General features: G+C 54.4%; 11 protein-coding genes and 1 long non-coding RNA gene across 34 annotated transcripts; 6 read left to right on the top strand and 6 right to left on the bottom strand.

Annotated features, from left to right (window-relative positions):
• Nucleotides 1–350: 350 nt before the first annotated feature.
• Nucleotides 351–22522, bottom strand: LOC113243560 (latent-transforming growth factor beta-binding protein 4). Of its 4 annotated transcripts, XM_026482271.4 has the most exons (30): nt 22255–22522; nt 18739–18930; nt 18308–18555; nt 18129–18231; nt 17658–17732; nt 17423–17545; nt 16736–16900; nt 15970–16116; nt 15739–15846; nt 14994–15125; nt 14780–14905; nt 13925–14050; nt 13140–13382; nt 12521–12646; nt 12313–12432; nt 11311–11439; nt 11007–11132; nt 10496–10618; nt 10172–10303; nt 9064–9195; nt 8859–8984; nt 7085–7231; nt 5517–5783; nt 5153–5224; nt 4710–4838; nt 4373–4519; nt 3485–3637; nt 2408–2788; nt 1864–2016; nt 351–783 (listed from the first exon to the last, which is right to left on the bottom strand). In XM_026482271.4, exons 1-30 carry the CDS (start codon nt 22493–22495, stop codon nt 629–631), a joined length of 4647 nt encoding a protein of 1548 aa, XP_026338056.1. In that variant the 5' UTR covers nt 22496–22522; the 3' UTR covers nt 351–628. The 4 variants fall into 4 exon arrangements, with proteins under 4 accessions (XP_026338056.1, XP_026338055.1, XP_026338059.1 ...); XM_026482270.4 differs by having other exon boundaries at nt 15739–16116; XM_026482274.4 differs by lacking the exon at nt 8859–8984.
• Nucleotides 22523–22901: 379 nt separating this feature from the next.
• Nucleotides 22902–26741, bottom strand: LOC123000208 (latent-transforming growth factor beta-binding protein 4-like). Its single transcript, XM_044378090.2, has 7 exons — nt 26585–26741; nt 24704–24762; nt 24399–24537; nt 23710–23819; nt 23537–23615; nt 23079–23172; nt 22902–22952 (listed from the first exon to the last, which is right to left on the bottom strand). The coding sequence occupies exons 1-7, from the start codon at nt 26728–26730 to the stop codon at nt 22902–22904; spliced, it is 678 nt and encodes a 225-aa protein (XP_044234025.1). The 5' UTR covers nt 26731–26741.
• Nucleotides 26742–30661: 3920 nt separating this feature from the next.
• On the bottom strand, nt 30662–41646 carry SHKBP1 (SH3KBP1 binding protein 1). Its single transcript, XM_026482275.4, has 18 exons — nt 41518–41646; nt 41258–41311; nt 41063–41108; nt 40882–40955; nt 40539–40597; nt 40238–40318; nt 38567–38728; nt 38391–38481; nt 38111–38301; nt 37476–37591; nt 36601–36688; nt 36370–36486; nt 34338–34508; nt 33231–33386; nt 32755–32851; nt 31597–31775; nt 31190–31301; nt 30662–31090 (listed from the first exon to the last, which is right to left on the bottom strand). Exons 1-18 carry the CDS (start codon nt 41601–41603, stop codon nt 30859–30861), a joined length of 2112 nt encoding a protein of 703 aa, XP_026338060.1. The 5' UTR covers nt 41604–41646; the 3' UTR covers nt 30662–30858.
• A 392-nt stretch (nt 41647–42038) lies between these two features.
• SPTBN4 (spectrin beta, non-erythrocytic 4) lies at nt 42039–110019 on the bottom strand. The gene is made up of 35 exons (XM_026482276.4): nt 109811–110019; nt 97754–97905; nt 96499–96672; nt 94667–94758; nt 93683–93763; nt 92414–92529; nt 90513–90625; nt 90229–90416; nt 90037–90154; nt 89602–89760; nt 88705–89007; nt 88307–88457; nt 84327–85272; nt 82911–83048; nt 79636–80386; nt 78012–78214; nt 74253–74343; nt 70592–70738; nt 68851–69114; nt 59323–59547; nt 58238–58327; nt 55611–55889; nt 55389–55519; nt 54304–54508; nt 53519–53899; nt 52321–52565; nt 49722–49860; nt 49543–49627; nt 48982–49178; nt 47794–48413; nt 46724–46793; nt 45851–46143; nt 44499–44672; nt 44310–44352; nt 42039–43093 (listed from the first exon to the last, which is right to left on the bottom strand). The coding sequence occupies exons 1-35, from the start codon at nt 109980–109982 to the stop codon at nt 42935–42937; spliced, it is 7695 nt and encodes a 2564-aa protein (XP_026338061.1). The 5' UTR covers nt 109983–110019; the 3' UTR covers nt 42039–42934.
• A 3589-nt stretch (nt 110020–113608) lies between these two features.
• BLVRB (biliverdin reductase B) lies at nt 113609–126699 on the top strand. The gene is made up of 5 exons (XM_026482279.4): nt 113609–113782; nt 121237–121401; nt 121538–121627; nt 122935–123063; nt 126444–126699. The coding sequence occupies exons 1-5, from the start codon at nt 113704–113706 to the stop codon at nt 126599–126601; spliced, it is 621 nt and encodes a 206-aa protein (XP_026338064.1). The 5' UTR covers nt 113609–113703; the 3' UTR covers nt 126602–126699.
• Nucleotides 126700–129003: 2304 nt separating this feature from the next.
• SERTAD3 (SERTA domain containing 3) lies at nt 129004–132474 on the top strand. Its single transcript, XM_026482280.4, has 2 exons — nt 129004–129205; nt 131181–132474. Exon 2 carries the CDS (start codon nt 131187–131189, stop codon nt 131781–131783), a length of 597 nt encoding a protein of 198 aa, XP_026338065.1. The 5' UTR covers nt 129004–129205; nt 131181–131186; the 3' UTR covers nt 131784–132474.
• Nucleotides 132475–138779: 6305 nt separating this feature from the next.
• On the top strand, nt 138780–141692 carry SERTAD1 (SERTA domain containing 1). Its single transcript, XM_026482281.4, has 2 exons — nt 138780–138958; nt 140637–141692. Exon 2 carries the CDS (start codon nt 140637–140639, stop codon nt 141348–141350), a length of 714 nt encoding a protein of 237 aa, XP_026338066.1. The 5' UTR covers nt 138780–138958; the 3' UTR covers nt 141351–141692.
• A 5021-nt stretch (nt 141693–146713) lies between these two features.
• On the bottom strand, nt 146714–153633 carry LOC130544141 (uncharacterized). Its single transcript, XR_008960157.1, has 2 exons — nt 153552–153633; nt 146714–152764 (listed from the first exon to the last, which is right to left on the bottom strand). It is a non-coding gene; the product is annotated as an uncharacterized LOC130544141 (long non-coding RNA).
• Nucleotides 148303–162778, top strand: PRX (periaxin). The gene is made up of 7 exons (XM_048224049.2): nt 148303–148329; nt 151575–151618; nt 151702–151800; nt 151921–152046; nt 154039–154195; nt 157553–157749; nt 158392–162778. Exons 4-7 carry the CDS (start codon nt 152020–152022, stop codon nt 162562–162564), a joined length of 4554 nt encoding a protein of 1517 aa, XP_048080006.2. The 5' UTR covers nt 148303–148329; nt 151575–151618; nt 151702–151800; nt 151921–152019; the 3' UTR covers nt 162565–162778.
• Nucleotides 162779–165161: 2383 nt separating this feature from the next.
• Nucleotides 165162–172111, top strand: HIPK4 (homeodomain interacting protein kinase 4). Its single transcript, XM_026482286.3, has 4 exons — nt 165162–165626; nt 168940–169296; nt 170040–170888; nt 171627–172111. The coding sequence occupies exons 1-4, from the start codon at nt 165162–165164 to the stop codon at nt 171804–171806; spliced, it is 1851 nt and encodes a 616-aa protein (XP_026338071.2). The 3' UTR covers nt 171807–172111.
• A 699-nt stretch (nt 172112–172810) lies between these two features.
• PLD3 (phospholipase D family member 3) lies at nt 172811–190521 on the bottom strand. 6 transcript variants are annotated; one of them, XM_044378240.3, is made up of 13 exons: nt 190249–190469; nt 182273–182407; nt 180183–180274; nt 180008–180082; nt 179774–179916; nt 179103–179286; nt 177730–177850; nt 177526–177653; nt 176070–176270; nt 174688–174827; nt 174022–174187; nt 173395–173494; nt 172811–173311 (listed from the first exon to the last, which is right to left on the bottom strand). In XM_044378240.3, exons 3-13 carry the CDS (start codon nt 180207–180209, stop codon nt 173124–173126), a joined length of 1473 nt encoding a protein of 490 aa, XP_044234175.1. In that variant the 5' UTR covers nt 180210–180274; nt 182273–182407; nt 190249–190469; the 3' UTR covers nt 172811–173123. The 6 variants fall into 6 exon arrangements, with proteins under 6 accessions (XP_044234175.1, XP_048079530.1, XP_057170378.1 ...); XM_048223573.2 differs by having other exon boundaries at nt 190293–190467; XM_057314395.1 differs by having other exon boundaries at nt 182273–182426; nt 190249–190455.
• A 19-nt stretch (nt 190522–190540) lies between these two features.
• On the top strand, nt 190541–209479 carry CUNH19orf47 (chromosome unknown C19orf47 homolog). Of its 15 annotated transcripts, XM_048223580.2 has the most exons (12): nt 190568–190645; nt 192021–192141; nt 193117–193151; nt 194889–194940; nt 197848–197935; nt 198060–198174; nt 199343–199424; nt 203189–203326; nt 204875–205024; nt 206558–206628; nt 208150–208498; nt 209160–209479. In XM_048223580.2, exons 4-12 carry the CDS (start codon nt 194922–194924, stop codon nt 209255–209257), a joined length of 1110 nt encoding a protein of 369 aa, XP_048079537.1. In that variant the 5' UTR covers nt 190568–190645; nt 192021–192141; nt 193117–193151; nt 194889–194921; the 3' UTR covers nt 209258–209479. The 15 variants fall into 15 exon arrangements, with proteins under 15 accessions (XP_048079534.1, XP_026338080.1, XP_048079536.1 ...); XM_048223577.2 differs by lacking the exon at nt 193117–193151 and having other exon boundaries at nt 190541–190645; nt 192035–192141; nt 204872–205024; XM_048223579.2 differs by lacking the exon at nt 193117–193151 and having other exon boundaries at nt 190550–190645; nt 192035–192141.
• Nucleotides 209480–222751: the final 13272 nt, after the last annotated feature.

The following is a 222751-nucleotide window of genomic DNA, read 5'->3' as shown; positions in this document are numbered from 1 at the left end:
AGGGAGCACCCTGAGCAGGGCCCCACAAGGGGGGGGGGGCTTGGGAAGGGGACAGATCTCTCCCGAGATTAGAGAGAAAGGAAAAAATAATGCCATAGACACAACTACGTCCCTGTGTCATAGAGCTTTGGGCAGAGAAAATGAAGCAGAAAGACAAGAGAGAGAAAACAAAGACAGAAACAGACATAGGAGGAGAAAGGCAGAAACCAAGAGCCAGACTAAGCGACAGAGGCAACGGAAAGGAAGAGAAAGACATGGAATCAAGGTTGGGAGGAGGATGTAATCTAGTGGCTCTAAGAACAAACTCCGGAGCCAGACTTTGAGATACATGGGCAGACAGAGGCAGAAGCTACAAAATAGGTGTTTTTTAATTGAAAATTTTTATAAAAAGGAGAGGGAACGTGAAGGGGCCCGTGGGCTAGTCCCGGGGTCCCGCAGCGTCGGTAGGAGGGGCTGAGAGTGGCAGGAGCAGTGAATGGCATCCCTCCTTCCATCGGTTCGCGCTTCGTGCGTCCCTCCTCTGTCACCCGTCAGGCACCCACTGCTCATGCGCATAAGCGGGCGGGAGGGTGCACGGCAGAGACGCGCGTGCGCAGGCGCAGAGCAAAGAGCCTGGGGCCTCCGAGGCTCAGGCCCGCGGCCTGGCGGGCGTGCAGTGGTGCGGCTGGTGCGAGGGTGCGAATCCTGGGCGGCAGATACAGCGGAAGGAGCCATCGGTGTTGACGCAGCGTGCATTGACGCAGAGCGGGGAGGCCGCCTCGGCCTCATCACACTCGTTGATGTCTGCAGAGAGAGGTACAGGGAGCGCTGCTCAGGCCTGGGGACCCCGGAGCCCGCTTGTCTGGCCCCTGGGGCTCCTGGGGCAAAGGGGTGCGAATGCTGAGCCTCCTACTTGGAGTCGAATCCAGCCACTACCACCTGCTGGCTGTGTGAGCCTGGGCAGGCGGTTAACCTCTCTGTGCCTCAGCTTTGTGTTCTGTGAGATGGGGATGGTAGCCCCTAGGTCACTAGGTTTTTGTTAGGAAAATATACTGATAATGATACCACAACGACCAATGCTTACTCTATATCAGACACTGTTTAAAGCACATTACGTGTATTTATCCTCCTAATAACCCTATGAGGTAGGTACCGTGATCCCGTTTACACATGAGCAAGCCGAGGCCCTGCCTGGGGAAGCTCCTTGCCCAATATCACACAACAAGCCCCCATTCTGCCCAGCGAGTTCTCAGACCAGCTCTCAGGGTCTCTGAGGGCCCAGGCCCCTGCTATTTCTTGGGTGAGTCCTTCGGAAACTCAGCTCTCGTTCCTGAGCCTTGATTTACACATAGGGCTCAGGGTCATTGTAAATCAGTTGATGGTCACAACTCAATGAAATAGGTTCTACAACTATGCTCCTTTTTGGGATGGGAAAAACTAAAGGGCCAATGACCTGTCCAGGGTCGCACGGCACGTTGCTAGACTGAGCCTGAGGTCTGTCCGATATCCCCCCCCAGTCCTGGACTGTAACCACTTTGCTTTACTGCTGCCTATACTAGGCAGCCATGATTCATATTGCCATTCTACAGACGAGAAGACCGAAGCTCTCCAAAGCGGTGGAGCAAATTGCCCCAGGCAGCACTGGGAGTCCTTAGACATCACACCTGCAGGATTCTACAGGGTTCCTCGATCCTGCTTCAAGCCCAGGCCAGGTCCCTGAGGTCCTCGCAGCCTGACCTCACCTTCTGCTGGCAAGCCCCATCCCTGTGCAGGAGTTCCTTCCTGCTCCCTCTGGTCTGGCTGGACCCCCTGATGTTCCTGACATCCCCCCCCCCCCCAGCTTCCACCCTCTCCCGGCACAGGCTGGTCCTGGCCGCCCCTCACCGACGCAGGCCATGCGGGTCATGTCCAGGCGGTAGCCACTGAAGCAGTCGCAGGTGAAGCCCTCGGGGACGCGCACGCAGCGGCCGTGGGCGCAGCCATCCAAGATCCCGCACTCCTCTGCCTCCAATCCCTCGTAGGGCCCAGACAAGGTGCCTGCGGAGAACGCGGGGTCTCAGCCTTCCATCCCTTGAACCTCCAACGTGGAGCCGCGCCCCTGGCCGGGTATCCTCTTCTAAACTGTGAGTCTGGCTCCGGGGTTGCGGGGGGCGCTGTGGGGCCCGGTTTCCCTCGCTTTGCTCTCCCCCTGTCCTCCTCACTTTCTTGGTCTGCAGGTGTGTTTCTGTCCCTCTTCATCACTGCTCTCCGTCGCTCTCTCCGACTGCATCTGTGTTTCCCCATCTCTCTGAGCCAATAAACACCCCCCCCCCCGCCCCGGGTTCTCTTTGTTTCTGGATCTCACCCTCTCTTGCTCCCTCTTCCCTGTCTCCATCTCTCTGCACCCCTGACTCCTCATCTGTCTCCATCCCTCACCCGCGGTGCTCACCAGGATAGCCTCCACCTTCAGGTGACTCCTCAGGCTCTGGGAAGGAGCCACGGGTGTCGCGGGACCGATAGCGCCAGCGGCTGCCTGGGCCAGGTGGCGCGGCAGCCTCAGATTCACTGTAGGGGCCGCCGTCGTCCTCAAAGTCTGGCATGTCGAAGGGTGGTGCTCCGTACGGGGCCTCCCGGCGGGCGAAGGGCCCAGGAGGAGGTGGGTAGGGGTCGTAGGGGAGCACGGGTGGCGAGTACAATTCGGGCCCATAGGGAAGGCCCTGGTAGGGTGGACCTAGGTCAGGGCCATATTCGTAAGGGAGTCCAAAGCCACCTGGCCGCGGGGGACCGTATGCAGGCGGACGCAGCACATTGCACAGGGCCTCAAAGTCATCTGTGAACAGGAGCCGAGCCTCATGGTTAGTCCTTGCTGGCCTCATGTCCCCGGCATGGAAAGAGGAGCCCAGAGGAGTGAGGAGGGCCTTGGGCCGAGGCAGCGGAGGGGCTTCCAAGGAGGGGGCTGGGATCACAGGGTCAGGATTGGGGTTTCTGGAGCCAGGATTAGGGGGCTGAGGGCTGAGACTGGGATTCCAAAGTGCTGAGATCAAGAGTTCTAAGTACTGCTGCTAGGAATCAGGGTCCAAGTGCTGGAATTTGGGGGACCCATGGGATCTTGGACTAGGGGCCTAGAGAAATAAGATGGGAGTATTTTAGGGACCAGAGCTGGGGAGTCCCACGGACTGCTACTGGGGGGCCTGCGGGCCCAGGATGCATTGGAGGGGATCTGAGCCAGGGCACCTGGAGGCCTGAGGACCAAGGACCAGGGTTTTGGGCCTGGGGTTGAGTTCCCAAGGGCTAAGGATTGGGGGATGCGGGGCTTTTAAGAGCCAAGCTTTGGGGATCTCTGGGGTTGTGTGCTGGGGTCTTAGGCACCTAGAAGTGAGTGTCCAATACACTGGGACTTGGAGGTCTGTGGGCCAGGACAGGGGGTTCTGAGCACGTGCTTTTGAGGTCTAAGGGTACAGGATTTGGGAGGAGGGGTCTCATGGGCTGTCTTGGCCTCTGAGTGTGGCCCAGGCAGTGGCGGTACCTGAGTCCTGGGCGGGGCAGAGGGCACAGTCCATGCCCCAGGCTTCGCCGTAGAGGCAGCAGCACTCTGTGTAGGTGGCCTGGCGGTCCAGCCGAGGGCGACTACACACGAGGTCAGCTCCCACTTCCTGCCAGCACACTCCCAAGTTGTCATCTGAGGGCAGAGACAGCATGCATCAGGATGGGACAGGTGGGATCAGGTCCTCCCCAATGCTTGGAGCAGCCCAGCCACCCAGTGCCTAACACCATATGCGTCTCCTCAGCTGTGATCTGCTTCCCAGAGGCCCCCTGAGGTAGCTCCAGGTGAGTGTAGGCTTAGTCTGGCATGAGGCAGTGGAAGAAGAGAGTTTGGGTCAGTGGGCAAAAAGAAAGGACCCCAAGAGATAGAGACAAACACATCCCAAGGGTCAGAGCCTCCAAGAAAAACAAGAAAGCAAAGATGCAGAGAGAGAGAGACGAAAAGAAACAGACTTAGACCCAGAGAGTGGCAGAAATTCCAGAAAGCCCAGAGAGGTGGAAAGAGACAGAGACACACAGGGAAACCATAATAGGAATTATGGCTTTAGCACTTAGTAAGACCAGGTCCCATAACGGTCCTGAAATAAAATTCCGCACAGCCACCCCGTAAGGCAGAGGCAATCGCCAGCGCACCCAGGGTGCCGAAAGGAAGCCGAGGCCCAGAGGCGATAAGCAACGTGCAGGTACACCCGACCAGCAAGTGGCAGGCGCCTCTGGAACATTCGCTTTCCGGAGAACGTTGGACACCAGGCCAGCCCGCCTGTGAGTATCCGGCACCGCGACGAAATGGGGGGTGAGGGGGCGTGATCGGGCCCGGGGGCGGGGCCCGGCGCGGGCGTGAGGCGGGGCCGGGGGAAGGGGGCGGGGCTACCGAGGCTCTGGCTCTCGTTGGAGACGCAGCGGCGCCGGGAGCCGTCCAGCACCAGCGGGGGCTCGCACGTGCAGTGATAAGAACCCACGGTGTTGACGCAGCTGCCGCCCTCACACGCCGGCTCCTCGTCCGCGCACTCGTCATTATCTAGGGAGGCGTGGAGGGAGTCGTTAGGAAGCAGCCGTGTATCCTTTCCCACTTCCCAGCGCGTTGAAGTGATGGATGGAGTCTAGACTCCAGGAAGGACTTCCTGCTGGCGATGGCCACGTTCCAGAGAGGGGCTGGCGGGGTCAAGGGTTGGGGAGGGTGGGGAGCAGGAAGGAGGAGGGCCTCATACCAACGCACTCCAGTCGCTGGGCATGGTAGTAGTAGCCGTTGCTGCAATAACACGAGTAGCCTGGGGCCGTGTTCACGCACACGCCGCTCTTGCACACCTGGTCTCGGAAAAGCTGGCACTCGTCCACGTCTGCGGGAAGGATGGTCAGAGGCGCGCCCCACACCAAGCAAGAGAGGGGCGGGCCAGGGTGTGGGGCGGCTGGATGGGCTGGATGGGGGAATGTGTGGCTCCGAGGCTTGACCAGGGAAGACAGGGGCCGAAAGGTGGCGACAGAGACCCAGAGGTAGAGAGGGAAGGGTGGAGGTAGAGAGACAGAGCGGGGGTGGGGGGCGGAGTAGGGGGGACCGAGAAACAGGGTGAGAGATATAGGTAAACAGACCGAGAGGGTGAGAGGAGCGGGGCCTGGGGGCTGAGGGGAAGTGGGGCTTGAAGTCTGGCCTTACCCCTCCGGAGGCTCAGGTCTCCGCTCGGTGCCAGGTAGCCCCGGCCATGGGGGCACAGTGACTGGTACTCGGCTGCACACAGACACAAAGCTGAGCCCAGACACCCTCGACCCGGCCCCTGCCCTGGGCCCTGGACTTACTCTTGCCCCCCCCTCCCGGGCCACCCTTCATCACCCAGGTTTTCAGGCCCCCTGCCTTTGTGCCCACCTCTCAGCCTCATGCCCACCTGGCTGGCAGCTCACCCTTGCCCTTATACTTCCCAGTACCCCAGCCCATGTCCAGATGTGTCTGCTGTCCCAGTCCTATCCCCCCTCTCTACCCAAACCCTCGGCCCTCGCCCACCCCATAGGCCCTGCCCGCCCACCTGTCTCGGTGTTGGGGCACTGCTGGATGCGGCAGCCGCTGCCCCAGCCCTCGCCCACTGTGCAGCAGCACTCTTGCCACGTCACATTCCGCGCCAGGATGTTGTCACAGGCATCCGGAGCCGCCGTGTCAAAGTAGCACTCCCGGCGCCCGCTGCCCACAGGGCCCTGCCTGGGTGGGCTGGGCCGGCGGGGTGGGGATGGCAGAGGTGGCCGGGCAGGCACACCCGGGCTGGCAGGTGCCTGGGGCTGTGAGCCTGGGAATGTGCCTAGGGAAGCAAAGGGCTAATTTAGCCCGGTGTGGGCTGAGCCTCCCACCCCTATGTTATAGATGAGGAAACTGAGGCAGACCCAGACTCCACACCTCTCCCCATCTGTCCTCATCTCTCTCATTCTGACCCCCTGTCATTTTTCCATCTCCTGTCTCCCCAGTTCACACCCTCCCAGGTGTCTGGTCCATGTCCCAGATGCAGTTTGGGGGGGGGGGGCGTTCTCTGGCCTCCTGGATACCTCCTGGGTCCTCACATCCAGTGCGTCCTAAACTGGCCTCGGAGTCGTCCCAAACCTCGGCTTGGGCCTAGACACATCTCCCCCCTCCACCAGGCAGCCCACAGCCTGTCCACTGGCCTTTCGCCTTCTGCCACCCTCCCTCCCCTCCTCTCCCACGACCGCTGCCTTGGTCCAGTCCTGTCCTCTCCTGCCCAGGTCCCTGACCCAGCCTGCTCCCTAGGCTCCCAGCCCCTAGTGTCACCCGCTCCAGTCCTCCATATGGCAGCTGGAGGGAGGCTTTAAAATCCGGTGATACCCCTCTCCCACTCAAAACCCTTCCACGGTGCCCAGTACCCTCAGAGAAGGCCAGCCTCCCGCAGACAGTAAACTGGTGCAACCTGGCACTGCACCCTCCTTCGGCCTCATTCCTCCCCACCCCGTCCCTGGCCTGTACAGACTGCCACCCTGAACTTATTTTTGTTCCTCAAACATGTCAGGTCCTCTGTCGCCTTGCCAGGACTTTGCCCTTGCTGTACCCTCTGCCCAGAATGCCCTCCCCCACCCATTTCACCTGGCTTATTTCTACTCATCCTACTGCTCTCAGTTCAGACCTCCCTGCCTATAGGAAGCTCTAACTTTTCTCTCAGGCTGGGGTAGGCACCTCCTCTGGATTCCCACAATCCCCTAGCCTTGCCCCATCACAGCCTTGTTCCCTTTGGCCCAGGCTTCCTCCTTCCAGCTCAGATTTCTCCGGTTGTCACTGGTGATATCTCTGCCTGCCCCCTCTGGACTGTAAGCCCCTTTAAAGACAGAGTGGTCTCTATGTCCTTGGGACCTAGAATAGGGCCTAAACACAGTGGATGCCCTGGGAACATTTGTTGAATGAAGGAATCTAGTAGAGTCAGGGACAGGGCTGATACCAATTCCCCCCACCCATGTTAACCCATGTGTTCTGAATTTTTTATTGTTATTTAAAACAACAACATTTAACTGATGGCAGCCGTCCGTGCCTAGAATGGTTAGTCCACATATTTTTCTGTGAGCCCTGCAGCCATCAGTTAAATAGACACATCAGTCTTACCAGCAGAAGTTCGTGGGGGAACACAACGTCCAGTCATGGGGTCAAACTCCTCAGGGCTGGTGGGACAGACACAGAGGAAGGAGCCTTCGACATTCTCACACAGGGCAGCTCCACACACACCCTGTAGTGTTTCACATTCATTCACGTCTGTGAGCATGAGACAAAAGGGAGGGAGAGTCAATGGTTGTAAACATCTGTGATTCCAAAGGTCTGAAAGTCTGAAATACCCAAATATAACGGGTATTTTTAATCACCCAGACCCCATCATTCAGTTATCTTTTGGGGACAAGCCCTGAATTTCCCTTGGGAGCCTCCTCCATTTCAACTCATGTATTTTTACATAGGATTAAATCTACTCCAAGTAGACACAAGGCCCAGGCACCGCCAACCAGATTACTACATTTCTCTGGTTCAGAGAGATGGGTGGTGACCAAGCTGGGCCAGTCAAAGCCAGTCCTGGAACTTTTGCTAGAAATAGCAAGCAAATTGAACTCTAGGCTTGCCAAGCTGAGGATGTAAGCCTGGAGGTGCTAGGGCCTTTTTTGTCATTGTGAAGAGTCTGCCTGATTATAAATACAACAGAGGAAAGCAGAGCTGAGGGGGGGAGACAGCTAGCCTTGTTAGAATCCCTAGATCCGGTGTGCCTCAAGTTCAAGCATTTTCCAGGACTTCACCGTTTTAATTATTCTCAAAGAAATAAAGCCTGTTGTGTTTGCATTTGTCAAAATTTAAAGAATATATAACTGGGGCGCCTGGGTGGCTCAGTCGGTTATGTGCCCAACTCTTGATTTCAGCTCAGGTCTTGATCTCAGGGTCATGAGTTCAAGCCCCATCTTGGGCTTCACACTGGGCGTGGAGCCTACTTTTAAAAAATTTATATATTTTTTTATTTTATATTTTATACAATTTATATATTATATATTTTTTATATATAATATATATTTATATATATTGTATATATAAAATTTTATATTTTATATAATTTATATATATCTAAGATTCATGCAGCTCACTCTCTCTATATATTTATATATATTATATATTTTTATATATAAAATATATATTATATGTAGTTATATTTTATATATATAATTTTATATTTTATATTATATATATACATATGTGTGTGTGTATATATATATATATATATATATATCACTAAGATTCATGCAGCTCACTCTGTGTAAATTGAACCTCAAATGGAAATATCTGGAAACACCTACTGGACTCTGGTTAATGCTATGCATACTGAAGAATTTAGGGAGAAGTGTACTGATGTTTGCAATTTTAAACTGATCCCAGAGATAAGGTGGATTATGGACAGATAGGTGAGACAGCAAGTATAATAAAAGAATAATGGAATATAGATCATGGGTATGTGGACGTTCATTCTACAGGTCTTTCAATTTTCTGTACGTTTAGACATTTTCCTCACAAAACGTTGGGAAAAAAAATGTTTATGTGCACTTGAGTGTGCATTAAAAAAAAAGATCAGTGTGTGTTTTACACACTTTATGCATGTATTTTTTTTAAGCCCTCCCAAAACAAGATCTGAATGAATAGGGTTTACTGTTGCTTGTAACCGAAGCAGTCCTGACTGATACGGAAACTATGTGGAGTCCAAGGTCTAAGCTAAACAGGCCCAATGTGTGTGTGTTTGTATTTGCTCACAGCGAATGTGAACTCACATCTGTTCAGGTCTGTGGAGAGGAGCAGGGCCTGACCGACCCCCCCCCCCCACCTCTGGCCCCAGCCACCCCCAGGAGCCCCGTACCCACGCAGTGACGCCCGTCCCTGGCCCCCTCGTATCCCTGGTCACAGAGGCACTGGAAGGAGCCGGGCAGGTTCTGGCACACGGCGTGGGCCCCGCAGAAGGACTGATTCCGGCATTCGTCCACATCTGCAACCACCAGACAGTCAGGCCCTTACTGGACCTTCCCTCCCCTCCACATCTCACCCAAAGCTGGGCGGACACCTACCCTGGCATCCGCCCCCTGGCGTGGGCTGATAGCCAGGGTCACAGGCCGGTGTGCAGCGGTAGGAGCCAGGGGTGTTCTCACAGCGCTGAGCTCCACAAATCGCTGAGCCATATTCTTGGCACTCATCCACATCTGCGGAAAAGAGCGGGGTGGGGGAGGGGAGGGGAGTCACAGGACTGGATTCACAAGTTCCCGGTGCTGCTCCCAGTTCCCGTGACTGAGAAGTCTATAAATCTGGTATTCAAGGAGTCTGAGCTTCTAAAGTGTTGAGACTCTTAAGGTCTCACTGCCATTTCTCACACAGCCCGAACATGGTCCCACCTCAGGGGCTTCACACTTGCTGTTCCTTCTGTCGGGAACACTCTTCCCTTGGCTATCTGCATGGCTCCCTCTCTCATTTCACTCAAGTGTCTAGGTCAAGCCCCTTCCCCCACCACCCTTTCATCTCTGTCCAGTTATCCTGCTCTATTTTCCTTCTTAAACTTGATCTTATGTTATCCATGTATCTCTTGGCATGCCAACTGTCACCTCCCTAGACTATAAACTCCACAATACAGGGACCTGTGTCTGTCTTGTTCCCCCCTGCATCCCCAGGGTGTAGAACTGTGCCTGACACACAGTAGGTGCCCCAAACTGTTTGCTGAATGAACCTTGAATCTACTTGCCTATTTACTGTCTATCTCCCCCCCCCCAACTTTTCCCCTTCATCTCCATGAGGGCAGAGACTTTGCTGGATTCATTGCCTATTGCACCTCCAGGGTCTGGCACACAGTAGGTGCTTAATGAATTCTTGTGGAATTAGTGAATGAGGTCCCCTGCAACTAGGCTTCCATGGATCAGAGGTCTGGCAGCCAGAGAGCCCAAGATAACCAGCCCACAGTAATTTCATGTGCTCCCCAAATCCTCACACCTCACCTCCATGAGAAAATTCAAGGGCACACTGGTGGCTTATTTCCACCACAGAGGTGGGGACACGGTTTAGTGCATTGGTTGGGGGCTCCTTCCCTCCCCTCAAGCCTGGAAGGCAGGTTCTCCTCCTCAGTCCCCAAGGGAGCTGACTCCAGCGACTTGTCCTAGGGGCAGGGGTGGGGGAGGAGAGAAGTCTCACCATCACAGGTGCCCTCAGGGCCCGCGTGGTAGCCAGGGTCGCAGTCCCGGACACAGCGGTAGGAGCCCGGGGAATTCTCACAACGCTGGGACCCGCACAGGGCCGGGCCCCGCTCCCGACATTCGTCCACGTCTGAGGAAGAAGACAGAGCAGTGAAATGGGGGAAGCAGGGGAGGCTGGGAGGCAAAGCAGAGCAGGTGAGGGAGTCATAAAAGGGAGTGGAGAGTCAGAAGGGGGAGGAAGGGAAAAAGCAGCGGAGGGGAGACGGATACGACAGAAGGGGAGCCAGAGGGGCAGGGATCGGGCCGGGGAGGCGCCTCTCACCGAGGCAGGAGGCGAGGTCTGGGCCGGCACGATGTCCGGGAGGACAGACACACTCGAAGGAGCCGTCGGTATTGGTACAGATGCCGCTCTGGCAGAGGTCTTCCTCGCTGCACTCGTCCACGTCTGCGGGACAACCGCGGCCCACCTCCGCTGCTTAGCATTCTAGGCCAGGCCCCTCGGCCGCCCTTGCCCCGCCCCTCTGGCTGAGGTCTCCCACTCTTTTCCCCCCCGCCAGCCTTAGGCTCCTCCTTTCCCCGCAAGCGCCACCCCTCCGACGGGTTCAGGCCCCGCCCTTTCCAATCAAGGCGCAACTTATCCAGACTCCGCCCTTTCCCCTCCAAAGCCCGCCCCTCCCTGGCCGCCGCCTGGAAGCTCCACGATAGCTGCTTTGACTTTGATGATTTGAGACCTCAGTCCAAAAATTCAGACTCCGCCTTCCTCCCTCTCTTAGTCCTGATTTTCTTGGTGTAAGCCCCCCCTTTCCCGGTCCAGGCCCAGCTTGGGTACTGACCGAGGCAAGAGGCTCCGCGGGGTCCGGGCCGGTAGCCAGGGGCGCAAGTGCAGGCAAAGGAGCCGTCGGTGTTGAGGCACTCGCCGTGGGGGAAACAGAAGTCGCCCTCGAGGCACTCGTTCACGTCTAGGGTACGGGACAGATGGGGTCGTCGCCCAAGGAGCAACTCCACCGGCAAGCCCCACCCGCAGCCTGTTAGTCCAGTTTCCATCTCCCCAACAGCCTTTGCCCAGGAACCCAGACTAAGGGGTTCCCAGGTTCCCCGGCCCCTCCCCGCCTTCGCCCCCCCTCCGCCCCTGCCCACCTGCGCAGGGCCCAGGCCGACCCGAGGGCGCCCGGTAGCCGGGCGCGCAGCTGCAGCGGAAGGAGCCCTCAGTGTTGGTGCAATGGCCGTGGGGGCCGCAGGAGGCACCCGAACTGCACTCGTCCACATCTGTGGGAACGCGGCTTTCAGAAACGGTCCTGGTCTAGAGACCCTGGAAGGATTCCCTTGGGGCAGAGGGGTCTGGAGAAGTTGGCGGGTAGTGTCTCGGGTTGGATATGTGGCAGAAGTGGGTGGCAGAGACCAAGATTCCCTGATTCTAGGGACCATAATTGGGTGTCCTTGGGGGTCCCCAGATTTCTGGGAACTCCCTGTGCTGGGATCCTGGAGTCAGTGAAGGGACTCTGGATTAGGACTGGGGTCAGAAATTAATTAGGGCAAGAAACCAGGTATTATAAACCAGGATCATTGGATGGCATTCTGCTGAATCAAGGGTCAGAGTCAGTGACTGGCATATGAGACCAATTCGGATCAGGGGTAAGAGTCAGGGTCCAGGGGTCAGGTCAGGGATCATGAACTGAATCGGGCCCCAGGGAAGGTATTCTCAGAATGGGCAGGGACAGTGAGAGACAGGATCAAAGGTCACAGAGAATCAGGGGTTATGGCAGGAGATATGGCTAGGTCAAATATTACAGTCAGGTTCAGGGGTCACAGGTCACATTCAGGGTCAAGGGACAGTCAGGATCAGAAGGGTTACAACTGCCATCAGGGTTGTAGTGAGGGTTTATCAGCAGGGGTAATGGTTAGGGTCAAATGTCACAGCCAAGTTAAGGGTTCATGGGTCACAGAATCAGATGTCACGTTCAGGGTAAAGGTTCATGGTCCAGATCAGGAATTGCAATATGGGTCAGGGGACTATAGTCTAAGTCAAGAGTCACAGTCAGACTCTGGGGGTCCAGGGGACTGAGGTCCAGGTCAGGAGGTTGTGGGCCACATCGAGGGTCATGATGCAGGTCTAAGGTCATAACCAGGGCTTGGTCTCACCAGTACATCGGCCGTGGTGCAGGTGGTGGCCAGCAGGACAGGCCCTGCACTGGAAGGAGCCGGGTGAGTTCACACACTCCTGCCCAGGACAGGCCAGGTGATTCTCACACTCATCCACATCTGGGGAGCAGGGGAGAAGGTGGCCTTGAAGGAGCAGCCCAGAGCCCCCCTCACCCACCCACACTCCTCCCTCCCTCCCCGGCCTCACCCTCGCACTCGGAGCCGGCAGTGTTGGGTTGGAAGCCCGTGGGGCAGATGCACTGGAAGGAGCCTTCCGTGTTCTCACACCGGCCATAGGCGCAGGGTGGGGGGCTGCGGGCACACTCGTCCACATCTGGGGCAGAGGGAACCGGTGGGGCTGAGAGAGGGGCCTGGACCCAACCATCCCCACTGCTATCACCAGCCACCCCAACATTCCAGTCTGGAGGCAGTCTCTTGGACTTTGCCCAGGCTCATTCCACCTCCCAGGAGGACAGACTCCTTCCCTGGTGCCCCACTGATGGTCTCTCCAGCTGCCACGGTGAAGCTAGGGCACCACCTCCTGCAGCTGCCCTCCCCACCTCAGGGTGTGGCCCCCTCCCCAGGGTTCCCAGGAGCCAAGAGTATCATTCCAAAAGGGAGGAGGAATGGAGAGCACCCTCATATTTGGTGAAAGGGGAGAAGACGCTGGGTTCAGACCCTCCCCACCCTCTCAGCACCTTCACTCCTCTCTGTCCCTGCTCTCCCTCACCAAGCCCCATCACCCTGTCTCTCTGCCCCCCAACCATGTCTCTCTCCAGTACCCACAGCCAATGGGGGTGGAATGGGCTTGGACTGCACACCCTCACCTTGGCATGGGGCCCCTGGCCCTCGAGAGCGGAAGCCAGCCGGGCAGGCACAGTGGAAGGAGCCCACCGTGTTGTCACAGCGGCCTGGCCCGCAGGGCGGTGGCTCTTGGGCGCACTCATCCACATCTTCTTCACACGCCGAACCCCGGAAGCCAGCCGGACAAACACAGCGGAAAGAGCCGGACAGGTTCTCACAGACCCCTCTGCCACAAAGGCCCGGGCTCTGCGTGCACTCGTCCACATCTGCGCGGGGCAAGGGGCCCAGAGTCACACCTTTATGCCCCCCACACCCCTGCACTCCGCTTGGCCTCCCTGACCTCCATCACTTTCACTTTCCCCTCTCCATCCTTCTACCTCCTTGTCTGCCTCATTCTAACCCCCTGTTCCCCATTATTCAAATTCTCCATCCTCCATCCCCCTACCTTTTCAATCCCTAAGCTTCCAGTCGGCCTCCAAGAACTCTAGTCCCCATCAATTGGCCTCTTTCTGCACTGTTCTCAATAACTCTACCCCCTTCCCCCATAACTGACACCTCCATCCTCCATCCCTCTGCTTCTCCATCTTCCATGACTCAGCTTTTCTGTTTTCAAACACCTGGCCTCTCCATCCCCATGTCACTGTGTCTCTACAGCCGTCAAGTCTGCCTACCGGCTCTTAGAACCTGCCACCCCCCACCCCAGCAATCATCCTCCCCCTACCTCATTGCTCAGTTTCTCCATCCCTCATCACTGCCGCTGTACCCTTCCCCCCACACCCCTTCCCCTCTGTCCCTCCCAGTTCCTCACCCTGGCAGCCGGCTCCGTGGGGAGCAGCCTGGTACCCAGCGGGGCACACGCATAGGAAGCTGCCTGGCGTGTTCTCGCAGCGCCCGCGGTCACACGGCGGTGGCACACGGTGGCACTCGTCCACGTCTGCAGGCACCAACCCGGAGGTTGAGACTGGGGCAGACACTCCCCCTCACTCCCCCCACGCCCGCCCTCAGAGGGCTCAGGGAGGATGGGAGGTGGAGAGGGCAGGGGCGGAGCCAAACTTGGGCCAGGGCCACACTGGGGCGGGAGCCAGGGGCAGCGGGAGAGCCCGGGGAGGGAGGGAAGAGGGCAGGTGAGAGGAGAGGACCAGACGACGACTGGGGACACGGCCATGGCAGAGGCGGAGAGAGGAACGGAGAGGGGGGCAATCTGGGGAGGGCAGGACGTGGGCAGGGCCAGGGCAGGAAGGGCGGCTATGGGGACCGAACAAAGGGAAGGCAGGAGCGAGGAGAGGGCCGGGACGGGGAGAGGACGGGCGGGGCACGGGTGCGGCAGGGTGGGAATCGGGGGTCGTGGTCAGGTGATAGATTGAGGCCGGCGTAGGGCAGGGTTGGGCCCGGCGGAGGGCGGGAGCCAGTCCGGAATATGGAGGGGGCGGGGCCGGGGAGGAGCGCAGCCGGACCTGGTCCCGGAGAGAAGCCGTGGTACAGCAGGGACCGGCCCCGACGGGAAGAGCCGGCTGCGTGCCGAAGAGGCAGCGTGGGGCGGAAGGGAAAGCGGGAGCCGATCGGGGGGCGGGAGCAGAGGCGTGGGGAAGCGCGGGAGGGCGGGAACTGCTGGAGGGCGACGGGGACAGGGTGGGGCCTGGAGCTGGGCTGGCGGATTTCTCACCCAGGCACTCCGTCCCCCGCGGGCCCGCTCGGTAGCCCTGGCCGCACACGCAATGGAAGCTGCCTGGCGTGTTTTCACAGCGCCCGGGGGCACAGGGCGGGGGCACACGGCGACACTCGTCCACGTCTGAGGGCACGGAGGGGGCTGGTCAGGAGGTGACTGGCAGAGCCCCCCCCCCCGCCCCGCCTCCGTCCACCCCCACTGCCAGGCTCACCGACGCAGTGTGTGCCCTGCGGGCTGAGCCGGAAGCCAGAGTCGCAGGCGCAGGTGTAGCCACTGGGCCGCGGGATGCAGCGTCCCGGGCCGCAGACCTGGGGGTTGCGCTGACACACGCCCACAGAGGGACCTGGGGAGGCCAGACAGCCAGGGTTCCCCCACCTCTGAATCTTTTGTCCCCTTCATCCCAGTACACTCCCCTCAGATCCTTTGCCTGAGACATCCTCATGGATGTACCTCCCCAAGCCCAGTCTTGTGCTTCTGAGCCTCCTCTCCTTTATTATGGACGTTCTCATCAGATTCTCTCCCAAATTCCCTTTATTGCCACCCCGAAGTCTCCACTTCTGATATTTTGCTTTCCAACCCTCTGCCCGAGATACGTTCTTAGTGCCCTCTGCGTGAAAAGTGATTGTCTAACGTTAACTGGGCACTTACTACGTGGCCAACTCTTCAGAGACAGTTCAATGAATCCTCACAATGATCCTCACTTTACAGATAAGGAAACTGAGGCTCAGAGAGGTTAAATGCCTTACCCAGTTGACAGAGATCTTGAACCCAGGCCTGTCCGACACCAGCTCCTAATGTTACCCAACACTTGACTCTCCAAACCTTTCTCTCTTCCCACCCATTCCTTAACTCCTCTGGCTGTAACATCCCTATCCTGAGATCTTCACCTTGGAGCTCCCCCCTAAAATCCCCACCTGTAATACCCCCATCAATGCCCTGGATTCCCTCTACTGCACCTGATTCAGGGATCTCAGGACCAGACCAGGCAGGGATGCTGGGCGGGGGAAGCTCAGGGCCAGGCCTGGGCTCAGGTGGGGGTTCTGGACGGTGGGTGGGCAGAAAGCCTGACAAAGAAGGGGTATCAGTGAATGGAGACCTGAATTTGGATGTCCCCCCTCTCCTTTTTTCCTTATGAGGCTGGGGCAGCCCCTTGGAGATGGCATCTCCTCCCCCAGAAACCAGCTCACCCGTGGGTGGCCTAGGAGTGGAGGGTGGAGCCCGGTGGCTGAGGGACACTCGGGGTGGCTCCTGGCCCAGGGGTCTGGTGTTGTAGCGGAGGTCAGAGGCCGAGTAGTGGTAGCCAGGGCCAGCAGGGCAGATCTCCCGAAAACCCTCTGGAAACAAGAAAGGGAGGGGGAGAGAGAGAATGTGAAAGCAGGAGGGAATGAGAGGAGTCTAGAATCTGGCTTTGACTGGGGGCAGGGCTTGGTTTTGGGTGTTGGTCAGGGGTTTGGGCTGGATGCTGGTTTGGGGTAGTAGCCTGGCCAAAGAATGGGACATCCCAGAGGCTAAGTGTGGGACCAGGGGTGTTTTTCCTTATTTGGGATAGGGACAGGGACAAGGGTTGAGGATGGGATCTGGTTTAGTCTGTTGCAAGGTCTGGTTTTAGGCAGAAGCTAGACTGCTGGGGAAATGTCTCAGGAAAGGGGGTGTCTGGGGTGGGGCCCAAGAAGGAGCCTAGGCTGAAGGCAGGGTCTCAGGAACTCGGACTTGGCCAAATCTTGGGGACAAGGTTGGGCAAACAGCGTATCTAAAAGGCTAGGCATAGTAAAGGCTGGCGACGACTCGGGGTGGGTGAGGTGGGGCCCCGGCCTGGAGTCCAGTCTGAGGATCTCAGGGGCTGGGGGCGTGGCCAAGGCTAGGGCCCAATCCGGATTGAGGGCCCCGGGGGCGGGGCCTAGAGTGGGCACCCTGTAGTCAAGTCTAGAGATTGGCCAGGCGGGAGGCACTCACCTGAACCGAAGGGTGGACAGAGCTGGCAGCCTCGACCCCAGGCTTTGCCCACGCGGCTACAGCAGCAGATCTGCTTGGTGATGTTGCGCAGAATGGGCAGCGAGCAGCCACCGTCGCGGAGCACACGGAAGCAGGGCCCTTTGGCCTCTGAAATCACGTGCTGGGCTGGGGGTTGGGGAGAAAATTATTCAGGGCAGGCTTGGGAGTGTAGAGGAACTAGGGGATCTGGGAGACAGGAGGATGGTCCCCGGGAAGGTTTGGTGGGTGTAAAGGCCATTCAGAAGAGGTCTGAGAGGGTCTGAAGGAGAGGTGAGGGGTCTGGAGGAAGGTTTGGAGCCTGAGGAAGGAATAAGGGAATCTGAGAAGGATCTCGGGGTCTGCAGAAGGTCTGGTAGTGGAGGGAGATGAAAGGCTTCGGGGCCTGAGAAGAGCTAAGAAAATCTGAAGATCTGAAGGGATACAGACCTAAAGATTTGAAGGGTTCTTAGAGGGGCTGAAGGTCTAGGTAGTCTGGGGATGTGTAAGAGTCTGAGACGTCCCGAGGGGAATCTAACAAGAGTGCTTGGCGGGAGTCTGGGAGGATCTAGGTAGTCTAAGGGAATTAAGGCCCAGGGATGCTCTGGAATGGGTCTGGGGGCTGGGAGGACAGACGTGGGATCCAGCCTCAGCCCCCTCCTGGTGGCTCACAGATGCAGCTGCTGCGGGATGAGTCGTGCAGGAAGCCGTCCGGGCACACGCACGTGTACCCGCCGTGCGTGTTCGCACACTCCCCGTGCTGGCAGCGCCCGCGGGTCGCGCACTCATCCACATCTGCGAGGAACGCAGTGAGTGGTCTCAGGGGCGTCAGGGATGAGCTCCCAGCCGGCCCAGCTCATACAGCCAAACCCTTCCCACTACTACCCCCTGCCCCGCCCCCGCTCACCTTGGCAGGACCCATTAACCCTTTCAAAGCCTGTTGGACACGGTCCATCTGGGGTGCCCACTCTGCCAGAAATCCCTGTGGAGAGAGAGAGGGGTGGGCCGGGGCGAGCGGAGCGAAAATAGATGGACGGGGACAAAAGAGATGGGAGGGATTAAAAGATGTTAAGTGTGGCTTGAGTGCAGTGTGAGCCTTAGGTAGGCAATGGGACAGAAGGCAACGTGGGAGGTTCCAGAAATGCGTGAGTGGGGGCCGTGGCATAAAGGTGGGATGAGAACAGAGTAGCCAAAGTCAGAAAGTGGAGCGGGCGGTCCCAGAGCGGTATGGATAGATCTAGACTGGAAATGATCCCCACAACTGGGTAGGTGTGGCTAGATTTTGTGAACACGGTTTGTCTGTGGGCAGGGTACCGGGAGCCACGGGGTTATCACCTCTCCCCAGCTCCGAGCACCTCAGGGACGTCCAGGGGCTTACCCAAGTGCTCCGAGCATGACTGACAGTCGTGAACGCCCCAGGCCAAGCCTGCCCCTCTGCAGCACACCTCCTGAGTCCGGAGCCCGGGCAGCGGGGACGCACACTGTGGAAAAGTGTTGGGTGAGCGCGCCCCCGCGTGGCCGCGCGCTCCGGGCCCCTCGCCACCCGCCTCGTCTCACTTCGCCTCCGCGCAGCTCCCGAAAGCAGTAACCGAAGCCGGAGGCATCGGAATAGCTGTCCTCGCGCGGCGCGCTCTGTGCCAGCACGGTGTAGGGAGCCGCCGCCTCCGCCCGCGCCGCCGCCTCCGCCCGTGCCACCGCCTCGGCGTCCGCCTCCTCCCAAGAGCCGGACACACGCTCCACCTGGTGTACCACCACGGACGCCTCCTGCGGGTGCTCCACGTGGACGCTCACCATGGACGCCACGCCTGGAGGGAGGCACGGCAGGGCAAAGGGGCGTCTCCACGGGTTCTTACGGACTGGGACTAGGAATGGGGGGAAGGGCGCGCTGGAGAAGGATACTCAGGGGAAGGCAGGAAAGATGAGGGTCAGAGAAACGGCGAGATAGTGGGCAGATGCGTTAGACAGGACCCCGGCCTCGCTCTCCTCACCGTGCTCGTCGTCGCGGTGGTTGGCCAGTGGCATGGTGTACACCGAGCGGGTGAGGCCCGGCATGGCCGGGGCCGGTGGCCGGGCGCCCGAGGAATGCAGCTGGCAGAACTTGCCAGCGAAGTCCGGGGGACAGAGGCAGCGGTCAGGCTTCACGCACACACCGCCGTTGTGACAGATCAAGGGACACAGGACTGGGGGGGGGGGGAGAGAGGCTAGCTCAGGCCCTAACGTTAGACTCTAAGTATCACCTCGTTGTAAGTCGCTCTGCCTTCAGCTATCTCGTGTCACCCTCACTAGCCCTGGCCACCTGCATTGGCTGGGTCCAGTCCTACAGCCCTCGGGTGTACCTCCGCCCACTGGGTCAGCTCACTATGCCCTCCGGCTCTTCATTCACTTTCAGGTCACTCCGCCCTTCCTCTCCAGTCCCACTTTGAGGCCGAGTCCAGGCGTTCCAGGCCCACCGAGACAGCGCTGTCCCCGCCCATTGGCTCAAGCCCGACCACTGTTGCTCTTTCCTTAGCAGTTAGCCCCGCCCATCTAATAATCTGGCTGGGTCTTTAGCTGCGCAGACCCGGCACTGGTGTCTTCCATTGACTAAATCGACATTTTGGTCACACACACCCCCCCCCAGCACCATTCCCCTCTCCCAACCCTGTCTCTTTACCATTCTAGGCACACGCACATTCCGTCTGGCCGCAGCCACGACACACAAGCTCCGCCCACTGGTTGTGCGTCCCCTTCTAAACTACTCGCCCACATTACCTTCTATCCGCGGTATTCTAAACCTCACCTGTCAAGGTGTTTAACCTGCTGCCTTTAGCCCCGCCCACCTTCCTTTTCTCACGCCGATTTCCCCAGGCTCTTTGGCTCACGCTCCTCCCGCCCCACCTCCTTGGCTAATGGGGCGTCCTAGCCCCACCCACCGCGCTTTGTCTCCGCCCACGTCCCCTCCGGCTCTGGCTGCAGAGTTCTAGCTCTGCCTTCCCGCCTCCTGTAGCCCCGGGGCGGGGCCGCGACGGGGACGCGCCTCCTCTTCCCTCTGCACGCCCTCGCTGGGCCCCTGGCCACCTCTGGGCGGGGCACTGCCAGCTGTGCGGCGGGGTAAACAAAGAGAGGGGTGCGGCGGGGGTAGGGCGGCGGCTCCGCATTCCGGACCCTTGGGGAGCCCCGAGCCCTCTGAGCCAAAGAAGGCCGGACGTATCCTGCGAGGGCACCCCCTCCCCTTCTCCCCCGGGGCTGCAGAGAACAGCTGGAGACAGCTGTGAGGAGGGAGGAAGGGGGCAGGCGGCTGGGGCCGTCCAGGAAGGCGTGTGTGGGATTCTGAGCCACACACTGGAGAGAGGGAAAGCATAGAGGAAGCCCCTTCTATTTAGAAGGGTAAAGAGACTGGACTCCTGGAAGGAGATCAGATAGAGTGCAGTACTCTGGGATTCAAAGATGGCTCAAGGTTTCTAGAATGGAAAGAGAGCCTAGCTCAGAGGAAACCGAAGCTTCCTTTCATTAGAAGTCTGTTAAATTCTTTTGGGGAGAGTTACCTAGAAAACAGGACTCTAGTGCCTTCTAGGGGACAGCTAAGTTGAGGGTGCTGAGAACAGGGTTTACATGGAGACATGGGATTCCCTGGGAGTCCCCAGCACACAAGAGCCTCAATTGTCTGGGAAGATTCTAAGATACTGTGGCTCCCCCCATCACCCCCCAGCTAAGGGATTAGGTGCCCAAGTCTTTGGATTAATGGCTGTGTAGGGGGAGCACAGTGTCTGGAGAGTCTTCTTGTGACAATCAGCTGATCAAGACCAGCTCTGGGGTTCTGTGAAGATAGATGGATCAGAAGTTCCTGGGGAGGGGGTCAGCTGGAAAAGCAGGGTTTGGAAAGCTAGGAATCAGGAATCTGACAGCACTCAGTTGGAAACTGTAAGAGAATGGTAGTCTTTTGAGGAAAGAGAATTCAGCTAGGGAGTGCAGTTATCACTGTATGGGGTTTGTAATCTGGGGTTTCTCTGGGAAGTAGGGAGGAGTAGCTGAGGGACAATACTACAGAGCTCTCTGGTGAGGGGCACAGTTTGGGGGGATTACATCAGAAGAATGGGAGGGAACTTTACTGGAGGGGCTGGTCTCTGGAGTCTGTTGATAGGGGTGGGGAGGAGGCTTAGGGTCTGAAGGCTGAGATTCTGGGCTCCCCCACTTAAGGGAGTCAGGCCAGGACTCCAGAGTGCCCTAATAAGGGTCCTTAATTGAGTAGCAGGAGAGGCTTAACTAGGAATCATGATTCCAAAATAGGAAGGGTCTCTGCTGGCGGTCACAGGAATCCAGCTAGGTCTCAGGGCATTTCCCAGCCCCCACGGGCATTTCTCCACCTTTTCTCGGTCTGAATGCCGGCTCCCCCACCCAGCTCCCTTGGGGCTCCCACACCCTGTATGGGTCAATACATGGGCACTGCCAACTCCATGCCCCACGCACACCTCTGGAGGAATAAGGATATGAGGACATCGGGGTCCTGCCGGGGTCAGCCCCCCTTCACATGCCCCTCCTGTGCCTCCAGGGGCTTGGCACCCGCCTGGGCATGGCGCCTGGCACGGGCGCGTTGGGGCTGGGCCGGGAGGGAGTGTAGGAAGGAGGGAGAGAGGAGAAGGGAGGGAGTGGCAGCGGGCGGGGGCTCAGGCGGGAGATGAGCTCACGCCGGCCAGGGCTGGATTGGCTGGGGGCCAGGCTGGGCGAGTTCTCAGAGCCAGGGGCCCCCACTCCCCACTCCATAGGGCCTCTGGGGTTGGGGGCAGGTAGGCCCCCACCCGGAGAGCCCACTCATCCCTGCACCCTGGGGCCAACAGGTGGCCCGCCCTCCCCACCTCACCTCCCCACCTCACCTGAGGGGGGGGGTCCCTACTGTAGGAGTGCCTGGTGCACACCCTCCTGTCCCCTCTGCCCCCCAGGGGGCGCCCCTTCCCCTAGTCTTCCTATCTGGATTTCTCTCCCACGTGCGACCTTTGCAATTCAAGGGCCTGCAGAGATCCTCCTTCTAGGGACCCTTTCCCTCTCAGCTCTTGGGATCAACTTTCCTCACCCCAATCCCCCTCCTCAAAGGCACTCTCACCCTGGACTTTCCTAATCCCTCCCACCCAAGACACAGAAACTGGGACACCCCTAGGGGCCCTGAAACTCTCCCTTGGTCTCCAGGGACTCCTTACAATCTCAGAATTGGGGCCCCCTTCCCCCAAGCTCCAGGCCCCTCAGTTCTTGTATCTCCCACTTTGACTCAGAGGTATGAAAGCCGGCCCCAATCCCCTCACGTGGGACACCACAGGTCCCTGAGAACCCTCATTGCCTGCAAAATCGGGACCCTCAGGACTCAACCCCAAACGCCAAGAATTTAAGTCCCCTTCCTTAGATACCCCAGGGATTCCCCGGCACTCCTGCACACCGAATCTGGGCTCCCTCTCCCTGGGGGACTGTCTCTCCCTTCCCCGGGGACCCTCCTCCCCCTGGGAGCCCCTCCCTCGGGACCACCACCCCGCACTCACAGGCGCGGAAGCCGGGTCCCCCCGGGGCCGCCCCGCCGGGCGCGCCGCTGTCCACGCTGGTGGCGTTGCGGGGCGCGCAGGTCGGGGTACAGCGGGAGCCGGTGGGCCCATGGACGCAGCGCAGGCCGCACACGGCCGGGGTGAAGCGCACGCGGAGGCGCTCTCGGGGCCGGCCCAGCACGGGCTGCGGCCCGAGCAGCGCCAGCAGCACCATTAGCGACACCCGCGCGCCGCCCGCCATGGCTGCAGCGCCGCGCTCCGCCGCGCCGCCGCCCCAGCCCGCCCGAGGGGCCCGGCCGCGCCCGCCCGCCTGCGGGGGAGGGCGGCCGCGCCCCCGCTCAGGCCCCCCCCTCCCCACCACTCCCTCCCCGGCGGCCGCGCGGGGGCGCGTGGGGCTGGGCGCGCAGCCAGAGGCGCGCAGGCTGGGCGCTAGACTCGCCGGGGGGAGGGGGGCGCCCTGTCTGCCCCCGCCTCGCACCAACAAGTGAATGGGGCCAGCAGGGGAGCGGCGGGGAAGGCAACAGGTGGGGGCGGGCCGGTTTCCCCCCAGACAGGGCTGAGTCCATAAAGAGGAAAGAGTAGTGGGGGCCACATTTGGGGAGGCCGGTAAAGGCTGATTCTCCGCCCTAGACACAGAGAAAGAGGCTTCATCTGGATAGGGGGCTGTCATGGCACATCTGGGCAGCCAGGTGGCACATCTGGGGGAGAGAAGAAGGGCCGGTGCACCTGGGCACATGAAGGAATTGGGGGTCTGGATTGTGGGCAGGACGCGGGGGGGGGGCACATTTGAGAATACAGTCACATCTGGCCAGGACCCCCCACACCTGGTAGGAGAAGTCAGAATGGATAAGAGCAAACGGTGGATTGAGGCTGTGGGCGGGGGTCCTCACATCTGGCCGCATGCCCACATCTGGAAGACTTTAGGGAGAAGGGGACACATCTGGGCTGAAGGCCACAGCAGGAGGGGGACTTTAGAGGGTGGTTGAGACTAGGGGGTGTGCTAGCCCAGGGACCGAGAGCTGGAGTGGGAGGAGGGCAGGGGGAGGGTCGGGGAAGCAGGGGGAGGCCTTTGGCTCCCAGCCGCCCCGCAATTTTGGGCATTCGGTGACCGGGCAGGCGCCAACCCGCACAATCGCTTTTGTTGTCTGGGCTAGTTCGGCTGCGCTCTCTGCCGGGACAGCGCCCCCCTCTTCGGCCGCAGGGAGCCCGGACGCCTGGCTTCCCGGCCCCACCCCCGCGGGTCAGCGCCTCTGGCCGGCGTCTGGTCCTGTCCCGGGCTCACCTCGCGCGGCCGGACTCCAGGGTCCCTAGAGGGTCCGTGTCCTGGGGGGCTCGGGGGGCTGAGCTACAATGGGGGGCAGCTAGGCGGCGGCTGGACCGTGGGAACCAGACGGCTTTATCTGGCCCGGAACCCACCTCCCTGCCCCCCGGCAGAGGAAGGGCGGATGTTCTTACCCCGGGCCTGGCCGGCAGGGGCGCGCTGCGGGGGCCTCCTTCTTAGCAGTGCCCGGCCCCCCGGCCCGCGGGGCCGCCTTCGTCTCAGCAGAGCTCGGGCCTCCTGCAGCCTGGGTAGGCGAGGGCAGAGGAGACAAACGAGGTTAGACGGATACCTCCTCTCCCCCCCCCCCCCCTCCCGGAGCTGGAAGGGGCCTTTCGTGCCGGGAGATCTCCCAGTAGCAGCTCTCCCCACCCCCACCCCCCAATCCCTTTCCGGGGACCAGACATTGAGCGTTCTTCACAGGCTTGGGGAGAAACAGAGACAAAGATGGGGGGAGAAACAGATGAGAAAGGGAGAGAAAGTGAGGAGAGAAGACAGAGACAGAGGCAGAGGCAGAAAGAGAGAGAGTCAGAGAGACACAGAGCACAAGAGACAGGTAATGATGGGAGAAAAGAGACAAATGGAAAAGAACACATACAGAGAGAGGGCATGGAGACAGGGGCAGAGAAATGGAGACTGAAAGACACAGAGAATGGGGTAAGCACGAAAAGGAGAAATAGAAACAGAGATACAAGTTGAGAGAGAGAGAGAGACAGGGAGAGAAGAAGGGAGAAGAGACGCAGGGAGCAGAGAGAAAGATGTGTGGGGAAGGGTGGCGGAGTTGGGAGCTGCTGAGCATCTGGGAGGGGAGGGATCTCACACTCACGTCAGTGGCTGCCAGTTGAGGGACACCTGTCTCTTCCTCACGCTGGGGCTGGGGCTCGGCAGCACCAGGGACACTGGGGTCAGGCACTGCTGAGGGCCTGCGCACTTTTCGGGCGGGCAGCTCTGGACCCTGCAGGAGGCTTCGGAGACAGCCAGGGACTAAGTGGAGAAGGAAGGGACTGGGTCTTTCTTTTCCCCAAGTGCATCCGGCATTCCAGCTGGGATGAGGCATGGGGAAGGGAGACCCGAACCCTCTGCTCTTACCCCCTTTCACTCCCTACCCATACCCCACGTAGAAGAACCCACCTCTGAGGCAGCGACTTCTCCTGGGCGATCTGCCTGGGCAGCACCGACAAGCAGCAAGACTATAAACAGGGGTGGAAGTTACTCAGGCCCCTACTCCTCCAAAACTCCCAAAGGAGGGCAATAGGGGATAGGGGAGGGCAAGCCAAGAGAAGACTTGAGAGCACTCGAAATAGATGTTTGATCAGTCTGAGGCACTACGCTGGATGCCTCAGTTTCCCCATCTGAACAGTGGGAGGCAAATTAGCATAGACTCTCCAGGGATGAAGGCCACAGCAAGCCTACTTTTATTTATTTTCTGAAGTGTTTAGTGGTAAAGTCGTACTGGTAAGGACATTTTAAAGTCTTTTTTAAAATGGTTTTTAAAAAAGACGCAAAGAGGATTTCTAAGCGCATTTCCCAGCGCGGACTTTCTGGGAATCTACAACCCCGCCCTCCCCGCACATCCCTGTCCTTGACTCAGCCGTCATCCCGAGCATGGCCGGCAGGTGGCGCCACTTCCACAGGCCTCAGCAGCTGGGGAGGGAGGTCCTCTTTTGACTGTGGGTCCAGCAGGGTGCTGAGGTGGAGGGGGATACCGAAGGAGCCACAGCCCAGAACTGGGAATCCAAGGCCTGAATTCTAGCCCGTTCCTGCCCTTCCACGCGCTGTGTCCTGGAGCCAGCATCTCTTGGTCTTTGGGCCTCAGTTTCCCGCCTGACTAGGAGGAAGGAGTCGTTCTTCGAGAAATCTCTGCGCCCAGAGGGTCTCAGATTCTGGATAGCGGAGTCCTCAGCTCCAGCGCAAGTGCGTCGCAACCAGCGGGCCCCCCAGACAAATCCATTATCCCCAGGCTAAGGGGGACGAGGGACGAGGACGCGCGCGCAGGACCCGAGAGAAGGGCGGTGGGGAGATGCTGTGAAGGGGACGTCGGGCGCATGGACTCTTTCCAGACGGGTGGGGCCCAGTGAGGGAGGAGACCGCCCGGATGGGAGCCTCCGGGACCCCCGATCTTGCCGTTATCCCTCCCGCCTTTTCTCCGCGTTAACCCCTTCCCGGCCCCGCCCCCGGCGCGGCTCGGGTTACTAAACGCATTCGCAGAGACCGAGGCGGGAGCGGAGCCCGGGGCCTTTGTAACGGAGCGCTGGGCCGCAGGGCGGGGGGCGGGGGTGCTGGGCAGGCTGCTTTCTTCGATCTCGTCACCCGTAGACAGGAAGGCTGACTATAACCCCCAAATCTATAGGAAATTTTGGATCTCTTGCCGCGAAATCACTGGTCCCTCGTTCAAGCCCGAGATCCTCTAATTCTAGGAAACTAGAGCATCCCCAACCCTCTTGAAATCTGAGGAACCCCCTCCGCACAACCCCCCTGCAAGCCCCTCCGCCATCAAGCCCGAAGTCCACGTCTTGCTAAGTTATTAGGAAAATCCAAAGGTCCTTTTTAATTCATCCAGGCGTTCCCAAACCCTAGAAAACCAGGACATCTCAACCCCACCATAGAATCCCTTCATAACCTCTGATACTCGTCTTCCTTAAGCACCCAAGAAGCTTGGGGAACCCCATCGCAGCTGGAGGGCCCCACCCATCTATCATCGTAGGAAAATTCAAAGCCCCATCCCCATATAAACTGGGACCCTTCTCCGAAAAAAACCCTAGAATCCCCTGGGGCCATATTATCCATCTACCACACCAGCGGCGAATCCCTCGCCTTCAAATTTCAGTACTCTCCGATTCTAACCCCTGCAAAATAGAGGGTCCTAATAAATCCAAGGGCTCTGGCTCTTTCATCCCTATCCTGAAGCACTGGGTTCGTATTCCCCTAAATCCGCAAGTCCTGGTGCTTCCGGGCCACCAGACTTATCGGGTGGAGGGGGCGCAAGGAAGAAGGGGTCGCAGCGGGGCTTACCCGGCCGGGCGGCCCGGGATCCCCGCAACCTCGACGGCCTCGCTGGGGCTGGGGCTGGGGCTGGCGGCGGAGGCGGCGGCTGCGAAGAGCGGCAGCAGCAGCACCAGCAGAAGGGGGCGGCGGCCGCTCGGGCCGGGCCGCCGCATGGTGTCCGGCGTGGAGTCCCGCTCCAGGCGGGCCGTCTGTCCAGCGGGTCCGGCTCGGCGCGGCCCCGCCCCCCGCCCCCGCCCGGGGCCGACTCATTTTCTCCACGGTCCTAGCCGCGGCTGCGAACTTCCCGCCAATCAGAGCCCGATGCCGCCAGGGGGCGCTGCCCGCTTGGCCAATCGGAAGGCGGCAGGGGAGGGGCTAGAGGGACAGGTGCCGGGCGGGGGGCGCTGGGGCCTGGAGTTCTCAGGGCTAGAAAGGAAATCGGGAGTCCGGTACTGACTCGGGAAGGAGAAGCTGAGGAGTGGAGTTGCTGGGACCCCTCCCACGGCTGGGAGGGATGCGCAGGCAGTGGGCAGGGTCCCCTAAACTTGATTCTCACGGGCCTCATCCCTCGCTCACGGTTGTGGGAGAATTTGATCAGAATTTGCTCCCTGACTGGTGTAAACGCTGGAAGCCCCCAGAGGTGTCCATTTCTCATGCGGGAGACTCGGGGTTCTGGGGGGGAAGAGTACTAATCCTACAGTGGGCCCCAGGTCTGGCTCCTCTGAGGCCCCAGGCTCTCTCTGTACCTTCCCAAAGGTTTTCCCCTTCTCAAGGCCCTGTGCTTCAGCGGTTCCTGGTCCAACAAGCAAAAGCTTGTTCCTCAGAGGGCTGTAGCCTCTTTCTCTCAGAGGACCCAGGCTCGCCCCTGACCCACAGACCTTGCTCCCAGAGAGCTGTTCTCCTTACACCCCTCTCCACCGCTGCCCCTAAAGGTTACCAGATCCCCCCTTCCCTAACCTGAATCTTTTAAGATTCCCAAGAGCACCCCTCCCAACTGACAGAGTTGCAGACTCTCTCTTTAGAGAATTCCAGTCCCCTCCCTTCCTGGGGTCCTCTGCCGTCTGTCGGGAGCCCCAAACCACAGGGGGCCTTAGGCCCCACGTGCACTCTCTTTAGGGAGTCCAAGCTCCAAGCCTTGCTTACAACCTCCCGATGTAGGTCTCAAGCTCAGCCCCTTCATTATAAATTCAAGGCCCCACCCTTTTTCCTCGCAATGACACATCCCGCTTCTCCTCTCCTAAGGTCACCACCCCCTGAGCTTCAGATCTGGTTCGCTACTAGCCCCTTTCTCCTCTGAGTTTCAGGTCACTGCCCTGCCCACAGCAAATTCAGGCGCAGCTCCGTACTTAGCATCCCAAGCCCCACCCCTTTCATGTCTGCCCCGCCTCCGGGGTTCCAGGCCCCATCCCTCGAGGCGGTTTGAGTCTTCAGACTTCCAGTTGTGGAAGCTTAGCTCCGCCCCCAGTGGATCACAGGCTCCACCCCCACAGGATACTAGGCCACGGGCCCTGACCACAGAGGGCCTACCCTAGGCTAAGAATATCAACCGATCCAGCTTCGTCCTCACCCCCCATTCCTGCTCCTTCTCCCAGGGGAGGGTGTGCAGGATAGACGGGCGACCCCGTCACCCTCCCCCCCTCCCCGTTACAATGAGGCACCCCGGTAATTCACACAGCCTCACGCACACTGTTACTGCTGCCTATAGCAATCCACGCCTCCATCCCACAGACACCCAGAACCCGGTTCCACCCACCATCCAGGGACACGCAGCCCCTTAGAGCAGTAACGAGGACACTCAGGCCTCACTCGCGGGCATTCGTGGGCAGTCCTAGCATGATGATGGAGTGCCTGACTGCCCACTGAATGTGCTGTTTTTGTGAAGCCCCCGCAATCTGGTTAACGTGGCCCTGCAGGACAGAGTGTCCTGACAACCCCCTCCACCCCCGTTGCCCCCTCCTCACCTCCTACCCTGTGGCTGGAGCATTTGCTGGGGGCGCTGCCGAAATTTCTCCCTTCTGCCTGGGATCCGGGGCATCTTCAATGCTCGTTGCTAAGCAACAGCCTCTGGCTCACCACTACAACTTCCGGGGATGGTATTGGCTTCCCATCCCCCCTGACTTTGGAGTCCCCCGCTCCCAATCCCTCCGCATCAGTGCCAGTATCTCCCAGGCGGTTTCTATGTCATCCCTTGGATCCTGATCTGCTCTCAACCCTTCAGAACCCCTTAGAGTTCTACAGCCATGGCATTCTGGAAGCTTCCTTCCATCATGTGCTCACATGCAGGGCTTTATCCCTGGTATTAACAAACAAACAGAAAAATCTCTTTAGTGTTCCAGATTTTCTGACATTCTCTCTCTGTTCTAGAATCACCAGCATTCCAGAAACACAAGTGCTCTGGATTCTCTGGCAAGGAAAAACTGTCTCAATATTCTAGATCTGGGAGCATTATAAAACATCCCACATTATAGATTCCTGGACATCCCAACCCCCTCCTATGTTCTCAACTTCCTAACATTCAAACATCCCCCAGGGCTCTGAATGTCCTGGCATGTAAAAACATTTCCAGAGTTTGAGATTCACAGGTATTCCAGAGAACTCATGTTTTAGAATCACTCATTTCCCAATCATGTTCCAGATTCTCTGACAACCCAGAAACCCCTGCCATTACAGATTTCTTGGAATGCAAACGAACTCTGTAGTGATCTAGAAGAGCTGACATTCCAGAATGCCCCTATGTTCTAGATTTTGTAGTACTCCAGATTGCTGTGTCCTAGAATTCTCAGCATTCCAGAAACTCTGGCATGTAAAATATTCCTCCTAATGTAGATTCATATGTATTCTAGAACACTCCCTGTTCTAAAATCATTGACTTCCAGGTCCTTTTGTCCAGAAACCTCCACAGTCTGGATTCTCTGAAATGCAGGGGAGAACCCTAATGCTGTTCATCCACCAGCAGTCTAGAATATTCCTGTGTTCTAGATTCCCTTACATTCTGGACCCCTCTCTGCTATGTTACAGAAACTCTGGCATTCTCAAATTAGCATTTTCTAAAATCCCTTGTTCCGAGTCTGTCTGGCCCCCTCTCTCTCCTCTTCATTGGCCCAAGGAAAAAAGGCAGAAAACTTTCCTGAGAAGTTGCCATAGAAATAGGTATTATTTGGGGAAAAACCTCATGGATATTAAGCTGGAGTAAGTGGAACCTGTCCCACATGACCTCTCTGGTAGGAGCAGGAAAGGGATGAGACTGGGCAGCCAGGGATGTGGGCAAGGTGTTTGCCATGGCAGGGCTTAGGGTACAAATGTTAAGGATGTGGCAATCATATAGCTAACATCTGTGTTTCTGTTGACCTGCAGCCATTCATCCCTGCTTGTGGGCACAGTACCCTGATTCACCTTTCAGGAACTCCTCCTCCAATCTGTCAACATGGGGCTGATCTCACTTCCTGGCTTGCGAGGGCACAGGACCCTTGGAACAATGGAAGGCCTCCATCACAAAGGCCATAATGATTGGCTCAGGAATGGCCATCTGACGACATTCGAGCCAGTAAGAATCAGTCATGTGATTTTTTTGCTGCTGCTAGAGAGAAAAAAAAGTGGCTAAGGAGGTACCTGGAGTCATCTTGGCACCCAGAGGGGAAAACCTGACTGAGAATGATGCATCCAGAGGCAAGCAAAGCCAAAAGATGGAAAGACATTCTGGATGAGTTTTTGAATCCCTGGATCCAACCATGCCTGAAGCCAGCAGTAAACCATTACATTCCGCTTCTTTGCTTAAACCAAGAGAGCCAGACGTTCCTGAATCTATAGCCAGACATCTGGTCGGTCCTCACCTCTCTCCCTCCCTTTCCCTGGGGGTCCCCAAACCCTTTAAGAATGTCAGCAAGGGGGCGCCTGGGTGGCGCAGTTGTTAAGCCTCTGCCTTCCACTCAGGGCGTGATCGCAGTGTTCTGGGATCGAGCCCCACAACAGGCTCCTCCGCTGGTAGCCTGCTTCTTCCTCTCCCACTCCCCCCTGCTTGTGTTCCCTCTCTCACTGGCTGTCTCTCTCTCTCTGTCAAATAAATAAATAAAATCTTAAAAAAAAAAAAAAAGAATGTCAGCAAGGTATTGGCAGTGAGAACTTTATTAGGGGAGGGTGACTTTGGCTCCAGAAAAGGGGGGACGGTGGGGGCCTAGTAACAGTGACCACTCCAAGGAGGCCCTGGCCCTGGCCCTGAACCCAGGGCTCTGACAGGAAGCAGGGAGGCCCCAGAGCACCCCTCCCCAGGACCTGGGTATCCAAAGGCACCATGGCAGCTGTGTTCAGAAGGAAGTTTCATTGAGCTTCACCTTGGGGGGCGCAAGGGGAGCTCCCAGACCCGAGGCAGGCCGAGGGGCTGGTGTGGGCGGCCGTCGGGGCTCTGGCCCACCCCGCACCAGTTCTTGGCAGCGTTCCACAAAGCTGCCTCCCCCACGGCGCCGGGCCTCAGCCTGTGGGGGGCTCGGGCTCCCACGCCGGCTGGACAGGGAGGTGGTGCTGGAGGCTAAGTGAAGACTGGGCGGGGGTGATGAGGGTCAGTGTGGGTCACACACCCCCACGCCCATATTCTGCCCCTCCCCCACTGCACAGAAGGGGAAGTGGAGACAGGCCTACCTGGTGAGCGAGGCCCGGGGGGAGGGGCTGGGGAGGGAGCTCCTGGAGGAAGATGGGGCCAGCTCGCACTGCTCCAGCTGCTCCATCAGCTCTTCCTCCGTCAGGCCGCCGGCTGGGGGGGCAAGGAGCTGGGTCAGGGGGGGCAAGACAAGGATCACTAGGCAAGGGACAAGGGTCGTGTGCGAGGACTGAGGTCAGGATAGGAGAAAAAAATGAAGAGGTCCAGGGACAGGGGTCAGAAGCTAGGAGGGGTGGAAAAGCGGGGGGGGGGGGGGCAAGGTAGGGTTCAAAGGCAGAAGAAAGGGGTCAGAGGCCAAGGGCTTGGGGAGGGAGACTGACGAAGGGCGTTGAGGAGAGGGGCTGGGTGGGGGGTGTCTGGGCCCGTGCTGAGGCGGGGCAGGGAGTACCAGGGGCCTGGCCGAGGCCATCCATGGCGGTGGTCAGGTCCCACATGGCCAGGCTGCCGTTGGCCTGGCCGGTGAGCAGGTAGCGCCGGGGACGGGAGCCAAGCCGCCGGGAGCCCTCACACTCGAGCACCGTGAAGGCGGTGGTGGGGGAGCCGTCCACTGAGCGCACGGAGCACACCCTGAGACAGAAGAGGAGGGGGTCACCCTGGCCCTGGCCAGCTTCTCATCCTTACACCCTTCCCAGGCTGCAGACCCCACCGTAAGGGCGTCAGTTCCTGCCTCTGCAAGCACCACCCCAAGCCTCCCTATCCTTCCCCAACGCACCCTCTCTGAGTGCGGCTCCCTCCCGGATGGCTCCCGCCTGGCACCCCCCCCACCATGTCTCCGGTGGGATTCTCCCCCAGATCTGCTGCTCTCCCCTGGTCCCATCACAGGGAAGGCCGGGGTCATCCTGGGCACCTCTCTCACCTCCCACCGTTCTCTACCGCCAGTCTCTCCTGGGGCCCCCTCCTCCCCGGCCCTGGTCAACACTGCCTGCTCTGGCCAGACACCTGTCCCAGCCTCGTCCCTACGCTCTGGGGCTCCTATCCAACCTCCAGTCCAGTCCCCACAGTGGCCATGGCTCCCCAGTGCGCTCAGGGCAGTCTCAGTTCTTCCATCTGATTGACAGGCCCTGCCCCCTCTGCAGCCTGGCTGCTGCTCCAGCCCCCAGACCACGCACACCCCACTGGATGTCCTATTTGGTCATTCCCAGCCTTGGGAACCTTAGGGCTCCCTCCTTAAGAAAACCCTTGCAGGCCCCCTTCCCAGGCTGGAGTGAGCACCTCCTCTGGGCCCTTATAGCCGCCGGCGTCCCACCCCCTGGCCTGGATCCCTGCGCCCATGCCTCCTGCCCCCACCCTGGGGCCCTGACCACGCTGGGTCACCTGCCTGAAGTTTAGCACGGGCACCTGGGGTTTCTCCAGCTTCACCGCCACCCACACGGATCCCACCTTTGATTCCTCCAGCCCCCAAACCTAGGACCGGGCCTCGTGCTCCCTCCTAGCCCTTGCTCCTTCAAGTGTCCCTTGGCTAGGACCCCCTTTTGGCCTCCACAACCAGCTGGTATCTTGCCTTCTCCCTGACCACCCCCCACTCCGTCTGATGGACGGTCCTCACCGCTGACCAGTGGACGAAAGCCGCACGAAGAGCTGGCCGGCGCTCGGCACCACCTTCTGAACGAACACCTGCTGGTCATCCCGCTCGCCGTAGGGGCCTGGGCCAGGGCGGTGAGGGGGGTCAGGGCCCGCTGGGGTCCCCGGGACTCCAGACCTCAAAGCTCTGCCTCCTTCCCCCCAGATGAACCCTCCAAGGACCCTAGATCCACAGGTCCCCCTTCCTCGGTTTCTGGCCTTTGGCCAGCTCAGAGAGGGCTGGGGGTCAGCCACAGTCAGTGGAGGTCAGGGATGCGGGGTGGGGGTCCTGGGTCAGGTGGCACTCAGAGGACTCGATGGCGTAAGAGAATTCAATGTGGGGGTAGCGGGGAGTGGATGGAGGTTAACCAGGCCAGCTGGGGGGGTCAGGTGAGGGGCCAATGGAGTTCAATGGGGGTGAGGCAGGGTGCACGGGGAGGGAGGCCAGGGGTTAGTACGCACCGATGTCATTGCCGGCGCTGCAGCCGCCATGCCCATCGGCTGACTCCAGTGCCAGGATCTTGAAGGAAGCGAGCGGGGTGGAGCCAGGCTGCGTGGAAATCATGCCCCGGAAGCGAGTCACGGACCACGTGCGCACGTGGTTGTTGTCGGCACAGACTGGGGAGCACGAGGGGGGCAGCGAGTCAGGTGAGCCGTGGCATCCCCACCACCCCACCCTCTGGAGCCCCATGATGACCCCAGCAAAGGTGTCAGGATTCGGGGCCCTCTGAATTCTTCCCTTGCAGAGAGTCTGCTCTACCCCAGAACTCCAGATGGTTAAAGATCCTGTTGGCTCCAAGATCGTTCCAGAGCCTGATCTCACCTAATCCCGTCACTGTCCCTAGCCTGGTCCTGTCCATTGTCACCTCCTGCCTGGACTCCCTGCTCCTGTCCTGCCCCCAGAGTCTGTCCCCACACGCAGCCAGAGGGACCCTGCGAACACCTGTGTCAGGTCACGGCCCACCTCTGCCGACAGCGTTCCTTCCCGAGACTCTATCCCAATCAAGGTCAAAGACAGAGTTTTCTGCATGGCTCACGTCTCCCCTGCCCACGCCGCTCCAGGCACGGGGGCTCCCTGCTCCTTCTCAGATCCACCCACCACGCTCCCAGCTCAGAGCCTTTGCAATGCCTGTTCCCTCTGCTGGAACGCCTGTCCCCACCAAGCTGCTCTGCTCATTCCTTCATTTAGGCTCAAAGCTCCTCCCCCGGTGACCCTGCCACTTTCCAGCCAGTCACGCAGCTGTCTTTTTTCACAGTCTTCCTCCTTGCCTGATGGTGATTTCTATTCTGATGTATTTATTTATCATCAGCTCCACAGGGGTGGCAACGTGGCCTGTCTCGTCCGTCACTGTATCCCCTGTGCCTGGCACACAGCAGGTGCTCAAGCAATGTTTGTGGAATTGGTGAATTCCTCACTCTCGCCTGGATGGGTCCCCTAACAGGATTCTCCCGCTTCTGCAATTACCATCCCAGGTTAAAATTCTCTCCCTCAGCCCCTGGTTTCACACTCCAATCTGGGCCACCATCCTGCAGGGAGCTGGGCAGTGGGGGCAGCCGGGCAAGGCCCACCTGAGATGAGGTGCTTCTCCGACAGCATGATCTTGGTGACGGGGCTGCGGTGCACAGTGAAGGTCTGGAAAAGCTGGGGCCCGGAGCCCACGGTCTCGGGGTGCTGGACGATGACCCGCACGCCCCCTGAACTGGTACCATAGGCGATCTCAATCCAGTTCCCACTGTCACCTGGGGAGGGGCCGAGGATGAAGAGGGACAGATCAGAAGAGAGAGAGAAGCAGAGACAGAAAGCAAGAGAGAGACAGAGACAGAGCTCATAAGACAGGGGACAGAGATAGAAAAATAGAGAAACAGGGAGGCAAAGGGAACCAAGAAACTGGATCTCAGAGAGGGATATAATGACAGACAGACACAGAGGGAAATGGGCTTACAGAGCAAAAGCCTGAAAAACATAGAGATATATAAACAGACAGATGGCAAGACAAAAAATGCAACCTGGTGTCTGAGGGACTGCCCACCCTCACCAACTTTCCAGAGGGGAACGATCATTTTGCAACGGTCAGAGACTTAATGGACCATCTTAAGGAATGAGGGTGGGTAAAACGTGGTTTTCATATTTTGTACAGCAGCTCAAAGCCATGGATTGGGGTTGTGCACAGCCACGCAGACAGACATTAAACCCAGGGTGCAGTGGGCAAAAGTAAGGGGACAACTGACATATATACCCAGGACCATTTCTGCGAATTCAAAGCCCGCCGACAACGCCCATTTTGTAAGGACACAAACAAATGAAGGGATAAATGACAGTGTGGTGGCCTGCGGCGGGGAGGGGGGTGGGGAAGAAAGGAAAAAATACGTGAAACCAGCAAGGGGCCTTCTGTGGAGGAAGGGTGGTGACAGCTGTGAAGTTAGGTGTGTCACTCATTTACCGTTGCTGGGAAAAAATGGACCGTGAGCCTTACCTCACGCCATACATAAAAGGTAATGGGAAAAGCAGCAGAGACCTACATACAAAAAGCTAAAACTGCAAAGCCTCTAGGAGAAGGCACAGGGGAAAACCTTCACAACCTGGGAGTAGGCAAGGACATCGTAAGACCCAGAAAGCACTCCCCATGAGAAAAAAGAAGAAAGAAAGAAGAAAATATATTTATAAAAGAGCCATTATGCCAGGTGAAAAAAGCCAGACACAAAACGCCGCATATCGTTATGGTCCCGTTTACGTGAAGTGTCCAGAATGGGCAAATCCACAGAGGCAGAAAGCAGACTGGGGGGGCGCCTGGGTGGTGCAGCGGTTAAGCGTCTGCCTTCGGCTCAGGGCGTGATCCCAGCGTTATGGGATCGAGCCCACACCAGGCTCTTCCACTAGGAACCTGCTTCTTCCTCTCCCACTCCCCCTGCTTGTGTTCCCTCTCTCGCTGTCTCTCTCTCTGTCAAATAAATAAATAAAATCTTAAAAAAAAAAAAGAAAGAAAGAAGGAAAGAAAGAAAGAAAGCAGACCGGGTTTCCAGGGGCTGCCAGGAGGGAGAACAGGGTACGATGGCTGAAGAGCTCAGGGTTCCTTTCTGGCGTGATAAGAAGCCTGTTCTGGAACCACATAGTAGCGATGCGCGCACAACCTTGTGAATCCCCTAAAGATCACTGAATTGTACACTTTACAGCGGTGAGTGCTCTGCTGTGTGAATCACAGCTCAATAAAAACAAGTAAAAAGGAGCCTATTGTTCTGCATTTCAAGTCAAGAAACCAAAACAAAAAACTGTCCCAAGTGAGAGAACTGTGAAACGTGCACTCTCTCTGCTTTATGAGCACGCCTGCGTCATGCCCTCAACGCAGAGCGGGGGAAAGAAACACAAAGACGAACTACTAGTGATCAGTTCTGCCCCTGGCTGGAGGGGCCCGCCACAGTGCAGCCCCCGGAACAGTGCTTACATACAAGTGGTGCCCAGTGGGTGTTTGTTGAATGACTAAACGAGAGTTGAATCTCCCCTTCCCCCACCCCTCCAGGTCTCACTGGGTCAAGCTACACAAGTGGTGGGGAGCCAGCTGTGGGCCGGGGCCGATGGCAGGGTGGAGAGCCGGCCAGAGCTTACTGGTTTTGGGGGTGAGGTAGACGCTGAGAGCCGTGACCCCGTCCTCTGCCGGGTCCCGGTAGAGCTCACTGACGAGAAGGTCGTTGTCCTTCATGCGCAGGGGAAACTTCTGCACATCTGGGGTGGGCGGGGAGGGTAGAGAGGGCTTGTTCAGCTCGCCCGGGCTTTTCCCTCCTCTCCCACTTTCCTGGGAAGGTTCTCCGGCACGACGGTACCCCAGCTGCTGCTCACCCACGTAGTAGATGGAGCCGTTGTTGCAGCCCAGGAGAAGGAAGGAGCCTGCTGCGTCGTAGCTGGTGATGGGTTGCACCTCCTGGACCTGGGGGCAAGTGGGACTGGCTGTGGCCGGGGGAGGGGGTGTCCCTGCCTCCGCAGTACCCCTCAGGGCACCCCCGCATTCCAGAACCCACCCAGGATTTCTAGGCCCGCTTCTCTCCAGCCTCACCTGCTCCAGGCCTATCTCCACCTGTGTCTCTCCATCTCTGGAAATCTCTGGGTCAACGCCTTTGTCTCTTGGCCTCTCTTTGACTCTGTATTTCTGGCTTTTTCTAGTCCCCTCTGTCTCTCTCTCTACATCCCTTCTGTACCCCACCGCCTTTCGGTCCTGGTTTCTCTGTCCACCCTTCCCTCTCCTGTCCCCTCTTGCTGACTTCCTCTACTTCTGTTTGTCTGTTTCCCTCCATCTCTGTCTCTCCCTCCCAAACACACTTGACCAGAGAAAGCAACACTGCAGATGTATTTTTCTTTCCACTTTGGAAAGGGCTTGGGAAGGTGCAGAGGAAACAACAGACATCTGCACGTCTCCCTCTGGGTTTCTGCCTCCTACAGCATCTCCACTCCAACCCCCCATTCAGTGCCTGGCGAACCCTCTCTCCTCCTTTGCAAACCCACCATCTTTCCGACGGCTCAGCAGCCCCTCCTTCAGAAGGCCTCCCTGATCTGATGTTCCTTAGGCCTTTATCACGCCAGCACCCCCACCAGGATCTGGCCCAGCACTGGGTTCTCTGGCTCTCTCCAGATGGGGCAGGGCAGAAAGGAACCCCTCCCTGGGCCTGTACGGTCTGGACACCCAGCAAAGAGGCAGCCAGGCTGGCCAGCATGCTGACCTGCCAGTGCTTGGTGACAGCATTCCACACCCCGATGCGCCCCGTGTGGCTAGTGGCGATGAGCTGGTTCCCAACGAAGAATAAGGCCTCCACGGGCACCCCGAGATGGAAGACTCCTGCGGAGAGCAAGGAGCACTCAGCCGGGACCCCGCATCATGAGGGAGAAGGGAAGGGGCAGGAAGAATTCCGAGGGCCAGAGGATTCAGTTGGGCCATGGAATCTTTACAGGATAGAGAATTCCAGCAGGAATTATAGAGGATTACACAGGCCAGATTCCTGACGGGGTGTGGAATTCTAACATGGTGGAAATGTTCAACAAGGAAAACAGAGATTTCTAATGGGAATACAGATTCTAACAGGCTCTGGGGTTCTACTGGCATGGAGATCTAACAGGGCGGGGGAGAATCGTATGCGGGTGGATTTTTCTACAAGCCAAGGAATTCTAACAGGATACAGAATTCTAAAAGGTTGGAACATCTTAATAATGCAAACAATCTTTATGGGTGTGAGAACTATATAGGATGGATTATTTTAACAGGCCACACGATTCCAGTGAGGTAGGAAATTCTAACAGACCACAGGTTGAAGCGTAATTCTAAAGGGTGGAAGGTTCTGGAAAAGTCCTGGTACCCTACCTATCTCGGAGCCACCGCCTTCTGCCTGCAGAGCCCACAGCAGGATCTCGCTGCCCGTGGCCGCGGCCACCATCTTGTCATGCTCACCCAAAGCCCCACCGAGCACCCGAGCTGTGAGTGCCAGCCGCTCAATGGGCCAGTCCAGGCGCGGGCTGGAAAACACCAGCTGCCAGCCAGAGGCTTCCTTGAGCCTGGGGGAGGGGGGGATGTCATCAACCCTCACCGTGAGCCCTCCCCATCAACAGAGCTCGGGCCTCCGACCACCACCCTCCCCGAGCACCTATAGCAGACGAGGAACTGCGTATAGGCCACAGCGATCCAGTTGTGGTGCCCACACACCAGGCGCACCATTCCCGGCTCCTCCGGTAGCCCTTGGGGGGTGGAAAGAACGGGGATCAGGGCAGGGACACAGGGGCCCCACTGGCTGCCCCAGCCTCCCAGGGGACAGAAGCGTACCCGATGGGGAGGGAGGGGCTCTCTCATCCAGCATTCGGCCCAGCAGCCCTGCATTGCCCAGGTTGGGGGGCATGGTGTTGCTGCGTCGAACGGGGGCTGGGCGTCCCCCTGACTGCTGGGGCCCCACTAGGCTGTGCCGGTTCCGCCGCTTCACTGGGAACACTGTGGCAGGGAGAAGGGAGCAGAGTGACGATAATTATAATAATTGTCACAATTGCTACATTGCAAGCACTTAAAAGATGCCAGATACCAGGGCACAGGCTCCTGGTGAAAAGATTTTAGGTGGCGTGGGGACATGCATTCAATGACATTGACTAACACTCCCTTTTCTGTTCCTTGGAGCCCATCACGAAGGAAGAATCACTTTGGTGCTGCCCTTATACACTACCTTTTTAGTGTTTGCTAATCTTCTGTTTTAAGAAACAGAAGCCTATCTCCTTGGCAGGCAGCAGCACCACAACACTGGTATTTGGGGGTTTTCTTTTCACGTGTACTTATTTATGGTATAAAGGTAGTGATATAAAACTTCTATTTAGGGGCGCCTGGGTAGCGCAGTCGTTGGGCGTCTGCCTTCGGCTCAGGGCGTGATCCGGCGTTCCGGGATCGAGTCCCACATCGGGCTCCTCTGCTGGGAGCCTGCTTCTTCCTCTCTCACTCCCCCTGCTTGTGTTCCCTCTCTTGCTGGCTGTCTCTCTGTCACATAAATAAATAAAATCTTTAAAAAATAAAAATAAATTAAAAAATAAAAAAACTTCTATTTAAAGTGACTTTTGTGCTGGGTGCCTGGTCAGCCCGGTTGGAAGAGCGTTCGACTCTTGATCTCGGGGTTGTGAGTCTGAGCCCCGAGTGGGGTGTAAAGATTACTCATATAAACAAATAAACTTTAAAAAATGACTTCTAAAAGACAACACAGTAAAACCACGTTAAGAAAACAAAAGCATAGCTCTTCATATTTGGCAAATTTCATGAAGGTAGGTATTGACTGAGGTTAGGGAAATTGTCATAAATTGAACTTCCCCTTTTTGTTCCTTCTACGCATCAGCAAAGCCTAGTGGACTACAGTTCCCAATAACCACTGGGGCATATTTTCCATGGCCAGTGGGGTGGCTGATCCAAGGTCCCATGGTGATTAGAGTCAATAACTCTGCTTTAATATTTCTCCCCGCCATGTAAAGGACCCCAGTACTTCCTAAGCTTCCCCAGAGGGAAATCAAACCTGGACTGAAACCCCCTTCAGGCTCTAGAACCCCCTACTTCTTCTTCTTCTCCTCCTTCTCCTTCTTCTTTTTTAATTTATATATTTGACAGAGATAGACAGCTAGCGAGGGAGGGAACACAAGCAGGGGGAGTGGGAGAGGAAGAAGCAGGCTCCCAGCGGAGGAGCCCGATGTGGGACTCGATCCCGATATGGGACTCGATCCCGATGTGGGACTGCGCTACCCAGGCGCCCCTAGAACCCCCTACTTCTGAACCTCAGGTGGGGCTAACTGGCCTGTTGCCTCTTTGGAAATGTTGTTTCCTACTTCCTTTCCATCAGTCCAGCCTCTAATATAAGACTACAACTCCCATAGTGTCTCAGGGCTCACAGCACAGGCCCCCAACGACTGTGACCTTATGGGAAATGTAGTCTTTAGTCCACCTCCCTCCCCTCCATCCCTTAGTTGTGCCCACCTGGTGGAGGCAGGTAACCGTTGAAGAGAACGTTTCCACAAGAAGATCGGTCCAACTCCTCCCGAAGCTGCAGGCGGCGAACTGAGGCAGAGTAACTCAAAAGCTGGGACTTGGGAGGGTACTGAGGCAGATCCTATCCCCCTCCCCCAGCTCATTCTCCAAGACTTCCCCTGAGACCCAGGACCAATTCCAGTGCTCTCAGCTCTAACCCAGGCTTCTTTCAGGGGAGGGGAGAGGGAGCATCAGGAGAGCTGGAGCTCATTTTCTATGCAATGAGGATGCTAATGGGGCCCCCACTTACCCAGAGGAGTGAGCCCATAGAACTGGGCTTCGTGGAGGAGGCTGGAACCATGGACACCCCTGGGTAGCAGAATTGACTAAGGGTCAGAGTCTGGGGAGTGGGAGTGGGTGGAGAATTCTGAGGGGGAAGTTTTCAAAACTGTGCAGAGAATCCCAAGAGGTAGAAATTTTGACCAGATCAAGATTCTAAGCAGCGATGATATATATGGGCAATGAAAATGGGTGTGTATGTGTGTGTTTGGGGTAAACTCTAAGGACACCATTTAAATAGGATCGAGGAGCTTAGGTGAGCATTCTGAGGGTAAGAAGGTGAAGACGGTGGGGTCCCTTTACCCCATGCAAACCTGGGGTCCAACTCTTTGGTGCGCAGGAAGTTGAGGATGGGGGCGAAGACGGTGGGGTCCCTGTCGATGAAGATCTGCGGGAAGGGGGGCAGAGGATGGATGGGGCAAAGAGCAGGGATGAGTGGGTATCCTGTCCCTCCCCCTACCCCGCTGCCCCATTTCAGCTCTAGACCCTACTCACGGCTCCGGTCTCATCTTTCAGTGTTGAGATACGTCCGCTCAGAAGACTGCAGGGAGGGGACACAGAGCAGGTGTCACGGGCCAGGGTGTGTGTGTGAGGGGGGTGGGGTGGGGAGGGTGAGTGGGGGGATTAGGGTTCCCCATACCGTCTCTTCCCGACCCCTACACCCCGCCCCAAACTCGCTCTTCCGATCACCTGGAGAAGAAGGAGTCTGGGATCCAGGTGAGGGTCTGGCGAGAGGTACTGAATCTAAGAGGGGAAAGTGAGCAGACGTGAAGGGTTGGAGGAAGGGTAAGGAATGTGGCTCCCTACCCCACGGCGCCAGTCCAGGCACTCTCGCCTTCAGCAAGAGGCGGAGCAATCCTTGATGGACAAGGATTCCCCCCGGGAGAGGCGGGTACTCCCATTCCACTCCCCGCCCCCGACGTGGGGCTTCAGGAATATCCTACACTCACCTCTTGCCTCCCACGTTCAGATGAATCACCTCCCCGGGAGGCCCCCGACCTGGGATCCCCTCGGTTGCAGGAGCCGCGTCTGCCATGGCCCTCGGGCGAGCCGGCCGGCCAGCACCCGCTTCCGGGTCTGTACTCGGGCCCCGCCCCCACCGCCTGCTCATTGGCCTGGAGACACCAGGAGTCGCCGGCGATTGGGCAAAGAGCTCACCCGTCGCAGTTAAATTCTCCGCCTCCTTAAAGGGACCCGCCTTTCCTGTGCTGGACGGGGCGTACCTCAAGGCCTCTTTGGGGAAGTTTAGGTACAAGGGCTAGCAAAACATTCCTCTATCCTTCAGGTTACCATTTTAAGAATAGAATCTAGGTGTTTCGTTGGGGACATGTGTTTAGTTCCTGAAATTGGTACATACCAAGAGGACATCTAAGTGTTCTCTGCAGCTGCAGTCTTTCCCTGAGCAGCCCCCTCCAACCTGCCCCACACATCCTCCCAGGCGCAGCCCATGAAACGCGAACAAACCGGCATAGACCGTCAAAGCCAAAGGATTTATTATGGGTACATACAGTGTGCGCCTGCCACACCGCCCCACACCCCCGAGCCCCAGCGGCTCCTCCAGGCGGCCATGGGGGCTGCCCACAACCCGGTTCCCCCACTCCCTAGGGAGGTGCTCCTGCCAGAAGCATGCAGGGGGGGAGGGCTTCCCCTCGCCCCTCCCCTCACAAAGTGGCATTTACCTCTGGAGGGGGGAGGAGAGAGGAAGACAGTTTTGAGCTTTGACGCCCCTCCCATTAAAAGCCTTCGCGGATGCGGGGCAGGGGAGGAGGAGGTCGACGTTTTGCAAAAATAAACTAAGTCAGGAATTAACCGCATGGCTCTGAGACGGCAGAGTGCAGGGGCCAAGGCCCCTGCACTCCCCCTTCCCAGACAGAGATCAAGGCAGCATTGGAAGTGAGGTAAAGGCGGGGAGGAGGCGTCCCCTCCCCACCCCCTAGCACCCTGGATGGTCCAGGGGACCTCACCAGCGGCCCCGTGCCCATCCCTAGGGCGGAGAGGGGGGCAGGAATATCGCCCCTACCACCCCAGCTTCTTGGGGCAAGATCTGGAGATCTGGGCAGGGGGCTTGGCTCAACTGGCCCCTTTACCCGCCCCCCCCAACTCAGTTATTGCATAAAAATAATGGAGCCCCAGCACCTGGGGTGGGGTGGCGAGCAGGAAGGGGCCGAGATATGGCTATAGGGGCAGCAATCCCCCCACCACTTCCTGGAGTGCAGGAGAAGTCCACTCCTTTCCAGTGCCCATCTTGGCGCGTCCGCAGTGTTGGTGGAACCAGGGGCTCCCGCCCCCGCAGAAGAGAAAGTGTCTTTGTGCCCACAGTGCTGAGAGAAGGGGCGGGGATGTGTGTCAGGCCCAGGGGGTGGGAAGTCACTTCCGGCGCCCGCTGGCCCTGCGCTCCCCGGCCTCTCGCTTGGGGTTGCCCTCGTCTGTGGAGGACGTGGTGGGTAGTGTCTGTCCCCAGCGGGCTATCTCAGCGTGCTCTCCCACGGAAGCGGCCACAGCCTCCAGCCAGCCGTTCATCTCCTCCTGGAGAGAGAAACAGGGCACAGAGTCCGGATTTGGAGGAAGGGAGACTGGGTAATAGAGGAGCCTAGAATCAGACTGCCCTCTGAACTTCAGTTTTCCAATCTTAAATGGGTTAATAATAATAATGCAAACAGTTACATAGCCCTTACTATGTGCCAGGCTCTGTTCTAAGTGCTTCTGTGGATTAATTCACTTAATCCTATGCAATAGGATTATATCAAATTCCCACTATAAAGATAAACAACAAAAACCAATAACATCAGCAGACATTTATAGAGCACTGACATTCACCAGACCACGGAAGTGGCCCTATATGTATCAACTTACTTCTCACAAGAACCCTAGAATGGAAAACTATTTTTATCTCCATTTTAAAAATAAGAAGGCATGGAGAGAATACAGGCCTACTCCAGAGCCTCTTGTAAGGATGAATGAGATAATAAGCATTATTATTTTCAACATCTCTTTAAACCACCTCCATGCCTGCTCCTCCTCCCCTGACCTCTCCCCTTAGCCCCAGTCCTAAGGTTCACCCTCAGCCATCTCCTTCCCTCCCACAGGCCAGCTGGGGTCCAGCCTTGCGCCTTCCCATGTGGGTCCCTGTCCTGGTTGCCTCCTGGGCTTCACACCTGCCCTCTCCCTCCCCCCAGTCTACGCTGCACACTGTTGCCAAAGGCTCTTATACATCACTGCAACCTCCACCCACCTCATCTTGCTCAAAAGTCTACCATGGCTCCCCAGTGCCCTTAGGACAAACTCCAACCTCCTCCAAATGGCTCACAATGCTCTGTGAGATACAGCCCCTGGGAACCTTTCTGGGCTCCTTCCTCCTTGAACCCTCCACCAGCACAGTTAATACTTTGCATTTCCACACCTCTAGTTCTCTGCACTTGGCAGTTCTCTCTGTCTGTATCATCCCTTTCTAGCTAACTCCCACCTCTTATCTTTCCAGGGTCTTCTCAGAGGCCAAGGCAAGGAGGATGGACTCTGTCCTGGGAGCTCCAGGCAGCCCTCCTGATCTCTGCCCCCCCCCCTGCCCCCTGCCTCCATAGGTTAGGAACTTCCTCTGGGCTCTCACTGCCAGTGGCCTTTCCCATCACAGCCTGGTGACTCTGGCTTGTGTTTCTGGCTCACAGCTCCACTGCTCTGGGCCAGGAACCAGCTAGCCAGGTAGTTCTTGAGGTCCCGATAGGGAAGAGAAAGGACCAGATCTCACCTCATCCTTAGCCTGGAGCAAAAACTCGCTGCCATCCTGGGTCCTGTAGGAAGGGACACAGGACTTGGGGACTCTGGGGCAGGGGCCCGGCCCACCCGTCCACCAACTAGCCTCCAGGGGAGCAGGGTATTGCTGGGAGGGGGAAGTTGGGCCTCGGATCCCTCCCTCTTGCCCATTGGGGGGGCTCACTGGAGCTTGAAGACGTGCTTCTTTTTCTTGTAGTCACTAGCCACCTCGCTGATGGCCTTGTGCAGGCTGAGCAGTGGCTCCCCGCCGTGTGTGCCCCCAGACGCCGGGCCCTTGGCGTCCTTGTAGAAGCCCAGCTCCCCCTTGCTGAGCACGCAGTACAGGCTCACCCACGACCTGGGGCGACGATATGGGGCTCAAGGCAGAGTCACAGAACTCTGCCTGGGAACTCTTCATTAATACCCTTCATGGCTGAAAAGGTCCGACCCTTCCTTCCTCTGGGCCTTTGCCCTAGTTGGGCCCTATGTCCAGGATGCTCTTCCTTATGGCGTTCCTGAGCTGAGGGGAGAATCTAAGACTCTTGGTTCCAAGCCTGCTGGGGTTGCCCTTCCACATCCCCTCCTATGCTGAATTTCCTGAAGGTAAGACTTAAGCGGTCTTCTCCATAAGCCTTTGCTTGGGCATGTTCCTTGCCTCTCCTCCACCCACCATGAAATCCCCTGAAAAGAGATCTATTGGTCCAGTGGCCGGAATGAGGAATTCCTATCTCCCCATTCAGCCAAAGCCTCAACGGAGGAGGAGGTCTCTCAAGAGTGAAATACACCGAAGGTGTCCCTTTATCACCACCTTGGCCTTGCCACAAGAGACAAGGACTGCCTCAAAGCAAAATCTCAACCTGTTCCTTCCATTTCACCTGTATCTTGGGTCTAGACCTCACTCTGCTTGTGGGCCAACACTTCCCTTTTTGGCTCCACCTCTCCCCAGATTCTGCCTCCCAATTGGACAAAAAAGGTTTGGACAACCATGAGCTGGACTCCAAGAATAAGCACGTGACTCTTTGGACCCCTATATGCGCCCCCCACCTCAGACCTCAGAGTTTGGGCTCTGCCCCCTTTCAGACCTCTCCCGCCCACCCCAGCAACAATTTGAAACTTCGAGGGTGGACCCACCCCGTTCATTGGTTGGATCACCTCTCCAGGCTCCCCCTCACAAGCTATTGGAATCCTGTAGACCGGACCCCACATCCAACTTACTCTTAGCTCTAGTTAACTCCCGAATTGATTGCTAGGAATTTGGGTTGCAACTTACTGGCACTCGGAACACTTTCTTCCGATCCCGCTCCCACCTAAGCTCCACCCCTTCGCCCAATGAACACAAGTTTAAGCCCCGCTCCTCCAGTTTATAGATTTGAGTCCTTGACGTTAAACCCCGCCCCTCTTCAGGCCCCGCCTACTCCCACCACCCTTTGGATTCCCTGAAGTTAGTACCACCCCCCTCCTCAGGCCCCAACTATTCGCTTATTGGATACTCTGAGTTTGGGAACCCGCCTTCCAAAACCCCGCCCACACGCTCACCGGTTGGACGACTTGCGGTTAGCGTCGAGCTCGCGCTTGCGCAGCAGGAAGCCCTCGTGCTGCACTGTGTGAGTGGGCGGTGGCGGAGGCGCGGGGGCGGAGCCGCCCTGGGCCGGGGCCGAGCGCGAGCGCCGGCTTCCCCCGCCCTCACCACCCTCTCGGGGCCGCGGCCGCCGTCGCGGCTTGGGCCGGTCCCGCGCCCGCGGCCGGTCCGGCCGAGGTGTCCGCTCGGGCGGCTCAAGCCCGTTGGGCAGGCGGCCTGGGGGAAGCTCGCGAGGCTGAGGCAGCGACGGCTGTGTGAAGGGAGGGGGAAGAGGGGTGCTGTCCATAGGGGGGGTGTTGGGGCCATCTGTCTGGGGGACTCGCGGGTCTGGGGGTCCCACCTGTCTTGGAGGCGAGTATGGGAGGACCTCAGGGCTGGAGATTTAACTTTTAGGGAACCCCTCGGTGTTGCGAATGAGACTCAGGACTTCTAGGTTTGGAATCGCTCTGGGTCTTGGGGAGGAAAGTTCTAGCTCTGTGGAGGCGGGGATGCAGGCAGGTTGGTGTCCCAGCTGTCTGTAGGAGGAATCTGGGACTTCTGTGTGTGTGTCTGTGAGGATATCGGAGACCCCGGGACTGATGTGGGAGGAGTGTGGAGTCTGTGTGTAGAGAGGGGGGTAGGAGTCTTCTTAGGCTGGTGGCCTTATTTTTCTAAAGGAGAAATTTTCGGATTGTAGGAGGCATCTGGGGGAGCTCTCCATCATCCCCTGAGAATCTCTGCAGGGTTCATATCTGGGGAAAGCAGGGCTAGGCATTGGTGTTTCTGGGTCCTGATTCCTGCTCTGAGGAGAGGGTTCCCCATACCCCCACCCATCCTGAGGCTCAACTTACCCCAACAGGGAGCCCTGGGCCTGCTTCTTTCTCCTGCAGCTGCTCCACAATGTCAGCCAGGGTGGCCTTCCTGGGAGGGGGAGGCCGAAAGACCCAATGGAACTGGGGTGCCCTCTCCCAGGGACCAGCCTGGTTGCCGGGAAGAGCCTCCACCTCTTAGCCTGAGATGCCAAGCCCCTGTCCACTTCCGCAGCCGCCCTTCTGAGATGCTTGCCTTACACACCATACTTGGGACATGTCTGCTGAATGGAGGCCAGAACCTCTCCTTTGAGTTTTAACTAGAGAAAAATGCAAACCGGTGTCTTCAAGCCTTTGAACTTTATGTTGTCTTCTTCTACCCACCCCCTGAGCTCCCAAGCCCCCTGAACTTGTTCCATCCATGCCCTGATCATTCTGGGTCGTCACTATCCAGTGACAAGTCTGTTTCCTCCACTGGACTGTGATCTCCATGAAAGCAGGGCTGAGGCTGGTTTGGTCACTGTTCTCCTCAGCACAAACCACACATGAAATGGGGGACTCAGCAACTGTTCATGATATACAAAATTAAGAAGGAGTCAAGAAGTCATTGTCTCCAAAACCTATTTGACCAAAGGCCTCCTTCTGGGGATGCAGCTGATTAGATCAATGCAGCTGATTAGATCACACTCTAGTTTAAACACTGGGGCCTGAAAGGCCTGAGTTCCAGTCCTGATTCATCCATACTGAGTGATTTGCCCTTTTTGAGCCTTAGGGTCCCCATCCACAAAATGGAGATGACAGCAGCCCCATTTATGAAAGAAACTGTGATAAAGGGTCTTATCTCCGATCAGGGAGAAGATGGTTCCTCCACTAGCCCAGTAGAGAAACTGAGGTGCAGAAGGGATAAAATCCCTGCCCAGGTCACCTAAGCTGTGGGACAAGGGCCACCTCTTCCAACCTCTTTCAGCCCCAGCTTACCCCTCTGCAAAAGGAGTACCGGGACAGTATCTTAAGCAGTTCTGAGCCCTGGAAGCCCTCCCCACTGGGCCTGCGTGGCTCCTGGAGCTCTTTGCGTCCCCTTTCCCTCACTCCCCGCGCACATGGGGCCTCACCCCTTGGCCAGCTCTCCTCTGGTCGGCATCTCCTGTTCGCTGGACTCCTGTCTCTCCAACCGCCGCTCACGCCGCTCGCGCCGCCGTTCCATCTGCTCGTAGCGGCCCAGGGTGAGGCTATGTGCCGCCTCGTGCTCCGCAGACTCCTGCCGCTCTGGCCGTCGTCTCCGCGCAGCCTCCTCGGATTGATCAGCCGATTCCTGCCGCTCCGGTCGCCGCCTCCTGGGTAACTCCTCCGGGCGATCAGCTGACTCCTGGCGGTCCGGCCGCGGCCGGACCTGCTCCGCCGCCGCCAGGGCCCCGGGGGTCTCCGCCGCATCCTCTGGTGCGGCCGGCGGGGCCGGGGTCTCCACTCTCCCGGGGATCTCCGGCAGCCGGTCGATGCGCGGCTGGAGGCGCTCGGGCTTGAGCTCCTGGCGCACGTACCCCACCCGGGTCCGCACCTCCGCCGACAGAGTGTCCGAGGCCCGGCGGGCCAGGGGCTCCAAGCCTCTCTCGTAGCCCCCTGGCCGTAGGAGGGGCGCTGCCTTGGCCGCCAGTTCCGTGGGGTCTCCAAAGAACTTGCGCCCCAGCAGGGGGGTGGGGGGCTGCTTGCTCTGTTCCGCCTTGAGTTTCTCTATCTGGGAACGGAGAGGTCAGGGTCAGGTAAAGTGGCCTGTGTGCGTGGGGGGGGGAGGTGGTCTGGGAAAACAACTCTGGGTTGTCTGCCTCCCCACGCCCTTTAGTAGTTTCTATTATTGAAAAAGCAAGGTTGTCCAGGCCTGAACCCATGCTTTTCCCTGCCAGGAACTTAACTCCTGTTTTGCTTGGCAAACATTCAGTATTCTTTTAAGAATCGGCTAAATCATCACTTTCTCTAGGTGCCTTTGTGACCCCCATCGCCTCCTTCCTGAATGTCCCCTCAACCCAGGACCTCTCTCCTCATTCTTCAAGTCTCAGATCAGAGCCCCACCCCAAGCCAGGACAGGCGCTTCTGGGCTCCCATGGTCCCTTGTGTTTCCCCCATCCCAGCCCTGGGCTGTCACTGTCTGGTGACAGGTCTGTTCCCCCTTACCCCACTAGACGGGGAGACCAGTAAGGATCTGTCTCAGCCCTCACGCAACACAGTGCTGGCTGTGTCTGTCTCACAGCGGGGGGGGGGGGGGGGATGGGCGTGGGGGTGGCTGGTGCAGGGTCTGGGGTGCTGACCGTGGTCAGGCGCCGCAGGGAGCTGAACCTTTCTTCCCAGGCAGCAGCCGCTTTGCGGAAGGCCTCGTGGCGCCGGATCAGCTGCTCCACCTCATCCACGCTGCTGCCCAGCTCCCGGCTCTGCAGGAGCGGCTCCTGGGCGGTCAGCCAGGCATCGGCCACCACCGCCTCCTGGGCAAACTGGTGCACTTCCAGCACTGAGGGGAGACATTGCGTTACGAGTGATGGGGGCACCTGTGGGCCCTTCACAGGGCGCTGGCTGTTTTCTCTGGCCCTCCACACCCTCCAGCTTTCCGTATCCCAGCCCTGACCACTCTGGGCTCTGCAGGGCTGAGGGGGGCTGGGCATATCTCCGAGGGCACCAGCTTCTCCCCTCGGTGTCTGCCACCAGGGACTCAATGGCAAGGCGGTCCTCCTGTCCACCCTCCCAGGCCTTTCTGTTTGCTGCTGGGCACCCGTGAGCAGCGTGCAAAGCATGCCGTGTCACCCTCCTGGCCTTTCCAAACACACCGGAGCGTGTCCCTGTGCCCTTGAGCCCTGTGTGTCTGGGTCCCCACTCACTTTGCTGCAGCCATTCCCAATGGCGGTCCCACTTGTCTGACACCTCCTCCTTCCTGGTTCCCAGCTTGTCCAGCTGTGCCTGGATCTGGAAGTGGCGCATGGGTAGGAAAGGCGTCAAGGATGGCTCCCATCGCGATGGGCACGGGTGGCAGAGGGGGACCCCCTGTGCCCCTTCCCACCTCATCAGCCATGGCACTCTTGTTGAGCAGCAGAGAGCGCCCCAGCTCCTGGCAGGCTGTCAGCTCAGGCACCCGGGCCTCCAGCTCCGTCTTCAGGCCCTGGTGGTAGTTCATGAGCACCTCCACTGACGACACGTCCCTGCGGTGGCCGGGGCGGGAGGGAATCTGAGTCTCAGGTGGCCGCCCCCCCGGTCGCCATGACAGATGTAACTCCTGAGGCACCCAAATCCCTGAGTATCTTGGGACATGACGCCCACCTTCTCAGACCAGGTTCTGAGGGGCCAAGGTTCTTCACTGACCCAGTGAGTCTGACTTTTTCCAAGGTGCTAGAATGTCACACTTTGGTGATTCTAACCTCAGATTTCAAGGTCCATCTTTTTTTCTAATTTTTTAAAGCTACGTCTCCAAAGGCTTCACTAGTCAGTGATCTGAACATTCCAAATGGTAGGTAACCTCTAGACATGGGTAGGCAACGCAGCCCTTGAAATGTGGCTAGTCCGAACTGTGTGGAAGTGTAAAGTACACACCATATTTTGAGGACTGTAAAATATCTCAATAGTTTTATTTATTTTTTTAAAAGATTTTTAATTTTTTTTAAAGTAAACTCTACCCCCAACGTGGGGCTTGAACTCATGACCCCAAGATCAAGAGTCGCATGCTCTACCGACTGAGCCAGCCAGGTGCCCCTCAATAATTTGAATTTTGACTACACGTTGAAGTGATGATATCTGGGGCATACGGGGTTAAATAAAATGAATTACTAAAATTAACTTTCACTTGCTTCTTTGTACTTTTCTTGATGTGGTTACAAGAAAATCTTAAATTCTCTATGTGGCTCACATTTGTGCTTGCGTTATATAACCACTGGACTGTTCTCTGCTATCCTATGTCAGAAACAAATCCCAAATTTCTGAAGGTCCCACCACTCAGCAAGTATCGCTTTATAAGACTTAATATGTCCAAACTTTTATCTTTTTTCTTTTTGGTCCAAACTTATTTCTGAAGGTCCCGCATTATAATGATGCCAACCTAAGACTTAGTACGTCTAGAATGATCTCTCTGATTCTCTTCTATTTCCTTAAAGTGCCCTCCCCTGAAGTTCTCCGTCTCAGTAAATTCACCCATTCTTCGTCCGTAACTCTTTTTTTTTTTTTTCCTCTCAGGCCCTGAAGCTAATCCGTCAGTCACACTGGACATTTATACCTTTAAAACATACACCACAAAACGATGTGAAGCCTGAGATTTTGTTTTTAAAGCACTCAGTGAGGGGTGGAGGGGAGTTGGGGAGCATACAGATGAAAGAGGATGGGCCAGATGTTGATGGGTGTTTACTCTCCACGTGGGGGGGTCACGATACTGTTACTGCTATTTCTGGGTATATTTGAAATTTTTCATAATAGAAAAGTATTATTCCTAAAACGAATCACTTCTTCCCATCTGTACAACCATCACACTGGACCAAGCCACCCCCACATCTCACCTGGATTATAGCGGCAGCCTCCTGGCTGGTCCACCTGTTTCTACCCTTTGCTCTCCTTACTCTTTCCCACAAGGCATCTGGAGTGACCTTCCGCTACCTCCCCCACCTCACTCACTCCAGCCAGCCATAAGGATGGTCTGGCTCTTCCTCAAAGACGCATGACCACCACCTACCTCAGGGCCTCCGTACTTGCTGATCCCTTCACCTGGAAAACCCTTCCCCCTAAACTTTACCCAACTCACCATCACTTCTTCTAGGTCTCCACGCCCACATCCCATCTTCGGAGAGGCCTTGCCATCGAGCCCCTCACCCCCTTACTTTGCTTTATTTGTCTTCAGAGCGCTTACTGCTATCTGAAATAATTTTAGGTGCTTTTTAATTTATGTGTTGCCTGTCTCCACCCTGCAGAATGGAAGCTGAACCAGGACAGCAGCTTGGCCTTGCTCACCATCCAGCACATGGTAGGTATTCGATAAATATTCGCTGAGTACGTGAACACAGGCCAGGCCCCGCAGTCACAGAAATAAGGCTCTGTGTCCACAGCTCTTGAAATCCCTGTCTTCCCGGACACACCACTGGCCTACGTTCCCCAGCCCCGTTGGCAGACAGGTTGGGGCTTCTGGGCTGACAGAATGTGGGTACAGGTTTAGTCCTCGAAAGCTCCCATCCCATCCCATCATCCTCTGCAGCTGAATGAAACTCCCAGGGCCAAGTAATGGAAAGAACTTGGGTCCCCATCACTGCAGGACAGCTCACATCAGACCGTCACGTCAGCAATAAATCAGTGCCCAGCACCCACTAGGTTAAGCCACAAATACAGTCCCACATGTCACTGTCCCTATCCTGGCTGCAGCCCATCCCATGCTGTGACACTCCCACGGGGAGGGCAGTGGTGGGCAACTGGGAAGGCCAGAAGGCAGGAGGATGCCCTGCGCTCTGCGTCGCCAGGGCCAGGCCTGACAGGGGTCCTGATACACAGGAAGCATTTAGTACAGTGCCTGACACCCAGGTGCCATCCAGGTGCCACCCAGCTATTGGCTGCTGTCATTTTTCCTGAGAAGGGGATTGCTGACGGGCTGGGGGTGGCAGGTAGGAAGCCCGAGGTGGGGGGAGGGGCACCTGGGCTTGTCGGCTGCCCCGATCTGGCTGGCGATGCCATCCATCCAGGACAGCAGGTCTCGGGCCTGGCTGTGGAATCGCAGGGCATCGGCCGTGGAGCTGACGTGCAGGCGGGCGTCCTCACAGGCGGCCAACAGCTCCTTCCAGCCCTGCAGCACCTCTTGCTCCCTGCTGGCGATGGCCTCTGCGTGCTCTCCCGCGTACACCGTCCGCAGCTGGGCTGCCCCCTCCTGGAGCTGCCGCACCTGAAGGGTACGCCGGCTCCAGCCCCAGCCCCTCCGTGGGGTCTGGGCTCCGCCCTCCTTCCCCCACCAGCTGGCTGGATGCCTGGAGCCCGCACCCTCACGATCCCACAGCTGAGTCTCCCTCTTTTCACTCCCTGCTGCCCAGTTTCCTTCAGAATGTGTCTCCTGCTCAATTTCTATTGGTTCTGCTAAGACAGCTGTAGCAGACCCACTGCTCACTCTGTACTGGTTCAACCGCCCGATTTCTTCTGGAATGACTGCCGTCTTTCTATCAGATCCGCCACCTAATCACTATCAATCTCTGCCCGATTCCTAACACTCATCCAGATGGTTCACATAAAGATGATTGTCCCGTCTTTGCATTCCGCTGGACAGGCAGCCCAGTTGGGCCAGTTGGGCCGTGGGAGTTCTAGGACGCCCAACAGCCTCATTTCCATCTGATTTCTCAGATCCGCCTCCCAATTCCCATCAGATCCACAGCCTGACTTCTATTAGCTCTGTTGCCGTGGCGGTTAAAATCCACCCCCATCAAATTTCTTGCAGGAAGATCATATGATTTCCATCAGAGACATGCTAATTTCTCTCTGCCCCACCGCCAAATTTCTCTGAAGCCTCTGAAACTTCCTTTAGGCTCTCCATCTGGATTTGGGTAAGACTCCCTTCACAGTTTCTAAGGGAAACACTGTCTCCACTGGAAACACTGTTTCATTTCTATCAGACATACTCGGCCACCTTTTCTGGGCACTGTCTGACTTCTAGGCATCGTGCAGTCAGTGGGTTTTCTACCTGCCCCATCATCTCGCTTCTGCCTGTTCTCTGGTCTGTTCTCACCTGCTCCACTGCCTAATTTCCATCTGCTCTATAGCCTGATTTTGGCCTGCTTTGCTGCCCAACACCCCTTGGACACGCCGTCCAGGCCCTCCCACCTCCCCTCTTGGCCGCCGTCGCCCCACCTGGGACACGAGGAGCTGCAGGTCATGCTCAAAGGCACGCAGGGTCCGCTGCATGGAGCTCGCGCTGGGTCTCGGCTCAGGCGGGGCGGTCAGGCGGGGCAGTCGCCTCCGCTTCTCCTCGATCTGTCCCTGAAGCTCTCGGGCGTCGCTGAAGAACTTATGCAGCTCCCGAGAGGCGGCCAGCAGCTGGGCCCGAGTGCCCATAAGCTCCAGCAGCTCGGCCCATGCCTCGTTCAGCCCATCCTTCCACTCGGCCATGGTGGCCGCCGCCGTGTGGCCGCACTCAATCAGCTCATCCACCATCTGGTTCACAGCCGCTAGCCGCTCCCGCCCTGCGGTGCCCGTCTCGTTGGCAAACTCTGAGAATTTCTCCTGCAGCACCTGCCACCGGGAACACAGCATGGGCAGAGGTCCTGGGCAGAGGTCACAAACCCCCTCCAGCCCACCATCTTGTAGCAGGTAAGAATAATACTACTACTAACGCTGACGATGACCGTCATGATAACAAGTAAACCTAACCCTTACGGAGCACTTACTCTGTAACAATAACAGTACCAATAGCAAGAAAAATAACCAGATGATGGTAACTAACGCTTCCTATATTAGGCAGTGTGTGCGCGGAGTATTGTCCTAAGCGCTGTGCACTATGGTGAATCTTTGGGCTCACAAAAGAGCCAGGGGGCTATTACCATCCCCACATTACAGATGGGGAAACTGAGGCCCAGAGAAGCCTAGTAGGATACGCACTAGCCACTGGTATTAATATCATTACTAACGATGCTCACCGTGACGTGCTCGAAGTCCTGGCCGAGCTCAGGCGAGCCGGCCACCACCTCCTTCTCTGCAATCCAGTGCTCGAGCTCGTCCACCTGGCGGCTGAGCTGGTAGAGCCAGTACTGCTGCTCCAAGCCCACCCTGCGCTCCTCACCCAGCTCCTTGAGCGCCACGTACAGACGGTCCACCTGAGACTGCCGACGGCTGATCTGCTCACTGATGGGGGACAGGGAGAGGACAGGGGGACAGGAGGGGACAGGGAAGGAGCCCCCTGAGATTTCCAGGACAGAGCTGTGACCCCGACACCCCCTCTCAGGGCAAGGCTGTGTGTCCCCTGAACCTTCAGCCAGAGTAGTATCCGCTCAGACCCCTTCGCAGGGGCCTCTATTTTCTGCAAAGCTTGGATTCAGTGAACCCAATACTTGGAGTTGAGCACTCCGGGGAAACTTTGCTTCCCTAAGATTGATAAGTTCACTGCTCCCTCTTCCCCCAGCCTCTCTGTGGTCCCACTCCCTGCCCCTCCAGTGCCCTGGGTGGGGCTGCTGACTCCCTACCTGGGTCCCCAGCCAACCTACCTCACCTCCAGGCCATCTCCTGGCTCTGGAGGACAGAGGGCTAGCCCTGTGCCCCTTCTCAGGTCTCACCCCTAGCCCAGGACTCCCAGATATGGCCCCTGTTCCTGGCCTCAGGGAGGCCCCATGCCTGGGTACCCAGGAGGTTTTGGGCTATGCCCAATCACAGCACTCTGAGCTTTTCTGTCCTCCCAGACACTGGGTAGGAAGAGTATCCTTCCCTGTCCTGAGCTCTTCCTTCTCTCCTCAGACATCACCTCCCACCCCTACACTGAAATCCCAATACCCCTGGCCCCACCCTCTTAACTGATCCCTGGGCACTGCCCCTCCATTGGGGCTCCAACGACACGCTGAAATCCAAGGGCTCCAGCTCATGGCAGTGAGGGCCCCTCCCACCCCAAGGTCCAATTTGGGCCCTGTCCCAATTTCCAATAGTGAAGCTTCAGATCCTTCCAGACCATTCCATAAAAACTGGCCCCGCCCCCGCCCAGCCCCAACCCCCCCCCCCGCCCCCGCCCGCCCACCTGTCCGGGTGCCCCATCTCCAACAGCGCCCGGCACTGGCGCGACAGCTGCGCGATGCTCTCCTCGTAGTTCTCCACGCCCTGCTCCAGCTGCAGGTGCTTCTTGAGCAGCTGCAGGGTGCTCTGTTCGTCCTGGGGGCACACGGCGCCCACGATGAGGCGGCAGCGGCCGGCCCCGGGCTCCAGCGCCCCCAGGCCCCCCCCACCCCCAGCCCGGGCGCACCTTGCCCTTGTCCTCACTCATCATGAGCAGCTCCTGCTCGCCCAGCCACGCCTCCACCTCGGCCACGTCGAAGTAGTACTGCTCCACCTGGAAGGCAGCGTCCAGCACCTGCTGCCGCCGCTCGGCAGCCTCCCGCAGTCCGGCCCAGGCGCCCTGCAGCTGCTCCTGGCCCCGGCGCACGGCCTCCGCCTCCGGGCTGCGCAGCGACGCCAGCGCGCCCGCGCGCTCCAGCACCTCCTCCAGCCGTGGCCCGTGCGCCTGGATCTCCCGCCGCAGGCCCTGGGGGCGGGAGGTGGGGATGTGGGTGGAAAGGGCCGTTCGGAGCCCCACGGGGCCGCGTGCGCCTCGAAGACTGGCACAACCCACGGAAGGCATCAGAAACCGCCGCAGATCGCCCCTCTTGCGCCAGGCACCGCTAGGCAGTTTGCTGCTCCTCGCTCACTCACGTTGCAGGTGGGAAAACGGGCACCGAGAGGTGCAGTTCATCGCCCGGTGACAAACAGTTAGAAAGGGGGAGACAGGATTTGAACACAGGACGCAGGCTCCCACCACTGTACTCTCAACCAAGACGCCTGGTGGTGTAAGATACCCCCTGAGGCCAAAACGGTCTGAAAATCAGGCTGCTGGGGGGCAGTGGGTATGTTACTCACGTGCAGTGGGGTGTGCACATCCCCCGGTACAGTTCAACATGTTTACACGTGGGTACACCGTGTACCCAGGTCAGGATATGGAACACTTCCATCAGCACAGAAGGTTCCCTCAACCAGCTCTGTACTTGGTGCACACCTTACTTAGCTTCTCTTGTGCCTCAGTTTCCTCGACTTGCAAATGGAGGGGATAACAGGTGACCCTGAGCGCCTGCCACCTGCCAGGCACTTTGCTAAGCAAGTGCTTTGCACGATGTGGCCACTCATCCAGTCCTCACTGCAGCTCCAGTTCTCTGTCTCACTTTACAGACGGGGAAACTGAGGCACGGAGAGGTTGAGGAACTTGCCAACTTCCCATGGCTGATGGTGGCGTGCTTAATATCCACCCTGTGGGGCTGTTGTACCCTGGAGCACTCGGACCTGAGTCTGGCACACAGTAGGTACTCAGTCGATACCAGCTGCTATCACTCCTCTGCTCGCTAGGGAGCACCCAGCACTCCCGCACCCGCACAGCGGAGCTCCCCCAGCCATAAGCAGGAAGCGCACTTGACGGCTTCCCTCAACCGTGAAAAGGACCGGCCACTTCTACTTGTCCCCAGCACTGTCAACGGTCAGGAGTGTTTTCTGGGGCGCCTGGGTGGCTCAATCTGTCAAGTGTCTGCCTTCTGCTCAGGTCATGACCTCAGGGTCCTGGGATCCGAGCCCATGCTCAGAGGGGAGTCTGCGTGTCCCTCTCCCTCTGCCCCTCCCCACCCCTGCTCCTGCGCATGCGCAGGCACTCTCCAACAAATAAAATCTTAAAAAAAAAAAAAAAGGCAACACAGCCAAAGCGTTTTCATCAAAATAGAAAAACGAAAGCTAAACACCCCCTCCAGCCTCTTAAAGAACTCCTCCTAGGGCAGCTTGGTCACAAACCTTTGAGAATAATTTGTAAGCCCACCTCCCCACCATCCTTCAGTGTCCATTCTCCCAAGTCCTATTTTTTGGTAAAGGGGAGTAATGAGAATACCCATCTGATAGAGTTATTGTGGAAATTAAAATAAAAAAACCCACGTATAACCCCCTATGACTGCACTTGGCACACAGTAAGTCCTTAATCAATGTATAATTATTAGTAGTAGTATTCTTCCTCACTCATGTGTCTTACGCTGGGCTTCGGTGAATGAGTTGCTTCGCCCAGAAAGTTCCTCTGCTAAGTGATTTGAAAACCACTGCTCTAGACCAACTCTCTACTTGTCTGGATGTGGACCTGATAGGCCCAGGGAGGTGAACAGAGATCCAGAGATCTTAGGGCTCAAGAGCTCCCCCATTATGAGTGGAGTGGACACCATTAGGAGTCAGCGCTCTTTTGCTGATCATCTCTGTCCTTTCTCCCTGTGGGTGGTTTGAGTTCTTGTTGTTGCTTTTCCTTTTTCTTGTCCAACAAGCCATTCTCTTTACTGTTACGCATGGGACCCTGACTTTCCTCTGGGGAACCCCCTTGTCTCCATCTCAGCCCGGGTAATTAAGTGAAGGCTGACTCCACCTGCAGGTTCCAAGAGTGGGCCCTGAGCCCAGACCAGGCCAACAGAGTAGTCTAAATCCCTGGCCGCCATGATTAGTTCAGGGATGGAGGCATGACTCAAGCGGAGCCAATAAGAGTGATCCCTGGGGCCATGGCTGAAATTATTGAGAGAGAGAAATCCCCTTCAATTCTGCTGATCGGAGGTACATGTGAATCTGTTGGAGGTCTTTTACCATCAGGAGAGAGGAGAGTTGGCCTGAGAACAAAGCTAACACAGAAACACACACACACACAATGGAGTCGCGAGATTCAGGACATCATGGAAGCACCTAGATGCATCCATACCTGCTGTCCACAGTGTTCTCAATCCCAAGTGCCAACAAATTTCCTTTTTTGGCTTTAACCACTTTGAGCTGTTTTCTCTCACTCGTCTCCAAATGTGTCTTACCCCACACCCTCACCCTGGCTCCGCTCACCTGGTTCTTTTTGATATACTGCTGGACAGCCTGCAAACCACTGCCTCGCTCCGTCTGCATGGCCAGTGGCAGTCGCTCCTGGACCCACGCCTGAAGAGGATGCAGAGAGCAAGTCAAGGGGAGAATGCACCCAAGGACCCCTGCATCCCAATTAAACTGTAAGGCACCTGCACAGCATCTAAGACCCTTTCTCACCAAAGAGCTTGGTCACCTCTTCGGCCCCCTCTCTTGCTGTGCTGTTTTGCTCTCTGCACTCAAGCCAGGTTCAGGCTTACTTACCTCTGTCCTTGGCACGGGCAGGTCCTGTGTCCTGCAATTCCCTTCCCTCTCCCTCAGCAGGCTCACGGGGCCTCTTCTTTCATGTCTCAACGCAGACATCCCCTCCTCTAGGAAATCCTCCCTGACTTTGGACCTTGACCAGTTGCCTCCTCTGAGCTCCCACAGCCTCCTAAACTCCCTCATAACAGCCCGAACCACCCTGGCTTGTCACTGTTTGGAGGTAAGTCCGTTTTCCCCTTTGGAATCTTGAGTCCTCTATGGGCAGGAATGGAGTCTATCTTGGTCCCCCTGTGACCCCAGCATCATCCAAGTACAGAGCTGGGCCCATAAGGATCAAACGAATGAGCAAATTAGTGAGTGAAAGAATGAATGAGCAAATCAGGAAGAGAGGGACTGAATGAGGAAATGAATGAATGAGGGGAGAGTGAATAAATGAATAGCAATAAATCAGCAGAAGAAGGAATAAAGATGAGTCAATGAATAACTAAATGGTTTCATGAATAAATCAATGAATGAATGAAAGTGTGTAAATGCGGAACGGTGAATGAATGAATGAGTGGATAAGTGAACGAGTGAATGAGCAAGGGAAGGACTGGATGACTGAGTGTAGCCGCGGGTCAGTGGGAAGGTCTCCCAGCCAGCTCCGCCCTTGAACTCGCCAAGGTCCCACGGCCCCGCCCCCACTCCCAACCTCCACGCCTCCGCCGCCCGCTGGCTCTCCCGTGGCCTCCCATTCCGCCGCAGCCGCGCGACCATCTCCTCCCCGTTACCCTGGCCCCGCCCCAGTCCCCCGCGCAGGTCCTCACCAGCTCGTCGTCGAGGTCGTGCGCCACCTGGTGCAGCTCCTTAGAGGCGAGCAGCAGGCGGCGGCGCTCCTGCAGCGGCTCGAGCAGGCGCACCAGGCGCTCGCCCACCGCGTTCTGCCGCTCGCCCACCAGCTCCTTGCTGGCCGGCTCCAGCGGCAGGGCCGCGGTCTGCGCCTGCAACTCTCCCACCTCGCGGTACCACTCCTCCACCTGCGACTCCATCGACTGTGGGGACAGGGGCAGAGTCAACAGGCTCCACCTTCCCTCCCAATTCTGCTGTAGCTCCCCAGTACCTTTACGGTGACAGCCAAACCCCTCGCCAAGGTGCACCATTTCAAACTCGGCCCCCGCTCAATCCCCTCCAGGAGAGCGAGGCTCCTCACTGACAGGGCCCCACACTAAACTAGTTTGTGCCTCAGGGCCTTCGTCTTTGTCACGCCCTCTACCTGGCATGCTCTTCCTGGCCAATTAGATCTCCGCTCAAACATTACCTTCTCAAAGAGGCTTACCTGGCCGCCTGGCTGAAGCGGCCCATTCATTCATTCATTCATTCATTCTCAGAACCATCCTTCAAATTAGGTGATATCCCCGTTTTATAGAGGTGGAAACTGAGGCCCAGAGAAGTGAGGTAATTTGTCCAAAGAGCCAACCTTTCCAAATGTCACAAATATGAAGTTATAATGATTTAAACGGTTGGTATGCCATAGGGATAGACACGAAGTGCAAAAGCAGACCCAAATACACTAGAGAATTCATACATTTTATAGATGCCATTTCACATCCCCAAGGAAAAGATGGATTATTCAATGAGTGGTCATGGGCCAACTGGCTAACCAATTTAGCTGGATCCCTTCCTTGCTCTTTACGCTGAAAACAATTCCAGATGGATTAAAGACTTAAATGGAATAAGTAAATCCATAAGGCACAGAAGAAAACCTGGGCAAATACTTTTATAATCTTAGGATGGAGAAAATCTTTCCAAGCAAAAAAAAAAAAAAAAATCATAAAGGGAAAGATTTATAAATGTAGCCACATAAAGTACTTTTGCATCAACCAAGATTTCTAGATGTAGTGAGAAGGCAAATGACAACCTGAAAAAAATATTTAACATAACACATACTATTAGAATAAGGAGGTAGTTCCTTTGACAATTAAAGAATTTCCTTTATCCTGCTTCCTCTGTCTCCACTTACCACCATCAGCCAATTCTGTCTCTACTTGTGGCTTTTTTATTGGTCTTCTACTTCTAGAATGGGAGCTTCATGAGGGCAGGGTTTGTGTCGTTGACCTCTGTATTCCCCAGCACTTAGAACAGTGTCTTGGCATGTAATAGGTCTTCGGTTGTGATTTGATCAATGCACAAATGAACGTCACTGGCAAAGAAAAAGACTGCCCCCATGTGAACAGACAGCTCTCCGAGTGAATAAGCAACGCACAGAAATTTTAAAAAGCGCATGGAAGAGATGCCTCGTCTTACTAATCAGCAGGAAAATACAAATGAAAACAAGGTACCCTTTCTTATTCACCAGACTGGCCACCATGTAAAAGATGGATAATAGCTATTATTGGCAAAGATGCAAGGAGATGGGCACACTCAGCCGCTGTCGGCAGGCGGTGGTGTAAATTAGCGGAGCCTTTTCCGAAGGCCATTTGGCAGATCCTATCAAAATGCAAAAAAGTTCATTCGCTTTGACCTAGCATTTGCACTGCCACTTCTAGGAATAGAACTAAAGAAATACCGGCACATGTGCACAAAGATGTTTGTCCAAGGATCACATTGTAGCAGAGTTTATGATAGGAAACAACTGGAAACAAACATGATGCCCGTCAAGAGTCAAATGGTTAAATAAATACACATCAATATGGAACAACGGCCAAGACTTGCTGTTAGGAGAAAAAAGCAACTTCGAACATACATTTGAATACATTGTATTTGTCATGGGTTGCACATGCATAAAAATTCCCCGGAATAAATAAGAAATTAATCACAGATGGTACCTATGGGGGGGGGATGAGAACTCAGTAAATGGGGACAGAGGTGAAGGGGAGACTTGTCACATAGGATTTTTTTATACAGTGTTTGATGTCTGAGCCTGTAAAATATAATTATTAAAATTTTAAATTAAACATTAAAAATTAAAAATATTCAAAATCCACACAGGTAGTTAGTGCACAGAAAGAGGTCTAGAAGGATGCACATCAAATCATAATGGAGGTTCCTTTTGGGGTGTGGGAACGGGAGTTATGGTTAAGGGAGACGTTATGTTTCACCAAAGATTTCTACGTTAGTAAGATCTTTAACCAAAAGAATATATTTATGTATTACTTGTGTGACTCTAAACAGATGGGGGAAAGCCATAAAAGAAAACAACATTATAATAATGAAATTAAGTGGTAACAGATTAGAACAAATGACTGCAACTCAATAGTAAAAGCCCACGGACCAAGTGAAGACTGTTGTTCCAAGGTTCTGTAGGGCAGAACTGCTGGTTTTGCCAGCCCACGGCCCATCCCTTCTCTGCAGCACCTCCAACGTCCCTCTCAGACCTGAGCTCCCCAGCAACTAAAAAAACCTAGACCTCCAGGGGTGACCACGTGAGCCACGCTAGCCTATCAGAACACTGAAGCCACCCTGGCCACGGGGATTGGGTAAGAGATGATGGCATGTGATGTAAGATCTGCCAATGAAAACTCTTCCCACTTTTTAAACTTCTATTTTTTTAAATCCCCAATCTGGGGTTTGAACTCACCACCTGAGCTCAAGACCTGAGCTGAGGTCAAGACCTGTACATTTAACCCACTGAGCTACCCAGGCGCCCCAGACACTTCCCACTTTTGCAGGAAAAGTGTGTGAGCTCAGGAGGGTGCTCTCTTTCCCACGGAGTTCCTCAGTTGGTAGCACATAGGCCTGGGGTGGGGTGGGGTGGGGGTGGGGGAACTTGCCACCAGGCAGAAACAGGCTCCCGACTATGAGGCCAACACAGAGGAAAGCAAGGCCCAGAAACGGAGACAGACTGCTGAGGACATAATTTGAGTAACGGATCCATCCAGCCATGCCTGAAGCTGCCTACCCCCTGGGTTTTTCAGCAACGTGAGCCAAGAACCTCCCCATTAGCCTAAGTCAATGTGGGCTGAAGTTTTATGAACTGCACCCCAAAGAGTCCCAGCTGATACAGTTCACAATCTGTAGGAGTCATGAAAATGGATAAAAAGCAAATGTTATAACAAGCCAAAAGCATATAAAAGGAAATTTCAAAAGGCACAATTACAAGCTGCAGAAATCAAAGAAAAGTAAAATAGTCACTCCAAAACCTTTTCCACCAGGAAAATCGTTGCGGTAATGCATAGAAAATCAAAATGCATTCAAATTCCGGAAACTCTTAAATATAATCTGAAATGCTAATAAGTTCCAGTTCTTCGCTAGATGAAAACCTCTCCATCATTTCCCCACCAAGTGGCCGTACGACCCGAGATGGAATAATTCCAGGACTAACACTTTTCTACTTCTGCAAGAACGCCACATATTTTGAATGCCTGTTTAATGCAGATCCTTCCCTGCAAACACGAGCAAAGGATACAGAAGTACCGTGGTCATTAAATGTACAAAAAGATGTTCAGCCTCCTTCAACGTTAAGGGAAATGTAAATTTAAAATAACTATAAGACAGGGGCGTCTGGATGGCTCAGTCAGTTAAGTGTCTGCCTTTGGCTCAGGTCATGATCCCAGAGTCCTGGGGTGGAGCCGACAGCAGGCTCCCTGCTCAGCGGGGAGTCTGCGTCTCCCTCTGCCCCTCCCTGCCCACCTACTCGTGATCTCTCTATCTCTCTCTCTCAAATAAATAAAATCTTTTAAAAAACCAAAATAACTGTGAAACAGTATCTTTCACTTCTCAGATTAGCAGAGGTGAGAAAGCTTGATAATGCCTAATGATGGGGACTACTCGGGGAGGAGAGAGCTATCACACGCAGGTGCGCCCACTGCCTTTTCACGGGGACACTTGGCGATATCTCTCAAAAAGTTTAATGTGTACACCTTTTGGCCCAGAAATGTTACTTGGAGGACTCTTTTTTTCTTTTCTTTTTAGATTTTGTTTATCTATTTGAGAAAGAAAACACAAGCAGGGAGGAGGGGCAGAGGGAAGGGGAGTAGACCCCTGCTGAGCAGGGAGCCAGATGGATGCGATGTGGGCTCGATGTGGGCTCGATCCCCATCCCAGGATCCTGGGATCATGACCCTAGTCGAAGGCACACGCTTAACTGACTCAGCCACCCAGGAGCCCCTGGAGGACTCTCTTCTACAAAAATATTTGCACGTAGGCTCAGATGCATATGGACAGGGATGTCTACTGTGGTGCTATTTATACTAGCAGAAGATTAGAAACAGCCCAGAGGTCTCTCAACAGAGGGCTGGTTAAAGATAGATTGTTGAATCACCCCATGGAATACCACGCAAGCAGTATATCCATACAGTCTTGGACAAGAAAGGACACCTGGGGGGTTTTGTCCAGTGAAAAGGGCAAGCTTCAGTCTGGTCTGTCTCTATGTCACGTGTATGTGCGTGTAGGCATGGAAGATTTCCAGGACACAGAAGAAACTGTGGCAAGAATGATACCCCCATGGGATGCCTGCAGGGCTCAGTCAGTTAAGCGTCTGCCTTCAGCTCAGGTCATGATCCCAGGGTCCTGGGATCGAGTCCCGCATCGGGCTCCCTGCTCAATGGGGAGTCTGCTTCTCCCTCTCCCTCTGCCTCTGCCCCTGCTCGTGTTCTCTCTCTCAAAAAATAAATAAATAAAAATCTTAAAAAAAAAAAAGAGTGACACCCCCGGGGAGTGTGACCATGTGTGTGTGGAGAGGGAAGAAAGCCTTTTCACTTTTCACGTTATATTTCTTACCCTAGCAGCAATAATAGGTAACACATCCTGATGCCTGCCCCATGCCGGCCACTGCTCTAAGCACCGGACCAGGATTAATGTATGTAATCCTCGCAGCCCAAGGGGTTGGGGGAAGATGGGGACGTTTGTTTCATTCACAGTTGGATCCCAGCACCTGGCCCTGGGATCCAGGCTAGTATGCTGGGCTGTATTAAAAATTAAGAATTTTAAAAATTAAGCCAGCTTTACACACATCAAAACCAGAGGGGCCATGAAGTACTGATACACTCTACCACAAGGATGACTCTTGAAAATATGAGGACCACAAATTGTATGATTCCATTTATATGAAATGTCCAAAATAGGCAAAGCTATAGAGTCAAAAAGAAGATGGGTAGAGGGGGTAAATTGGTAGATGGAGCTAATGGGAACGGAATTTTGTTTTTGGGGGGTGATTTGCAAAAAAATGAAAACCACTGACTTGTACACATTAAAAGTGTGCATTCTATGGTTTGGAATTAAATCTTAATTTTAAAAAAGACATTAAATGTAAAAAAAAATCAAAAACAGAAAAGCCCACTTTGGAAAAAGCCTCTGGCGCTAGCCACGTGGTAGGTAGCAACACACAAGCTCTGACCCCCAGATCATTCTCATCCCTACTTGATCCATCTTGCTGCCTTCCCATTTTCCAGCTGGGGAAACAGACTCAGAGGAGCAGTCCCTGGTCCAGAGTAAAGACTGCCAGGGCCGGAATCTGAATCCACAAAATGCCAGCAGCTCTCAGTCACTCTGCTTCTGTAGAATGGAGGCTCAGAAAGGTGGGGTCACTTGCCCTGGGTCACGCAGTAGTAGAATGGGGCTTCAAACCCTGGCCATGCCGCTCCTGTACCCTGACTCTCCCCGTAGGCGGTGCTGAGCTCATGAAGACATATGACACAAAGAATGGAGGTGGGGGTGGGGTGGGGGTGTGACTCCTTGGCCAGAGAAAGAGCCTTGCTTGGTGGTGGGGAGGTCCTGGGGGTGGAGTGGGTGGTAAGGAGTCCCCAGGGGCCCAGCCTAGCAGCTGCAAAGCCTCCAGTGCATTTTCCCCTGGCTGGTCCCCCTCAGATGGCAGGAGACCAGCCACCCCCTCCTTCCCCAGGCAGGAGCCCGTGGCTGAGCCAGACCAGCTGGTCAGGACCCTGAGGACTGGCAAGCGGGGGCCTGGAACGCCACCATCTGGTCCCTGGGCCAGGAAGGCCAGTTTGGCAGGAGATTCTGAGAGAGGACTCGGGGTCACGTGGCCTACACCTCAGGTGGGCTCCCAGGAAGCCTGCTGCAGCGGCTGGCCAGGGGACGCTGGGGAGGACGCAGGAGGACAGGGATCAATGGATGGAGGCAGAGATGGAGAATGGAAACAAAAAGAGAAGAGAGTGAGAAAGTAAGAAAAATAAAGGGACACGGACACGGGAGACAGCAACTTCCAGAGTTTCCACACAGAGGATCTCAGGGAGCAGGACGGAGAGACAGGCCCAGAGAGAGGCCAAGGGGGCAGACCGCTCACACATCCACACCCTCTCTGCCTGAACCAGCCTGCTCCAGTGCCGCCTGGCCCCAGGGCCGGAGGGATGAGGCAGCCAGGAAATTTGTCGGCTGGATGGCAGCCGCAGGCCCTCCTGCCTGTGCCCAGGGTCTGAGCTCTCAGGCGGCCCCAGGGGACAGTGGGGGGCCTTGGGCAGCCCCTCCCGTCCCCAGCGGCAGCTCCTGAGGCCCAGCTGGGCTCCATCTGGGGGCGGTGGCCTACTGAGTCACTCCCCGCCGCCTCAGGCTCCCTCTGCTGGGGAAAGTCCTGCCTCCCATCTCTGTGTGACCCCCAGCCAGACCCTTGTCTCTGCTGGGCCTCGGCCTCTCCCTGGAACAATGCTTGAACAGCGCTTCCTTCCATGGGGAGGGAAGAACAGGACACCCCAAATCCTCCCTCCAAAACCTAAACGGCAGGAAGAAAAACAGGGATGTTCAAGCTCACCAGTCACCGGAAAAAATACAAATGCAAACACCCATCCACCAGACCTGGAAAAATCTAGAGTCTGACAATACCAGGTGCTGGCGAGTATGGGCAGAAACAGGAACTCTCATGGGCTGCTGGGGAGAGAGCATTAATTGGCAGCAGGCTTCGGGCAAGCTATGTGGCAAGATCATGTGAACTGAAGACCGTTCTAACTTTTGGCACTATATTAACATTTCAATGTAAAAAATACATTTTTAAGCAGCAAAATGAGTGGGGGGGGGGAGAAATGTTTCGAAAGGAAACAATGTTCGCATAAATAAGAACCACACCAAAGGTCAGGAAATAATGACCAAGTAACTTTGAATACAGCATATGCCCTCCGGCTGAAGACCATTAAAATAAAAATGTTAAAAACCTGTAAACAAACACCAGAATTCAGATTTTTTAGGTCAGCAATTCTGAAACTACTCGATAAATTAGGTCTTTTCATCTCTACGACGTCCACATGAAGTCAGCACTATCATTATAACCATGTTACGGAAAGAGAAACTGAGGCACAAAGCAAGAAGCAATTTCTAGGTCACCCAGTTGGTAAGTCAGAGAGCCAGGGCCTGACCCGAGGCAGCCAGGCTCCCTCCTCCGTGGCCTTGACCATAGTGCCACACTGCCTCCCACAGTCCCGCTGCCAACCAGCGACTTAGCACGATAAGACCACTAACAGTGCTGCAATAGTTGTGTCATATTTGCTGTGGCACTGGATGCCTTCTTTTGCCCCTCATGATCCAGAGTCTCAGCTTCTCCACCCTGCTCTGTGGCCCTGGTGACGCTGACCTGTACAGACCATCCCCAGTCGCCTCCCCTGCCTTCTGGCTTCCAGATGGGTTCGGCTCAGGACTAGCTACATAATTTGTGGGGCCCCGCGTTCAAATATTATTAAGAATTTCATGGGGCGCCTGGGTGGCTCAGTCACTGAAGCATCTGCCTTCAGCTCAGGTCATGATCTCAGGGTCCCGGGATTGAGTCCCACGTCCTGCTCAGTGGGGAGTCTGCTTCTCCCTCTCCCTCTGCCTCTCCTCCCACTGGTTCTCTCTCTCTCTCCCATGCTCACCCTCCCTCTCGCTCTCAAATAAATAAATGAATAAATAAAATCTTTAAAAAAAGAATTTCAAGACAGCGATGGCAGAGCATTGAACCATTTTACCAACTTCCTCAAGCTGTCCTCAGTGGAACATGCCTTCTGCTTCCTGGCTGGTGCCCTCCTGCCAGTCACAGATCCCCATTTCTTGACAGTTCACCACATCCCCAACATCTTTCCAAGGGCTCTGCAGGGTTACAACTATTTTATCAAAATACTAAGGCACGATTTGCCTTTATTCTCATTCTCTCCCAAGGGTACAGTGTGGTTTTGCAGGGACCAGGTGACCCGTGCTTTTGCCACAGAAAACAGAAGGCAGGCAGAAGCAAAAGTGAGAATCTTCTTTTAAGCCAGACAAGAAACAGTTGCTGCACTGGAAACAGTGCCAATCTCCTAAAATTTGCGGGGGGGGGGGGCTTAGAAAATAGAGTTATTCTTCATAAAAGAATGCTCTGGGGTTAATATCAAAAAATTGATTGATTATCGTTGTTTTTATGTGAATCACTTATTTATTTATTTTTTTTCTTAGTGCACTTATTGATGGGTATGATGCACCGAACCAAAGCTCTTGGGGGATCTCCATGAGTTCTAAGAGCAGAAAGGTGTCCCGGAGACCAAGGCATGCGAGGGCCACTGCTGCGGATAAAGCAATGACCTCCCTGGCATCAGATTCAGATCGTCCCCGACCAGAACGGGAGCCCCATGAAGGCTGCGGGCTTTGTTCCCTCTTTTGGCCCCTCTCGGATGCACGGTCCAAGAAAAGCACCTGGCATACAGTCGGTGCTCAGTAAAGACTTGCTGCACAAATGAATGGATTCTAATGAGCATTTTTATGCTCTTATGATTAGCTAACTTTTTTCCTTTTTTTTCTCCCCCCCGCCCCCACCAGACCCTATGCCAAGCCCTTTAGAAGCGTAACTCTGTGGAAGGCGTATGAAAAGGAGCGGTGAGGAGTTGAGGGTCCTGGATTTGAATCCAGGCTCTTCACTTGCTACCCTGGGCTGGTATGTTCACCTCCCGGAGTCTCAGTTTCCCCTCAGCCACGGTCAGGCATGGTTCCTGGCACAGGAAGGCAGGCGCTGTTACATCTTGAGGGGTGAAAAGCGACGCCTGCTTTCGCATCTCCAGCCAGTCGTGTCGAACGGTCAGATACTGACCACGGACTGGCTGCCAGCGAGGAGCCGAGATAATGCAGACGCTGTGTCTGTTCCCCGGGCCCTCCCCGCGTCCTAAGGGAGCCACCAGCTAGCTGTGTGTCCCGGGGCTAGGTGCTTCACCTTCCGTGCCTCGCTTTCCCCCATTGGTAAAATGGGGGATAATCATGGTACCAACCTCTTAGGGTTGCTGGAAGGAGTGCATTCCTATCTAACAGGATTCCCTCGGTCCTCCCTTTCTGCTCTTCCAGCCCTTCTGACACATCTGAAATAAATCCCTGTACGAAATCCCCTCTGCATGGAAAACCTTGAGTGGAGTCCAATCCCAACTCAGGCCCCGTGGGTGCATGCAGAGCCCCTGTCTGGGTCAGCCAGGCCCTACCTGTAGCTTCTTGAGCTGACTGTTGACGGTGGCCAGGTCCCCGCCGGGATCCACGTCTTGCAGCTGGCTTTCCATGTGAAGGAGCTTCTTGTCCAGCTCGGCGAAGCTCTGCACCAGCTGGTCGGCCTTGCTGGCCTCAAAGAGCTGTCGTGCCTTGGCCTGGGTGGTGCTCTCCAGCTCGGCCCAGCACTGGCGGATCTCACCCAGCTTTTTCCGCACGGAGGCCGCCAGCTCTGGCTTCTCCTGTATCAGTTGCTGGCCCTCCTGCCCCAGACAGGTGGGAGACAGAAAGTGAGCAGGAGGGGGCAGGTGGTGGGGAGGGACAGAGAAGTAAGGGGGCAGTGGGACACAGGGAGAGATGTGGAGATGGAGACAGGCCCAGAGATGGAAGGAACCGACGCACAGGAAGAGAGATGAGGCAAGAGACAGACATAGAGTGATGGACACAGGGACATGCCCATGAAGTCAGAAACATGGGAAGAGGACCATAAGAAAGACAGACGAGAGAGAGAGAGAGAGAGAGAAGAGATAGAGGGAGAGCAAAAGAAGCAGAGAGGATGAACTTCCATTAAACCCAAAGAGTGGCTTTGCCTCATGCCGCCATTTATGGGTTATCAACGGGTTTAAGGCTGATCCGGGTATCCCCTTTGAGTCAGAAGAGTGGGGCTACTGAGGGCTATAGGTCTAGGGGTTCAACAAGAGTAGGAATCAGTTTTGGGGGTTGAGGCTGGGTTCCTTCAAGACTGAAGTCAAGCTCCTTGGTGGCCTAGAGCTACCTACGGCACAGTACATATTAAAAATAACAATACGATAGCAATTTCACTCCTAGGTGCCTGGCCTTGTATTAAGGATTTTACATGCGTTAAGAGCCCAGGTAAGTAGCAATGTTCATTGTTTACTTATTTAATTTCCTTTTTTTTTTTAATTTTATTTATTTAAGTAATCTTTATACCCAACATGGGGCTCGAACTCATGACCCTGAGATCAAGAGTCAAATGCTCTTCCGACTGAGCCAGCCAGGTGCCCCTGTTTCCTTCATTTTAAAGCGGAGCAAACTGTAGCTCAAAGTGGTTAGCACAATTCGCCAGGGTCCACAGCTCATAAGAGGCGTAGACACAGTTAGAACCCAGGGGTGGATGGGCGCCTGGGTGGCACAGCGGTTAAGCGTCTGCCTTCGGCTCAGGGCGTGATCCTGGCGTTATGGGATCGAGCCCCACATCAGGCTCCTCCGCTATGAGCCTGCTTCTTCCTCTCCCACTCCCCTGCTTGTGTTCCCTCTCTCGCTTGCTGTCTCTATCTCTGTCAAATAAACAAATAAAATCTTTAAAAAAAAAAAAAAAAAGAACCCAGGAGTGGAGGAATCCAAAGTTCATGTTAACCCTGGGTCTCCCAGGACTGCTCTGGCCTGTCTACTTGACCTTCCAGCCTACATGCTCCAAGTGGAGTGGAAGAAAACCTGGTGGGGGAGGTGCCAGGAAGGGGTAAAATATTTCACAACCAGGAGGGTATGGGCATCCTGTGGAAGAGATGCTAGCGATTTTAAAGAAGGCAAAACCAAAGCTCAAAAAGGTTACAAGACTCGCTCATGGCCGCATTGCTAGATGCATATGTGGAAATGATCGGAAAGGGTTCAGAGGGGTGGCAATGGCAGGGCGGCAGTGGAGGGCTCAGGAACTGAGATGGGGGTCCCCTGGAGGCCTCCAGCGCCTGGCACAGGCAGAGGGACCTTCTACATCCTCACCCTCTCGATCTTCTCCAGCCACTCCTTATTCTGAGCCAGCTCGGCCATGAATGCCTGGTGCCGGAGCCATCTCTTATGGAGCTTGTGGCCGTCTTCCCGTGTGCCATCCCGCGCCATTAGCATTTTCTCATGGATCCAGCCATCCAGCTGTGCAGGACAGGGAGAGGAGCTCAGCCAATTCCCCCAACCTGACACAGTACCCCATCCCCTCCAGAAGGTCCCAGATTCAAAGTCTAGGCTGCTAGATTTAGGGGGAGGGAGAGAGGAAGGGATGGGAGAACCTTTGCAAGTAAGGTCTTTGTTGGAGGAGGGGGAGCACAGCTCAAGTTCCTTCCTAGGGGGCTGAGGATGGGTGGGCATCCCCCACAATGCCCAATCTCTTAGCTGCCCCATCCTTATGGCAGCCCTTCTCAATTCCTCACAAGCCCCCAAAGGCACAGCTCCTGGGCCAGTGAGCCTCTTCCCACCCAGGGACAAATCAACCCTCCAAAACTAGACCTCCGCCTAATTTAGCTAACTTCTAATTTAGCCCCAGGTTCCCGCACCGTCTTCCCAATAGCAACACTTTGACCCTTTGATTCAGTCTTAACCTCCTCCAATAAAGACCAATTCAAGAGTCTCAACCCATTCCCAAGCATATCAAATGAAGCCCATATCTAGCTCTAGCCTCCCAGTATGGCCAGATGAACTCCTAAACAACTTCCCAACCAGAGCCAAGTCTAGTTCCCTCCAAATTAGCCCTCCAATCTGGGGTAAACCCATCCCCCACAACCCCGATCCAGCTTCCCTAATGAGCCCTTAGGACTTCCCCATATTCAGTTCTGGGACTCAAAACAGCAGTTCCCCCAAACCATGACTAGTTGCAGCCCCCAGCCAAAGCCAACTTCCCTAATGTAAGCAACAGGGCCGCCTTTGGCTCCCCACATGAGCCAACCCCAAAATCTAGTCCCAGACTCCTCAACAGAATCAGACAGAACCTTCCTAAGCCAGCCCCCCTCCCAAACTAAAGCCAGTTCTATTTCTCCCACTCACCAGCAAGACCAGTCATCCAAAATGCAAGCACAGAATAGCCCCCCCCTTCATTATCCTGAGCAGGACCAATCACAAGGCTGCTTTCTGAGACCCCCCAAATAAGACTTGTCCCCCAAACCGGAATCTCCCCACCCACTCATAACCAAACCTGGCACCTGGGACATTTTGCTCCTCCCTCTTTTCCTCCCCACCCCCCCCCCCCAGTCACAAGATCCTCCTCTTTCCTCCTGCAAAAAAAAAAAAAAAAAGAACCCAGACTCTAGCTCGATCTGGGAGGCAAATGCAGTCATAGCCAAGGACAAATCCCGAGCCGGCCAAACCCCACCCTGTGTCCCCGGAGCATGTGCTCCCTAGGGGTCCAGGTCAGCTTCAGTCTCCGTCACACACACACACACACACACACACACACACACACGAGTCAAGTCAAATGCTGAACCCTCCAACTCAATTCACAGGTTTCTGACACACAGGGAAGAGCTTGCCAATGGCAGCCACAGCTCACAGTGAAGGCAAAGCCCCCGAAGGAGATGGTACTTCGTCATCAAGGTAAAGTCCCCCAAAAGTGATGGACCTCCATCACCGAGGGCTAAGCTAGAGTCCCGAACAACCAAGGAAACGGCCCTCAAAATCAGAGCCCCCAAACCCAGAGCAAATCCAAGTCCCTCATCGCCCAAAGCAGACCCCTGCAAAAGTGATTCGTTCCCATCACTTAAGGCTAATACAGATCGCGCAAGAACCAAGGAAGAAACCCCTCAAAAGGTTGAGAGCCCCTCAGCCCCAGGGCAAAAATCAGATCCCCCGTTACCCAGAGGAGAACCCCCTAGAGAAGAGGAGACCTCCTTAAACCCCAGAGCAAATCCAGACTACCTCCGGAGTAGCCTCAGAAGTCCCCCTGTGCCGCTTCCCTCCCTTGGGACCCGGCCCCTCAGTCCGCCCGCACTAGCACCGCGGACAGCTCCCAGCTTCGCTGCCCCTCCCCAGGGCTGGGGTCCCGGCGCAGGTCCGACCCGCCCCCGCACCGCCCGCGCCCCTCCTTCTCGCGGCCTCGGCGGGCGAGCACGCGCCCGAGCCCCCTCCCCCGCACGCCTCGGCGGGAACGCGCGTCAGCCCCCTCCCCTGGGCGCCCTAGGGACCTGAAGTGGCGGCGGCGTTGGCGGAGCGTCCCTGCGGCGGGCGGGCTCTCGCCCCTCCACTGCGACGGCGGTGGCAGCGGTGGCGACGGCTGTGACTCTGACGGACGCGCGCCCCCGCCCCCGCCCCCGCGCCGCGGCAGCGCGCCCGCCCGCGCGCGCCCCCTGCCTGCCTCCGTGCCCGCCTCTTTGCCGGGCCTCAGCTGTGGGGGGTGGGGGGAAGTGGAGGAGGATTCACCACCTCCCTAAAGCATGGGGGGTTGGGGGGGTGGTTCTGCGCCATCTCAGATTATTGCTATTTGGTCCAGAACAATCTCACAGGAGGCAGAAGGAACTCCTGGAATCCAAGGGCAGGAGGGGGGCCTGGGGCCTGGGCTACCTCAGCTATGTGCAGTATGGGGTGGGGGTGGGGTAAAAACCATCTCTAATAAGAAGGGACTCAGATGCCTGCCTATCTCTGGAATATAGATAGGGGATATGGGAGGGGTCCTGGAACATCTCATAAGATGTTCTGCCAGATAGACTTAGAAGATGGACTGCCAGAATAATCTCCATCAGGAAGGAGGGAGACAGGGTGTTCTTCGACCCATCTCCAGTGGGCTTGAGTCCCAGACCATCTCTAATGTGGAGGCGGGAGGTATGGAGGCCCTTATCCATTTCATATGTGGACAGAACAATCTCCTGTTGTGGTTCACCATGGAGGGTGTCAAATCATCTTTAATAGGAGGAATTGGGGCCTGGTTCCTGAACCATCTTTGTTTGGGGGAAACTTAGGCACTGGATCATTGGGGGGGGGGGGAGGGCGGTGATGATCCTGGGTAGATGAATGAGGCCGGGATCATCTCTGGGGGTAGGAAAATATTTATTGGGCCATCTCTAATGGGGCAATCTTTTACGTGGTCCAGAACCGTTTCTGTGGAATGCAGGGGAAAGAGGGGGAGGTGGCATGCCACCTCCCGAACCTTTCTCTAACGGGGAAGGGGACCTGAACCATCTCTGATTTGGGGCGATCCTTACAGATGTGTAGATCATCTCTAAAGGGGTACAGCTTGATTCCTGGACACTTTCAAAGGGGTGGAAGCTTGTTTCTGGACTGTCTCTGACCTAAGTTGCGCTCTGGGCAGCTGGTCTACCCACACCTGCCCCCCCCCCCCGCCCCGCCCCAAGTCTCCTACTACTCTCCCCAGCAAGGCGCTTCTCACAAATCTCCCGAGAGAAAGGTGAGATCACCGCGCGTCCCCGCGGGACCCGTAGGCGCGAACGCGCGCCGTTGCCAGGGGCGCCCAGGGCCCCTCCCTCTTCCCCCACCGCGACAGGAGGCGGGAGCTGCGGAGCTTGCGCACTGAGGCTGGAATCTGCGCGCCCCCTGGCGGCTCAGAGTGACCATCACTCCACGACCCACTTAGACGGGGCATCCCCGCCCCCATGGCGCCTCAGCCTTGGAGCACTTCCCTCTCTAGGAAAGAAGTCACTGTGCCCAGCACAGCTGGAGTTCCTACCTCGTGGCAGTCTCGGAGGAAGTGCTGCAGCCCAAGTTGGTCGTGTAGCTTCTGCATCCATTGCTGGGCCAGCAGTTGGTTTTCTTGGCTCCTAGGGATGGGGAGATAGGAGCTAGGGCAAGCCTGGGGGAAGGGGGGGCGCGGTGGGCACTGGCCAGAGGGTTGTGAGGGCATCGGGCGTGGCAGTCCTAGGAACTCGGGGCATATGTAACAGTGAGGAAGAGGAGAAAGTAAGGTGGGGATGGGGGGAGAGGTAAAGAAACATCAATTAGGGCAGAGCCAGGGATGAGCTGGAGAGGGGCAGAGGGAGAGAGCAAGAGAAAGAGAGAATGGGAGAGAAAGGGACAGAGACAGACAGGGACCTGGAAAGAAATACAGACACTTAGAAAGAGTCACAGAGAGACACAAACCCAGAGAGATAAAACACCTGCAGAGTAGAGATACCAAATGACAGTAACTTAGAGATCAAGAGACACCTAGAGAGAAAGAGAGATCAGGAGGGAGAGACAGACTCGGAGAGAGAGGGAGAGAGAGAGAGAGGTGCAGAGGCCTACAGAGAGAAACACACAGACACAAGACCAGAGTCAGGGAGAAACAGACCTCAAGAGGAAGTGATTGACAGAGACCCCCAGACAGACAAAGAGAAAGAAACCCAGGGAGAGAAGAAATAAGAAAAGACAAGTAAAGAAATGCAGCAGGGTAGTGCCAGACAAAGAGACCAAGAGCAGCAGATAAGGAGAGAGAGAGAAGGAGGCAGAGGGAGGGAAACTGACAGAGTTGGGGCAGCGACAACAGGGAGAGGGAAAGGCAGAGAGGTGGCAAGATGATATCAGTAAAAGACACAGCCAGCCAGCTAGATGGGAGGGTGCAGTAGAGCTGGAGAAAGGGAAGAGAGTGGGGCGTGGGCAAAGATGGGGCTAGACCTTTGGCCTGAGTGAACGGGCTGGGCTAGACCCAAGCCCCTCCACCCCGGAGCCAGCCGGGACCACAGCCCCAGGCAGCCTGGCCTCCTGCCCACAGTACAAAGTGCCCAAGAGTCCTGGTAGAGGGGGGCTGGGGACATCCCATTTTCCTTTGCCTTGAACAAGCCATTCCACCTCAGGGCCTTGGCACTGGCCGCTCCCTCTGCCCGGTATCCACTTCCCGCCCCCCAACGTCTACTTAAATACCACCCTCCTAGTGAGGCTCCTCCTGATCGCTCTCCAACACCTTCTGGCTTTCTTTTCTTCTTTAGTTTTCTCTCTCGCACTTAACACTATCTAACATGTTATATGTTACTTAGTTATCTTGTCTGTCTTCCCCACTAGGATGTCATTCCACGAGGGCAGGAACCTCTGTCTGTTTTGGTCACAGTTGTATCCCCAGTGCCTAAAGAGCCTCGCACACATCAGGTGCTCAATATACATTTCATGAATGAATGAATGAATGAATGAGACATAAGGCAGCAAGAGAGATAATAGAAAGGAAGGTAAAGTGTCTGGAAAGACAGAAGAGCAGAAGAGAACACAGAGTCAGAGAAATGCAGATGGAGGGAAAGAAAAACGGGCAGAGACACAGAAGGAAATGGAGACACAGAGACATACAGATAAATGGAGGCAAAAGGAAGGAGAGAGACGTCACCGAGAACCAGGGGCACAGCTGGAAGGAGGCACAGGACAAGCTAGAGACAAACGGGCAAAGTGCTAATTCCCTTCTGCCCAGACTCAGCTCGGGAGCCAGGAAATAGGAAATGCCTCTGAAATTGAACTGACATTATCCCTGCAGGTCTTTACCAGCCAACTTGCAAGCATCAGTCCTAGGAATGAGGGAAATCCCTGGGTGGAGGGCAAGAAAACAACAGTGGTCACATCCTTCTTGTCCTGGCTGGGTTGCTTCCTGGCTGTGACCTTGGGTAAGTCAATTCCCCTAACTGAGCCTCGAGAGCGAAAAATGCAGGTAAGAAGAGCGCTTCATACACAGGACAGGGCCAGGTTCCAGGTGAGGTGAGACACACGGAGGCACTAAGTGACTCGCTCTGAATCTCCCAGGTTGAGGGGTACAGCTGGGACTAGCATCTGAGCCGCAGCCCCCTGTGAATGGATGTTTTATGACTTCCAGCGGGTAGGAAACCTGTCCCTAGACAAAGGAACCACAGAATGGGGGTAAGGGGGCAGGGATTGGGACTGTCTCGGTTCCTGCTGCGTTCCCAGCCTCACCCAGCACAAGCCTAGGGCAGATGTCCCCTTGGGGTTCCCGCAACCCCCTGTATTACTCCCATCCAGGTCCTAACCATTCTGGGCCGTCCTTGTCAGACAGCACGTGAGCTCTGTGAGGGCAGGAATCGTGTGCTGTCCTGGTCACTGCTGCGTGCCCAGCATTGCCCCCCACAGGGCCTGGAATGGGGCATGGACTCAGTACCTGTTTAATTACCTGAATAAATGATAGCATGAAAGGAGCAATTAATGACAGAAAAGGCAGGAAGAAAGAGGGATCACAGAATGAGCAGTCCCCCAGGCTCCGCCTCTCCGTTCTGCAAAGCCTGGCATACAGCAGGCACTCAAGAAATGTGGGGTAGGGCACCTGGGTGGCTCAGTCGGAGAAGCATCTGCCTTCAGCTCAGGTCATGATCCCGGGGTCCTGGGATCAAGCCCCACATTGGCCTCCCTGCTCAGCAGGGAGTCTGCTTCTCCCTCTCCCTCTGTTCCTACCCCCTGTTCATGTTCCTTCTCTCTCTCTCACTTTCTCTAAAACACATAAATAAAATCTTAAAAAAAAAATATGGGGTAAAGGAAGGGCAGGTCCAGGCCTGGCACTGGGAGCTCCTAGATCACGAGTTTACATCCTCAGGACCAGAATCCCCATGAAAGTTTTCCTTAGAAAATTCCAGCCTTGTCCCAGATGAATTTAGGGGAAAAAGACACCTGAGCCCCAAACAGAGGAAGGGCTGGGGTCTCCGGGCCGTGGATGGTGGCGAAGTAATCAGGCATGCTTTCCATCAGGATGGAAGGACAGAAAGAGGGGCGCTGGGCCCTCGTTGACTCACCCCAAGAGGCAGAAACAGTGAAGATGATAGAAATCAGCCTGGAAGAGCCCCTATGCAAGACTCTACTTGAGGGCTGGGACTTTTGTTTTCCTGGGGGGGGGGGTAGGGGGTAGTGTTTTGGTCGGAGCCTAGAAGAGTGCTTGGCACACAGTGGATACTCAGTAAATGTCTTTGCCTAATTAATACAAGGACAGACAAGAGACAGGGTAGTGGTGAGAGACAGATGGTGGCTGATACTGTGCAAGGGAAGCGTGAAAGGGACACACGAACACACACTCTGTGGGCTTCCTAGGGAACTGGGCCACTGGGGCCTGCCAGCGGGGCTCATTCATCGTATCCAAAACCCCAGAATGGCAGGGAACAGCATCCCATCTGGAAAACTAGAACAGAACTTGTGTCTGGCCTTTAGCTGTGGATCTGGGGCCCAGGGACCAGCACGGCAGGGCAGAGGCAGGGCTTCCAAGAAAAGAAGTTCGCATTTGCACAACCCGTCCAGCCATCCCAGGCTGAGGGCTGGCTTGGCAGAGAAACTTCCCTGTATATCCTTCTGTATCTTTTGGGTTTCCGACCACCAGGTGGTTACCTTTTCCCAAAACATCAAGTTAAATCAAATCTAAACCAGTATGGAATGAAAGAGAAATCAGAGAAGGGGCAGAGAAGCGGAAATCGGGATGGAAAGGAGAGGGGGCCTGACCGCTTCACCCCTCCCCTGTGCCCCTGGGGTCTGAGGGACCTACTTCTCCAGCAGCCGGGTCACAGCCTCCTGGGCCTGCTCCCCGTAGGCGTTGCCCTGCCTTAGTAGCCCCTCGGCGGCCTGCGTGGCCACTTGCGTCTTCTGCTGGTTCAGCTCCATCGTGGTGAGAAAATCCCGGTGTCTTTTCAGCGCCTCCTCCACTGCTTCCACCGTGCAGGGGAGCTCGGGACCCGACAGTGCCACCTCCTGGGGGGGGGTGGGGGGGCGCTCAGGTCAGCCCTGCTTCGGTCCAGGACCTGGGAGACGCTGCCAGCCTGGCTTGCCTCCCTCTGCGCTCCCCCTTGCTCACTGCGCTCTAGCATCGAACATGCCAGGCAGGATCCGACCTCAGGGCCTTTGCGCATGCTAGGCCCTCTGTCTGGCAGTCCCTCCCTCCAGATATCCCCGTGCTTGGCTCCTTAACTTCCTTCAGGTCTCCAACCATCTGCCAAAAAATACCACCCTCCACCCCAGCGTATACCTGAAATGATATTATTTTTATAAGGATTGAGTTGTTTATCATCTTTTCTGTCCCCCCACCCCGCGCACGCGCACACACACACACACACACACACACACACACTAGAAGGCCAGCTGCATGAGGGTGGGATTTTGTGTTTTGTTTCCTAAGAATCGTGCCTGGCGCAGAGGAGGCATTCGGTAAATATTTCGTTAATCCATGAAGCCTGAACTGGGTGCTGGGTGACCTCAAGGAAGTTCTTTCCCTCTCTGGGGTTAGTTTTCTAACAGGTAAAACGGGGGGGGGGGGTCAGAATTGTTCTCCTAAGGCCCCCTCTGCTCCCATATTCAGTAGCCTCAGAATTCCAGGGGCTCCCTGTCTGTCCCCCTAGATAATCCTCAAACTGGGTGAGCTTTCTCTAAGATAACCAGCAGAGGTGGTCACCCTTTCTAAAATGATCTCTAAAGCTTGGTAGTTACTCCTGGACAATCTGAAAACAGAATGTTCTGTCTTGTCCAAATCCTCAAACTTGCTTCCTATCCCAGAATGACCTCCAAATGGATCGGCTGTTCCCAGATAACCATGGCACTTCGCTTGATTTTCTCAAACAGTAACCAGTTCCCCTCTCCAGAGGGCATGCAAATTGCCATTCCCAATAAGGAGATTATCTGCTCATTTGGGCACCCACAACCACATAATCCACAATCCATTGCTGATCCAGATAACCTCTCAGCCTGAATCACCTATTTCCATAATCTTTATCCTCCGTCATCCACCCCAAGATCTCTGAACTCGTTTAACCATCACCAATCAACCTGGCGCTCTTATTTCCTTCCAGACAATTCACAAACCAAGGAAGTCACTGCAATGTATATCCAAGTGCATTACTCACTTGGGATAGTCAACCGACTGTCAGCCGCCTTAGATAAAACACCAGTCCACCCATCATCACCCTCAGATTCTGTTACGCACGTGCCCACGTGTGTTCACACTGCATGATCCACACACCAGCGATCCACTCCCACTGACCCTCCCCACTCCCACTGACCTCAGATGAGCCACGAACCCAGTGGTCCCTGCAAACACTCCTCCATACATTTCCCAGTCGCCCCGAGCCCCAGTGGCCTCAACGCCCTTCCCCCCACCGCATGAACCCCGAAGCGGCCACCTGGTTGCGGAGCACTGCGCGAGCCTGGCGTAGGTCGCGCAGGAAGAGCTGATAGACGTGTGCCTGCACCAGGGCCTCCCTGCGCGCCTCCCACAAGCCAAGCAGCTTGTGCCAGCCAAGTTCGAGGTGCGGCAGCCACTCGTCCAGCGCCAGGCCGGGGCCCAGCTCGGCGCCGTCGTTCGCCAGCAGGGCCTCGCTGGCTGCCACGATGCGCGCGTAGTCCTCCTCGCGCTGGTCCACCTCCTCCTTGAGCGCGGCGTGGCGAGCCAGCAGTGCATCCGCCTCCTCCAGGCTGCCGGGCAGGGGCCCCTCGACGCCGCCCGCCGCCTCCTGGGCGCGCACCAGCCAGTCCAAGAAAGCGTCCAGGTCGTGCAGGAAGCGCTGCAGGCGCCCGGCCGCAGCCACCGCCTCGCCACAAGCCTGAGCCGCGCTCGCCAGCGCGCCCCACTCGGCGCCCAGTTCTTCCGCACCCTGGTGCAGCCGCGCTGCCTGAGCCGGGAAGCGCACAGCCAGCAGGGCGGCCTCCTCCTGGAGGGCCGCCTGGCGGGGCTCCAGCGCTTGCAGAGCCGCCTCCAGGCCGCTCAGGCGCCACTGCAGGGCGCCGCCCGCTCGGGGCGCGCTCTCCACAGCCCTCCGCTTCTCGCGCACCTGGGCGCGCACCTCGGCCACCTCCAGCACGTGGTTCTCCACCAGCAGCACTGCGCTCATCTCCTCTTTGCGCTGTTCCACCAGCTCCACGATGCGGTTCCACCTGCCCGGGGGAGGGGGGCGGGGGGAGGAGAAGGGCGCCTTGAGGAGGACAAGGACTCCTTCGGGGGCGGGGGTGGGGGGGAGCACCGACCTGGCATAGAACCCGGCCACTGTGTGACTTTGTAAAGTCACTGTATCTCCCTGAGCCCCCGTTTCTGCCTGTGTGAAATAAAACCCTACAAGGCACAGTTGCTTACAGCAGCAGTTCTCAAAGTGTAATCTGAGCGGGGTCAAAACTATCCTTCCAATAACGGTAAGATGCCATCTGCCTTTTCTCTCCTAATTCTGTCCCCAGAGTCCCAGCGTAGTTCTCAGGGGCTGCATGACCAAGACTGAATGCAGGAGCAGACCGAGAACTCAGCTGCCTTCTCCTTAACCAGACAGCAAAGAGATCTGCAAAAATGCAACACAAGGCCGCTCTTCTCACTACATTTTTTTGTGTTGAAAAGTAGTTATTTTTCATTAAAAAAATACTCTAGTGACATTAATATCCTGGGTTTATGATTGTGATTTTAAAACGACTTAATCTTTTTACATTTCTCAGTATCAATTTCCAATGCAGTAAATACTGATAGATACGACCCACGAGAACAAGCTCTTGGGGGTCCGTAACAGTTTTTAAGACGGATGTTGAGCCCGAGTGTAAGACGTGCTGGCTTACAACACTAGATACTCTGCTGGGTCCAGCGAATAGAAACTGAGCATGTGGCATGAGCCACGTGCTGAGGATCAAATGGTGGAAAGGCAAACGTGTTCTGTACCAAAATAAGTTAATGGGAAAAAAATTATGTATTGCTCTGTGCCCTCAGGCAAGTGATGATACTTCTCTGGGCCTCAGTTCCCCTTCATGGGCTGTGTATGTTCCAAACTGGACTGCCTGGAGTCAAATCTGACCTATCTGCCCTTTGGCACATAACCCTTTCTGTGCCTCAGTTTCCCTATCAGTAAAATGGACGTGATCATAGCACAGCACCTACGTCATAAGGGTGTTGTGAGAGTCCAATGAGTTATGATTTATGAAGTGGGTCAAACAGTACTTGGGCGCTACTATCACTAAGTGGGGACAATTTGGGGGAACATATGGAGCTCTTTTCTTCCTCAGCTGTGCTCCCTGTCTGTGGCTGGCTCCTCATCCCCTTTGAGGGCCCAGCTCGAAATGTCATGGCTGACCACAAGATCTAGAATCGCCTCCAGCCCTCTGGTTATGTTCCACGAGGTCACAAGAATTCTCTAAAGATCGTGTTCATGTATTAGTTTATTTGTTCACTGTCTTTCTGTCCCCTCTAGAATGGACACGCCACAGGGCAGGGTTTAGGACTCTAGTCAGAAGATTAGGACTCTGAAATCAGAAGAACCCAAGTTCAGGGGGGTCTGGGTGGCGCAGACGGTTAAGCATCTGACTCTTGACTTTGGCTCAGGTCATGATCTCAGGGTCATGGATCAAGCCCCACCCTGCGCTCTGTGCTGAGTACGGAGTCTGCTTAAGATTCTCTCTCTCCCTCTCTCTCACTGTCCCTTTCCCTGTCTTGTGGCTCTCTCTCGCTCTTAAATAAAAAGGACCCAAGTTCAAGTTCTGCTTTGGCCAGATTCACCACGTAACCATGGGCAAATCATTTACCTCTGATCCTCAGTTTCCTCATCTGGAAAATGGGAATAATAATGTCCATTTCAGTGAGTGTTTCATGATATCACGTGGCTAAAGCACTTGGCGTATACTCTTACTAAGCCGTAAATCATTACTGTTATCATTTGAGGCCCTGATGCTTTGAGACTGTTAAGCCTAGAAAGGCTTTAAAATCCCTGATTACTGGAATCTTACAGCACAGCAGTTAAAAATAGTCTTAGGAGTCAGACAAATTCAGCTTCAAATCCAGGCTTGACCCCCTAACTTGCTGTGTGACCTTGGGCCAGTGTCTTCACCCCTCTGAGTCCCAGCTTCTCCCTCTCTAACATGGGGCAATTTATGCCCCATAGGGTTGCTGAGAAGATTCAATATTAAGTGTTCAAGAGCCCCAGCTCCGGATTCAGACAGAACTGGGTTTGACTCCTACTTACTGGCTTGAATTAAGGATTTCACCTCCCTGGATCTGCATCTTCATCTATGAACCCTACCCACATTGGAAGAACAGCTGTGAGTGTTCTAGGGGGAAAGATATTAATTTGTTACCATTTTTAAAGAGTTCTGAATTCTAGAAACTTTACTACGGAAACTGGGATATTGGAAGATAAAACCAGGTATATAAAGTGCTTAGAAAAATTTCTGGCAGATAGCAGATACTCAGTGAATTGTTTCCATACAAGTAAACTAATAGTCTGCTAAAATATATTGTATTCTCATTTCACCACATCATCACTGACATTGGGTATTACCATTTTCCCCCAAGATTTTCCTGATTTCCTAGGTGGCCATTATCACGTCAGGGGGTCAAAATCACACATTTCTGATTCCCACAGTTGAGTGAATGAGGAAAAGAATGATGGAAAGAACTGGTAAAGACTGGTGTGAGGCCCCAGACCCCGCCTACCTGCTGTTGAGGTGGTCCTGGCAGGAGCGCACCTCGTCTGAACTGGGGTGGCCTCCTTCCACCAGCTCCTGGACCGTGTGGTTCACATCCAGGACACGGCCCATCAGACTGTTCATCTCCTGGTCCAGACTCTCAAATCTGTAGAAGGAGGATGGTCGTGCTCAGGCAGGCCTGGACCCTGGGGACCTGTCCACTTCTTGGCCTTCTCCTGCATTTCCTTCTAACTCTTAGGACCCCATGCCAGCTCCTCCTCCTTCTACCTGCGCCCTAAATGTTACATCCCTCAGGGCTCTGTCCTAGACCCCCTCAGCTTTCTCTCCCATCCTGCCTGGGCCATGCCATCCATCCCCACAGTCTCAGTTCTCATGACCCTAGTCTCATGACCCCCACAGGTCTCTCTGCAGCCTCAACTTCATTCCTTTGGAACATGGCTATACCTCAAAGCTGCCAGTCACCTCCGCGGGGCTCCTCGCAGCCACTGTGACTCAAACCAGCATCAGTATCTCCCCTCAAATTTGTTTTTCCCCTGGGTCCCCATCTCAGGGGCAGCCCCACCATCCCCTAGGCCATAGCTCTGGGCCCTGTTTTGGACAACGCCCCTCCCCAGAATGTTCACCCCCATGGCCTCTCCACTTGGCCTCCTAGCCTGTCCAGTCCTGTCCCCTCCCACCCGGGGCCCCACCCCAGCTGCCGTTTTGGGCTTCCAGCCACCATTCTCAACCCTCCAACACACCCTCTACATGGCAGCCAGGGAGATCTTTTTAAAGTTGGGCACAGTCCTCCCCTTTTTAAAACAATGCCCAAAGCTGTGGCTTGGGTAATTGCAGGCACAGTAAGGGTAGGGACCAGGCCTGTGTGTCGGCGATGCCCAGCACAAGACCTAGAACGCAGCAAGAGCTCAATAAGTACCAACCGAAGGAATGAGTGGATGAATAAAACGGGTCATCCACTAATTTCACAACTCATTACTAAGTCAGCCAACAGACAAGTCAGTATCTCACGTGTCACGGGTGGTTAAGTGCTATGAAGAAACGTCAAGCAGGGTGATGGAAAAGAAAGTGACTGGGTCGGAGCTACTTCATGAGCTAGGGAGGTGACAATTGTGCAGGGACTGTGGCAGTTCCAGGGGAGGACCAGGCTGGGGTGTCTCTGGAGAAGCTTAAGTTAATTTCCCTCCAGGTGAATGTAAGTCTTACAATAATAGCAAACGCTCCTGAAATGCTCCCCTTACCCAGGCATTTGCTAAGTGTCCTACAAGTACTCATTACGCGTCTCGTGTGAGGTGGGAACTACTATCATTCCCGTTCCCTGGAGCTCTGGCCCCCGCTGAGCGAGTGTGGGAAGTGTTGAACCCTGGAAGGCTAGACTGCGTGAGTTCAGGAAGGGGCCCCGGAAGTCCCACAAGGGCGCGCTCACCGGTGCTGCACCACCTCGACGTCGTCGAGCGAATCGGGCACGCGCATGGCCAGCAGCCACTGCTCCTTCTCACCGATCCACAGCTCGCACGCGTGCACTTCGCCGAACATGCGGTAGACCGCCAGGGCGTCACGCAGCCACTGGCGCCGCAGCGCAGCCACCTCGGTCACCTCGGCGAACAACTGCTCTGCCTCCACCACGCGCACCTGCAGTGCCACCACCAGGGGCCCGGCGCCGCTGGCGCCCCCCAGTGTCGCCAGCTGACGCCGCAGGCCACCCACGGGCCCGCGATGCGCCTCCACCTCCCCGGTGAGCGCCCGGTGCTGGCGGGCCAGGCGGCGGCTGGACGCCTCGTCGTGGCCGAAGTCGCCCGCGGCTGCTAGGCGGTAGGCGTCGCGAAGCCAGTCCAGGAGCCCGTCGAGGTCGGCGCCGAACTGGTGAAGCGCCCGCGCCTCCTGCAGCCGCCGCTCGCGTCGCGCCGCCGCCTCTTCCAGCCGCTGCCAGCGCCGCCGGGCGCTCGCCGCGCGCTCAGCCAGGCCCGCCAGCTGCACCGTCTCGGCGCCCGGGCCCACGGCGCCGCCGGCCGCAGCCAGCTCCTCGCCGCGCCGCAGGGCCTGCTGCAGCAGCGCCCGCCGCCCGCCCAGCTCGCCCTGCAGGATCTTGTGCTGCGCCAGCAGGCGCGCGGTGCTGGACAGGTCATGCGCGCCTCCCACCGTGCCCCCCGGGCCCGCCGCGCCGCCGCCGCTGCCGCCCGCCGCCTCGAGGAGGCGCTCCTTATCGCGGGCCCAGCTCTCGGCCTCCTCCAGCTCCTGCAGCAGCGCCCACAGGCTCCGCGAGGCCTCCAGCTCCGCGCGCCGCCGCGCCGCCTGCTCCTGCAGCTCCGCCAGACAGCCGTGCACGTGGTTCACGCGGTTGCAGATGACCTGCGGATCGCAGGGCTGGTAGCCTGGGCCAGGAGAAGGGGAGGACCCTAGGTTGGGCACCGGCCACGGGGCGCCCGAGAGCGAGGTGCAAGCTACCTGCCCTGTCTTTGGCTAGGTAGGCTTCATCAGGGACCCGATTGCGCGTCCCCTCTTCCGGGAAGCCTTCCCTGACAAGCTGTCTGGAGCAGGCGCCTTCCCTGGCTCCCCCAGGCTTCTCTATTTCCCTTATCCCAGCCCTGACCCCTCTGCCTGTGCCCTCCCCGCCCCCCATCCCGGTCCTGACCCCTCTGGCCTATCACTGCCTGTATTTCACTCCCACTGGACCGGGAGCCCCATGAGGGCAGGGCCTGGGGCTGTTTCCGTCACACTATGTCTCCACCATTGCCCAGCACCGGGTGGGGAGCCCAGAGCAGTACCTAATTAAAACAGTGACTTATTACTGATTGAATGGTGGGTGGAAACTGAGATTCAGAGAATCCTAGAATCTGTATGTTTTAGGGTAAATTGTGTTTCCTTCAGGACTGGACGAAATGAAACATCTTATTTTAAGTAATCTCTACACCCAACGTGGGGCTCGAACTTAACAACCCAGAGATGAAGAGTTGCAAACTCTACCCTCTCAGCCAGCCAGGCAGGAGGAAATGTCTCTATTCTTAAGCCATTTTCTGGGTTCCCCCTCTCATCCTCTTTTGCCTTATCTCTAAACTCCAGGGATGACCTGAACTCCCTTTTTTCTTCAGATAGTTTGCCTTCCTCCTAGACCTCTGGTTTGTGACGAAAGAATTGTGAAATTAACTTAATGGCTCACCGCCAGCATTTCTTTAATGGAATAGGATGGAACGAGTAGAAAATATCAGGATGCAACACACGGGGCGAGGGGAAGCACTGTTTCATAAAACCTTCGAGCCTGTGTGTGCACGCTTGCGTGTGAACTCTGGGTCAGGAGGTAAACGTATTTCTTACTGGGTCAAAACACTGCGAGAGACACTGCCCTAGATGGCATGCGCCATTTCTGGAATTCTGGACATTCGCTGAAATTGACCCAAATACCAAGGCGTCCAACTGAATAAGCAACAGCAACAGACATCCGTGTGTCCGCACCTGACTCTGGCACAGTGTCGCTTCCTCCTCACAACCAGCCACCCTGTGCGGCAGTATCCTTATGAGCCCCATCTTACAGATGAAGAAACTGAGGTTCAGGGAAGGAAGCCCCATTGCCCAGGATCAGCTAAGAAGTGTCAGATCGGGAGGCGAAACTTCTGGACCACATATCAGGCAGCTCAGCCTCCCGTCACCATGACAACACAGACCCCACACCAGCCTCTTTGCTCTTTGTGTGGTGCCTCTGGCTGCCACCAGGCGCCAAGACCTCACAAGGAGAAGACAGAGAGAGCCTCCTGGGGCAAACATCCATAAGGAGGAGAGGGTCCCAACAGCCTCTCCTGGGAAGGAGATGTGGGTGAGAGGGGCTGAGCTAGGGTGGCCATGTCCCAATGGGGTTTGGAAGAAGACTTCCCATCTGACCCAGCCTATGAGGGTGAGAACCGCCCCCCCCCACCACCCTGCAAGCCCAACAGGCCCTGCCTTTTCTACTGATGCTTCGGGATTCCCGAGGGCTGTGGCTCCGGACACAGGAGTGAGACAGGCCAGCCTGAAACCCTTTTAGCCCCATGGCTCTGAGCCTTCCTTTCCTTTCCTTTTCTTTTGCAAGAAAGCAAAAGCAGTGTTGGCAGCATTCGAGGCTAGCATACAGTTTTGAAGGCCACCAGCTTCAGACAAGGCCACTCTGCGACCACGAGGGAGTGGGATGGAAACAAGGCCCTTCCATGATCGTGTCACAGCACACAGAATAGAGGTCGCCGTGCAAGCCACGGAAACCGCCAGCCATCCCCCTCACCCAGCTCGTGAATGACTGCTGCCACTTCCTGTTCCTCCCACCACCTGGATACAAATGATTCAGATGAGCGATCATCTAGTTACTCCCGCCTTCTTAACAGTGTTCAACCCGCAGCAACACACGCTGTACAAATCAGGCCCAAATCCCCTAACACAAGCCCACACCTAAAACAAGCCCATCCTGACACCCTCCTACTGAGAGGCCCCAGGGATCCCCAGGGCGTGTGCAAAGAGTCGACAAACCCAACTGGGTTTGGCCGCAGGGGTTTTCCTGGTGGTCTGTGACTGGAGGGTATTGGCATCAGCACAATGAGAACCTTATTAGAGCCAGCCTTGGTTTTGCCTGTCAGCATCCACGCCCCTGCTGCTGGTAATGGCTTCCCACCCTCCTCTTCCTCAGTTCATGTCTTTGGAAAGAGCTTGACCCTACACTTGGCCCTGGGGTGGGTACGTCACATAGATGTGGCCAGTTAGCTCACTGAGAGCCTGGGGTTACAGTGCTTGGCTGAGCGGAGGGGAGGGAACCCACGGTGGGCTAATGAAAGCTTTCCTTGAACCTATTGTCAGAAATATTGGAGGAGTGGGGCTTGTCTCCTTGCTGGGTCTTCTAAGTTGCTAGGATGTAAACACGGGGCTGAATGATCCCAGATTTATACCACAAGGGGAGGGACTGCCCAAAGGTGACATAAACACAGAGACTACGGAGTCTTAAAAGCATCATTGGACAATCCCTGGATCCAGCCATGCCTGAAGCTGAACTTGCCCCTCTCTGGGCATTTTAGTGACTCCCCTTTTCTCCTTAAGCTAACTGATACTTCTATCATTTGCTGCTGAAAGGGCCCTGACTGTATATTACCATACACAGTCTTTTTATGGTATTCACTGACATTTGGCTGTGAAGGGCTTAGCATAAAACAAGTGCTCCATAAAAATATACCTATGGCTGCAGAATCTCAAAGCAGGAAGAAGTCATGTGGTCTAACCTCCACTCCAGGCAATAATTTCCCCCATGACATCCCCGATGGAGTGTGATCCTATTTCATGCTTGAATGCCTCCAAAGACAGCGAGCTCATTCCTTCCTACTGTCTCTTAGGAGTCATTCTGTTTCTACGAGCACCGGCCCTAACAGTCTCCACCCCAACCGCCAAGCCCAAACTCACCCTGCAGCTGAGAGAAACGCAGGGCAGCAGCGTTGAGCGCCTCCACCCGCTCACTCTGGGCCGCGATGTCCCCCTCCAGCAGTCCATGCTTCTGCAACAGGTCCTCCGCCTCCACCAGGTGCTGCCCGCACTCGCGGGACAGCAGCTGAGCCTACCAGAAGGGGGCAGCACTGAGCACATGCTCGGCATTGGCCCCAAGGCCAGCCCCACCCCGCACTGTCCCAGACCACTCTTCTGCTCCTCCAGCCCATCCCTTAAACTCTGATCTCTGTCTCCATCTCCTTGTCCCTGGCAACATCTCTCTCTCCAACCCCCTCCAGCTCCCTGACAACCCTTTGAGTGTCGACAGCCCTCCCTTGCCCTCCCACGCCCGCCCTCGGCCCCAGGACCGGCCCCACCTGCATCTCCTCCATCCAGTCCACCATGTACACCATCTCCTGGAAGACCTTCTGCAGGGCCAGGTTCTGCTCGAGCCGCGTCCGCCGGGCCCCCACCAGCCCGGTCAGCAGGGCCCACTGGCGCAGGACGCTGTCACGCTGGGCCGCCACGCGCCGGGCATCGTGGTAGCCTTCCGCCGCCAGGGCCTGGGCCAGCTCGGCCACGCCCTGCACCCGCTCCTCGTAGGCCGCAATGTCGGCCTCGATGGCCTCGTGCTTCTTCATGGCGGCCTCCACGGCCGGCAGCTCATACCCGAAGTTGTCCTGGGGCAGGGCAGGGCCGGCCGCAGACGCTCACCCATGTTGCCCCAGCCATCCACCTGTTACCCCGCCCCTGCCCCCACCATCCCCAGTTACCCTGGAGACCAACCCCATCTTCCTCTGTTACCCTGGAGACCAGCCCCACACTTCTCCATCACATCTCTAGCCTGAAACTCGTCACCCAGGAAACAGTCCTCATCCTACCATTGCCCTAGAGACTGGGGACCAGGCCTACCCTACCCGTTACTTAGGAGACTGATTCTATCCTCCCGAGTTACCCTGGACACCAGATACAACCTCCTTTGTCACTTAGAGTCTAATTAAATACTCTCTCTATTTCTGAAGAGACTAATTCTGTCCTCTCTAGTTACCCTGGAGACCAACCTCACTCTCCTGTTACCTTGGAGATCAGGCCCACTCCCCTCCCCCACTGCTCACTTAGGAGCCCAGTTCTCCCTTCCCACCCTCATTTGCCACCTAGGAGACTAATTCAACACTTCTCTGTCACTTAGGAGACCGAGTCTCCCTCTCTGGTCCCAGGGCCACCAGCCCTGCCCTCCCTCCTTCTCCTCCAGAGCCAAGCCCGGCACGCAGTACCTGGGAGACCAGGCGCTGGTTCTCATTCAGCCAGCTTTCCCTCATGGCCACCTTGTGGTCAAACCTCTGGGCCAGTAGTTCCAGCTTCTCTTGCCGGATCAGCTCAGCCCGCAGAGCAGCCTCCCGTTCGTGCTCTGCCTTCTCCAGCTGGCCCCATGCCTAGGGAGACAGGAGGAGGCAGTCAGACCCCCAACAATGCCCCCACACTTTAATGGCCCTGGCTTCTCTGTCTGAGGTGACTCCTAGCATTTACAGCACCTTTGTGTAAACTGGAAAAAAAAATATTGCTCCTTCATGGCACATCCTGGCTGGAAAACTGTCAGGATGAATAGCCAGTCCATGATGTCTACAACTGTAGATGGTTCCCTTGAGCAGTGCACAACCTACACACCCGCATGGAGTAACCCTGCTTCTCCCTGACATTCTCAACCTCACCTTGTCGATATCCCAGATGCCACAGCCCTCTCGAGGCACAAAGAGGCGACGATTACAGGCACGCAGTTTGCTCTGGATGCTGAAGAGCAGCACCTCCAGGTTCCCCTTCTCCTGAAACCTAAAGGGGCTGGAGCTCAGGAACCCCACCTCCACACCTCCACTTGCCGCCCTCCCTTCTGAGCTGGGCCTCACTTGACTGGCTTCTCCAGGGTGCAATAGGCCGTGAACGCCTGAAGCTGCTGCTGCACCCCGCTCAGTGAGTTGGCAAACTTCTGGTTGCTGATGAGGCCCACGGTGCGGTGGATCCAGGCCAGCAGCTCGGCCGCCAGCTCCTCATAGCGCTCAATGATCTTCCCCACCTCCAACACCTGGTCCAGGACCTGACCCGGCAAAGGAAGCTGGGGTCAGCGTCATCCCAGATGTGCCTCCAGGTGGTTCCCAAGCTCCCATCCACCTCATCCCTCGGCTCCCCAAACCTTCCCGATTCGCTTCCCCTCCACAGCCAGAGCCTTCATCTTGGAGAAATAGTGGTAGAAAGAGACCACGTAGGTGATGATGGACTTCTCATCTGGAGCCTCCATGTTCACATCTGGGGGTAGAGGAAAGCAGGGGAGCATGGTGGTGAGCGTTCTGACAGGGACTGGGCGGAGGGAGGGAGAACCCACTCTTACTAGCTGTGTGACCTCAGGCAAGATCACTAACCCCTCTGTTCCTTAATTTTTGTATCTGCCAGATGGGGATCTGCCTCATGGGATTAAACAGTACCTGACACATGCAAACCACCACAGAGAAGCGATCCATAATTACGTCACACCATTCCACCTGCCACCTCAGGGCCTCTGCACATGCTGTTTTCATTACGTAGAACAAGGTTCCCTCTTCCGTGTGCCTAAGCCCCACTCGTCCTTCAGGGCTCAACTCAACTTACATTTCCTTAAGCCTCCCTGCTCAGCCTGTGAAGAGTTGGTCACCCTGTTAGTCTTCCTCATGGCATCTTATCATTGCCTCCTGGAACTTATAATTTGCAATTAAATATTCATTTACGTGATCATGTCCTTAGCTTGAGTTTAGGCTCCTCAAGGACAAAGGCTATGCCTGTCTTTTTTTTTTTTTTTAAGATTTTTTTACTTATCTGAGAGAGAGAGAGAGCATGAGCGTGAACGCACGTGAGGTGGGGAGGGGCAGAGGCAGAGGGAGAAAATCCTCAGGCAGACTCCCTGCTGATCGCAGAGCCCTGTGTGGGCCTTGATCCCAGGACCCTGAGATCATGACCTAAGCTGAAATCAAGAGTTGGACCCTCAACTGACGGAGCCCCCCAGGCACCCCTATGCTGTCTTTTTTCACCATTGTCTCAGTCATGCCCAGCACACAGTAGGAACTCAATACATATTTATGAAGTGTATAAATGATGTATGAGATTGGCGATCAAGGACACGGGCTTTGTAGGCAGCATGTGCTTAAATCCCTGTTCAAACGCTTACTCACTGCATGTCCTTAGGAAATGGACCTAACTTCTCTGAGCCTCCGTTTCCCCAGTGTAGCGGGAAGGACAATCACAGTGCCAGCCACCTGGGAGCACTGTAAGTATTAGAAAGAATAGCCTGGCACAGAGGAGAAACTCCACGAATTCCGGTCATCATTTTGATCTGCCCGCTGAATGCACAATATTATACTCGGCCTTTACTCTTCACCAACTCATGAAACCGACAGCCGCTAGACATCTACGTGCCAGGCGCCGAGCACAGAATACGGCTATCACAAGTCCCGTTTGCTGGTTTGCAGTGTGACGCTGGGCAAGTGACTCCACCTCTCTGAGCCTTCTTTTCTACCCCTTTAAAACAGGATGGATAAGTTCTATCCAACCAGGTCAGTGTGAGGATGAAGGGGAGAAGTTTCGATAAAATTCCCAGCCCTGTGCTTGGCACAGAGTAGATGTTCGGAGAAGGGAACAGCTGTTATTCCAGAGATTGGGGGATTGGTGTTGGCATGATCATGGATTAGGAGTGAGGCTGAAGTCAGGGGATGGGGATCATGGTGGTGGGCTTGGCTTTGGGGCTGGGACTGGAGTGAGGGAGGGAGAGGGGGGTGGGCTTGGGGGGAGCTGATTCAGGATGGGGTTGGGGAGCGGAGGGAGTTCAGCTGGAGACAGGAAGGGAGATGAGGCTGGGGTTGGAGATAGAGATGCCAAAGGGAGGGACAGGAAGACGGGGAGGAGGAGGGATTGGAGATGAGGAAGGGGAGGGGCCAGGAGGGAGCTGGGACTTGGACCGCCTTGAGTTCGGGATGGTGTTGCAGCAGGATGGAGTGGAGTTGGGGATGGCATTGGGGTCGGGAGTCCCCCCAAGAGGAAGTCTGGCTGGGGCTATGCAGGGCTCACCCTCAGGGTCCAGCAGACGTGTCAGCCCCAGGTGCTGCTCAGCCGTGCGGAAGGCTCTCTGCAGGTTGTAGTTGGCGTTGGACTTGGTGAGTTTGCTGAAGTCCACAAGATCGGGCCTGGGCGGGGGTACAGAGCGAACAGGCAGCAGGCAGGCTCCCAGGCCAGTGGGCAACAGGGCAGAAAGACGTCCTTGTCTGAGCCCCCCACCCCCCGCGAGGGGCAGGAGGGGCGCCCCCTGGCCCAGGGAAAGCAGGTGTGCTCGTGCGTGTTTGTGCATTTCCCTGTGGCTGTGAGAGCCGCGTGAGGGCATGTGCGTGACTGAGTTCGCAAGGCATACGTGTCTACTTGGGTGTGTTTCTAAACAGTATCACACAGCAGTTTGAAGTGTGAGGTCTACAGCCAGCCCACTGGGCCCACACCCCAGCTCGGCCACTTCCTGGTTGTCATGCTGGGTAAGCTATTTTGTCTTTCTGTGCCTCGGTTTTCTCATCTGTAAAATGGGGATAATACTAGCAACCACCTCACAGGCTCACTGAATATTAAATGACTTATTGGAAAGCACTGAGAACAATGCTGGGTAAACAGGAAGCACTCAGTAAATGTTGCCATTGGGTAGAGCTGGTGGGTTTCTGGCTGTGGGGGTAGGGCTGGTCTCTCCATGTGTATGGGTGTGTATGTGTGACAAGCAAGGCTTGTGAGTGAACACGTGTCTACAGCAGAAAAGGCTGGGTTCCACTCCCACCACACCAGAGCAAGTCCTTCCCAGGCTCCGGGCCTCAGTTTCCCTAACCTGCCATGTATACAATCACAACGTGGGTGCAGTTTGTCTGGATGCCCACCCCTCAGCCGAATCAGTACCAGGCCCTGGGGTGTGAAGGGTGGGTATGCAGGGAGGCAGAAGCGGGGCCCTGGGGCTCCCCTAGAGGAAGGACTTGCTGATGAGGTGGGCTGCCGTGCACACACCAGAGAGGGCAGTCCATGGGGGAGTAAGCTCTCCATCCTGGGGGCATCGAAGCAGCAGGCACGGGCTGTGTACGCTCATGAGTGTGAGTGCGTATACGCTTCTGTGTGAGGGCATGCGTGTTTCTGTGTGTACGCAGAGTACTGGCCTGGACAGGGTTCCGTAGGGGTGCGTGCCTTGTGTAAGTGTGCAGGGCGTGCGTGTGAAGGGCTGGGTCCTTTCGTCTACGTATGTCATCTCCATGCACATGTCTGCAGGGGTGTACCCACGGGACGCAGGGTCGGGGGTGGGGCAGGGCTGGGTGGTACCTGTGCCGGTGAATGAGCGCATTGAAGGCCAAGCCATCCCGCCAGCTGGTGGTGAAATTCTGGATGTTTACCTCAGGGTAACTGGCAGCATGGAAGGGAGAAACAGAGGCAGAGATGGAGACAGTCAGAAGGAAAAAGAGGGAAGGAGGGAGAGAGAGACAGAGACGGATGGATGGGTGGGTGGGTGGATAGATGATAGATAGATCAATTGAGGCAGGGAGATGGAAAGAGAGAGAGATGGAGAGAAAACAAGATACAGAGATAGGGGAAGAAAGGAGGGAGGCGAGGAGATAGGAACAATGAAAAGCAGGCATAGAGGTAAACACAAGACACGAGGAAGACAGCACTGCAAGCCAGCCAGCCAGCACCGGAAGGCTGAGCATTAGAGAAAGCCCAGTCTACATCCACACCTGCCTCCCCTTCCTGCCAGGGGCAGCTCGCCAGAGGGCACCGGACTTCCAGGCCACGCCCCTCCTGCAGGGCAGAGCGCTGAGGGTCCTGGGGACTTCCCAGCAGAGCCTGCACAGCTCCCTTCTCAGCCCCACTGAAGGTACCCAGAAGCCTGAACTTGTCCCCAGAGCTGCCTGAGCCCCAGGGTGGGCCCTCTTAGGTGGAGGGGTGGCTGCTGTCAGGGTGGGGGGTAGCCACAGCTCAGGAATAGGGCCGGGGTGTCCACACAGGTGCATGTGAGGCTTCTCGAGGTGCGGGGATGGGGGGGGGGATCAGGCTGGAGACAGTCCACTACTCTCCAACTGAGGAGCACGAGTTCTAAATTTGAACCAGGCCTTCCAGATTGTTACACGGGTTTATTTGTCAAGGTCAGAAGAGTGGATGTATTTTATTTACCCGTTCATTAACTTCAGATGTAACTTTCGACACTGAGGACATGGGCTGCCCCTTGCACTCCTGTCCCAGAAGGAACCCTCCAGATTAGGTTAGGGCCCCACCTGCCTGGTGGGGGCGCCGGGTGGGGAGTGTGCTTACCCAGCTGTCTTCATCTGACACCACAGGAGCAGTGCGTCCTTGGCTGAGCGGGTCTCTCTGTTGTCCTCAGTCTCGATTTTGATTACTTGAATCTGTGAGGACACAAAACATGGCTGCCGGGACCCGGAGGGCTTGAGCCTGGGAGACACCGGCGTACCCCGTTGCCAGGGAGGGTGGTAGGTGACAGAGGAGATGGAGAGGCAGCTTTGGCCTGGGGCTGGGGGTTCAGGAGCGTGAGAGTGGGATCTGGAGTGGGCTGGGACATCTACAATTGGGGGAGGCGGCTGTGGACTAGGGTCTCCATTTCCAGGGAAGCCTCCATACTTTGGTGTCTGGCCCACTTCCCTAATCCAAGCCACCATCATTTCCGGCCTGGGCTAGTGCAGTCACCTCCATGCTGGTCTCCCTGCTCCTGCCCCCACAGTCTGTTCTCACAGCAGACAGGGACCCTGTGAGCACCTGGATCGGATCACACGCCTCCCTCCCCTCCTCAAGACCTTCAGTGAGTCCGTCTCACTCATGGCAAAAGTAAACTTCCCCTCATTATGTCTCTGACCTCATCTTCAACAGCCTACTCTGCTCCAGACATCTGCTGTCCTCGTCATTAAATCACCAGTGTCCTCCTGCCTCAGGGCCTTTGCACTGCCTGTTCTTTCCCTCAGGGGCATGGCTCCATCTCAACTTGAGGTCTTGATTCACTTGTCACCTCTCAGTGAGGCCTTTGCCAAACACTTGATTTTTTTTGAAAGATTTTATTTATTTGTCAGGGAGGGGGGAAAGAGAGCACAAGCAGGGGGAGCAGCAGGCAGGCTCCCCACTAAGAAAGGAGCCCTATGCAGGGCTTGATCCCAGGACTCTGGGATCATGACCAAAGCCGAAGGCAAATGTTTAACTGACTGAGCCACCCAGGTGCCCCTATGTCTATCTTCTTGATAAAACTAATTTCTCCCCATCTCAAACAGAATAAAATCAAACCACTAATTGCAGATCACCTAGGCTCTGTCAACCCTTCTGACTTCATCTCCTCCCTGGCTTCCCCTTGTCTCCCGTTCTCTAGCCCCAGTGGCCTTTCTATACCTTCGACATTCCAGCTCCTTCCCATCTCAGTCAGGGCCTTTGCATAGGCTGTGCCTCTGACCTGGAATGCTTTCTCCCTTCATCTTCATGTCAAGCAGCCATCAGCTTCTCAGAGAGCTCTTCTCTGACCACCAAGTCTAAAATCTCAACACCATCAACCTGATATTTTGTATTCCTTTTACTGCTTTATCATACTCTATTCTTTTCCACATAGCTCTTACCTAGAGTTGATCCTTTTCTCATCCATCTCTTTTCTATGTATTTATGGGTTTGTTTACTGTCTGTCTCCTCCAACACAATGTTAAGTTCCAGAGAGGTAGAAAATTTGTCGATTAAAAAAAAGAAGAAAAGAAAATTTGTCGATTTTGTTTCTGAACTGGAGCAAAACTGCCTGGATTTGAATTCCAGCTCCACTATCCAGCTGTGTGACCTTGAACATATGACTTTGCCTCTCTGGGCTTCACTTTCCTTAGGGTAAAATGTAATAAATGGTGTCAAATTTATGGGGTTGTTGGGCTCTTAAATGCCAAGTGCTTAGAACAGTGCCTGGAACACAGTAAAAAATATGTAAATGACCATAGTGATGGTGGTGATAATGATTATTATTTTTATCATAATTTTCACCCCCACCACCGGGATTAGGGTTCCTGGATTGTCCTGGGAAATTCTGGAATGAATGAATAAGTGGGGGAGTGAGCGAAGACGTTGGGCCACACGTTGGGGGGCGGGCCGGGCAGGGGTCACTTGGGGATCACCTGGAAGCGCAGGATGATGGTCCAGACTAGCCCCAAGGTCAGCCTGTGGTTCCCGTCCACAATGTCATGCGAGCCCACGTTTTCCAGGTGCACGCGCTGCTCCTTCAGGAACTGCAGCGCCTTGTCCACGTTTTCCAGCGAGTGGATCCTCATGCGACCGCGCGTGGGCCTTGGCTAGGGTGGCAGGGGCGTTGGGGGGGTGGCCTGGCCAAGAACACTGTGCCCTCGGCCTCACCCCTTCCACAGAGGTGGGCTCCCATAGCCACGCCCCCTGGACGTCCACGCCCAGGACACGCCCCTTCCGTCTTTTCAAAGACCAAAGACCCAATCCTTTTAAAGAAGCCCTGCCCCTTCCCGTAGCCAGACCCTTTTAAGAGCCCGTTGCCTTCTTGGCTTACTCTAGTTCCCGTCCCCACCCATTCTACTGAAGCTCCGCCTCCGACCTGAGAGCCACACGTCTTATCAAGAAGCCTCAGCAACCTGCCAGTAACCATACTCCCGTCCCTCCCCTTGGATGCCTGCCCCAGGCCACCTTGGTTTGGCCGCTGGATCTGTGGCCACACCCCTCCTGCCTCTCTTTCAGGGCCTTGCCGAGAGCCACGCCCATTCCCCCCACGTCTCCCCTCGTTTACAGCACTATTACTGCCGATGGCGTTTGTTTCTATTCCATAGCCATGCCACCCACGATTTCTGAGCTCCTTTAATAAATCTCTAGCTCCGTCAGAATCCCACCCTTTGCGATGAACCGCATCCAAGCCCAGAAATACAACTGCAACCCATACCACAAGCCAAACTCACACCAGAGTTCTGTCTGGTTCCCCAGATTTCCATGACCTACGCCTCCCCTTCCGACGACAACTGCACCCTCACCCATCGACCCCCTGCAACACGGTTCTGCCCCTGTTTTATAGACCTCCGTCTTGCTACCGCACTACCCAGGCCAGCCCCCTCTAATAAAGCCCCTCCCTTCTCCAATAACCCCACCCCTCCAACAGAGCTCCTCCCACCCCAAGTCCAGAGCCCGCAAGAACCGCAGCCTTCACCTTCCACAGAACCCCCGCTTCCGTTTCCCGCCACGCCCCCAGGCTCGCCCAAGCCCCGCCTCTGTGCCATAGCCCCACCCACCTGAATGAAGAGGCCGCTAACCCGCCGGGCCCTTCTAGGACGCTCCACACATCCATTAGCCAGACCCTGTGATAACCCAGCCCCGGATCCCAGGGCCGCCGCCTTCCCCCAGGCCCTCAGGTCCCCTCACCAGCTGCTCCCCGGACAGGACTTCCAGGAGCCGTGTGAGCACAAAGCCGTCGCGGAGGTCGGCGTAGAGGTCCGCGATGTGGCAGCCGACGCGGGCCAGGTGCGAGTTCACCCACTTGGTGAAGGTCTTCTTCTGCACGGCTTCGCGCTCATCTGAAAGACAGGCTCAGAGGAGCCCCCGCATCCCCAGTACCTCCCCCTTGCAGCTTCTCCCCAGTCTTCCACTCCGGCCCAGACCCCGTTTCGGCCTAGCTCTGCAACAATCAGGGCTTTGCACAAACAGCTCCTCCTACCCCCATGTGGCCCTGCCTACCCTTCGCTGCCCACTTGGAGACCGGTCCTTCAAAGCTTTCCTGAGATACCACTTCCCACAAGAAGCCCTCCCTGATTCTCATCCCAGTCGGCCCTGTTCATTCAATCAATCAGTATTTGAGCTCCTACTATGTGCCCTGCACTGTTCTAGCCTCTGAATACAAAGAGTCCTTCCGTCCTAGAGCTCAGTTTACTGGGGGCACAGATAACACACTAGGGAGCTATGGAAGGTTAAGGAGAGGGTGGGACAGAACGAGGGTCGTGTTTCAGGACCAACTCTGGCTTCCGGGGGAAAGTGGAGAGGGTAGGTCAGAGAGGGCAAGAATGGCAGCTCAAGCGGGGAGACTGGAGAAGTGACTCGGGAGAGAGGACAAGTGGACCAGGGCAGAAGCTGGGAATGGGAGAAGGGAACATACTGGAGAGTTAGTCGCAGATGAAAAAACAGGACGTGGCACTGGCGAGGTGTGGGGGATGAAGAGGAAGGGATATCCTAGGTGGAATGCCCCCTGAGGACAGGAACCATGTCACACACACACCCGAACCCCCTACCCTGGGGTAGTTGGACTGCCAGGTGGATCCCGAATTTCCCACGCCCCTAGGGCTTAGAGTAAGCACGTGACTGCCAACAGGAGGGGCCCAAAGAATGTGTACAACTGCTCACCTTCTGCTTCACTGACAAGACACTGCTTGGGAACCTCTCCTACTACCTTTTTTATTTTTATTTTTTTCTTAAGTAGGCTCTGCCAAGGGGCGCCTGGGTGGCTCAGTTGGTTAAATAGGCTCCGCGACCGAGCCCAATGTGGGGCTTGAACTCACCACCCTGAGATCCAGACCTGAGCAGAGCTCAAGTGTGGGACACTTAATCCACTGAGCCACCCAGGCGACTGTCTTTTTTTTTTTTTAATAACAGCTTTAGTATAAACTATAATTCACATACTATAAAATTCATCCTTTCATAGTGTAAATTCAGATTTTTAGTATTTTCACAGGGTTATGCAACCCACATCACCATCTAATATCAGAACATTTCCATCCCTCCAAGAAAAAACCCTGTGCGCATGAGCAGTCACTCCCCATTCCCCCCTTCTCCCTGCCCTAGGAAACTATTAATCTATTTTCTGTCTCTATGGATTTACCTATTCTGGACATTTCATATAAATGGAATCATATAATATGTGACCTTTTCAGTGTCCGGCTTCTTTCGCTTAGCGTCATGTTTTCAAGGTCCATCCATGTTCTGGACTGTGTCAGCACTTTATTTCTTTTCTATGGCTAAATAATATCCATCCTGTGGATATCCTGCATTTTATGCATCTATTCACCAGCGGATGGACATTGGGGTTGTTTCCACTTGGTGTTTATTATGAATAATGCAGCTATGAAATTCAGGTACATACGTCTTTGTGTGGACACGTGTTTTCAGTTATCTTGAGTATATACCTGGGAGTGAAATAGTTGGGTTCTATGTTAACCTTACAATTAAACTTTTAAAAAAAAATATGTATTTATTTATGAGAGAGAGAAAGGGAGTGCGTACAAGTAGGGGGAGGGCAAAGGGAGAGGGAAAGAGAGAATACCAAGTAGGCTCCCAACTCAGCACAGACCCAAATGGGGGGCTCGATCTCATGACCCTCAGATCATGCCCTGAGCCGAAATCGAGAGTCAGATGCTCAACCGACTGAGCCACCCAGGTGCCCCCTACGATGAACTTTTTGAGGAACTGCCAGACTGTTTTCCAAAGTGGCTGTGCCGTTTTACATTCCTACCAGCAAGGTACGAGGGTCCCAGTGTCCCCACATCCTCACCATTCCTTGCTATTTCCCATTTGATCACAGCCATTCTAGTGGTATGACATGGTCTCTCAATGTGGTTCTGATTTGCATTTCCCTGGTGACTTATAATAAGGGTGAGCATCTTCTTAGGTTTATTGGCCATTTGTGTATTTTCCTTGGAGAGATGTCTATGCAAATCCCTTGCCCGTTTTCAAATTGGGCGAGTCTTTTTTTTTTTTAAGATTTTATTTATTTATTTGAGAGAGAGAGAGAGATAACACAAGCCAAGGAGGAGCAGAAGGAGAGGGACAAGCAGACTGCGCTGAGCAGAGCCCGAGGTGGGGCTTGATTCCATCACCCAAGAGATCATGACCCGAGCTGAAACAAAAAGCTAGATGCTTAACCGATGGAGCCATCCAGGCACCCCTTCGTGAGTCTTTTTATAAATCTGTACTTTCTCTGCAACTTTGTGTGGATCTAGGATTATTTTCCAATTAAAGTGTTATCAGAACAGCAAGCTACTGCCTGGCTTTCCTTTCTCTTCCCCTGACTCCCACAGGCTTGAACACAAGGTCCACAGGGCACAGCATAGAAGAAGGCTGACTGCTTGGAGCAGAGCCTCCCTGCCCACGAGGCTGCTCATGTCTGGATTATCCAGGAGGGAGAAATAAGCTTCTGTCTCCTTTAAGCCGCTGCATTGCTGGGTGTGTTACAGCAGCTCAGCTGCAGGGTATGCTCAGCATTTCATTACTAAATAACTTAATGATCACACTTCTAAGTTTCCTATTAGTGCAGGAAGCAAGATTTGTATAGCCAGTCTGGTTCCCTTTTTTACCATTTGAAATCTCTCAATAATTTCTTTTTTCATAAAATTTACCTTTGTCATCTTTTTGTAAAGATTGTATTGATTTATTCATTTATGAGAAAAAGAGCAAGCGAGTGGAGGGGAGGAGCAGAGGGAGAGGGCCAAGCAGACTCCCTACTGAGTGCAAAGCCGGACATGGGGCTTGATCCCACAACCCGGTGATCATGACCTGAACTGAAATCAAGAGTCCGACGCTGAACTGACTGATCCACCCAGATGCCCCACAATATTACTTTTGTTATTAAGTAAACTCTTCCCCCAATGTGGGGCTCAAATTCATGACCCCAAGATCAAGAGTCTCACGCTGCACTGACAGCCAGCCAGGCACCCCCTTTTGTAGTATTAAATACTGCATTTGATTCTGGCAGTGAAAATATATATACATTGCTAGAAAATATCCACTTGACTGACCTGTATTTTTTTTTTTACTTTAAACAAGATCTTGAATATTTACTTCTAATTTTAAAAGTGAATATGCAGAAATTAATAGTAAATCCATATGAAATACCTTGTTTGTTTAAATGTGCATTTTGGGGGTACCTGAGTGGCTCAGTCGGTTAAGCGTCTGCCTTTAGCTCAGGTCATGATCCCAGGGTCCTGGGATCGAGCCCCACATCGGGCTCCTTGCTCCTTGCTCAGTGGAGACTCTGCTTCTCCTTCTCCCTCTCCCTCTCCCTCTCCCTCTGCCGCTCCCCCTGCTTGTGCTCTCTCTCTCTCTCTGTCAAATAAATAAATAAAATCTATAAAAAGAGAAACAAAACACAGTGAGAGTGGGGCACCTGGGTGGCTCAGTCAATTGAGCTTCAGACTCTTGGTTTCGGCTCAGATCCTGATCTCATGAGTTGTGAAATCAGCCCTACACTCTGCTGTCAGTCAGCTTGAAGATTCTCTCCTTCTGCCCCTCCCCCCACTCGAGTGCATGCATGCGCTCTCTCTCTCTCAAATAAATAAATCTTTTTAAAAAGATTTTATGTATGTATGTATGTATTTGACAGAGAGAGCACAAGCAGGGGAACAGCAAAGGGAGAGGGAGAAGCTGGCTCCCTGCTAAGCAGGGAGCCCAACGTGGGACTCGATCCCAGGACCCTGGGATCATGACCTGAGCTGAAGGCAGATATTTAACTGACTGAGCCACCAGGGCGCCCCTACATAAAGAAATCTTAAACTACACACACACACACACACACACACACATGCACACACACACTGGAAGTGAAAGCAGGTATGTCCCAAAGTGCCACTTCGGACCTAAGATGACACTGAATGTTTACTGTGCTGGTGAGTGTGTGTGGCTACCACGTAGGGTGTCTTCCGTTTGCCCCTCGGGCACCACCTCTACTGTCCTGCTCGTGCTCTGGGCCCAGGGAGAGACTGCCCGTGTGGACTGTATGAATGGACTCCACAATCCTCACAGGCCTCAACTTTCGGCCGGGTTTGGCTAGCAGGAGATTAGAGGAGAAAGGAGTGGGGCACTGGGGTGGCACAGTCAGTTGAGCATCTGACTCTTGATTCGGCTCAGGTCATGATCTTAGGGTCCTGAGATCGAGCCCTGAGCCCCGCGTTGGGCTCGGTGCTCAGCTGAGAGTCTGTTTGAGATTCTCTCTCCCTCTCCCTTTGCTCCTCCCTCTGTACACACACTCTCTCTCTCTCAAATGAATAAATCAAATTAAAAAAAAAAAGAGGAGAAAGGAAGGGCTGAGGAATGTATTCCCTCCCTGCATGAACTGAAAGCTTTCATCAGTACCTGCTTCTTCTCTCTAAACCCCCAACTTGGGAAGCCTCTGACCCCTCACGACTCCCTGCCCTGCCCCAGTCCCTGGGGTGTCCACTGGCCTTGAAGGGTCCCATAACTCTGGCCACACCTCTGTAATTCCTCCCTTCATATAGCTCTCCTCAATTTGACCTCCTTGAGGGGAGCCATCTGCCTCCTGCCGTGACTCTCGCTGGCTCCCATACCCTTGGGTTGTCAAGACTCCAAGCCAGACGACAACTGTCCAACCTCTGCCATCGTGCTCATAGTGAGCTGTCATTTTTTAAATATAACTTTTTAAAAAGACTTTATTTATTTATTTGTCAAAGAGAGAGAGAGGAGAGAGTGAGCACAAACAGGGGGAGCGGCAGGCAGAGGGAGAAGCAGGCTCCCCGCTGAGCAAGGGGCTCCTTTTGGGACTCGATCTTGGGATCATGACCTGAGCCCAAGGCAGAGGCTTAACCGACTGCGCCCCCCAGATGTCCAGTGAGTTGTCATTTATGTATTCTTCTCCACTGTGGTAATCACTAGTCGCAAGCAAAACACATTTCCTCAGAATAAGACTTCAGTGTATTCATATCTTTAATACACTGAGACTTCCATAGAGCTGAGGAATGACTAACTACTCCTTCACCCATTGCTGGTTAAGGGGAAAGGATATGGTGACACTTAGTATGTCAATGATGTTCGGCTACTGGTCTGAGAAAACTTAGGAAGCTGGAGGATACCAAGTAGTGGTGGAAACGTGGGGACATCATAACCCCATGCTTGCTGGTGGGAGTTATACACCGGAGCAGCCATCTGGGAAGTGACGGGAGTCAAATTAAATTAGGGCATACCCCCATGACACAGCAGTTCTGTCCCTGTGCTTATGTCCCATAAACTTTTCCACACTGGTTTATAAGGAGGATGGGTGAAGTTGTCCAATGCAATGCTATTTGGGGGGTAGGGGTAGGGGCAGGTTGGGGGTTCGAGACAGCCTCATTGTCCATCACTGGGAAAATCGAATATGGTGAGTTCACACCATAGACTCCAAGCAGCAGTTAGGAGCAATACAGTAGATGCCCACAGAGTGAGGTGGCTGAGCCTTTCCTTTGCTCAGATTTTTATTTTATTTTATTTTATTTTATTTTATTTTATTTTATTTTATTTTATTTTATTTTATTTTATTATTTTATTTTATTTTATTTTATTTTGAGACAGAAGGGGCACAAGTAGGGAGGAGCAGAGGGAGAAGGAAGAGAGAATCCCAAGCAGACTCCATGCTCAACGGGGAGCCCGTCCTGTGGCTCGATCCCACGACCCTGAGATCATGACCCATGCACAAATCCATATACATAGAGCTCTCAGATTTATCATAGTGAAATTGCAGTTCAGTAGGGAAAAAAAAGTCTTTTCAATAAGTGGAACTGAGTTAACTGACTACGTGGCAAAAAAAAAAAAAAAAAAGAACCCCGACCGACACTCCACACTGTACACAGTAATAAATACAGTTAAATATCAGCTGGCTTATAAATCTAAATGTGAAAGGAATAAATAAGACTTCTGGAAGAAAACACCATAAAATATCTCCGTGACCTTCAAGTAGGCAAAGATTTCTTCAGACACCAGGTGTTAGCCACACAGGAAATAATTATTAATGATCAAATGAGACTACATTTAAATTAAGAAACACTGCACATTGGGGAGCCTGGGTGGCTCAGTCAGTTAAGCATCTACCTTTGGCTCGGGTCGTGATCTTGGGGTCCCAGGATTGAGCCCTGTGTCAGGCACCCTGCTCAGCGGAGAGTCTGCCCCTCCCCCTGTTTGTGCTCTCTCTCTCTCTCAAATAAATAAATAAAATCTTAAAAAAAAAAAAAAAAAGAAATACTGCTCATCAAGAGGCAACATTAAAAGAATAAAAAGACAAGCCACACGGTGGGAGAAAATATGCATAACACATCTGACAAAGGACTTGTACCCAGGATATATAGGAACTCCTACAAAACAATCAGAAAAAGCCAGGAAAATTAATAGGCAAATAGGCAAAGGACTTGAACAGGCACTTCAAAGAAAGCTATCCAAATAGTCCATACACATATGAAAAGGTGCCCTACCTCATTAGTTGTTATTAGTCACCAGGAAAATGTAAATTAAAACCACAATAGAATGCACACCCATCAGAATGGCTAAAATTAAAAAGACGGACCATGCTAAGGCTTGGATGTACAGGAACCGAATCCCTCATACACAGCTGGTGGGGATATAAAATGACACAAACCAGCAGGTTCCACTGAAGTTAGATATACACTTACCCCCTGATCCCACACTTCCACTCCTGGGTGGAAACGAGCGCTTACACCCACCAAAAACCTGTACTGGAAAGTTTAAAGCAGCAACAAGTTTGTGATAGTTTGAAATACCAGGGATTCTGGGTTTGCAATAGTCTAGCTTGTGATAGCCCTAAACGAGGAGTAACCCAAATGCTCAAGAGGTGAATGGATAAACCATGGCATCTTCACACTGTGCAACAACAAGAAGGAATATCCTACAAAGACAGGTAGACACGGATGAAACTCATCAGACGCAGATGAAACTCATCAGACGCGGATGAAACTCATCAGACGCGGATGAAACTCATCAGACGCGGATGAAACTCATCAGACACAAAGGGGTACACCCTTCAGGATTCGATTTATATGAAGTTCAAACACCAGCAAAACCAGCGCACGCTGTTAGAAGTTAGGATAGTGTTTACTCTTGGGATGTAGTGAGAGAGGCAGCCGGAGGGGGGCTTCTCTGGGGCGGTCCGATTCTGTTTTCTTCTGTGGGAATTGGTTACCAGAGTGGGGGTGCTCACCTGTGGAAATGCTGGACACTCACGGTTTATCTGCCTTTTTGTGTGCATGTAATACTTTAATCAACAGTTAAAATATATGTATGCATGCACGCTAATTAGCAATGCACGTTTTGCAAAATCATCGGCATGCAAAGATAGTAATTTGCATTAACACTATCAGAATGGGGGGGCGCCTGCGTGGCCCAGTCTATTAAGCGACGGACTCTTGATTTCGGCTCAGGTCTTCATCTCAGGGTGGTGAGATCGAGCCCCATGATGGTCTCTGTGTTGAGTGTGGAGCCGGCTTGGGATTCTCTCTCCCTCTCTCTCTGCCCCTTCCCCAACCCCTCTAGAGCGATTGCATGCGCACTCTCTCTCTTTAAAAAAATTAAAATAAATAAACAAATAACCTGTTCTTTAAAAAACAAGCATTTAGAATGGTTGCCCATAGTGGAAAAGGCATTGGTGTGAGACGTGGGAATAAAAGACAGTAAGCGAATAGGGGCGCCTGGCTGGCTCAGTCAGTAGAGAACCAGACTCTTGATCTCAGGATTTCAAGTTTCAGCTCCACGTTGGGCGTAGAGATTACTTATTTTAAAATGTTCAAAAGCAAAGAGAATAAGGGACTAGATAAAGAGGAGAGGGTCCTCACATCGACTGATGAGGACAGCAAGCCATACACTGGGGAGCATAATTAAAGGGGCTCTCTTGAGCATGGGGTCCAGACAATTTTCTCAAACGTGTTCGTACAAAAGCATGTTACTCAGGACTCTGCTCAAAGGTTTGGCCTTAGAGTTTGAGTAGAGAAAAACCATGAGAGAAGTAAGCAAAGGGATGCAAAAGAAAATGCACCCACGATGTAAGGGCTTCGAGCAGCAGCAGCATTTAAACGATACAAACAGCATCCTGGAGTTACTGTTAAGCTGAGCCTTTTTTTTTTTTTAAGATTTTATTTATTTATTTATTTGAGACAGAGTGAGCATGAGCGGGGTGAAGGGGCAGGGGAGAGAGAGAAGCAGGCTCCCCGTTGAGGGGTGAGCAGGACCCTGGAATCATGACCTGAGCGGAAGGCAGACGCTTCACTGACTGACCACCCAAGCGCCCCAAGCTGAACGTTAACTGGTTTTGCACTTTGGTTCTGGAATCCAATATAACGTGTTTTATTTTATTTTTTTTTTTAAGATTTTTTATTTATATATGTGACAGACAGCCAGCGAGAGAGGGAACACAAGCAGAGGGAGTGGGAGAGGAAGAAGCAGGCTCCTAGCTGAGGAGCCCGATGTGGGACTCGATCCCGGAACGTCGGGATCACGCCCTGAGCCCAAGGCAGACGCTTAACGACTGCGCTACCCAGGCGCCCCTAGTTTTAAAGAACTGTAGGCATAAGAGGTATAAACAGAGCTGCGGGTTTGCTGCATTTAGGAAAAGTATAGATATAATAATTTAAGTAGACACAGGAAGTGTATGAGAATTTTTTTTTCTTACAGGGGATCCCTACATTTCTCTGGACTAGATAGATGTTTACCTGTCTGTGGTATTTGGCACTGATGTTCTGCGAATCAGTGGTTCTCAGATGCGAAGAGTCCTTGATCCCCCGTTACCACATCCCACCTCTGCTTCAAATCTTACCATAGCTCCCCAGTTCCTTCACACATTCATGGTGGCTTATAAGGCCCTCAGGATCTGACTCCCACTGCCTCTTTTCGCATTGTCATTTACTCACTACTTCAGTCTAGCCACTCCCAACTTTTGGAGGTCTTGCAAATGCTGTTCCCTCTGCCTGGAATCCTCTTCCACTCTCCACCCCAGGGCTCACTATTATTCATCACTGGGGGCTCAGCTTCGGTACCTCCTCCTCCAGGAAGCACTCTGACCCTCTGGACTGAATCAGGCACCTCATCTGAGCTTCTGCAGTCCCTGGGCTTCCCCATCCCAGCCCTCTGCCTGTGCCTCACCATCTGGGCCCTGACCACTCAGGGTTGTCATTATCTAACCTTCCCAGTGGCCTGGGAGCCCCGAGGCCTAGCTCAGTCATCATTATGTCCCTCATATTGTCCAGCACGGGGCAGGCACAGAGCGGGCACTGAATAAATATTTTGTGGATGAAATCGTAAATTCTAGAATTCTAAGTTGACGTGGTCCCAAGTTTTTAAGGCTCGAAGAGTCTGAAAGTATGATTTTAAGTGTCCCAAAGTACATTTTATACCGTTCTAGTTTCTCAATCAGAGGAAGCTGGCAATCTGTGAGTTAATATTGGTTCATATTTTGTGGCACATACAGATTTTTTTTTTACTTGGGGAATTGTGGATAAACATCACAGCTAGCAGTTATGGGGCCTACATTTCCCCAAGGCTGGAGCTGGTGACCAGGGCACTGCTTTTCAGCTGACCGCGGCCCCCACCCCCAGTCTACTCTCTCATTCATGTCACCTGCTTCCCAGAGGCCCTTGGGTTGGACACCACTGTTCAACATCTTACAATTATGAAGTTCCAAGAACCTTGGTAGCAAAGATCCCATGATTGTCAAATGTTGAATTACTAAAATTCTTGAGATTCTCAGGGAACTGATTCTGACCTTAGGGTTTTAAGATTTCACGATTACTACAATCTATAGTTTCTGTTCTAACACACCGCGTTCTGGAGATAGTGAAGATCCCAAGGGTCTGATGTTTAAAAAGCTCAGGGCTAATGATTATGAAGTTACACATCTCTGAAGGTTCTCAGGGTCTTTGCTCATAGTTTTGTTTTAAGATTTATTTATTTTATTTATTTTTATTTTTATTTTATTTATATTTTTTAAAGATTTTATTTATTTATTCGACAGAGATAGAGAGAGCCAGTGAGAGAGGGAACACAAGCAGGAGGAGTGGGAGAGGAAGAAGCAGGCTCATAGCAGAGGAGCCTGATGTGGGGCTCGATCCCATAACGCCAGGATCACGCCCTGAGCCGAAGGCAGACGCTTAACCGCTGTGCCACCCAGGCGCCCCCTATTTTATTTATTTTTAAAGATTTTATTTATTTATTTGTCAGAGAGAGAGAGAGCACAAGTGAGAAGAGCAGCAGGCAGAGGCAGAGAGAGAAGCAGACTCCCAGATTGAGCAGGGAGCCCAACGTGGGACTAGATCCCAGGACCCTGGGATCATGACCTGAGCTGAAGGCAGATGCTTAACCTACTGAGCCACTCAGGTGTCCCATAAGATTTATTATTTATTTGAGAGAGAGTGCGAGCAGGGCGGTGCGGGGATAGAGGGAGGAGCAGAGGGAGACAAGAGACAATCCCAAGCAGACTCCACCTCGAGCACAGATAGCCTGAGGTGGGGCTTGATCCAATGACCCCGAGATCAGGACCTGAACCAAAATCAAGAGTCGGAAGCTTAACCAACTGGGCCATCCAGGTGCCCCTTTGCTCATAGTTTTAACGCTGATGATTAAATGCTTCTGAGATTCTAAAGCCCTCTGAATATGAAGTCCTAAAGTTCAAGGGTCTACAATTCCAAAGGTCTAAGTTTCTAAAATTCTGTTACTATACGGTTCTCTCGCCTTTGCTTATATTGTTCTAAAACATCAAAGTAGGGGCGCCTGGGTAGCGCAGCGGTTAGCATCTGCCTTCACGCTCAGGGCGTGATCCCAGCGTTCCGGGATTGAGTCCCACATCCGGCTCCTCCGCTGGGAGCCTGCTTTTTCCTCTCACACTCCCCTGCTGTGCTCCCTCTCTCGCTGGCTGTCTCTCTGTCTCATAAATAAATAAATCTTTAAAAAAAAAAAAACAACACATCAAAGTAGGGAGAGCAGCCATCTTAGTTGGCCCCAGACTGTGGGTTTCAGGGCTGAAAGCTGGACCTTCTGGTTATTCCACCTCAAAATTCTCAGGATCTGCATTTCTACTCTGAATTTCTAAAGGTTCAGGATTATAAAGCCCCAAGGATCTATGTGTATTAGAGTTTAGGTTTCTAAGGGTTTAAGATCCTGGGGGCGGGGGGAGGGGGTCAATAATTAAAATTTCTAAGGTCTGCGATTATAAAGTTGTGTTCTAAGAGTCTCATGTCTAAAGGCCTCAAGTGTGAAGAATCTCTGGGTGTGACATTCCAAGGTCCAAAAATCCAATATGTCAGCATCTTGTGTTTCAAGGAAGTATGCTTATAAAATCCCACATTCCGGAGACTCGACATTTCTAAGATTCTAAGGCAGCACTGCCCCATACAGTATCCACAAGCCACATATGGCTATTTAAATTTAAATTAAATAAAAGAAATACAATTAAAAATTCAGTCTCTCAAGAAAGACCGGCCACATTTCAAGCGCTTACAGCCACAAGTACTAGTGGTTAGTGGTTCATATATTGGACATCAGAGACAGAGAACATTTCCCCGTCACTGCGGAATGTTCCATTGGACGGTGCTGGTCTATAGATTCACATGCAAAGTGTCCATGACACTCTTTCACATCCTCCAGGCCACCAAGGTTCTCGAGCGTGGAGGTACACAGATGCCACCCCAGCAGCCCTCTCCCTTCTCCCTCCCACCCCAGCCCTCCTCCAGGTACCTGCCAAGGCCTTGATCCGGGAGCACTCAAAGAGCGAGGCGGCTGCCGTGGAGGCTGCTGTCTGCTCCCGCTCCCAGCCCCGATCAGGACTCTCCCAGCGGGCTGCGGGGTTGTTGTTGTTAGCGGCCGGTAGGCCCTCCATGTTGTCCACCTCCCCCGGTACCTGCGCCATCGGGAAAGGTGAGGCCTGGGGAGGAGCCGAGACACATTAGGACAGAAACAGGGCCTGAGCTCAGGGGTCCCGCTTCTAACAGCGGACTGGCTATAAATCCTGTCTTTCAAGTGGACAGATTACTACTGACAGTCATGTTCGCCCTGACCACTTCATAGGGCTGGTAAAGCATCCGGCTTAGCACCTGGCACAGGGTAGGGGCTGGGCAAACTGTCCCTGTATTATCGTTAGAACGATGACACTGTTATCAGTAGGACTCTAGGATGCAGTAAGAACAAGAATTAACATTTATTGAGCACTTGTGCTGCCCTCAGGACTTTATATGCGTTCTCTTATTTAATTCCCACAAACTTAATTCCCTAAAGATAGGCTAGTATTTGGCCTATTTGACAGAGGAGGAAACTGAGGCCCAAGATCACAAAGCTACTGGGTAGCCAGAGTTCAAATGCAGGTACTGTGATCAGATGATTGCATTAAACAGCCCCAATTCTTCATCCTTAAAACCGCATCCTTGGCTGTATAACTCTCGACCGTTCTTCTACTGTAGGGATGGGAAAATTGGAAGAGTGTCCCCTTGCAACCCTGACTCTGGGTTTGGCCCCATGACTAGCTTTGACCAACAGAATTAATGGAAGTGCTGGCGAATTCTGAGCCTAAAACTCAAGAGACTTTGCATGTTTTTGCTTGATTGTGAGGGTGAGGGAAACACTGTCAGCATAGTCCTGGTCTAAGGCCCCAGTCACTAAAGCCAAGGCCAGCTACAGCAGCCAACAGTCAACACCGCTCCCAACCCCACAACCCAAGATGTGCATAAGCCCAGCTGAGCCCAGAAAAACTGCCCAGCTGAGCCCAGCCTGCCACGGACCTCAGACTTGATGGTTAAATAAACACTCAGTGTTTTAAAACACTGAGTTTGGGGGTGGTTCCTTACGCAGCAGCTAACTGACATATTGTCTGATCAAGAGCTAGGCTCTAGACCACTGCCAGATTGCACGTATGAAATTTAAGGGGGTGGGAGACATCAGATACGTCTCCTCCTCCCTCTGGGCCCCGATTCCAAGACTAAGAAAGGAGGGAACTGCGGAGAGATCGATGTCCTTCTCAAAGACTCAGAGAGTCGACAACCCACCAAACTGTAGGAAAGCAGGGTCCAGGTCTTGGTCAGTGTAGTGGAGATTGTCCCTTTTGGTGGACACTCCAAAATCCACTGTTATTCTTCTCTCCTTCCGTGGAAAGCTATAAGTGGGCACATGGCTACTTACCACCTGTGTGACCTTGGCCAGTCACTTCCTCTCTCTAGGCCTCAGTTTGTTCATCTGTAAAATGGTAATGATAACAGTGCCCATTTCCTAGGGATGTTTGTAGATGAAATGAGTTAATAATGCAGGGAACATGGTATCTGGTATATGCAAGCCCTTGATACATGGTCCTTGCTACTATTATTCAACCTCTGGTCACATACCTTAGCAAATCAAAGTGCCTGTGCTTGATTCAGACAGACATGAGTTCAAGCCCTGCTTTATTCCCGCTGTATCTTTAACCCATCTTTAACTTGGCCTCTCTGCCTCAGTTTCCTTGCCTGTTAAATGGTGATCACAACTGTTTCCTCAGTGGAGGATACTTGGGGATGGGGAGGCACTTAGCACTTGGTGAGTGTCAGCCCGCGTTACAGCCCTGGCCATTACACGACTGAATGGAGAAGGAAGGGAGGAGAAGGAGATGGGGGAGAAGGAGACGAGGAGGAGAAGGAAAGAGGTGTCCTGCGGCCCCAGCGAAGGCTCGAGGCTGGGGGTGGGAATCGATGCTTTAACCCTTCCGAGGCCGCGCCTGCCTCTCCCTGCAGTCTAGTCACCGCTCGCAAGGAGGGGGCCTGGGAAGGACAAGGCCTGGGTGGAAGACCCGCGCATGGCGCGGAGGCTGGCTGGGCTGAGAGGTGGGGACTCATTCTGCCCTGGACCCTTCCCCTCCTCCAGCCGGGGAGACCCTAGGGGCTCAGGCCATGCTCACAGCGCGCGGGGGAGGGATGCTCGGGCAGGTGGGGAGATGCTGCAGGGAGGGGCTGTCACCCCACACCGCTCACCTGGGCCCGCGGCCGCCGGTGCCGCTGTCCCCGCTGCTCGCAGCGCCCGACCGCCCTCCCTGTCGGCGTTCGGGGCCCGGCCCGGCCCGACCCGGCTCCGCTCGGCCCCGCCGGCCCCGCCGCTCGACCAGATCCGCATGCGCCGCCGCCGCCGCCGCCGCGCCTCCCCCGCTCGCGCGGCCGCCGCGCTCAGCGCGCCCCCGGGACCCCCTCCCGCCCGCGGTCCCCCGCCGCCTCGGCCGCCTGCAGCGCTGGCCCACGCGCGGTCACACACCGAGCCACAGCACTCGCGGGGCCAGAGGTAGCGTCACACACAGCCACGCACCCTCACGGGGTCACACACTCCGACACCGGCACACACACACAGGGTCACATACAGCGTCGCAAACATTACCCACAGCCACACACTCACACAGTATCACCCCCCCATGGGGTCACGCAGAGTCAAACACTCGAACTCAGACGCAGTCACACGCTCACATGAGGTCCCACACTGGCACAGTGCCCGACAGCATCACACGTAGTGACACACTCGAATAGTGCCACTCCCACCCACGCTGTGTCACACACAAGCAGGCATATGTCATACACTGTCGCACACTCCCATGGGGTCACAAGGAGTGTCATATACTCACAGGTCACAGACAGCTTCACTGTCACACAGTGTCATACACTTTTTACACACTCAAACTTGTCACGCCAGTCACACCCTCACATGTCACACACCCTGCACTGTCACACACTCTTACGTCATACAGTCACAAGAGGTCACAAATAGCATCACAACAACAGTTAACACCCACAGCCACACACTCAAATAGGGTCACAGTCACCCATCCTTACATGACACGGGGGGTGTCATACACTGTCACTGTCTAACAGCCACACACTCCCATAAAACACATCTCACACATGTCCCACACCATATCCCCCAGCTTCATGGATGCGTTCAACATCACAGGAGGACACAGTGTCATCCACAGTGGCACCACAAAGTCACAAAAGAACAGCATCAGTGCTTGCCACACGTGGTGTCACACGCAGTCTCATACTGTAACATAGTGCTACACGCTGAGGAGGGCACATGGTGTCATCCACAATCTTGCCCTCCCTTGGGGTTACTCACACAGTCCCACAGAGTCACACGGGCACATATACACACAGTTACAGTGTCACACCCTCCCTCACTTTCTTCCCTTGCAGCTTCCAGAAATCCTTGGGGCACAGTGTGAATCCCAGGTCAGCGTCAGGCCCTAGGAGAGGGGGGCGTGAGCTAGGAGAGGTCGGTGGGCGTGGCCCGACTTTCGCCCCGCCCCCGGCTAGAGCGCAGAGGCGGGGCACCGCGTCCACCCACGCTCCTCCCATTTGGCAAGATAGGGCCACACCTCCCAGTCTAAGTGACAGGCGGAGAGGGCGGTGCTGGGCGGCCTGGAGAGGCCTGCCCCCTACTGTCCCGCCCACCGCGTTCATCCTAGCTAGAGGCGTGGCCGGTTTGGCCCGGAGGCAGGCTGAGGCGTGGCCTTCTGTTCCTGCCCCGCCCCGTCCCTCCCTCCAGAGAAGGACAGAGCGGGCGGCCCAGCAGCCATTCGGTTCCCGCGCGTCGTGCAACTCCGTGGCCTCGCACCCCCACGACTCCGCAGAATGGCCGTCAAGAAGATTGCCATCTTCGGCGCCACGGGCAGGACCGGGCTCACCACCCTGGCGCAGGCGGTGCAAGCAGGCATGAGCTGGGGTGGGCGGGGGACGTCTCAGGGTGCACTTGCAACGCATTAGAAGGGGTTCTTGGGACTCGGGTGAAGCTGGTTGGGCCATCACTGCTTTGCTTTGTGACCTAGTTGCGAAGGGGACAGAAGGGGGGACGCTGTGAGATCCAATTTTATGTGAGTCCAAGGACTGGGAATTGGCCCTGGGAGGTAAGGGGGACTCCAGTGACAGGTTTAAATACAGTGCTCTTACGAAACGTTGTTATTGTAGTTGTGGTGGTTGTTAGCTTACCCAGCGAAGGCTTACTTAGCCAGGCAGTGGCCTGCCTCCCAGCACCTACAGCTCTTCACCAGTGTTAAATCCTCACAGCCCTCATGTGCGGTGAGAACGAGTATCACCTCATTTGACAGAAGAGAAAACTGAGGCCCAGAGAGTGACTTGCCCAATATCAGACAGCTGAAAGTGGTGGCTCTGGGATTTGAACCCAGACTGTGCCCTTAACTGCCAAAAGTCCACCAGCTTCTGGCCTGGACACCAAGGCTGGAAGTTGAGAAGGCTGGGGGGCCGGTTGCTGTGAGCACCTAATGGAAGGAGAATAGTGGAGACATAATTGAAGACTTGGGCACTGGTCGTGGGAAAGTGGGTGAGAGCTGGAAATTTGCAATTGCCTCAAGAAAGGGGATAAGCAGCCTCCCTGCCTCCACCATCCAGACTTCACCAACCCCCAGCGGAGCCTGGGACTTTCAGATATAGGGCCCCACCCTTGCTGGCCTCAGTGACTCTGAAGATATTGACTATCTGGGTGCCCCAAAGGGATGGAGGCTGCTAGGATCCCACTCTCTGATGTCTCATATGTAGCCCAGCCCACCCTTGGAGGACTTTGCCTGACCGTTCTCATCAGGCCCACGGCTCACCACTGCTTCTCCAAGAAGACCTAGTGAGGATCTTGATTTGTGGGGAGGGGGAAAGAAATTTGCGGATAAGCATTTCTTGGGAAGGAAGTAAGAGGGAGAAGTTGAGAGGTGCTGAGTCACCATGAGGATCTCGATTCCCATGTGACTACCTTACCCTTAATCCTGAATTCCACTGAATTGGGCTTGTCCACCCTGTTGGTCACAATTGGGACTGCACCCGAGGGAATTGAGAGCTGAGGCCTAGGGGAGGCCCTGCCTTCTCACTGTGGCTCTGACAAGTCTCTTCAGAGACACAGCGAGCCTCTGAACCTCACTGTCCCCAACAGAAAAAGAAGAGCTTGATTGAGCTGGGGTTTTATTTATATCGATGATTCTATAGACTGATGCCAGCCTGCCCGCATTCAAATCCCAGCTCTGCCACTTACCACCTGTATAGTCAAATGCCTTGTCATCTGTGTGCCTAGATAGCTGGAAAGTGGGAATAAAACTAGTAATGCTTGTTCCGGGGTGCTTGCAATGATTAAATGAGATAATATATGGAAAATGCGCAGAACCGTGCCCAGTATATACTTGGCGCTCAATAAGCCTTCTTTACGCCGAGTAAACTCATAGCCGTGTGAACCTGGCTTAGTTGCCTAAAATTGCCTCAATTTCTCCATCTTCAAAATGGGCAGATAATAATACCTTTTATGGTTGTTGCAGTCTGGTTGCTTTTCAAACTGTGGGTCATCGTGAGTTCTGAAATATACTTAATTGGTCATAAAGGAGTCAGTGTATCGCATGTTGAATATTGGTTTTATGAACCTTCTTTCAGTTATATATGCATGGATTTGTATATACTGGGTTAGGCTTTGAAATCCATTTTGTATTGAGGGTTGAGATCAAAAAAGCTTAAAAGGGGCATGATCTCTGCAACTTACTCTCAAATAGTTAGGAAAAAATATTATATATATATGTTTATGTATGAATGTATTTATATACCCACATATACAATTATGTATGCTATATATTACACACACCCAGAAAGATAAAGCAAAAGCAAGCATGAGAATTGAGGTCTTGCAACTTTCCTAGAAGTCTGAATTTCTTTCAAAATAAAAAATTAACAGAAAAATATAAAGTAAGAGATTTGTAAAAAAAAAAATTTTTTTTTTGGAAATACCTTACAAACGCTGTTTATTCTAAAGGGTAGAAATCTGTGAATTCTAAAACACTACTGTTTGGTATGGTAGCTGCTAGTCACATGTGGCTATTAAAATTTACATTTAAATGTGGGTTGCATCAAAAAAATTTTTGGAAAAAAATACCATTCATCTGTAGAAAGAGCTTAGCACAGCACTTGGCCTATAAGAAGTTCTCAATAAATGTCACTAATCAGCAAAAATAGAACACTAATGGGCACCCTTGCACTGAGCCTGTGTCGAAGCTCTCACTCTCCAGGAGAACATTTTCGTTCCCAGGAACACCCAGAATTTACTGGGGTCTGTTTTAACCATTGGTAGTTAAACGATACCCACATTGGCACCCTGGAAGCCCTCGTTGCTCCCTGATGTGTGTGAGTACAACACAGGTTTTGTGTCATTCCCTTACCAAAGGTAGTCACACAGGATAGGAACACTGGGATTTATCGTTTTCATGCTAGAGAGGAAACTGGGGTCCAGTCAGGGAAGGTGTTTCCTGTGGTTCCTCAGCCAGTAAGTGGCAGAGCTGGAACCCAGGTCCATGGGGCAGTAAAGGCTGTGCATTGGTATTTATAAAATGTCAGGGAGATGGTGGCAAATATGACAATGTCCCCAGACCTGCAGGGCCATTGATTTACTCCAGGGCAGCATTAAGTAGGACCGTGACAGAGGACACCCAAGTGGCTAGGGGCCTGGGGAAAGGATAAAGGGTGCTCCTGGCAGAGGGGACAGCATGTGCAAAGGCCAGGAGGCAGGAAACGACATGATGTATTTGAGGAACTAAAGGAGGTGCGGTGGGTGAAGAGGGCAAGTGGCTCTAGCACAGCCTGGAAGGCCGTCGTGAGGAGCATAGTCTTTATCTCAACGCACTGAGGGGAGGGGAGTCATGGCAGGGATATGAGCAGGAGGGCACTCCAGTATAACTCTCTGGCTCTGTCTGGCTGCCATGTGGAATACAGATGGGAGGGGGTGAGACAGGGGCCAGGAGTCCAGGGAGGCCTAGACCAGGACAGGAAATAACATTCTTTTTGTTTGTTTGTTTTTTAAAGACAGGTTTTGTTTGTTTGTTTGTTTTAAGATTTTATTTATTTCTTTGACACAGAGAGAGAGAGAGAGAGAGCACGCACAAGCAGGGGGAGCAGCAGAAGGAGAGGGAGAATCAGGTGCCCTGCTGAGCAGGGAGCCTGATGCAGGGCTCAATCCCAGGACCCTGAGATCATGACCTGAGCTGAAGGCAGACTCTTAACTGACTGAGCCCCCCAAGTCCCCAGGAAATAACATTCTGAGATGATTAAAAAGCATAATAACAGCCAACACCCATATATCATTCGTTCCTGTGCCAGGCAGTCCGCTAAACTTCATTTGTTTGTCTTAGTCTTATACTTTTTATAACAGCTTTGTTTTGTTAAGATTTCATTCACATCCCGTATAATTCACCCACTTAGAGTATACAACTTAGTGCTTTTTGGCCTAATCACAGAGTTGTGCAGACATCATCCCAATTAATTTAGAACATTTTCATCACCCCCAAAAGAAATCCCTAGGAGTCACACCCCCGCCCCCCATTTTTCTTCTCAACCCTTCCCCCAGCTGTGGGCAACTGCTCATCTACTTTCTGTTTGTACAGATTTGCCTGTTCTGGACATTTCATGTAAAGGGAATCCTACGCTACATGGTTCTTTGTGCCTGGTTTCTTTCACTTAGCAAAAACAATTTTTCAAGGTGTATCTATGTTGTAGCAGGTATCAGTATGTCCTTTCTTTCTGTTGCTGGATACTGTTAGGTACATTGGATAGACCACATTTTATTTATCCATGCAGTTGATGGGCATTGGGTTGTTTCCATTTGGGGCTATTATGAATATGCCTCCGTGGACTTTCATGTACAAGTTTTTGTGTGAACATATGTCTTAATTTCTCTTGGGCATATAGGTAGGAGTGGAAAGGCTGAGTCATATGGTAACTCCATGTTTATCCTTTTGAGGAACTACCAGACTGTTTTCCAAAGCGGCTGCATCATTCAACACACCCATTAGTAGTGTATGAGGGTTTCAATGCCTGCATGTGCACCAACATTTAAGGTCTGTCTTTTTATCACCCATTCTAGTGGGTGTGAAGTTGTATATTGTGGGTTTTTTTTTTTTAAGATTATTTATTTATTTATTTGACAGAGAGAGAGACAGCCAGCGAGAGAGGGAACACAAGCAGGGGGAGTGGGAGAGGAAGAAGCAGGCTCATAGTGGAGGAGCCTGATGTGGGGCTCGATCCCACAACGCCGGGATCACGCCCTGAGCCGAAGGCAGACGCTTAACCGCTGTGCCACCCAGGCACCCCTGTATATTGTGGTTTTGATTTACATTTTCCCGATGACCAATGGTGTTGAGTATCTTTCCGCGTATTTGATTGGCCATTTGTGTTATCTTCCTTGGAGAAGTCTCTATTCAGATATTTTGCCCAATTTTTAATTGGGTTATTTATCTTTTTATTTCTGAGTTGTAGGAGTTCTTTACGTATTCTAAATACAAGTACCTTATCAGATGTATGACTGGCAAAAGTTTCTTCCCATTCTATGAATTATCTTTTCACTTTCTTGATGGTGTCCTTGCATCACACGTTAATTTTGATGATGTCAGTGTGTCTATGTTTTCCTTTGTTGCTTGCGTTTTTCATGTCATAGCTAGGAAACGGTTGCCTAATCCAAAGTCACAAAGACTTATACCTATGTTTTTTTCTAAAATTTTTTATGGTTTTAGCTCTTACATTCAGGTCTTTGATCATTTTGAGTTAATTTTCATATATGGTGTGAGGTAGGGATCTGACTTCATTCTCTTTACAGGTGGATATCCAGTTGCCCCAGCACCATTTGTTGAAAAGACCATTCTTTCCTCCCATTGAATTGTCCTGGTACACTTGCCAAAAATCAACTGACCACATTAAACCTTTAGATACGTTATTTAAATCTACATTAACCCTTTAAGGTAGAGACTATTATTAGTGTCGCTTTATAAATGAAGGCCCTAAGGCCAAGAGAGGCTAAGTGACTTGCCCGTTGTCATACAGGTAGTGGTGGGGCTGCAATTCAAACCCAGGGTTACTTTGAGCATTAAATGAATTAATATATGTAAAGTGTTGTATAAATATTATCCTTCTTATCATCATCATTGCCCCAGAATGTTCAAATCTCCCACCATCTGTTTTTTTTTTTTTTAACATTTCAGGGTTTTTTTTCTTTTTATTATTTTTTAAGATTTTCTTTATTTTTTTCCTTCTTTTTTTTAAAGATTTTATTTATTTGTCAGAGAGAGAGAGAACACAAGCAGGGGGAGCAGCAGGCAGAGGTAGAGGGAGAAGCAGACTCCCTGCTGAGCAGGGAGCCTGACGTAGGGCTCGATCCCAGGACCCTGGAATTATGACCTGAGCTGAAGGCAGACGCTTAACCAACTGAGCCACCCAGGCGCCCCTCCGTTGCATTTCTGTTTCAAACATGCACAAAACATCCTCTCCCCAGCATCCAGTGATGTCTGACACACGGTGACTTCTCAGTGGTCGTAGTAACACCTGTTCTTTGCATGCCGCTGCTCTATAAACTCTCACTAGGGTTACAGGCAGGTCTGCGGGGAGGTCAAAGGCCTTCCTCAAATAGGCTATGGGGTTGGGCAGTGAGGTCTGTGGTGACGCACCAGCATGCAGAGCCAGGACTTGGGGTACCTGTCCTTGTCCCAGCTGTCCGGCATGGCAGCAGTGCGGGGAGGGGGCTCTGCTCTCCCACGTGCGACCCTCTCCCGTCATTTGTTTTTGAAATACATGATGACAGAACTGGAATAATTTTGTTGGTTTTCCTCTTCTCATTTTCCGAATAATGAATTACTCCTCCCATAGCTGTCCGTGATGACCCATGAGGTTTCTTTGTTAGTATCATTATGAACTCACAGATTTTTAAGTATTTCATGTGTTTCAATTCTTCGTCATCAATATTCTTTTGGACAAATCATATTGTCCCTGATTTTTCTAGTGAGAATCCCTTGGAGTGGCTTCTGTGTCCTTTCAATATGGCGCCTCATTCGTTAGGCACTGCCTTAGTAGCTGACGGTACAAGATATTCCATGCTCGTCTTGTCCTTTCCCTGCCCCAGGCCTGCAATCAGCCCTTCCTCGAAGGAGCTCTGGATCACTTACCACAAGAATGATATTTAGAGGCTGTCGTAGTCAGCTCGGGCCGCGGGCCGCTATAACAAAACACTGTAGACTGGTGGCTAAAACAAGGGATGTTTACTTCTCATAGTTCTGGAGACTGAGAAGTCCAAGAGCTCAATAGATTTGGCTTCTGGCAAGGACCCTCTTCCTGGATTGCAGACAGCTGTGTTCTTGCTGTGCTCTCACCTGGTGAAGAGACAGCACTGGTCTCTCTTCCTCTTCTTCTTCTTCTTCTTTTTTTTTAAGATTTTATTTATTTATTTGAGAAAGAGAGTGAGAGAGAGGGGGGAGGGGGAGGGGCAGAGAGAGAGAGAGAAAGAGAGAGTCTCAAGCAGAACCCACGATGAGCGTGGAGCCCAATGCAGGGCTCGATCCCATAACCCAGAGATCATGACCTGAGCCGAAATTAAGAGTTAGATGCTTAACTGACCAAGACACCCAGGCGCCTCTCTTCCTCTTCTTATAAGGACACTAATCCCATCATGGGGCCCCCACCATCACTTCATCAAAACCTAATTACCTCCCAAAGGCCCCATCTCCAAATACCATTGTATTGGAGGTTAGGGTTTTAGCATATGAATTTGGTGGGGGGTGGGGGGCATAAACATTTAGTCCCTAACGGAGACCACAGTTAATACTTTTTTTATATCATCATTTCCATACACCCAAACAGTAACATCCTTTGCCATTGTTTAGAACAAAGGAAGAAATATATTTGTTGTGAACTTTAAAATGGGCATGTATCTGTGGGGACACAGAGTCACTCAAAATTCTGTGGGAGGGGACATACCAAGGTGATGTTCACAATCGTTAATGACCACTTAGACCAGGCCCAGTCCTTCAGAAGTAAGCCTGGGCGACCAATCCTAGCATTGGGCAACCTTTGGGCAACTCATGGTTTGCTCTGTACCTCACTTTCCTCTAGGACCATGGATGGGGGGTATAGACAGTGTGATCAGGCTTTAACCCTTTAGTTGCTGGAGAGTGGAGAAGTCTGGGGAGTGCTGGGGGAGGCCCTTGGAGGCAGGTTGTTTATAAACTGGAATGAAGGTATTGTCCCATCACAGGGGACCTGGGGGGTGGATTTGGGGGTTTGTGGCACCCTCTAGGACCCAGCCCCTGGAGCCTGGGGTGCCAGCCCACAAACCCACTGATGTGCCTCTCTGCCCTTCTTTGCCCACAGGTTATGAGGTGACAGTGCTGGTGCGAGACGCCTCCAGGCTGCCCCCAGAGGGGCCCCAGCCGGCCCACGTGGTGGTGGGTGACGTTCTGCAGGCGGCCGATGTAGACAAGACCGTAGCTGGGCAGGATGCCATCATCGTGCTGCTGGGCACCCGCAATGACCTCAGTACTGGGCCCCCCCTCTGCCCACGGCCCACCCCTGGGCCTCGGCCCCCAGCACCACCCCCGCCCCCGGCCCCACCCCTGCCACCCCCACCACCACCGCCGCCTGCTAGTGACAGCCACTCTCTGTCCCCTCTAAGGTCCTACCACAGTTATGTCCGAGGGCGCCCGGAACATTGTGGCGGCCATGAAGGCCCATGGCGTGGACAAGGTCGTGGCCTGCACCTCGGGTGGGTGGCGGGGTCTTAAGGATGGGGCTGAAGGGTGGGGGGTAGGTACTGGACAGGCAGCCAAGGGACTTCTGCAAGGTGGCATTGGAGCTATCCCAAGTTACTGTGCATTTATTGGGCACTAACTGTGTGCATGAACCTTGTGGGGGTGATGCTGGGGACACAGTGGTGACCAGTAGAGCCCCAGGCCCTATACTCATGGGTCTCATAGATGAGACCGAAGTGGTGAACAGACCCATCATCGCACAGTGATAGGCCAGAGTAGTCAGCACCAAGATGGAGGAACACAGAGGGCTCAGGGGCAGAACAGAAGCCCCAAGGTGGCAGCTGACCAGCCCGAGAGAGGGGCAGAGAGCGCCTCCTACAGGAATGACAGAGCCAGGCATACACAGACCAGGTCTCTACCCTCGCGGAGCTCCCCAATTACGAGGAGAGGGACATTAAACAACTGGTTGCCTCGAATAATCCAAAAGACAGGGTACAGGGTTCATAAAAGGCACAGTTCATGCTGACAGCATTTACGGAGCACTTACCGTGGGCTAGACGCCATCTGAGTGCCTTAGGGATGAATGCCACTTAATCCTCACAAAATTGAGTATGTATGCTCACAGCGGCACATAGTAGGCGCTCAGTTGATAGTTGCTGTTCTTCCATACAATGCAACCCTTTATGGAAGGCAGCGGAGGCACAGGGAGGGAGGCAGGGAGGCCCACCAGCTGACCCGTGTTCACACAGCCCGTGCTGGCAGACCAGGCTGTCTTGTCTCCACGGTCTGCATGCCTTGCCTCTGTGTATCATCCTCCCCAGTTAGGGAAGCGAACTGAGGGAGGGCAGAAGGGTCAGCAGCTGCGAAGGCTCTGAGGTGGGAGTGTGGCTGGGGCAGAGTGTGAAAGGGAGAGTATCGGGCGCCGAGGTCAGGGGGCTGATGGTGCCACATCTGGTGGGGCTCTGATGGGGACCCTGCTTGCACCCTGAGTGAGATGAAGCCACAGATGAGCTCTGACCCTCTGGCTGTGTACAGGCCCCATCTGGCTGCATGTGGGGAACAGATTGTGGGGGTAGAGGCAGGCGGACCCGGGAGGAGGCGGCTGCACGGTCCAGATAGGAGGTAACTGGACAAGAGCAGGTGGGGAGAGAAGTGGTCAGGACTTCTGTGGTGGTCAGAAAGACAGGAGGCTGGGACAACTGGAAGGCTGTAGAGAGCCCCTGTGGGGTTTTGTCCTGGCATAAGGCCGGCAGGCTATGTGGCCTGGCCAGTCTGTCCTCAAGCTTTGGCTCACTGTGCCCTGTGTCCCCCCCCCCCCCAGCCTTCCTTCTGTGGGACCCGACCAAGGTGCCCCCACGACTGCAGGATGTGACCGATGACCACATCCGGATGCACAAGGTGCTGCAGGAATCGGGCTTGAAGTACGTGGCCGTGATGCCACCACACATAGGTGAGTGGGGCTGGGACCTGGCAGGGTCGCCACCAGCCTGCCCCCTCCTGTCCACTGGAGAGATCTGTCAGGCCTTCCCCGGCCAGTCTAAAATTGCAGACCTTCCCCTTACACTTTCTCTTCTCTTTCTTGCTTGATTTGGTCTCCTTTCTGATACCCTTTCGGCTCTCTGTTGAACCAACCACCTCAAATTTACAAATGTAAAACAACAACCCTTATTTATTATTATTATTATTACTACTACTACTACTACTATTATTATTAGAAGTGAGTTACTGGAGCTAGCCCATATTCAAGGGAAGGGGACTTACCTTTCACCACACTGCGTGTCATTCCTTTCTTTATCCTATTTAGTGTGGGTCTCTATCACTAGAATGTCAACTCTTCGAAGGCCCGGATTTTGTCTTGTTTTGATCACAGCTGTGATCAGTGCCCAGAACAGGGCCGAGCATATAGCAGATGCTCAGTAAACATTTGCGGGATGAACTAATCCAGGGGAACCACACGTCCCAGTGGCATTGTGGAGAGGCTCAGTAAACTACACCTACGTCCTCTTTTCCTCTCCCACGTCTGGAATCCTCCTTGAGAGACACACAGAGTCAGACACGGGGAGACATTCATTCGTTCGTTCATTCATTCATTCATTCATTCATTCATTCAATGAATGTCTCTTGCATACAGAGCGCGTGCCCTTACAGGCCCTGGTGACACCGTCTGCTCTCAAGAGGCTCACATTTCTGGCAGGGAGACAAGGAAGCTAGATGCTCTTCCTGTTAGGTGTGCTGTGGGGAACGGAGAAATGCTCAAGCACAGAGAAGGGAGTAATGGGGAGCCGTTTATGGAGCACAGACTCCGTAAAGCGATGGCTTCACACAGCAAGGGAAGGAGGCAGGTGAATGCCCGTGGAAGGGAGGACTGGGATGAGGGAACAGCAGCGCAGAAGCCCAAAGGCCCAAAGGCCAGACCCTTGTATCTCCTTCACAGTTGTCTGCTCACTACAAGAGCAGTTCTTTTTTTTCTTTTTTAAAAATTTTATTTATTTATTTGAGAGAGAGAGAGAGCATGCATAAGTCGGGGAGGGGGCAGAGGAAGAAGCAGAATCGCCGCTGAGCAGGGCACCCGATACAGGGCTCGATCCCAGGACCCCAAGATCATGACCTGAGCTGAAGGCAGACGCTTCACTGACTGAGCCAGCCAGGCGCCCCTGCTCTGAGCAGTTCTGCTTTGCCCTCTGCCTCTGGGGGCCCCTGACAGGAGGAGGCCTGCATACCTTCTAGAGGGTCAAATAAGGCTCAGTGTTTAGGTTCAGTTCAGAGCCCTATTGGGACCAGAATCCTAACTTGAATCGGCAGCAGGGAGGCTGCGGGGTGCAGAAGCTGGGTAAAAATATGAGCCCCAGCACCGTGTGGACTTCAGGCCCGTAGCCTCTGAGCCTTGGTTTTGTCATCTCTGAACAGAACGCATATTACTTCTTGACCTACTGGGTTTGAAGTGAAGCCCAGAGACATCATGCCTAAAAATTCTTTAACACAGAGTACCTTTCTAAAAAAAGGGAGGGGGCACCTGGGTGGCTCAGTCGGTTAAGCATCTACCTTCAGCTCAGGTCATGATCCCAGGGTTCTGGGATCGAGCCCCGCATCAGGCTCCCTGCTCAGCGGGGAGTCTGCTTCTCCCTCTCCCTCTGCACCCTCTCTCCGCTCATGCTCTCTCTCAAATAAGTAAATAAAATCTTAAAAAAGAAAACGAAAAACAACACAGAGTACCTTTCTTCGGTTTCTTTTTTTTTTTCTTTTTTTTTGTAGTATGTGTGTAAAAACTTTGAAACCTCCAGAAAAGTTGAAGAAATTAAAGGTTTATGAATATCCATAAACCTTTCATCTAGATTCAATTAACACTTTGCCCTGTTTGCTTTACTTTTTATGCATGCCTCTAATGGGTACATGTGAATACATGTGGAGTATATATATTTTTTAATAGTACGTGTATATATATGTTTTTTTAATTTTTTTTTTGGCTGAACCATTTGAGAGTAAGGAGCAGACATCATCACACTTCATTCCTAGAACGTCAATAGGCATCTCCCAAGAAGAAACATCTTTTTTTTTTTTTTTAAAGATTTTTCATTTATTTATTTGACAGAGATAGAGACAGCCAGCGAGAGAGGGAACACAAGCAGGGGGAGTGGGAGAGGAAGAAGCAGGCTCCCAGCGGAGGAGCCTGATGTGGGGCTCGATCCCATAACGCCGGGATCACGCCCTGAGCTGAAGGCAGACGCTTAACCACTGTGCCACCCAGGCACCCCAAGGAGAAACATCTTTGGGAATGACCCACACTACCATTATTGCACCAAGGGAATGGACGTTAACTCTATCACGACATTTAGTGTCCATTTCATATTCAAATTTCTCCAATCATCAAAAAATACTGGGATGCCTCGCTGGCTCAGTTGGAAGAGTTGCAACTGTTGATCTCGGGGTCGTGGGTTCAAGCCCCACATTGGGTATAGAGATTACTTAATAAAATCCTTAAAATGTCCCCTCCCTGCAAAATCAGGATCCGATCAAGGATCATGGGTGTGTTTAGTTGCCATGTCCCCTTGAATCTGGACCAATTCTCCATCTCTCTTTTTTAAAATATGGCTCATAAAATTAACCAAGCCAGGTGTCTTTCTAAATATCCCATGTTCTGGATTTCTCTGCTTCTTTTCTCTCAGGCTCAGATTAGACACCGTTGGCAGGAATGCCACCTGGGTGAGGGTGTTGTGTTTCCTACTGCACACGATTCCAGGTTGCCCCTGCACCAGGAGCTGCATTCAATCCCTCAGTTAAGTTCGTCGCTGTCAGAGATTTCTAATTATCATAATGCAGCCAACAGATGCCCTCCTAACGGCCAAGTTATACCTCCAGATGGAAGGACCCAGAGCAAATCTAGCCTTTGCCACTGGGAAGTCACCCTTTGCAACCCTGGGAAGTGACTTTCTCTCTTGCAGATCCAGTTTGCCCATCTGTAACCTTGAGTTACTCATCGTTCCTAGTCTAGTCCCACTTTGTTTCTCTCCCTGTAACATACTACCTATTTTACACCTGGATTTGTTGCCTTTTCCCAGAGAACTTCTGCATGCAAGGGGCAGGGGTTCTTATCTGCTTTGTCCCTTGCTGGGTGCCCAGCCCCTGACACCTCATAGACCATCAATAAGGATTTGTCGAATGAATGAAGTAAGGGGTATAGACTGGCGTCCTGCACATTTGTAAGGGTTTCATACATCGTTGACTCTTACACCCTCTGGGCTGGGCATGCTGTAAACACCCTGGAATGGTCACATGCTGTGGGAAGGGGAAAGGACATGGGCTTCACCCATCCCGTGTGTCCTTACCTTGCAGGAGACCAGCCGCTGACGGGGGCCTACACGGTGACCCTGGATGGACGAGGGCCCTCCAGGGTCATCTCCAAACATGACCTGGGCCACTTCATGCTGAGCTGCCTCACCACCGATAAGTACGACGGGCACAACACCTACCCCTCCCACCAGTACGAATAGGGCTCTGACCCTGTCCGGGAGGACAGCATTCTGGAAAATGGAGAACAGAGGAAAGGAGTAAATAAATCTTGAGCCAAGAGCTTCAAATGATTCTAGAAGACCCGACTCTGCGACTTTTCCTCTGTCTGGCTTTGTCTGGGTGGTTCAGGGTCTCTATCTGCGTCTGTGGAAGGTTTTCATTCACTTCCTTGTCCGGCCCTGTGCTAGAGACCAGGTGAGGACTGTGAGGACCCAGGGATGCCCTTAGCTTCACAGATCTCACACTCCAGTAAGGAAGACGCCCCCGGTCCTAGAGAGTGACAACCCAGAGTGGCCACAGCTCTGAAGGAGGAAGCCCAGAGGGCTGAGAGAACTGCCTGACCCAGCGTGGGGAGCAAACAAGTTAATAATACTTAGCTCGGAAGGGAGGAGTGGTTGACGCCAGGAGGCTGTTACGTGGAAGCCAAACTGCAGAATCATTGTAAAAAGCTTGAGCTTTATTCTGAGGTTCTGTGCAGGGAATGGAGCAGGAGAGAGGCGGGGAGGGGGCACAGTCAGGTTTGTGTTTTATAAAGCTGCCCTTGGCTGCTGGGTCAATGTGGATCAGAAGCCTGCTAGAGGCTGGAGCCCTAGGGTACCAAGACAGAGGTCTTGAGTGGGACAAGAGAGTGGGCGTGAGCAGAGTGGAAGTCTATGATGGGGGAGGGAGGGAGAGAATCCAGGAAGAAGCATAGAGCTAGAACCTGGAGACAGGGTTACAGTGGGGCCACTCTGAGACAGGGGCCCTAGAAGAGGGGCAGGTTTGGGAGGGGGAGGGGGAAGAATGACCCCTCCAATCGTGTCCCTCTTTGATATCTACTGTCCCCTGCCCGTGTTCCCCAGAGACACCTTTCCCAGTGAGCCACTCCTCTCTCCCTACTTCCAGCCTCCCCCACCTACCCAACACCTTTTCCCTTTCCCCTGGGGGGGGGGGGAACACACACACAAAATCCATTCCATTCCTATATTGTTTCTGCAAGCAGCAGGATGACTGGTTGACAAATTCCAACCGATGACAACTGGTCCGAAGAGCCTTAAGCCTCCCTTCCCAGGGGTCACCTGGAGAAAACTGTCTCCCCCCCCACCCCCGCCCTTGGTGAAACTTGTGGGGGTGGGGCACTACTGGTTCAGGCTTTCAAGGCACTAGCACTGTGGTTTGTTGTTGTTATTGTTGTTTTTTCTCTGCCCTCTTTCTCTTTCTGTCGTGCTGGGCATTTACAAAACTTTCACTGGGTGCCTTCTTTGTGTCCAGCCATGTGCTAGGTGATGCTATGGACCAAGCACTGGGTGACCGAGATAACCTTGGTTGGTACCTGCCCTCCAGGGGCCCACAGTCCCGACCGCAACTGCACATGGCCAGGAATGGGAGGCAAGGGCAGGGGGGTCAGGGCCAGGACGGGGGAAGCCCAGGACACCATGGCATCCCAGAATAGTGCCTAACCCACTGGGGAGCATCAAGGGAGAGCTTCTGAGAGGAGGAAACTTTTGAGAGGAGTTCCCGTGAGAGGCAGCCTGGGAAATGAAAGTGTATTTTCACGATGGGGAAACAAGTTTGAAGAACCAGAGGCTCTTCATTGTCATTTTTGAGTACTTGCTAGGGTTCCTAAAACACTGGGGATAAGGCAGGGAAGAAGACAGACAAAAATCTCAGCGTTTATGGTGGTGGCAGGCACGCGAAGTCATTTTGGAAAAACTGAAAGTCTATCAGTGTGGCCAGATCACGGGGAGCAAGGAGGAGTGTGCAGCAGGCCAAACCGTGAAAGGCTTTGTGGCAAAAGGGGAGGAGCTGGGACTTTGTCCCCAGGGCAGTGGAGAGCAAGAAATGCGTTCCCAGCAATGGAGGTGCCATCCCGCGTGAGAGAGGAAGGATGGGGCGCCGGGGGGTGCAGGAGAGACCACCACAGGACAGGCTGAGAAGTCCTGAGGATTTAGAAAGGGGCCGCGGGGCACAGAGTATGGGGGCAGGAAGACAGGAACTGGGGGGCGATCTCGCAGGTAGCGTAGGCCGCACCGAACCATTGGCTGGTCTTCAGCTGCGTCATCCTCCGCTCCGCAGCGCCCGCCCTCGGAACCCCGGGGGCGCGGCCTCCGCTAGGGGCTCAGCCCCGCCCCGCGCCCGGAAAGCGGGGTGGGGAGGGGCGTGCCAAGCGGCCTCGCCCCCCCGCCCCGACGGGGTCCTCACCTGGTATAAAGGGATCGCCGAGAGCAATGCTGACGATTTTGGAGCGAGATCAGTGGCTGAGTTGAAGGAAACGGTTCTGACGTCCTCGCCACCCTCCACCCTAGACACGGGGCCCCGCCCCCAGGCGAGTCGGAATCCTTTAAAAGGTCCGGGGTGTAAGGAAAGGGAGGCCGGTCGGGCGTCTCCCGGCAACGGACCGGAGGCTCCACCCAGCCAATCCTCGCCCCGCGGCGGGCAGGACTCCAGCCAATCGCGGCTCGCGGTTCGGCTCCGGGGCGGAGCTGGGTGGGCCGGAGGCCAAACCGAGAGGCCCTGGGGAGGTGAGCGAGGTTTCTACTCAGCACTGGTGGGTAGTAAAGCTGCGGACGTTCCAGGACTTGGTGATTGCGAACCTGGCAGCGAAGGTGAGAGAAAGAGAGAGAGAGGCCACCCGGCTTGAGATTTGTCTTGAGTTAGGGAAGGTGGAGGCGCGCCCCCGGAGAGTTGTGGAGGCGGGGTCTGGGCGTGGGTAGGGGGTCAGATAAGAGTGACTGATAGAGTTTGTGGGGTTTGGGGACTGGTGACTGAATTCGAGAGCGCGGACTGAAGGCGAAGTTGTTGGGGCAGGATCTTCAAGTGGACGGAGTTTGAAGTTGGGACATGTTTGGGAGTGTTTGGAGAAGCGAGAGAACCAAGGAAAGAACTTTTGGGGCAGGAAATCTCAAGATTGGGACAGTTCTCGTCTCCTGGGCGGGTTGAATTCGGGGCTCCAGTGTTCTGGAAAAGGTGTGAGGGGTTGGGGCTGGGATCCCGGGCATTTGGAAAAGCGAGAGAACTACGTGCAAGAGGGAGTGAGGGAGACGCAGTGGCGGAGAGGAGGTGCTGGAGAGAGTCCCATGTTCAGGTATTGGAGTCAGAGGGAGAGTTGGGAGATGAAGTCGAAAGGCGTTTGAAAGACGGGAGAATAGGGGAAAGTTGACGGGTGAGGGTATCAAAATTAGTCTCCCGAACGGAGTAAATCGGAGAGCATTTGTAGTTTTTGAGCGATGTGTCGGCGCCTGGGTCTCTGGACCCGAGAGCAGTTTTGGGGAAGAATCTGGGGCCTTCTTGGGGTCCGAAGGACCGGGAGAAAGCCGTTTTAGGGCCGGAGTCTGGGGTGGGGGAGGGGCGTTCCAGGCGTGGAGCTCAGACCCACAGCTCTGGAGGCAGCGGAGGGCGGGGCTCGGCAAGCGCCGGGCAGCTGGACGTCCGGGTTCCCTTCCCCCACCTGCTCCGGGCCCTGTGCGCATGCCCTGAGGGAGGGCGGGGGAGGTTGCTCCCTCTGGCGTGCGGAGCCTCTGGGGATTGTAGTGCAAGCTCAACGTTAACGCACGTGCCAAGCAGCTATTGGGCCCACATTTCCCAGAAGCCCCTGGGCTAAATTGTTGCCTGCCTGGATGCTGAACGGAGATCCGTGGAGGGGGCGGAGCCTGGCAGGAGTCGAGTTTTAGCAAGTTTTCTTATGGGGCGCGCTTTGGGGGAAGCGGAAGGAGTGACAGAGAGGAGGGAGGCACCTTCCCAGCTCTTGGGTGTGCTTCCAGTCGGTTAGGAAGAGGGCATGGAAAGAAATATACTCCCTGGGGCGCCTGGGAGGCTCATTCAGTTAAGCGGCTACCTTAGGCTCCTGTCATGATCCCGGGGTCCTGGGATGGAGCCCCGCTTGCAGCTCCGCAGTCAGTGGCGAGTCTGCTTTTCTCCCACTCCCTCTGCCCCTCCTCGCCACTTGTGCTCTCTCGCTCTCAAATAAATAAAATCTTAAAAAAGAAGGAAAATATCCTCCCTGTGAAAGAAGAGTCTCGACAAATAGGTGTCCTAACGGGGCTCCAAGGGCTCGAATATAATGGGCAGTCAATAGATAAAATATTGAATGAATAAATGGCAGTTAAATTCTTGGTCGTTAAGGTTAACTGTAGATGGGCCCCATGCATATTTTACACGTGGGGTCTCCTTGAGAATATGGTGAGAATTTTTACAAGTCCTCATTTTACAGATGGGGAAACTGAGACCCAGAGAGGCAGTGTCACCTAACTTACAAAGATCAAACAGCTGAGCAGTGTCAAAGGCAGAATTCAAACTCAGGTTTCCCTGCCTCCAGCCCGGGTCCCTGTACTCAGACCTGTCATATGTGACACTTTTGAAGATACGAGTATTGTGTCTTAAGGAGGCAAATTCACTATTCAAGGCCACAGAGGCAAGTAAGTGGGATGCAGACCCAGCTATGTTTCAGTCCAGATCTTGTTTTCTTTATCATGTTCTTTTAGTCTCTTCCTCAGCCCTGTGGGATTCATATTATGTCCATTTTATAGATTTGGGATTTGAACTAGCCCCACTGCGTCTGACTTGTCCCTCTTCTCTCTTTAGGGCAACATGGTAGGAGGCTTGAAGAGGAAACACTCCGATTTGGAGGAGGAAGAGGAGGATGAGAAGTGGGACTGGGGTCCAGCAGGCCTGCGGAGCTACCAGCAAGCCCTGCTTCGAATCTCCTTAGACAAAGTTCAGCGAAGCCTGGGCCCCCGAGCACCCAGCCTACGCAGGCATGTCCTCATCCACAACACCCTCCAGCAGCTCCAGGCCGCCCTTTGCCTGGCTCCAGCACCTGCCCTGCCCCCTGAGCCCCTCTTCCTGGGCGAGGAGGATTTCTCCCTGTCAGCCACCATCGGCTCTATTCTCAGGGAACTGGAGACATCCATGGACGAGACAGAGCCCCCTCAGAATCCAGTGGCTCCTCCAGGCGCCCAGAACGAAGTGCTGCCCCAGCCCGATCCAGTCTTCTTAGAAGCTCTGAGCTCCCGGTACCTGGGGGACTCCGGTCTGGATGACTTCTTTCTGGACATTGACACATCTACAGTGGAGAAGGAGCCTGTGCTGGCCCCACCGGAGCCGCCTCACAACCTCTTCTGTGCCCCAGGGTCCTGGGAGTGGAATGAACTAGATCACATTATGGAAATCATTCTGGGATCCTAAAACTTTGGGGGCTCTTTCCTCATCTCAGCCTTGGTGGGCTGGATCCCTGGATGCAACTGTGTGTGTGTGTGTGTGTGTGTGTGTGTGTGTGTGTGTGTTTGTGTGTGTTTTGGTGGGGTCTCTAAGCAGTGACTGTGACCTCCTTCCCTCCCATTTCAGGGTTCCACAAACCGTCTTGCATGTGTGTGTGTGTCTGGTTACCGCAGCCTTCTGTGAAGGTGGGTCTTCCTGAATTAATTTATCTGTTCCAAATGCCTTAACGTGACTCTGTTTCTGGGAGTCTGATTTCCCACTTCCCACACTTCTTCTGCCTTTCCCTCCAGTTCCTACTCCCCTTGTGACCACTGGGGCCTCAGGGAAGATAAAGCTGGGCCTGTCAGAGGATGACAGGGACATGCTGCCTGGTTGCTATGGGAACTCAGACTTTGCCTCTTGCACCTCAAGGGAGCAGGAGGGGCTTGCCTCCTCCCCCAAGGTTGAACCCCACCTCTGTGGCAAGACCCCAGTCCCAGCAGTCTCCTGATTCATAACCAGGCCGGACCACGTGCAATAGGGTGGAAACCAAACCGCTCCATGCCGCATTATTTAAAAGAAAGGCGGGTTTTTTGGTGGGTTTTGTTTTTTTTGTTTTTTGCTTGTTTGTAATGACTTTTTTTTTTTTTCTTTTTTAATAAAAGTATTTTGGAAGGGGTGGTGTTGCCTAAAGTTTCTAAACTTCAGTGGGTCAGTGGGAGGTACCTGGTAAGTTCCCTGGACACCTGCACCACTTACCTGCCAAAGTGGGGCAGGCGTATTATTAAACATAATAATATCTGAGTACTTGTTAAGAGTACTATTCTATCCACTTCGTTTGAATTAAGTCATTTAATCTTCATGATAATATAGAATTCTGTTGACAGGCTTTACATTGGAGGAACCTCAAGTTCAGTGGGGCCGAATCACTTGCTCCCCAACACACCACAAGAAAAGCAAGGACCCGGGAGCTAGGACTCTTAAGTTGGCCTCCAGACGCTGGTTCTTAACTATTTGTGTTTTTGCTTCTTTTTTTTTTTTTTTTTTAAGATTTTATTTATTTATTCGACAGAGATAGAGACAGCCAGCGAGAGAGGGAACACAAGCAGGGGGAGTGGGAGAGGAAGAAGCAGGCTCCCAGCAGAGGAGCCTGATGTGGGGCTTGATCCCAGAACGCCAGGATCACACCCTGAGCCGAAGGCAGACGCTTAACCGCTGTGCCACCCAGGCGCACCTGTGTTTTTGCTTCTTGGTAAACTTAGATCCCTAACCACATGGGGGCACACAGGAGGGAGAAACTGAGTTCCGTGAATTACCAAAAGGATAGGTCACTCTTAAGAGCTTAAAAAGTCATTCCTTTCATTGTACGCAATGTATTGCTGGGGCCCAGAGGGGAAAGAAAATGCCCAAAGATAGCCAGTATTAGTGTAGATCTTTCTAGGGGCGCCCGGGTGGCTCAGTCGGTTAAGTGTCTGCCTTCAGCTCAGGTCATGATCTTGGGGTCCTGGGATGGAACTGAGTAGGGCTCCCTGCTCAGTGGGGAGCCTACTTCTCCCTTTCCTTCTGCCACTCCCCCTGCTTGTCTGCTTTTGCGCTCTCAAACAAAACAAAACAAAAAAAAAACCTTTAAAACTATTTAAAAAAAAACATAGATCTTTCTAGAAAACTGTTGACCAGGCTGAAGTTACAGTGCTAAGGATTTATTTGGGATGTACAAGCCCAGGCTGGTGAGTGGAGAAAAGAGAGGCCCAGGAAGATGGAATGTGATACATTGCTGCACTGGCTGTCTGCAAAGACCTTTGAAGACTCAACAGGTGAGTTTACACAGCATTAGGGACTTTTCTGGAAGGGTTGCGAAGAGGAACCACACCAGGGTGGAGTCCACAGGCTAGGAAAGGAGGGGGATTTTGCCTGCGCTTTGTGGCCCAAAGCCAGGATTCTCGCCCTGAGAGGGGCTTTGCATCTAAGTCTGAAAGCGGTGGGGTAGCTGAAGGGGTGCAAATCAAGAGAAGAGTTGGTCATGAGAACCTCAAGGTACACAGGTTTCACATCTCAATATGGATGCCCATTGGATCATGTCTTACTGCTACTTAAAACTCAGTGATCAGTGACTTCTCACACCCAGAATAAAACTCAAACTTCACTAAGACCTGTAAGACCTGGCAATCTTGCTCCTGACTTTGCAATTTAATCTTCCACTCTTCCTTGCCTCCAGTCACACTGGTCTCATTTGACCCCAAGCTCATCCACCCCAGGGCCTTTGCACTTGTTAATGACCCATTTCTCCTATAGCTTCAATCTGAATGTCCCCTTCTCAGAGTGGTCTTCCCTACCCCACATAGCTTACCATGGCCAGGTGCACCATCCCCCCACCACACTCTATTTGATTTTCTTAGTAGCACCTATCCTATCTCAAGTTATTTATTACCTGTTTATGGTTAGCCTTTTGGTCTATTAGCAACTCTGAGAGGGAGGGGTTTGCTGGTCTTGGCCCAGCTGTATGCCTCAGTGCATAGAACTACGCTCTGTACAGGTGTGCACTCAAAAACAATTTGGGGGGGGGGGGCTATTGTTGAAAAAACGAACTCTCGACCTTGCAAAGCTCGGGCTCCACTCCTGTGCTCCAGCTATACCATTCTCTACAGTTCTTCAAACACACCAGCATGTCCCAACCTCAGGCCTGCAGTAATGCCTGCCTCACCGAGTGAGCGATTGTGTAAACCGTGAAAAGGAGAACCTAATGTACCCCTAAGGATTCCCATAATTGCTTACATTTATTGAGTGCCTACTGTGGGGGCCTGGTGCTCTTCCAGGCTGGGGAATAAAAGAGACAGCTCCTGCTCTCATACAGCATTGTAGTTGAGGAAGGCTGAAATACACAGAAAAATAAGTAAAATGTGCAGTCGGGGTGATAAATGCTGTAGAGAAAAAGAAAGCAGGCAAGGGATGGGGGTGTTGTTATTTCAATGGGATAGCCAGAGAAGAGCTCACTGACAAGGTGACATTTGAGTAAAGACCTGAAGGAGGTGAGAAGTGAGTCAAGTCAGTCTGGGGGGGAACGATCCTGGCAGAGGTAACAGCTAGTGCAAAGGCCCTGAGGCCAGAGCATGAGTGGAGTGTTTGTGGGACCCTGACGAGGTCAGTGTAGCTGGAGCAGCGTGTACAAGAAGAGAGCATCCTAGGAGATGAGGTGAACAAGATGTATAGTCTTATGGATGTCCGACAGGAAGGAGTGAGCTTTACTGAATGAGATGGAAGCCATGTAAGCTGCTGAGCAGAGGAGGGATGAGACCTGACTCACCTTTTAATAGGCCCTCTTTGCTTACAGACAAGCGAGTGAAAAGGAATCGCGTAGCCTGCGAGTACCACAGTGAGAGCAGTATAAGAAGCACCCCCACTTTCCAGATAAACAAACTGAGGTTCAGAGAAGCCCAGCTCCTGCCCGGTTAAAGAACTGATGAGAGAAATGGAAAGGCTGACCCGCAAAGGGACCGGGTCTGAGAGCAGAGTCCACCTGCCCCAAACTGCCCTCCTCCCGCCCGCGGTAGGGGGATGGGGCGCGGCCGCCATGGGGCGTGGCCGGCGGGGCAGGCCCCTCCCACCTGCCCCCACCCCTCTCCCCGAGCTGGCGGGTCGGCGGAATACCCTGGAGGCGGCGGCGGCGGCGGGAGCCGGCCCGGCGCCTGCTGGCTCCCCAGAGGCCGGGTGGGGCGGCCGGCTGGGGGCGGGGCGCTCCCCTTCCCTCCCCCTTCCCCCGCGGGCGGAGGCTCCTCCCCAGGCCTGCCGCCCCGGTGGCTTGGTTCTGGTTTCATTTCCCAAGACCTGACCTCTCTCTCTCTCTCCCTTCCCCCACCCCTTTGAATTCCTGGCTCCTTCTGCACTTTCTGGTCTCAGCTCTAGGGTCACCTCCTCAGGGACGCTCTCCTGGACCACCCTGCTGGCACAGGCCTCCCTATTATTCCGTCCTATTTTGTTTTCTTCAAGGCACGGAACAGAGGCAGAAATTATCTTCCTCGTTTATTCATCTTCCAGGGTCTCATCCCACTCAGAATAAAACATAACGTTCCGTAGAGGGCTCTAAACGGCCTGAAAGCTTCTCTGACCCTCCCCCACACCGCTCTGGCAACATACAGTCCAGCTACACTGCCCTCGCTGCCTGACAGACTCCGTCCTCCGGGCCTTTGCATTGGCCCTTCCCTCTGGCTGGAGCATTCTCCCGGAGCCTTACTACTTCTCTCTCATTTCATCGGGTCTACTCAATGTCACCTCAGGGAACTTTCTACCAGCACCAGCACCCTATCTACACAGTACACCCTTTCATCCCTCTCCTCCCGCTCTGCTTTATTCTTTTCCTTTTCACTTGTCGCCTTCTAAGATACTGAATTATTTCTTTCTTTTTTTTTTTTTAAAGATTTTATTTATTTATTCAACAGAGATAGAGACAGCCAGCGAGAGAGGGAACACAAGCAGGGGGAGTGGGAGAGGAAGAAGCAGGCTCATAGCGGAAGAGCCTGATGTGGGGCTCGATCCCGGATCGCCGGGATCACGCCCTGAGCCGAAGGCAGACGCTTAACCGCTGTGCCACCCAGGCGCCCCTGAATTATTTCTTTATTAGGTGGATTGTCCCACCCCCTCACATCAGGGATTTTTGTCTACAGTTTTACTGCCCCATCATCAGTGCCTACAACAGTGCCTGGCACACAGAAGGTGTTCGATCCATGAATGTTTTTGTTGTCATACTTCTTTTCTCTGTTTGCCCCCTCCCCTGATCCATGAAAAGAGAGACCATGTGAGGCTTATCCAGTGCTATACCCCTAGCGTCTACGACGGTGCCCATAATATAGTAGGTGCTCACTAAATACATGTTGATCAAGCTCTTGAGATTCCTATGTGATCTGGAGGAAGCCCTTGGAGACTCAGAGCCTCCTTTTTTTCAGGCCATAAGGATAGGTTATGGGGGAAATTATGTGAGTTTGCCTGGGAGGGGCCTGGTTCTAATGAGCCTTTTACCCTCTTTTTATAATGGAAAAAAAAAATTTAAGCATATAGAAAAGATGGGGGGAGGGGTGCCTGGGTGGCTCTGTTGGTTGAGTGTCTGCCTTTGTCTCGGATCATGATCCTGGGACTGAGCCCCTAGTCGACTGAGCCACCCAGGTGCCCCCGCCCCACAAATATGTTTTGAAACTGTCTCCCCCTCTCCAAATCAGGATTCATTGAGGGTTCATATAATTATCCTGTTGTAAGAAAGAAATTATATAGTAACTTTCATTCGAGAAGGTTCTCCACCGCCAACCCCACCGATCCCTTTTTCTGTTTTCTCAAAACTGAATTTTTGGTGGAACAGCCCAGTTGTGCTTATAGATGTCCCATGTTCTGTACTTGTCTGATTGTGTTCATGTTTAATTTGTTCCTCTCTGTTTCCTGTAAGCTGAAGGTTAGGTCTAGGGGCTTCATGAGATTCAGTTTATGAAATTTAACAGGGAGACTCCACAGGGAATGTTGTGTACTTCCTAATGTATCATATCGGGTGGCACCCAGTGTCCGGGTGTCCCATGATGGTGGATGCAGAGTTTCTTTACGTGGTTAAGGAGGTGAGCACCACATCTCCACATCATAAAAGTATATTTCCCCATTGGCAGTTAGCAAGTAACCTGTGGGGGAATGTGTTGGAGCCTGTTAACCTTTCACCCTAAGGTTTGAACATCCATTGATAATTGCTGCCTGAATCAACTAGTATAGTTAGCATTTTCTGGAGCTTTGGCCAGGAGCTTTACTCACAACTAACAGTTCTTCCCTCAACTCCAGAAGAGTTAGCAAACGAGCTACTTGGAGAAGCTAAGCCCCATTGTCAGTTTATCAGACAAGTGTTAAACTCCTGTCTACCTATACCCGACCCCATGTGTCCCGTCTTAAACTAAGCGCCTGCGCTATAACGACAACTATTACTCCAACAAAAGGACATGTTGTGCACCATTCTGAGCATTTTGTGCGATTATTCTTTTTTTTCTTTTTTCTTTTAGATCTTATTTTTAAGTAATTTCTACACCCGAGAGGCTTGAACTCACAACTCGGAAATCAAGAGTCACAGGCTCCTCAGACTGAGCCAGCCTGGCGAATCTGTGCAATTGTTCTTTTTAATCCTCAAAATAATCTCATTTTTAAAAGGTGAGGGGGCGCCTGGGTAGCGCAGTCCTTAAGCGTCTGCCTAAGGCTCAGGGCGTGATCCTGACATTCGAGGATCGAGTCCCCACATCGGGCTCCTCCGCTGGGAGCCTGCTTCTTCCTCTCCCACTCCCCTGCTGTGTTCCCTCTCTCGCTGGCTGTCTCTCTGTCACATAAATAAATAAAATCTTTAAAAAAAAAAAAAAAAGGGTGAGGAAACTGAGACCCTAGGGGATTAAAACACTTGCCCAAAGTCGCACAGCTACTTAGGGGATGGAGCCCAGGATGTGACTCCGGCGGCTCCACTCCCACCCCGCCCGCTCCTCCTCCCTCTTCTGTAACCACCATGGAGTCCAACTGCCCAGCATTTGCTCAGTGTGCTCCTACAGACACATTATTTTAATTTTCCTAATTCTCAAGAGGTAGGCAAGAAGACGCCCATTTAACAGACTTTGTGTGGCTCTGAGAGGTCCAAGCATTTTTTTCAAGATCGCACATCGAGTGAGTGGTCAGAATTTGAACCCATGCCTATCTGGCTTAGGGTGCAGACCCCGGTTAAGGTTGGGTCTCTAAGCTCAATTGCTGGGTTTTGGCAAGCGCATCGGCAGGTGTGAGGGGCCCGCACCTTGAGAAGCAAGAACACCCCCCGCCCCCCGCCACTGTCCCGCAGCGAAAACAGCCAACCCACCTGGCCCGCTCCCCTCACATAGTCGCCGGGCATGCGCCCTGAAGCCACCCTCCCCTCCCTTCGGACCTTCCCTCTACAGGCTCCGCCCATCACCTTCCAAGGCCAATCCCCGGGTGGAGGGCGGGGCCACCTTGGGAGTGGGCGGTAGTTAAGGGGAGTCAGGAGCCTGGAGTCGTGCGCCGGAGTCAGAGCTGCGTCTCCCGACCCAGGCGCCGGTTGCTGAAGGAGAGCGAGCGAGCGATGCTGCCGTCGCCGCTTCCTGATTGGTTGCGCGTGGATCCCTCTTCGTTCTGATTGGCAGCGGGTGAGCTAGGTATGTAAATGAAGTGAAGGGGCCTGAAGAGAGAAGGGAAACCCGCGGCGGGGTCGTTTGGCAGGTTCGATCCCCGGGTCCGCCGGTGAGCGCCGTGGCTGCCCGGGATCGAGATGCGCGGGCCCCTAGGTGCCGCCCGGTCGGGCTGGGTGAATCACGCCGCAGCCCGGGAAGGGGGCGGAGGCGCCGGCTCTCTGGCTCCGGCTGCGTGACTCACCCGCCCCCGCCGCCGCCGCTTCGGGAGGAGGCGCCTCCACTGCCTGCCGGAAGCGAGCACGGGTCGAGAGAGCAGAACAGCCCTCCGGGGATGCCGGCCCGCACGGCCCTAGGGGCAGGCAGGAACAACAGCCAGGACGTGGCGGCAGTGTCAAGGATCCCGGGGTCCGAGGCGCCGGAATCCCCGGGGAAAGCCGTCCTGGCGCCGCTAGGGGGCGCCGAGACCAGGGGGCGGAGTCCGGGTGGGGGCTGAATTCCTGCGGTTCTGGACTCCAGGGTCTTCGGGGAAGAAGGCGAGGACCGTTTTGAGTAGTGTGAGGGGTCACCCTTAAGGTCCTGTTGGGCAAGGGCCTGGGGACTGGACCCTGCAAGCTTCGAGACAAAAAAGCAAGTTGGGCCCGGGGTCCAGAACTCCAGGGGCCCCTACCCCTGGGGAAGTGTGGGTCCTCAAAGTTCTCTTAGCGACCCCCAGTGCCCGTCACGTTTTCCCGGCAAACTCTGTCTACTCTGTCTCCCAAATAAATCCTGAATCAACCAACTTCCTTCCAAGTCCACTGCCAACCACCTTCTACTCCAAGCCACCGTCATCACCTTCCCCAGAGTGCGGTAGCCTCTGAATGGAGCTCGGGCCCACGCTCTTCCCCGGTCTCCTTTCCTTCTTCCCCCCTCATCTTCCTCAAAGCAGCCGAGGGGGATCTTCTGGAAACCTAATTAGTTCACAACTCCACTCAATTCTCTGCTCAAAATCCTTCAATGACACTCAAAGTACAATCCAAACTCCTTGCCTCTGCTTGCTCTCCAAACGCCGTCCCCTACCGGGTCACTCTGTGCTGACCACACTGGTGTTTTGTTTTTTTTATTCGGTTCAAGCTCATCCAGACTCCAGGTCTTTCTTTGCCTTTATTATACTTCTCTCTTCCCTGAATGCTTCCCCCCTGGTTCTTCCGTGGCTGACTCCTGCTTGAGGGCTCAGGTCAAATGTCACCTCCTCACAGGAGCCTTCCCTGACCACTCCCCAGAACCTCTTAGTATCTTCCTAGCACCGTCTGTACGTTTCTTGTATTTATTTGTCTGATGGGTAGTAGACACTCAATAAATGTTAGATTAAACTATGTGAAGCAGCTGCTTTCATGGGTTAAAAAAACGGTTGAATATTGCCTTTTCACCTGGTTCGCTGAAGAAATACATAATAATAGCTATTAGGAGTACTTGTTAATCAGAATAGTTACAAGGTATCAGGCACTGTTGTAAGTGCTTTTTTGTACATTATCGCATTGACTCCATAAAACGACTCTTTGAAGTCGATAACTATTGTCATTCGTATCTTAAAGTTTCCCTGAGAAAGCGCAGGCTCAAGAAATTAAATGGCCTGCCCCACATCACACCAGACATCAGCTACCAGAGCCAGGGTTTGAACTTCACATTGACTTTCTATAACTGAATGACTCCTCCCTCCCTGCAGATGATGCTGAGCAAAGGTCTGAAGCGCAAGCGGGAGGAGGAGCGGGAGAAGGAAACCCTGGCAGTGGACGCCTGGTGGCTGGATCCCAGCCTCCCCGCAGCGGCACAGGCCCCCCCGGCCGCGGCGTCCAGTTCCCTCTTTGACCTTTCGGTGCTCAAGCTCCACCACAGCCTGCGGCAGGGTGAGCCGGACCTGCGGCACCTGGTTCTGGTAGTGAACACGCTGCGGCGTATCCAGGCGTCCATGGCACCCGCCCCGACCCTGCCACCTGTGCCCAGCCCCCCTACGGCCCCTTGTGCGGCTGACAGCCTGCTGGCCAGCTCTGACGCCGCCCTCTCGGCCTCCATGGCCAGCCTTCTGGAGGACCTCAGCCATATTGAGGGCCTGAGCCAGGCCCCCCAGCCCTTGGTGGATGAGGGGCCCCCAGGCCGCCCCGTCGGTGGATCCCCACCCAGCCTGGGGGCTTTGGACCTGCTGGGCCCAGCCACTGGCTGTCTGCTGGACGATGAGCTGGAGGGCCTGTTTGAGGACATCGACACCTCTATGTATGACAGTGAACTTTGGGCACCAGCCTCCGAGGGCCTCAAACCTGGCCCCGAGGACGGGCCTGGCAAGGAGGAAGCTCTGGAGTTGGATGAGGCCGAGCTGGACTACCTTCTGGACGTGTTGGTGGGCACACAGGCACTGGAGCGGCCGCCGGGTCCGGGGCGCTGACCCCCGCAGCGAGGATGGTGGTCTGGTGTCCAAACTGAGCCTAGTGGCTGGACCAGCTGTCCTTGGAAAGACACAGCTGGCTTCCCTTGAGCAGAGAGAGGGGCTTTGGAGAGACAGAATCCAGTCCTGAGCAGCTCCACCTCTGTCCTCGTGTCAAGGACCCATGAGGGGAGTCTGGGATGGGCCCTGGGGATGGGAGGACAGGGCCTGGTGGCTGGAAGGTGATTTGGACCAGGCCCTGTGCTGGACTGAACCCCTGGGGGTTGGAGCCTGGGAGACTCTTTTCCCTGATGTGGGAAGAGACCTCACCATTTTATGGAAATTAAAACCAGTCCTGGGAAATGTCAAGTCTGTGTGCTTTGTCTCTGGGCTAAGGCAAGGGTGACATAGTAACTCCAACATTTAGTGAGCGGGGACTGGGCACCTGGCACAGTGCTAAGCGCTTGACGGGTGTTGCCTCTGCCCATCCCCCAACAAGATGGGCATGATTACTATCCCCACCTGACAGCCCAGAAACCTGAAGCTCCAAGAGGTCATCACTTGAGGAGGTGGGTTTCAAACCACGAACTTCACTGCTTTATATCGGTCTGATAAGCGGATCAATTAGCTCTGGTAACTGGCCCTCTAGAAAACTCAGCCAGGTGTCGCTGATGTGCCCAGTGTGTCCGTAATGGTGGTGGAGCCCTAGGCCACTTGAAATCCTGTCCTTGCCTGGAGTCTACCTGTGTGTCTTGGGGCTGGAGGTGGGGGCAAAAGGGAGCTTTCCGAATGAGCCAGAAAGAAAAGCCAAAGCTGGAGGCTGGATGGAGCCTCTCCAAAGAGCATGGAGAGCCAGCTCTCCAGGGAAATGGGGAAAGACAAGGAGACTCCAGAAAGTTAAATTAAAAAAAAAAAAAAAAAATCCACTCGGGGTCTCAAATCTGTCTTTGGGCAGGGGTTAGGGCGACTTGGAGGGGGGACTCTGAGATAAAGCCACCGGGATTAGTGGCTTGACCGCAAAGCAGACGGTCCTGCTTTCCTTCTAGAAGAAACCCAGGCCCAGGCGAGCCGGGGCCACCTGCCCGACTGCTTGACTGCTTGTGTGATAGGGCTGGCCCGAGCGCCCGGTGTCTGGGCCGCCCCCGCGGTCCAGCCGCATTCCTGGCCCGGCTGGGAGGGGCCACACACTCAGAGGCCTGGCACGGGACCCAGGCGGCGTCCTTCCTGGCGGCCATGGGGGCAGGGCAGCGCCCCGGGTGTGGGCGGGGGAGGGGCACGGTGAAAGCTTTGGGTGGGGGAGGGGGGCGGAGGCGGAGGGGGGCGGAGGCGGGGGGGAAGGGGGGGAACTAGGGAGGAGCAGAGGGCAGGACGGGTGAACTGCGGGGCCAGCTGGGCCTCGAAGAGGACACCAACATTGTTGGGCCCCCGGGCCTCCCCTCCGGCCGGAAGCCCCAGGGAGGCTGAAGCTGGGGTGGAACTGGGGGAGGCAGGCAGCTTCGGCGGCCCCTTGGGCCGGGAAGGGGCGGGCCGAATGGAGCTTCCTGGAGGAGGAGAGGAAGTCGTGCCCATTTCTGGAAGTGGAGGCGGCGGCTCAGGGAGGGGGAGTGGAAACGGCCCGAAGCGAGCTGGTGCGGTGGCTGAGGGTCTTCCGGGTGCCTGACTCCAACACCCTGTGACTCCAACCCCTGGGCAATGGGACTCAGACTCAGTTTTGACCCGGACCCAGACCTTGGGAGTTTGGGTGTTGGGCTCAGCAATGCCCCCTGGTGCTCGATCTGGGGGTCTGAGATGCCACTGCCTTAGGTTCCTTTAAGGTCTGTCCAGTGGTAAAGGGGTCCCCCAGTGTGGGGTCAGCAATGCCCTCTGTTTACAACACTCTGGGAGCCTGTTTCTGATGTCTCTGAGTGCCAAATTGGGGGATAATCTGTGATACATGCTGTTCCAGACAGCCTACCCATCTGTCAACGATGCTTCCATCTGCCCCTGTGCCTGCTTGGCCAGGGATGCCCTCTCTCCCCAGAGCCTCTGCAGACAGTTGCACAGGTTGTGCACTGCACATAAACTCCAGATTTCAGGGGCTACCATGCATGTTTCAGGCTCCATTCATTTACATATTTACTATAACAGTTTCCCAGCAGATGGAGGTCAAGTGCCTTGGGGAAGGGGCATGACTTTTGCATCAAAGCACCATGTGGGCTAGATCAGCGCTGTTCCCTTCCCTCTGGTACTTTCAGGCTTATGAGCAGCTCATGCCTGAGGACCTACCCCACTCTCCCCATGTCTAAGCCCCAGATGATTGTGTAGGCTCCCTGGCTCTAGTGTGCCCCTCCGCCCTCAGGCTCAACCCTAAGAGGCCACACCACCTCGGCCAGCAGATTCCAGGGCCCACACCATTCCTAGCTGAGCTGCCAGGCCTGGCGCTGCTGCTGCTTTTCACAGAGCCTCCGTGTTCCTGCCAGGACACTCCCCAGGCTAGCTCCCCTCCAGGGGCATTCACAGGGACCCCCCCCCCCCCATGACACACACATCTCTCCTTGGACACCTGGGAGAGCTGTCCTTCTCCTCCCTGTCTCCCTTCATTCCTTCTCTCATTCAGCAAAGATGTGTGAGTAACTAGTGTGTGCCTGGCTCGATGTAAAAAGCAAACCTGACCACTTCTCTCTGCTCCCGGCCCTCAGAAATTATCTCCGTCCTCTGAGATCTGAACTCTGCCCCTTCCGAGGCTTGCCTTCCATCCCTGTCCCATTCACGCATTTAATGAATCTTTACGGAGCACCTGCGATACCAGTGCAGTCCCGGGACGGAAACCCAATGATGCTTAGTCAATGATGATGGACGCAATGAGCCTTGGAGCTGAGGTGGTGCTTGAAAGCGAGACCACCTGCATTTGAACCTCTGCTTTGCCATTCTGCAGCTGTGTGACCCTAGACAAGGCACTTCACTTCCCAAGGGCCAGGACGTGAAGAACCCTACAGCATTTTCAGGGATCTGCAAACTCTGGCCTTGGCCAGAAAGAGGGAGGAGCAGTGAGGCAGGTGATGGGGCCGGAGGGGGTCTGCGGGCGCCAGCGCCAAGGGGCCCTGGGTGAGGCACTTTACTGCTAAGGCACAAGGAAGTGCAAGGATCCCTCTGGCTGCCACATGGGTGTGGTGGTGCAGAGCTGAGACTGTAGGCTGGGAGCCCCTAGGGGAGGCTGGGAAGGGACATCGCACCCTGAGGACAGGGAGAGGCACTTAGCAAGCCAAGAGGGGGATTGATGAGCTTCAACGGGGCAGGGGCCTAGGACAAGGCCCAGGGCTCTAACCGGGGAACTGGGGGGACGGGCAGTGGGGCTGCCCTGGGATAGTGACTGAGCGGGACAAACAGGTCTGGGGTTGATGCTGAGGCCAGAGAGGGACACCATGGGTACGGGGGGCTCAGGGGGGTCCAGCCAGGAGACAGGATCCCGACTGCTGGGCCTGTGGGACAGGAGCTTGGTAGGGAGGGTAGGAGGCAGGAGCAGGTAGAGAGGATGGGAGGGAGGGAGGGAGATACGCTCTGCGCACTGCTGGGGACCAGGCTGCCACTTGGTTCCGAGTGGGTGGGAAAGGGTGGTCCCTGAGGACAAGCTTCCGCCTCTTTCCCCAGCCCCCCAGGATGTCCTGTGTTTACTGAGGTGACCTTGGCCGGAACCGGACACTGGTGCCACCCCCTAAACTCAACTTCCCGTGGCCACACCCCCTCGGGAGAGGGAAAGCAGAGATACAGCAAGAGTAACAGACAGAGAGAGACAGAGAGACAATGTGGAGACAGAGACAGAGACAAGGAATGAGGACAAAGACAAAGAGAGGAGCAGAGCGGTAGAGAGACACACAGACAGACACACCCTTCATGACAAAACACAGCAAAGTAGGAAAAGAAGCTTCCTTTACCCGCTGAAGGGCAACCACAAAACACTTACAGCTGACATGGCAAAAGGCTGAATGCCTGTTCCCAGTTTCAGGCCCTGCGTTCAGGGCTATCTCCTCTCCAAGACGCAGAGAGAGACAGAATGGCAGGTCCCAGCCTCCCTTGGGTGGCTGACCCCTCAGCAGAGAGGTGGATTTTCTTCCCAACTCTAGCCTGGCCGATAGTCAGATTTTCCACCCTAGACTACTCAAAACTCTACTGACTCTGTCCCTCCCGAAGGCACAAGGCATGCAAGGCCCTTAGGACAAAATCTCAGCCCCTCCTCACGGCGCTGCTGACCATGGGGCTCCCCTCAGCTTCCCCTCACTCTTTCCCATTCACCAATTTCTCAAAGGAGCCCGTGGCACAGGCTTGTCCCTCTCCCTGAAACCCACTCTCATTGATCCACCACCTGCCCAGCAGCCTTGCATGAACGCCTATGTATCCTTCAGGTGCCAGCTCAAATGGCACTTCCTCCAGGAAGCCCTCCCTGCCCTTTCTGGTAGTCCCAGAGTGCCAGGCCCCTCTTATAGACCTAGAATTGTCCCTCATACTGCTTAGTTCAGTGTGAATTATATACTCATTTCGCTGAGCACTTCTTGAATGTCTGCCCTCAGACCCCACCTCCCCAACTGTGAGCCTTGTGAGGCCACAGCCATGGTCACTGCCGTGACACAGTCCAGCAATGGATACAGAAGAAGCATCTGCGAATAGCTGCTGAATAAATGTATAAATGAGGAGATATAAGGAAGGGGCATGTTTGGCCCCGGGGACACAGCCATGAACACGAGGACTCAGTTCTCAAGTTCTAGAAATGTCGCATGTGCTGAGCTCTCTCTGGATTCAGGTCCTCTGCACAGGCTGTTCCCTTTGCCCATAAAACAGTTCTCCGTTTTCTCTTGCCTGGTTCCTGTGGATCATTAAAGTCTCAGGTCACATGTCTCCTCCTCCAGGAAGGCTTCCCTGATCATCCTTGCTAGGCTGGAGCACACACCTCTCCTGGGCTCCCCCGTCAAGGCCCTGACCTTTCTGCCTGCGACTCTCTCATCACAATCCTGGCCGTTCGGGGTCTGTCGCCCTGTTGGACTGTGAACTCTGTGAAAGCAGGCCTGGGCTATCTAAGTCACACTGTGTCCTCGGCACCATCCAGCATAGGGTTGGACACCAGACCAGGTGCTCCCAGACTGCTGACCTTGCATAAAGACCGTTCCCTTTCTCCCTTCTGGTACTTTGCCTGCATTTGTCTTTTCCCTGGAAGCCTCTTCCTACACTTTCACCCAGCTCCCTCCTTCTCAACCAACCAGTTTGACTTCAGATGTCACGTCTTCCAGAAATCCTTCCCTCAGCCTGCCCCCCATGGTAAATTTAGGCCTGCCAGGGTCGCCAATGCCCAGCGAAGAGGCTGCCGCCAAGGGCTTGTGAGTGTTTGCTGAATGAATAAACGAACACATGAATGGTTGAATGAATCAATGAGAGAATGTGCTGGGGTGAGGGTCTCCTCAGGCCCATCAGCAGCTTTAATCACACTGTTCCTTCCACCCTTCCCAGGAGAAGGGTTCTGGCGGGGTCCTGGCCACAGCCCAACCCTTGGTGGCTGCCAGGCCTGGAAGGCATTTCCCAGAGCTCAGCACATTTTTGCCTTCCCTGGCGGCTGAGAGTGGGCCGGGGGCATTGTGGAGAGAAGTGGGGAGGCCCCAAGCATTCTGGGATCCTGCCAACCTGTGCCTGGTCCCCTCTGCCCTCGGGAGTAGGCCCCAAGTTCTCGGTGCGGGGTGGGGTACAGGTCCCCTGAGGGGCCAGGGGGCTGGTGCGGGGGGCGAGGTTGACAACCGAGGTGAAGGCCTGGTGGCTGTGTCTGGCTGGACAATGGGATACAAGCTGCTGACGCGCGCTTTGGGGGTAATCCCCGGTTTCAGCCCAGCCCTGGCCTCAGGCCGGGGCTCAGAGAGCCGGGAGCGCCGGAGCCCGCGGCCGGGTGGGCGCGAGGGGCATGTGGGGGTACTTGTGCTCCCTGTGCCGCCCCCCGGGGTCTGGTGAGTGAGGGCAGGCTGGGGTTGGGGGACAGGGGATCAGGGTGAGGCCTGGTGGCTTTGGTTTGGGAGTTGGGCAGGTCTGGGTTCAAATCCTGTTGCTACCAATGACTTGCTGTGGGTGACCTTGGGTGTCACCCTCTCTGAGCCTCCTTGTCTGTTATATGAAGAGGACAGAAGAGAGTTGCAGGGTCTCTGGGGCCCAACAGAAGTGGGGTTGGACCCCACCTCCCCCACTTCCTGGGCGTGTAGCTGAATACTGGGCATAATGGATTCTGGGAGCAGAGCTTGGGGTGCCCAGCACAGTATTTAGCACATGATAGGTGTCCCTCCAACATGGAAACTCCATTAAACAGAGAAGTGGGGCTCTTCTGTGCCCAGTCTCACTCAGGCCTAAAGCCCCCCACCCCCAAGACAAGTCTAGCCGGCCCCCTAATTTGTGTGACTAGTAATACAAAACTCTTGAAAGCGGCACTCGCTTGATGCCAGGCACTTTTCAAAGCTTTTAGCCTCTTTTAACTCACCTAATCTTTACAACTGCCCCATGAGGTGGGCACTTCTTTCATCCCTGTTTTAGAGACGAAGAAAACGAGCCCAGAAAGATGCTGTCACGCAGCCAGCAGGTGACCAGGCTGGGATTTGAACCCAAGCTGACCCACAGAGGGAGCGAAAGAAGCTTATTTTAGGGTCCCCAGGACCCAGCGGGGCTGGAAGACAGGAAATAATGCCAGTCGGGTGCTCAGCTTCTAACGGGCGGCAGCAATGTGCGGGTCCCTGGATCAAGGCTCCCGGTGGAGGTCTCAGCCCGGGCCAGGGCAGCGGCTGTCCCAGCCGTCTTACGGCTCCCCACCCCCTTGCCGGTGGACGTAGCTGGGAGAGGGGGATGTTTGTTTCCCGACCACCCACTCCCTGGTGATGTCATGCCACGGCAGCCAATGGCTAGGGGTCTTCCCTCCTCCCCCTCCCCATTCCTTTTCCCCCCCAGCCTGGGGCTGGGGCTGAGCAGACGACCGGGAGCTCTCGAGGTGTCTGGAGGCCTAGTGGTAAGAGATCAGCTGGTCTTACCCGATCCTTGGCCAGGCTGAGAAGCTGTGGGAATGAGACCCAGGGTCCTAGGAGGTGCTGGGAGGTGCTGGGAGGATACCTGGGGCTCAGGAGGCAGTGTGGTATAGGAGTTAAAGGCACAGACTTTGGAGCCAGACCCTGGGTTCCCCTCTCTCTGGCTATGCAGTCTTGGGCAAGATACCGCACCCTTTGTCCCTCTGCTTTCTCATCTGTGAAATGGGCTGATGGAGGCCACCTCACAGGGCTGGTGTGAGAGTAGATGAGTTGCTGCTTACAAAAAGCTGGGACAGGATGCCTAGGCTGGGGCAGGCTTTTGGTGCTTGGAATAGGGTGCTGGGGAGGCAGGAGTGATCTTGGTGGTAGGAGGCCAGTGCCTGAGCTGGCTTTGGTCCCTCACCCAGAGCTCCCCTTGGGTGAGAGAGAAGTGGGGCCACTGGTGAGCAAGAGCTGGATATGAGACACTTTGAGATGCATCGCCTGCGCTCCAATCGCTGTCAGAGTCTAACATACGTTACTTGAGTGCTTACTATATACTGGGACTATTCTAAGTGCCTGCCGTTATTTTGTGAATCCTGGAAGCCACTCTTCACTGGCTCCACTTCGCAGATGAACCCGAGTCCCTGAGAGGTGAAATACCTCTCCTCGGTGTTTCAATCTGAGATATGCCGGAGTAGGGACTGACTGCGGCCCTGGGGAGGCCACTGCCAGAACGCCTCCCCCCTCTGCCTCACAGACAGTCCAGGGGGCCCAGACAAGTCGGGTCAACCCCTCGCTTCCACTGCTGAGAGCACCCGATCATTGGTGTTTGGGGAAGCTGAGGCTCTGGATGGGGAGAGTTCCTAAATGGGGTTGGCACCAGCCATGGGGAGAAGAGGGTGCCAACTGGGGGATTCTCAGCTGAAGGGCCCAGGGCCCAAACGACAGGCCCTCATCCCAGCCTGCTCTGAAGGGTATCGGTGGCATCTTAAATGGGACTCTCAGTCGTACCTTCCTCAGGGAGGTATTGCGAGGATGTAATGAGCCAGTGTAGGCCAGGATCTTTGTGCATAGTAAGTGCTCAAGAAATGGGGACTCAGAGAATTCTAGAAGCTGAAGAATGTACCAGGGCAGTGCCATAGGAACCACTCAAGAATGACTGTTGGCATCTGGAGGGTCCTGCCTGACCTTCAGTCACGATGGGAACCCCTTTAGAAGATCTTCTCCTAACACAGTCAGGGACCTCCAGGAACCTTCCTTTGCTCCCCTCCCTGCACCAGCCCCACCTAGTGGGATGGGCAGAGCTGGGAACAGAGAGTGCCCAGGGTGTGTGTGGGGCGGGGGCTTCCTTCCGAAGCCACCCCCATCCCATGCCAGGAGCTGGGTATGTGGCTCAGGAAGGGCACAGATGAGCTAAATATAACCTGGGCTGGGCAGCTGCCCCGGGCAGGGATGAGGGAGGAGGGCACTCTCTCTTGCTCCTGCCCTGGCAAAGCTTCCTGTGGCAGCCTCTGGGTGTGACCCTCGCTGCCCTGGCCTGAAAAGGGGGAGCTGACAGGCCAGGAGAGCCTCCCCTCCATCTCCACTACCCCCTCCAAGCACCAGGCTCTCCCACCTCCAGCTCAGGATGCTATGTGGTGTCAACGACTTGGTTTTTCGGCCCTGGGTTCAAGTCCCGACTCAGTCACTGTGATGCCTTAACCCTCATGTACTCGTCAGTAAAATGGGGGTACCAAGGCCACATCTATAAAGTGCCTGCCCAGCCCAAGGTTGGCACCAGTGAGGTACTTCTCCAAATGCCTGTTTGGGGCACCCACAATCCCCACCTCCCTTCCCAGCCCAGCCTTTGCCCCAGTTGTTTTGCTCCTCTCAGTGCTACCAGTGCAAGTTCAGGTCCAGAGTTGGGGTCAAGGACAGGGGCTTGGCTGTGTGACCCCAGACAGGTCACTTCCCCTGTCTGAGCCTCAGTGTCCAACCCTTAAACAGCCACCACATTCAGGGTGAGTCAGAGACCTATGGGGGCCAGCACTGGGGCCAGTTCGGAGGAAATGCCACAGATGTGGGAGCTCACCCGACCTGGAGCGGCTGAGGGCTGAGGGGAGGCTGGGGAAGGCCACAGAGACCAGGACTCCTAGGAGGGCCAGAGGTCCTCTGCTACTGTGGGGTCCCTGCCAGTGGAGTGCGTACAGCAGGACCATTGAGGGGTCCCTGTGTCCTGTATCCTGGCCAGTGGTGGGCTATGAAGGGCCATTGTGCAGCTGGGGGTGGGTGGGCAGGGGCGGAATGTGACTGGGCCCAGCAGATGGGCCATTGTTTGAGGGAATGTGCCGCGTGAGGCCTGACCTTTCCCTGCAGAGTGGGGGTTGGCGGGTTGGCATGCCAGGTGGGGGCTGGGAGGACAAGGCCAGAGTCGGCCTGGGGAAGGGGGTGGAGAGACAGTACCCATTCCCTTTTCCCCAGAAGGGCCTGTTGGGGTGGCTGCATGGGAATCCCAGTTCTGCTTCCTTCTCACTGGACTGTGTAACTTTATGTGGGGTTCTTGGCCTCTCTGAGGGGCTACGGGTTTTCTGCAGGGAGGAGGCAGAGCACAGGACTGCCTAAGAAAAGAATAACCACTCAGTACTCATTAGTTATCATCATCTGTAGAAGAGGCTGGAACTCCCTATAAGTTCAAGTCCTGGCTCAGCCACTCGTGACCATTTGTGGCTGCCCTTCTCCCAGCCTCAGGTGTCTTCTCTGTAATGGGCTCCATAATTGTATTGCCCTCACAAGATGTTCTGAGGTTTATGGGCAATGAATGACCCCTGTGGGACATTTGTCACAAGATCAGGACCACAGGAAGTTCTTAGTAATAATAATAGTGCTTCTGAAGTCCCTCCATGTACCCGGCATTTTATATTTACTCACTTACTTGATGCAGTAGGTGCTCTCCTTCTCCCCATTGAACAGGCCAGGAAGCTGAGGCCCAGAGAGGTGAGGTGATCGGCCCACCGGGAGGACACAGCAGTGGTTAGGATTGTTTTATAGTGAATTTGGCTCTCTCGGTTGATCCAGGTGGTTGGTGCAGGGGCTCTGCTGTCAGGCAGTCCTAGGAGTCAGCTCTTGCTTCACTGTTGTCCAATAAAGGTCTTCCAGGCCTCAATTTCCCCAGCTGCACTGTGGGGATAGACTACTGCAGAAGGGTCGGACACTCAGGAAGCAATGGGTGGGGTTAGCTGATGGTAATGCTCACGCTTCTTCTTCTTAGAGCCCCGGACCCAGGAGGCCCAAGGAGCTGGAGGTGACCCTGAGGTGAGCATTGGCCAGTGCCACATGCCCCTCCCCACCCCTCCCAGGCCTGCTTGAAGCCTCATGCACTGGTCTTTTCCTGGCAGGCAGCAAGACCCCAGAGGAAGGGTGTGAGCCCCGCAGACGACTGTGCGGTACCCCAGGCTGGGCTCCTGTTAGGAGGGGGTGCCTGTGCCCAGACAGCGGTGAGAGGACAGGGGTGGGGGGCCCTTCTCCCCTCCTGATACCTATCTTGGCCTCTCCCTCCATGCCTGGCCTCCTCTCATCCTCTCCTGGCCTCAAGCCTCCATCCCTGTCCCCCACAGGCTCAAAGGCAGCTGCTCCATGCAGAACTGAAGCTGGTTTTGCAGCAGAAGGGAGACAGGAAGCAGGAGCCTGGGGCCCGGGTGACTCCCAGCAGTGCCATGGAGGCCAGGAGCCGCAGTGCTGAGGTGAGCGTCCACATGCCTTGCCAGGGGAACTTGGGGGGCCTGGGGGGGGGGGCACAGACTGAGGCAGCAAGAAGACACTTCCTGGTTTCTCTGTGCCTCAGTCTTCCCATCTGTGAAATAGAAATAGCGACAGTGCCTATTTTATAGGTCACCAGGAGGAAAAGAGTTTTAACATATGGAAGCACTTAGCACAGTGCCCGGCACAGACTAAGAGTCAAAGTGGCAAATTCACTGGGGGGCATAATGGAGTTATATTAATAATGAGCTAAAGAAAATCGGGCATAAACCTTTCATTGGAAGAGGCAGGGTGGTATGGGGGTTAAATGCATGAGCTTTGAGCCCATGGGCTTAAATGCCAACCTACCACTTCAGCTGTGCAGCTCCAAACAGGGGACCTGACCTCTCAAACCCTGTTTTCCCACTGGTGAAATGGGACAGTGGTCCTGGACAATGGTCACTGTTAGGGAACTAGAGGACCCACATAGATTGCTTCCTACCAGATGCTAGGCACAGAGCGGGTCCACTTTTACAGGAGCCAAGCTGAGGCTGAGGGGTGGCAGGCAGGGTAGAGTGCAAAGAGGTCACTGCCTCCAGGACAGTCTATGGGCTCCGAGGTCACAGACCTGCTGTTTAGGCCCAGCGGCTTAACTTTGCTGTGTGACGTTAGGCAAATCACTCCGCTTCTCTTTACCTTTGTGTCTTCCTCTGTGTCTGCCCTCTGTGGGGAGGATGAAATGAAATGCTATACATAAAATGCTTAGCCCAGGGCCCCAGGGTGGTGGTGGTGGTCGTGCTGCTTGCTGCTCCCTCTACAACTGTTCTCACCTCTTCTCAAAATGCTCCTCCCAGCCCTCTAGTCCCAGGGCCACTGCGGGCCTAGACCTGCTTTCCTAACCCTCTCCAAGCCCTGGGCTCAACTCCAGTCTATGGCAGCCCGGGTGCCCCGCCCATTACAGCATCCTCCCGGATCCCTGTTGCTTCAGGTCTCAGCCCACAGAGGCTCCTTCCAGTACACCCATGTCACCCAACTTTACAGTAGGGAAGTGGGCCCAGAAAGGCCAAAGCTCTCCCCACGAGACGCACAGCAGATTGAGTTTCTACACGGTTGTGGAACTGAGTTCTCTCACTGCCTTTTCTAAGTCCCGGAAATGAATCCCGGAGGGCGCTGCTGGGCCAGGGCCAGGTCACCACCATTTACAGTTAATACCAGGAATGCCACGTCTGCTGGTCCGCCACTCATTACCCACGCACCCCTCTTCACTGGATTCCCTCTCCCAAAGGCGTTATGCAGGTCTTGGGGTCACAGAGTCCACAATAGGGCACAGTCTCACACACGTTCAAGCTTCCAAAGAGCCCAGTCTCACCCTCACCCCTCCATCCTGCACCACTTAAAGGTCCAGCCCTTTCCTCGGTATCCCATCTTCACTCCACCCCTTGTTCAGCTGCTTTTAAAAGTCCTTTTCCATACCTCAATCCCACCCTTAAACTATGGGTACCCGCCTTACCTCCACGTATTACTGTCTAGCCACACCCCTCTCAGATTTTTGGCCCCGCCTCTGTGGCCTGAGCTCTATCCGCGCGAGCGGTCCGATCCCACGCCACCCCCCCGGTCCCGCCCCCGAGCTGGCCCCGCCCCCTGAAGGCACAGCCCCGCCCTATCAGGCCCGCCTCCCACTCACGACTCCGGTTCCCTCTGGCCTCCCTACCCCGCCCCTCCCCTAAAACCCCGCCCCTTCGACAGCGGCCCCTGGGCTCCCGCCCGCCAAAGAGTGAACGGAACCGTTGAGCCTTGCAGCGGGTGCGAGACAGCAGGCGGCCCTCGCGCTTCCTTCAAGGGAAGATGTCGGAGTGGGTGGGCCCGCACCGGCCTGAGCGGCGCTCAGGGGCGTGTAACTGGAGAACACGTTTAAGAGCCGCTTTTAAGCGCGATGCCGGGCTCTGGGCGAGGTCCGGCCCTAGCGCCCCATGGAGACCCCACGCTGCCCTCCGCAGGAGCTGAGGCGGGCGGAGTTAGTGGAGATCATCGTGGAGACCGAGGCGCAGACAGGGGTCAGCGGCATCAACGTAGCAGGCGGCGGCAAGGAAGGAATCTTTGTCCGCGAGCTTCGGGAGGATTCGCCCGCGGCCAGGAGCCTCAGCCTGCAGGAAGGTGGGCGGGGCGGAAGCATGGGGCGGGGCCTTTCAGAGGCGAGGGGGATAGGAATCCGCCCCGGGTCCCGGGCGTGGCCTGCCCCCAGGAGGCGGGGAGAATGGCTTGGGGCGGAGCTTTGTGTGTCGGCCTTGCAGTGGCTCCGAGCGGGCTCTGGAGGTTCGTTGTGTAGGCTTGACTCCCAGATCTGCAGTTTACTAGCTTGTGATCTTCTGTGCCTTGGTTTTTTCGTCTCGAAAATGGGAACACTTCTAGTACTCACCTTGCAGGGTTATTACGTGGATTAAGTGAGTCAGTATTTGAAAACACTTGGCGCACAGCTAAGTGGCACATAGTAAGCATCGTGTAAGCACTAGTTATTATTTTTGTTGTTGGGGCTGGAAAAAGGGGTGGAGTTAACAACTTGTAGGGGGTGTGGAGGGGAGCCTTAGTAAGTAAGGGATATTTTAGGGACCTGGATGAGGCCGATGTGACTTATTCATGCAACAAGTATTTACTAAGTGCCTTCTATTTCCAGATATTATTCTAGATACTTGGGCTACTGCAGCGAGCAAAACAGACAACACTCTCTGAGCTTATGGAGCTTACCTTCTGGTAGGGAGAGACATATTTGAGCAAAATATATAAAATACATAGTAGATTAGAAGGCAATGTGTGCAATGGGTGCCTGTAGGACAGTTGTATTTTTAAATAGGGTGAGCCAGGAAGGGAGGAAAGGCCTGGTGGAGGACAGGGAGTGAGCTATGTGGCCATCTGGAAGAGCATTCCATGCAGAGAGAACAGCCAGGGCAAATGCCCCAAGGTTGGGGTGCGCCCGACTTGATGGAGGTAGAGCAGGGGAGCCAGTGTGGATGCCGTAGAGTTAGAGAGGAGGAGAGTAAGAGATGAGGCCAGAGGGGTAAGGAAAGGGCAGTTTTCAGAGGGCTTTATAGGCCACGGTGAGGATTTTGACTTTCAGTCTGGGAGGGTTGTGAGTGGAGGCGGCACATGAATTGGCTGTGTTGGACAGCGTGCTGTGTTGTTAGCAGTAGACTGAAGGGGGCAGGGCGGGGAGCAGGGAGACCAACAAAGAGGCTACTCTGGGGGTGCCTGACTGGCTCAGTCAGTAAAGCATGAGACTCTTGATCTTGGGGTCGTGAGTTTGAGCTCCACGTTGGGTGTAGAAATTGTTTATTTATTTATTTGTTTGTTTGTTTATTTTATTTTATTTTTTAAAGATTTTATTTATTTATTAACAAAGAGAGAGACAGCCAGCGAGAGAGGGAACACAAGCAGGGGGAGTGGGAGAGGAAGAAGCAGGCTCCCAGAAGAGGAGCCTGATGCGGGGCTCGATCCCAGAATGCTGGGATCATGCCCTGGGCCAAAGGCAGATGTTTAACGACTGAGCCACCCAGGCGCCCCAGAAATTGTTTATTTTTTTAAAGGTTTTTTTTTTTTTTTTTTTTTTGAGACAGAGAGAACTAGCAGGGGTGGGGGAAGGGCAGAGGAAGAGGGAGAAGCAGATTCCCTGCTGAGCAGGGAGCCCAACGCTGACCTTGATCCCGGGACCCTTGATCATGACCTGAGCCAAAGACAGATGCTTAACTGACTGAGCCACGTGGGTACTCTGAGATTACTTAAAAAAATAATTAAAATAAAATAAAAAAACATATATATATATATGCACACACCACACACACACACATACACACACACACGCACACACACACAGGCGCGTGCACGCACAAAGAGGCTACTCTGATTATCCAAGGAAGAGATGGTGATGCTTGGGGCCAAAACAGTGTTAATGGACATGAAGAGAAATTTTGGATTCTGGGTTCTGAATATATTTTGAAGGAGGAGCCTTCAGGACTGGAGATGGGGTGTGATGAAAAGAGAAGGTCAAGGATGCGCCCAGGGATTCTTGACCTGAGGATGGAGTTGCTAGTTCCACAAATGGGCCACACTGAGGCTGGAGCTTGTTTGGAGTAAGACCAGGAGTATAGTTTGGATCTGTCAAGTGAGGGGTATCTGTTGGACGCCAAGGTGAAGATGTGGAGGGGTAAATGGATCTCTGAGTCTAGAATGGAGAGCAGAGTGCTGGGCTGGAGAGATACACTTGGGAGTTGTCAGCCCATTTGTGGTCTTTAAACTCGTAATCTGGATGAGCTTCCCAAAGGGGTGAGTGTAGCATGGAGATGGAAATGAGAAGAGAGCTCATGGCCTGAGCTCTGGGACCGTGTGTTGTTAAGAGATCCAGGAGATGGGGAGGGAGGCTGAGAAGAAACCTCCAGGAGGTTCTAGAGGGTGTGTGGCACCCTAGAAGCCAAGCCAGACAAGCAGATGAAGGAGAGAGAATGACATTAGGTCAAAGGCTGTGAGGTCCCCTCAGATGAAGTCTGGGACTTGATCGTTGGACTTAGCTACTCTCAAGGCTACACTCCTTGAGAGGAGCCGTTCAAGGTTCTGGAAAGGGGTGTCAGAAGTGTGATTGGAGCAGTGGAAGTAATGCAGCTAGACAACTCAGTGCATTTGCCATTAGGGGAACAGATCAATGGAGCAGGAGCTCTAGGAGTGAGGTAAACACAACTTCTCCTATGGGACAAATAATGGTATGTTGTATGCTGATGGGAATACCATAGAAGAGAGGGACAAACTGGTGATGTGGGGAGAGAGGGGAGAACTGCTGGAGGATGTCCCTGAGAAGGCAGTGGAAAGGCTGACCTGAGTTGGAAGTGGAGACAGTTCATCCTTGGGAACAGGTGGAGAGTGGAGTAAATAGCCACAGGAGTAGGGAGGTAAGTAATGGCGTGGGGTTTCTGGAAGTTCTGATTCTGTCCTCTCAGTAAAGAAAACAAAGTCAGGATCTAAAATGTGAGAATGGGGAGCGTCTGAGTGGCTCAGTTGGTTAAATGTCTTCCTTGGGCTCAGGTCATGATCCCAGGGTCTTGGGATGGAGCTCTGAGTCCGGCTTCCTGGTCAGCAGGGAGTCTGTTTCTCCCTCTCTGCCCCTCTGCCCACTTGTGTGCATTCTCTCTCTCTCTCTCTCAAATAAATGAATAAAATCTTTAAAAATAAAGCAAAATAAAATGTGAGAATGGGAAAGGGAAGTGGAAAGGCAATGGGCATGGCTTGAATGGGCGTGGCTTGAATAGGGGTGGCTTTGTGGGGCGGGGCTAAGGCCATGGGGCGGGGCTTCATCCTAGAGTGGACCTCAAACTGGGAGGAACTTAGCTTCTCAAGTCTGTGCTGGCCGGGATAGGCGGGCCAAGGTTTGGGGCTGGGCCTCCCTGAGCTCACTCCAGGGAAGTGGGTGGAACCGGGCCTGGACGAAGCCAGGAGATGCCCACGCCCTGCCCACCTCCACCTTGCCTGCAGGAGACCAGCTGCTGAGCGCCCGTGTGTTCTTCGAGAACTTCAAGTACGAGGACGCATTACGCCTGCTGCAATGTGCCGAGCCTTACAAGGTCTCCTTCTGCCTGAAGCGCACTGTGCCCACTGGGGATCTGGCGCTGCGGCCTGGCACCGTGGCCGGCTACGAGATCAAGGGCCCACGGGCCAAGGTGGCCAAGCTGGTACGCGTGCTTAGCCCGGCCCCAGCTCTGGACTGCCTCAGCGATCCAGTCTCTGTGCCTTGAGCCCTCCTCTTCCACACCATGGGCCAGCCTTGCCCTCTGTCTTGTCACTAACCCAACGCTAATCCCGCCCTCCACCTCCTGTTCTCCACCCCTAAACTCCTCCCTGGGGAGGGGGACCCACCCATCTCAGACCAAGGCCTTTACCCACTTTGGAGAGGCATCAGCTCTAGGCTTGCCAGTGGTCCTGAACCAGGGGACTCCAAACCAGGGAGGCCAGGTTCAAGCCTAGGTGCTGCTCACTCACTGTTGAGTGACCCTGGACAAGTTTCTTTCCTTTTCTGGACCTCAGTCTCCCCATCCCTAGAATGAAGGTATTGGGGAAAATTCTGGATGAGGACCTAGAAGTCTTGGGTCCCAGTTCCTACACTCTGTTGACTCAATGTCAAATTCTAAAAGAATATCTTTGCCCTACTGGGGCAGTAATTGTGAAATGACAGGAAGGAAGTGGGGCTGGTGTTTTGGGGACAAGATGCTTCATCCAACACAGCCCCAGCCTGGTGAATGTCAGATGGGGTTCCCCTTGTCTTCCCTGAGCCTCCCACTGTCCCACCGCCTCCTGCATCTCTCCTCTCTCCCCAGAACATCCAGAGTCTGTCCCCTGTGAAGAAGAAGAAGATGGTGCCTGGGGCCCTGGGGGCCCCTGCAGACCTGGCCCCTGTTGACGTCGAATTCTCCTTTCCCAAGTTCTCCCGTCTGCGTCGGGGCCTCAAAGCCGAGGCTGCCAAGGGTCCCGTCCCAGCTGCCCCAACCCGCCGGCGCCTCCAGCTGCCTCGGCTGCGCGTCCGAGAAGTGGCGGAAGAGGCTCAGGCAGCCCGGCTGGCCGCTGCCGCTCCTCCCCCAAGAAAAGCCAAAGTGGAGGCTGAGGTGGCGGCAGGAGCCCGTTTCACACCCCCCCAGGTAGAGCTGGTTGGGCCCCGGCTGCCAGGTGCTGAGGTGGGTGTCCCCCCGGTCTCAGCGCCAAAGGGGCTGGGAGAGGTGGCCCTCCACCTGCCAACCCTTGGACTAGGAGCCCCCGCTGCACCTGCTGTGGAGCCCGTGGCCCTAGCGATCCAGGTCCCTCAAGTGGAGCTGCCCACCTTGCCCTCACTACCCACTCTGCCCACACTGCCCTGCCTGGAGACCCGGGAAGGGGCCGTGGCAGTGACAGTGCCCACCCTGGATGTGGTAGCGCCTGCCGTAGGGGTGGACCTAGCCTTGCCGGGTGTGGAGGTGGTAGAGGCCCGAGCAGAGGCGCCTGAGGTGGCCCTGAAGATGCCCCGCCTCAGTTTCCCCCGCTTTGGGGCTCGAGCAAAGGAAGTCGCTGAGGCCAAGGTGGCCAAGGGTATCCCCGAGGCCAGGGTGAAGGGGCCTAGACTTCGGATGCCCACCTTCGGGCTTTCTCTCCTGGAGCCCCGGCCAGCTGCCGCCGAAGCTGCTATCGAGAGCAAGCTGAAGCTGCCCACCATCAAGATGCCCTCCTTTGGCATCGGGGTCTCGGCCCCTGAGGTCAAGATGCCCAAGGGGCCTGAGGTGAAGCTCCCGAAGGTGCCAGAGGCAGCCCTTCCAGACGTGCAGCTCCCAGAGGTGGAGCTCCCCAAGGTCCCTGAGATGAAGCTTCCGAAGGTGCCCGAGATGGCCGTGCCCGGGGTGCGGCTCCCCGACGTGCAGCTGCCGAAAGTCCCTGAGATTAAACTTCCGGAGATGAAACTCCCAAAGGTGCCAGAGATGGCCGTGCCCGAGGTGCGGCTTCCCGATGTGCAGCTGCCGAAAGTCCCGGAGATGAAGCTTCCGAAGGTGCCCGAGATGGCCGTGCCGGACGTGCGGCTCCCCGACGTGCAGTTGCCGAAAGTCCCCGAGATGAAGCTTCCGAAGGTGCCCGAGATGGCCGTGCCCGAGGTGCGGCTCCCCGACGTGCAGCTGCCGAAAGTCCCCGAGATGAAGCTTCCGAAGGTGCCCGAGATGGCCGTTCCCGAGGTGCGGCTTCCCGACGTGCAGCTGCCGAAAGTCCCCGAGATGAAGCTTCCGAAGGTGCCTGAGATGGCTGTGCCCGAGGTTCGGCTCCCCGACGTGCAGCTGCCGAAAGTCTCCAAGATGAAGCTTCCGGAGATGAAACTCCCGAAGGTGCCCGAGATGGCCGTGCCCGAGGTACGGCTCCCCGACGTGCAGCTGCCAAAAGTCCCCGAGATGAAACTCCCGAAGGTGCCCGAGATGGCCGTGCCCGAGGTACGGCTCCCCGACGTGCAGCTGCCAAAAGTCCCCGAGATGAAACTCCCGAAGGTGCCCGAGATGGCCGTGCCCGAGGTACGGCTCCCCGACGTGCAGCTGCCAAAAGTCCCCGAGATGAAACTCCCGAAGGTGCCCGAGATGGCCGTGCCCGAGGTACGGCTCCCCGACGTGCAGCTGCCAAAAGTCCCCGAGATGAAACTCCCGAAGGTGCCCGAGATGGCCGTGCCTGAGGTACGGCTCCCCGATGTGCAGCTGCCCAAAGTCCCCGAGATGAAACTCCCGAAGGTGCCTGAGATGGCCGTGCCGGAGGTGCGGCTCCCCGATGTGCAGCTGCCGAAAGTCCCTGAGATGAAGCTTCCGAAGGTGCCCGAGATGGCCGTGCCCGACGTCCACCTCCCAGAGGTGGAGCTGCCCAAGGTGTCGGAGATGCGGCTGCCAGAAATGCAGGTGCCCAAGGTCCCAGACGTGTATCTTCCAAAGGTGCCCGAGGTAAAGCTGCCCAAGGCTCCAGAGGCACAGCTGAAAGCAGAGAAGGCGGAGGGGATTGAATTTGGCTTCAAGATGCCCAAGATGACCATGCCCAAGCTAGGGAGGGCAGAGTCCCCATCGCGAGGCAAGCCAGGCGAGGTGGGGGCTGAGGTCTCCGGGAAGCTGGTGACACTTCCCTGTCTGCAGCCAGAGGGGCGCCCTGAGGCTCGTGTGGGTGTTCCCTCTCTCACACTGCCCTCCGTGGAGCTAGACCTGCCGAGGGCCCTCAGCCTGGAGGGGCAGGTCCTAGCAGCCGAAGTGGGCAAGGTGGAGCGGGCAGAGGGCCCCGGGGTAGCCGCAGGGGTCGGGGAAGTGGCCTTCCGGATGCCCTCTGTTGAAATCGTCACTCCACAGCTGCCTACAGTGGAAGTGGAGGAAGGGCGACTAGAGGCGACGGAGATGAAAGTCAAGCCCTCCTCCAAGTTCTCCCTGCCCAAGTTTGGACTCTCGGGGCCCAAAGTGGCCAAAGCAGAGGCTGAGGGGGCTGGGCGAGCTGCCAAGCTGAAGGTGTCCAAGTTCACCATCTCACTCCCCAAGGCCCGAGCCGGGACTGAGGCTGAGGCCAAAGGGGCGGGGGAGGCAGGCCTGCTGCCCGCCCTCGATCTGTCCATCCCGCAGCTCAGCCTGGATGCCCATCTGCCCACGGGCAAGGTGGAGGTGGCGGGGGCTGACGTCAAGGTCAAGGGGCCCAGGTTTGCCCTGCCCAAGTTTGGGGTCAGAGGCCGGGACGCTGAGGCAGGAGAATTAGCGCCAGCGGTGGCTGAGCTGGAGGGCAAGGGCTGGGGTTGGGAGGGGAAGGTGAGGATGCCCAAGCTGAAGATGCCCTCCTTCGGGCTGGCTCGAGGGAAGGAAGCGGAAATCCCGGGTGCGCGTGTCAGCCCAGGGGAAAAGCCAGAGTCCATGGCTGGGCAGCTGAAGATCCCTGAGGTAGAGCTGGTCACCCTGGGGGCCCAGGAGGAAGGGAGGGCCGAGGGGGCGGTGGCTGTCAGTGGAGTACGGCTATCAGGCCCGCAAGTGTCCGTGCCCAGGCCGGCGGGCACTGAGGGCCAGGAGGGGGCGCTGAGGATGCCCCTGGGCATCTCCCTGCCCCAGGTAGAGCTGCCCGGCTTCGGGGAGGCTGGCCTGGGCACCACCACTGGGCAGCGGGCCAAGGATACAGCCCGGCCAGTGGAGGGCACAGTGGGCTACAGGGTCCAGGTGCCTCAGGTGACCTTGTCTCTGCCTGGAGCCCAGGTGGCAGGTGGCGAGCTATTGGTAGGCGAGGGCATCTTCAAGATGCCTGCTGTGTCAGTGCCCCAGCTTGAACTGGACGTGGGCCTGGGCCGAGAGGCGCAGGTGGGTGAGGCAGCCACAGGTGAGGGTGGCTTGAGGCTGAAGATGCCCGCGCTGGGGGCCAGAACTGAGGCCGGGGAAGAGGGGCGTGGAGAGCAGTCCCCAGGGGCCGAGCGCCCCTTCCACCTCTCACTGCCCGACGTGGAGCTCTCGCCACCCGCCGTGGGCAGCCACGCCGAGTACCAGGTGGCAGAAGGCGACGGGGAGGCCGGACACAAGCTCAAGGTGCGGCTGCCCCGCTTTGGCCTGGTTCGGGCCAAGGAGGGCGTTGAGGAGGGTGACAAGACCAAGAGCCCCAAACTCAGGCTGCCCCGAGTGGGCTTCAGCCAGAGCGAGGCGGTCACCGGGGACGGCTCCCCCAGCCCTGAGGAAGAGGAGGAGGAGGGCGGCGGGGAAGGGGCCTCTGGGCGCCGAGGCAAAGTCCGGGTCCGCTTGCCCCGCGTGGGCCTGGCCACCCCTTCCAAGGCCTCTCGGGGCCAGGAGGGCGAGGCAGCCCCCAAGTCCCCTGGCGGGGAGAAGTCGCCCAAGTTCCGCTTCCCCCGGGTATCCCTAAGCCCCAAGGCCCGGAGTGGGAGCGGGGACCAGGAAGAGGGTGGATTCCGGGTCCGGCTGCCCAGTGTGGGGTTTTCGGAGACAGGGGCTCCGGGCCCTGCCAGGATGGAGGGGGCTCAGGCTGCAGTCGTCTGAAGCCCCAGGGCAGAGAGAGAGTCCCCTCCCATCTTCCTATTCCCGCCTCCTCCTTGTTTTGTGTGTGAGATAACTAGAACTAACCCTCAGGGGCCGGCGGGGGGGGGGGGGGGTGTGTGTGACAGACCGGGATGGGCCAGGGAGGCCTCATGCCTGGCTCACTGGCAGGAGTGCCTGTATCTTGTCAAGCCATGTGAATAAAATAATCCAGAGGTAGCCTTGTGTTTGGTTTCCTGTGTGTGTGTGTGTGTGTGTCTGTGTCTGTGTGTCTGTGTGTGTCTGTGTGTGTCTGTGTGTGTGTGTGTCAGGGGAACAAGGGAGGGTGCAGAGGGTGCAGGGAAAGAAGTCCCCAAGGAGAGGGACTACTTGAGCCTGGCCTGAGGAGAGCCTGTGTGTGGGGGAGACACCAGGCCACCCCAGGTCTGAAGAGAGTCAGGGAAGATTTGCAGTGGGCTGGGTGGGAAGGGGCCTGCTCTAGCCATTCAGAATTTCCCAGGGCCTCTGAGCAAGACCCCTGTGCTGAGACCTCTCTGGCTGGCCTGGAGGAACCCCTCCCACCAGGACCTCCCTGGGGAGCCCTGAGCGAGCAGAACTATTGCTACCCATCTGCCCTCTGCTGGCCGCCTTCTCATTGACAAGAGCACCTCCACATCCCGGCGATCGCTTTCCTGTCTGGCTGGTTTGACTGCCCCGTCCGCCCCGGCCCCACCCAGGAAGGCCCCTCCTGGTCCCCTCTCCAGGCTCACGGGTTCGGAGCCTCCACCCCAGATACCTGGCTGCCTCTTTGGACTAGGTCCCAGGGGCCTCAGCTCCCAGGGACCCAACCCCACGCAGGATCTAAGCCCCCACCAAGGGGCTCCAGACTCCCCCACATCTCTCTGCGATACCCCAGACTGGGCCAAGAAGACACTCTGTCCAGTCCCAAGTGTCCCCCCGATGCCCTCGTATCCGCCCGTCCACTCTCCTCACATCTGGCGGTGCCCTTGAGTTGTCGCACACCCCTGAGTTACTCCAGCACCTTCTCCCTTAAAGCTGGCCTCCCTCGGGTCACTGCCCGCTTTCTCTTCTTCCCCACCAAACATGGCAGGAATGATTTATATCTATGGCACATACCCTTTGCCCAGCCCCCTTCAACATTTGGGGTTTCCCTCCCACCACGGCTGACCTGTCAGTGTCCATAGTGACCTCTCTGTGGCCACGCTGAGGGCTTCCTCTGCTCCCTTGTCCTGACTTCTCAGGGTCCCTTCCTCTTCCCCACTCCTCTCTCTTCCCCACTCCTCTCTCTCCTCATCCCCCTTGGGCTCTCAGGACTCCTCTGAGGCCCTCATCCTCCCCCATGCCCTCCCCAGGCCAGGTCACTCTCCCTATGGTCCACATGGGAATCAGTGTCCCCTGCGTGCCTCCCCTGGACATGGCAGTGGTTCAGAGCTTGGGTCTACAGCCAGTCTCCTTGGGGTCAAAGCTTGTCACTGACACCCAGTGGGGTGACCTTGGGCATTTTTTCAACTTCTTTGTGTCTTGATTTTCTCTTTCATAAAATGGAGCTATTAAAATGTATGTGTAAGGATCAGATAAGGCTTTTACACTACTCAAGACGTGTCTAAGTGTTTCAGTGTTCAATCTCCCAATCTGACATCAGCATCTTCTCCCCTAAAGTGCTCCTTATCCATGTCCCTGTCCCAGGGACCATCCCTGAACCCTGGGCCTTGTTCTGGATGGTTTCCTCCTTTCCCCCCCTCAAGCTGTCGGTCCCACAGTCTGGCCTCCCGGCCTCCTGTCTCATATATCAGCCACCTCCCAGGCACCCCCACCTCCCTCCCCTGGGTCCCGCTCCAGGCTCCGGGCCTCCATTCTCATCCCCTCTGATCCACTCGTATTCTCACAGTAGCTTTCTGACACTTAAATCTGACCCAGTCCTCCCTTGGTCACAGTCCCTCTGTGGCTCCCCAGTGCCCTCCGATAAATAAGTCCAAACTCCTTAGCCTGGCATGCAAGACCTTTTACCACCTGGCCCTGCTTCAGCCGCACCTCCCTACCTCATGGCAGCCACAGGCAGGGGCAGGTGTTTGCTGAACACGGGGACACACACGCGCACACACACGCGCATGAGCGCACATCCCCCAAGTTCTTCACCTCTGTTTAGGAATGTCCCAGTCCTATGTGCCAGAGGTCCAGGATTGGACTTCCTTCTCAGTCGACCCTTCACCTGTCCAGCCCCTCCAGGGTTCCGACACTGGAGTGGGGGAGGGGGCTCGACCTGCCACCCCACCCCCCATTCCAGCTTGGGGCTCAGGTCTCCGACAACAGAACCAGAGCCACTCAGCAACGCTGGAACCCATTCGGGGGGGCCTGGGGCCCCTCGTCCCAAGCCAGGAGGGCTTTGGGGGAGGGGTGTGGCCCCTGGCAGACTGGCAGTGTGGCCCAGGGGGCTGGGGGGTGCCAGGGAGGTGGGGGCGAACCTCGAAGCGGGAGGCACGAGTCTGGTTCTCTTTCCCCCGCTAGGGGGGCCTCGGAGCCGGTGGCGGGCCGGAAGGCTTCGAAGGCAGAGCCTGTGGGGCGGGGGTGGCAGCAGGGCTGCGTCAGGTGGCAGGGGCACCATGGCCACCATCCAGTCCGAGACCGACTGCTATGACATCATCGAGGTGCTGGGCAAGGGCACCTTCGGGGAGGTGGCCAAGGGCTGGCGGCGAAGCACAGGCGAGATGGTGGCCATCAAAATCCTCAAGAACGACGCCTACCGCAACCGCATCATCAAGAACGAGCTGAAGCTGCTGCGTTGCATGAGGGGTCTGGACCCCGAGGAGGCCCACGTCATCCGCTTCCTCGAGTTCTTCCACGACGCCCTCAAGTTCTACCTGGTCTTCGAGCTGCTGGAGCAAAACCTTTTCGAATTCCAGAAGGAGAACAACTTCGCGCCCCTCCCTGCCCGCCACATCCGCACGGTCACCCTGCAGGTGCTCAGAGCCCTGGCCCGGCTCAAAGAGCTGGCGATCATCCATGCTGATCTCAAGCCCGAAAACATCATGCTGGTGGACCAGACCCGCTGCCCCTTCAGGGTCAAGGTGAGTGCGGCGGCCCTGGCACGGCCACATCCCTCGTTCTTGTCTTCTTCCAGCTTCCCCAGCCCTGGACACTCTCCTGTCGCTAAGGTCTCCCTTGTCCCACCTCCCGGCTTTGGGAGGTCGCCCCTTCCCTGCCCACGATGCCTCTCCCCACCTCCTGGCCCTAAAATCCTCCCCATCTCCCTGTCCCGATTCTGACGTCCTCTCTGTCCCAGACCTGGGACCTCCCCCTTCTTCTCCAATTCATAGTTCAGCTCCTCTAGCCCTGTCCTGTCTATGTGGGGCTGACATTCTCATGGGGGAAACAGAGTCACAAAGATAAGTGAGTCAGATGTGGTATGCGAGTGAGAAGGAGAAAAGATAAAGCAGGGAGGAGGAGGACGTGGGGTGCTGATTGGTGGTGGCGGTGTGAGTGAGATTGTAGACACAGCGGTCAGGGAGCACTCACTGAGAAGGAGACATTTGAGCAAAGTCCCAAAGGAAGGAGGTAGCCCAGTAGACATCTGGGGAAAAGCATCTGGGTAGAAAGAACAGCTAGTGCAAAGGCCCTGAGGTAGGAGTGATCTGAGTATATATGTTTGAGAAGCACCCAGGAGGCCAGGGTGGCTGAAGCAGAGTGAGAAGAGGAAGGATATGGGATCAGGGAGGTGACGGGGCCAGGTCACACAGGGCCTTGTGGGCCACAACGAAGACTGGGTTTATTCTGTGTAAGATGGGGCCACAGGAAGCTTCTGAGCAAAGAGGGGCCGTGATCTGGCTCAGGTGTTCCCAGGGTCCCTCTGGCTGCACAACAAGCCGTTGTGAGGGGCAGGAACGGGAGGCTGCTCCGCTCCAGGTGGGAGGCCTGGGTGTGGGGATGGAGTGGGGCAGTGGGAGGAAGGGACATGGTGGGTTCTAGGTAGGTGTGGAGCTACTGACAACAGGATTTGCTGACTGATCTTATGTGAGGTAGAAGCAAGGGCTTCACTGGAGATGAGAGCCTGATGGCCCGAGCGACTGGACGGATGGGAGCGCCATTCTTTATCACAGACATTTTGTTCATTAACGAACATTTACTGAAGACCTGCTCTGGACCCGAACCTGTGCTGGGCACACAGAGGCACCCCCTAGGCATGTCACAGGCCTCTGGGCTCCCCCATCCCAGCCCCAACCCCTCTGCCCAGCCCCCTATCCCAGCCCATTCATCTGCTCTGGACCCCCCATCCCAGCCCCAGCTCCTCTGCCCTGGACCTCTGCCTGTGCCCCCCATCCCAGACCTGGCCCCTCTGTCCACTTCTGGGTTTGTTACTGTCTGGTGAAGGGTCTGCGCTGGGAGCAGGCAGGTCAGTTTTGGTCACCACTGTGACCTTGGCATCTGCCCGCACAGTGCTGCGGTGAGATCAAGGCTAAATGAAGGTCGAAGTCACAGGGAGATGGGCACGCGGGAAAAGGCAGCTCATTTTGACCCAAGAGATGGAAGAACAGAGCCCCAAGGAAGAAGGGACTCCCACAAACGTAGCAGGAGACAGATAGGACAAATCCACAACACCTGGCCAGCATTGGCACCCCTCCTGAGTCTGTGGAACGAATGAAGAACGGATTTCGTGAACACTGAGTGGCCCAGGTCCCTTATGCTCTGAGATTCAGGCCTCAGCCGTCTGCACTCAGAGTGCAGGTTGGGAACCACCCCATCGTGGGGCACCTGGAAGGCTCAGTGGTTTAGGCGTCTGCCTTCCGCTCAGGTCATGATCCCAGGGTCCTGAGATCGAGTCCCTCATCGGGCTCCCTGCTCAGCGGGGAGTCTGCTTGCTCTTCTACCTCCCTCCTGTTCATGCTCTCTCTCACTCTCTCTCTCAAATAAATAAATAAAATCTTTTTAAAAAATCCCATTAGACCACCTTCTGCAAATAGAAGGTGAGGGATGGCTGAATGAAAAGCAGAGAAACTCAGAGGGGGAAACTGAGGCAGGGATCAAGATAGAGTCTTGGCGATTCAGAGCGAAAGTGGTACAGGGCGCCTCCCAGTGGCATCGGGAGAGAAAGACGTTCAGCCAGCCACAGCGCTAATACAGCGGGTGTTCCGCAAGCCCCGCCCTGTTCCGAGGGCCTGTGAGGGGTGTTAACGGCGCCCGCTGAGGAAGACTGAAGAGGGCGGGGCTTCAAGGAGGTGTCTTCCTAGCAGGTGACACAGAGATGGAGACAGAGAGAGATATGGAGAGATGAGAGACACAATGAACAGGCAAGCAATGAAGGGGCAAAGAAAGAAGAGAGATGCAAGAAAGGGGCAGAAAGAAGAATAGCAGGGATGTAAAGCCCATTCATTCATTCATTCACTCCTGACTGAGGCCCTAACTGCGTGCCGGGCAGTGTTTGAGGCAGCTAGGCATGCAGCAGAGAACAGACAAAATCCCCACCCGAATGGGACTGGCATCCTAGCTGGGTAAAGAGACAATGAACTCAACGAAAAGGTAAAACACATGGGATGTGAAATGGTGTTAAGAGTTCTGAAGAAAAGCAGGGTGCCAGGAACGGGGATAGGAACGGGGGGGGGCTATTTTTTATAGGATGGACAGGGGAGGTCTCACTGAGGTGACATTTGAGACCTAAGATGAGGGAGCCGTGTGGACATCTGGGGGAAGAGCATGCTAGGCAGAGGGAACGGTCAGTGCAAAGGCCCTGAGCTGGGAATGTGCCTGGCTTGTGCAAGGGACAGTGAGACACCTGCGGGAGAGGGAAAGCAGGAGGAACTGAAGCCAGAGAGGTGATGGGTGATGGGACAGATTGCTTGAGCCTTGGGGGCCGCTGTGAGGACGTTGGCTTTAATCACAGGATGTGATAAAGCCACAGGGGGATTCTGAGCAGGGGAAGGATGTAATCAGACTCAGATGTTCACAAGATCCCTCGGGGGCGCGTATGACGAGCAGACTTCAGCACAGAGGGAAGGAGCAGGGAGACCAGCGAGGAGGCCACTGAAGCTGATGGAAGATAGGGTGGCGCGGGGGGAGCCGAGGCTGGAATGCAGAGGGTGCCGATTCTGGATCCATTCAGAAGGTGGAGTTGACAAGATTTGCTGATGGACAAGGAGTGGAGTGAAAGACAGAGAGGGGTCCTAACCTTCATATGCATAAGTTCTAGTGGAAAGAAACAAACACACAAAACCAGAGACAAAGACGGGGTGAAGACAGGGACATAAATAAGAGATAAAGACTCGCAGACACAGGGACAGTCAGATGGCAAATGCAGAAGGACACTGGCGAGAGCCACAGGGGAGACCTAGATCGGTTGTCCCTGACCCCTGCCTTGCTCACCTGCCTCCCCCCCCCCCCCCACCCCAGGTGATTGACTTCGGCTCAGCAAGCATTTTCAGCGAGGTGCGCTACGTCAAGGAGCCATACATTCAGTCGCGCTTCTACCGGGCCCCTGAGATTCTGCTGGGGCTGCCCTTCTGCGAGAAGGTGGACGTGTGGTCCCTGGGCTGTGTCATGGCCGAGCTGCACCTGGGCTGGCCCCTCTACCCGGGCAACAACGAGTACGACCAGGTGCGCTACATCTGTGAGACCCAAGGTTTGCCCAAGCCCCACCTGCTGCACGCCGCCCGCAAGGCCCACCACTTCTTCAAGCGCAACCCCCACCCCGATGCCAGCAACCCCTGGCAGCTCAAGTCCTCAGCCGACTACCTGGCTGAGACCAAGGTATGGGGGATGGGGGGCAGACGGGGCAAGGGCAGGTGATGTGTGGGCTGCTGCATCGAGAAAAAAATCTAGGCTAGGCCTCAGAGAGGACTGGAAATTTAAGGGTCAGCTCAAATCACAGCAAGTCACAGCAAGAGAGATGTGGGTGAGACCCAAGGTGGCCCGAAGTATATGGTGGCTCCTCCGAGTCTCATGGCAAGGGGTCGGTAAGCTAGTGTAGCAAGCAGGTTCCACCGCTGGGAGGCCTGGCGGGCTGGGCTTGTGGGTGGGGGCCGCAGCAGCAAGAGGGATCTGGATTTGACTTCAAGGAGGACTAGAGGTTGAGGGCAGCTCCTAGGCTGGCAGCTGGTGGGGGCTGGACCCATGGCTCTGGAGAGGACCGGAGGTCTGGGGGAGAAGTGAAACTTGGCTCAGTGAGACTGGGTGAGATGGCAGGAAGACCAAAGAACCCAATCTGGTACATTTCCTGAAGCCGTAGGAGCGTCACACCAGAGGGGCTCCGCTGTTAGGGAGGAGGTATGGCCGTCCCCGCAGCAAGAGAGCTCCAGGTCCCATCATGGGCAGAACTAGAAGTCTAGGTTCAGGTGTGTGGACTTCATAGCAATGAGAGAGTTCTGGACCAGACTGGAGGGCAGACTGGAAGCTGGGGGGAGGGGGTGGTCATACACGGGCCCCCCTGCAGAAGCACCCGAGGCCCAAGGCCCGGACTCGACGTCAACCCCGTGCCCACCGTGTCCCACCAGGTGCGCCCCCTGGAGCGCCGCAAGTACATGCTCAGGTCGCTGGACCAGATTGAGACAGTGAACGGTGGCGGGGCAGCCAGTCGGCTGACCTTCCCAGACCGCGAGGCGCTGGCGGAGCACGCTGACCTCAAGAGCATGGTAGAGCTGATCAAGCGCATGCTGACGTGGGAGTCGCATGAACGCATCAGCCCCAGCGCAGCCCTGCGCCACCCCTTCGTGTCCATGCAGCAACTGCGCAGCGCCCACGAGACTACCCGCTACTACCAGCTCTCGCTGCGCGGCTGCCGCCTCTCGCTGCAGGTGGAGGGCAAGCCGCCCACGCCGGCCGTGGCTGCTGCGGAAGACGGGCCGCCCTACTACCGTCTGGCCGAGGAGGAGGAGGCCGTGGGCGTGGGCAGTGTGGTGGGCGGCGGGCCCTTCTTCTGCGAGGAGAAGGCGCCGGGCGTGCAAAGGGCCATTGATCAGCTGGATGACCTGAGTCTGCAGGAGGTGGGGCGAGGGCTGTGGGGCGAGACCCGAGCCGACGTGGTTCCTGACATGCTGGCCCCACTCAAGGCAGCCGCCGCTGGCCGCCGGGTGCCCGACTCGGGCCCCGAGCCCATCCTGGCTTTCTACGGCAGCCGCCTGGCAGGTCGCCACAAGGCCCGCAAGGCACCCGCGGGCTCCAAGTCTGACTCCAACTTCAGCAACCTCATCCGGCTGAGCCAGGCGTCCCCTGAGGATGACGGGCCGTGCCGGGGCAGCGGCTGGGCAGAAGGAGAGCGCCGCGGGGCCTCGGCCGAGCCGCCCACGCTCCCGCAGCGGGATGGGGATGGACCAGGCATCAAGGATATGACCATGGATGCTGACGTAAGCCCGGGGGCCGGCCGGGCTGCGGGTGGTTCTGGGATCAGGGCCTCCCCGAGCTCCAGGATAGGGGGTACAGTGAACCAGCCCCCCCCCCCCATCTGCATTGCCTGCTGCTGGCTCGGGGTTCAACACATACTAGTCCACTCTTAGGATGTGACGAGGTTCGGCAAACACTAACCCACATTCAGGATAGGATTAGGACTTGATATGGCTCAGCGTACACTGACCTGTATTCAGGATATAACATTCAGCACACACTAACCCCCCTTACGAGGTGATAAGGCTCTGCACACTCTGGTCACTTCAGGGTATAAGGCTCAGCACACACTGGTCACTTCAGGATATGAGGCTCAGCACACACTAACCTACTCTTAGGCCGTGATGGGGCTCAGCCCGTACTAATCCACCGGCAGGCTGTAAGAAACTCCGAAGGCATTCATCCACCTCCAGGAGGTGACAAAGGCCTGGCACTCAGAACAAGGCCTTAGCAGGGGCTCACCCCCTCTCAGGAAGAAGCGACAAAGCCTCAGAGACACTAATAGTCCCTCAGAACCCACTAGGGTCTCCACACACACTGTTTGAGCCCCGAGTTGCGATGAGGGCTCGGGACCTACAAAATCACCCTCAGGAAGTGACAGGGATTCAGTTGGGACTGGAGAGAGTCCAGGAGGGGCAGGCTGGTGGTTCCCAAGGCTGGGGGCTCCTTGGCTGATGGTCCTTTCTTCTCCTCCCCAACAGAGGCCGGGCCCTGAGCTCTTCGACCCCAGCAGCTGCCCTGGGGAATGGCTGAGTGAGCCAGACTGGACCCTGGAGGGTGTCAGGGGGCCACGGGCTCAGGGGCTCCCGCCCCGCCACACTCACCCGCATGGTCCAGCCCGGGCCACCAGCTTTCTGCAGCACGTCGGGGGGCACCATTGAGGGTGACCCCACCCCTGCCCATCCTTGGGGGCTGCGCTAGCTGGGCTGGCATCCCCTCCTCAGAAGCCATTTCCTGAACCCACAAATTATTCTTACAGAAAGACAGTTATCCAGAAACACCCCATTCCCTTTGCCCATGGTGCATGCCAGCACACACCCCCCGAACACAGGAGGGCCTTGGGGTCTGGCCCGTGGCCCCCCCCACCCCGGGCCAAAGGGACACAGGAAGGGGGCTGCCCCCGCTGGCCCTGAGCATGCCCTCGGCCCTGCTGCCTCTGCCTATTTCAATAAAGAACTGTTCTGCAGCTCTGCTTGAGGCCTGGACTGGAGCTGGGGTGGGGTTCAGGTGGGCGCCCGGGGCCCTGCTCTCCAATGCTGCTCTCAGCCGGCCCCTGGCTCAGGCTGGAGGCTGGGCTGCCATCCCCCTGCTTGCACACTGTCCCATCCCCTAAATATGCTAAGTGCTTGGCACAAGAGAATCCACGCTCGGAACATTCCCTGTGTCCAGCAGGGGCCAATGCGAGCTTGCCAAATGCCAAGGTCTCATCTGTTGACCTCCCCTTGCCACGTGTATGGGCTTGGCATGCCCTCCCCCATGCTTGGGTCATGGTAACGTGTAAATTCCCTTGGCAGGCATAAATTCATGCTTGGTGCACACTCTGGTGTTGGGACATGCGAGGCCACCCGTGGGAGCCGGTGACGGTTCAGTGCGTGCCCATCTGGGAACATGATGAGTGGAGAGCCAGCCTGCGCTGGCTACGCGAGGCTCAGCTCCCGTGGTCACACGCTCCATGCTCAGCACATACTGGCTCAGGTGCATTGCACACTCGGGGCTCAGCACATGCCAAATACATGCTAAGGGCATAGCACATGCTGTGGCTTCAGGCCATGCCAAACCACACTGGTAACACGCCGAGGGCTCTGCAAACACGGTCTCCAAGAGAGGAGCATGCCGGCATCCCCTACCCGACGCCCCACTTCATATCACTCAGTCAGCCACAGGCTGTACAGACAAGTAATTTACTTCTTGTTATAACCTTGAGCCCTCTTTGCCCTGGAAAGTGGGGTGGGCCAGGGGGCCGGGCCCAGCATGCACCCCCATTTCTTCGGGGGCTGATCCCTCCCCCAGCTGGGCTGGGTCCTGGGGCCGCAGCATCAGGCCGGCAGGGGCGGAGATAGAGGTGGGACAGCAGGGGAGAGCCAGGGAAGCCACGATGGGGCACACAGAAGCGGGGGCACGGGGACAGGGGCCAGGACCCAGGATATCTGGGTCCGCGGGGGCCTCGCAGGCCTTGGCCTGTCTGCCGGACCGGGGCCTCACAGCAGGCGACAGGCGTTGCCCACGCTGTCGGCTGAGGTGTCAAGGTCATGGCTGTAAGGGGAGTCCCAGTCCCTCAGGAAAACGGCCTCCAGCTGGCTCCTCAGGCCCCCCCGCCCATTCTGCGTCACCAGCAGCGAGGTGCCCGCCGTCTCCGTGAAGTAGCTGCCAGACCAGTTAGAGGTTCCTGTGGCGGGGGGCAGAGAGTCAGAGCCCGGAGCTGTGCGAGGCCTCCCCTTCTGTCCCCCTGGCGGTGCTCGGGACACTCACCAATGTAGGTGGCCCGTTCAGTCACCATATACTTATTGTGGTTGACACGGGCGTATGGGATTCGGGCCTGGCTCTCATCCGCAGGGACCACAAAGAGTTTCTGAGTGGGAGGGGAGAATGGGAAGGAACGTGAGCTGCAGGATGGGGGTGGAGAAGCCCCAGGGTCTGCGTGGGGGAGGGGAATCAGCAGGACTGGGGACGCAGCTGCTTCCGCTGGACCCCCTGGAGCCAGAACAGGGCCCAGCGGAGGGGGGTATCAGTAACAGTGGCTGAAAGGGAAGACCCAGGTGCCTCACTTGTCACTCCTTCTCGTATGGCTCCTATTCGTCCCTTAGGTCTCGCCTCAGATGTCCCCTTTTCCAGAAAGTCCTCCTCGACCCCCCCCCCCACATACACCCAGGCTGGGGCAGAGGCTTCCTCTGGGCGCCCCTATCCTGGCCATGAAGCCACCTCCATCTGGGCCCTGCCCCCTCTCCCCGTGTCCCGCCATCCTGGCCCGACTTGGGTTCTCCCCATCATGGCACGGTCTTGTCCCTCGGGGTCAGCCCTGTCAGGGAACAGGTGAGCTCCACGAGGGCTGTGGGCCCTGCACAAGGGCTGAGGGGTGGGTCTGGGGTGGGTGCTTACCACCTGGATATCGGAGTGGGTGTGGTTGTCACGCAGGGCAGCCAGGGAGAGCAGGAAGGCCCGCATGGACGGCTCAGAGTGTCCCCAGCAGCTGATCAGCAGGCGTACCTTGACGCCCCGCTCATAGGCAGCCCGCCGCAGCCCGTCGTCAATGGCAGGCCAGAACCTTGGGGGCGGGGGTGCAGGATTCAGAGGGCAGCTTTACCTGCGGCCCTACCCGGAGCTTCAGAGAGCCTGCATTAGCTTCGAGGCACCCTTAAACCCCAAGGCCGCCCCATCCCTGGCTCCCAGCCCTGTTCCTACCTCCTCCCATCCCACCTGCCCTATCCTGCCTCTGGCTCCCATTCCTGCCCCAAGCCCCTCATCCTGTCTCCAGCCCATACTCTCTGCTCCCTAACTCTGGAAATCCCACATCCCGCACCCCCTGCCTCTGGAATCCAGTCCCCCGCCCCGCCCCCAATCCCAGGATTCTCATCCTTTTCTCTCTCCCCATCTCCTCTGTCTCAGAGTGTTTACACCCCCTCTCCCTGTCTCCTCTGCCTCTCCCTGTGGCTTCCTGCCATCTGTCCCTTTGTCTAGGTCCCCTGCCTGCTTTCTGGCCTTGTCACTCCCTCTCCCACTCATGGTGGGTCCCTGCCCCGAGCCCTGTCCATGAGGCAGCGGTACCTGTGCGGGTGGGAGAACTCCATGGTGGGCAGGTAGTTCATGACCGCGACGTAGATGAAACTCCGGGCATTGTCCACCACGTTGAGCAGGGCCTTCAGATCCGGGGTGCGGCCACTGGGACACAGTGGTGGGGGTGCACTCTGGGGGAAAAGGGACAGTCAAGATGTGTGCCCTGCCAAGGGTGCCGTCACCACAGAGCCCTTGTACAGACAGTTTGTCTCAAGCCAGGTCCTGTGGGTCGCGCTGAACCCTACAGCCTCCAGGAAGGGGAGGGATAATTGCCCCGTCCGTTTTATAGGTGAGGAAGCTGAGGCTCAGAGAGGGTGAGTGACTTGCCTAAGGTCACACAGCTGACAAATGGAGCCAGGATTTGAACCCAAGCTGTTTGGTTCCAGAATGTACACTCTAACACAGGGGTTCTGGACATAAGGGTCCTGGTCCAGCAGCAGCAGCATCACCTGGAGCTTGTTAGAACTGCAAATTCATGGGCTTCACTGCACATGGTCTACTGAACCGGGGGACTCGGGTGGGGCTCAGGGATCTGGGTTTTAACCAGTTGTCCCCATGCTTCTGTGCTCAGGTGTAAGGACCTCTCCTATCATCACCTGTGTCCCCGACTTGCTCACAGCCCACCCGGATGGCACTCCTTATGTGCCATTTAACACCAGGCCCTTTACCCTCCATCCTCGTGACAGATGAGCAGACTCAAGCTCTGAAGGGGAAGTGGCCATGGGGGAGCCCTTAACCTTCGGCGCGAGACCACTGGAGCAAAGGGCCCCAGTAAATCACGTGTCCCCGCATCCATGCGTCTCTGTGGCCCTCCACAATGCCTTTGGGCTTGGCCAGGTGACTCGCTCGGGGGGACGGAAGGGGACCCAGATTGGCCACCCCAAGTGGGGGAAATAGCACGAGCTGCAAATAGCAGTGCCGTGTGTACAGCGCTCAATATGTGCCACGGGCAAGAGAACTGTCCACGGTGATGGAAACGTTCTAGAGCCGCACCAGTCAACATGGCAGCTGTTTGCTACCTGGGCCTCCTGAGCTTGCAGTGTGGGTCAGTTTAATGCAGGAACTGAACTGTCAGCGATATTTAATCTTAACTGACTACAGCCGAACGCAGCTGTATTAGACATCACAGAGCTTCACTAGGGGCTCAGCGTGCATAACCCCAGCTGGACTTGCCCACTGGCCCTAAAGGTTCAGATAATTATTCTAGCCACCGTGGAGAGGAAACTGAGGCCTAGGGAGGTTAGGACATAGCCCCGGCCCCAGACCAAGCAGAGTGAGCAGGGGTGAGTGGTCGGAACCCTCTCCCCGCCCCAACACCGGGCAGGGCTAGACAGAGACTATGAGTGACCCGGCCCTTCCTCCCTAAGACTCACCGCCAGGTAGGCCAGAGCAGGGGTTCCATTGAGACAGATCTCCATTGGTGTCTCTTGATTGTAGCGGGTGTCATAGGGCCGGGGCCAGGTGGCTGGGATGGAGCTGCCCGGCTGGCCCAGGTACCAATAGGCCTCGAAGATCTTGGTCAGGTCCCGAGCTAGGCAGCTACAGTTGTACATGACCACTCCCAGCTCCTTGACCTGTGGGAGGGCGGCGCTGAGCCTCGGGGTGGTGGCCTGGTGCCCACGGGTGACATAACACCCACAGTCCCCCTCCCCACTTCCTGTCCCTTGCTCCTCAATCTCCCCATCTATCTGCCCCTCAGTCCTCCATCCCCCCACCCCCTGCCACCACCACTGGAACTGAAGTCCCGGGATGGGCATGAACTTGACTCAAGGCTAAAATCTTGCCAAGTTTTGGTAAAAATCATTTGGTTATTCCAAAGGGCCAGGTTTCCTGAACCTTCGAGTATGCTGTTGCTTCTACCCTCCACAGAACAAGCTCCTACTCATTCTTAGGACTCGGCTGACAGCCTCCTCCTCCAGGAAGCCTCTCTTGACTGCCCCAACTGTGTCAGGCATTCCTCTAGACTTTCACAGTCCCTTGGCTTTCCCTCATTTCTCTTTCTGGTGACACTGGACCAGGAAGACAGGCACTGGGGATGTCTCAGCCATGGCTGTGTCTTTACCATCTCCTCACAAGAGTTGGTAAGATTAGGGGCTTGGGAAATATTTGTTAAGTCAATAAACGATCACTGCCTAAGCTGTACCTTCTTTCCTGTCTTGTGCTATTCCTGGCAGATCCTTCAGTTGTCATATGAGTTGTCACCTCCTTTGGAAGACCTTCCCTGATACTCTGGCCTAGGTCCCCTATCCTGGCCCTAACCCTCTGGGCTGCCACTGCCTGGTGACCAGCCTGTCACTGCACTGGACTGGCAGTTCCCAGGGGTCCATCGCTTACCACCATGTTCCCAGCATCACCCAGGACAGGCCTGGGCTTAGAGCAGGCACTCAAGGAACTGAATAATGAAGGGCCAATCATTGGACAGGGCCTTGAATGCCCTGCAGAGGGGCTGGCAGCTGTCATCGGGGATCAGAACAAACCCCAGGCTTCCACGAGCAGGGGGAAGGCAGTGAGGGCTGGATTTGGGGGATGCACCCCAAAGAGATGCAAGTCGCCATACTCCCATAGAAACAGCTGAGTCATCAGGGCACCGAAGCCCACAACCGCCAGGATGAGGACCAGCAGGACCCAACGGGTTTCCTGTGGGGAGGAGGAGGTGGCGATGAGCCAGCCCACGGCGGGCAGCCCAGCCCATGGCGAAGGTAGAAAGGAAACCACCGCAGAGACTGGCCAGAGAAGACTCTGGGATTGAAGAGGGGTGCAGCTGGAGGCTGGGTGCCCTGTGGGGCAGGGAGCTGCCGGGGAGGGCGGGTGGGCAGGGTGCAGGCAGACCTGGGTCAGGGAGCGCCAGTCCATGTTGGCGCTGCCGATATAGAAGTGGGTCTGGTCCACCACCCAGAACTTGGTGTGCAGAACGCCGTGGGTCAGCTTCTGCATATCCACCATGCGCACCTGGGCACCTGTGACAAACAGCTGGTCAGGAGCCGGCGCGGGCAGCCCCAGGCCCAGCCCGCCCCCGGCCGCCCGGTAGCTCACCACTTTGCAGCAGGGCCTGCAGGTCAGCCTGTGGCTGGGGCCCATTGGGCTTGCTCACAGTAATGCGGACCTTCACACCTTGAGGGGCCAGGGTCTGCAGCTGCCGGAGGACCTCCTCACCCTGCAGAGAGGGGACAGCCTCTGAGGCCAGCTCTCCCACCCCAGGCAGCCCTCCCCAAAAGGCTGTTTGCCTCTTGGGTCTCAATGTGCGATCAGGAGTGAACAGGTTTTCCATTCGCCAGCACACCGAGGGATGGCTTTATAGGCTAAGCTATGAAAACCTTTCGTCTGTTTTAATTACCGGTGCTCTCGGCCCCGCCAGGGCCTCCCTGCCACTCCTGTCCTGCCAGGGCCTTCCCAAGATCCTGCCTTGGAAGCATCACTGCCTGGCACTGCAGGGGCCTCCAAGCACCTCGCAGGACGTTGGGGGGGATGGCACAGGCTGGGGGTCCGGGAAGGTATGGGTGAGGCTTGATGATGCCAACAACGGCCAAGGATTCCCTGTCTCCTACTGTGAGCCGGGCCCCACTCCAAGCCCCTTCACATCTGAACTCACCGATTTCTCATCACTCTCACGGATGAGGCAGGGCTGAGTATAATCCCCGAGGTGTGGAGGAGAAAACTGGGCACTGGAGAACTCAGGGGTGACGTTGGATTTGAACCCACAACACCGGCCTCCTATGGAGCCAGCGGGGGCTGGGTGCTCATATCATTTTTAACTTCTGTAATTATTTTTTTTCAAGCGGTGCTCGGGGAGCCCAACGGTTTTAATAAATGTTAAGCTCACTTCTGACAAAAAGAGGCAGCGGGGGGAGGAAAAAAGAAGGGACAGATTCAGTGTGTTTTGCAAGGAAGGGGTTAGTTTTCTGTTTTTTAAAAGTGTGCCTGCACACCGTAGGAGGATGTAAAGCGAACGCTTGGACAGGGCTGACCGTATCAGACGCTGCGCAGTCATTTGCATGGATGTGCCTGTTTTCTTCTCGGAAGGGTGACTGCTACCTACTGGCCCCATTCTACAGATCAGGAAACTGAGGGCTGAGGGGGTGAGGTGACCTGCCCAAGGTCACACAGCTGGGCAGTGACAGGCTGGCTTGAGGTTGGGCTGCTACTCACTCTGCTCCTTCCATTTCTTTGTGTGACTGGGTTTGGGGCAGCTTGTGGACGAGTGACATCTGTCCGCCTAATCCCTTGTAAGCGAACCCACACCCTGACATTCAGAGGCCTCCAGATGACCGTGACAAAGGCCCCCGGTCTAGAGGGCCATGTGAAGACAGGTGCTCCAACCCGCTGTGTGAGACATGCCCACCCGTCTCCCGGGCTGCAAGGGAACCCCCTTTACCACCCCACCTTCACCCCCCATGCTTCCCAGGTACCTGCTGGGCAGAGGGCTCCTGAGTGTGGGTGTCATTGTTGGTGAGGGTCCAGTAGAAGGAGGCGATGTCCAGACTGCTGTGGGCACCGGCGAGCAGGCCCAGCCAGGCCTGGCTGGTGGAGGGGTTGCCCGTGGAGGCATTGGGGAAGTCCAGACCCTCGGGAATGCTCTCCACCAGCACTGCTCTGGGGGGCGGGGGGGGGGGGGGCAGTGGTATCAGCCACAGAGGGCCAGAGACAACCGGCTGGAATCTGAGTGCTTACCTGTCTGCCCACTGAGGTTGGAAGACTGTGTGCGCCTATACTCAGGATTCTCTGTGTGTCTGTGCGTTTGTCTGTCTAGACGTGCAGAAGGAAAACTGTGTATGTAGATATCTGTGTGTGTGTGTGCGTGTGTATGTGTATCTGTCCACAGATGTGACGGAAGATGCCATGTGCATCCGTGTGTGCCTGTCGATAGATCCAGACAGAAGATGATGCTGTGGCTGTCATGGGAACGGCGTTGGGGATGGAGGGAAGACCCTGTGACGGTGCACTTGGTGTCTGCGATCACCTCGGTCTGTCACAGGGAGTGGGTGGGGCTCAGTGCAGGCCCTGCTCAGTGTGTAAGTGTCTGTGCGTGGCCTGGCAGGGCTCCTCCCCGCGCCCTCCGAGGCCCCCCTCCTCAACTTACTCGCAGGGGTCATAGCAGGGGGCTGGGCGCTGGTTGGGCCCAAAGAGATGCAAGTCGCCGTATTCCCAGAGAAACAGCTGAGTCATCAGGGCACCGAAGCCCACAACCGCCAGGATGAGGACCAGCAGGACCCAACGGGCTTTCTGTGGGGAGAAGGAGGTGGCGATGAGCCAGCCCATGGCGGGCAGCCCGGCCCACGCTGGAGACGGGCTGAGGGTGGTGGTGAACTCCTACCTTCTCTGCAGCCTTCCAAGCCTCGATCTCATTCATGGGCAGCTCACTGGCAGGCTCCTCCGCAGGCACCTTCAGCTGGGGGATGGGGATGGCAGAGGGGGTGAAAGGGCAGCTTGGCGGGCGTCTGCCCTCCACTGCGCCCAGCCCCATCCCACTGGGCCCCAGATCCACCTACCTCCTGGTACATCAGTTTAGGCTTCATCTTGCCAGGCAGCCAGGGGATATGCCGAGCCCAGGCAGGAAAGTGGGTGTGTCAGGGTCTCCAAACTGTAGGGAACAAAAGCTGGGACTGTGGGGGTGTTCTGGGCCTTAGGGGAAGCAGATTAGTCTTGGGCTCACGAGATCCATTGGGTCTCCCCGTCCGCGATCACGGGGGCCAGTGGCATGGGGCCCGTCACCCCCAAAAGGAGGAAGCTGACCGCTGGTCAGCAGGAATTTCGAAATCCCTCAGGGTCTAACGCCTAGCTTTCTTCCCATCGGTCTATGCTGCCCACGCTGCCGCCCTGAACGCCCACCCTGCCCCCCTGAGCGCCCACACTGCTCCTCATTAATGGTCACGTTGCTCCCCATTAGCGTCTTCCCTTCTCTGAGCTCTAATCTAGACATTCCCCAAAAGACAACTCTGGATGGGGTCAGCGGAGCCCCAAATCTTTGCCTGGCTTTTCGCAACCCGGAGACCACCCAGGGAGCACTTTCCAGGTGGCTCCTCTGCCATCACCCTCAGGTACCCACCGGACAGCTCAAGCTGGGAGCCCGGGACTATCGGGGCCTCACCGCCAGTCCCCAGCCCATCCCCCTAGCCATCCTCCTCCACCTTACCCCGGAGGGGACTCGGCCTGACTCCGCAGGCGGCAGCTGCTACCTCCGCGGGGCCCCAGCTACTGCCCCAACAGGCTGAACAGGGGCGGGAGGAAGGAGGGGGCGGGCCCAGACTGGGCTCCGCCCACTGCAGCGGGGAGTCTGCGCAGTGCGCAGGCCGCCCCGGCTCACCGCAGGGAGAAGGGGGGCCGGGGTCCCCTAGATACGGTCCCGCCAACCTGGCCGGGGTGGGTGGAGTACATGGTTGGGGGATGGGTTTTGCCACCCCCCCATCCCCCCAGAGCCCCAGTGTGGGGTAGGGAAGCCCCGCAGGTAAAGAGAAAAAGGCACCCCACATCTTTCTTCTCCACAAACCTTGTGAATTTTTGTACCATGGGCATGTATTACCCAGTCAAAAATAAATAAAATTGTTAAAAGACGTATAAAATGAATGTCAACTATACTCAAAAAATTTTTTAAAAGCCTTATAAAATAAAATGGAGAGATGAAGGTTGAATAATACGATTTCTAGACGTAGCGAAAAAAATCAGCAGAAGACACAAACCCAAGCTACGGGGTGGGATGGGGGGAGAGCGGAGCGGCGGAAGGAGACGGTGGATTTTCTGCTGGAGTCTGTTTGGATAACAGTATTTGATTTCTTAAAAAAAGCCAACTGATATTTTGATAGGGATTTTTTAAATTTTGTCTCTGAAGTCCAGGCTCGGCTGGAAGGATACACAAGATTTCCCATTTCCCATCTCATATCTCCCAAGAAGGATTTAAGTCCACCGCTGGAGAAATGAATTGAAGAACCTTTCCCCGCCCACCTCTCCCAGTGAAAAGGGGGCAGCACGCTCTCCCCTCCATCCACGCAGGAAGTCAACAGATAAGTGCAGAAAAGCCTTATCGCTGAGAGAAGCAACAGCGTCAGAAGTGGCTGCCTCGAGAGTGGGCTTTGGGGTGGGTGAGGATTGCTTTTTATTGCACGCCTATTTTCTTTTTTAAAATTGTGCGATATAAGCGACTCACAGAAAAGTAGAGGAAGAAAAAAAATCTCTGCAGGTTAAGGAATAATTATAAAGCCAACACAGGTGTTGCCGCGTCCCACGGCATGCGCAGGCATTACCGTGATTTTAAAAAAGAAGGGAGAAAAAAGAAAATTCCAAAAGGGAACTAGGTTCTCCCCTCACCGGAAGATCCAGCCTAGATCTGAAAGGGTAATTTGGAAACCCCTTCCCACACAAGGTCTGATCCCAGACTGGCAAGAGCAGAGGACAGCTAGACCCCCTCCTCTTACTGCAGAGGGCCAAATGGATCCATCAAGAAATGGCAACAGATCAAGGTTATTTGGAATTCCAGAGGTCACCAGGAGAAGCAGAAGATAACAGTCTTAGGGGTGGCTGACCAGCAGGGTTGCCAGGTGGGGGAGGGGAGGCATGGGGCAGGAGATATTTGCCTTTTCTTTACCTGCGACGGCCCTGGTGAGAAATGTTCTATTTAAGAATATGGGGTTGGGGAGCGCCTGGCTGGCTCAGTCGGTAGAGCACGCGACTCTTGTTCTCCGGGTTGTGGGTCCAAGCCCCATGTTGGGGGTAGAGATTACTTAAAAACAAACAAAAACCTGGGGTTGGAACAGCAGGAGATTTAAAATTAGGGAAGATAAAATTAGCAAGAACAAAACCGAGGGAGAGGTAGGGCACGGAGGTTCAAGGGATGGGATGGGCACAGTAAGGCCAAGAACTGGGATGCCCACTAATACACCAAAAATAGGAAGAAGATAGATGGAGTTCATTTAAACTGCTAGCAACCTTTTGGCTTCCAGCTTGTACAGCGATTACGGGTCTAATAACAATGGGTTTAATTTTAACTTGCTATATTTTTATCAAAATACCCCTAAAGTGTTGAAAAAGAAGACTAGTGCTGGAGAAGTGGTTTAGACTGGATTAGATTACAAGGCAGTTAATACCAAGGATTCCAGAGCCAGATGCCTGATTTGAATATGAGCCTCAGCTCTTATGTGACTATTTGACCTTGAGAAATGACAGCGACTCTGTGCCTTAGTTTTCCCGTCTGTAAGATGGGCATGGTAGCAATAGTCCCTACTATTCATAAGGCTGTTCATTAATTTTACACATACTTAGTAGACACTGTGTACCAGGTGTTGTTTTAGGCACTGGAAATACCGCTGTGAACAAAACAGACACCAGGGAAGACAGATAAAAAACGATATAGTGAGTAAATTATACGTTAGAAGGTAGTATATGCCATAGAGAAGAAGGGCAGGGGTTGGGGTGGGGTTGGGGTTGTTTGCAATTTTCAATAAGAGGTATCTAGGGGTGCCTGGGTGGCTCAGTTCGTTAAGGGGCTGCCTTTGGCTCAGGTCATGATCCCGGGGTCCTGGGATCAAGCCCCAATGTTGGGCTCCCTGCTCAGCGGGGGTCTGCTTCTCCCTCTCCCTCTCCCTCTGCCCCCCGCCGTGTTGTCTCGCTTGCTTTTTTCTCTCTCAAATGAATAAATTTAAAAATTCTTTAATTAAAAAAAATGAGGAGGTCTGGGAGAGCCTGGCTGAGAGGGGAATACCACAGAAAACCTCAAGGAGGGGAGAGAGGGAGCTACATGGACTTCTTAGGGAGTGTTTCAAGCAGAGGGACCAGCCAGTGCAAAGGTCCAGAGGCTGGAATATGCCTGATGTGGGTAGGGAAGAGCAAGGAGGCCAGCGTGTCTGTAGTGGGGAGGGCAGTGGGGAAGAAAGCGTGATGAGTCAGAGAGGTGACAGGACCAGATTGTGCAGGGCTTCCTGGACTGTGGTGAGGAGGACAGGGCCACGGGTATGTTCTGAGCAGAGGAGAGACACGATCCGCCTTGGGTTTTGTAGTTGGTTGAATGATGGCCTCAAAAAAGGCATGTCCAACATGGCCATAATCTCTGGAACTTGCACATGTGAACTTAATTGTAAAAGGGGTCTTTGTAGATGTAATTAAATTAAGGATTTTGAGATGATATCATCCTGGATTATCTGGGTGGGCCTGAAATCCAACGACAAGTGTCTCTAAGAGACAGAAGAGAAGATACAGAGAAGACCACATGACCAGGGAGGCAGAGCCACCAGAATGTGGGAGAGGCAGGAATCCCCCAGGGCCTCAGGAAGGGGCATGGCCCTGCCAGCACCTTGACTTTGGATAGCTGGCCTCCGGTGCGGTGAGAATAAGTTTCGGTTGTCTTAAGCCACTCTGTTTATGGTGATTCATTATAGCAGCCACAGGGAACAAATACAGGTGTTTGCAGGCTCCCTCTGGCCGCGTGGGGGATGTGTGTGTGTGTGTGTGTGTGTGTGTGTGTTGAACTTATAAATCTGAGAAGTGACTCCTTTGAACTAACGGAATTAATACCTATCAAGTGTATAGAATGGACATCCAAGAGGTTCTCATAAATATGATTGTATCACAGCCAAAAAAAAGAAAAAAAGAAAAAGAAAAAAGAAAAAGAAAAGGCACCTTCCTCCCCCTTCCCCTGCCACCCCCAAGGCAAGATGCTTGCTTTCCATTGTAGGCCTTTAGTTACTATTTTTTTTTTTTTAATGCACATAGGACTTGTGTGGAAATTAAATTATGAGCCTCAGACTCCTAGCTGGGGTGCCCCTTCCTCCACACCACAGTCTCCAGAAAAAGACTATGGCCTCAGCTGGAGAAGTACCCAGCATCCCCATCTCCCCAGGTCCCTGGGTGGGGATGGGGGGTGCAGGGCAGGGTGAGAGTGAAGGTGGGCACGGGCTGCCGGACTGCCAGAACCGAGCTGACAGGTGCTGCCGTTTCCCTCAGCCCAGCTCAGCTCCTGAGTTCCCAGTAACCTAGAACCCCCACGGGGCTCCAGGGCAATGCCCCGGCTGGTCCTTATGCTGTTTCTTTGGTCGTGGGACACATCTCCGCCAGCAAGTGTGTCCCTCCCAGCCGAGAGGATAGCCCCAGCCCCTTGGCTTCTGCCCTGCCTGCCTTGGGGTGTGACACCGCAGCCCACAGAGAAGGAGGAACCAAAACCCACGGGGTTTCTGAGACACGTGCTGGGTCACAGGTTCCTGAACACCCCTCCCTTGGGTGGAGGCGGGAGATTTGATCCCTCCTTCATAGGCAGGGCTTTAGATCGCAGAATCCAGGGTTCAACTCCCACCTGTCATTCTTACTCAGTGACCTCAGGCATGGGGCTTTATTTCTCTGAGCCCTGCTGGCCAGTCTATAGAACGGGGATCATCTCATACTCAGCTCAGGGATCTCTGAATAGTTTAAGGGGGTGGGTCTCAGAGTCCCTCCACCGGCATCCAGATCTCAGCCGTGTGTTTCCGGGAATACAGGCTCCCTTCTCTGAGCCTTACTTTCAACCTCAGACCGATAGGGAGACGAACACATCAACCTCACATTTTTTGGAAGAGTCAATGAAGCGATCCATGGCAGAGAGGCAGACTAGCAAAGCCCCCAAACGAGCTTGCTGGTGAGATCTGTGTGTCCCCTAGTACTGTGTACATACTTTTATCACAGATAGACTTATGCGTCCCTTAAAAAAGCTAGTCTGTGTTTGGTTTATTTCTCTACTCCCTGGTGCCCAGCACATCATAACCACTCCATAAGTGTTTGTTGAAAACAGAAGAAATGGAGCAGCAGAATGGAAACCTTGGAGAAAAGACTTTCATACAGGTCTCTCTAGACCTAATGACATTTGTTTAGACACAGTGATAACTGGCATGTGCTCTAAGCCCAGAGCAGATGGGTAGTTGCCAATTACCGCCTTTTTTTTTGCCTGAGAGTTAAGTTCAAGGTCAATTTAAGATTGATTTGAGCCATCCGAGAGAGCTGCTGAAGCACCAGACAGACTACACCACAGGAAACATTTACGAACCTATGGACCTTTCGTATGGTCCAAAACAGAAATGTGTTTAAAAGGAGCTGATTTTCAGGGGCGCCTGAGTGGCACAGCAGTTAAGCGTCTGCCTTTGGGTCAGGGCATGATCCCGGCGTTATGGGATCGAGCCCCACATCAGGCTCCTCTGCTATGAGCCTGCTTCTTCCTCTCCCACTCCCTCTGCTTGTGTTCTCTCTCTCGCTGGCTGTCTCTCTCTCTGTCAAATAAATAAATAAAATCTTAGAAAAAAAAAAAGGAGCTGATTTTCACTTGATTGTCCAGACCCTTTCGGACTGAACAATCAGTTGTCTGAGGTCAAGTCTACAGAAAACAGAACAGAGCACTGGTTTTGTAAACTTTGGCTGGTTGGTTGGTTGGTTTTTAGCGGTAGAACCTTTATTTCAAAGGACCCCTAGAAGATGCCCTTCCTAGAGAGAGAAGATGCTTGGTCTGAAAAACAATTATATGGGTAAAAACAACAACAAAAAACCCCACCAAAAACAAAAAACCAACAAAACAACAAAAAACCACATCGTGACTGGTGAATATTTCGGAGTTGGAACTAAAAAATTTAAGCTGTTTCATCCCTGCTCAAAACCCCTCTGTGGCTCCCCACTGCCCTCAGAGCAAAGGGCAAACTTCTCACTATATCCTCTAGGGCCCAAAGCTGTCTCCAGCTCTCACCTCTTCCCTGAACTTCAGCTTTGGAAGTCCCATGGCCTTCTAGAAGCTTCTCCCCAGGGGTTCCCAAGGTCAGCTGTCTTATCCATCCCACAGGTCTCAGTCTGTGTGCCACCTTCTCCAGAAAACCCTCCCTGATTGCCCCAAAGCCCTGGGCCTCACCCTGGACCCTCCACAACTTGTCCACTTGACCTCCTGAGGGTCTCTCCCACACACTTCTTTTTTTCTCCCTTCCACGGCCTCAACCTGCCTTCTCCCACCTGGGTCCCCACTCCTGTCACCTCCCTTGGCTCCCAACCTCCACCCAGCCCTCCTAGTCCCCCCTCCATCTGAGTCAAACTCATCCCTCTCCTGCTCAAAAACGTCTCTATGCCCCCCGCCAGCCCCTGGGGTCCTCAGGACAAAGTCTCGGCTCCTCACTGTGGTTCCCAGAGCTCTGAAGGATCTCCCCTTGATAACCTCTTCTGCTTACTGTCTCACCACCCTTTATACCCCATCCATATTTAATATCTTTCAGTTCCTTGAACTGAAACCACACCTTTACCACCAAACACTCCCACAGCTGCTGCTCCTGCCCAGCACACCTTTCTCTTCTCTTCATGTCACTCATTCCTATCAGCTCCTGTGCCCCCTCCCCCAGGAAGCCCTTCCTGACTCCTGGGCTGGTCCAGATTCCCCCCTTTTGGGTTCCAGCAGTCCCTGGGCTTTTCCATCCCAGCCCTGACCCTTCTGCCTATGCTTCCCCAATCTCAGCCCTCCGGAGGGCTGGCACTACCTGGTGAGGAGTCTGCCCCACTGGCCTGTGAAACCCATGTGGGCAGTGCGGGGCTGTCTCAGTCACTGCTGTGTGCCCAGTACCACATAGCACAGGGACTGTACACAGCAGCGCCCCATTCATTCATCTGTTCATTCAACTAGTATTTGTTCAGTGACTACTTGCTGGTAAGGCCTGTGTAGAACCTGGGAATACAGCACAAAACAGAAAAAAAAAAAAAAACCCAAAAATCCTAGTAAAGATGACACTCTTTTGGGGGAGACGATAGAGGAATGAAACATACAGTATGTGCCTTGAGGAAAAATAAAGCAGGGGAGGGGCAGAGTGGCGTCACGATGGAAAATGGTTGATGTCTCAGCTCGAAAATAACACCATGCCGCTGCATATCTGGGGGCAAAGCATTGTCAGCCCCGTTTTTCAGGTGAGGCAGTAGGGGTCGGGGACATCTCTGCTCAGGTTGTACGGTATCAGTTTGTCGGTATGGAATTTGCGCCCAGAGCTCAGTTCTGTTCCGGGACACTACGATGTTGAACCAACTCATGAACAGAAAATAAGGCAGAATGTCTTTTCCTTGCCCCGCCCTCTCCCCTGAAGAGGGCAGAGCTCCTTGCTTACTGAGCCAGGTGCTGCTGGAAGCACCTCATGTATTTAATTTCTCACACCAGTCTCTTTCTTAGCCCTGTATAACAGATAAAGAAACTAAAGACCCAGAGAGGTCAAGTCATGGGCACAAAAGGACACAGCCAGGAAATGGTGGAGCCAGGATCTGATCCCAAACTGCCTCGGGGTCCCAGGTGTAGACAGCTGCCTCTCCTGTAGATCTGTGTGGCTGCCCGCCACCCCTCCCCGCCCTGCCCCCAATAGCACCTGAACCCAGAGGTGGCATTGGCTTCTCATGAACACTCCCAATGTCTCCTCCTCCTCTCCCTCCAAGTCTTTGAGAGGGACGTTGGAAGCTTTCTCCAAATATAAAGGATATGTGAGTGCAGCTTTAAGAAGACAACTCTGGCTCTCCTTCCAACCAGGCTGCTCTTGCCAATCCATCCTTGGTAGACGTTCAGGACCTGCTGCTGCTGTTTCACATCACATCAGATTAAGTCTCTCTTCTCCTCCAAATCCTCCCGTGGCTCCTGCCTCACTCAGGGTAAAGCCAAAGTCTTCTCCATGGTCCATGAAATCCAGACGATCTGCCCCCGCCCTCCTCTGGCCTCACCCCCACCCCTCTCCTCCTTCATGGGCTTCCTTGCTATTCCTTAAATAGTCAATGCATGCCCTGACCTCAGGGCCTTTGCACTTGCTGTTCTCTCTGCCTAAAATGCTCTTCCCCATAGAGCCACGTCACTCTCTCCCCTCCTTCAAGTCTTTGTTCAAATGTACCATCTCAAAAAACCTTCCCTGACCACCTTATCTAAAACTATAACCTTTACCATGTATTTCCAACCCTCTTCTGACACATCATAGAATCTACTTACCTGTTCGCTTATTGTTTCTTACCCCTGCTAGAATGTAAACTCCATGAAGCCAGGGATCTCTGTCTGTTTTGTTCATTGCTGTGTCCCCCATGCCTAGCACAGTGTTGGGCATGTAGAACATACTTAGTAAATATTTGTTGAATGAATAACTTGTGTTTTTATTCCCATATTGCAGATGCAGCAACTGAGGCACAGGGATGTGAAGCCACCTCTCAAGGCCATGCAACTACTTAAGTACTAAGTGCTAGCACCAAGACTGGAACCAGAGTTCCAGCTCTCAGGCACACATTGCTAACCACTGTCCCACACTGCCTCGCTAAGGCAAGCTGAGTGGATAAGATACTTACCTCTCTACCCAAGCATTCAGGGTTGCTGAGGTTTGACTGAGGTGTGCTGGAACCTGCCTCATCTCTCTGTACCCCTGATTCTAGAAGTTAAGAGAATCTGGGTCTAAGCTAGCTAGTCCCCCCCGCACCCCCCACTACTCCTGGACTCCCACTATAGCATCAGCTCAATGCTCTCATTTTGGGAGTGGCGGAACCACTCAATCCATCAAGGTAGAGATAGGGATTAAGTATTTACCCGAGCGAGGTTTGTAATGGCTGATGGGCCACCCCTTCAGGTGGGGTGACGTGGCAGAGATGAGAACATGGAGATTGTGACGTGGGGTGGCGTGGGGTGGTTGCCGTGGTAGAGGGTATCAGGATAAAGGGAGTGTACCGGCGCCATGGGAATGAAGAGGGCAGCTGAGGGGAAGGGGGGGGGGAGTGACAATGAAGAGTTGATGAAGGTGACTGCATGAGAGTGAGGATGACAAGGTTTTTAACATTATTAGCCCAAATCACCACGTCAAGCTGCGCACATCACAAGAATAAACTCGCAGAATCCTCACAATCATCCTTGACATAGGTGTCCTTGTGTGTGTGTTACAGACCAGGAAGCTGAGATTGCAAAGATGTGATCAGGTGGTCAAGGTTACCCGGAGGTTTCATGGTAGATCTGGGAGTCTGGCATCACCCCAGGAAACGGGCTCTAGTAGCCCATATGGTGGTGAGTATGTGAGAGGTGACACGGGAAAATGATGGAGACATGGCAGGAGGAAAAACAAGTGGAAGGCAGAGTGGCTCCTTATGAGGAAAACTAGGAGCATAAGGCATGGACGGTGACTGTCAGGAGCATAGGTGACACGGGAGGAATGGAGACATAAACGGTGAAAATGACATAAGGGAAGCGTGACTGCGATTTAAGGATTTGGTGACAGGAGGCGTGTGCGGGTGAACAGGGCTATGATGACGACTTACGAGAAGTGAGGACTTCATAAAGGAAAAATAGCAACAAAAGAGGGGGGCAGGCGACAGAAGGCGATGGCGGCATAAAGGGGGAAAGACTGCAACGTATGGTGGTAATGCGGGCTTAGAACGAAAGCGAATTAAGGGGGTTGACAGTGACATAAGTAGGGTGATGGCGGCAGAAGTGGGGTGGTGAACATTCAACCGGGATGCGACATAGGGGAGGGATGGCTACATAAAGGGACACTGGATGACATGAGGGGAGAAATGCATTACAGAGGGAAGGACAACACGAAAAGGGTAGCAGAGGCGCTGCGCCCCCAGATCGCACAGTACCTGCACTCCACGTCTCCCACTCCCGGACCCAGCCCAGCACGCACCTTCCAGGCTGGAGCCCCGCCCGGCCACCCCCGCCGCGCGCAGGCGCACTCCGGCAGGACTGCGGACCGGCGGGGGCCAGGTATGTGCCTTTCTCATTGGCCGCGCTCCTCGCTAGCGCGGGGCGGAGGGAAACGCCTGGGAGACAGGGGGGAGGTCACGTGACGGTTGCGGCCTCACTCTCGCTGGTGGCGGTCCGGCTGGCTAGAGCGGCCGCGGGCTGGTCGGTCCGGCTTCCGGTGGCGAGGGCGGTACTTCCGGGGTGGGCTGCCGGGCCGAAGGAGGAGGGTCTGACAGTTGGCGCCGCCGGGAGGGAGGGCGGGCAGCGCGTGTGGGCGCGGGCTCGGAGGGTCAGGTGAGGCGCGGGCCACGGGGTGGTGAGACCGGGCAGGATGCGGAGGGGATGGATGACGTCCTGGTTGCAGAATCAGTCTCGGCGTCGCTGTGCGGCCCAGACAAGCGACTTCTTTCTCTCTGAACCTCAGTTTCCTCCTCTGTAGAATGGGGGCCAGAATCTGACTGTAGCGTCCTCCCTATGGGTTAAAGTGAGAGGTCTGCTCGTGCATGTCGGAGACCCTAGTTAAACGCCTAGCACACTGCACACTTCGTTACTATACTATTATTGTTAGTGTTGTGCCGACGATAATGTTTGCGCTTGGCGTGGAAGATCTGGGTGTGGGAGCACGCAGTTGGAGACCCGCCGATTTGGGTTCAAGTCCCAGCCCAGCTTTGTGGCGGTGGGCCTGTGCCTGAACCTCTCTGGACCTCGTTTCCCTAATCTATACAATGAGAGTTAATAGTCCTCTCTCATAGGGTCGTTGTGAGAATACTGATGAAATGTGCGTGTAAATCCCTTAGCACAGGGCTTCGCACAGTATTGAGTAGGAGCTCAATGTATTGGGACTATGATAGTAATGATTCTGAGAGTTATTGGTGTAGCTGGGACTTCCAGGGAAGTAGAGGGTAGAAGGAAGCTCAGAGACAGCAATAGGAATAACTCGGGATCTGGAATTGGGCAAATTGACATCCTGCCACTTCCTGTTTGACCAATTTTGCCGGATTTCATACATTTAGATTTTTCTTTTTCTTTAAAACGACTGATACATTTTCCTCCAGTCAATTAATTTGAGAAGGAAATTTCATATTGGCGTACTAATGGGAAACTAGCATTGCTGGCCGCAAAAAGAACGAAAACGTAACCTGAAATCAACAGAAGCAGAATAGTCTATTTAAATTGTAGACAGAAGCTGAAAGAATTGACAAGGGAATATCACAGTCCCACGGACACTGTCAAGTTATACTCTGTTCTTCGCTCACATTTTGCATGTGGCTGACGTTAGGTCAGTGACTGTCCTACCCTTCTCTAGCTCACTGGAGATTGATTTATTTGATGCATATGTACATAGATGGCACTTATCACCTGCCCAGCATTGTTTTAAGGACTTGTGTCCTTAAAGGACACTTCATAAACACTTCATCCTTCCAACCATTTATGAAGTCACTTCATCCTTCCAACCATTTTAAGAATAGATACTCCTGTCATTCTTGTTTTGTGGTTGAGGAAAGTGAGATCCAGAAAGGTTAAGCCACTGGCCCCCAGGGGTGGGGTTCGGAAGTGGTAAAGTCGGGATGTAGATCCAAGCCTTTCAAGGGTTTACCAGGGGAGTCTGATATGTGGTAATTACTTGAGTTTTAGGAACTGTCATTTGCTATTATTATTAATGTTCCAGTTCTCACTGTTCAGGAAATCAGCGCTGGAGATGGGCTATTAATGGAGGAGAGAGACAATTGAGTCCAGCAGGGGGACTTCTGCAGCTATAGGGAGAGGATACCAGTTCTCAAAGGCTTCTGGTAAGCATTAACTGACACCTTGGCAAAGACTGACCACAGCGCTTGGCATTGGACTGATTTGGGTTCAAATCCTGGCCCTACAGTTCCTTGCTGTGTAACCTTGGACCTGTCACTCTCATTTATAACATGGGGATCATTTTAACTTTTTTCCCCCGGGTGTTTGTGAGGAGAGACCGAGCTGTGTATACTCAGTGCCTGGCACGTAAGCTTTCAACAAGAGTTACTGAATGGGCAGTGGAATCAGGGAGAACTTGTTTTCAAATCCTGGTGACTACTTGGTAGATGTGGCATTTGACAGTGACTGTACCTCAATGAGTTGGGTTTTTTTCATCGATTAAAATGGGGCTAATAATAGTCCTCCCTCATGAGGAGGTTGTGAAGTGTCAGCATGATGCCTGGCTCCGGTCCTGGTGCATAATCAGTGCTTGGTATGTGACATGTCATCTGTTTGTCCGACATAGTGAAGCCTGGCCATGCCCTGCTCTTTGAGAGATGCTGGTGGCATTGTCTTTGTCCCAGTGGCAAAATCCAGAAGGCAAAGTAGATCTTAGGAGTCAAGTACGGGGCAGAGTGATGTCTGTGGTCCTGTTTATCATTAAGAGAGGCAACAGCAGCCAGAGAGGGTCAGAATGAACCCCAGTTGGAGGCAGAGGGGAGAGTCTCACATCTGGAGACTTTGGGAAAGCCTCACAGAGCGGGTGACAGCCAAACAGAGTGAAGGAGAGCTTGCCAGGAGGACAGGATAAGAAAGCATTCCAGGCACAGGTGAGCTTCTGTGGGCAAACCGGGAGGCAGGTGAAGCCCTTCGGTGTCGGAGGAAAGTCTAGGACGGGAGGCCAGGGAGGTAAGAATAGCCAAGTCTTCCAGAATCTTAGGGCACACAGGCACTGCCTCAGCTGCTCCGAGCGTAGAAACTCATCTGGCATTCCAGCGGTCCTCCGAGGGAAGTAACGTCTGTTCTGTCCTGATTTCCAGGTGGGGACACCAGGCCCAAGCGGTGAAGTAGCTCGGTGAGGCCACGCAGCTAGGATGTGGTAGAGCCAGATTTGAACCCCGCAGTCTGGTTTCCGAGTCTTTACTCTCATACCATCTCTGTTGTCCCATTAGAATGGGGGCAGGGAGGGCCACAGATTGTGTGTGGCAGTGAGCAGAAGGGTTTTTTGTATCCTATGGAGCAACTGGAGGAAGGGTGAGGGAGAAGGATCAGAATTGGGGGCCGGAGGGCGCCTGGGTGGCTTGGTTGGTTAAGCGTCTGCCTTTGGCTCAGGTCATGATGTCAGGGTCCTGGGATCGAGCCCCACATTGGGCTCCTTGCTCAGTGGGGAGTCTGCTTGTCCTTCTGCCCCTCCTCCCACTCTCGTGCTCTCTCTCTCTCTCTCAAATAAATAAAATCTTAAAAAAAAGAAAAAGAATTGGGCTGGAGTGGGTAGAAGGGAGCAGAGTGAAGGAAGAGGGCAGACGGCTTGGAGGAGAGGGCAGGGCCAGAGAAGGGTGGGAGGGCTGAGTGGGCCGAGTGGTCCTGGAGGCAGATCGCAGCGAAATCATCAGGCAAGGAAGTTCTTCCCTTTAGTTTCCCTTCTTTTTTCTTTTTTGTTTTTTGTAAGATTTTATTTATTTGACAGAGAGAGTGAGAGAACACAAGCAGGGGAAGCAGCAGAGGGACAGGGAAAAGCGACTCCCTGCTGAGCCAGGAGCCCAACTTGGTGCTCGATCCCACGGCCCTGGGATCATGACCTGAGCTGAAGACAGATGCTTCACTGACTGAGCCACCCAGGCGCCCAGTAATGTTCAGGGGGAAAGTCCCCATTGGTGCTACTATATCCTTAACAGCTCTCTGGCACCTGCTCGTCTTACCTAAGCAGACGTTGGTTTTCCATTTCTTGTCCGAAGCCCCTTGTGACATGGCGGCCCACCTCTCTGCCCTTAGATCCTCCTGCTCGCCTCCCCCCACCCCCCCCACCCTGTCCCCTCACTCACTGCGCTGCAGTCACCCTGGCCCCGGGCAGTCCTGCACCCATGCGAGATGGGCTCCTGGCTCAGGACACTGGACTTGCTGTACCTTCTCCTGGAACACTCTTCCTCTATAAAACCACAGGGCTCACTCCTCCACCTCCTTCGGGTCTCTGAATGTCGCTTTAGAGCAATCTCCCCTGTCCTGTTTTGAATCACAACCCCTCCCTCCCTTGCCAGGCCCTCCCTGTGTTCTGCATGACACCGAGGGCTTTCCGACTCAGACTGTATCGTGATCCGTTTTGGCTTGTTTACTCTCTCGTCCCCCTTCCCCTGTCCCCTCCTAGACATGCTCTGTATTTTTGTTCACCTCAGTATCTTTAGCTCCTAGAATAGTGCCTCGCATGTTGTAGGTTGTCGGTAAATAATTTGTGAATGGATGACTAATGGTTAAAGTCTTGAGTGGGGGGTGTGTGTGTCTTTTTTTTCCTCTCCTCTCACTCTCTTATCCCAGCCAGAAACTTTTGAGGTGTGTAGGGATGGAGCTGTAGACATTTGCCATCCCTGGGCCTTGTCCCAGGCAGCAGTGATGGTTGTGGTGGCAGCTCTGTCCCAGGCTGACTTCCTGCCAGCTGTTCAGGCTATTCCTGGGCTCTGAGCCCCCAGCCCAGGCACTCTCCTCTGGCCGGCAGGCACAGGCGGGCGGCAGGCGGGCGGGCAGACAGGCGGCGAGGGAGGGACAAATACTCACAGCTTGCGGCAACTCATGGGCCTTCTCCCCTTGTTCTCTCTTCCAGGCTCCCGGGAGCAGCACCAGAGCTGGGGAGACGATGGTCTCAGTGACTATGGGTGAGTCTGTGGCCTTCTCCCCGGGGCTTCCCCTCCCCACTGCCCTTTCTGAGGTATGACCTTGGTGAGGGGAGACGAGGTGGGGGAGGGAGGGCCAGGTCATTGGCAGGAACAGCTGTTCTCTGAGGACCGTGGAGGCGGGGCCCCGGCCTGCCCTGGGCCTAGCGACTCTGTCTGTATCTTGGCCTCCTGACGGCAGAGTCTAACCTTAAAGAACTTGTGATATGGAGTCCAGCAGAGCCTCGGTTTTCTCACCTGTAAAATGGAGATACTAACAGTCCCTACGTCCTGGGCTGTTGTAAGGATTAAGGAGGTTATTGCAATCAGACCTTGGGCATGGTTCCTGACAATGTTAGCCATTAGGATTCTCACAAGCCTCATCACTATATTTTCTTTAAGCTCTGCATTTTGGGATTGCCAGAGCACAGAGGTTAGTGGGTGGCTGTACATCTTTTGAGCTTTGTACGTATAGAGAAGTACATAAAACATCTTTGTGTGGTCATAATAGCAATTAGAAAGCGAAGGCCCGACTACGCCCTTTATGTTTCCATTTCTATAAAGCATAGCAGGCCAAACCAATCCGTGCTGTTGGAAGGTGATGGTTGCCCTGGAGAACTGGAGAGACATCACTGCGTAGGGAATGTGGTTGGGGAAGGGGGGGCTTCTGGGACATTGGAAATGTTTTATTTCTTGATCTGGGTGAGGCTTCAGTTGCTCCACACCACGGCCGGGAGTTGTCTCCGTTGCTGTGCGCGGCTGCAGTTCTTCCCCTGGGCTGCTGTCTAGCGTTTACTGCGTGAGTGACCGCCGTTGGTTTCTCTGCTTCTGTCCGTGGATCCTGCATTGCTTCTGGGTTGGGGCTGCTACAGATGAGCCACTGGGAATATTCCAGTGCGTGTCTCCTGCTGTGTGTGGCAAGCCTTATGTCACTGAGTCCATGACACACATGGACTGTGTGGCTCCCTCTTAACGCTTTCTGGAGTGGGGGTTTACTTGGCAGCATATTTCCTGACTGTTTACTCGGCAGCATATTTTCCTCTTCAGTAGGACATGAAAAGATGGCAAGGGCCCGATGTGGGGACATTTGCAGTTCCTTGACTTTGCTTTAGGCAGCTAGCCACCCCCAAACGATGTGGCCCCTTTTCCCTTCTTAATGACAGTGTAATTGAGATACGGTTCACATTTTATAAAAGTCCCCTATTTAAAGTATACAATTCAATGGTGTTTATATTCTGTGTTCAGAGTTCTGCAACCAGCAGCACAATCAGTTTCAAAACCTTTTCATCACTCCCCCCGAAGCCCCCATACCCATTAACTGATAGTCATCCTCTTTTCCCTGCTGGCCCCTGGCAACCACTAATCTGCTTTCTGTCTCGTAGATTTCTATAGATGTTTACCTGTTCTGGACATTTCATATAAGTGGAATCATTATGTGGTTTTTTTTCATATAAGTGGAATCATTATGTGGTTTTTTTTTAATAGATGAAGTTGCCTGCTTTGGGCTGATAGAACCCAGGGCCCCATGCCTGGGCAGATGGATAGTGCCTGTGTAAGGCAGAAGAAGGCCCCCTGTCCTCTGGGCTGGTGGCAGAAGTCCTAAGGGCATGAGAGCCTCACCTGCCTCAATCCTGGGGAGACGGGCCTATGGGCAGAGGGGTGGGCCTGGGCCTGCGCCCGAGCCCTGAAGTCACCTAGACCAGAGTCTCTTTCTCCGCTGTGAGCCTCAGCGGTGTTGCAAGCAAAATGGGCATAGCAGTAGCAAATTTCTCGTTTTGACTGCTGGGTGTAGTGCTACATACGATGAGAAAGAAAAAAGTTTTGCCATTGAAACCAGGGCACACCATTGATTGTGGGATGGCTCTTGGTTTCAGAGATGTTAAAATGTGAAAAGAAAGTTCTTAGAATTAGTGATCTTATCTAACACCCATTAGCCAGACCAAGGTCAGTTTGAAGGTCATACCTAAGAGGCCAACAGAGAAGTTTAGAAACAATAAAGCTTCATGGGTGGGTACGTCCCTGGTCTTGGCCTTGGCCTTGGTAGTGGTGACAGAGTAAGAATAGTAGCAGCTGCTATGAGTTGAGGTTGTCCCCTGAGCCAGGTGTCACTTAAAGTCCTTTATGGGACCTCTCTCACCAAGTCTGCGCAGTGATCCAAGGATGTGGGCATTATCACTAGAATGTGAGCCCGATGAGGTCAGGGACTTTGTCTTGTGCCGTGGAATCCCCGGTGCCTAGAATGGGACCTGGCCTGTGCCAAGTACTCAGTAAATCCTTACTGAGTGTATTAGCCTAAATTTACAGAGGAGGAAGCACACACCAAACGTTAACTTCCCATTGACCCTTAGCCAGGAGGTGGCAGAGTCAGAATTCAAACCCAGGTGCCAAAGCCTGTGCTTCCTGCTTCTGTGGTGAGGAGAGGGCTTGCTGATGCCCACAGGCCGGCCCTGCGTCCCTTCTCTCTGTTCACTTGTGGATCCTGTCACCCTCAGGAGCTGGGTCTGCTGATGGGGACCAGGGCAGAGAACCCAGGGTCCCAAGCTCCCTGAACTCGGGCATTGGCCACGTGAGGGGATGATGGCGGTGGCTCGCAGCCCAGGACAGGGCAGGGCTGTGAGCAGAAGGGCTGCACGGAAGCACACGGGCTTCATGTTAGCAGTGCGGCCTGAGGCCAGTTGCCCGACCTGTCCCTGCCTCAGACTCCTCGCTGGCAGAGTGAGGGAGTCCTAAGGCTGCCGAGCTCCTCGCAGGGTTGTTGGGCAGGCTGAGTTCTACCGTCCGTGTGAAGCGCTCAGCCAGGGCCTGGTATGCGGTGAGCATTTAATTTGTGGGAGCTGCTGCTCTTGTGGTTTTGCGGCTGCTCTTCTCTGGAGAGAATAATGGGAATAATGAGCCCTGTCCACCCCCCAGCCACTTCCGAGTGGATCCAGTTCTTTAAGGAAGCCGGCATTCCTCCGGGGCCTGCTGTCAATTACGCCGTGATGTTTGTGGATAATAGGTAAGGGGGCCGAGGGGACAGAGCAGCACTTGGAGAGAGGAGGGGAGAGGTGGGGGGAGACGGGAGCTGGCTGGCCCATCCGTCCCGGCCCACTTGTTGCCTCACTGCTGACCCTCCTCTGCAGGATCCAGAAGAGCATGCTGCTGGATCTCAACAAAGAGATCATGAACGAGCTGGGCGTGACTGTGGTGGGCGACATCATCGCCATCCTCAAGCATGCCAAGGTGGTGCACCGCCAGGTGGGTGCGCTGCCCAGCCCCTTGGTCCCTGGGTTTAGGGTGCGGTGGAGGGGTGGTAGCAGAGCCAGCGGGAGGCTTGGAAGCAAAAGCAGGCAGACCTGAGTTCCAAGGCTGGTTGTGACATTGGGCATGTTGCCTAACCTCTCGGAGCCTTTCTTTCTCCATTGGTAGAATGCAGACAGGCAGTCCTATCTTGCAACATGGTTGTTAAGTATTAAGTGAAATAAAGCCCCAGTACAGTGTAAATAGTGGGGCCTCAGTAAAGGCTTTCTGTTATCATTACTGGTTCTCATCTACCTGGTGCTAATCATCAGTAGCAGGACTCTTCTCTGTCCCCAGGACAGGAGCTCCCCCTGTGGGACTCAGTCGGTAACTTGGCCAACAACATGGTTATTCCATTCTTGGCCCCTCCACTTACAGTGACCTTAGACGAGTGATCTTTAGCTCCCCGAGTCTCTCTGAAACAGGCTTTTCATACTCCACTGCTGTGTAGGGGAGCTGTGGCCACCTACCAGATAGCGTATGAGGCACCGAGCGCCAGACCCGGAATGAAGAGCTCACTGAATCTTGATAGCTGACACTTACCAAGGCTTACCATAGCCTGCCAGGTCCTGTCTCCGTCCTTTATATACGCTAACTGATTTATTGCTCACTCCACTCGACTGAGAAGGAAGCTTGCCTCAGAGCTGTGCTCTCAGACGCTCCACTTCACCAAACGCTGGCTGCTTCCCCCACCTAAGGACAGGCCCTCACCAGGCCTTCATCCTCCAGCCAGGACCCCGCAATGAGGGCTGTCTCAAGTCAGGGCCGTTCCCTGAGTCATCGCAGAGAAGGTCACTGAGCAAAGCTTTTTTTCCCTTTAAACTTTTAAATTCGGGAACAATTTTAGGGAAAGTTCTGACAACAGTAGAGAAAGTGTCAGTATCTCCTTCACCCTGCTTCCCCTAATGTTAGCACCGCATGTAGCCGCGGTACGTTTGTCAAAGCTAAGAAACGAACGTTAGCACGCTCCCTCTAACTACACCAGGAGTGAAATGGTCTGAAGTCTCTTCTCTAGCAGCTCAGGCTCTGATCTCCCCCAGTGTTGCTCAGATTTCTATTCCCCACCTCGTGCCCTGGTCCCTGTGGTAACCCAGACACCTGTTTTTTTTGTTTTTTTTTTTTACAGGACATGTGCAAAGCTGCCACTGAGTCAGTGCCCTGCAGCCCCAGCCCCCTCCCAGGCGAGATTCGCCGAGGCGCCTCTAGCGGTGAGTCTCACCTACCTAGAGTTCCTTCCCTTTATTCATGTAGTTTAGCTGTCAGGAGGTCACACCGGGAGCCTGCAGGGGTGAAACAAAGCCATCTGAGGTTCTCTCAGCCACCGATTTTCACTAGTGGCCGTTCTGTTAAGTCACTGCGAACACAGAGCTAGTGAGTACATGATCGCTGCTCCTAGAGGAAACACAAGGTTAGGTTCCTGCGAGCCTCTGGTTACAACATTTTTGCCCACCGGTCAGTACAGACCTTACCTTATGCGTGTTTCTATTTTTAAAGACATTTCATTTGTTACATGTTGTGGATGCGTTAACATCAAGCTCTGGGCGAGCAGCACTATGACTCGTGCCTGGAGGAAGCGAATCTAACATACATTTTCTCCGTAAGGCATGTCACTTGGGAATCCTAGAAAGCACTTCATCACTGTACTTGGGGGCCATTGTAAACATCAAAATCACTAACAAAAAGCACAAAAATGTAAAAACATGGCTCGAAATAGACTGCGAGAAGGCTACTTGTTTAATGTGTGAGAACTGACACAAGAAGGCGGAGCGTCCCCTTGCTTGACTTCAGGGGGCGAGCACGTGTCGGGTGACTCAGGTTTTTCACTGTTCAGTGCTTGAATGACCATGAAAGCACCACAAGTATTGGTTGTGGGATTATGAATCAGTTTTAGTGAAGAGGCGAATCTGCAAATAGGGAATCCGTGAATGGTGAGAACAGACTATATTTATATGTTTGGTTTTTTTTTCAGCAGTGTGATACCTTTTTTAAGAAAAATAAACTTTATGGGATGCCTGGGTGGCTCAGTCGCTGAAGCGTCTGCCTTCGGCTCAGGTCATGGGATCGAGTGCCGTGTTGGGCTACCTGCTTGGCGGGGAGTCTGCTTCTTCTCCCTCTGCCTGCTGCTCCCCCTGCTTGTCTTTTTAAAGACTTTATTTATTATTTATTTGTCAGAGAGAGAGGGAGAGAGAGAGAGCACAAGCAGGGGGATCAGCAGGGCAGGGGGAGAAGCAGACACCCCGCCGAGCAGGGAGCCCAACACGGCACTCGATCCCAGGACCCTGGGATCATGACCTGAGCTGAAGGCAGAGGCTTTACCGACTAAGCCACCCAGGCATCCCCCCAAAAATAAACTTTAAAAATCTAATATGTGTATTAGCCTTTGCTGCTTAACAAGGGCCAAGCTGATTTAAAGCACTGACTTTTATTTCTCATGATTTTATGACCTGGCCGGTCAGTTCTCTGGGCCAGCTCAGCTGATCTCAGTGGTCACCTATCAGCTCGGTTGAGGCTGGGTGATCTAGCATGGCCTCACTCACATGTCTGGTGGTTGGCTTGATGTCATCTGGGCTGACAGAGGGGACTGGGCCACATGTCGCTTGTTTTCCAGCAGGCGAGCCTGGGCTCGTCCACCCAGTGCCGATCGCAGGGTTCCCCAGAGAGCATGAGAGGGCAGGCCCCAATGTGCAAAGCACCTCTTAAGCTTCTGCTTGTGTAACACTTGCTCTTGTCTCATTGGCCAAAGCCCATCACATGGCCGAGCCCAGTGTCGATGTGGGCAGTGCCCACCCAAAGGCATGGACAAAGGGAGGCTGAACAAATTGGAGTTCTTTTCTGCAACGTCTGCCTGAACTTACGTACAGGAAAGCTTCCCGCTCATGAAGGTGCAGCTGAATCACTTTCCACAGGCACAGCAGCCATGTGGCCAGCAGTGTCCAAATCCAGAAACAGAAACCTGACCAGTGTCACCGCCCCCTCTCCAGGGCACCCATTACCCTGATTTCTCACAGCAGAGATGATCTATTTTTGTTAGTCCTTTTTGCTAGTCTGTCAAGTGTACATAACTGAAGTCAGATAGTACGTATGTTTTATACCCTTTTGAATGCCTCCGTTTAAAACAAATGTAAAAAATTAAAACTAACAAAAATACTAGTGGAGAAAATAGGCAATTGGGAGGAATAGGGGAAACAGGCAAAGAGGAAAAGGAAGTGGGGAAGAATGTTCCAGAACAGCGTTCTTGGTACACTCACTTGGATATGCTTTATAATACACGCTTTTGAATATGTGTGTCTATATCTGTGTGTGTCTGACATCTGACTACAGCTTGGATTCATTAGGGCAAAGACAGTTGTTTCTTTTCTACCCAAACGGCGCTTACCTGTCATGATGAAACATCATATCCCTTACCCCTTTCAAGCAAGACGTTTCCCTCTGGCGGCCAGGGCCTCTCAACTGCTTACTTTCTATAGCAGAACATCCCAGTCGTCCCAGGACAGATTCTGCATAGCTCACCAGAAAGCCACTCCTGTCCGGCTTCGGAGCTGTCTGAAGAAGAGTCTTGGGAAAATTGTGCAAGGATATATGCCGGTCATTACCAGGGGAGTGAGCAGAGCTGAAAACCAACCATTTTTTCCTGGTTGGGGGAAGGAGGTGGTCTGATTGGGAAGGGCCAATTCCCGGACTTCCGGGTGCCAGGAAGGCTCCAATTCTTGACCTGGGTGATGGGTATGTGGGAGTTGACTTTTTGTTAAGTGGCCTGTGTGGGTTTGATCTTTTTTTTTCTGTATGCTATCGCTATAATTTCAAAAACCAACCAAGCAAGATAAAATTGTAGTAACACATCGAGGGTCAGTATGTTGGATTTCAGCAGGTTTTGAGAGAGAGCACATAGCAGAAAAAGGGAAGGCTTTTGGGAGTGGGTAGGATGGAATACCAAAATCTGAAAGGGGTGGGGGGTGGGGGTGGGGATCACCAGGACTGTGGAGGGAGCCAGGGCAGCATGAAGCTCTTCTCCAAGAGCTTTTGAAACCCGGGCCCTAGAACCATCTGCCCTGCCCTGGAGGCAAAACCTGTGTCCTTCCCATGCTGGGGCTGGCCCTCCCATGTGCATGCTGTAGCTCCCCCCTGGTGCCCTGCGATCCTTCCTTCTGCTCCAGGGCGGCCAGAGACAGCCCCCACTCCTGTCCCTCATCCCCAGAGTGAGGTCACCATATGTATTCCCACAGCCCCCCTGGAGCTGGACTCACCATTGCTCAGGGGCCTGGCGGAGGGACCCCCTCCCAGAGTCCCCACTTCCTCACCTATAAAATTGGTTTGCAGTACATCCTGTTCTCTGGTAGGGACGTTGGGATTTTCTGTGAGAGTGTTCATCTTTTCCAGTAGATGTGAAGTGCCAGGAACTGTTACAACCACTGGGGATACAGAAATAAACAGGCGTTGTCTCCTGGTGGGGCCCGCATACTCACGGGAAAGCCCACCAGTAGACAAATCTGTGTCATTCAGTGTCAAGCCAAAGCAAGCCTAGCGCAGGGTCAGGCTGGTGGAGGTTGGCGGAGTGGCCTGGGAAGCTGTCTCTGAGGAGGAGAGAGGAGACCTGAGTGCAGAGCCAGAGCAAGCTGGTTGGTACTCGGGGAACTGCATGCCAGGTCGAGGGAATAGCATGTGCTCTGAAGAGGTGTGTGCTTGCTGGGGGGAAGATATCCAGACCAGCTTGGCCAAAGTGGAGCTGGGAGACTTGGTGAGGTGTGACAGGAACCAGGTTGGTCTAGGGTCTCAGGAAAGGTCCCCACGCAGCGAGGGGTGGGCTAGCTCCTGGTTAGACTGGCCCACCCCCAAGCACCCCCATCATGGCTGTGCAGCCACAGCGTGACTCCAGCTGCCCCTTCCCCATTCAGTCCCAAGGCTTGCCTTCTCCTTCCTGGCCTCCATCCCCGGGCCCTCGGCATGACTGGACTTTCCCCTTTCCTCCCCGCAGCTGCCTCTCGAATGATCGCCAACAGCCTGAACCGCGACTCCCCACCCGGCACTCCCCCCAGGCGGCCGGACACCAGCACCTCCAAGATCTCGGTCACCGTGTCCAACAAGATGGCAGCGAAGAGTGCCAAGGCTGCCGGTGAGGGGACTTGGGCGGATGGCAGGAGGAGCGGGGGTGAAGGTGGATTGGCAGATGCTATTCGGAGGTCACGTTCCCAGTGTCGCAAGGTGCTTTAAAGACCACAGGGTGTCCAAAGTGTTCAGTCTGGGTCAAGCCCCTGCACCTCTGTGGGCCTTGCTTTCCCAGTCTGTAGAACGGGGACAGCGGGAAGCCCGTGAGACAGTGCACCTAACGGTGCAGGTGCGCTGCGGTTCTCAGTGGTCGGTTCAGTCGTTTTAGATTTTTTAAAAATTTTTATTGTGGAAAGAACACTTAACATTGACATTGCCCTCTTAACAAAGTCCTAAGTGTCCAGTACAGTGCTGCGGACTGTAGGTGGCTCTGTCTCTTCACAGATGCTCACCAAGGCCCACACTGGGGTCAGGCCCTGGGCTTGATGCAGGGGTCAGAGGTCAGGAAGCTACCATTTCCTCTCAGCAGCCAGGAGGATCCTTCCAGACCCTTGACCTGATCCTCTCACCCTGGGCTAGAATTCTCCAGAGCTGCCCATGGTCCCAGTAATAAAGACATCTTCCCACGTGGCCTTATAGGTTCTGTATAATGTGAATCCATCTCCTGTAGCTCTTCCTCTCACTCCCTCCCTCGGGTCCCTTCCAGGCTCCTTCCTGTTGTGGGCCTTTGCCCTGATGTCCCCTTCTTCCAACACACTCTTCCTCCAAAGACTTTTCTGTGCTTGGCCTCTGTTCCTCTTCCAGGTCTCAGCTTGAAAGCTGGGAATAGGACTCCGGCCTTTGGGCTTCCAAGCCCTCCTGCTGTCTGCTCCACTGTCCTGCCTTTGTTGGACCCACCCCCACAGCAAAGATCTTGGCACAGGTGGAAACCGAGGCCCAGGGAGGGGGCTTGGCTCTTCTCATGGCCAGCCCCATTGTGCCCTGGCCAGCCCCGCCGCCCGTGCTTCCTTTATGCTGTGTGTGTTGAGAAGCGCCTCCTCCCCGTCTCTGGCCTTTTTGATTTGTGTGTCATGAGTAAGAAAGTTAAAATTCATTTCTGAAGTATTGAAAAGACGGTGAGCCTGGGAGTGACCGGCTCAAATGTGTTGAGGAGATTCTTTTTTTTTTTTCCCAATCTAATTGAGGTATAATTTACTTATGAAGAATGCACAAATTGTAAGTATACAGCTTGCTTAACTTAAAAAATGATTAGAACCTGTGAAACCGCTACCTTGCTAGAGCTCTTGAACCTTTCCATCACCCAGCAGTTTCCCCCTTTTGAGGGGATTCTGGCTGGGCTGGGAGGTCAGCCTCCTGGGGGCAGGGACAGAGCCACAGGGAGCCTTGCGAGGCCTGCCACCACGTGGGGATTCTGAGCGCCATGGACAACCCTGTTGTGTCGAGCCCTCTGAATTTCTTGGTGGTTCAGAGTCAGTGGTGGTTGGGAAAATAAGGATTACAGTCATTTGAAAACATGGAGATAAAGGGCACATTTGTGCCCTTCGCTGGGCGTCTAGCCTCCAACCCAGAACATTCCATCCCAGAAGATGCTCACTAGCCCCGTCCTCCCCAGCAGCCCTGGCCCGCCGGGAGGAGGAGAGCCTGGCTGTTCCCACCAAGCGGCGCCGGGTCACTGCCGAGATGGAGGGGAAGTACATCATCAACATGCCCAAAGGCACCACCCCCCGGACCCGCAAGATCCTGGAGCAGCAGCAGGCGGCGAAAGGTATCGGCCTGGCAGGGGCGCCCTTTGGTGTAGAGACTGCATTTCCCTTTTGCTGCATGGTGTGGGGTTGGTCACTCCCTGCAGTCACTGGCCGAGAAGCAGGCTCTAGTGAGATCCAGGGGACCTTGGACCAAGGGAACGGTGATCGTGGCCATAGAGGAGGAGGACGTGTCACGACCACCACCCTGTCGTCCTGCAGTTAGTGTAGCAGAGTTCCTTCGTGCCTCGGCTGGCACCTCTTCCCCAAGGGGTGGGGGCTTGGACTCCATGATTGCCTGTCTGTGAAGAGGGGACCGTGCGTGGCTGAGGGCAGGTGCCCAAAGCATGGGAACCGTCATATGAACCAGAGGAGCCTGGTTGAGGTTCAGTCCGTAGCTGCGGTACAGAGAAGGTCCTCCCCACAGTGTTCCTTTAGAATATTGTATGTGTCCTCATGGAAAAACATTCATATGGTGCAGAAGAATATACAGTACCAACTGACTCTGTCCCCTCCCTCCCATATCCCATGCCATCGTTAACCTACCCAGACCAGCATCTGTGAGCTTGCACGCGTGTATTTGTACATTTGTACATGTTTTTTTTAAATCACAAATAGCATCATCCTGTAGGCATTGTTCTAGAACTTTTTTAAGATTTTTTTTCTTTGAGGGGGAGAGAGAGCATGAGCGGGGCGTGGGGGTGCGGGGAGAGGTCAGAAGCAGACTCCCCAACGAACAGGGAGCCCCATGCCAGGCCTAATCCCACTACCCTGGGATCATGACCTGAACCAAAGGCAGATGCTTAACTAGCTGAGCCATTCAGGCACCCCATTCTAGAACTTTTGTATTGAGGTCTTTTCACCTGGGTACATGTGGATCTGCTTTTGCTCTTTTTATTTTTTATTATGTATTTATTTTAAAGATTTTATTTATTTATTAGAGAGTGAGAGAGGGGAGGGGCAGGGGAGGGGCAGAGGGAGAAGCAGACTGCCTGCTGAGCAGGGAGCCTAATGCAGGACTCCATCCCAGGACCCTGGGATCATGACCTGAGCCAAAGGCAGACGCTTCGCTGACGGAGCCACCCAGGCGCCCCATACTTTCATTCTTTTTAATGGTCATTTAATATTTGCGTCATATTTATAGATCATGATTTAGTAAACATTCTCGCAGTGGCTATATAGGTTGGGATTTAGGGAGAGGGCTTATCACCAGTCAGCAGGCTCTCAGAGGCCCATGACCCCAAAAAGAGTGAAGGGAACAAGTAGGGATTAAGAACCCTTCCCTCACACACACATTTTTTTGAACCTGTATAGTCTCGAGGAGCCCAAGGGTAGATTTCAGTGGATTCTTCCCACATTTGGCACCAGCCAGAGACGTGTGGGTCAGTGTTAGCCAGGGTGTAGACATAGAGTCTGTGGCTGCCTGGACCAGAGCTGCCTGGGCCTGGACTAGCTGTGGGTCCCCTTGCTCGTCTGCACAATGCACGGTGCTCGGCCAGGCCTGGGCTCCATGCGTGGCTTAGCAGGTGCTTGCTGAGCGCTCACTTCCCTCCCAGGTCTCCAGAGAACGTCCGTGTTTGACCGTCTTGGCGCGGAGACCAAGGCAGACACGACGACGGGGAGTAAAGTGAGTTGGAAATGGGGAAACCGCCTGAGGTTCTCTAATTTGTCTTTCTTGCGGGTGTTGATCCCTCATTTAACCCCTCATACTCCCCGAGCCGCCTCACCTACCTTAACAGCCTCAGTTCCCTTCTTTACACCTTGACCTCTCTCCTGGGGTCTGGCCAGCTCCTGCATGCCGCCCTTGGGCCACTCCACCTCCATATCCCAGACTGGCCTAAGCATCTTGCCCTAAAGGGACTCCTCTCCCAGCCCCTGTCTCCGGGATGCCCCAGTGCCCCCATTCCACGCAGGCTCCAGTGATGGCTCCATCTGTCTTCCCTGCTCTGCCACCTCCCCCCATCTCCTGCTCTCCCCCACCCGCAGGACAGGCCTCCTGCCCCCCGTCAGATGCTTCGCCCTGCGGTCAGGATGAATGCTGCCCTCTTGCCTTGGCCTGCAGGCCCCAGGGACGCTGTGTGGTTAGGAGCACATGGCCTGAGCCCTGCCTGGCGTGAATCCAGCTCTGCCGCTCCCTGGCTGCATGGCCTTGGCCGTGTCACTTAAGCTCCTTGTACCTCAGTTTCCTTATCTGTCTAGTACCCACCTTGTCAGGCGGTTGTGAGGATTAAGTGAGATAGACCTACACGGTGCTGGGGGGCAGCCGATGCGTGGTGGGCACGCTTTAAATGTCACCTTCGATGAATTGCGCCGGAGCTCCCCAGCTGCGTTTCCTGCCTCTCCGTCCCTTGCTCACCAGGGCTTACCCGACCTTTTTCTCACCCCCTGGAATCTTACCATGAGCATGATAATGACACTTGGGATGGGGTGGCTTGAAGATGCAGCCACGTAAAGAGCTTAGCACAGAGCGAGTGCTCCATACCTACGGTTCTTATTCCTGCCTTGGGGGCTTGGCCCTTGTTCTTTTCTCCGCCCGCTTCATCCTTGAGGGCCTGGCTTACACATCAGCACCTCGGAGAAGGCGCCCCTGAACTCCCAGAGGAGGCGAGGCTCCCTCTCTCCCGCTCGCCAGCACTCCCGTCTCTAACGGAGAACGCACCAGTGTTGTAATTAGGGAGTTGTTTGTGTCATTTCCGCTGCCAGGTTCTGTCTCCCCCACTGGACTATGAGCCCCCTGAGGGCAGGGCCAGGGACAGTCGGGACTCAGGAGATATACCTGTTGAGTGAATGACCAAATTGGTCTTTAGTCATGGTCCCCTGCAGACCTTTGCAAATAGTCTTCTCTCTGTGTGTGGCCTGCCCTCTCTCTTCCCATCTTTATTAGACCTACTTGCCAGAACTTTCAGATCTCATCTCAGATGTCCCTTGTCCAGGGAGTCGCTCCTGAACTTCAGCCAAGGTCAGGAGTCTCCTTTGGGCTCTGCCAGCTCCCTGGATATCCCCTGTCGTGGCTCTCACCACTGGCTAGGGTGTCACCGTGTCACTGATGGGTGTTTCTCCCAGCGAGGCCAGGCACAGTGAGGCAGCTCTGCACACACGTGTGTTGAATGACTAAATGACTCACTTGTCCCGTCTCTGACCCCTGCAGCCCACAGGAGTCTTCAGCCGCCTGGGGGCCACCCCAGAGATGGACGAGGATCTGGCTTGGGACAGCGACAATGACAGCAGCAGCTCTGTCCTGCAGTATGCTGGGGTCCTGAAGAAGCTGGGCCGGGGCCCAGCCAAACCCAGTCCCCAGCCAGCACTGACTGTCAAAGCCAAGGCCACAAGCTCCGCCACAACGGCTGCCACCCCGACACTGCGGCGCCTGGCCCTTTCCTCACGCCCTGGGCTTGAGAGGAAGCCGGAGTCCCTGTCCAAAGTCAGCATCATCCAGAGACTGGGCAAGGCTGCCCTTGTGCCCGAGGCCCAGGACAGCCAGGTCACGAGCACCAAGAGTAAGTCCTTGGCCGAGGTCAAGGTCACCATTAAGAGGACTCTGGTGGGGCCCCGGGGGAGCAGCTCCAGCGAGGGCCTGGGTGCCCAGATGGACCATGCGGGCACAGTGAGCGTGTTCAAAAGACTGGGCCGCAGGACCTTCTAGCCTCTGGGTGGGGCGCAGGCCCCTCTCCAGGCTCCTGGCTCCGGCAGAGGCCCCCGTGAGGCTGGCCCAGCCTTCTGCTGGCTCCCGGATGACTGCTTGTCTCCCTCAGGCGTTCAAGCCGGCCGAGCTTTCTGGGGAGTCACCCCAGTGTTCTGAGTCTGAGATGGTCGCTGTGACCTGGCCTTGCTGCTCTAGGACTTTCCTTTCTCATGTCCGTTGTTCTTTCCTCTCTGACTGTGGCCTTGGCAGGACCCACTTTTCTACCTCTCCCAGAGCCAAGTGCTCTGTTCCCTCCTCCGTTCCCCTGCCTGCCCCTTGGCAGCATCTGCTGCCTCCACCCCAGTTCCCTGGCCTCCCCAGTCCCCCAGAATCCCCCCACTGTGCCGATGCCCCGACTTCCCCTCGCCCCTCTGCCCCCTCCCCTTTCTGCCCCCTCTCCCCTCTCCTTTAACTTCTCTGTCTCTCCCTCTCTTCACACTGTTCATTTCTCTTCTGTTTTCTGTCCCCGTGGCAAGGCCCGACTGTGTGCTGCGTCCTGCCTGACCCTCCTGCACCTCTGGTCTCCCAGCGGCCCCCTCGTCGGCGGTGGCGTCGAGCCTGTAGAGACTGTTAGCTGCCCTCACGCCCAGGCTGGAGGGACCTCCCCCGACCCTGGGCTGCAGCGGGGCGCCTCTGTTTTCCTGCCCTGGGCATCTTTTTCTCTGAAAGCCTGTGGCGGGTGATGGACAAGGGTCACCGGGAAGGGAGGCCAGTGCCGAGAGAGAGAGAGAGAGAGAGAAAGAGAGAGAGAGAGAGAAGAAAACAGCTGTTTTAATATATTTTTGTGACTTTCAAACCGTTTCCCTCCCCTCCTTCAGGGTGAGTCACAGGGTGGTTTTTCACACAAAGCACGATGTAAGCGGGGGTGCCAGCGAAGGGTTGGGCTCTGTCTCTGGAGGCCAAGCTCCCTGAAGGTCAAGGCTCCACGTGGGCCATGTCTTTGCTCCAGGCCCCCAGCTGAAAGGAGTAATGGTCACACTCACCGTTCAGTTGGACTTCCTCTTCCCCTCACCCAGCTGTAGTGGTTCTGTCACTGTCCTTGCCCTCTGTATAGTTCACCTGTTACTGCCACTCTGCCTGTTGGTGGCTTTCCAAACTGCACGATCCCTTGTGAGGCAGTGGGGTTCCCGTTGATCTGATCATACATCTGCTCACTGCTGCACGGCCGCTACCCTGTGCCGGGCCTGTCCTAGGAGCTGGGGGTCCATCGGCAGCAAGGCAGACCAGCCCCTGCCTGTGTGGCTTACCTCTCTGGCCAGGGAGATGGCGGTAGAGGGATCAAGCTGTTGGAAGAATGGGAGGGAGGAGCAGAAGTGGCCAGGGCCTTTCCCGATGTTGGGGGTAAAGAAGGCCTTTCAGGGGAGGTGAGGTAAGGGCTGAGCTGGGAACGATCAGAAGCGGCTGTGTGAGGTGCAGGAGGAGAGAGGGTCCAGGCAGGGGACACAGCCAGGGCAAAGGGTCTGCGGTAGGAGGAGCAAGGAACACGAAGGCTGAGGGGGCTGGCCAGGGAGCGAGGGGCCTGCCACAGAGCACCGGTTGGGGCAAGTGGGCAGGGACCAGATGACCTGGGGCCTTGTGACCCGAGGTGAGGAATTCGGACATCTTCCATAAGCCCCGAGAAGTGTGGGAGGGTTTAAAGCTGGTGGGTGATGGTCTGAGTTGCCTTTTATGAAGATGGCTTTGCCCCTGTGGGGGGATAAGTTGTGGGGAGGGCAATACCCCTGCCCTCCCCACAGCTGGGGACTCCCGTGCACACACCCCCCACGGAGCAGGGAGGCAGTCGTGCAGAAGCCAGGACAAGAAAGGAAGGTGGCGTGGGGTGAAACGTGGGGAGGAGGGAGGCGGATGGGCTTCAGAGGAGCCGCGGGCAGCGCAGATGGATGGGAAGTTGGGGCGCAGGGGGCAGGGATCACCTAGAGGAAAGACGGGAGCGTCTAGCTGGAGGTGCTGTTTGTGGACACTAAGAGTTTGGGGAGGGAGGAGCCGGGGACAGGAGTGCACTGGGCTGCTGGGACTCGGAGGGTGGGGCACCTGGGCTGGAGACCAGCAGCTTCGGGGAGCACTCAGGGGACTGTGTGTTCAAAGCTGAGGGCCTGGCGACACCAGCCGGAAAGGAGCATAGAGACAGGAGAGGGCCCAGAAGGGAATTGGGGGCCCTTTTCTCATGTAGAGAACAGAACTGATGTGATTAGCAAGGAGTGGGCTGCGGCTTGGGAGACCTAAGAGCAGGTGAGGATGAGGTGAGACTTCATCCATCTTTTTTACTGTGGTAAAATATACATAGCATAGGATTGACCATTTTAACCATCTGTATGGGCCCCGTCCAGTGGCATTAAGTACATTCCCGTTGTTGTATAACTGTCACAACCTTCCGTCCCCAGACCTGTGTCATCTTCCTGAGCCGATGGTCTGTTTATTTGTGTCACGTCGAGGGGGCTGCTGTGTGTCGGACAGCGGGCCAAGCACGGGGCCTGGGGTGTGCAGGGCTGGGCTTCGGTGTGAGGGCCGGTGGTAGGGCCCAGGCGAGGCCCACGGGGCACTGCTTGAGGTCAGACGTCAGGAGGGTAGCAGATGTGGACAGAGGTGATTCCGGAGGCCGCCCCTTCGTGCTGGTGGGGCCACAAGGAGGGGCTCACACGCCTCCGCACTTTCCTTGCTGTTCTTCGACTCTTGGATTTGTTTCCCCAGTCATTCATTTTAGCAACTGCCAGGGTTAGTAGGAAGGCTTCCGGTTACTAAATTTAAGAGCACCGGGGTAACTTCTTGATGTGTAATGATGTAAAAACACGAATAGCGCACTTGACCATGAAAGGCTCCCCTGCGTGAGGGAAGTCGTATCTCTGTTGCATACTTTAAGGATGCCCAGAGGGGAGTATAATGCCCAGGGTCTCCCCCCGCTGACCGGGAGTCTCTCCCCTTGACCCCTACACTGTGTTGTCTTGATTGCGGGTTGGAAACAAGGACCTTTCCGAAAGATGACTGTGGGGTCCTAGGTTAGTGGTTTTGGATTTTCTAGAGTTATCTCCGTGTACGCGTGCCCCCCACCACATCAACTTGCCATAGGAAGCATTTGCAGCTTCGGGATGCCGCACACCCCATCCCGCTGCCGTCTGCTGGCTGGACCGGACCAGACACCCATGGCTCCCAGCTGCTCCAGAGCCACAGAGTCCCTGCCATTTGATTTTGGCGATGCCCCCACACCAACCCCCACATCTGTGACCCACAGCAGTGTGCTGTTTTTCCTCTGGTTGTATTTAAATATTTTTGAGTATAATATATTCACATGGTTCAAAATGCAAAAGATACAAAAGGCTTTAGGGTGAAGAGTTCCTTCCTGAGTCTCCTAGCCCCCCGGTTCCAGAGGCCACCAGTATCCCCAATATTTTGAGGAATCCTTCCAGAGATGTGTTTATGGTATATGTACTTTGCATGCACACACACACACACTCCTATTGGCATACGGGCAGAGGAAGATATAGTAACATGTATATAAGCACACATGTATATTTACTTAACCAGCCCTTTCTGGAAGGGAATTCAGGTTGCTTCCAGTCTCTTGCTATTACAAGCAGTGCTTCAATGGATAGATAACCTTGCCGCATGTGGGATCAGTTCAGAATTCCAATTATATCACTTCAGTGCAAATACCGATATTGGGGCAATGCACTTGGTGCCGCATTCCTAAAAGGACTTCAGAGCCGTTGGACTCTTCTAGCTGGAGACCCCCAGACAAAGCAGGTCGGGGAATGCTGAGAGCTAAGACTGACCACACCTTTGTGCCAGGAAATACTAAGTGCTCTGCGAAGTTGACAGACTCACCGAGTCCTCAGGGAAAGGGCAGCATCATGAAGGTCAGGGACTTCCTATTCTCATCCCATGAATAGATGTGAGCTGGAGGTACAGTGGGCCTAGGCTCATGGTAAATCACAGAGCCAGACCTGAGCCAACCCCGGGGGGATGCTTCTGTTTGGCTGGTGGTTGTGGGATGAGGTCACTTCCTTTGGTATCTCCCACCAGGAGACGCAAAAGCAAGATGGGAACTTCGGGTGCCTGTGGCAGGCAGCCCCACTGCCCCTCCCTCCCGTGTCTCAGCCTGGTGCCACCCGCATGGGCCGGGCATTGGGCTGTGACCTCGATACCTCTTTTCCCTCCTTTGGGGATCTGAGCTGACTTAGTTTGGTGAGTGCTGCTTCTATGCACCTGCCTTTGAAGGCCTGATGATCCCCTACACTGAACTTGACCTGCTTTGTGAACTCGGGGCCCTCTGCAGACTTCACCAAAAAGGCATAGCCTGACCCAGCTGGCAAGTGGTAGGACTGGGTTTGATGTCAGGACCAGGAGCCTCACCTTTTTACATTTGTGTTTTAAGATTTTATTTTTTTAGAACAGACTTCATTTTGAAGAACAGTTTTAGACCTACAGGAAAATTGAGTCGTACACTCAGGACAAAGCTCCCGCCTACCCCACACCCAGTTTTCCCTATTACTAGCATTTTACAGTAGTGTGGTTCATTCGTTATAACGAATGAACCAATATTGATATATTACAGCCCATAGTTATTCAGATTTCCTTAGTCTCTTCCTTAGTTTAGCCTTTTCTGTTCCAGGAGCCCCCGTTACATTCGTGTTGTCCAACATTTGTGTAGACACATAGCAACTTGTCAGGCCTCCTTAGGCCCCTCTTGGTTGTGGCAGTCTTTGATGACCTTGACAGTTTTGAAGAATACTGGGCAGGTCTATTAGAGATTGTCCCTCAGTTGGGATTTGTCTTTCTCATTATTAGACCAGGGTTATGTGTTTTTCAGAGGAAGCGCTCAGAGGTGAAGTGGCATTTTATCCCATCATGTCTAGGGTACATACTGTCCACGGGATGGATCACCATTGATACTAACCTTGACCACCTGGCTTGATTACCTACCGTTTGCCAGATTTCTCCACTGTCAAGTTCCTCTCCTGTTCCATACTGAACTCTTTGAGAGGAAGTCAGTCACTCCGCCCAGCCCACACCCAAGGAGCACGGGGCTTACGTTTCACCTGCTTGAGGGCAAAGTACTGACATAAATTATAAGTAAATCTGGGAATTCTTCTGCAAGGGAATTGTGTCTCTTTTCTCTGTTAACTTATTCAATCATTTTATTTTCGTCAGTATGAACTCGTGGGTATTTTATATTTTGGGTTATATAATCCAATACTACTTGATTTGTTTTGTTCATATTACTTAGCTCTGGCATTTGGGGACTTTTGCAGTTGGCTCCTGGGTCCTTTGACCGACTTCCATTATTGGGTGGTGAGTGTTTTTGTGTTTTTATTTTTAGTATTCCGTACTTTCGGGCACCGCAGATACTCTGAGGTCATCTTGTATACTCCCTGCCCTGGTCCTAGAGTCCGCCATTTCTCCAAGAGCCCCAGCTTATTTTATTAGAATGGTAACTAAGAATCAAAACCCAGATCTAGGCATGAGGTGTGCTCATCGCGACTGGAGCAACACCTCCTTTTCTAAAAAATGCAATCTTAATATGGAACCCCAATATGTAAAGCATATTCAAAATAGGAAAGCAAGAATGTATTAGCCTACGTTTCAATGTTTATTTGGGATCGATTCATGCAAACAGTAAAAAATTCAAAAGTACAAAAAGACATATACAATAAGACTGTTTTGTGCCCAGGAGATTGGCAAAACATTTAAAGTCCCCAGTGTTGGAGCGATGGGAGTATGGTACACTGCTTTGGGAGTGTCAGTTGGTATCAACCATTTTGGAAGATAATTTGGTAGGTTGTAGTATAATTGAAGATGTGATACTCCCCCACCTGGCCATTACCATTCTGGAGAAACTTCACATACATACAGAGACACGTATGAGAGCGTTCATAGGATCACTGTTTGTAATAGCATTAACTTGGAAGCAATCCGGATATCCCTCAACTGGAGAATGGACACAACGGGGCCTAGTTGTTCCAATTATCTAATGCACAATGAATCACCTCAAAACTTACCGGCTTAGATCAATAATTATTACCTCTCATGGCTCTGGGGATGGACTGGGCTCAGTTAGACTGTGTCACTTGGGGGCTCTTGTGTGGTTGCAGTAAGATACGGGCTGGGGCCAGTGTCCTCTTGAAAGCTTTCCCAGTCGTTTGGTGGTTAACCGATACTGGCACTTAGCTCAGACCTCAGCTTGGGCTATCAGCCAGGGTGCCTACATATGGCTTCTCCACGCGGCCCGGGCTTCCTCACAGCACGGTGGCTGGGTTCCAACAGCGCGCTGCTCAGGAGAGCTAGGGAAGACCGTACTGCCTGTTCTAAGCTAGCACGGGAAGTCACGTTGCTTCGCTGCTGCCCAGATTCAAGGGGAAGGGACCATAGACCCTGCCTCTCAAGGACAGGAGTGTCCGTGTTTCCCGGAAAGAGAGATCGTTTTGTGGCCATCTGGACAAATTACCCGTCAATATCGAATGTACTGTACGATGTTCTGGATGCGGCATATTGTACATCAATGGAAGTTAACTAGCGTCGCGCCTATCGATATGAATAAAGCAAAAACGTTGAGTGCAAAAAGCAAACTGAAGAAGAATGTGTGTAGTTTTAAAATACGCGAACTATTTACTACTTAAATATTTATTAAGAATGTAATCACTTTACTATTTAAAATGTTGTAAATGTATGAAATGCGTAGGAATGATACACTCCAAATGTGGGATAATGGTTCCCTCCAAGGGTGGGGTGGGGTGTGATTGGAGAGGGCACAAAGAGATTCAACAGTAGGAAAGGTGGGGGCGCCCGGCTGGCTCAGGCAGTGGGGCACGCGACTCTTGATCGCAGGCTCGTGAGTTTGAGCCCCACGCTGGGTGTAGAGATTACTTAAAAATAAAATCTTAAAAAAACAACAACAACAGTATAGGAATGGTTTTTAAAGTTGGGCGTTGGACACACAGGTGTTCATTGTATTATTCTTTGTGCTTTTTTTGTATCTCTTAACAATTAAACACAATTCTCTCTCCTACTCTGGGTCATCCAGTTCTCTCTGGAGATTCCGGGGGTGTATGTGTCCTTCCAGAAGAATTTCATTTACAAATATAACTATGTTTTCCCACTCAGTAGCATATACGGCAGTTTTGTGCTTTGTTTTTTTGGCTTAATATATCCTGGAGATCATTTCTTCTCAGTGCATAACGAGCTTCTTTTAAAAAAAAACCACATAGACGCACATACTTTATTGAGATATAATTCACATATCCATTCCCTCATTTAAAGCGCACAATTCAATGGCTTTTAGTTATTTACAGAGTTGTGCATCTATCACTAGACTTTTAGGATTTTTTCGTTACCACAGAGAGACACCCATACCCCTTAACCATCATTCCCCAAGGCCTCCCACAGTCTGCCCCCCACTCCAAGCCCTGGGCAACCACTAATCTGTCTCTATAGATTTGCCTTTTCTAGACATTTCCTATGAATGGAATCACATAGTACGTGGCCTTCTGTGTCTGGTTTCTTTCACTTAACGTGTTTTTTTGAGGTGCATCCATGTTATGCCATAGATCTTCCATAGTACTTCGTTTCTCCAGAATTGTTGGAAAATGTTGCAGTATGTGGATCTTTCCCATTTTGTGTGTCAGGATGATGGACATGTAGGTCGTTGCCACTTTTTGGCCTTTATAAGTTAATACCGCTCTGAACACCCAGCGTAGGAGTGTCTGTGTGGACATGTTTTCAGTTCTCTTGGGTACAATCGCTGGGAGTTGATTTGCTGGGCTCTACGCTGATTTTATTTTAACCCTTTGAGGAACAGCTGGACTGTCTTCCAAAGCGACCGTGCCACTTAGCATTTCTACCAGCGCTGTATGAGGGTTCTAATTTCTCCACACGCTCACTCCCACATTGTCTTTTAGTCGAAAAGACAATCACAATCACTGGCCATCCTAGTGGGTGTAGAAATGATATCATATTATTGTGGCTTTGATTTGCATTTCCCCTATGGCCAGTGATGTTAAATGACTTTTAATGTGCTTATCAGAAAGAGCTTCCTTTTCAAGTAGCTGCTTGGTGTCCCCTTGTGTGGATGCACCTTGAGGTACCGAACCAGTCTCTCACTGCAGGAACCTAGTGCTTTCCAGATCTTTCTATCACAGACGGTGCCTCTTGCGTCCACCACCCCTGGCTTCTGTTTGGACGTATCCATATGGCAGATACCTAGGAGTTAAATTGCAGGGGAAAAGGGAATGTATCTGTTTTACAAGTTGGAATTTATGTTTCAAGTAAATATGGAGAATAATCAGATTTATTTGAGGAATATTCTAATTTTTCCACCCGGGTTAACGGCTAGCAGGTTCAATCACCTCAGAATCAGCAGCCACTTGATTTCCCAACTTTATTTTGGTTAAATCTTGTATAATTCAAGACTGGCTTTGGCATAGACTTGACTATCAAGTTGAGGTAGGGGTTCAGAGCACATAAACCTGCATTCATTGTTTCAAAGCTTTTCCCTAAAAATGCCTTTTCCGCCACTTCACATTTAGTGCTGCGCTCGCTCCTAAATGACCAGAATAGCATATCGTGGCCATCATTTGGCCGTCTTGATGGTCTGTTATGGTTAAAACGCATGAGCTCTGTAGCTGTGGGATCTTGGCCAGGTTGCTCAGGCTCTCTGTGCTCGTTTCTTCTGCGATAGGATGGGAGTCATAGTAGCATTTACCTCAGAGGATGATTGTGAAGGGCTTGGCACAGCGTTGTCATCTAATTTGATCTCTGAAACTGGTGACTTTCAGGGAGGATTATCAGCACCAACACTTAAGGAACTCTTTCATGACACTCTCATTGGCCACCAAAGGAGCTTTTGGGGTAACTATTTATTTTGATATGACTGTAAACTTCAGGCGCCTGGGTGGCTCAGTCGGTTAGGCTTCCTACTCTCGGTTTCAGCTCAGGTCGAGATCTCAGGGTTGTGAGATGGAGCCCAGCATCGGGCTCCACACTGGGCGTGGAGCCTGCTTGAGATTCTCTCTCACCCTCTGCCCCTCCCCCCACTCGTGTTTGCTCTCTCTCTCTCAAAAAGAATATAATTGTAAACTTCTAGAAAAATAGCAAGAATGGTACAAGGGGTTTCTCACGTCTGAGATTATGACCTGAGCCAAAATCAAGAGTCTGACTCTCAACCAACTGAGCCACCCAGGTGCCCCTGATTTCTGTATATTATTTATCCAGATTTGCTAATTGTTCCATTTGTCTTATCATTCCCTCTTCCCTGTCCCCCTCTCCATGAGCACACGTGCGTGCGCACACACACACACACACACACACATCCACACACATCCACGTTGTGTTTTGAACCATTTGAAAGTTAAGTTGGAGAACATCATACCCCTTAACCTCGTAATACCTCAGTGTGTATTTCCTGAAAACAAGAACATTCTCTTCCGTAAGCACAGTATAACTATCAAAACCTAGACATTTAACATACAATATTCCTCTAAACACCAGTTCATACTTCAATTTCATCAATTGTCCTAATAATGTACCTTATGACCATTTTCCCCCCGGCTCACAGTCCAGTTCTGGATCAGGTGTCGCATTTAGGTGTCACGCCAGCTTCCTTATACACAGTGAACGTTTAAGTAACAACACAAAGTTCCCCCCACTTGCTCCGGGAATGGTTGATGCCCTCAAGTCAGCCCAAGTTCCAGCAGGGAACTCCACCTCATGTCGCGCCATCTTGTGGCAACAGCAGGAATAGTTTATAAACCACCGTGCTGGGCAGCTGTGAAAGGATTCCCTTCATGAGGACCTAAAAAAAAAATTAGGTGATATTCATATTATCTCAGTTTTTCTTAATAATGTAGGAAACTCTGTTTTAAGTATTTCACTGTTTCAAATCCATATGCTTCAGCATAAAATGAGACTTTCTGTTTCTCAAATCTGGGTGCATACATGTAAAGTGCAGTGCTTTGTATAAAAGTGGGGGCTTGGCCTGAGACATCTGTGGGAATGGATCTGGCTGCCACAACATTCTGACAGTGTGATATTTGGTAAGAGGTTTCTCTTCCTTGGGCCTATGTTTATTTCTGCAAAATAAATCTTATAGAGCCTTCTACCTGTGGGATCATTTAACAAGGTCATGGATATAGTTCCTAGCAATATGCCTGATACATGGGAATTCACTAATAAACGTAAGAAATTATTATTTGTTCAACTTTTTGTGAGTGGACAAGTTCAGACCTGAAGTAAAATTCACCCCAGTAGCTTTTTAAAAAAAGATTTTATTTATGTATTATTTGAGAGAGAGAGTGAGAGCATGAGCAGTGGGGGGAGAGGCAGAGGGAGAAGCCGACTCCTCGCTGAGCAGGGAGCCAGTTGTGGGGCTCGATCCTAGGATCACGACCCAATCCGAAGGCAGACGCTTCAGCAACTGACCCACCCAGGCGCCCCTCACCCTTTAACCTTCTTAATCAAAACAACACTCAGGGGCGCCTGGGTGGCTCAGTCGGTTAAGCATCTGCCTTTGGCTCAGGTCATGATCTCCTAGGATCCTAGGTTCTAGGATCAAGCCCCACATCTGGCTCCCTGTTCAGCGAGGAGTCTGCTTCTCCCTCTGCCTCTCCCCACAGCTTGTGCTCTTGCTCTCTCTCTCAAATAAATAAATAAAATCTTAAAAAAAAAAAAACAAAACCACATTCAGTCAACAATTATTCATTGACCCCCCCCAAGTCCCAACTATGTGCAAGGCATTGTTCTCAGGGGTGGGAATACAGTGGTGCCCACCCAAGGCAAGGTCTTCACCCTCATGGGCAAATTTATATTCTGGTTTGGGGGAAGACAGCTACAAAATGAACAACAAAAATATTCTTTAGTGTTAATTGCTCGGTAGGGAATTCAAATGTGCTCAGAAATAGTAACAGTGTGGCTCTTTTGGATTTAGGGTGGCCAGGGAAAGACTCTCTGATGAAGTGAGATTTGAACTCAGTTCTGAAAGACAAGAGCGAGCCAGTCCTGCAAAGATCAGGATCAGGGACGTCAATAGTCCAGGCAAAAGGAACAGCAAGTGAAATGGCCCCAAGGTGGAAACAAGCTTGTGTTTTTGGGAGGGGCAGAGGTTAGTGTGTCCAGAACATGGTGGTCGAGGTCAAGAGGAGCTTGAGATGAAATTAGAAAGACAAGCAGGGGCAGATCCCATGGTGCCCTGAAGGCTATGATGAGGCCTTTAGCTTTTATTCCACATGTGATGGGAAGCCATCTATGTATTCAGAGCAGATAGAAAAAGTGTTTGATCTTATCAAGAGTAGAAGAAGCTTCATCCCAAGGTGTGCCTACAAGCGCGTTAGCCTCTCATGACCACTTAGCCATTTTGGGAATCTCTGATGTGTTAAAAAGCTGAATGTGTATGACGCATGGTGTCTTCCATTTACAATTTTTGAAACAGAAACGTATTGTATAAAAAGGAAACTGGAACCAACATTTATAGAATCCCTGAGGCTTATCTGTACTTCTGCCAAACACTTAAAATTACTCTAAAAGGATCTTCCCAAACAGTAGCATCTAGCTTAGTAACTTCTGGCTGGAGAGTCAAAGATATTTCAATATTTCTGTAGAACAAGGGAATCTCTTTTAAATAAAAACTTTTTTTTTTTTTTTTTTTTTTTTTTTTTTAAGTTCCAGACTTCTTTGAGAATCTGATCAATGCTATGGACTTTCTCCCCTGGAAAATGCTCTGCTTAGGATGAAGAAGGGGGTAAATCTGCGTCTCCATGCTTGTATGTCCTGACTGCCTGTGTGGCAGAGAGGGTTGCTCCCCGTGGCCAGCTCCACCGCTGCCATAGACCGCCCCAGACCTTGTGGGGATGCAGTGGAAGCTCCCCGTTTGGGGCGACTAAGTTCTTTATGGTTGGTCCATGCAACTTGTCCAGTCACCACTGGGAGCACAATCTCCCACAAGGGTTGAAATATACTTTAGGGCCTGATTTCTGCTCCAGGCAACAGAGGGAATTTTGAGGAGATGGCCTCTCCGCCTGTCAGGGAAGGATTCTTAATCATTCTTTCTGAATCAGGAAGCCTTTGGGCAACCTTCCGATGAGAAGCTACTGGCCCATCTCCCCAGAAGTGCATGTGTAGTCCATATTTACAGTTATAGGTAGAGAGTTTGCAGAATAGATTAGAGGGCATAGAACAATTTGAGTTTTAGGGAGTTTTCTCCTCTATCACATTTGTTTTGGAAATTGAGAGGCTGAGGCTCCCAAATGATAATTAAGTGGCCTGTCAGGGTAGAAACAGGGCTATGACTTCCCATTTTCCAGGATGATATGAATTCAAAGCAGACTCTTGTACTAAACAACTTGGGTTCAAACCCTGCCTTACCTCTAATGTGTCCTGGGACCTCCAGCAAGCTCCTTAAGTACTGTTGCACCGGACCTCCAAGATGGCGTTGATGGCAACAGGATAGCCTTGGCGGGACTTTGTCAAGAACAGATTCTGGGGGCGCCTGGGTGGCACAGTCGTTAAGCGTCTGCCTTCGGCTCAGGGCGTGATCCCGGCGTTAGGGGATCGAGCCCCACATCAGGCTCCTCCGCTATGAGCCTGCTTCTTCCTCTCCCACTCCCCTGCTTGTGTTCCCTCTCTCGCTGGCTGTCTCTATCTCTGTCGAATAAATAAATAAAATCTTTAAAAAAAAAAGAACAGATTCTGGTCAGTTAACAATTGCTAAGTCAATTCTGTTGATACTGTTTTGCAATGAAGGAAGGCCAGCTCAGAGAAGTGAAGTTATTTTGACAAGGACACAGGAAAGACATGATTAGAAGCTGAGCCTATCTACAAAGCCAGTGAGTGTCGTTCAGCCCCAGACTAGTGTTTTTTAAACTACAAGGCATGACCCTTTAGTGGGTCAGAAAATCAGTTTAGCAGGAAAAGAAAATCTGAGTGCATGATACATACCAGTAAATAGTATTTGATGACGCTTTCATATAGGTATATATGTGTATAGGTAAGTGTAACTATGTCTGTACTAGGTCTTAGGTTGAAAGCCATTATCCTTGACTACTAGTATCTCACAGAATTTATACACAAGTACGTGTATAAATTTATACACAAGTACAGGTTTCAGTGAGATCTCTATGTGTTGTAATCCATCCTGGGAGAGGCAGGGATTCCAGTTAGCTCAGGAAGACTCAGAAATAGGGAAATGGGCTATGAACTGTTCAGCACAGAAGAGGGGGAAGAAGGTAGGCCACAGTGACCTTGAGTCTAGATTAGAGCGGAAAGGACTTTTTTTTTTTTTTTTTAAGATTTTATTTATTTGACAGAGAGAAAGACAGCCAGCGAGAGGGAACACAAGCAGGGGGAGTGGGAGAGGAAGAAGCAGGCTCCCAGCGGAGGAGCCCGATATGGGGCTCGATCCCAGGACTCCAGGATCACGCCCTGAGCCGAAGGCAGACGCTTAATGACTGAGCCACCCAGGCGCCCCTGGAAAGGACTAATTCTTGGAACAAATATTCCCCAAGAGCATACTCTGTGCCAAGACTTTTGCTGGGCAGTGTTAGCTACACAGTGATGATTGAGTCAGTCCTGGTTTTTTCACTCATGGGGCTGTCTGTGCAGTGGAGACAGACCCGTCACCAGACAGTAAGAGACTAAAATGATCAGGGGTGGGATAGGGGAGACATTGGTCAGTTATCAACACTGTGTTGGGGGAAGCCCATGAATAAGGGATTCAGAGCAGCAAGTTCCAAGCTGGAAATCCATTAGCTAAGGTCTAGTTCAAGCATTAGGCTTACCTCTGAGGAAACTAAGGGCCACTTCTGGGCCGGATTGCCTGCATCACTCTCACAGACTTAGGTGGACCTAGGATTCTTCAACTCCCAGCTAGGGCTTCTGTAAGTATGCACTAATCAATGCATACCTGCCAAGCTCTGTGGCACACTGTAACCCAAATTCAGAAGGCAGCAAGCCCTACCCAACCTTTGAGAGAGAAGGGACTGACTGGGAGACAGATGTCTCACACTGCCTAGTACACTGGTTGACAAGTGGACCAGGATGTCTGCAAAGCTCTTTTCTTACAAGGCGATCTTAAGGCCTTTTTAGGACC

The sequence above is a fragment of the Ursus arctos genome, unplaced genomic scaffold, assembly GCF_023065955.2.
Source record: "Ursus arctos isolate Adak ecotype North America unplaced genomic scaffold, UrsArc2.0 scaffold_19, whole genome shotgun sequence".
Taxonomy (NCBI): Eukaryota; Metazoa; Chordata; class Mammalia; order Carnivora; family Ursidae; genus Ursus; species Ursus arctos.
Note: the sequence above shows the minus strand (reverse complement) of the source record. Positions and strands in the feature narration are given on the sequence as shown.

Bases quoted from the DNA above. Each gene is read 5' to 3' on its own strand.
- HIPK4 (XM_026482286.3), top strand. From the start codon at position 165,162: ATGGCCACCATCCAGTCCGAGACCGACTGCTATGACATCATCGAGGTG. The intron at 169,297-170,039 runs GTATGGGGGATG...GTGTCCCACCAG, and splicing joins ACTACCTGGCTGAGACCAAG to GTGCGCCCCCTGGAGCGCCG. The intron at 170,889-171,626 runs GTAAGCCCGGGG...CCTCCCCAACAG, and splicing joins ATATGACCATGGATGCTGAC to AGGCCGGGCCCTGAGCTCTT.
- SPTBN4 (XM_026482276.4), bottom strand. From the start codon at position 109,982: ATGGCGCAGGTACCGGGGGAGGTGGACAACATGGAGGGCCTACCGGCC. The intron at 88,458-88,704 runs GTGGGGCCGGTC...CCCTTCTGGTAG, and splicing joins ACTGGATGGAGGAGATGCAG to GCTCAGCTGCTGTCCCGCGA. The intron at 43,094-44,309 runs GTGAGATCTGGT...TTCTCTCTCCAG, and splicing joins TGCTCCAGGCTAAGGATGAG to GAGGAGATGAACGGCTGGCT.
- SHKBP1 (XM_026482275.4), bottom strand. From the start codon at position 41,603: ATGGCAGACGCGGCTCCTGCAACCGAGGGGATCCCAGGTCGGGGGCCT. The intron at 40,598-40,881 runs GTTTGCATGGGG...TCTGCTACCCAG, and splicing joins ACCAAAGAGTTGGACCCCAG to GGGTGTCCATGGTTCCAGCC. The intron at 38,302-38,390 runs GTGCTCGGGGAG...CCCCTCCCCCAG, and splicing joins CAGTTCCTCGTCTGCTATAG to GCTCAAGGAAGCCTCTGGCT.
- LOC113243560 (XM_026482270.4), bottom strand. From the start codon at position 22,495: ATGGCGGGCGGCGCGCGGGTGTCGCTAATGGTGCTGCTGGCGCTGCTC. The intron at 14,051-14,779 runs GTGAGAAATCCG...TGGTGCCTGCAG, and splicing joins GCGGGGGACGGAGTGCCTGG to ACGTGGACGAGTGCCACCGT. The intron at 11,133-11,310 runs GTGGGCAGGGGC...CCCGTACCCTAG, and splicing joins TCGGCCTGGGCCCTGCGCAG to ACGTGAACGAGTGCCTCGAG.
- PLD3 (XM_044378241.3), bottom strand. From the start codon at position 180,209: ATGAAGCCTAAACTGATGTACCAGGAG. The intron at 179,917-180,007 runs GTAGGAGTTCAC...TTCTCCCCACAG, and splicing joins CTTGGAAGGCTGCAGAGAAG to AAAGCCCGTTGGGTCCTGCT. The intron at 177,851-179,102 runs GTACCTGGGAAG...CCCTCTCTGCAG, and splicing joins AGGAGCCCTCTGCCCAGCAG to GGTGAGGAGGTCCTCCGGCA.
- SERTAD1 (XM_026482281.4), top strand. From the start codon at position 140,637: ATGATGCTGAGCAAAGGTCTGAAGCGCAAGCGGGAGGAGGAGCGGGAG.
- SERTAD3 (XM_026482280.4), top strand. From the start codon at position 131,187: ATGGTAGGAGGCTTGAAGAGGAAACACTCCGATTTGGAGGAGGAAGAG.
- LOC123000208 (XM_044378090.2), bottom strand. From the start codon at position 26,730: ATGCGGCGGCCCGGCCCGAGCGGCCGCCGCCCCCTTCTGCTGGTGCTG. The intron at 23,616-23,709 runs GTAAGAACATCC...GCCGCCGCCTAG, and splicing joins CCCTGCCGGCCAGGCCCGGG to CTGCCCCCCATTGTAGCTCA. The intron at 23,173-23,536 runs GTGAGCCCGGGA...TTCTCCCTAAAG, and splicing joins CTGGAGTCCGGCCGCGCGAG to TCTTCCAGATGTGGGCATGC.
- CUNH19orf47 (XM_026482295.4), top strand. The intron at 199,425-203,188 runs GTGAGTCTCACC...TCCTCCCCGCAG, and splicing joins TCGCCGAGGCGCCTCTAGCG to CTGCCTCTCGAATGATCGCC. The intron at 203,327-204,871 runs GTGAGGGGACTT...CGTCCTCCCCAG, and splicing joins GAAGAGTGCCAAGGCTGCCG to CAGCCCTGGCCCGCCGGGAG.
- PRX (XM_048224049.2), top strand. From the start codon at position 152,020: ATGGAGGCCAGGAGCCGCAGTGCTGAG. The intron at 152,047-154,038 runs GTGAGCGTCCAC...TGCCCTCCGCAG, and splicing joins CCAGGAGCCGCAGTGCTGAG to GAGCTGAGGCGGGCGGAGTT. The intron at 154,196-157,552 runs GTGGGCGGGGCG...CCTTGCCTGCAG, and splicing joins GAGCCTCAGCCTGCAGGAAG to GAGACCAGCTGCTGAGCGCC.
- BLVRB (XM_026482279.4), top strand. From the start codon at position 113,704: ATGGCCGTCAAGAAGATTGCCATCTTCGGCGCCACGGGCAGGACCGGG. The intron at 113,783-121,236 runs GCATGAGCTGGG...CTTTGCCCACAG, and splicing joins GGCGCAGGCGGTGCAAGCAG to GTTATGAGGTGACAGTGCTG. The intron at 123,064-126,443 runs GTGAGTGGGGCT...CTTACCTTGCAG, and splicing joins CGTGATGCCACCACACATAG to GAGACCAGCCGCTGACGGGG.